Here is a 259,636-nt window from a genome sequence, read left to right as displayed (position 1 = left end):
ATTTTAAACAATTAACGCTACAAATTTTAATTTCGAATTTTAAACAAGCTTACTGCCCAGCAATTTCAGAAGTAAAGTTTTTCAATAGAAAGGAGGATGGGTCAATTATACATAGTGCTGCAGACATTTTGGACTAGTCATTGAGTTTTCACTTCTGTCGGTACTCCCGGAGTGCAACCCGTTGTTTTTTTTTTTCACTGAACAGAATGTCAATGTTAGGCGTAAAAAAAGTTTTTGTGGAAAATTACATTTTTGGTACAAGCTTTTATCTGACTGTACTTTTATTTCCACAGGCAACTAATACTCATCGCGACAATTTTAAAAACCCCTCAAACACAATTAGGTTTCGTTGTTTTATTACAGAGTTCCTACGGCCACCTCCTGTCTTCATCATCATAATCAGCTCGATGGTACCATAATATTTTGCATTGTCACCCGACTTACATATGTATGCAAACTTTCAGCATGGAAGTCGGGAAGTGTGTCAAATTTAACTTGCAAGATTTGACCCGTACAAACATATATAGTTACATAAATACATAGATACGTTGCAAGTTAATAAATAGTAGTTTATGCAACAGTGATATAATAAGGGTTCTTAAAATTCAAGGGTCGAAGTTACAAAACGAGACGTAGTCGAGTTTTGTAAAAAAAGACCCGAGAATTTTAAGAACCAATTATGAGCTGTTGCATACATTACTTTTTCTATGACAGCTGCAGCAGCAGTTATTATTTAAAAAAAAGAGTTATTATTAAAAAAAAAGAGTTATTATTTAAAAAAAATTGAGTTATTATTTAAAAAAAAAAAGAGTTATTATTGTAAATGAAAACATACCTCTTTCAATCAAGATGATCGGAACTTGTATCTTTAAAAAAAATAAAGCAGTTGTATTATACTCATAAGATGACTGCTAGCAGTCATCTTATGAGCCTATAGACAAATCATTCAAATGACATTGCTTTAGATATCACTGTCAGTCATTTAATTGACACATTTAAGTGCTGGAGTAGAAAAAAGCGTATAAAAAGCAAGTAAAAGGTTTTTTCTACTCCAGCACTTAAATGTGTCAATTAAATGACTGACAGTGATATCTAAAGCAATGTCATTTGAATGCTTTGTCTATAGGCTCATAAGATGACTGCTAGCAGTCATCTTATGAGTATAATACAACTGCTTTATTTTTTTTAAAGATACAAGTTCCGATCATCTTGATTGAAAGAGGTATGTTTTCATTTACAATAATAACTCTTTTTTTTTTTTAAATAATAACTCTTTTTTTTTTAATTAATAACTCAATTTTTTTTAAATAATAACTCTTTTTTTTAATAATAACTCTTTTTTTTTTTTTTTTTTTTTTTTTTTTTTTTTTTTTTTTTTTTTTTTTTTTTTTTTTTTTTTTGCTGCAGCTATCATAGAAAAAGTAATGTATGCAACAGCTCATAATTGGTTCTTAAAATTCTCGGGTCTTTTTTTACAAAACTCGACTACGTCTCGTTTTGTAACTTCGACCCTTGAATTTTAAGAACCCTTATTATATCACTGTTGCATAAACTACTATTATTATCAGTGTCATCGTATCATTGAAATTTCCCTATTGTTTGTTCAAAAATGCTGATACATAATATTGCTATAATTATGATAATTTGCCTTATCTTGAGATTATATTAGGTATATTGTATTGTGGTGGTATACAGCGCGTAATATTGATTAAACGGCAAATTTAAACTTACGTGGGTTTTAGTAATATGAAAGTAGTTTTGAATACATTTTTAATTTAGTCTTAATTTTGAGGGCGTAATTATTTTTTCGAGCGGTAATGTATACTATGTACGCATAGTCAACACTTTTGACAATTGCGTCAAACAGTCAGAGTCATATATTTGAACATAAACGCGATCTCGATATACAGGGTGCTTCTTGTAACAGGAGCAATAAATTAAACTAAAGGCTGTACTCCTCAAACTGACCAACATTTGTTCAGCAACATTTAAAAATTATGAATCCTTTAGACTTCCTCTTTTTCATACAAAATAAAAACAGCTCATCCTCGCTATGCAAGAATGTGGTGTCCGTGGCCCAGTGATCGAGTGGATTAGAAACTACTTAAGTAACTGTTGTAGGTAGTTCAATAACAAGTATATCTACCCGTTATTATTTTAATAAACCAGTTGTCATCTGAGCTCGGTGTTTGATTTACTACATGGTGGCAGCGGTGAAAAAATAAATAGGTTTTGTACAGTTATCGGTGGCTATTAGTGAAAATATTAAAAGTTATTGTGTTGGTGTTAAAGTGTGATTAAAATGGAACACGCGAGACCGCCTCCCGAGCTCAACACCGACGGGAGCCCCGTCAGCCGGGCTGACGCGTGGCAAAGTTGGAAGATACAATTCAATTTATTTCTTAAGGCATCCGGAGTGGTTAAAGAAGACGCTGCGACTCAGGCTAGTTTACTTATCAACTTAATTGGACCCGAGGGGTTCAATGCATATCAAACATTCGAGTTCGACAAAGAGACGGATCGCGACGATATAAAAATCCTTCAAACAAAGTTCGATGGATATTTTGGTCTGAAACCGAACATAACTTTAGCGAGATACAAGTTTTTTACTCGCAGCCAAGAAGATGGAGAAACTATAAGCCAATACGTAACCGCACTTAGGTTATTAACAAAAAACTGTGCATTTTCCTCATTAGAACAGGATTTGATTCGCGACCGTATCGTCTGCGGCATAAGGAGCACTATCGTGAGAGACCGGCTGCTTCGTACGGACGATTTGACACTCGATAAGGCGATAAAAATTTGCCAAGCGGATGAGGTGTCGAGTGACGGTTCCCGGAGTCTGGACGCGTTCAAAATAAGCGCGGGTCCCTCGCAAGTGGACGCCGTGCAGCTCCGTGGCGGCAGGGCCGGCCGCGGGGCCCGCGGCGGCGCCGGCGGGCGCTGGAGGCCGAGTCGCGGCGCCCGGGGCGCCCGGCCCGGGGGCGGCGGCGCGGCGTCGCCGGCCCACCAGCGCGCGCCGTGTCCGGGGTGCGGCCAGACCTGTGACCCCGGCAAATGTCCGGCTAATGGAGTGCAGTGTTTTATGTGTCAGGGCTATGGGCATTTTGCGCGAATGTGTGTGAGTAAATCGGTAAATAATAAAAAGGTGTACGACATTGCGGTTTGTGACGACGAATCGGGTGATGAGTGCGAGTCGTTTTTTGTACCGGTGATTGCTAATGTTTCGTCGGTGAGCTCGTCGGCGAAGGACTGGTATGAGACACTAAGAAGTGAGTATGGCGAGGAAAATTTTAAACTTGACAGTGGTGCCGATATAAATATGATATCTTATCAAAGATATTTGCGATTAGGCTGTGACTTAAAAAATATTGTATATGAGCCGAGCACGAGATTGTTTTCTTATTCCCGCGATGTTATTCCTATTAAAGGTGTTGCTATGATGGATTGGTATTATAAAAACCGAGTGTATAAATTAAAATTTGCAATAGCTGATGACGAGCATGCTGAAAGCGTACTGGGGCGTGACAGTTGTACCGAGCTAGGGTTAATTAGACGTATCCATTCTGTAGACGTATCTAAATACAGCAATTTATTTGAAGGGCTAGGATGTCTTCCAGGGCGATACCACATAGTGGTGGATGAGACTATTCAGCCGGTTATTAGTGCGACACGGAAAGTACCGATAGGTTTACATGATAAATTGCGGCAAGAGCTGGATAGAATGGTACAGTTAGGAGTTATACGTAAAGTGAGTCATCCCACGCGATGGGTAAATGCGTTAGTTATCGTGGCTAAGAAAAATGGGTCACTTCGTATCTGCCTTGATCCCCGCCCGCTCAACTGCGCCGTGCAACGTGCTCACTTCCAATTGCCGACTATTAACGAAATAGCTGCTAAACTTCACGGTGCCCGGTACTTTTCAGTTTTAGATGCCAGTTCGGGGTTTTGGGCTGTACAGTTGGATGAAGAGAGCGCGGACTTATGCACGTTTGGCACGCCATTTGGCAGATACCAGTACCTTCGTTTGCCATATGGAATAAATTGTGCTTCGGAAGTATTTCATGCTAAGATTAAACAGCTGTTAGAAAATTTAGATGGGGTTGACTCGTTTATTGACGATATTATTTGTTGGGGCCGCACGAAGGAAGAACATGACGAAAGGCTTAATAAATTATTAAAAAGAGCAACGGAAATAAATTTAAAATTTAATAAGGATAAGTGTAAGTTACGTGTAGAGGAAGTAACGTACTTAGGCCACGTATTCAATAAAAACGGTATGAGACCCGATCCCGAGAAGATTAGGGCCATAAAAGATATGCCTGCGCCTCAGGATAAAAAATCACTTGAACGATTTTTAGGAGCAATTAATTTTTTGTCTAAATTTATCCCCAATTATTCGGAACATACTTTTCCATTAACCAGATTGCTTAAAAAAGAATCCGTATGGTGTTGGGACTCCGTGCACGACGCGGCGTTTGTTAAATTAAAAGATTTAGTGTGTAATGCACCGGTGTTGACGCTGTTCGACGCGTCGCAGCCCGTGGTGGTGTCTGTAGACGCGAGCTCGGTGGCGCTGGGCGCCACGGTCCTCCAGGGCGGGCGGCCGGTCGAGTACGCGTCGCGCACGCTCACCGACACACAAAGGAGGTATGCGCAAATAGAAAAAGAGATGCTTGCTATTGTGTTCGCGTGTGAGAAGTACCATCAGTACATTTATGGTCAAAAGAATGTTGTTGTAGAAACTGACCATAAACCACTAGAAAGTATTTTTAAGAAAACATTAGACACTATCCCAGTACGCTTACAGCGAATGTTGTTACGTTTGCAGGGGTACGACTTAAAAGTTAGCTATAAACCTGGTAAATATATGTATATACCCGATACCTTATCGCGCGCGCCTCTTCCAGATTTATATGATGACTCAATAAGTAGATGTGTTGTCTACCAAGTGAATCAATTACTAGACAGCATACAGATGTCACAATCTAAACTTAAACTCATAAGGGATGAAACTGAAAAAGATGAGACTTTGTGTCAGTTAAAAGAGTATATAAATAAGGGTTGGCCACAGAACAAACGTGATGTTATTGAAAAATTAAAATGCTATTGGTCATATAAAGACGAGTTACAAATAATTACAGATATTATTTTTAAAAACAAGCTTGTTCTCATCCCTGCCGCGTTAAGAGAACAAATGCTAAAAATCATTCATGACGGTCATCAGGGCATTGACCGCTGCAAGAGCCGCGCGCGAGAGGTATTGTTCTGGCCGGGCATCACGCGCGACATTGAGTTGTATGTGCGGCGCTGTGAGGCCTGCCAGGAGTGTCAGAATGCTCCCGCTAGGGAACCTATGTTACCAGTACCTATTCCAGAATTGCCGTGGTGTAAAGTAGGAATGGATATATTTGAGTATAGAAAGCAATACTTTCTAATTATGGTTGATTATTTCTCGGGCTACATTGAGGTGGCTCAGTTGAAAAACATGACATCGTTATCTGTAATTGCTGTTATGAAAGAGAATTTTGCTAGATATGGGATACCGCAAACAATAATCACAGATAACGCTACTACATTTACAAGTCGTGATTTTAATCGTTTCAAAGGTCAATGGGGATTTGAGCACATAACATCTTCACCCCACTACGCTCAATCCAACGGGAAGAGCGAAAGAGCCGTTCAAAGTATAAAAAAGATTCTAACAAAATCAATAAATAGTGGTACAGATTTTTATCTAGATTTGTTAAGTTACAGAAACACGCCGCGTGGAAACATAGGTTCTCCCGCGCAATTGTTAATGGGTCGAAGGTTAAATTGCAGGCTGCCCGTTCATCATAGTTTGTTAGAACCGGTAAATATGAACCTGCGGTGTCATAAGGCACTAATTAAGCAACAAAATAAAACAAAAACAAACTATGACAAACGTTGTAGGCATCTTGCAAAATTGAATGTAGGCGATGACGTAATAATAATGGACCACACTAGTGTGACTAATAAAATGAGAGGGAAAATTGTAAAAACATGTAGTACTCCTCGGTCATACTTAATAAAAAATCGGAGAGGTATGGAATACCGTCGTAATCGCAGACATTTAATTAAGTGCGAGCCGGTTGGGCCACCGCCACCACCGACCACGCAGCCGCCGGGACAGGGTTCGAGTCCGCTCGATGTAAAGTGTGCACCTGCGGTCGAGCAGGCTCCGAACCCGTGTACCAGCGCTACTACCCAGGCTACTCAGCCAAACGAGCCTACACTGACTCGTAACAGAGCTCGTAAAATGGGTATTGATATCAATAGTTTGTTTTAGGTATACCAATTTACTTGTACTCATTTAAATAGCTTAAATAAGTATATAGTCATAGGTATTATCTACGCTTCTTTTATTTATTCTCTCTTCTCTTTTGTTTTTTTTTTTTTTTCTTTTCTCTTTTGAAACAGAGAGGAGAGGAATGAGTGTGTTGTTCTACTTAAGTTTAGTTATATATACATAAGTTTAGTTTGCATGCTTATTATTTTTAAGGGAAAGATGTTGTAGGTAGTTCAATAACAAGTATATCTACCCGTTATTATTTTAATAAACCAGTTGTCATCTGAGCTCGGTGTTTGATTTACTACAGTAACAGAACAATAACCACTTTTATCAATGGGCTGAGCGGCGAGGAGGCTAGCGTAGTATACGGGGTGCCAACCGGATCGGTGTTCGGGCCGTTAGGGTACATAATGCATGTAAACAGCATGATTAACGTCGTCCAGGCCTGCTCAACTTATATGTATGCCGATGATACATGTCTATTGTATGCTGATAGGGACATAAAAACTGTGGTTAAAAACATACAGACAGATTTTACAAGCATAATAAAATGGTCGCACGACAATGGTATAATCCTTAATATAGAAAAGACCAAATGTATGATAATTAAGTCGCCATACCTACAGGAACCATGTGAAAATGTTTGTATATTGGGGCATACATATGACTATCTACATAATAATAAAAACCAGGAAGACTGTAACTGTAGTAGTATACAAGTCGTAGATAGATATAAATATTTAGGCTTAACTATAGACACTACATTTAATTGGGGGATCCATATAGAAATAGTATGTAACAAGCTCCGCTCAATTTTGGCAAAATTAATTAGCTTAAAAAACATAGTAAGTAGAAAATTAATGCACATCTTGTATCACTCGCTAGCCGAGTCGGTAATTACTTATGGATTAATTGCATATGGACGTACGTTTAAGAGTTACGTTGATAAAATTTGTAATCTACAGATTAGAATAGTAAAAAGTATATTAGTAGATAAAAAAACTAAAAACAAATGCAATAATAATTACAAGCGATTGTATAAAATATTAAAAATCTTACCAGTGCATGAGAAGGTTAGTCATTTAATTTGTATGGATGATTACGGTCAAGTCAAATTCAAAACGCGTAGAATACCGTTACGTAATCTCAGAGCAAGCACGCAACAAACATACGTAGAACATAAAGCGAATAACTATTATGGCCAAAGAACGCGCAAACATATGATTCCTAAAATACTTAACCAATTAAGTCCAACAGTAGATAAGTGTAGCAGTAAGCAAATATTTAAGAAAAGGCTGCAAGCAAAACTTTTAGATTTGTATGATAATAGTAGTGAATAGTAATGGTATATTGTTTGTATGGCATAACCCTAGTTAAGTAATGTATTAGGTATAAGTATGTAAGTTAAGTGGGTAGAACACAAAAGGATAGAGAGCGCTTTATCCGCCAACAAACTGTCCTCAGTTTGGCGGAACATAAATATGTAAATACCCTGTAAGTCTTTTTTTGCGATAAATAATATATATATATATATATATATATATATATATATATATTGTCTTCAATGTACGCTAACATCAGTGTATTTGACGTTGCGTGTCACGCTTTAAACATAACAAAATTTGCAATACATTGCGTCTTAGAATAAACTTTAAATTGTAATAAAAATCAAAACATGAGTTATTTTCAAAAGTTGCTGAACAAATGTTTGAGGAGTACAGCCTACAGTTTAATTTATTGCTCTTGTTACAGGAAGCACCCTGTATTTTAATAAAACATAAAAAAGCTTGTTCATTTGAGGGGAGAGGGGATCATATATTATTAAATTCTCTTCTTGTATTGAAAATACTGTTGATATTCAGTGTATTTGAAGTAAATATTATTACAGTGTAAAGCAATACAGTCATAATGACACATAGAGCGTATAGTATAGTTTTATATAATCACAAATTCAAACGTTTTAGTGTTATTTTAGTCATCACTTGTCATCGCGTCACAATACTTAATACATTTATAAGGAACCACAAAAGTGGTGCATTTTTAATAAAATAAACAACGGATACGTGATCGTATCAAAAACACACGCTGTATATTGATCTGACACGTATTTGTAGATTATACTATAGATAGCAAAATACGATATATAAATGTCCGAAATTAGTTTATAAATATTAGATATCTGCAGCTTGTATAGTACACGATTGGATATTTTTAAGAAGAGTAATTAACTTAATGTATCAGGCATCATCATTATCATGGTCAACAAAGTAGCCTTAGTGACGGGATCAAATCAGGGCATTGGTTTCGCTATTGTCGAAGAATTACTGAAAAGAGGTGTCGAAACCGTCTATATTACAACAAGAAACGAGCAACGAGGGCGTGACGCCGTAGAAAAGTTAAAAGCAAAAGGTTTAAACCCTTATTTTCACCAATTAGACGTCACTGAATCAAAAAGTGTTAAAAAATGTGCGGATTACGTAAAACTTCAGCATGGAGGCTTGGATATACTTGTTAATAACGCTGCAATCACCGTAGAAAATTTCGAAGAGACATCTTACGAAGATGCAGTACGTGTCCTCAATACAAATTATTTCGGTATCCTGACGATTCAAGAGCATTTCTTTCCTATCCTAAAGCTGGATGCTAGGGTTGTAAACATCTCCAGCGACTGTGGACATATTTCTAATATCAGGAACCAAGATTGGATCGCCAGGCTGACCATTAAGGATGTAAAGAGAGCAGATGTTGATGAATTTGTTAGTTGGTTCTTAAACTCAGTCAAAACTAAGACCTTGAAGCCTGAGGACTTTTATCAAACTGAACTGCTTGCGTACAGGATTTCCAAGATAGCAGTAAGTGCGTTGACAGTTGCGCAACAGAATGAAATTGACAGAAACATTTCTGTAAACTCTATTCACCCTGGATTCGTTCAGACGTCCATGACTCGGGGATCTGGTATTTTCACATTAGAAGAATCTAGCAAAGCTCCAGCGTACTTGGCTTTGGACGTGGATCAGTCGGTGAAGGGACAGTATTTCTGGTTTGATAAAGAAATCAAAGATTGGCGCAACCCCGACCTACCTCTGCACTGTGATTACGAAATGTTGAAAAACTATTGGCAATAAATTCTCTGGTTTGCTTCGTGTTGAAGATTCTGGTATATTAAAGTATATTAAAGATTATTCTGAACCCTGTGGTCCAATTTGAGTATTTTTGAAGTGAAAACTTCTTTAGCGGCGCTGTGCACTTTTTGTGATGGGGAAAATTTTTTAAACTCGTAACAGGTGTCACGTGACCGTAAGACGTAAGACGGACAAGTGACCTGATCGAAAAACTGTTACTTCATTGAGTTTTTCTTTATTGATTTTAATGCCATCTAGTGAGTTTCCCTCTAACTGTTATTAATATAACTCGAGTACTAACAGTGATGTGCTTAGGGGTTTCAAGTAATGCGACGAAATAACGCTAGACGGCGTTAACCTCAATTATACATAGTGCTGCAGACATTCTGCAATAGTGATTGACTTTTCACTTCTGCCGGCACTCCCTGAGTGCAACCCGTTGTTTTAGGGTTCCGTACCCAAAGGGTAAAAACCGGACCCTATTACTAAGACTCCGCTGTCCGTCCGTCCGTCCGTCCGTCCGTCTGTCACCAGGCTGTATCTCACGAACCGTGATAGCTAGACAGTTGAAATTTTCACAGATGATGTATTTCTGTTGCCGCTATAACAACAAATACTAAAAACAGAATAAAATAAAGATTTAAGTGGGGCTCCCATACAACAAACGTGATTTTTGACCGAAGTTAAGCAACGTCGGGCGGGGTCAGTACTTGGATGGGTGACCGTTTTTTTGCTTGTTTTTTTCTTGTTTTGCTCTATTTTTTGTTGATGGTACGGAACCCTCCGTGCGCGAGTCCGACTTGCACTTGGCCGGTTTTTTTTTGTTAGAAAGGAGTTCAAACATCATCATCAAACATCAACATTTATTCAGCAAATAGGCCACAAGGGCACTTTTACACGTCAACATGGAATTTACATACAGCAAAAAAAAAAACACATCTACAATTATAAAATACAACTTTCTAAGCCGCAAATATAAAATCAAACTAAAGTATTACATAGAGATGTATAAAGTCTCTAAATGTCGAATTACAAAAAAAAAACGCTATAACAATAGTATTGAAAAAAAAGAACACAAAGATACAAAACTATAATCTAAAATTATTTAGAGATGTAAATGTCTCTAAGTGTCATCATAACTAAAAGATTACAAATATACAGTGTGTAAGTCCAATACGGGCAATAAATTAAACCAGATATAAGAATTTACCCGTCTAATCATTAATTAAGAAGTTTTTTAAAGTTACACTTAATATGACTCCGTAATGAATTTTTTTCACATGTACCAAGCAGCAATGTACTGCAAACATTAAGAAACAGAAGATGACATGACATTACGAGATACGAGCTTTTTATTGTAACTGCTAACAAACGTTGACAGTTACTTTAAAAAGCTCGTATCCCGTAACGTGTTGTGTATTACATTGCGGGCCGAATTATTTTGTATGGTTAAAATTTTCATTGCATTTCTAAGTAAAATGTATCTCAATATACTTTTTAGGTCCTATGCTAACCACCGTTTAAATATTCGCCCGTATTGGATTTACACACTGTATAGTAGTTAATCAAATTATCCTTAGAGATGTATAGGGTCTCCAAGAGTCAAAATCCTGTATACCTAATTACCTAATTAAAACATTCATTAAGTAAGAAAATGACAATAAAAATAAAATAGCATACGAGAACCTAATGATGTGTGTCTGTGTCCATGTAATTATCCTCAAGTTACCTCCAAGGTGGTCCCATATTCATTTGGTCATGGTCTGATGATGGGATGAGTGAGAAATTGAGGGAACTGCTTTGTTAACAAGCTTTTATTAGGTCGACCTGTATGTAACTATGTAATGGAATCTAAGGTAACTAATTTAACCATCTTCCAAGGATCGTAGCGTCATGAAAATTGGTAGCTGTATGTAGTTCTGATGACAATACAACTAGTGGCTCTGTGAGCTGTAGACCTCGCGAGCATAGCTTATTGGGGTGCACGATGACAGCGCCACACAGCGGTTTGATCAATCAACAATACAAAGATTTTAATTTATTAAAAAAAACCGGCCAAGTGCGAGTTGGACTCGCGCACGGAGGGTTCCGCACAATCAACAAAAAATAGAGCAAAACAAGCAAAAAAACGGTCACCCATCCAAGTACTGACCCCGCCCGACGTTGCTTAACTTCGGTCAAAAATCACGTTTGTTGTATGGGAGCCCCACTTAAATCTTTATTTTATTCTGTTTTTAGTATTTGTTGTTATAGCGGCAACAGAAATACATCATCTGTGAAAATTTCAACTGTAGACAGTTGAAATATCACGCTATCACGGTTCGTGAGATACAGCCTGGTGACAGACGGACGGACGGACGGACGGACGGACAGCGGAGTCTTAGTAATAGGGTCCCGTTTTTACCCTTTGGGTACGGAACCCTAAAAATACGAAGTTTAAGTGAAAAAAAAATACAAAAATTTATGTCTTACTGGGGATCGAACCCAGACTTTCTGTGTGCAAACAAAAAAAGCGATTCTTTACAAAATGCGCCATGATAGTTCTTAGCTATGCTGACGAAATTCGGCTACTCATTCTCGAGTACAAACTAAATATCTAAATACCGCCTAAACCAGCAATACAATTTTTCTGCATTTTTTGCCATTTACTATGTAAATATGTCTTTAAAAGAATAGTACATTATTGTCGAGGTTCGGAAGTAGCTACTTGCAGGCTGAGGATTCGTTTTAAACGGACGACCTTGGGAGTCCGTTTAATTGAATCCGAAGCCAGCAAGTAGCCTTCCAGGCGAGTCATATATAGTGCTTTTCTCAAAAATGGTGCAAGAAATAGAAATATTTTACAGAACTTACAGAAGCAACGTTCTAATTTTCCATTAATTTTCACAGAAAAAAATACAACCATTAAAAAAATTAGCTTGTCGCCTTTAAAAAAAAAAGAAGTGTATTTTTCTGCTGAAAATACGCCAACCTATTTGAGACACCTAAATAGTCGCGGTACCAACATTAAGCCTGTAACAGACTATCGCACCGCACCGCGACCTTGGAGCGTCGCACCCATAAGTGAGAGCGAGAAAGAGATATCTGTTTCTCGCTCTCACTTATGGGTGCGACGCTCCAAGGTCGCGGTGCGGTGCGATAGTCTGTTATAGGCTTTATAATAATAAGTGCTGATCATCTGTTTGGCTGTTTAAGGGACCTATGCCTTCATTTGATATGGCCATTTGAAGTTTTAAAAAGTTTGGAACTCGTTAAATAATGGAATTTGTATGCGACATTGCAGTCCCGAAATCGAGACTGCAATGTTTTTAACTTTTTAATTTTTTGAATGACCATAAACTACGCACTTCGCGACCTATTTTTTAACCGGCAACGTCGACTTTGCCGTCCATTTTTGAGAAAAATACTCTTATGATATCGATACGACTATTTGTTTAAGCGCGAGGTATCACAACTCCTCCATTTTAGAAAATTTCCAAAAACGGGATCGACAAAATAAAATTATTTACTTATAGAAACTGGTCACTAAATTTCACAAGAATCGGTTGAGAATTGTAACCTGTAGAGGAGAACATCCGGACATACAAAAGCAAAATGCCCGAGTCAAAACGTAGACCTTCGCTACGCTTCGATCAATAATATGGTACTGTCGAACTGATCTGATGATGGATACAGGAGGTGGCCATAGGAACTCTGTGATGAAACAACGCAACCTAATTGTGTTAGGGGTTTTTAGAATTGTCTTGATGAGTATTAGTTGTCTGTCGTAAGAAAAGTACAGTCAGCGATAAAAGCTTGTACCAAAAATGAAATTTTTGTCAAAAACTTATTATTAATTGCAATTGTATGGACAATTAAATAGTTTGGGTGTTTTAAGCAATTCAAGCATTTACTCTCGAAAACTTGACCTGATGATGTAGACCACAGATGATATATGTGGAATTTCCCTGACATACCTACTCATACGTGGTCGTAATTATTATGACTTAGATACATGTGTAGTGGAAATGACTAAAGAGACTGAGATCAATTGGTAACGAATTTACTTCAACAGGATATTGTATTTGATTATTAATGAATAAATTGAACCTTTATTCGCAATTGGGAAAAAATAGGATAATTAATTAATTACCTATACTTAAATATGATTTTATTTTTATTTTTATATAGCCTATATTGTGTCCCACTGCTGGGCAAAGGCCTCCCCTGTCTTTCGCCACTCGTCACGGCTTTGTGCATGCTCCCGCCAGTCGCCACAGAATGAGTCCAGGTCATTTCGCCATCTCATTTTTGGTCTGCCTCTGCCTCGGGTGATCTGTGGTGCCAATTCGGTCGCTATTTTGGCCCATCTGTCCGGGTGCATCCGACAGATGTGTCCCGCCCAATCCCACTTGAGCTTGGCGGCTTTCACACCCACATCTGCGATACCAGTTTTGGAGCGCAGCTCTGTGTTCCTTATCCGATCGATTCTACGGACTCCGAGTATACTGCGCTGCATTGCTCGCTGGCAAATCTTGAGTCGGGACTTTTGGGCTTCTGTTAATGACCAAGTTTGGGCGCCATAGGTTAGGATAGGCAGAATACACATGTCGACGAGTTTGCGTTTTAGTGCTAGTGGAAGGTTGCCCTTCATTAACGCTTTCATGGACCAGAAGCTCTTCCAGGCGTTTTCGATGCGTCGATCGATTTCCTTGGACTGCCTGTTATCGAAGGATGCTATCTGGCCCAGATAGATGTATTCGTCAACATATTGTATATCCTGCCCATCTACTTTGACCCCACGTTTCGTGCCATTGGTCATTAACTGGGTTTTCGTCCTGTTCATTTCAAGTCCGACTTCAAGACTTGCCGTGCTAAGGTCTTGTAGCATTTTCTGTATATGGGGTGCAGTGTGGGAGAATAACACAATGTCGTCGGCGAAACGTAGGTTTGTCAACCTTTTTTCACCGACGTTAATGCCCATTGTTTCCCTTTAAATATGATAAGTCGCTTTAATAAAGTCATTTAACATCCATTCCCTGAATAATCCTACTCACGCTTAAGGTGCAGGATATTATTTTTCGGCGAATTTAAATGAATTATAATATTGAAATGGAAAAAGTTTGAATACCTTTAGATCTGAGATTCGTTTGTGAGATAAATTTCGCTTTGTGCAGGACAATGAAATGGATAATTATCTTTGTCCATTTTAAAGATATGACGACTTTTTATTGAATAGTCGACTTTGAATAAGTAGGACCATCATAGGGAACAGGAGTTTTAATTGGATCTGGATGTGTTACAGATATGACCAATCAAATCCATAGCCATCCAGATCACATTACAATCAGAACACGCCTCCAGGTACCTACATTGTGGTGTTTAGCGATTTCGATCGAGGCAGCTTAGTTCTCAATTTGATCCAATTGTTCTTGTTTTTGAAATGTTCAATAATCAAATGAAAAGCAATGGAAACAGGTGACTTTGTCTGGAAATTGGAAATCCATTATAGTGATCAGTCTTCATCTCGGCTGTACTTTCTAATATTAAAGGGATCCCTAACATTCGTTAGGTCTGCATTTATTATTTTCTTTTTCTACTCCAGCACTTAAATGTGTCAATTAAATGACTGACAGTGATATCTAAAGCAATGTCATTTGAATGCTTTGTCTATAGGCTCATAAGATGACTGCTAGCAGTCATCTTATGAGTATAATACAACTGCTTTATTTTTTTTAAAGATACAAGTTCCGATCATCTTGATTGAAAGAGGTATGTTTTCATTTACAATAATAACTCTTTTTTTTTAAATAATAACTCAATTTTTTTTAAATAATAACTTTTTTTTTTATATTAACTTTTTTTTTTTTTTTTTTTGCTGCAGCTGTCATAGAAAAAGTAATGTATGCAACAGCTCATAATTGGTTCTTAAAATTCTCGGGTCTTTTTTTACAAAACTCGACTACGTCTCGTTTTGTAACTTCGACCCTTGAATTTTAAGAACCCTTATTATATCACTGTTGCATAAACTACTATTATGAGAATAAGCTAACACCTTGGGGGCACAAACCCAGCCAAGGTTAAAATGAAGATGTAAAAATAAATCAATTTTAACGTGTTTACGGTTGTGGTACAAATATTTACGTTACAGTCTTCTGATTCAGAACGTTTTAAATACGAGTACCAGAAGATAGCCAAACAAGAATGAGGTGCAGGAATTTACTTAATATTAACTTATATTATAATTATACTTATAATATTAACGAACATACTTATTTATTAATGAAATCATGGTCATTAATAGAGAAAAAGATTACTAAGTGGGTATTGGTATACTTCTTGTACCTAATATTGGTACTTTTCCCCCTATTACTGACTAAAATACTTAACATTACATTACATCTCAAAACTTTTTAGGGTTCCGTACCCAAAGGGTAAAAACGGGACCCTATTACTAAGACTCCGCTGTCCGTCCGTCCGTCCGTCTGTCACCAGGCTGTATCTCACGAACCGTGATAGCTAGACAGTTGAAATTTTCACAGATGATGTATTTCTGTTGCCGCTATAACAACAAATACTAAAAACAGAATAATATAAAGATTTAAGTGGGGCTGATTTTTGACCGAAGTTAAGCAACGTCGGGCGGGGTCAGTACTTGGATGGGTGACCGTTTTTTTGCTTGTTTTGGTCTATATTTTGTTGATGGTGCGGAACCCTCCGTGCGCGAGTCCGACTCGCACTTGGCCGGTTTTTCTGGTAGAAAAACTGCGTTGCAAGACTTGCATCTTTTTACATGTAATGTTTTTCTCTCTACGCTCGTGGTTCAATATTAGCATGAGGGGTTTGCCCCCTTTCAACAACTTCGCCCCCTTCTAAAACAAATAACTATTAATCGCATTTATAAACTGATTTCTTCAAGAGCCTAGTTTATGTTGTAGGCGATTAAGTCCCGTTTGAAACATATGTATACTGTAATGCGCTCTTTCGTAACCGATATGGACACCTCTTGCGCCATGGGAAGCAAACCTGCGCCATAATATTTAGATTAGCACCAGCACAAGCAAATATTAACTTATTGTGTGCCCGATGGATTTTCCACCCCTGTTCCCTGGATGATAATTAATTACACGTTTCCATTGAAGCTTTATATAACCTTGCAAGTTAATAATGCTTATCTTCTTACGTAAAATACGGCCCGACTGTTTCTGAAATCGTTGCGCTCAAAACGATATGTCCTTCGATCAATTTTCTAATTACAGGGCAATAATTGGGGCCCGGCGGCCACAAATTATAGGAAAAGAATCAATAACAAATACGGCCCGCGGTTATTTATGCGCAACGAATCATAATTATAGCTCTCACAAAACAGAAAAAACGGCGTAAACTGTTTACTCACCGTGTCGTGCTATAAGCGGCCTTATAGCATAAACAAGGGCTGAAAACAAAACAAACTTAAATATACTTTCGTTTGGAGCTGAATACACCGTCACTAAAGATCAAATTGCGCTGAACACGTTTTTGTACATGTTTCTTTTTATTTCTGGACATCAGCCGTTCCTTCTAATTCATTCCGTATCATCGGCTTTTAGTTTCATGTACCTAATCTTTATTTCCATCATTACGGTCACGATAAAATAAACACGTATAGTCGTATATATTAGTGTGAGTAATATCTTGATTCTGAGCATTAGGCTGATGGGGGTTGAATAGAGGATTTTAGGCTCATTTACACAACAAACGGATCATGCGTAGCCAATCAATCATGCGGCCGGCGAACCCGACGATATTCAATTGTTTTCAGGCACAATAACGTTTTCTTATGCCTAATAAACCCTACCTCAGTGTTTATACGTAACCTATAAGTACCTTTTGAAATCAAAAAACATTGTTTAAAATAACTAGTAGTTCGCCCCGAACTGAGAACTCGCGGTTCTCCAAAAATATCAATTGAATGCAGTCGTCAAAGAATCGAAAACCGCGTACGATTTATTGCAAGGTCAGTGGAGCCCTTAACTGATACTGTATCTGTGGTAAGCCGAAATATTTCCTGTCAAATGTCAAATACCTATATTATGTTTATTTTATTTTATTTTTATCTTGCTAATTATTTCGAAATGGTAAATTTAAAAACGATATTATGAAAGTGTAAGCCGATCACTTTCATTTGATACCAACCTCGACCATACTTTCTTGCAAATAAAATGACCAGAATAGCAAGACACCTCACAAACAGCTTTTTGGCCTTCTAAGCTCTTCTAGCTCAATAACCCCTTGATCGAGCCTGCTCATAATTTAATTACTAAAATATAATGCCCTCGACTACACGTTTAGCCAATTTTATTTAAATTAGAACAAATTTACTTAAGTTATTGTGTATCAAACTATCTTCTGACAGTTCAGCTTAAAAACATCGAAATGCCGGGACGTGCCGCTAGCCAGCCGCGTGTTCAAAGTTGAATGTAAGAACTTCGCTTCGCTTCGCTCGCTCGTTGGAATATCTGGGAGCTTTGCTCGGAAAACATATAAAAACTCAAAAACCGGCCAAGTGCGAGTCGGACTCACGCACGGAGCAGCCTGGTGACAGACGGACGGACGGACGGACGGACGGACAGACGGACAGACGGACGGACGGATGGACGGACGGACGGACGGACGGACAGCGGAGTCTTAGTAATAGGGTCCCGTTTTTACCCTTTGGGTACGGAAACCTAAAAACGGTCACCCATCCAAGTACTGACCCCGCCCGACGTTGCTTAACTTCGGTCAAAAATCACGTTTGTTGTATGGGAGCCCCACTTAAATCTTTATTTTATTCTGTTTTTTGACCGAAGCGTAGCGAAGGTCTACGTTTTGACTCGGGCATTTTGATTTTGTATGTCCGGATGTTCTCCTCTACAGGGCGCAATTCTCAACCGATTCTTGTGAAATTTTGTGACCAGATTCTATGAGTAAATAAATTTTTTTGTCGATCCCGTTTTTGGAAATTTTTAAAAATGGAGGAGTTGTGATACCTCGCGCTTAAACAAATAGTCGTATCGATATCATAAGAGTATTTTCTTTTTGAGACATATTCATCATATCATATCATTTTCATATTTGAATTCCTTCCGTCCCACCTAACTACCTGTCATTGCACGCGGATGGCGTCAAAAGGAAATGTAATGAAGGCACTTAGAGCCAGATACTCGGTTGTGTCTGCCACTATCAGCGCGACGGAAATCGTTTACCTACGATGTATTTTATTGTCTTTTTATGACATTATATGTATTTATTGTTCAATAATTGTATCATTGATCTTACTTTAAATATATGTAAGGTACATTTTACGAACCTGTTCGTAATATTTACTATTAAACCGTTTCGAAATGAATATTATAGTCGAGTTGGGAGCCCATACATTAAAAGTACCCAATTGCAGTTTGGTGTACGAAATCTTAATTCAAGAATTACAGTCGACGAGTGGAAAAAGTACATTGTGCAACGAGGGGGGTGGGTAAGTGAAATTTTGCAAACGATTTTAGATGCACGACAGCCGCAGGTTGTAGTGCGTTAATGACTCGAGTTTGCAATATTCTTACACCCCTCGTTGCACAATGTACATTTTTCAAGTTAAAACTTCTTTAGCGGCGCTGGACACTTTTTGAGGTGGGGAAAAAATTATAAACTCGAGACAGCGTAAGGCGATCACGCGACCGTAAGGGGCGTAAGGCGATCACGTGACCGTAAGTAACCGTCACGTGACCGTGATTTAAATCAATAAAGATAAACTCAATGTTATTTGACATTTATGTTGCGGACTCCTTTTCAAGACTCTTTACCTATGTTCAAATAATTTGACGTTATCATGGCAGTATGTAAATAAACATGTCAATGAAAAAGTGTGATCTTATTTGAGAATGAAATAATATATAATAAATAAATAGAATACCTCCGCTAAACGTATGTATCGTGTTACCGGGCGTCGGTAACATAGTGACGTGAGTTTTCACTTCTATCGGCACTCCCGGAATGCAACCGTTGTTGCTTGTTTTAATTTGTCACATTTACAACCTTGATGCAAGAAAGCTGATCTGAGTTTAATTTTGAATTTGCCGTTCACCGATCACAATGTTTTTCATCACACTTGCAAAGAAAAAACTAAATTTTAAGCGAAAATATTCTTAAATGTCAACATTTCAAGAATTCGTCCGATATATTGTCAGTCTTTGACAGGTTGGGCTTCATTTCGTTCGTTTCTTAAACCCACGCTCGTATTTTAATGCCTTTCATTATGTAATAAATTTTAAATTTATTGGAGACTTGCAAAAAAAAGATCAATATTCAGATTGTTGAAAGATAAATAATAAATAAATATTATGGGAAGATTGTCCCATACACAAATCGACCTTGCCCCACGGTAAGCTCAATAAGGCTTGTGGTGTGGGTAACTACGATATATATTATATTAAAAAATAGATAAATACGTATCCACATAAATACACAGAAAACATTCATAACTCAGGAACACACAAATAAAGCCACATGAACTAAAAGTTTCGACGACACATTGTTTAATAAAGCTATATTTAGATGACAAATCACATGACCGATTTTCATTATCCAGTGATTGGAGCGACTTTAAAACTTGTTTACGTTTACATCGGTTTACAATTTGGCAGTCACATAGCTATTATAATAAATGGCATTCATTACTCTAGGATTGTTATTTTAATACTATATTTATACTATTAACTCGTTTAAACTTTGTGAATGTTCCCAGATATTGTAAGTCACAAATTTTAGCGGCAGTTATAGCTTAAGCGTAGGCGATGACGTTCGATTGATTGGGAGGATTGCCTAGAGATTTAGAAACTTGTTAATTTAGTAAAATAGAGAATATCGCGTTTATAGTGCGCGGGAATAGGTGTTCACTAGGATAACGTAAAGTTACATTATTTATTAAATTGACCCTCAGTCTTTGGCATTAATTCGGTGCATTTAAATTATAGGATATCATGAGGTTGGTTTTAGCTCATCATTTACGTTTTTATATTTTGTTGTCGTGTTTGTATGTGGTCCAAAGTTACACCCTGTTGGGTCAATGCAATCCGACTTTAAGGTACGTAACTTTCTTTACTTTGATCTGGTTATTTGTGCCCATCAGTATTGAAAGGTTTCCTTCACTCAGCACACAGCAAGCTTCGTTGCCTAAACACGGTACTCGACTGAAAAGCTCTCCGTTATATCACGATTGTATAAAATACTTAGTCACATTTTCAACGTTGACGCAAGAAAGCTGATCTGAGTTTCTTTGAATTTTCCGTCGCAATCAATATTATGCTAACCCTGAATAAATCCTGACCATTAAATGTGGAGTGCCAACTATTATGGGCTAAAAGGTTCCCCGAGATAATTGAATCAAAACTTTCCCTTTTGTGAGGGCTTTTGGCAACAAACTTTAATGTCGCGTTTAATATGGTAAGGTGAGAGTTGTCCACGCTACCCTGTGTATTTTTGTGAGAAACAAGCCTGTCCATGTGCCCGGCAAAAATAGAGGAAAACATTTATGGAATAAATTCAGTCAGTAAATAAAACTATATTTTGGACGTTTAAACGGGTTTGTTAGGGTAACCGGATTTTTTTTAACATATCAGTCAAAAATATATCAGTCTCCGGCTAACCATTTATTATTTGTCAACCAGACATAAAACTACAACCATACTCAAAGTCCGTTATACAAACAACCTTCATTTGACTCGAGCATAACCCACCAAGTCTGCAACTTCTAAATAGTAAATACAGCAGAGGTTAATAAACAAATTTAATCTTGCTCATAGCGTTTTTTGACTCCGGTCAATAAAATTTACAGCGATCGTTAAGTCTGGAAAACGCCTTAAAAGGTTATTAACTTCGAATAAAAAGCGGGAAAATACATTCGACAAATCAACTTTATGGAGTAGGTAGCAGTGTGAAACGAAGTTAGAGTCTGTGCGGAAGGAGAAGAGTTGTGGAATGTATTGGGCGCCATACGTTCCACGACTCTTCTCTTTCCGTACAGAATCTAACAATGCTGGCATTCAAATTAAAGGGTTGTGAGTTGTGAGTCAATATAGAACTTGATCAGGCGAGGTGACACCTTAGTTTGAGGCTGACTTGGAGACCTTTAATTCGGTTTAAAGAAATTTCACTTCTAAGACAACTTACAGTATTTACAAGTTACGCAGTAAGCAAGCACTTATGACAGTGTTTAAAAAAAGCGGCCAAGTGCGAGTCGGACTCGCCCATGAAGGGTTCCGTATTTAGGCGATTTATGACGTATAAAAAAAAAACTACTTACTAGATCTCGTTCAAACCAATTTTCGGTGGAAGTTTACATGGTAATGTACATCATATATTTTTTTTAGTTTTATCATTCTCTTATTTTAGAAGTTACAGGGGGGGGACACACATTTTACCACTTTGGAAGTGTCTCTCGCGCAAACTATTCAGTTTAGAAATAAATGATATTAGAAACCTCAATATCATTTTTGAAGACCTATCCATAGATACCCCACACGTATGGGTTTGATGAAAAAAAAATTTTTGAGTTTCAGTTCGAAGTATGGGGAACCCCAAAAATTTATTGTTTTTTTTCTATTTTTGTGTGAAAATCTTAATGCGGTTCACAGAATACATCTACTTACCAAGTTTCAACAGTATAGTTCTTATAGTTTCGGAGAAAAGTGGCTGTGACATACGGACGGACAGACAGACGGACAGACGGACAGACGGACAGACAGACAGACAGACATGACGAATCTATAAGGGTTCCGTTTTTTGCCATTTGGCTACGGAACCCTAAAAATAAACAGTTGCATTTGGACTAAGAATAAGAATCGACCCTAATGGTCTTAACATAAGGTTTAGATTTAATTGGTTAGTAATAGGAACATGCGAGGGTATCTTTTTTGTTCGACTCATAACTGCCAGACTTGTTTACAGGGCCAGTTAAACGAGACATTTAAGCTGTAGTTAATTATCGGTTATCGAAATTACTATTTTATTTTGATTTTTATAATATTATTATTTTAAATATACTTAAGTTAATAAAACTATTTTATCCTATGTATTTATTTTTATCTTTTCTATTTTATTTTATTTATTATTATTATTTTATGAACATTCGTTTATTTTACACTTTTGATAAAACCAGTGTACCTCTGTGTATTAATTGGACTGAAGTAAGCATTTCAAGCCTTTTTAGGGTTCCGTAGCCAAATGGCAAAAAACGGAACCCTTATAGATTCGTCATGTCTGTCTGTCTGTCTGTCTGTCTGTCTGTCTGTCTGTCTGTCTGTCCGTCTGTCCGTCCGTATGTCACAGTCACTTTTCTCCGAAACTATAAGAACTATAGTGTTGAAACTTGGTAAGTAGATGTATTCTGTGAACCGCATTAATATTTTTACACAAAAATAGAAAAAAAAACAATAAATTTTTGGGGTTCCCCATACTTAGAACTGAAACTCAAAAATTTTTTTTTCATCAAACCCATACGTGTGGGGTATCTATGGATAGGGTCTTCAAAAATGATATTGAGGTTTCTAATATCATTTTTTTCTAAACTGAATAGTTTGCGCGAGAGACACTTCCAAAGTGGTAAAATGTGTGTCCCCCCCCCCCCTGTAACTTCTAAAATAACAGAATGATAAAACTAAAAAAAATATATGATGTACATTACCATGTAAACTTCCACCGAAAATTGGTTTGAACGAGATCTAGTAAGTAGTTTTTTTTTAATACGTCATAAATCGCCTAAATACGGAACCCTTAATGGGCGAGTCCGACTCGCACTTGGCCGCTTTTTTTTCACATACATAGTATTTTTAATTAAGTCTAACTATAAACGTCTTAATAATAACTTATACGAAACGCTATTATATTATCAGTTAGTGCAAAGCAATATACAAGTTCCTTTTGATCAATATTACCTATTTATTTCCCTGCAACCGTACCATTCACTGCTAAAGATAGCTCCGTACATTAGTTCTGTCAGCGTTCAATTATAGCGTAAATATCAAAAGAATTCATTTCCTTTTGGCCTATTTCTGGGAAAAAGAAATATTTTTCCATTTATTGCGCTCCATGTAAATTATTTTTTTCTTAATAATAGCAAGCGTATTTTGTGACCTAAATAACTTAGATTACCTATTTCAAATACAAATAAAAAGTCGCGCTCGGTTGAAATCGTTTGCTGAATAGCATCTAAGTCGCCTTGACTTAGTATGGGTCCTTCAACTACACTTGTAGACACTTTGGACCGCAACAAATAATGATCTAATATAATAAGTTTTTCTCAAACATGCAATGAAATGTCGTCGCTCCGGGCGTTATATCAGGCTTCGAAGTATCACGTTTAGGGCGGAGCAACTTCAGAGAACTGTAAAGGAATTTCATACGAAATTGAAGGCCTAGGCCGGGAAGTAATTTTTTTTTTAATTCTAATGTAAACATGGGGTCTGTGTCCATGAACAGACTAAACAGCCGAATTATATTTTTTTTTTTATATTTTTGGTGAATAAATGGTTATCGGACCAAAATATCCGTGTTAACGCCTGTTATACACGAACATACTGATATTAAGAATACGAATTTGTATGATTCCATGTGCTGATGAATAAATTTAAAATTTAGTCTATACGTAAGTCACCAGAGACCATAGACAATATTTAAAATCCTCTGCATTTATTTTATTTATAGAAATTGAGATTCTTATTATCAGATTGTGTATAATGGCCCTAATAAGGTCTATTCGAACACTACACACGCGAAATACGGACGACATCCGTAAAAAAAAAACAATTATGGCGGGATTGGAAGGAAAATTAAAAAACTTTTGTTGTGAAGTTGGATTTTTATTATAAAGATTATAAATTTGTTTTTTTGAGTGGTGTATTTTTTTATTTCATTGCATGTTTGAGAAAAGCACTATACATGCCTAGCCGTGAAAAGGTCTTGCCGGCTTCGTATCACTATCCGGCCCCCCTACGGTCGGCCGGCTATACCTACTCACCCGGCAAGCCCTTCTTTCCCGGCGTCTGCAGTAATGTACTATTTTGTCAAAAAAATCATTATTGATACAAGCTTTTCTCGCATATCAACAGGCAACTCATACTCATGGAGACCATTCTAACACATTGTATTGTTTTATCACAGTTGTTTGTTTGTTTTATTAGGGTTCCGTATCCAAATTGCTAAAAACGGAACCCTCATAGATTCGTCATGTCTGTCTGTCTGTCTGTCTGTCTGTTTGTCTGTCTGTCCGTATGTCACAGCCACTTTTCTCCGAAACTATAAGAACTATACTGTTGAAACTTGGTAAGTAGATGTATTCTGTGAACCGCATTAAGATTTTCATACAAAAATAGAAAAAAAAAATTTTTGGAGATTCCCCATACTTAGAACTGAAACTCAAAAATTTTTTTTCATCAAACCTATACATGTGGGGTATCTATGGATAGGTCTTCAAAAATGATATTGAGGTATCTAATATCATTTTTTTCTAAACTGAATAGTTTGCGCGAGAGACACTTCCAAAGTGATAGAATGTGTGTGTGTCCCCCCCCCTCTAACTTCTAAAATAAGAGAATGATAAAAATAAAAAAAATATATGATGTACATTACCATGTAAACTTCCACCGAAAATTAGTTTGAACGAGATCTAGTAAGTAGTTTTTTTTTATACGTCATAAATCGCCTAAATACGGAACCCTTCATGGGCGAGTCCGACTCGCACTTGGCCGCTCTTTTTAGGGTTCCGTAGCCAAATAGCAAAAAACGGAACCCTTATAGATTCGTCATGTCTGTCTGTCTGTCTGTCTGTCTGTCTGTCTGTCTGTCCGTCTGTCCGTCCGTATGTCACAGTCACTTTTCTCCGAAACTATAAGAACTATACTGTTGAAACTTGGTAAGTAGATGTATTCTGTGAACCGCATTAAGATTTTCACACAAAAATAGAAAAAAAACAATAAATTTTTGGGGTTCCCCATACTTAGAACTGAAACTCAAAAATTTTTTTTAAATCAAACCCATACGTGTGGGGTATCTATGGATAGGTCTTCAAAAATGATATTGAGGTTTCTAATATCATTTTTTTCTAAACTGAATAGTTTGCGCGAGAGACACTTCCAAAGTGGTAAAATGTGTGTGTCCCCCCCCCTGTAACTTCTAAAATAAGAGAATGATAAAACTAAAAAAAATATACGATCGTACATTACCATGTAAACTTCCACCGAAAATTGGTTTGAACGAGATCTAGTAAGTAGTTTTTTTTAATACGTCGTAAATCGCCTAAATACGGAACCCTTCATGGGCGAGTCCGACTCGCACTTGGCCGCTTTTTATTGTATTGTTTTATCACAGAGTTCCTATAGCCTCCTTTGTCCACCATCTATTATTTATTATTACAAAAAGTTAAATATCAGCCATAACAGTTATAAACTATAGCACTGTACAATTCAAAAGATAACAATAGTTATTTGTACAACAAGTGATCAAAGTTTGATATTTCTTCGAGTGCTTATTTTGAGTCCCGTGCAAGCGAAAGATTCTATAATCTAAATTAGAATCTTGAGCGTAGTAAGGGACTCAAAAGCGCACGAGATGTAAATAACTTGGATCTCGTGTAGTACACAATATTTTTTTACCTCAGCGCAGTGAGAACATACCTATTAGACAACTTGAAAAATATAATCCTTCTTCATCACTTAATACCTGCACTCATGTTTTCTTAAGATATATAAACAATTAAGTTTAATTACCGCAATGGCACACAAAAACAAAACGTAATAATAAATTCCATTAAAATAATATAGAAATAACAAACATTAACTGACACTTCAATCGACAACTTTTTTTGTAAAAAAAATCTTTGTAAGATACGGTCCGAATTGCGGATACGTACTATTTGTCAACTATGGTAGAAATTCTTAAAAGTAAAATAATTAATTTTGCGTGATGATCTGTGTATTTTTTGAGTTCGTTATTTTAATTATACAATAAAATACCTAAAATATAGTATTTTATCAGTTTTTATCAAATCTTAAACATTATTTTTATTTATTAATTATTAAGAATTCATACTCGTACCTACATGGTTTGGAACGATGCGGTCTGAAGTTTTTCGGGGGTCTATTATAAACCGTGAATATACTGTTGAATGTCGTTTAACTTTTTTTCGTCTGTTTCTTTTTGCTAACAGTGTGAAAGGGACAGAGAAAATAGAACCCAAGTATTTCGAACTTTTATTAGACCCCGCATGTTGAAATGACATTTGACTATAAAGGTCACTTGAATGTCATTTAGTCTCACTCAGTGAGCAAAATCGCATTTTGCTCACTGGTTTTAAGAATCAAAGTACCCTTGTTCGAGCTGCTGAGGTGAAAATAATATTCTACCTAGATGGTGGTGACGGTGGTGGTGGTGGAGGTGATCGATTCACCTCACCATCATCAGATCAGCTTGATGTGTATCAAGCTCAGTCAATAACGGGAAGTGGGTCTAATTTAACATGCAAGATTTGACCCGAATAACGAATAAATTTCTTGTCGGACTGTACTTAATGTGTACAGTGAATAATAATGCCTACCAAAATAAATATCCGAAGTAACGGCCGGGCCGTTTCGGCGTAAGGCGCCAGGTAAGTCTGAATCTGAAGTGTCCTCCGCTGAAGATCGGTCCTCCGTACCCACGAGCCTGAATCACTCTTCACTAAAGGGGCCCACTGATTACCAGTCCACCGGACGATATCGGCCTGTCAGTTGTTCGGAACTGTCAACTTTTTGTTCTAACTGACAGGCCGATATCGTCCGGCGGACTGGTAATCAGTGGCCCTTTATCGAGAGCTTGCTAACGATGGCTCTGCTATTAATTCATTTTCCTACTCCAGCACTCTTATTTGTACATTAAATGACTGCCAGTGAGACTGAAATCAACTTCGTAAGAAATGCGGCGTACAGGGCCCCGGCGCAGTGTTCTTAGGATCCTAACAGCAGTGTTCTTAGCAATATTCATACAATATTATGCAATTGTTTTTTCTTTAATTCTGATTTCTAGGCAAAGATCTACTAAACAATTATTTACTTTGATTTTATTTATAATTTCAGGTGTTTGCTATTGCGTGCAACAGGTACATAATAAGGGTACTTAAAATTCAAGGACCGAAGTTACAAAACGAAACCGAGTTGAGTTTTGTAAAGCCGGGCCCGGCAAAATACTATTAGCTGTAGCAACTTTCGAACACTTGATTCGCGATATTAAATACTGGGGTTAAACATTAAATATTCCGTTATTGGCTCGAACCCTTTTAGAACCCTTTCAATATTGGTTTCTTTGTGTAGGCAGGTGAAGCATGTTTGATGTAGTAAATGCATTCCTATCATATTTAATTGAATACATATCGATCAGTCCGGTGTTGTTGCATTACTTAAGTATCTTTTATGATATGCATTTAAGACCCTTATTTAGCGTACATTCTGAGTGAGGTATATCCATTTTAGGTACAGATATACGAGTATTTTACTTTGTAAGCTGTCCTCTCGAATCCCCATGGCTCCGACATTTTGAAAATTTTCCAATAACCGAATAGAAAAAATCTTAATATTTATCAAAACTGCCCACAACAAAAAATCACGAGCCAAGCTGAAACGGTGACGTGACGCTTCACGTTTGCGCGGTTAACGAGAAAATACATTATTTCCCATAGAAAATTACATCCAATTGAACATGTATTCACTAGACGATCATCAGGGCAAACTCAATAATAATTGTTATCACGATGTGGTAAAACGGATTAGATGAATCCGTTTCTATTAGGGTTCCGTAGCCAAATGGCAAAAAACGGAACCCTTATAGATTCGTCATGTCTGTCTGTCTGTCTGTCTGTCCGTCTGTCCGTGTATGTCACAGTCACTTTTCTCCGAAACTATAAGAACTATACTGTTGAAACTTGGTAAGTAGATGTATTCTGTGAACCGCATTAAGATTTTCATACAAAAATAGAAAAAAAAAACAATACATTTTTGGGGTTCCCTATACTTAGAACTGAAACTCAAAAATTTTTTTTTCATCAAACCTATATGTGTGGGGTATCTATGGATAGGTCTTCAAAAATGATATTGAGGTTTCGAATATCATTTTTTTCTAAACTGAATAGTTTGCGCGAGAGACACTTCCAAAGTGGTAAAATGTTTGTTACGTTAGGTAGTAACTTTATGTCTGAATTAGTTTTAGAGAGATGCAAATAAGTTTCGTTACTAATAATAGTTAAAGCGGACCCAGAATCTAAGAGGCCGTACATTTCAAGCTCAGGAGTAATAGTTACTTTAATGAATGGTCGAGGATCGACCGTGGGTTTTGAATTGAAAATTGTTGCAACCTTATAAGTGTTAAAGAAATGACGAATGGTCACGAGCCAATTTTTCCAATCTGAATTCTCGTGTCGTGGTGTGCAACAATTTTCATCTATCCGTTTTTTGGAACCGTTTCGACAGACGATTCGATGGCACTAGTTTCCTTCTTCTTTGAGGGATTGCACTGCGGGCAGTCAGGAAAACGGTAACCTTGAAGGCCACACTTAAAACAGATTATAGTACGCTCTGCTGTACATTCCCTCATTGAATGCGTATTTACACGGCAACGGTAGCAGTACTTGTTGTCTGTAACAGCTGAAACGTTAAGCGTTTTATTGAAGCTAGGTTTAGCGAATGCTTGTGAGTAGCTTGCAGTGGGCTGGGTCTGGTAGTTAGTAGGGCCGGCCCTTGGGCTACTCTTTGTAATGTCCTTCCTAGGCTGGTAGGAGTACTCCGGAGCTAGTGTAGTTGAAGTAACCGCAGGTGGTTCTTTAAAATTGTCTGACCGAGCTTTAATTTGTTCGTAGTTCCTACAAAGGGTGCGCAAGTCTGCAAGCGAGCTTAAGTTGGGACAAGTAGCAAGAACGCTCGAGTAACAAGGGCGTATGTTATGCAAAATAATCTCAAGGCGTTCTTTTTCACTGGGCATTGTGTCTAATCTACTAAACATGCCATGCATGATCGCTAGGTAAACAGTGATTGACTCCGTAGGACCCTGGCTACGATTACTAATTTCCCTACGCATGAGATAATCAAAATTGGCTGCATCGAAATCACTTTTTAGCATAATCAACAAGTCCTCCCAGGAATGAACAGAGTCCTTAACACTGCGATACCAGTGTAAGGCATCCCCGGTAAATATTTCTGTAGCCAATGAAAGCATCTTCTTATCATTAACATCTTTAGCAAGGCGGAACTCTTTAGCGCGTGCAATAAAAGCTCGAACACAAGACTTGCCGTCATATTTGAGTTTAGATATATCTGAGCTTAGACCGCGGTCACAAGTAACCTTAATATTATAATTATTTATACCGTCTGCATTTGAGGCTTCAGCGTCAGTGGGAAGTTCGTTGGAATCGTCAGTTAAGTTACCTTGGGCTGAAAAGCTAGGAGTAACTTGGGCTGTATTGCATTTGATAGAAGCAGGTTGAGTGACAACCTGAGGTAATAATGCCAAGATTTCCTGAAGGGACGAACATTGTTCGTTATAGAACTGCTGTGTCTCGTGTAGCAAGGCTGATTTTTCAGGTGCAGCTTCAAGTAGACTAATTCGATTAAGCCTGTGATAAATGTGGTTAAGGTAAGTTTGGGTACGTTCGAGTAAATTCTTTTGATGGGGGTCTTGTTTGAGACAAGCTACGTTAATTGCCGCTTTAGCTAAAGTGTGTTTTATACCGGCGATATCATCATCAAACTCATAACAAGAATCGAGAATATCCTCTGCTGGATACCTAATCGCAAGCTTAGATATTTGCTGCCTTAACTCCTCCACCTTATCCTTAGGCTCCTCTGCCCGTATTTTTACCTCGTAAATTAATTCTGACTTAGTCAACTGTAAGTACTTAATTGGGCGAAACATTCTGGTTTTTTTTTTTTACTATATAAGTGTAGGTAAGTATTGCAAAAATCAGATTTAGTATATAGTGAGCGTGATAAATACTAGGAAATGAGACTATGAAATTACAGCGATTGAATAATCCTTAACTAAAATAATGACACCTTATATAACTACGTATTTACTAATCTGCGACATGCACACACCAACACCAATAATGCTGATAAAAAGAAAACTTACCAACCCTCAGGTAGACCCAAAATCTAAAACAAAACAGTTGGGCGCCAAACTGTCACCTAAGAATATCACCTAACCGTATATTACCTGGGGAGATATTGTTGGGACGTAAATAATCAAGAATATTTAAATCTTAATAACAATTTATTTAATTTACCCTAATACTAATATACACTATCTCGTTTAAGTTTAAAGATAAGGTTAAATTTTCTAGAAGTAAGTTGTAGGTATTAAGTTTAGATTAAGTTTGAGTCTAGCAATTAAGTTTTTAGCTTAAAGTAGTAAAGTAAGAGTTATTTAATAAGTTAAGGCTAATAATTATACTAGAACAAGAGTGGGTTCGAAGCCTAGATTCTGGGTCTGTCTACTAGAGAGTTGGCCGGTCTTCTAGTACAATACCCCACGTCCCTCGGATGTGCGTAGCGTGGTGGAGTTTGACTTAAGGCCAAGAGACGAGGCGCAGCCAAGGTCAAGGTCGCCCAAGGTCGACACGGAGGTAGCTCACGACGGTAGCTGAGCCGTCGGAGGTAGCGCTTAAGGCTTCATCAAGCCCAAGGTCATGGTGGCAAAAATGCCAACCCCGTAGGGAGTTCCTGGAACGCGTCCAATAGTAAAATTAGGCCTGTGTTCAATATTCGCCCTGGACTGGTAACCATCACACGCTAGCACTAACAAGGGTGGGTATTTATTTACAATGAAGCAATCATTGAGTGTGATGGGCAGTCCAGGTACATGAGAAAGCGGTGCGGTGAAACGAGCATCAGATACTGGTACAACTATACCACAGTATGGCAAGACAAGGTACTAATATAATTAAAATAGCGGTTTGAAAATAAATTGCGCAAGCAAACCCGCAGATAACGCTAGTATTAGGTTGTAGCAATATCAGATACTCGTAACATTACAAGAGGAAATCGGTGCAGCACAGTAAAATAGTGATTATATTTATGGTTAAGCGAACCTTTCCTTATAAACAACGCCTAAATGTGTTGCGAATTAAGCAGATATCTTTTATGTTCTAATAACAAGCGCTGTAGCACATCTTAGGTATTATTTATAAGCAAAAGCAATACGCAATTAAATCGGGCAAAATCATCTTGCGAAGAAAAAGCGGAAAAGAAAGAAATAGAAATGTAAGGATAGAAGAAACAAACAGCCCTTTTATGCAGGAGAAAAGCTTATGGTCTAAAATTATGAAATTAGTATTATTTCTACAGCACTACTGATTCACATTAATCAATACAAATAATTCCCACTATTAAACATGAAGAAATTTAAATGAAATGTATGGATAGCCTCGAATATTAACACGTGTACAATCTAGACAAAGAAAGTCCAAAGGTTACAGCTAGCGGTATTTCTCGGTTGCTACGTTACATCAATTGGCTAAAACAACTTAGGCAGGTTAAAATGATTAATGCAACACTTACCCAATATGGGATTCACTGATTTTAAGGAATAATTTAATTTTTAATTAAATATAAAACACGTCCGCGCAGTAGCGATCGCTCCGCGGACAGGATTTAATATAAAGGGACGCAGCCTGTGCGTAGCAATGCTGGGAGCGGAATGCCGCGACCCGCGGCGCCCGCGAGCGCGGGGACTCCCGCGGTGCGCGACGGAAGGGCGAGGTGACCAGCGGCCGGGACCGGTCGGTCGTACGTATATATAAAATACCTATCACAGCGTAGGATATCTGTCTGTGCGTTGAAGAAAGAAATAGTTATTTTATTATTAAACGTATGAGAGTATAAGTCAAAATTAATAGTAGGTTACAAAATATAAGTATTTGTTTACTATAAATACAAATACTTTTATTATTCAATGAGCGTAAGTAGGTATAAAATAAAGGTATCCTAAGGCGGCAAATAACTTTGTGAGCGTTAACTATTTTACATTCACGTTATTCGTGACAGTGTCCCCCCCCCCCTGTAACTTCTAAAATAACAGAATGATAAAACTAAAAAAAATATATGATGTACATTACCGTGTAAACTTCCACCGAAAATTGGTTTGAACGAGATCTAGTAAGTAGTTTTTTTTTTAATACGTCATAAATCGCCTAAATACGGAACCCTTCATGGGCGAGTCCGACTCGCACTTGGCCGCTTTTTTGTACAAGTAGGCATTGATAGTATTAAATAATTGGAAGTAAATAATACATTTTATACATGGACCCATCAGTGGTTTTAATTAGGTAATTTCATGGTGTAACTTACCTTTAGCTTTTAATTCATCATGACATCTTTTGACGACTGGTCTGGCCTAGTGGGTAGTGACGTGGGTAGAATCATACCCAGATAAGTAATTAATGTAATAACATAAGTATAAAATAATAAATATTAGCTTTTAATCTTATGCCTTGAACATAAGTATCAAAATGCGTTTATTTTAAATTATGTACCTACACATGTGCCTGCACTGCACCTCCTAGTTATAGTTTAGTTTTAAGAAACATTTGCTGTGCCCTAACAGGGTTCATGTGTGAACTTACCCTGATGTAATATCTGTCCTGTACTCATACCACATGATTATTATGCAATAAATTATGAATTATGAATTATTATGAATTATGACCCTGCCTGTGAAGCCGCGGTCCTGGGTTCGAATCCCAGTAAGGGCATTCATTTGTGTGATGAGCGCAGATATTTGTTCCTGAGTCTTGGTTGTTTCTATGTATTTATGTATTTGTATATTATATATATCGTTGTCTGAGTACCCACAACACAAGCCTTCTTGAGCTTACTGTGGGACAGCCAATCTGTGTAAGAATGTCCTATAATATGTATGTATGTATTTATTTATTTACGACAATAGTACATTATTGTCGAGGTTCGGAAGTAGCTACTTGCTGGCTGAGGATTCGTTTTAAAGGGACGACCTTGGGAGTCCGTTTAATTGAATCCGAAGAATTAATTGAAGGAAAGCCGAGTCATACATAGTGCTTTTCTCAAAAACGGTGCAAGAAATAGAAATATTAGAAACAGAAGTAAACCATTAAAAAGATTTGCATTGCCACCTTTTTGTTTAATTTAAAAATAGTAGTGTATTTTTCTGCTGAAAATACGCCAACTTATTTGAGACACCTAAATAGTCGCGGTACCAACATTACAATAATAAGTAATCATCTGTTTGGCTGTTTCATGGACCTATGTCTTCACTTGATATGGCCATTTCAACTTTTAAAAACTCGATAAATAATGGAATTTGTAACCAATCCCGAAATCGAGACTGCAATGTTTTTAACTTTTTAATATTTTGACTGACCTTTAAACCACGCACTTCGCGTCCTAGCTTTTAACCGGCAACGTCGACTTTGCCATAAATTTTTGAGAAAATATATTTAAGAGGCTAATGTTTGTTTTAGGTAATTTTTTTCCAAGTCAGGTTTAGTTTTAGTACTTTTATTTTATAAGTAGCCATAATTTTCTTTGATTCCATCTTCATCGTTATTGCGACCTTTGATTTACCTGTCATCTTTTCAATAAAGAATATCCCATCAAAAACATTACAACGAAAAAGGTGCAAGTCTCGCAACGCTTCTACTACAAAAAAGTTTTGAGATGTAATGTTAAACCAAGTCGGTTTAATCAGTGCCAGGGGGTGTTAAAACCGTATCAATAAGATATCTTTAATTTGTAATACGTATAATGACTTGGCCATCGCACGGCTGCATAATGACATAAGGATCATCGTCACCTATTAAAAAGAATTCTAATTTAACATAACGCTAGCGCTAATTGAAGTTTGAGCATTACACATATATACGAGTACGGTACGAGTAAAGCATTATGTGCGATTGCCAAGTCATTATATGTATTACAAATTAAAGATATCTTATAGATACGGTTTTAACACCCCCTGGCACTGATTAAACCGACTTTGTTTCACATTACATCTCAAAACTTTTTTGTAGTAGAAGCGTTGCGAGACTTGCACCTTTTTACATGTAATGTTTTTGATGGGATCTCATCTCTTTTTGTAGGCAGTCCTTCTTTTCGTGTACCCATACCCATACTATGTATACACATATCATAACTAAACACATCTTCATTCATACTCACATCGTACATCGTAGTGTACCTTTACTTTACCTACTATTTGTAGGAACTGCAACAGTAACTTTGTAATAGCATATATTTATATGGGATTACAAACTTACTTACAGGATTACTTATGCAGTTCTTACATCTTTAAAACGTGACTGATATTGCAATATTTTTAGGTTTTCTGATAAGCTGAAAACTACTTATGTTTAAAATTTGACGCTTGTGGGTAACCTAGAAGTACCTTAGAATTATGATGATCGTGAGTGAGTGAATGAGTGTGTCAGTGTCGAAAATAAGGAACTTTGACGTACAATAATTCTTAAACTACAAGTTCAAATATAATGTTTTTGAGAATTTGTCTTAAGCATGTTAAGCCCTATATATAACTGAAAATCCAGGGTTCTAGCTTCAGCCAGCACAAAATTACAGGATGTCGAAAATGGCCTGAATCGCTTCGAGAAAAGGATGGTACGGCCGTGCCTCTTTGTTTTGCTCGACTTGGCGGGGGCACTGCCGTGCCCCCAGATTCAAACTTTAATTCACTCAGCTTCATACAGAAAGAGTCCCAACGTTACAAAAGGAATTGTCAGAGTTCCATTTACCTATTATGTACCTACCTAATTCTTTTCCAGGAATCTTTAAAAGCACTTCGCTTTTTCAAACTTTTCTTTCCTGCGTTAAAATGTTCCGAGAGTATAATTATTTATGCAGGAGGGAAAATGGTTTCCCTACAAATAATTTACAAATTGTTTCAATTGTGTATAAGCACTTACATTACAGATATTACGAGTAAAGACGTGAAAGCCAAAGCTCTTCTGATTGAATAGAATTTCAGCTCCAACAAATCCCGAGGAGTAACATTCAATTTGACGGAACCCAGTCCAAATTTGATTTTTACCTTTTGCATTAAGGTCCAGCCATACATGCCGACTTGTGCCAAAAATTGTAGATTATTACTATACTACAGGTATCATTTTCCTGATAGTTTTATATTTCGGCTACGTATATTTTTCCAAGGAAAAAAACGTTACTATAATAGGAAGAACCCCTAGAGAGTGATGTTTTTTAGGGTTCCGTAGCCAAATGGCAAAAAACGGAACCCTTATAGATTCGTCATGTCTGTCTGTCTGTCTGTCCGTTCGTATGTCACAGCCACTTTTCTCCGAAACTATAAGAACTATACTGTTGAAACTTGGTAAGTAGATGTATTCTGTGAACCGCATTAAGATTTTCACACAAAAATAGAAAAAAAAGAATAAATTTTGGGGGTTCCCCATACTTAGAAGTCTTAGAACTGAAACTCAAAAATTTTTTTTTCATAAACCACATCCGTGTGGGGTATCTATGAATAGGTCTTTAAAAATGATATTAAGGTTTCTAATATAATTTTTTTCTAAACTGAATAGTTTGCGCGAGAGACACTTCCAAAGTGGTAAAATGTGTGTCCTAAAATAAGAGAATGATAAAACTAAAAAAAATATATGATGTACATTACCATGCAAACTTCCACCGAAAATTGGTTTGAACGAGATCTAGTAAGTAGTTTTTTTTAATACGTCATAAATCGCCTAAATACGGAACCCTTTATGGGCGAGTCCGACTCGCACTTGGCCGTTTTTTTCGACTGCATCAGTCAAATAGCATTGCCCTAGTAGCAAACTGTATTGCAAACATGTGATTAGTATAGGTACCTTTTGAGTTTTAGGCCAGACGTAGAGCAGACCCAAGGATACCAAGTACTATCCCTAAGCCTACATATTATAGTTTTTGCAACAACTGAAGACGTGCAGACGAAAGAACTATTCTTATTAGCCGCATGGTCGTGTTAATAGGCATTTTTACTACGTTTATTTTTTCGATTGTTTCCATGAAAATGTTGGGAAATTGCCAACACATCCACAATTTTCTGGTGGTAATGGGCTGAGCTATATTTTTTAAGTGATTCAGATACGAATAAGAGGTATGCCATATTGTCTGCGTGGTCGAATATTAGGCGGATTTCCCCACGTTTTGTAAGTTATGTAGTTGGTATCTCAAAAAGATATGGCAAACTGCCAAAAAAACGTGGCGAATGTATACTATCAATTAAATTTAGACCCTAATAGCAGGAAATTAACAGCGTTTTCAACACATTCAGGGCAACAGGTCAACGCCATCGCAAAGGCAGCTCGTGCGCAATGCGATCGGGATGTTGGTTTGACGTAAATTAACGACTTTGTTTCTACAAATGCGAACTCTTCGCTCTCTTTAGTTATGTGTTGTTCTAATGTTTTAATTTCCGTATCATGTATATTCGTTAAAAGTTCCATGTAACTGTTAGGAGCTTTTAGCATATCGACCACTCGGGGTTGACAAGTCCAGTCGGTAGTGGCTGGTGATTGATTTACGGGAGATATTTTGTCAGTTTCATTCTTGTTATTTTTTTTACGCTGTGCCCTAGTTAATACTGCTACGATATTCTCGTGTATTCCTTTTAATTCATCGCTACTAATTTTTATACGAGATAATGCATCGGCTGCCACATTGTCTGCCCCTTTTACATATTCTACGTCAAAGTCGTATTCTTCTAGTAACAGCCTGAATTTCATTAAGCGACTAGTAGGATTAGCCATATTAAATAAATATACCAAAGGTTTATGATCTGTTTCAATTTTAAATCTTTTACCGTAGAGGTACGGTCTAAAATACTTCACTGACCAGACAATCGCCAAAAGTTCTTTGTCTATAGTTGGGTAATTAATTTCGGCTTTATTGAGGGTGCGACTGGCATATGCTACGGGTCTATTGTCACCGTTGTTCAATACAGCGCCTAAAGCATAACCACTCGCATCTGTTTTCAATATAAAAATGTTGTTTTCGTCAAAATTTGGGTACTGAAGAATGGGTGGAGTAACTAATAATTGTTTAATTTTGTTAAAGGCCGTATTACACTCATTCGTCCAATTAAAAAGTACATTTTTACGGCAAAGCATTGTTAATGGTAAAGTGATTTCTGCAAATGATGGGATAAACTTTCTATAATAATTTGCAAACGCAACAAATCTACGAACCTCGTCGGGATTTTCTGGAATAGTGTAGTTTTCTATTGCTTTCGTTTTTTCCGGGTCAGGTCTAATCCCGTCTGTTGACACTATGTGTCCTAAATATAATAATTCTTTCTTTAAAAAGTTGCATTTCACTGGGTTTAATTTAAGATTAACTTTTCGTAGCCGAGAGAATATATCTAGTAGGTTTTTATTGTGACTTTGTAAATTTCGGCCGAAACAAATTAAGTCATCTAAATATACTAGGCATTTTTCATGATTTAAACCTGCCATCGCTATTGTCATTGCCCTGGAAAAACAACTAGGGGATATCTTCAATCCTTGCGGTAATCTAGTTAGCTGAAAGTGCCCTGAATGTGTTGAAAACGCTGTTAATTTCCTGCTATTAGGGTCTAAATTTAATTGATAGTATCCTTGGCTAAGATCAAGATGTGTGAAATATATGGCTCCTGAAAGTGAGTCCAAAATATCCGTAATATTAGGTAGTGGGAATTTGTCATCTAAGATTCGGTCATTAAGTTTTCTGAAATCAATTACTAATCGCCATTTTTTTAAGTCAGAGCTTGACTTTTTGGGAACTAATAGAACAGGACTAGACCATTCGCTGTTTGATGGTTCGATAATGTTGTCTTCTAACATTTCTTCGACTTTTTTATCTATTTCGTCTCTATGAATTCGCGGCAAGCGGTACGGTTTAACATAAACAGGAACGCAGTCGGATTTTAATGTAATTTTGGGTTCATATATATTTGAAGTTGATAACTTATCACCAGGTAAATGGAATAAATCTGAATACTTGGCACAAATGTTTTGGATGGAATGCCTTTCCTCCTTATTTAAATGAGTCAAATTTAGTAATGAAAGTACTGTACGAACGCGTTCGCTATTTATTTATTTATTTATTTATTTATTTTAATCTTTATTGCACAATACATGAAGGTACAAATGGCGGACTTAATGCCTTAAGGCATTCTCTACCAGTCAACCAATGGGTCAAACCAGAAAGATTAAGTAGGTGCAGTGTCTTTTAGAATATATTAATTTGAAAACAGGACTATATCATTATGAATATAAACTATATTGATAAACTTACACATATACTTAATATAGAAATAAACCTACATATATACCATACATATATAAACACCTAGTGTGAATCATTAAGTTGACGAAGAGGAAAGTTTATCAAGGAAATACTTGCGCAGCATGCGCTTGAATGTGAATTTGGTCTGCGCTTGTCTGATAGGGAGTGGGAGAATGTTCCAAAGTCTGATAGCCTGAATAGTGAAAGAATTGGACATGAAACCCGTTCGATGCTGGGGGACAATGAGCGTAAGGCTACGGGAAGAGCGAAGATCTGTAATACCTGGACGTGGAGTGACAAATTTAAATTTCGACCGGAGATAATCTGGGGCGGACGGGTCAAACAAGATTGAGTAGAGAGTACACAGAGTACGAAGGGACCTACGTTCTCGTATAGGGAGCCAATTAAGTTTTCTACGGAAATAAGAGATATGGTCATACTTACGAAGTCCGAACACGAATCGAATGCAGCTGTTAAGTAGCCGGTCAAATTTATTTAAAGAATCTTGAGTGATATTAGTGTAACAAACATCAGCATAATCAAGGACAGGCAGAACAAGAGCTTGGACGAGGAGAGTTTTTGTGCTGACCGGGAGAAAATGTTTATGGGGATAGAGTGCTCTTAGCGTGTAATTACTCTACGACTTACGTCGGACACCTGAGGTTCCCATGTGACCCCACTGTCGATTGTTAGCCCCAGGTTCTTCACTTGCGATGAAAGCGGAATAACTTCTGTTTCAAAGAGAACCGGTGCCAATTCAGCAGTGTTTACCAAAGAGAGTAAGCGGGTGCTGCCAAGTAATATGGCCTGGCATTTGGCTGGGTTAACTGTGATCGCTATCAATGTTTTCGCATTTTTCAAAGTTGCAAATGTTATACTCATCCAAAGTAGCTATTTCGGGACTAAAACCACTTAATTTTACTGCGTCCTCCCGGGTGTTAAGTATTTGTATGGGAATTTTACCATTCGTGGGTCTACTAATGCTTCCCGCTATAAATACACCCTTGCATAATTCTTTTGAACCTATTATGCAATCATCGGTGAACTTTGTCGATATTAATAGTATTTTTTCGCAGCGTGGAGGTATAAGTAAAGTGTCGCTACCGTTATCGTCGTCGCTATCTGGTTTTCTTGAACAAATTGGTAATGTAAATATCATATTTAAGTTTGCCTTAAATAATGATAAAGTATCAAATTCATAATCTATATAACACGTATATTTTTTTAAGAAATCTCGACCAATTAATCCATGTGTCCAACATGGTAAATCTTTTATGACAGTAAACTTATGCATAAACTCCTCACCATCTATGAAAAAGCTAAGATAAACATATCCCTCGGTGTCGAGATGGCCTCCAAGTCCATTTACGCGAATGCTATTTTTGGTAATCGGAATGCCGAGTTCAATTATTGTGTCATAATTTACTGCGCATAGCGAACACCCCGTATCTAGAAGCCATGTATAAGTAATGCCATTAATTGGTAATTCTATGTAATCGCTACTATCACATGAAAATATGTTATTCACGAAAAAATTCTGAAGCATTTTCTTGCACGGAATTATTTGTAGTCTCGCCTAAAGTAGGCGGATTGTTGTCTTCGATATAATTCACGGCAGGCTGCCTATAATTACCGCGATAGATGCCACGCGAGTAGCGATTGCCTCGGTACACGTGTCCTCGATAGTGCGGACGCCCGCGGCTGCCCGTACTATTTGTCGCACTCAAATCATTTCGAGTTATGTGTGAGTAGGCGTGCCCAGGTTGACCCCTACTTATTTGATTGTGCCATGTGTTCCTGCCGCGGCTTGTAAATGGACGGGTGTAATACTCACCTGGTGGTCTTCCTCGGACTCCCAAAAAGATCTCCTCCTGTGGCTGCGCCCGTGAAGTTGACAACTCCTCGTCCTTGGCAGCTCTTATGGTGTCCTTTAGGGACGTGTATTCGCGAGCAGTTAATATGAGACTTAAATTACGTGATCTCAGGCCGTCAGTGAAGCATCTAATAGCTAATTTTTCATTAATTGGTTTCAAGACGCTGTAGGCATTGCTGTCGCCGTCGGCTTGCGATATTGTTAGATCTACAAATAATTTTTCTAATCTCTTACCATACTCATCTATAGTACTACTCCCCTGCCTTTCTTTTGTAAGTTGAGAGTGAAGCGCGGTTGGGGATTTCTTTGTCAATAGACGCACTTTTATGTCAGCTACGAGGTCCTTACATGAAATATAGGAAGACGATAAACGTAATTTTGCGCTTTCTGTAAGCCGAGTTTTTAAAATTAATTTAATTAAATGTGATTGACTGTCGGCGTCAATCATTTCACTGTATAATTCTATGGAATCAATTAACTTTCTAACGCTGTCCTCGTCGTCGGATATTTCAGGCAACAAAGACACCGCTGTTTTAAGGTTAAAATTCTCCATCGTGTTTTCGCTTTCAATACCCTGTTTCGTACGAAATTCTTCTATTTTATAATATAAGTTTTCTATTCTAATACATATTTCTTTAATGAGAATTATATCACTGCCCTTTATTAAATTTTTTGATATTTGTGTATCTACAGTCTCAGAACATGTAAGGTATGTTTTATACAACTCAGTAGCACTTGTTAAATATTTCTGTAATGTTTTAAATGTTCTTTTGTCCTTTGCTAACTTTGAAGTATTGTCCTTAATTTTTTTTAAACTGTCGTACACACTAGAAAGTTCATGTTCATCGACCATTATATAGCATTAGTTAATTATTTGTATTGAAAAAAAAATTTGTTTCACTAGTCCGATTAGATTTTTAATTGAGACACTAATATAAATTGATCACTCACTCACTGTTATGACACCATCACCTGCATAATCACTGCAGTCGGGGTGGGTGGGCGCGGCTGTCCTTAACCACCGTCGTCTGTTGATCGCTTGTCTCTCCTTAAAGACCGTCGGAACATGACATGGTGGTTCACTTCTCGCTGAATCATCTTCTTATGACATTTTCGGTAAATTTTGTAAATTCCGTATAGCATCACCACCAATGCAATTAACAATATGATGGCTAGTATAATGTTGCATGTAGTTTTTTTTTTAATTTTAGTTTATAATTTTTTGTTTACATTACATGTACTATACCTATATTTTAATAAATATTTTTGCAAGAAGGCTTTTTGCGCTTTAAAGAAAATTTTATTCTTGAACATACGCCGCCATACCTTTGGCCTATACTCATCTAGATGGCGACACCATTTTATATTTAACAATTTTTACTCATATCAGTGAAAGAACACGGGTCAAAATCATAATGGCGTTCTAAAAATAATAAAAAAAAATCATTTATCCATACATAAACTTTATTCTCACTGAGTGCATAAACAAAAATAGGTACATTTATTGAAATCTGACTGCTCCCCCCTGTAGTTCACGCCCTCTGTCAAAATCTCTGCAGACTTTTCTTGGTCTAACTCTATACTTTTCTATACAATTAGTATGGCGACGTGGATACTTAAGTTGGGGCACCGACCGTACACTGACATCGAAATGATATTTTTATCATGTTATTTAGTAGTCATCGTGCGTCTCGCTTGCACCAATACAAGTACGGACAAGGACGAGCGAAATGCACGATAACTGACATCAGTCAGATGTCTTTCTGATATCAGTGTACGTTTGAATTGGCCTGTTAGCCAAAAATTGTTTCGTATGTCCATCTGTTCTACTCTACAGGTCGCATTTCTAAACCAATTCCCGAATTTTGTAAACAGGTTCGATAGTTAAGTTTTTATTGTTAAATTAGCTTCTCTAAATTCTTCAAAACAACGGAGCCATACATTTAACAGTTTTAAGCTTTGCTCGCGAGGTCTACAGCTCACAGAGCCACTAGTTAATAATAGCGTACGAACAGTGGCGGATTTCCCATAAGGCACAGTAGGCTCGAGCCTAGGGCGGCGAGATATTAGGGGCGGCAAATTGTGACAAAAAATTCGCTGATTATAACAAGAAATAATTCAAAATTAGGCAACGAATTCTCAAAAAAGGTACCCATAGAGGGAAATGCTTGGAAGTCTTGGAACACAATTTTGAACTTCGTAACTTTGTTTGAACTAGTTAGGAGGTGAACATATCAAAAGTCCCCGGCCGTAGCCCTTGCTGAGCCGGGGAAAGAGGGGGGTTTGAAGGTCCCATTTTTCGGTTTTTCGCTTATATCTCGGAAACTATGCGTTCTAACGACAAACATGATCATTATACAAAATGAAACCTGATTTTTGCTACAAGTTTTACTCAGTCAAGCTTTTCGATATCTTGAGGGCCCTCTACACTTGTACGCGAATCGCGGCGCGAAGCCCCGAACGCGACTGTGGCGTCGATTTCGCAGTGGCTCTTGAAATATTGCATTAAATTTTCTTCAATAATATTGACGAGGAAAGGAACCCGAAAAATTTTAACAGTTTATTACTGATCATATTAAATGACTAAAATGTCCTTTCAACTTCTCTGGAATTCGCTGGAGGCCAAAATAAGGAAAAAAAATGTTATGTATATGAGCGTTTATAGGTGAATTTTGGCAAAAAAAAAAGATTTTCTTATGGTTCTTTTTAGATTTTTTGAATGTTTTTGTACATAAAAAGTAAGTGTTATTGGTAAAACTGTCACTTAAAATGAATAAGTATTTGCTTTTTTTCGTAAAACCTATTTTTTTTTTGCAAAGCGTTACTACTTTCTGACATTTATCAATAAGGATAATATGTAGACTACGTCGCATAGTGGCAACATCGCCACCGTAAAGGCATTTTAGATGTTTTGTTTTTAATTGGTAATAATTTTGAAACTAGGCGAGTTCCAGAAAAGTTTATAGGACATTTTAGTCTTTAAATTAAATATGATCAGCGGCGATATCATGGTCGCATTTTTATCACTTGTCATGTTATGCGTCACTTTCGCACTTACATACTTGTTAGAACGTGACAGGCATGATATCATAAAAAACCGACCATCTTAGCCCTACAGGAATACACTGTTAAAATCTTATAAGTTGTACGTAGTTGTACCGTAAATATTTACATATTATGTATTGAAGGAAATTTAATGCAAAATTACAGAGAGCGGATTTCTCAAAAACTAAACAAAATACCTATCGAAAAACTCGATTGGCTCGACTGTATAAAACTTGTAGCAAATTTAATTAGCTTTGATTTTGTATAATGAATTTGTCACAAGGACGCATAGTTACTGAGATATAATAAGCAAAAACCCGAAAAATGGGACCTTCAACCAAACCCTCCTACCTACCCCCGCTAAAGGGGACTTTTGATATGTTCACCTCCTAACGAGTCCAAATAGAGTTACTAAGTTAAAAATGTGTCCCAAGCATTTCCCTCTACACCTTTTCGTCGCCTGACCTAAATGTAGTCAATATGATGGGTGCTGATGCTGAGAAAGGGGCGGCTACAAGGCCTGGAGCCTATGGCGGCAAAGACTGCAAGTCCGCCACTGCGTACGAAATAAAAGAAGTTTACAAGCATTCAATTTGTTTTCGCTGTTAAAACAGCATTAAATACGTAGTCAAGTAGAAGATGTTTACATTAAACTCTTATAAATCTAAAAGTCGTAATCGCGAAACAACGTGGATTTATAATGAAGGCGGTTAAAAAAGCGGCCAAGTGCGAGTCGGACTCGCCCATGAAGGGTTCCGTATTTAAGCGATTTATGACGTATAAAAAAAAACTACTTACTAGATCTCGTTCAAACCAATTTTCGGTGGAAGTTTACATGGTAATGTACATCATATATTTTTTTTTTAGTTTTATCATTCTCTTATTTTAGAAGTTACAGGGGGGGGGGGGGGACACATTTTACCACTTTGGAAGTGTCTCTCGCGCAAACTATTCAGTTTAGAAAAAAATGATATTAGAAACCTCAATATCATTTTTGAAGACCTATCCATAGATACCCCACACGTATGGGTTTGATGAAAAAAAAATTTGAGTTTCAGTTCGAAGTATGGGGAACCCCAAAAATATATTGTTTTTTTTTCTATTTTTGTGTGAATATCTTAATGCGGTTCACAGAATAAATCTACTTACCAAGTTTCAACAGTATAGTTCTTATAGTTTCGGAGAAAAGTGGCTGTGACATACGGACGGACAGACAGACGGACAGACAGACAGACAGACATGACGAATCTATAAGGGTTCCGTTTTTCGCCATTTGGCTACGGAACCCTAAAAATAGTCTTTCCAAATGTTAGTCGAGTGAGTCATTTCTCTTTATTTCGCAAAGTAGTCAAGAACGAACGTTTTTCACAGAATATGGTTCTGTATTAAATAAATAAAATAAAGTAAAATGGTCCCAAATTAACATGCTTTAGGAATACGCCTTTCTCTGTGAGAGAAGCCAGAGGCCCTACCATGAAAAACAAAAATCGAAATTTGTTTACCCGCGTCTCTGATCACTCTCACATACTCGTATTTGAACAATAGAGAGGCATAAAGGAATTTCGATTTTCGTTTTTCGCGGTGCGGTATTTTCGCTTCTGGTATGTACGTACAAGGCCGTGTATAGCGATTAATAGACATTTAACACTTTAAGCTCTTGTCGCATTCTGTACAAAGATTAGTGATTTAGAGGGATCTAACGCGATATTATTGCATAAATTTTACTTTATCCGACGTTTCAGCTGGGTTGCACCAGCTGTGCCGATTGCGAATGACTGTATCCAAGCATATTATTGTTAACGGAGATTTGGGTAAACAACCCTTTGGAAACTACCCGACTTCACTAAATACCTACATATGCATAATTTAAATGTACCAGCGCTCGACTCTATCCCAATATTTATCACCTGCAATCTTAATTCCAAGCAATACAGGTGACACATAGACTGTCAACTATTAGAATTACATATGCTGATAAACCTAGGACAAGCCTTATAGGACTGACAATAAGATAATATTGATCGATATTAAACTTCCGTGAGACATATTTTAAAATGTTTTGACGACACTAAACAGTCTTCAGACACTCACCGCTCGCCGCGAGCACTCGAGCCTGAAGAAGGACCCCCGAAGGGCCCGAAACATGTATTAATAAAAATTCAAGTGAGTGAAACCGTTGTCGTCTAAACAGTTTAAGATAATATTATGTGTGTGAGATGAATAAGTCCTATTCACCGACCGTAACTGTATTATTTCGAGCGAACAGTGCCTTTTTCCGTGTCATTGGAAGCACGCATGGGCGGCACAGGCCGGGGTTCAAAGGAATGTATGGAATCTTAAATGAACTGAACTATTGAGTGAGAAAGTATAAAAAGCGGCCAAGTGCGAATCGGACTCGCCCATGAAGGGTTCCGTATTTAGGGGATTTATGACGTACTAGCTTTTGCCCGCAGCTTCGCACGCGCAGGAGAGTTTTTTTAATTTTGTTTTTTTTTATGAGTTTTGAAAAATCCTTTCTTAGTGGACCCCTAGACCTTATAAGGAATCTACTTGCCAAATTTGGACTTTCTAGTCCCAGCGGTTTGGGCTGTGCGTTGATTTAAGTCAGTCAGTCAGGTCTTTCACGTTTATATATATAGATTATAATAGTTTTATCATTCTCTTATTTTAGAAGTTACAGGGGAGGGACAGACATTTTACCACTTTGAAAGTGTCTCTCGCGCAAACTATTCAGTTAAAAAAAAAAATATTAGAAACCTCAATATCATTTTTGAAGACCTATCCATAGATACCCCACACGTATGGGTTTGATGAAAAAAAATTTTTTGAGTTTCAGTTCGAAGTATGGGGAACCCCAAAAAATTTTTGTTTTTTTTCTATTTTTGTGTGAAAATCTTAATGCGGTTCACAGAATACATCTACTTACCAAGTTTCAACAGTATAGTTCTTATAGTTTCGGAGAAAAGTGGCTGTGACATACGGACGGACAGACAGACGGACAGACAGACAGACATGACGAATCTATAAGGGTTCCGTTTTTTGCCATTTGGCTACGGAACCCTAAAAATGTATCGGGATGACAGATGCAACGAAAAGTCACGTGACTATTTCCATATATTATTTAAGTTTCGATTGGCGCTTTCTACCAACGATTGTCACCTGGGTTATCGAAAGTATTGCAGCCTTCTTAATCAGCAAGAACACAACACTACCGGATTTATTAAAGCAGTGGTTTTTTGTGAAGAAGACTGAATCCTAAAATCGAAGGAATGTGAGTGAAAATAAACATTGTTGCCTACTTGAACCATTTGCATGTAAAAAGTACCGTGATTTAGATCTGTGTGGCAGCCGTGATCTTAAAATAGCTCTAAAGTACAATACGATACGATACAAATATTCTTTATGGCTCACCAATATGAAAAAGAACATGACATACAAATTCAGCATAACTTAAACTATGGTAGACAACAGGCGATCATATCGACCACAAACAAAACAATCAATGATATTATTCAAGCAAATCTTGTCAGTAGCAATGTACTGCAAATTAAAGTAGGGTAACACCATGTAACACTCAAAGAGCAGAATTGCGCTAAGAAAAGCAGCAATGTACATCGAACCAAAACGTGTTTATGTTTCCGCCCTTCATACGTCAGTTCGAGTGCATTATCATAACCTCAAATTTTAGTAATGTTTACCGTCAACGAGCATGATTGTACATTGTAGGCACCTTAGCTTTGCTTGAGGTCATGCATAATCTTGGTATTTAATGGTGACAGCAGAAATTTCTCTTGAAATAGAAACGTGTCATTCACGATCCACATTCCACAGATAACACACAGATGACACGCGATTTTGGAATTATCCGAACACAGTGTTGCTAACCCGCGATTTTTCAAATTTGCCGCCTTTTACTACTGACAAGATTTGGTTGATCCAGTATAGGTTTTATTCGATCACAATAGATCAGCGATGGTCGCAGTGATACATAGGCTTTGGAGCCTTATATAGCCCCTAACAAGAAGATAGGTTTTATTCATGAATCTAGTATTTTAACTTGATGGGTGGGGGAAATGAGCGAACGGGATAGTCTTATGTATCTTTCAGTAGGAGTAACAGCGAAAGCACTATTACTGTTTGTCCTTGTCACAGTCTCACATTTTTTTTTATTCCCCACCATAAATTAGTATGGGTTATGGTGGGCAACAAATAAATTCGGCCAATCATAGTGTCTCATTGCCTATGTTTTGTCCCTCACGGAGGCACGCGTCAGAGATGGGCAAAATGTAATCGACTAACGATTAACGATTAAGACTAAAAGAATTAATTGCGACTGACGATTGAAAACGACGACTGATCAATCGTAGTTGTATAGAGTGCAACTAATTTAGTTGCAACTAAATTAGTTGCCGATTGATTACGGACAACTAATTTTTGTAATCGACTAATTAGTTAGACTATTTTTTCCGCGACTAATGTTAAAAGCAAATTAAATGGAAAACCTCGGTATGGCTATGTTGACAGCCAGCAGATTAGGACATCTTAACGCATGTATAAAAATGAAATAGCTCATGTGTTACGTGCGATATTTTGACCATTTTTATGGAGTGTAAAATTTCTCTTATCTAAGGGTAAATAATTTACTCAGTATCGTGTACAATAATGCACCAATCTACATTATTGTTTGCGACTTGTAAACATTGCAGTTTTTCGCTATTTATCGTTACCTGTATCCATAATATAACGATATATACTACACATATATCGTTATATTATTGCCCATAATATTACATTGTCATTAAAGCATTTCAAATTAAACGTGTATACATAATTTTAGCTCAATTGGTTGAAGGTATCTGCTTCGAAAAAAGCTGCAAGATTTTACCCAAACCAACACAGGCACAACATACGAGTACCTCCAATGTACATACATACCAACTTTTAGTTACATATTGCGAGTTAAATAAAAAATGCAAAAACCAGCGATGACATAGTTTTAATAGATTTAACCGTGAAATTTAGTCGATTGAAACTAAAACTAATTTAGTTGCCACGCGTACACCACTTCTATAAGATCCTATGGTTTTATTGACCGAAGCGTAGCGAAGGTCTACGTTTTGACTCGGGCATTTTGCTTTTGTATGTCCGGATGTTCTCTACAGGTCGCAATTCTTAACCGATTTTCGTGAAATTTTGTGACCGAATTCTATGACTAAATAAAATTCTTTTGTCGGTCCGGTTTTTCTAAATGTTTCAAAATGGCGGAGTCGTGATAGCTCCCGCCTAAACAAATAGTCGTATCGGTATCATAAGAGTTTTTTCTTTTTGAGATATGTTTATAGATTAAATGGCCAAAAATTCAGAAAATTTGTATCGCTGGTTTTGGCGGTATTTAGATATTCAGTTTTTATTAGGGTTCCGTAGCCAAATGGCAAAAAACGGAACCCTTATAGATTCGTCATGTCTGTCTGTCTGTCTGTCTGTCTGTCTGTCCGTCTGTCCGTGTATGTCACAGTCACTTTTCTCCGAAACTATAAGAACTATACTGTTGAAACTTGGTAAGTAGATGTATTCTGTGAACCGCATTAAGATTTTCACACAAAAATAGAAAAAAACCAATAAATTTTTGGGGTTCCCTATACTTAGAACTGAAACTCAAAATTTTTTTTTTCATCAAACCTATACGTGTGGGGTATCTATGGATAGGTCTTCAAAAATGATATTGAGGTTTCTAATATCATTTTTTTCTAAACTGAATAGTTTGCGCGAGAGACACTTCCAAAGTGGTAAAATATGTGTCCCCCCCCCCTGTAACTTCTAAAATAACAGAATGATAAAACTAAAAAAATATATGATGTACATTACCGTGTAAACTTCCACAGAAAATTGGTTTGAACGAGATCTAGTAAGTAGTTTTTTTTTAATACGTCATAAATCGCTTAAATACGGAACCCTTCATGGGCGAGTCCGACTCGCACTTGGCCGCTTTTTGAGAAAACGTAGCTAAATTTCGTCAGCTTTAGTAAGAACTACAATGGCGTGTTTTGCAAACGTTCGCTTTTTTTGTTTGCATCGGGAGGTCCCTGGTTCCATCCCCAGTAATTGTATACTGCTACATAACTTTTTGTATTTTTTTATACTTAAATTTCGTATAGGTAGTTGTTTTTTATTTTATTCTGAAAAAATGAAAAATTTCGTATTTTTTATTTATCAAGCGCGGGTTAAGCGTATTCGTTTAATTTTTGTTTGTAGCTTTATGTAGTTTTTAATTTTTTGTTTATATTACATGTACTATACCTATATTTTAATAAATATTTTTGCCATACATTTATTCAGTTTTAAGCTCTGCTCGCGAGGTCTACAGCTAACAGAGCCACTAGTTACTCAATGTTCTTTATCTGTTGACGACTGTTCCATTTAACATTTAAGTCACCATTGGCGTCTATTTCATATATCACAGAAATCGAAACTAACTGTAAGAAGGTTTGGCAATAAACATGCAGAAAAGAATTTGGGCACTTTGCAATTTTTGAAAATTCTCCATTGCATTTTTGAAGTGTAAACTTCTTTAGCGGCGCTGGGCACTTTTTGAGGTGGGGAAAAAATGATAAACTCGAGACAGCGTAAGGCGATCACGTGACCGTAAGGACCGTAAGGTTTAGATGGCCACTCATAATTTAGATTGCATTTAAATCAATAAAGAAAAACTCAATGTTATTTGACATTTATGTTGCGGACTCCTTTTCAAGACTCTTTGCCTATGTTCAAATAATTTGACGTTGTCATGGCAGTATGTAAATAAACATGTCAATGAAAAAGTGTCATCTTATTTGAGAATGATAATTATATATAATAAATAAATAGAATACCTCCGCTAAACGTATGTATCGTGTTACCGGGAGTCGGTAACATAGTGAGGTGAGTTTTCACTTCTATCGGCACTCCCGGAGTGCAACCGTTGTTGCTTGTTTTACAATCCTGTCTAATTGTTATTAAGGCGCCAAACATAAGTATGGTATGGTATTAAAGTTAACTTCAATTATGTATCTACATCTTTCAATTTTTACATAGAAAATTGAAAGGAGACGAATCATATCTCTCTGAAAAAATACATACTTAATGTAACTCTATTATTTACGTCGAAATCATATATATCTCTCTGCAGCTGACTACACTAGTTGTTATTTTGTAAAAAAAACGTTTGACGCCTGATTTGTGCCGCCCGGAATATAGAGACAAATCTTACTGGTTAACCCTTAAAACGTTTATGTCCCTTTTTTAGTACAGGTACTAAATGCGGCCCCAAGTTTAAACACTATATGCGGGCTAGAAAAGGAAGTACGTTGAAGAAAGTGCAAGAATTGTACTTTTTTTTCTAGCTTGTGGCAATATCAGGCAACATTCGGTTTATGCGCAAGCGGCAATTGAAATATGAAATTTGCTGAATTTGCGACGGAGTGTGTTCCTGACGTCATAGAATATAAAGTAACAAGCTAAAGTGCTTTCTTTGTGTTGATATTATTACTAGGTGAGTTAAACATTGTTATTACATATAAAGTTCATTATATCATAGATTAATTATAAGTCAAAAATTGTGAAATAAATCTTGTCCCATTTTTGTGACATTGTCGATAGTACTGGTAACCAAGTACCATGCATGCACGTCCTAAAAAACGGACCGTGCCGTCTTGTGCGCAGACACGATTGTGACAGAAAACGGACATTGCCATACATAAGTTATATACTTTTTTTCATTTATTGTCATTTTATAGGCTGGCGTTGCGTTGGGATTGTGTGATACATAAGTATATGGATACATTTTATTGTATTTTAGTTTCAGGTGGTTCCACCATCTGACTCAGAGGAGTGAGATAATAAAAAAACGACGATGACGAAATTTTACTACTAGAGACAACTTGTACGTAGCTTGCCCCAATCCGACTCTCTTTCAGCCAAGTCAATTTCTCCGGAGACGTCAGATATGATGGACAAATATAGATCGGTTCATTTACGAAGACGCGTAGGTACTATTATTCTTATTGCCATGCTATTAAAGTTGAGTGCACCACAACGTGAATCTGTACTTATAGATGGTTTTGAAGTCAAAGGTCCTTGTGTGAAAAACGTTGTTAATAATATAATGACTCGACCTGAACACGACCTGTCCCCTAGTACTCCATCTACAAAACTTAATTCCATGTCAGCAAACTCATAATTCGCTTCAGTATCCAAATTATTGGCACGTCTTGAAATGTGCTACGGTTAAAACCTATTTCAAGTCGACGAAGAAGATGTTACAATTCCTGAGGCCTGTAAAATGGAATCCCTTCAAAATTCAGGACAGTAAATGCCTAAATTTGAATCGAGTTATATGTGGGGAAGACGTAGTAAAGGATGGGAAGGAGAGGAAAGTATTTCTACTTGGGTACAGGAACATATTGTCAAGGACCGCCAACCAAAGTCTGCAGTCTGGGAGAATGACATGCATAAGCCTCTGATTCTTGCCAAGGAGGAGCGATATAATCCCAGAATGTTTCGAGATGCCATTGAGGCTGAAAAACATCTAAACTTTAACAGGAACGACAGCTTTTCTCTACCACCAGCTTAGGTTCCAGATAGTTCGTGTGATAAGGAAACAAGCAAGACATAGAACTGTGAGATCATAGTGTTAAATGGTGTGGTCATTTTAGTATAGCAATGTCACTTAAAATAATTGTAATGTGTAACTAGCTTTATGAGCCTGTTTTGCATGTATAAGTAGGCTTGAAATTTATAGTTTTGGTTTAATATTTCGGTATGTGGGTCATTCTATACATTAACACTGGAAGTAAATATAGTATTATTATGTTTCACATAAGTTTTTTCTATTTTATATTGTAATTAAACGATTTTCAAAACATTTACTAGTGTGTTATTTAAATAATTTACAATTTTCTTGCCCTATAATATTTTATTTATTTTAATTTTCTGAAACTGTATGACAGCGTTGTCCGTTTTTTAGGACAACCTTGGGAGCACTCAATCTATAAGGTTCATGGCAATGTCCGTTTTAACGGACGTCCTAAAAACCCTACTTTCAGAATTTTTTAATTTTTTTTCGTAAATTATAGTACTTTTTAACTCATTACTATCCCTAAAAACATTCCATGAGATAGGTGGATACATTATTTCATGTCTTGCCGTGTTAAGGGTTAAACGATACTTTGTAAATTTGTTAGATATTGTTGTTGTAATTACCTGAATAAATGAATAAAATATAAATAAACTCACAGTAAAAAAAAATCGAAAATAATATAACGATGAGGCATAGCTATAGTTGTTACTACGGCCTCAGGCAAATTGCCTACCATTCAGTTCTATCACTTAAAATTCAAAGTTCCTATTAGCACACTTAGATGTCTATACATGTCACTTGTAGATTCAATATTGAGTTATGCTCTTGACAGCTATGGGCTCACAACTAAGACCAATATCGATAAACTAGAGACTATGCAGATCAGATTTTTAAAATTACTTGTCAACCATAAAATTAAACTCAAATGTAAAGGTAACTACAGACTACTATTTAAAATTTGCAATATTTTACCAGTTAGTTTAAAACATAAATACTTACTCGCGATCAATAACCATAGCTACCAAGAGTCTAACTCAGCGGATTCCTTAACACCAGTTAATCATACATACATCACAAAGGCTGTGACTACAGGCAAACTATCCGTTCCTAGAATTAATAACTACTACGGGGATAGAACACTTAGAAAAAGAATTCCATACTTACTCAATAGTTTGCCTGAAGCTATAAGACGCGAAAACAAGAAGTCCAAATTTAAATCTATGTTAAAAAAACATTACCATGACACATTGTAGTAATTAATTTACCTACTTTAAGTTACATTAAGTTACATATTAACCAGAGACTGATGACCCCACAGTCAAACTCATTGTTGAGTTTTGCGGGGCTATGATTATAGTTAAGAATATCACTGTACTTTATTAATTAAATAAATAAATAATAAATTTGTACCCGAAACTGCGTCATATCCCATAAATCAAGTGTAATTGATTCCTCCGCCATAATCCTCCTAAATTTGCTGCCAGTATTTGTTTTCTCGTATTACCGACGCCCAATGGCCAGTAGATTGCTGTGCTAATCGACACTGTTGCTAATTACACGATATCTAACGTCAAACCAATATACTTAAGGCGAATTGAAGACAGACAACGGAAGTTAACCACGTGGGGTGTGGCCCGTTACTGTACGAAACGAATGTTACAAGGACAATCAGTCGACTAGAATAAGTCTATGTATATCTGTATATATTCTCCAAAAAAATATTTAAAACCACTTTAAAACCTACTTCGACTCAATGAAAGTGTAATTTAAGAGTCCCACGAATCCACCGCCAAAAAGGCATTCCCATATGATAGAAATTACGCTTTCATTTTAAAACGAGACGCTTAAATTACATGAACGCGTCTCCAAAAACCATTCTTTGATGACTTTCGGAAGCCTACATTCGCGGCTAGGTTCGCGTGGCTCTTAAGAGTACAATATGAAAAATTCGCAATTAGTGACTCTATTTGTTCTAACTCTTGATCGGTTTTCGTCCGTATGTATGTAAGTAGGCATGCACGTATGTATGTTTTGTATCCCAATCATTAGTTTCAGGGTCCGGGCAACATACCGGGTAATAGGTACCTAAAAGTTATTATGACCGCCAATTCTAGGGATACTCAGTAGGGAACAAAATTCGGCTACAGAGAGTTCAGGAACAATAGGCATGCTGCTTAATTACAGAGATTCTTTCCGGTTATTTGTATCAACCGCCTGTTGGTATTTGTGGTTGACAGGCCTACAAATTGGTAAATTCCTTGTGTTTAGTGATTTTTTGCGGAATTTTAATCGGACATGCCAAGGGGAATGGGGCTATGGGGAGAATGCTGCCGATTTGTGATGTTACACGGTACGAAAGGGACGGTAAGTATATGCATATGCTTGTGTTTGTTGGCCGAGATGGTTACGGTTTTCAGTAAAGTTATGTACTTAATGCGCTAGCGATGCTTTACATAGGTTTTATTTCACTAGATGGCGCTGTTTTTGTCTGGAATTTACTTCATTTGAGGGCGTAAAGTACATATTTAAATATAAACTTTTCGTTCCTGATAGGTAACAATCGCAACGCTATTCGCAGTATTTATGTCCGTCAGCGGGCTCTATCTAGAAAACCGTTATTATTCATCGAAATCGTTAGAGCCGTTTCCAAGATCCCCGAAATATATAAATGAATAAACAAATAAATATATATACAACAATTGCTTGTTTAAAGGTAGGTATAATATTACTGTAAGTTACAAAATAGTTTAACTTCATTTGTAAGTGACGCCCTAACGAATGTACCTACTTGTACTTAATTATCGATTTGTAAAAAGATGCCCGAATATTGAATGTGATTGAGGCACGATCCCAACCTATTTAACCGTGATGAGCTGTTAGGAACATTAATCCCGTTTTTCGGCGTCAGTTCACGTTCTATCCATTACTGACTTAACGGCCCTCTCAACAAAATTATATCGAATGACGGTAGCTGTACTTTTTACCCGTCAGCTCGCAGACTTGACAAATAACCTCATAAGATACTACGTTTATCATCGCAAAATATCCTATCAAGTCCATACATACGGAGGCCATTCTCGGCTTAAATGTTGAATCGGGGTTATAACATCTTTTCAATGGAATGCGGCTCCTAACCAAACCATAATAATACAATGGTTTATTTATTTAGGATTACGGATGGTTCATTAGCGTTGTTATTGAAATAGGGATCACTTTACGAGTAGGCAAACGATTCGAAATAGATTGTGAAAATTCCAAATTCTATATTAGTCCCGATTATTTATTGGCGTTCGAAAAGGTTGACAATTCGAGTCTGGCCGGAAGTGGTGATTTTTTCCATTATTTCCATTAATGTAAAAATGTAATTTGGACGATTCCGCTGGATAAAAACAAGCAACAACGGTTGCACTCCGGGAGTGCCGATAGAAGTGAAAACTCAACTCACTATGTTACCGACGCCCGGTAACACGATACATACGTTTAGCGGAGGTATTCTATTTATTTATTATACCTATATTATTATCATTCTCAAATAAGATCACACTCTTTCATTGACATGTTTATTTACATACTGCCATGACAACGTCAAATTATTTGAACATAGGTAAAGAGTTCTGAAAAGGAGTCCGCAACATAAATGTCAAATAACATTCAGTTTTTCTTTATTGATTTAAATGCCATTTAAATTATGAGTGGCCACCATACTGGGCTTACGGTCACGTGATCGCCTTACGCCCCTTACGGTCACGTGATCGCCTTACGCTGTCTCGAGTTTATCATTTTTTCCCCACCTCAAAAAGTGCCCAGCGCCGCTAAAAAAGTTTTCACTTCAAAAATAGTTTAAATCAAAATCGATCTAGGAACTGACTAAAAGAAAATAAGTAGGTACCTAAGCAAGTAAGATGATTTCAAAAATATTATTAGTCCCACTTGCACCATCCCACTAACCTGGGGTTAAGCGGTTAAACCGTTAACCCAGTGTCAAATTGTACTGGTAACCATGGTAATTCTAAGTTTAACTGGTTAACCCGGATTAGTGGAATGGTGCAAGTGGGCCTTATAGGTTTAACATGCACTCCTCCTCCTATAATAAATCAATAGATTTTAAGTCACTTTGTACCTAACACCAATGGATCATAAGTTATCTGAATAAAAAAAATTATATTATTATTATAAATAAAATATCTGGGCGACCGAAAAACATATAAAAACTCAAAAAAGCGCGTTTTCCCAGAGATAAGACCTAGCTAGATCGGTTTTTCGCCCCCGAACAGTTTCGACACCACGACGTAACGCACGAAATATTATGTATCTAATCTAATCTATCTATCTATCTAATCTAATACCTTTAAACGAGCAATTCTTGTTTATCTATATATATAAATGCAAGTGTCCTGACTGACTGACTGACTGACTGACTGACTGACTGACTGATTCATCAACGCAGAGCCGAAACTACGAAAGATAGAAAGTTGAAATTTGCACACTAGGTTGCATTTATAAAGTGTACAAGAGATAAGAAGCGATTTTGAAAAATTCAACCCCTAAGGGGGTTAAAAAGGGGATGAAAGGTTGTATGGGGTACAAGATTTATTTTAAGCTAGGAATATTAAACTTTGTAAAAATGTATTATATTAAAAAACAAGAAAACTAATTTCAGCGTTTGTGAAAATTCATCCCCCAAGGTGGTGAAAAAGGGGTTGAAAGTTTGTATGGAGATCAAATATTTTTGTGAGTGTGGGACTTGAAACTTTGTATATGGGGATATTATTATAAGACAAGAAAAGTAATTTCAGCGTTTTTGAAAATTCATCCCCTAACAGGGTTAAAAAGGGGTTGAAAGATTGAATCCATTACAAATGCTTTGAAACTTCTTAGAAAGGCATAATAGCCGATTACAAAATAAAGTAATTGCGACGTTTTTGGAAATTCAACCCCTAAGGGGGTTAAAAAGGGGATGAAAGTTCGTCTTGGGGTGCAAATTTCATTTTAAGCTAGGAACTTGAAACTTTGCAAATAGATATTAAATTTAAATACAAGAAAACTAATTTCAGCGTTTTTGAAAATTCATCCCCTAAGGTGGTGAAAAAAGGGTTGAAAGTTTGTATGGATATCAAACATTTTTTCGAGTGCGGGACTTGAATCTTTGTATTTGGGGATATTATTAAAAGACAGGAAAAGTAATTTCAGCGTTTTGTAAAATTCATCCCCTAACAGGGTTAAAAAGAGGTTGAAAGTTTGTATATGGTTCAAATTTTATTTTAAGCTATGTAATTGAAAGTTCGTAAAAAGATATAATATTAAAATACAAGAAAACTAATTTCTGCGTTTTTGAAAATTCATCCCGTAAGGTGGTAAAAAAGGGGTTGAAAGTTTGTATGGATATCTAACATTTTTTCGAACGCGGGACTTGAATCTTTGTATTTGGGGATATTATTAAAAGACAGGAAAAGTAATTTCAGCGTTTTGTAAAATTCATCCCCTAACAGGGTTAAAAAGGGGTTGAAAGTTTGAATCCATAACAAATGCTTTGAAACTTCTTAGAAAGGCATAATAGCCGATTACAAAATAAAGTAATTGCAACGTTTTTGGAAATTCAACCCCTAAGGGATTTAAAAAGGGGATGAAAGTTCGTCTTGGGGTGCAAATTTTATTTTAAGGTAGGAACTTGAAAATTTGCAAAAAGATATTAAATTTAAACACAAGAAAACTAATTTCAGCGTTTTTGAAAATTCATCCCCTAAGGTGACGAGAAAGGGGTTGAAAGTTTGTATGGATATCAAAAATTTTTTTTGAGCGCGGGACTTGAATCTTTGTATTTGGGGATATTATTAGAAGACAATACAAGTAATTTCAGCGTTTTGTAAAATTCATCCCCTAACAGGTTTAAAAAGGGGTTGAAATTTTGTACAGGGTACAAATTTAATTTTAAGCTAGGAACTTGAAACTTCATAAAAAGGTATTATTTTAAAACGGAAAAAAAAAAATTTCAGCGTTTTTGAAAATTTATATCTCAAGGTGGTGAAAAAGGGGTTGAAAGTTTGTATGGAGTTCAAACATTTTTGTGAGAACGGGCTTGAATCTTTGTACAGAGGCATATTATTAGAATACAAGAAAAGTAATTTCAGCGTTTTTTAAAATTCATCCCCTAAAATGGTTTAAAAGGGGTTGAAAGTTTATATTCAGTTCACAATATCAACATTAAATATATTATGTTATAGACGTAATGGCTTACTTTAGATATGTATGGTTAATAGTTACACTATTGTCTTAGGTTTACCTGTAAAGATAGTTGTAAGTATGGAAAAAAATATATATAGGGTTCAAATTTTATTTACTTCAAACTTCGTAACTAGGTAGTTAGGTAAATAGAGGACATGAAAATCTTCTAAGGGGTTTGAGAGGGATTATGTCGAGAACAATTTTATTCAGTTAGGGGCTAGAAACTTCGTAGGTTGTGAAAGACAAGTCTCATGCGTTGTATAATATTAATAATTAACAAATGATTAACCGTCCTACTGCAATATTTTGCTGCATAATGTTCTAAGCTAATGTAGAATATATAACCACCAATATACAAATCCACGCGTACGAAGTCGCGGGCAACAGCTAGTTTATTTATATGTATATTTATTTATATGTATATTTCGGGGATCTCGGAAACTGCTCTAACAATTTCGATGAAATTTGCTATATGGGAGTTTTCACGGGCGATAAATCGATCTAGCTAGGTTTTATCTCTGGGAAAACAAGCATTTTTGAGTGTTTATAAGTTTTCCGAGCAAAGCTCGGTCTCCCAGATATTAATGTTTAATGTACCTACATACATATACGTAAAACAGTAGCGACAAAATCATTAAGCCATAAGCCTTTAATCATCGTCTTCCTCGCGTTATCCCAACTTTTTGCCACGGCTCATAGGAGCCTGGGGTCCGCTTGGCAAAATTATATTTCGTACAAGTTCCGAAAATCTTATTTGTACGAGTCGGTGTTTGAACCCGCGACCTCCGGATTGAAAGTCGCACGCTCTTACCGCCAGGCCAGCAGCGCTTCTTACATTAAGTACATAAGCCTTTAATACTTTAATTAAGTTTACAAGCTTTCTGGTGCCGCTTTTGATATTTACTTTTTATATTAACCGGATAACCGCCCTTAAAATGGATGAAGCCCTTAACTCGTTGGCGTTTTCTTTTAATATCTCTTCTGAAGTTATATTAAGCTGATTAATTTTTGACACGATTTGGTATTTAATATTTCCTTAATTTTGAGGAAAACGCCTTATAATGCTATATAACTGTTTTGAATAGTGTGAACTTGTTACACTCATAGCATTCAGATTTTTTCGAAATATAATATTTTAAATAATATTTGTTAATCAATTCTCACTTACGTCAAATAACTAGACATACATAAATATTTAAGCACTTACCAATTTTCCAAACACAAACGCTATGCAATAATTATTAATATTCACAGTATTCTATCTAAAGTTTTTCCCGCCTCCTAGTATTCACAAAGGGCACAAGCTGCGCGCCCGCCCGACACCAAACAACTGCCCAACGAAACGACGAAACACACAGCATCGTCTACTGAACTAGTTAAACCGGTATATCTGGAGCTCTGAATACGCGTAGGTCATACGGATCTCCATGTCAGACTCTACTTGAACCTGTTCTCTGTAAGTAATTGTGAATGACAGTCTATAAACGACCTTTTAGGGGCATCAGTACGCTTGGGATAATTATAGTTTCAGTTCAATTTAGGGCGTCATCTCAGATTTTGTAACTGGGATAGACTACGATCGAAGACATTGATTGATTAAGTTCCGAACCTTCGAGTGAAAATGTAAGCAATACTTGTTCATTGCTTCCATAATTAGTAACAGGTTTGAACAACTAACCCGACTAAATAGGGATTTTTTTCGTAAAAAACTGTTCCTGTTTCAAAATCGGTAAAAATTAATGCACCTCGTATTTCGTAGCGCCGTGGTGTCAAAACTCCTAAGCCCGTTCTGATTAATGAGGTGTCAATCAATTCGTTTTAACGACGACGGTGATATGGGCTACATTTAAAAAAAAGCGGCCAAGTGCGAGTCGGACTCGCCCATGAAGGGTTCCGTATTTAGGCGATTTATGACGTATTAAAAAAAAACTACTTACTAGATCTCGTTCAAACCAATTTTCGGTGGAAGTTTACACGGTAATGTACATCATATATTTTTTTTAGTTTTATCATTCTGTTATTTTAGAAGTTACAGGGGGGGGGGGGGACACATTTTACCACTTTGGAAGTGTCTCTCGCGCAAACCATTCAGTTTAGAAAAAAATGATATTAGAAACCTCAATATCATTTTTGAAGACCTATCCATAGATACCCCACCCGTATAGGTTTGATGAAAAAAAAATTTTGAGTTTCAGTTCTAAGTATAGGGAACCCCAAAAATTTATTGTTTTTTTTTCTATTTTTGTGTGAAAATCTTAATACGGTTCACAGAATACATCTACTTACCAAGTTTCAACAGTATAGTTCTTATAGTTTCGGAGAAAAGTGACTGTGACATACACGGACAGACGGACAGACAGACAGACAGACATGACGAATCTATAAGGGTTCCGTTTTTTGCCATTTGGCTACGGAACCCTAAAAACCGGCCAAGTGCGAGTCGGACTCGCGCACTGAGGGTTCCGCACCATCAACAAAAAATAGAGCAAAAAAGTCGTGTTTGTTGTATGGGAGCCCCCCTTAAATATTTATTTTATTTTATTTTTAGTAGGTATCTTATACCTTTAAACGAGCAATTCTTGTATATTTATTTATATATATATATATATATTTCGGCGATCTCGGAAACGGTTCTAACGATTTTGATGAAATTTGTGTATATGGGGGTTTTCGGGGGCAAAAAATCGATCTAGCTAAGTCTTATCTTTGGGAAAACGCTCATTTTTGAGTTTTTATATGTTTACCGAGCAAAGCTCGGTCTCCCAGATATTTTGTTGTTATAGCGGCAACAGAGATACATCATTTGTGAAAATTTCAATTGTCTAGCTATCGCGGTTTTTGAGATACAGCCTGGTGACAGACGGACGGACAGACGGACGGACAGCGAAGTCTTAGTAATAGGGTCCCGTTTTTTACCCTTTGGGTACGGAACCCTAAAAAGAGCCCCCTCCTTTTAAAGTCTGGTGAAAAATGTTTTTTTTTAAAGAAACATCTGTAGCTGGATTTAAGTAATTTCATCACACCAGCTGGTAAAGGCACTCTTGATCGTTCAAAACCTGATGAGAAAGTTGCATTTTGTCCATATGTTCTAAAGTAATCTGATGCAAAATTTGAGTTGTTTCCTTTATGTTGGCTAGTAGAATTGACTTTTAAATGGTGATTTTGAATGTGTGTTTCATTTAGATTTGACTTGGTTTGGATTTTATATGATATTTTACAGTCAGGATTTTCCTCGTGTTGCTGTGGTGAATTTTTTTGTATTTTACTCGGTATAACAATATATCCTACAAAATTAACACAAAGCAACCCAGCAAGCCTAATTTGACCGTCTTATGTGAGTTATTGTATTACTTATGACTGTCATATAAAATGTTATGTTATCATCATGCTAACCTACCTAAATGTCCCAACACCCACATAATAACGTAATTTTGCTGTTAAAGAAGTAGTAAAAATAGCTCTTTTCAGACAAATACCTAGTAAAAGTACAAAGATACCTATTGTGCAAACCTAAGGCGCAGCCTACGCTATTGGACCAATTGTTTCACGTTGAATACAAAAATCATTTCAGATCTGTGCCTTCGAGCATTAATTTATTTTAGAAATTAATAAAACATGAATCGAACATGGCGCGGGTGGCATTCCTACTATATTGTAATTCCATGGAGGAAATACGATTTCCCGCAGTTCATGTTGTCAGCCGAAAATAAAATATGAATTCATCGCCGACAGGATGCACGCTATTATATAACTACAAAACATTTCTGTAAATTTTTTGACCAACGTCATTCAGCTGTGGCCTTTTACTGTGATGCGATATCGGCTACTATTTATTTGTTAGCACATCATGGATGTATGGATTTATACCGCCCGAAGTTTAGAAGCTTTTACATTGTCCGTAGTTTACGGGAGACTGAGGAAAAATTATATATACCTATACCGGTGTGGCCTGTAACACGAGCAAATAATTACAATACTGCAGGCAAACTTTTGTTTAACGACCTTTAAAAATTATGAATCTTTCAGACTTCCTATTTTTCCTATTATTAAAAAAAATCCAACTAAATATTTATTGTCTTCAATGTAGGTACGCTAACATCATTTTAATTGACGTTAAAATGATGATAATTGACGTTAGGTACTTGTCATGCGTCAAACATAACTGCAATACATTGTGTCTTAGAATAAACATTAGGTACTTACAGCGTAGGTACTAAAAATCAAAACACAAGTTATTTGTAAAAGTTGCTGAACAGATGTTGGTCAGTTTGAGGAGTACAGCCTACAGTTTAATGTATTGCTCTTGTTACAGGCCACACCCGATATATACACATATACAGGGTGCTTCCTGTAACAGAAGCAATAAATTAAACTAAAGGCTGTACTCCTCAAACTGACCAAAATTCGTTCAGCAACTTTTAAAAATCATGAATCTTTTAGACTTCCTCTTTTTCATACAAAATAAATATTGCCTTCGATGTACGCTGACATCAGTGTGTTTGACGTTGCTTGTCACGCTTTAAACGTAACAAAATTTGCAATACATTGCGTCTTAGAATAAACTTTAAAGTGTAATAAAAATCAAAACATGAGTTATTTTCAAAAGTTGCTGAACAAATGTTGGTCAGTTTGAGGAGTACAGCCTACAGTTTAATTTATTGCTCCTGTTACAGGAAGCACCCTGTATATTCACCTCTGTCAAATTGTCTGCATAAGTAATAGTAGTAGTACTTTTTACAAAGAAAGAAAACGTGAAAAAAAATCTGAAATTTCCGAGAATATTTCCAACTTTTCGAAAACGTTTCGCAACTTGCACATCTAGCCGGAGAGCTAGCTACGGCAATAGGTATGCAATTTATAGAGCAACGAAATCCCTCTAGTTAGTATGCCATACTATCATTATTAATTAATCCGGGCGCCTGGCAGCTGTTTAGCGGTGGGTGTGGGAGTGGATGGGCAACAAAGTGGTTGTAAAATCAATTGAAGGTGTGCAATTTATAGAGAACTGTGTTTGGTGTGATATAATAGCTAATTATGTATTTAATTCAAATATAACAATGCCAGGCGTTTCATTTGGGGGAAAAGTAGTGCCAGGTGATAAAAATCGATAAAACTATACAATTACTTGTGCGCCTGTAGGAAGATCACGAGCAAATTGCACCTGACTCACAATCTATGAGTAAAGCAATTGTGAGTACTTCCTGTAGGCGCACAAAGCGATTGTGTATTATCATCACCTGGCACTACTTTTCCCCCAAATAAAATGCCTGGCATTGTTATATTTGAATTAAATACATAATTAGCTATTATATCACACCAAACACAGAGCTCTATAAATTGCACACCTTCAATTGATTTTACAACCACTTTGTTGCCCATCCACTCCCACACCCACCGCTAGACAGCTGCCAGGCGCCCGGATTAATTAATAATGAATTAATGATAGTATGGCATACTAACTAGAGGGATTTCGTTGCTCTATAAATTGCATACCTATTTACGTGGCTAGCTCTTAGACCAATCTGTAGTCGCCAAGCTACGTCTGTCACATTGACGAATCGATTAAACCTAAGTTTCTGAAAGCGCTCGATTAATGCCTTGTATTTTGGAGCAAATTCTTAAGCTTAATGCGTTTACTAATCTAGAGTTAAGGTAACATTTCGATTACAGAAGTATTTAATGTTACTGCCTGATGCGGGAAACGGCCGATGGCACTAATAGATCTCTTTATATTAAGTGACGGATTATTTGGACGTCCTAACTGTCCTAAGCATTCGGAGACAACGGTAACACACTTGGTGTAGCCTGTAATACGAGCAAAAAATTCAACTGTAGGCTGTACTCCTCATATTGACCAACATTTGATCAGCGACTTTTAAAAACAACTTTGGTTTTGATTTTTAGTACAATTTTTAAGTTTATTCTAAGACGCAGTGTATAACGAATTTGGTAATGTTTAAGGCGTGACTAGCAACGTCAATCACATTGATAATGGCGTACATGAATCTATCTATCTATCTAGCAATTCTTGTTTATTTATATATATATATATTTCGGGGATCTCGGAAACGGCTCTAACGATTTCGATGAAATTTGCTATATGGGGGTTTTCGGGGGCGAAAAATCGATCAAGCTAGGTCTTATCCCTGGGAAAACGCGCATTTTCGAGTTTTTATATGTTTTCCGAGCTTTGCTCGGTCTCCCAGATATTTTTAATTGTTTGCTCTTGCTGTTGCAGGCCACAGCCGTTAGGTATAGATAGATAGATAAAGCGTTTATTTGATTGCTGCAAATACACACAAGGCATAGGTATATCAAAGACATGACAGTAAGATTTTCCGTTTCTTCTGCATCTTGCAATGCAACGCAGCAATGCTTTCTCCACCGAGATGGTAACCTTTAACCTAGTGTCCTAGAAGCCACAAGCGGGCAAAACTTGCAACTCTCGTGACAACACACGCGGCCCCGATCTAAACTTCGCTAAAGTAAGTAAAGTAACCCCTTATCGCCTAAACGTAGTTTAAAACTTTGGCATGGAGAGATTCCGTCGGGATTTTTTGTTCAAGTTGTATAGGGTGACTGATCTGACAAATCTGAAAAAAAAAAATAAGCCAATTGAAACTTTATTATTAAGAGTCGGTAATTACTATATGTATACTGGCCAATAACTATAGAAGTCACCCTACATCCCTTTTATTGATACGAAATCTACGTTAGGTACTTGTTTTATTACCAATATCTGGGAGACCGACCTTTGCACGGAATACATATAAAAACTCAAAAATTAGCATTTTCCCAGAGATAAGACCTAGCTAGATCGATTTTTCGCCCCCGAAAACCCCCATATACCAAATTTCATCTAAATCGTTTGTGCCGTTTTCGAGATCCCCAAAATATATATACATATAAGTAAATAAATAAATATACAAGAATTGCTCGTTTAAAGGTATAAGATTGATCGGACTTACAAGGTAGATAATTTTCAAAAGATACCTAACTATTGATAATAAAATGGTCAAAGTAACATTGTAATATATTATATTAAGAGGCTTATTTCGGTTATACCTCATAAGTCGTAAAACACAATATCCCAATCCGCTTTGCGACAGCGTGGAGATCCCGCCTAATCCCTCTCTTGAAGGAGAGGCGGCCTGTGCCCAGCAGTTGGTAAATGTTGTATCGGCTACGTATCCTTTATTCATTTTGAGTAGGTTAATGTTTTCCTTTCACTTTCTAGCATTAAACTCGGTGCATACTGGCATAGGTATTTCGATAGGTTTTTGATTAGTAACTTTACTTAAAAACTTAGCACTAGATGCACCTGAATTCACAACAAAGTATAGGCAGAGCAAGTTTAACTTGAAATGTGTAACATCTAACAATACAAACTCGCTGCTCCGATACCCGAAACTTTAACTGTCTAACTTAGCTGAAATTGTCTTAAACACGTTTACAAGTTTCCTTATTAACTGGAATACCTGCGGGTATTAAGCTGGGCAAATTAATATTATACTAAGACAGCCTAATACCAGGTGGAATTATAAGTAGGTCTCGCCTAGAACTTCATCTGACGCATCGCTCATTAGATCGTAAGTGTAATTGATTACATGAACACACACACAAATACCCGGGGTATGAAATGCGATTTGTTAGCTTAAGATGTTTTGGGCCAGCTTTGGAAACGTAAAACTATTTTTCTCCAACAATCGCACGTTTATATTTGAAAATGAAAGACATTTACAGCCCTGACTGCAGGCCGAGGTTTCAGCACGTGTTACTGTACACCAGTTAAGTAGCCTTACGTCAACGAGTGTCCCCTCGAAGCAAGAGAGCCCTACAGCTAACGAGATGTTAAAGTGTGTGTATAAGGTACCAAGGGATGAAAGGGACCCATTTACCCGAGGTAAACACTCTACTTCTCATTTCTAATACGAGGAAAGCAAACATGACTAAGTATAAACTTTTATAAGTAGGTATAGTATTTTTAGTGTACTTAACATTTTATGTAAAATTATCGTTATTTATGGAATCAGGAGTTAAATATCAGAATGGAAATTATACAAAAATCTATATGGAACCGAGTTTTAATTGCTTATCGTAAAAAAGCGACTAAGTGCGAGTCGGACTCGCCCATGAAGGGTTCCGTATTTAGGGGATTTATGACGTATTAAAAAAAAAAGCGGCCAAGTGCGAGTCGGACTCGCCCATGAAGGGTTCCGTATTTAGGCGATTTATGACGTATAAAAAAAAACTACTTACTAGATCTCGTTCAAACCAATTTTCGGTGGAAGTTTACATGGTAATGTACATCATATATTTTTTTTAGTTTTATCATTCTCTTATTTTAGAAGTTACAGGGGGGGGACACACATTTTACCACTTTGGAAGTGTCTCTCGCGCAAACTATTCAGTTTAGAAAAAAATGATATTAGAAACCTCAATATCATTTTTGAAGACCTATCCATAGATACCCCACACGTATGGGCTTGATGAAAAAAAAATTTTTGAGATTCAGTTCGAAGTATGGGGAACCCCAAAAATTTATTGTTCTTTTTTTCTATTTTTGTGTGAAAATCTTAATGCGGTTCACAGAATACATCTACTTACCAAGTTTCAACAGTATAGTTCTTATAGTTTCGGAGAAAAGTGGCTGTGACATACGGACGGACAGACAGACGGACAGACGGACAGACGGACAGACGGACAGACAGACAGACAGACATGACGAATCTATAAGGGTTCCGTTTTTTGCCATTTGGCTACGGAACCCTAAAAACTACTTACAAACACCTCGCCCGCTTAGCAACTATTGCTACTGACGGTATATTACATGCAAGACGTGTACAAATCGAACAGAATTCCAAATGACAAACCTAACTCAAGACGGAACGAATAATTGAATGAATGCGATTGGAATGGGATGCCGTTTGTACACGTGGATTCATTATTTACAAAGATTTATTTATACCAGCAGATAGGTAGGTGTAGGTACTCCGGCAGCGATGGTTCTTAATAGGTTTTAACCCTTAATTTGGCACAAAACGTGGAAGGTCATGAGTTGAAGCATCCTCGAAGATCAATATCCGTAATGATTCTGTTTCGGAAAAAAAGGTAAGTGAGTCTTTGAGCGGAATTGCCAATTTAAGCGGTAGAACGCCCCTAATGTAATCCTCTATCGCCTCCCCTAATATCGCTATAGGTACCTTGCCGGGGTTTAAAAAAAACAGGCAACAACGGTTGCACTCCGGTAGTGCCGATAGAAGTGAAAACTCACCTCACTATGTTACCGACGCCCGGTAACACGATACATACGTTTAGCGGAGGTATTCTATTTATTTATTATATATTATTATCATTCTCAAATAAGATCACACTTTTTCATTGACATGTTTATTTATATACTGCCATGACAACGTCAAATTATTTGAACATAGGTAAAGAGTCTTGAAAAGGAGTCCGCAACATAAATGTCAAATAACATTGAGTTTTTCTTTATTGATTTAAATGCCATTTAAATTATGAGTGGCCACCTTACGGGGCTTACGGTCATGTGATCACCTTACGCCCCTTACGGTCACGTGATCGCCTTACGCTGTCTCGAGTTTATCATTTTTTCCCCACCTCAAAAAGTGCCCAGCGCCGCTAAAGAAGTTTTCACTTCAAAAGTTTTAAAGAAAGATTTCGTCGATGAATTGTCGAATGTCCTCTTGACCAAAGATATATGTAACTCCGTACCTATATATACTGGATCAACCAAATCTTGTCAGTAGTAAAAGGCGGCAAATTTGAAAAATCGCGGGTTAGCAACACTGTGTTCGAATAATTCCAAAATCGCGTGTCATCTGTGTGTTATCTGTGGAATGTGGATCGTGAACGACAGCCATCATCTTATTGTTTACATTCTGAATCGTTTCTATTTCAAGAAAGAGATATTTCTGCTGTCACCATTAAATACCAAGATTATGCATGGCCTCAAGCAAAGCTAAGGTGCCTACAATGTACAATCATGCTCGTTGACGGTAAACATTACTAAAATTTGAGGTTATGATAATTCACTCGAATTGACGTATGAAGGGCGGAAAAATAAACACGTTTTGGTTCGATGTACATTGCTGCTTTTCTTAGCGCAATTCTGCTCTTTGAGTGTTACATGGTGTTACCCTACTTTAATTTGCAGTACATTGCTACGGACAAGATTTGCTTGACGCACTATATAAATAAAGTCTAACAAAAAAACGTGCCGAGTAAAAAATATCTCGAATAGATGGTGACATTTGATCTATAAATAAAAGCGGCCAAGTGCGAGTCGGACTCGCCCATGAAGGGTTCCGTATTTAGGCGATTTATGACGTATAAAAAAAAACTACTTACTAGATCTCGTTCAAACCAATTTTCGGTGGAAGTTTACATGGTAATGTACATCATATATTTTTTTTAGTTTTATCATTCTCTTATTTTAGAAGTTACAGGGGGGGGAGGACACACATTTTACCACTTTGGAAGTGTCTCTCGCGCAAACTATTCAATTTAGAAAAAAAAAATATTAGAAACCTCAATATCATTTTTGAAGACCTATCCATAGATACCCCACACGTATGGGATTGATGAAAAAAAAATTTTTGAGTTTCAGTTCGAAGTATGGGGAACCCCAAAAATTTATTGTTTTTTTTTCTATTTTTGTGTGAAAATCTTAATGCGGTTCACAGAATACATCTACTTACCAAGTTTCAACAGTATAGTTCTTATAGTTTCGGAGAAAAGTGGCTGTGACATACGGACGGACAGACAGACGGACAGACAGACAGACAGACGGACAGACAGACAGACAGACAGACAGACAGACAGACGTGACGAATCTATAAGGGTTCCGTTTTTGCCATTTGGCTACGGAACCCTAATAAACGAAAAAAATCGTTGAACAATATATACGAGTATATTAAATAATATTGATATGTATATTCAGTTTCATTTTAAATTTTAATCCTGTGTCGAAAGATGGCAGTACAATTACTGTGACTACAAAATTTTGTGTGACAATAACTCTCTATACACTCTATTATCTTTGACTTGACCAAATAAAACGCTCAAAACTAAGTGGGCGTTACGTCAGGCAACAAGATTAATGAATTTTAATCGCATGTGACGTCATAATATTTATATGCACAGACAAAAGTGGCGTAGCCACTTGGTATACACTTGAAAATTGTTAGTACCTACTCGCATAGCATTTTCTTGAGGCGTTAGACATTAAGTGTAATAACAATTATTTCATTATAATAATTATAAACTACTCTGTGAGCGGCAGACTTCGCAAACCTGCATGTTTCCGCCATACTGAAAAAATATGCTTACATGGTTTCACATTAGGTATCGGTAGAGAAATAGGACATATAGAGAAGAACAGCCGGGCATACAAAAGTATTTATGACCAAGCTGAAACTGAAACCTTCCCTTTTGCTCGATCGAAAACCTTTTATTTAATAATAAATATCGATATATATCTATATCTAATACCTTTAAACGAGCAATTCTTACATATTTATTTATTTATTTATATATATATATTTCGGGGATCTCGGAAACGGCTCTAACGATTTCGATGAAATTTGGTATATGGGGTTTTCGGGGGCGAAAAATCGATCTAACTAGGTCTTATCTCTGGGAAAACGCTAATTTTTGAGATTTTATATGTTTTCCCAGCAAAGCTCGGTCTCCCAGATGTTAATTAATACCTTTAAACGAGCAATTCTTGCATATTTATTTATTTATTTATCTATATGTATATATATTTCGGGGATCTCGGAAACGGCTCTAACGAATTCGATGAAATTTGCTATATGGGGGTTTTTGGGGTCAAAAAATCGATCTAGCTAGGTTTTATCTCTGGGAAAACACGCATTTACGAGTTTTTATATGTTTTCCGAACTTTGCTCGGTCTCCCAGATATTTAAGAATTATACTAGTAAAACTTACAATCACTGTGACGAAACAAGGTCCTTCAGCCAAATATTGTTGATACAAACGGAAGAGCAACAGAAGGTTGGATCAGAAATTCGTTTGCACCTGACTCGGAGAGTTTATTGGAGCTATAAAATGATGCCATTATTGCACTAGCTTCTTGTAATGAAAGCTATATTAACCTTGGTGATAATTGATTAGCTATTAACTCGTTTCGATAACTCGAGTTGGCACTTATTCGATAATTAGGTTATATTCGATCGAAGGGATATTTTTAATTTCCGTTTGATTTTAAGAGAAATATCTGGGAGACCAAGCTTTGCTCGGAAAACATAAAAACTCAAAAATGAGCGTTTTCCCAGAGATAAGACTAGCTAGCCCCCGAAATATAGCAAATTTCATCGAAATCGTTAGAACCGTTTCCAAGGTTTCCGAAATATATAAATAAATAAACAAGCATTGCTCGTTTAAAGGTATTTTTAAGAGAATTAAGGCTCATGTAGGCTGCTATATTTTGTTAACTAAAGTAATTATTTTCAGCTAAAAAAACACGCTTTTCTCTACTAAATTTTTAAATTGTCCATTTAGTAGCTATTGCTATATGTGACGTTATCTATGAAAAGGGACCTTGTATTTATATCGGAGCATCGTTAATAATGGCGTAAGCTCATCGACAATAGGATCCCTTTTCATAGATAATGCCCCATATAAGCTCCGCGGGAAGCTACCGCACGCTGCGTTTTATTATAAGCAACCCATAAACTGGCGTCGGCATAGTTATTATCGTAAAAGCTTCAAGTGTATGAGTAATTAATATGTTGTAGACAAACATACCTACACGTTGTGTTTTGATTAGTATAGGTAAGTTCTACGAAGAAATGGGGAAAGGGGTACGTACTAATCTACCATACCATCCCAAATTTTATAAAAATTATATTTTCAATACTAAGCTTTAAAAACGACTGTACATTTTTGAAGTGAAAACTTCTTTAGCGGCGCTGGGCACTTTTTGAGGTGGGGAAAAAATGATAAACTCGAGACAGCGTAAGGCGACATGACCGTAAGGTTTATATGGCCACTCATTTAGATGGCATTTAAATCAATAAAGAAAAACTCAATGACATAATTCAATCAAGCTACATCTTGATGAAATCGCTAATAAAAGTGAACTCTAGTACTGGCGAATAAAACTCAAAATATCATGACCAAATATATTTAGGGTCTGCAAGGTAACTTTACAATTTCTATTCGAATTTTAAACAATTAACGCTACAAATTTGAATTTAGAATTTTAAACAAGCTCACTGCACCACCAGCAATTTCGGAACTAAAGTTTTTCAATAGAAAGGAGGACGGGTCAATTATACATAGGTAGTGCTGCAGACATTTTGGACTAGTCATTGAGTTTTCACTTCTGTAGGCAGTCCCGGAGAACCCGTTGTTGTTTTAAGGTAATCTACATGTTCCTTACGAGTAACAAGACGAAATGGTTTAAGGGATAATTTGAAAACTAAGAGTTCATTCGCATTACACAAACACTCAAACAGCCTTTGACTCTACACGCGTAGTTACTAATATGTACCTACAGTTTCCTTTCCGACACGAGTTCACACAAGCATAATAATAATTATCAAATGAAATTTTCTTTTGACCACTTATTGCCTTTTTCAATAAGAGAACTTACGGCCCGATTCGGGAAATGATTTAGAGATTCACTAGATATGAAATAGTAAAGATATGTGACGTTCCACGGCAAAAGGTGCCATTGCCCCGGCTGAATATTGGAGCGGCGTTAATAATAGCGTAAGCGCCAGCCGCCATAAGGTACCTTTTTCCGTGGAACGTCACATATCTTTACTATTTCATATCTAGTGAATCTCTAATTCATTTCCCGAATCGCGCCGTTAGTCTTTGGTCTGATATTTTCGTTTACTCCTTCTTGTGTATTCAAAGAAACTTGAACTTGAACTTAGTTGTGTATCTACGCTATGAATACGTCGTGTAGCACCGCATAAGTATTGGAGCGTCGTTAATAAGCGCCTATAGGTAAGCGCCAACCGTCATACCTTAGCCCGTGAAATGTCATATATTTGATCATAAATTCCTTTACCTACCCCGAACATAATATTGTACTACTATGTTCGCATATATGTATTATATAATAATCGAAAGAAGTAATAACCTTTGTCATGCTTTTGGACCGCAGAGATATAGCGAATATTATGTAGTGAAAATATTAATACGTAAATATCACAAATAGTTAGTAGATCATGTAGTTATTTGGAGCAATAATATGAAGACTATGAAGAGGCAGTAGTTTCCTACCTATATCTAATTCATAAGTAACTCTTATTTTCAGTCTGGTCACGTAGCAACCCCTTCAGAGACACCATCATCATGTCTGGATCAAATAAGGGCCCTTAATGTAGGTTTAGAACCCGCGGAAGTATAAGGTGTCGAGCGTTGACAGGGTTTGGCCTGAATCGAGCAAAATTAGGACGAGATCATATTTTATACCGGATCATTGAGTCCTCATTACCACGTAATGTTGTCAGAAAACCTTTCAAATAAATTATATTTTGAGAGATAGATCCACTTCAATTTTAAATTATGATTTCGTATTTCAACATCTGTGATAAAATAACTCTTACTTCAGCTAATAGAAACCCAAGTGAACCTGGAATATTTAGAACAAAAATAATTTATTCTCGCAATCACTCTTTTAAATGCTCAGGCGCTCTTATTTTGATAGATTAGACTCTAATGATTAATTAAGCCAGGAGATAGGAGAGGAATCTTTGTCAATGTTGCTAAAGTTTAACTTTAGCAATATTTAACGAAACAGCAAAGTACCTAGGCCTAAAATGGTTTAACTAATTTATAGGAAAAATCTGTAAGGAGTGCTCTTTAGTGCCTATAATAAAATCAAAGCAAAAGGGTTTTTGAAATTGGAACTACGAGTATAAGTGACATAAGTATGTGGAGTTCTAATTTGAATGTAATAATATTTTGATTTCGGGTTTGACCTCCCAGCCCTCGATATAGTTATACACGACTGTAAAGTATGCGAACAGTTTAGTTGGTTATCCTCGTTTCAAATTGCAAAATTCCATTCAAATTAGTTTACTACAAAAACACAGAGCTTCAACTATGTTAATTAATAGAAACTGAGTAAACAAAAGTATGCTAATAACATATTCATGGCAACAGCATTCGGTTTTCGGTCGGATATTTCCTAATGTTCCGCTTACAAATCTTCTGTAAGCCTTTGTACTTTAGCCCATATTATTATTATTCATTTCTCATGTTCTGAAAGAGGGTCATTGTTGTTCTAAAAGGTGTGCAGAAAATGATACGTTTCTGCACTAGAGCATTTTACGTTCCAAGTACGACTATATGATTTTTTTAACGATAAGCAATAGAATAAGAATAAGAATAATTTATTTATAATAAAATAGGTAGGCAATCACAAAGGTGTCCGGTAAGCACCAAACTAGGCTGAGCCTGTATTAGATGGGGAAATCCGGCCAATAGAAATTTGGGTTTAAATGTATTTGTTATACAATTTCCATTCTGATATTTAACTGCCCATTCCATAAATAACCATACTTTTGCCTAAATTGTTCATTGAAAGTACCCTCAAGATTTACTATAAAAATTTCTACTTTCTCATGTTTAAAAAAAACACATGCATTTTACTTTCCTCGTATTAGAAATGAAAAGTAGAGTGTTTAACTCGTGTGAAAGGCATCATTTCATCCCTTAGTTAACAATCTACTATTTCACCACACCAGCTGGTAATAAAGGCTCTCTTGATTGTTTAAGTTTCTTCATTGTTCAAAGTTGTATTTTATTCACATGTGAGGCAAAGTACCTAATCAAATGCAAATATCTGGGAGATAGAGCTTTGCTCGGAAAACATATAAAAACTCAAAAATGCGCGTTTTCCCAGAGATAAGAGCTAGCTAGATCGATTTATCGCCCCCAAAAACCCCCATATGGTAAATTTCATCTAAAACGTTAGAGCCGTTTCCGAGGTACCCGAAATATATATATAAATAAATAAACAAGAATTGCTCGTTTAATAACTAGTTAAAAAATATCTGGGAAACCGAGCTTTGCTCGGAAAACATATAAAAACTCAAAAATGCGCGTTTTCCTAGAGATAAGACCTAGATCGATTTTTCGCCCCCGAAAACCCCCATATAGCAAATTTCATCGAAATCGTTAGAGACATTTCCGAGATCCCCGAAATATATATATATATAAATAAACATAAATAAATAAATAAGCAAGACTTGCTCATTTAAAGGTATTAGATAGATAAATAAATAAGCAAGAATTGCTCGTTTAAAGGTATTAGATTTGTACAACAAGAGATCAAAGTTTGATATTTCTTCGAGTGCTTATTTTAAGTCCCGTGCAAGCGAAAGATTCTATAATAGCTCACTGTTTTTAAGAAGCAAAGTAAGTACCCTTGTTCGAGCTGCTGAGGTGAAAAGGTATTAGATACATTAGAATTTTGAGTTACTTTCTTTTGTTTGCTGGTAGAATTGACTTTTAAATTTAAATATTGAATAACATTAAATTTGAATCGATTTGCTTTGATTTTGTTTGATATTTTTATTTGTGTTGGTGCGGTGAAATTTTTTTTCTACTCCAGCACTTAAATGTGTCAATTAAATGACTGACAGTGATATCTAAAGCAATGTCATTTGAATGATTTGTCTATAGGCTCATAAGATGACTGCCAGCAGTCATCTTATGAGTATAATACAACTGCTTTATTTTTTTTTAAGATACAAGTTCCGATCATCTTGATTGAAAGAGGTATGTTTTCATTTACAATAATAACTCTTTTTTTTTTTAAATAATAACTCAATTTTTTTTAAATAATAACTCTTTTTTTTTAATAATAACTCTTTTTAGGGTTCCGTAGCCAAATGGCAAAAAACGGAACCCTTATAGATTCGTCATGTCTGTCTGTCTGTCCGTCTGTCCGTCTGTCCGTCCGTATGTCACAGCCACTTTTCTCCGAAACTATAAGAACTATACTGTTGAAACTTGGTAAGTAGATGTATTCTGTGAACCGCATTAAGATTTTCACACAAAAATAGAAAAAAAACAATAAATTTTTGGGGTTCCCCATACTTCGAACTGAAACTAAAAAAAATTTTTTTCATCAAACCCATACGTGTGGGGTATCTATGGATAGGTCTTCAAAAATGATATTGAGGTTTCTAATATCATTTTTTTCTAAACTGAATAGTTTGCGCGAGAGACACTTCCAAAGTGATAAAATGTGTGTCCCCCCCCCTGTAACTTCTAAAATAAGAGAATGATAAAACTAAAAAAAATATATGATGTACACTACCATGTAAACTTCCACCGAAAATTGGTTTGAACGAGATCTAGTAAGTAGTTTTTTTTTTATACGTCATAAATCGCCTAAATACGGAACCCTTCATGGGCGAGTCCGACTCGCACTTGGCCGCTTTTTTTTGCTGCAGCTGTCATAGAAAAAGTAATGTATGCAACAGCTCATAATTGGTTCTTAAAATTCTCGGGTCTTTTTTTACAAAACTCGACTACGTCTCGTTTTGTAACTTCGACCCTTGAATTTTAAGAACCCTTATTATATCACTGTTGCATAAACTACTATTATGCAAATACTACAAATGTGTAAACCGGCGTTATTCATAAACGTCCGCTAAGTTAATCAGCTGATGATCATCGTTTGTCCCTATATGGCATAACGACAGATAGGAGCAGACGACGATCATCAACTGATTAAGTTAGCAGCCGTTTATGAATAACGCCATCTGACATTACATGCTATGCTAGCTGTGCCGCGTAACAAGATGTATGTTATGTTATATTACTTATATGTTAAGGCTTTACAAACAACTAGGTTCATGAAGTTTACTTCATCTACATAGTTTTATTATTTTCACCACACCAGCTCGGAAAGGCTTACTTTGCACTTCAAAAACTAAAAGCGAAGTTGCATTTTATTCACATGTAAATGATGACATGTGAATGAGGCAAAGTAATCAAATGCAAATTTTAAGTTGTTTTCTTATGTTTGCTGGTAGAATTTACTTTTAAATGATGATTATGGATGATAAATATTTAATAACATTCATTTGGATTTGATTTTGTTTGAGTTCAGATTTAATATTTGCTTCGGGTTGGTGTGGTAAAAATGTTTGTTTCACTCGGGGGCAAATTTTGTTTAACCCTCGAGCTTTGAAACCCTCGCAACGCTCAAGATTCCATTTTTCGATATTGATACCCGAGCAAGCGAAAGATTCAATTTTGGAATCTTTCGCTTGCTCGGGTATCAATATTAGCACGAGCGGTAAAACAAAAACTTTGCCCCATTGTAAACAAATAACTATTACCTTACTATTAGCCTAACTATTTGTGACGGACGGGTATCTAGAGAACCCGATACTGAGCGTGGCCCGACATGATCTGGGCAGATATTATTAATAAATCATTTGTTGTGAAGGACTCGCAATGACAATGACGTCAATGACTTTGCCGAAAATTGTGGACAAAAGCCGATCATCCGTAATTGGACTGATGCTCAGATAAGGCTATTGATTAGGCGTTCGTTTGCCGGCTCTTTACCCAACTGCTCTACGGAAGTGAGTCACCGAGTACCCTCTTAAATTCTTAATGTTATTATCAATTTTTTTCTGTTTACATCTGGGGGCACGGTAGTGCCCCCGCCAAGACGAGCAAAGCGAAGCGCAAGGGCACTACCTACCTTTTCTCGAAGCGCTTCGTCGTTTTTTTGAACCCTCATAACTTGGGTTTGGATTATATCAGATATACAAAACTCTCGGAATATGATGTCAATAGTAAACTTATTAAGCACTAGCTGTTGCCCGCGACTTCGTACGCGTGGATTTGTATATTGGTGGTTATATATTCTACATTAGCTTAGAACATTATGCAGCAAGAGATTGCGGTAGGACGGTTAATCATTTGTTCATTATTAATATTATACAACGCATGAGACTTTGTCTTTCACAACCTACGAAGTTTCAAGCCCCTAACTGAATAAAATTGTCCTCGATATAATCCCTCTAAACCCCCTTAGAAGATTTTCATGTCCTCTATTTAATAAAACCTACTACCTAACTACCTATTTACGAAGTTTGAAGTTTCTAGCTTTAAATAAAATTTGAACCCTATACAAACTTTCAACCCCTCTTTAACCATTTTAGGGGATGATTTTTTTAAAAGCTGAAATTATTTTTCTTGTATTTTAATAATATGCCTTTATACAACGATTCAAGTCCCGCACTCAAAAAAATGTTTGGCCTCCATACAAACTTTCAACCCCTTTTTCACCACCTCGGGGGATGAATTATCAAAATCTCTGACATTAGTTTTCTTCTCTTTTGATAAAATACATTTTTACGAAGTTTCAAGTTTGTAGCTTTAAATAAAATTTTAACCCTATACAAACTTTCAACCCCCTTTTTAACCCTGTTAGGGGATGAATTTTACAAAACGCTGTAATTATTTTTCCTGTATTTCAATAATGTCCCGAAATACAAAGATTCAAGTCCCGCGTTCGAAAAAATGTTTGATATGCATACAAACTTTCAACCCCTTTTTCACCACCTTAGGGGATAATTCAAAAACGCTGAAATTAGTTTTCTTGTATTTTAATAACATATATTTTTACGAAGTTTCAAGTTCCTAAGTTAAAATAAAATTTGAACTCCATACAAACTTTCAACCCCTTTTTAACCCTGTTAGGGGATGAATTCTACAAAACGCTGGAATAACTTTTCCTGTTTTCTAATAATATCCCCAAATACAAAGATTCAAGTCCCGCACTCTCAAAAATATTTGATCTCCGCACAAACTTTCAACCCCTTTTTTACCAACTCGGGGGATGAAGTTTTAAAAACGCTGAAATTAGTTTTCTTGTTTTTTAATTTAATACCTTTTTACAAAGTTTCAAGGTCCTAGCTTAAAATAAAATTTGCACCCCAGGACAAAGTTTCATCCCCTTTTTTACCCCCTTAGGGGTTGAATTACCTAAAACGTCGCAATTCCTGTTTTTTGTCATCGGCTATTATGTCTTTCTAAGAAGTTTCAAAGCATTTGTAATGGATCAAACTTTCAACCCCTTTTAACCCTGTTAGGGGATGAATTTTCAAAAACGCTGAAATTACTTTTCCCGTCTTATAATAATATCCCCATATACAAAGTTTCAAGTCCAACACTCACAAAAATATTTGATCTCCATACAAACTTTCAACCCCTTTTTCACCACCTTGGGGGATGAATTTTCGAAAACGCAGAAATTAGTTTTCTTGTTTTTTAATTTAATACCTTTTTACGAAGTTTCAAGGTCCTAGCTTAAAATAAAATTTACACCCCAGGACAAAGTTTCATCCCCTTTTTTACCCCCTTAGGGGTTGAATTACCTAAAACGTCGCATTTTTTTTGTCATCGGCTATTATGTCTTTCTAAGAAGTTTCAAAGCATTTGTAATGGATTCAAACTTTCAACCCCTTTTTAACCCTGTTAGGGGATGAATTTTCAAAAACGCTGAAATTACTTTTCCCGTCTTATAATAATATCCCCATATACAAAGTTTCAAGTCCAACACTCACAAAAATATTTGATCTCCATACAAACTTTCAACCCCTTTTTCACCACCTTGGGGGATGAATTTTCGAAAACGCAGAAATTAGTTTTCTTGTTTTTTAATATAGTACATTTTTACAAAGTTTCAAATTCCTAGCTTAAAATAAAACTTGCACCCCATACAACATTTCGACCCTTTTTAACCCCCTTAGGGGTTGAGTTTTTCAAAATCGCTTCTTATCTCTTGTACACTTTATAAATTCAACCTAGTGTGCAAATTTCAACTTTCTAGCTTTTGTAGTTTCGGCTCTGCGTTGATGAATCAGTCAGTCAGTCAGTCAGGACACTTGCATTAATATATATAGACTAGCTGTTGCCCGCGACTTCGTACGCGTGGATTTGTATATTGGTGAATAATATATATTCTACATTAGCTTAGAACATTATGCAGCAAAAGATAGCAATAGGGACTGTTCATATTATACACAACCTGGCTACGAAGTTTCAAGCCCCTAACCTAACTGAATAAAATTGTTCTCGATATAATCCCTCTCAACCCCCAGCATATTTTCAAGTCCACTATTTAGTAAAACCTACTACCTAATAAAATTTGAACTCTCTATCAACTTTTAACCCTTTTTAATAGGTTTAAGAAGTTAAACCTTTTAGGGGATGAATTTTTAAAAAAGCTGCAATTACTTTTCATGTATTCTAATAACATGTCTTTATACAACGATTCAAGTCCCGCACTGAAATAAATTTTGACCTCCATACAAATTTTCAACCCCTTTTTACCAACTTAAGGAATGAATTTTCAAAAATGCCCAAATTACTTTTCTTGTATTCTAATAATATGCCTTTATACAAAGATTCAAGTCCCGCACACAAAAAAATGTTTGATCCCCATACAAACTTTCAACCCCTATTTAACCCTTTTAAGGGATACATTTTGAAAAACGCTGAAATCACTTTTCTTGTATTCTTATAATATGCCCTTATACAAAGATTGAAGTCCCGCACTCAAAAAAATATTTGATGTGCATACAAACTTTCAACCTCTTTTTCACCGCCTTGGGGGATGAATTTTCAAAAACGCTGAAATTCTTTTTTTTGTATTCTAATAATATGCCTTTATGCAAAGATTCAAGTCCCGCACTCTAACAAATGTTTGATCGCCATACAAACTTTCAACACCTATTTCACCACCTTGGGGGATGAATTTTCAAAAACGCTGAAATTACTTTTCTTGTATTCTTATAATATGCCCTTATACAAAGATTCAAGTCCCGCACTCAAAAAAAATATTTGATGTGCATACTAACTTTCAACCCCTTTTTCACCACCTTGGGGGATGAGTTTTCAAAAACGCTGAAATTAATTTTCTTGTATTTTAATAATATGCCTTTATGCAAAGATTCAAGTCCCGCATTCAAAAAAATGTTTGATCTCCATACAAACTTTCAACCCCTATTTCACCATCTTGGGGGATGAATTTTCAAAAACGCTGAAATTACTTTTCTTATATTCTTATAATATGCCCTTATACAAAGATTTAAGTCCCGCACTCAAAATAATATTTGATGTGCATACAAACTTTCAACCCCCTTTTCACCACCTTGGGGGATAAATTTTCAAAAACACTGAAATTAGTTTTCTTCACTTTTATTATAATACCTTTTTACGAAGTTTAAAGTTCCTAGCTTACAATAAAATTTGAACCCTAAGACAAACTTTCATCCCCGTTTTAACCCCCTTAGGGGTTGAATTTTTAATAATGTTCAATTAATGTTATTTTTTTATTTTATGTTACGCGTTTATAAGAAGTTTCAAAGAATTTGTAATGGATTCCATCTTTCAACCCCTTTTTAACCCTATTAGGGGATGAATTTATAAAAACGCTGAAATTACTTTTCTTGTATTTTAATAATATGCCCATATACAAAGTTTCAAGTCCCGCACTCAAATTTTTTTTCGATCTCCATACAAACTTTCAACCCCTTTTTCACCACCTTACGGGATGAATTTTCAAAAACGCTGAAATTAGTTTTCTTGTATTTTAATAATATATCTTTTTACGAAGTTTCAAATTCCTAGCTTAAAATAAAACTTGTACTCCATACAACCTTTCATCCCTTTTTTAACCCCCTTAGGGGTTGAATTTTTTAAAATCGCTTCTTATCTCTTGTACACCTTATAAATGCAACCTAGTGTGCAAATTTCAACTTTCTATCTTTTGTAGTTTCGGCTCTGCGTTGATGAATCAGTCAGTCAGTCAGTCAGTCAGTCAGGACACTTGCATTTATATATATAGATAGATAAAAAATTTCAATTGCATAGCTCTTATACTTTAGATTTTATTCATGTCTAAAAAACCCCGATTTCGTCACTGACTCACTCACTCACTGTTGATCATCAAGACCTCTAGGGTACTTCCTGAAGTCCTAGGAAGCTGAAATTTGGTATGTAAGATAGTATTAGTCCACATTACTGCAGACGCCGGGAAAGAAAGGCTTGCCGGGTGAGTAGGTATAGCCGGTCGACCGTAGGGAGGCCGAATAGTGATACGAAGCCGGCAAGACCTTTTCACGGCTAGGCATGTATAGTGCTTTTCTCAAACATCAATGAAATAAAAAAATACACCACTCATAAAAACAAATTTATAATCTTTATAATAAAAATCCAACTTCACAACAAAAGTTTTTTAATTTTCCTTCCAATCCCGCCATAATTGTTTTTTTTTACGGAAGTCGTCCGTATTTCGCGTGTGTAGTGTTCGAATAGACCTTATTAGGGCCATTATACACAATCTGATTATAAGAATCTCAATTTCTATAAATAAAATAAATGCAGAGGATTTTAAATATTGTCTATGGTCTCTGGTGACTTACGTATAGACAAAATTTTAAATTTATTCATCAACACATTGAATCATAAAAGCGGTTTAGACTCTCGCGCGAGCCACGAGACGAGCCGCGAGCCGAGCCACGAGACGAGAGTGTAAGCGGTGGGCTCGCGGCTCGTCTCGTGGCTTGCAAGCTCGTCGAGCTAATATAATTTAAACACTAACGACACGGCATAAGGTTTATAACCGAATGACAAGCCGAACGCGAGTGTAAGCGGTGGACTTGCGTCTCGTGGCGCGGCTCGCGGTTCGTCTCGTGGCTCGCGCGAGAGTCTAAATCGACTAATACAGATTCGTATTCTTAATATCAGTACGTTCGTGTATAACACGGATTAGGCTATTTTTTTTTTTATGTACGTTCACCGATTACTCCGACATCCGTGGTCCGATTTGAGTAATTCTTTTTTTGTTTGAAAGGAGCTACCTCCAAGTTGGTCCCATATTAATTTGGTTCTGTTCTGATGGGATCCATGAGGAATTGAGGGAACTCCTCAATTTTTAAAGGCACATGCATGGTGATTTGGGTGTTTTCTTAAGAAACTCGAGCATTTTCTCCCGAAAACCACCAATTTGATGAAGTAGACCTGATGATAATGATTGTTTTGATGATAATGATGATGATTTTTTTAAATGTAGTATGTTCAGCGATTAATCCGGCACCTGTGATCCGATTTGAGTAATTCTTTTTTGTTTGGAAGAAGTTACCTCCAAGGTGTTTCCGTATAATCCGTATTATTTTTGGTTCTGGTCTGATGATGGAATCCATGAGGAATTGAGGGAACTCCTCAATTTTTAAAGGCACGTGTAAAGTGATTTCGGTGTTTCCTAAAGTAACTCGAGCATTTGCTTCGGAAAACCACCAATTTGATGTAGTGCGACTGTAGCCTTACCTTGAGTTCGACACTACCCCTGATCAGTAGCCATATCACAAGTTTGGCATTGACATATTCGCTATTAACGTCTTCGTAACTTACTTTTTATGCATCTCGCTCGCACTAATATGCCAGTACGAGCGAGATGCAAAGAAAGTAAGTTACACACACGCTAGCGAATATATTAATGTCAAACTCGTGGTAAGCTGGTAAGGCTACTGATCGGGGGTTAGGGATTAAGGGGTCGGGGACTGGCGGTTGAAGGGCTGTTGCTTCAGGGTTGAGGGGTTCCTGGATCAGGGGTTGATGCGCTGTGAGGTTGAGTGATCGGGGGGGTTGAGGGATTGGGTCAGTGGCGGGGCGGAGGATGAATTTAGTGTAGTGATAGTGACAGGAATTATAATTTCCCAGACGGACTCGAGAAAATTCCTGATTACATATTTATTAAAGTAATAGGCACACGAATTTAATGTTAAACGTGATCTCGTTTTTCATTCATGCGTAGCGCTCTTAACAATGCGTTAAAACTAAAAATTTAAAAATAAAAAAAAGAAAACCGACTTCAAAAAGGATGAAATAAAATATTATCCTTTTTGAAGTCTATGCGTTACCAACTGATATGTTTGAAGTCGGTGCCAAGCCAAGTAGTAACAATACCAGTCAAAAATAATCAGCTTTATGGCTATAAATCCCATTAGAACTGTACTAATAATAACTATTGTAAATGTGCAAGTAATTCTGTCTGCCTCTTTGTCGCCTTTTCATGGCTAAACAACTGAACTGCTTTAGGTGAAATTTGGCAAAAAGGTAAATTCCTTGAATTGTTTTATATTTTGAAATGTAGTCCTCTGGATAAGGGACGGGAAATAACTCAGTCCCAATCCCACACATTTGTAAGAAATGTTCTTTAAAAAATACGACGGCAAAAAAATGCATTGGATTTACACTATGTGCCGACAAACATGGTACGGACTGCGCCAAGAAGGTTTGATCGTGTGTTCTTAGGTACAGTCGACGTCAAAGATATGTTTACACTTTTGCACCTTACCTTACTCCTTTGTAATAAAAATAAATAAAATAATAAAATATCATTTATTTCAGGCTTTTCACCCATAAAACACAGAGACAAATCACACAATACATAACACAAGTACTTAAACGACACAATAACAAACTATATACAGGGTGCCCAGTAATTAGTGGATAACCTTCTAACCACCGACAGAGCACCTTAGGCTGGTCAGAAAATGCACTTATAGGTCTAGTAAAAGTTTCGTGGTTTTCGAGATAATCGAACTTTTCTGTCTTTTTTAATGGCTAGCTCCATACTTCACTTTAATCACAATCTAGGCCATATCTTTGTCTGTAAAGATGTAATTAGCGTGTGTGATACCATTTTAGAATCAGTATTAGATAAACTATTTTTAAGAAAGTTGGCCATTCTGTTCTCCATACATTTTTTTTTTCACCACAAACGATCAAACTTATTGAAATTTTTTAAGAAAAAATTGATTGGATTTTTTTGTGTGGCTACCATAAAGCGAGAACCATAGGTGGTAACGAAAGGTCCGATCGCTGTGTATCGCTCCAACCTATGGTTATCGCTGCCGCCGTCGCAAGTCGCTCAATGTCGTGACCAAGCTGGGGGCAAGAGACAGCGATCGGAGCTTTCGTTCCCACCTATGGTTGTCGCTTTATGGTAGCCACACAAAAAATTCCAATCAATTTTTTCTTAAAAAATTTCAATAAGTTTGATCGTTTGTGGTGAAAAAAAAATGTATGGAGAACAGAATGGCCAACTTCCTTAAAAATAGTTTATCTAATACTGATTCTAAAATGGTATCACACACGCTAATTACATCTTTACAGACAAAGATATGGCCTAGATTGTGATTAAAGTGAAGTATGGAGCTAGCCATTAAAAAAGATAGAAAAGTTCGATTATCTCGAAAACCACGAAACTTTTACTAGACCTATAAGTGCATTTTCTGGACCAGCCTAAGGTGCTCTGTCGGTGGTTAGAAGGTTATCCACTAACTAGTAGTTCGCCCCGAACTGAGAACTCGCGGGTAACCAAAAATTATATAGCGATTGACTTTGTTGCACCTACTTAGGTACTCGTATAGTGCGACATAAAATAATAGAAAATAAATGAGGGCGCCACTTTCTACGTAACTGTCACATTTTTGACGTAAAATGCTTACACATGGCAACAATTTAGTATGGACATTTTTGAGTTCCATTTTATTTAATTTCTACTATTTTATGTCGCTCAATAGGCGGCAATGGATCAAAGATCGCGTGGATTTATTGCAAGGTCTGTGGAGCCCTTAACTGATTGATTTAAGCAAAGAGTAGTATGTATAATATAGTTGGCCAAGCAGATCTTGTCAGTAGAAAAAATGTAGGCGCGAAGGGATATGGTCTCATAGAAAATTTGAGTTTCGCGCCTTTTTTCTACTGACAAGATTTGCTTTTTTACATCATTTTTGAAGCGACATTTACAAGTTTAGCGTTAAGCAATATAGATGGCGCTATTTTTTCGAATAAAGGGCTTCGTATACGGCTGTCCCTCCCCTGGATTTAAGTCACCACCATAGAGATTAAAATAAACTGTATCTGTGCTAAGCCGAAATATTTCCCGTCAAATGTCAAATACATATATTATGTTTATTCTATTTTATTTCTATCTTGCTAATTATTTCAAAATGGTACATTTAAAAACGATATTATAAAAGTGTAAGTCGAGCACTTTCATTTGATACTAAACTCGACCATGTTTCTTGCAAAAAAATGACCAGAATAGCAAGACCTTTTTTGCCTTCTAAGCTCTTCTAGCTCAATAACCTCTTGATCGGGCCTGCTCATAATGTAATGACTAAAATATAATGCCCTCGACTACACGTTTACCCAATTTCATTTAAATTAGAACAAATTTACTTAAGTTATTGAGTATCAAACTATCTTCTGACAGTTCAGCTTAAGAACATCGAAATGCCGAGACGTGCCGCTAGCCAGCCGCTTGTTCAAAGTCGAATGTAAGAACTTCGCTTCGCTTCGCTCGCTCGTTCGATTACTGAGCACCCTGTATATACTAACAGAACAATACAAAATAATGAAAATAAAAATGAAAATGAAAATAAAAATGTCAACAAATAAATTATATAATCTAACTTAACTAGTAGTTCGCCCCGAACTGAGAACTCGCGGGTCGCCAAAATATCAATTGAATGCAGTCGTCAAAGGATCGAAAACCGCGTACGATTTATTGCAAGGTTTGTGGAGCCCTTAACTGATACTGTATCTGTGGTAAGCCGAAATATTTCCTGTCAAATGTCAAATACCCATATTATGTTTATTTTATTTTATTTTTATCTTGCTAATTATTTCAAAATGGTAAATTTAAAAACGATATTATAAAAGTGTAAGCCGAGCACTTTCATTTGATACCAAACTCGACCATACTTTCTTGCAAATAAAATGACCAGAATAGCAAGACACCTCACAAACAGCTTTTTGGCCTTCTAAGCTCTTCTAGCTCAATAACCCCTTGATCGAGCCTGCTCATAATTTAATGACTAAAATATAATGCCCTCAACTACACGTTTACCCAATTTCATTTAAATTAGAACAAATTTACTTAAGTTATTGTGTATCAAACTATCTTCTGACAGTTCAGCTTAAAAACATCGAAATGCCGGGACGTGCCGCTAGCCAGCCGCGTGTTCAAAGTTGAATGTAAGAACTTCGCTTCGCTTCGCTCGCTCGTTCGACTAGGTAGGTACATCATTTGGTCCAGTTATGGGACACTGGTGCATGCAATGACAACCAGTGTCTCATAAATGGTCCGTCAAGCCTGTCGGCGACGACTGCCAGCAGGGCGTTGCCGCTGGCGCGCACACGCCGCGCCGCTGAGGTTGCTCTCTTACGCATGGTGGCGTAAAAGCAATCCACACGCGCCTCCGCGAACATTCCCGAGGCACTGCAAAACCTCGGTAAATGCAGCAGCGCCCTTAACGCGTTATTATATTGAACACGGAGAGCGTTGTATGCCTTCTGTGTGTATTTAACCCACAAGCTGCTCGTGTAAAAAGTGGTACAGTATGCACGAAACAGTGTAGTTTTGACGTTAAAAGAACAACGAGCAAACCTGCGGGCTATCATATTGGCTCGGACTGACAACGCTCTCCGCTCCCGTTCAATATCTTCGTCATCCTTAAGGTCGTCCGTTAACACATGGCCTAGATATTTGAACCGATGAACACGCTTCAAGGGGACCCCGCTGAGACGTACAGGAGGTACCTCGGACGGACATTTAGTCCCCGCTCTGAAAATCATTAGCTCGCTCTTCTTAGCGTTATATTTAAGGCCGTGACTACTGGCAAACTGCTCGCAGAGACTAATGAGTTCGCGGAGACCTCCAACAAATGCACTCAGCAACGCCATGTCGTCTGCGTAGCTAATATTGTTGAAGCATACCCCGTCAATGTGACAACCGACATGACGGCTGCTGAGCACCTCAATCAGATCGTTAACGTACAGGTTGAAGAGTGTGGGCGAGCTCAGCCCCCCTTGTCTCACGCCACACTCCAACCTGTACCCCTCCGAAATATTGTCCCCCCATCTGACATGATTGATCTGGTTCCCATACCAAAACTGAAATATCCGGATAAGCTCTGGAGGTAACTTAATCCTGTCGAGCTTTTCCCATAGCTTATGATAGGAAACCAGATCAAATGCCTTCGACAAGTCTAGAAAGCAGGCGTAAACGGGCGTATTCCTGTCGGTATAGTATTTGACGGCATGCTTCAAACATACAATGGCGCTTTCTGTTGAGAGTTTGGGTCTAAACCCGAACTGGTTGCCATAGCATGGTAGCGTAGCATGAATATCTAGGTGTTTATTAAGCATGCCGTCAAACACTTTGGCGATAACGGTAGCCAATGAGATAGGCCGGTAGTTGGATTTATCTCCAATATCACCCGTCTTGTCCTTAATAATCGGCACTACTACCGTTCTCATTAGCTCCGTTGGTAGGTATGAGTGTTTAATGCACAGATTAAACAGCATGGCCAAAAGTCTAGGCAGATGTGAGCCCGCATACTGCAAATGCTCAATACTGAGCCCGTCGTGACCTGGAGACTTACCTCTAGACATTGTCTTAATAGCTTTAGCAAGGTCTTCAGGAGTGAACTGTACTATCTGGTCTTCATCGACGATCTCAGCACTGGGCACCCGACTATCCCTAACAAGTCCCGTGAGGGGTGATTTCATGGCAAAGTTAGACTTAAACATGTTGGCTATAGACTTGTGATCACTTATACCGTCAATGCTCACAGGGAGGCCGGGTTTACCATTCAACCTGGCGGTATTCTTCCAGAAACCTCGAAAGTCACGTTTGGAGTGCAGTTCAGCAAGACGGTCCATTTTAATTTGGTCACTATGATTTTGACACCATTTTAATTTTGACTTGAATACGCGCCTTGAGCCGCACATCTCATCGTATATACGACCAGAAGTGGGCTTTCCATACCACAGCCAAATCTTGAACTTGTCCCGAGCCTCCCTATGTGCTAAGCCAACATGCTTGTTCCATCCCATCACGTGAACAGGTTTATTTACACGACCCTTTCGCCCACCCTCACGACCTGCCACTGCTGCCGCCCTCAAAGCCGATGCCACCTGCTCAAATAAATTATCAATTATATTCCTATGATATACATTATTACACAATTTATTATCACAGCATACATGCGGTATGTGAATGTGTTTTAACCTGTTTTCACACTCTACAGAATAACAATCTATTTCATAAGGATTACGCTCACCCCATATGTAATAAGGCGAAAAGTGTAAACATATTTTTAACTTCAACTGTACCTACAGAAAGTACGTTCATTGTCGTCGTGTAAGACAATCCAACGTACATCCTTATTGAATCGCACCAAAATCATGGTATGCAACAAAATTTGTCTTGGCGCCGACTTCAAACATATCAGTTGGTAACGCAGACTTCAAAAAGGATAATATTTTATTTCATCCTTTTTGAAGTCGGTTTTCTTTTTTTTTGTAAAAAGTTTTTATCTAGATATAACTGTTCCTAGTTACACACGCAATCAATAAACTAAACTACTTACCATGGAATGATCTTGTTGACTTGTCTCGTCTATTCCTGGATTCAAATTAGGAAACGGGTCTCCGGCAACCGGCACGTAGGGCGCTGCCTGGCGCCAATTACTGACCAGATTCAATAGTGGATTGTTTCCCGAGGGATCAATGGGATCCATTTCGGGTTTTGTCGCCTGAATAAAGTAAGAGTCAGAAAATAAAGTAAGTAATATATTGTATAACGATGAAAAATAGTACATTATTGTCGAGGTTCGGAAGTAGCTACTTGCTGGCTGAGGATTCGTTTTAAACGGACGACCTTGGGAGTCCGTTTAATTGAATCCGAAGCCAGCAAGTAGCCTTCCAGCCGAGTCATATATAGTGCTTTTCTCAAAAATGGTGCAAGAAATATAAATTATTTACCGGAGCAACGGTCTAATTATCACTGGAAAAAGTAAAACCATTAATAGTTAATATCTGGGTGACCGAGCTTCGCTCGGAAAACATATAATAACTCGGAAATGCGCGTTTTCCCAGAGATAAGACCTAGCTAGATCGATTTTTCGCCCCCGAAAACCCCTATATACCAAATTTCATCGAAATCGTTAGAGCCGTTTCCGAGATCCCCGAAATATATAAATAAATAAATAAACAAGAATTGCTCGTTTAAATGTATTAGATTTGTACAACAAGTGATCAAAGTTTGATATTTCTTCGAGTGCTTATTTTGAGTCCCGTGCAAGCGAAAGATTCTATAATAGATTCACGAGCGTAGCGAGTGAATCTAATTTAGAATCTTGAGCGTAGTAAGGGACTCAAAAGCGCACGAGATGTAAATAACTTTGATCTCGTGTAGTACACAACATTTTTCACCTCAGCGCAGTGAGGTTGAGACAACTTGAAAAATGTAATCCTTCTTCATCACTTAATACCTGCACTCATGTTTATAATAAAAACCGGCAACTCTCGGTTTAGGGTTCCGTAGTTTCCTGTTTTCATCACAATAGAGTGGCAGACATAAAAGAGAGATTTTTGTAGATAGATACCAAGGATGTAGATAATAAGCGAAAGGGAGTTTCTTCGTGGCAAATACGCCATTTTTAAGATGACTTTTTGTGACGGCTCAGCAGATCAGGTTTGAAATAGTTCTCACAGTAGTCAGCAGTTTTTCATGACTTATTTCATACTTTTTGAACCCATTGTTTTGTACTTTCTGAGGGATTATTTTCTGAAGTACTTACCTACCTTTTTATCAAAAGATAGTAGGTAGGTAGATAGTAGGTATTCAATAATCTCTAATCGTTTGGAAGTCCTATCCAACGACCCCCCCATTAGGCAAGGAGTAAAAATAAATGTTAATTTCACGTGTACGGGATGTACCTACTTACCTTACCTTAACGGTGTGATTGATTATCCCTGGCGGGGGCGAATATCTAATGCTAATTTCTATTTGTTCCCACCTAGTTTTTACCTATAGGTCGGGCTTTCACATAGTATGAGACATAAAGAAAATCTTTACAATAGTACACTAGTTTAACTTGACCTCTAGATAGTCGATGGTGTTTTTACAGCCTTTACCAATACCCAAACCGTTTTCGCGATCACCAATGAGCCATAACCTAATGTCATTTTTTTGACCTCAGTGGCTAGATTTAAATAGCGCAGATGTATTCTGGTGCGCTGAGGCAAGGACTTTTATTGGGGAAGTGGGCAGGCGTTTGAGAGAGAGAGTGGTCATGATCCTCGTTCCGGGTCGTTCCTCATGCAAAGGTTGTCCATCGCGGTTCAACGTGGCAACGCGGCGAGCGTGATGGGCTCCTTTGCGTCTGGAGGGGCGCGGGGCGAGTTTGGTGGATAGGTTTAGTACTTGTTAGTTGTTAGTTTAGATTAATATTTAGTAGTAGTGTTTAGTTTTAAGAGTAGGTACCTATAATTGATTTTAATGTATTTTTTTTATTTTGTTATGAAGTGTTATGGAATGTTGCTTTGTTTGTTATTAAATAAATTTCTGGTAAGTACTGCCTATATCCGTTAGAATTGCCTATAATCGGATGACACGTGTATCGGTCTGAGGAACCATCCAAGGTATGCGTAGCAATAAGTAGCTCTGTTCAACGCCCTCTCGCAGACAAAAATAAGCATGATGCCGAGAAAAGATTTTGATACAAGGATATGAGAGCCTAAATTACCAACGCTGACGCACCATTTTCTTGTTTTATTCATTAAAAGCTGGATTTATGACTCGAGAATGGGACAACAGTTGATCTGGCTACAATTTGACTACTATCCGGTGGCGAATGCACTAGTCCCAAAACGCACTATTAGTCAATACACTCTAATTTCGAAAGCCCCTCTTCTCATAAGAAACTAGGCCCAAAATACCATATTTCCAAAAAGGCTCATTCTCGATTTACACGAGAACCATTGAGAACTAGTCCCAAAATACACCTTTCCCAAAATACCCCAAATTGTGTTCACCTGTGCGTGGCGTAATACTTTATTCTCATAATGCGTAGGTCTCAAAACACTCTAGTTCCAAAATACCCTATTTTTTTGGAATGTCTCTTTGTGACTGCTTTCAGCCGTAATCATTACCCGTTTGATGCCTAAAATTTTTTTTTCAAAAATAGGATTTATTTAATTATTATTTTGAGCTATACAGGGTGTAATCGTTAAGTGTTGCTCGGCGATAGTTCCGTAAATATAGCAGATATCAGAAAATTTCAAATTGATATCGAAAGTGCATATAGTGAAAGTGAAGGGCAATATACACACGAGTGTTTTAATGCCTGTGTTGATAAAGCAGTGTATGGAACTATCATAATTAGGTGGGCGAGAAACTACCCTCATTTATGGCATTAAATAATTAAATAATGCCATAAATGAGGGTAGTTTCTCGCCCACCTAATTATGATAGTTCCATACACTGCTTTATCAACACAGGCATTAAAACACTCGTGTGTATATTGCCCTTCACTTTCACTATATGCACTTTCGATATCAATTTGAAATTTTCTGATATCTGCTATATTTACGGAACTATCGCCGAGCAACACTTAACGATTACACCCTGTATAGCTCAAAATAATAATTAAATACGTAAATCCTATTTTTGAAAAAAATATTTTAGGCATCAAACGGGTAATGATTACGGCTGAAAGCAGTCACAAAGAGACATTCCAAAAAAATAGGGTATTTTGGAACTAGAGTGTTTTGAGACCTACGCATTATGAGAATAAAGTATTACGCCACGCACAGGTGAACACAATTTGGGGTATTTTGGGAAAGGTGTATTTTGGGACTAGTTCTCAATGGTTCTCGTGTAAATCGAGAATGAGCCTTTTTGGAAATATGGTATTTTGGGCCTAGTTTCTTATGAGAAGAGGGGCTTTCGAAATTAGAGTGTATTGACTAATAGTGCGTTTTGGGACTAGTGCATTCGCCACCGGATAGTTTGACTATTGTAATTTTGGGACAGAAATCAAGGCCGAATCGTTAGAATTAAACACACACACACAAATCAATGTAAGACATGTCGAATTCAACATTTTTAGAGTGCGGCTGTGACACCGCTACATTGTTCTAGTTTTATAGGCAATAAAGCTAAACCGGTTTTAAAGTTTTACCTAAAGATTTTCAAAAACTATTCAAAATATTTCCTAACCGTCAGATAAACATGTTTTCCAACATAATTGTATAATAACTTCGTTATAACCGGTGATCCGGGTAACTTTGAAATATCGAGTGATATTTAACGACCCTTGAAATAACATCAAACGAACTTGGCGGAGAAGGCAAAGTAGAGGTAACTGTGAGACAAACGTTGTTGTGTTTAGCTAAAATATTTCGATACACGAATATCAAAGCTGGCTTTGATACAATAAAATATGCCTATATTTTATTCTGCTGTAACCTGCTTTGAGTATTTTACTCGTACTATTTACTTGGCCTGTGTAATGGAAAGAATAGTTTCCGTTTAAAATTATAGTTTATTTCACTCAAACTAGTTATATAATGTAAACATACGTAATGAAAAGCGTTCAGAAGTGCGTAATTACATATGTAAGTGCTAAGCTCCGGCTCATTAGGTAACTATTCGCTTAATGATGATTATGATTAATTATTAATCGACCAAGCAAAGTCAGGTCGACTATGGATGCATTTTTCATGTTTCACGATATCCTGAATAATCTTCAACCAATATTTATGAGGTACGGAGACCTCAACTGGGATGCCGAAGAGACGGAAAACCACGAGCCTGATGGTCGGAGGACATCAGAAAGACGGCTGAGACGGCCTGTACGGTTACCATCAGTTTGTCATTGACATAAACGCCGTCGAGAACGTAATTTACTTTCTATACATCCCGTTTGCACGAATATACGAGTGCGAGCGAAATGTATAGAAAGTAAATTACGTTATCGACGGCGTTTATGTCAGTGACAAACTGATGGTAACCGTACTGGCATAGAACCGCCGCATTCAGAACAACATGGAAATCCATGAAAGAGGCATATAAAATATGCTGTGAAGAAGAAGATGATGAATTTATTTAATGTAAATAAACATTATAATTTTGAACAAGAGAGGGATCTGCCTGGAGGTTAGATAGAGGGCTCAAAATGAGTGTAAGTATGTGTCGCGAGGCCTGTTTGGGGTGAACTACCTACTAGTAAATACTTTGTACGGGTCAGAAGATTATTGGGTCATTCCAGACATCTGGCCCCTATTTCACCACGGTGACAGGTGCGACAATTGTCGACATCACTGTTACTGACGTCACAGGCCTCCATAGACTACGGTAACCGCTTACTATCGGACGGGCGGTGTGCTTGTTTGCCACCAACATATTAATTAAAAAGAAAACTCCATTATATCGCCAATAAATAAGTACTTATTTTGCGAAGCTAATGACAATTGTCACAAGTAACACGACAATTGTCACGAAATTCCGACACAGAACTCATTTTCTGTCAAGAATTACCGAAAGTTCTATTAAATCGTGTGACAATTGTCATCATCATCATAAACTTCGAAAGAGAAATACCTGTTTTTTGCCGATATAATAGTTTTTTTTTAATAATACAATGATGGTGGCAAACAGGAATACGGCCCGCCCGATGGTAAGCGGTAACTGTAGCCCATGGATGCCTGTGACGTCAGCGACAGTGACATTTGTTGAATGAAAAATTCACACCTGTCGCCATGGTGAAATAGGGGCCTGGTCTCGATCGTGTCATCAAGAGATAATATAATGAAGCGCAATCACTACTAATGTCAATGTCACTATGAGTACTACACAAGGTCTGGGATCATCTTATCACTGACCCACTTTTCGCTAGTATAATCTATCTATCTTATACCTTGAAACGAGCAATTCTTGTTTATTTATTTATTTATTTATTTCGGGGATCTCGGAACCGGCTCTAACGATTTCGATGAAATTTGCTATACGGGGGTTTTCGGGGGCGAAAAATCGATCTAGCTAGGTCTTATCTCTGGGAAAACGCGCATTTTCGAGTTTTTATATGTTTTCCGAGCGAAGCTCGGTCGCCCAGATATTTTCTGTTTAACTGAGTCAAAAAATACTCGTGCCGTCTTTATTAACAATTTTCGGCTTCGCCTCAAATCACCTCACGCCACTCGCCTTTTTTGACCTCTCTTAAACAACGGTTGCATAAAATACTATATTTACAGACAAATATTAAAAAAAACCGGCCAAGTGCGAGTCGGACTCGCGCACGGAGGGTTCCGCACCATCAACAAAAAATAGAGCAAAACAAGCAAAAAAACGGTCACCCATCCAAGTACTGACCCCGCCCGACGTTGCTTAACTTCGGTCAAAAATCACGTTTGTTGTATGGGAGCCCCACTTAATTCTTTATTTTATTCTGTTTTTAGTATTTTTTGTTATAGCGGCAACAGAAATACATCATCTGTGTAAATTTCAACTGTCTAGGTTCGTGAGATACAGCCTGGTGACAGACGGACGGACGGACGGACGGACGGACGGACAGCGGAGTCTTAGTAATAGGGTCCCGTTTTTACCCTTTGGGTACGGAACCCTAAAAATATTACGATTTTTCAAAAAACTGATTTAGGTAACTATAAACCTTCTACTAATTCTTTAATCTTAACGCCTGACAAGTCAAATTCATTTGGAGGTTCGTCGTCTACTCCCTGATGAAGTTATTCGGCTCTGAATCTACGATATTAAACGCGTCTCACCGAATATAGGTATCTTAGTGTACATTTAAAGGAGGGTATACATCAAAGGCATTTTGCATTAATTACTCTAAAGGTGAATTAAGTTAACAAAGTAATTAGTAACCGCTATTACAATATGTGGCTGGAAATAATTGTGCCACGTTAATGATAATATCTGGGTGACCGAGCTTCGCTCGGAAAACATATAATAACTCGGAAATGCGCGTTTTCCCAGAGATAAGACCTAGCTAGATCGATTTTTTGCCCCCGAAAACCCCTATATACCAAATTTCATCGAAATCGTTAGAGCCGTTATATAATATATATATATATATATATAAATAAATAAATAAATAAACAAGAATTCCTCGTTTAAAGTTAATGATGATGATGATGATATATTATCAATATTTGGGAAATCGAGCTTTGCTCGGAAAACATAAAAACTCAAAAATGCGCGTTTTCCCAGGGATAACACCTAGCTAGATCGAGTTTTCGCCCCCGACAACCCCCATATAGTAAATTTCATCGAAATCGTTAGAGCCGTTTCCGAGAACCCCGAAATATATATATATATATACACCTACCTATATATAAAGTATTAGAAGAGTTTAAAGGTATGAGATACTTATCAAACATGATCAGTTAAAGCGTTTTTGGGTTATACGTACCTTTTGGTTGTTATTGTTATATAAGTACATACATGACATTTTACTAAATAGCCCCCCTTCAAGCAGCCTACTGTGACGGACGGGTAACTAACGAACCCTAAGTACCTACACTGAGCATGGCCCGATATGCTCTTGGCCAGTTTTTTTATTTCTTTCTTCAGCCTTTTCCTCGACAGCCGGAGGTAATGAGCCGGAGCCTTAGTAATAAGGTCCCATTTGTCACCCTCTACGCCCGGAACTATGTTCAATAATGTAGAAAAACGAACCAGTGTAGAAAAACGAAAGTAGGCACTTGTTCAATGTCGCCTGCCATTTCTTTAACAGTCACACATGTCTGAATCGTCTCCGCTAACGCGAATAAATGACACATTTCAAGCTTTCGTGCACACCTACTTCTCATGTACCTACCTACTACCTACTCTGTTTTTGTTACGTGAACGCGACGGAATTGGGCACATTTGCGAACTAGCAATGTAAGTACCTAATATTTTAACAAGCAGAAACGTTTGCGACCGATGCTATTAAGCTTAGCCGATGTTATTTAGCATAATAGGTGGAAAGCTTTTCTGGCTATGGACACAGAATAAATAATAGTACTAAGTACAGAAGACTCACTCTCTAACAAAACGCGTCTGTTACGATCAGCACAGATATGGCCGCTAGGTGGCGACATATTAATTTTTCCACTTTTAAATGTATTCTAAGCTTAGTAGTACAATGTAACTTCGACCCGTCTTGTTAATATGTTTAAGTTCTTATTCTATCAATGGTTGCTACTCCAGCCAGAGTCGTCATATACCGATCCTTTATAAACTGCACAGTCATTTGTGGTGCGAGACAGTTATTATTATCTGAAAAGGCTTGGTTTACCCAAGTGGTCGAACAGCCCAATCTTAAAATAGTACATTACTGCAGACGCCGGGAAAGAAGGGCTTGCCGGGTGAGTAGGTATAGACGGCCGACCGTAGGGAGGCCGGATAGTGATACGAAGTCGGCAAGACCTTTTCACGGCTAGGCATGTATAGTGCTTTTCTCAAACATGCAATGAAATGTCGTCGCTCCGGGCGTTATATCAGGCTTCGAAGTATCACGTTTAGGGCGGAGCAACTCCAGAGAACTGTAAAGGAATTTCATACGAAATTGAAGGCCTAGGCCGGGAAGTAATTTTTTTTTTAAATTCTAATGTAAACATGGGGTCTGTGTCCATGAACAGACTAAACAGCCGAATTATATTTTTTTTTTTATATTTTTGGTGAATGAATGATTATCGGACCAAAATATCCGTGTTAACGCCTGTTATACACCAACGTACTGATATTAAGAATACGAATCTGTATGATTCAATGTGTTGATGAATAAATTTAAAATTTTGTCTATACGTAAGTCACCAGAGACCATAGACAATATTTTAAATCCTCTGCATTTATTTTATTTATTGAAATTGAGATTCTTATTATCAGATTGTGTATAATGGCCCTAATAAGGTCTATTCGAACACTACACACGCGAAATACGGACGACTTCCGTAAAAAAAAACAATTATGGCGGGATTGGAAGAAAAATTAAAAAAACTTTTGTTGTGAAGTTGGATTTTTATTATAAAGATTATAAATTTGTTTTTTTGAGTGGTGTATTTTTTTATTTCATTGCATGTTTGAGAAAAGCACTATACATGCCTAGCCGTGAAAAGGTCTTGCCGGCTTCGTATCACTATCCGGCCTCCCTACGGTCGGCCGACTATACCTACTCACCCGGCAAGCCCTTCTTTCCCGGCGTCTGCAGTAATGTACTATTTCTCAAACATAATATGCAATGAAATAAAAAAAAATCACCACTCAAAAAAACAAATTATAAATATCAACCACAAATAGCTACACGACTAAAGTTTTTTAATTTTTCTTCCAATCCTGCCATAATTGTTTTTTTTTACGGAAGTCGTCCGTATTTCGCGTGTGTAGTGTTCGAATAGACCTTATTAGGGCCATTATACACAATCTGATAATAAGAATCTCAATTTCAATAAATAAAATAAATGCAGAGGATTTTAAATATTGTCTATGGTCTCTGGCGACTTACGTATAGACAAGATTTTAAATTTATTCATCAACACATTGAATCATACAGACTCGTATTCTTAATATCAGTACGTTCGTGTATAACAGGCGTTAACACGGATATTTTGGTCCGATAACCATTCATTCACTAAAATATAAAAAAAAAAATATAATTCGGCTGTTTAGCCTGTATGGACACAGACCCCATGTTTACATTAGAATTAAAAAAAAAAATTACTTCCCGGCCTAGGCCTTCAATTTCGTATGAAATTTCTTTACAGTTCTCTGGAGTTGCTCCGCCCTAAACGTGATACTTCGAAGCCTGATATAACGCCCGGAGCGACGACATTTCATTGCATGTTTGAGAAAAAAACCTTTATTTAATCATCCCGGCGGAAAACGAGGGGTACCTATTATTCATTTATCGTATGTCTGTTTGTCTGTCTGTGGCATAGTAGCTCCAGAACTGATAAACCGGTTGAAGTGCAAACGAAACACAAATATTTTCATAATATAATAGTACATTACTGCAGACGCCGGGAAAGAAGGGCTTACCGGGTGAGTAGGTATAGACGGCCGACCGTAGGGAGGCCGGATAGTGATACGAAGTCGGCAAGACCTTTTCACGGCTAGGCATGTATAGTGCTTTTCTCAAACATATGCAATGAAATAAAAAAAATCACCACTCAAAAAAACAAATTATAAATATCAGCCACATATAGCTACACGACAAAAGTTTTTAAATTTTCCTTCCAATCCTGCCATAATGACTTTTTTTTTACGGAAGTCGTCCGTATTTCGCGTGTGTAGTGTTCGAATAGACCCTATTAGGGCCATTATACACAACCTGATAACAAGAATCTCAATTTCAATAAAATAAAATAAATGCAGAGGATTTTAAATATTGTCTATGGTTTCTGGTGACTTATGTATAGACAAGATTTTAAATTTATTCATCAACACATTGAATCATACAGATTCGTATTCTTAATATCAGTACGTTCGTGTATAACAGGCGTTAACACGGATATTTTGGTCCGATAACCATTCATTCACTAAAAATATAAAAAAAAATATAATTCGGCTGTTTAGTCTGTTCATGGACACAGACCCCATGTTTACATTAGAATTAAAAAAAATTACTTCCCGGCCTAGGCCTTCAATTTCGTATGAAATTCCTTTACAGTTCTCTGGAGTTGCTCCGCCCTAAACGTGATACTTCGAAGCCTGATATAGCGCCCGGAGCGACGACATTTCATAGCATGTTTGAGAAAAGTAATTTAATTTGTTCTTAGACGATTTAAGTGGGTTATTAATCCTTTCCATTTATTGTCATCGTTGTTTACTTCTTATAAGTCAGGAGATACTTATCTACGTTTCAATTTACTAGATGAAGCTGTTATATTATCATGTTGTCGGAGACTTACTAAATTTTAATAGTTATTTGTACAACAAGAGATCAAAGTTTGATATTTCTTCGAGTGCTTATTTTGAGTCCCGTGCAAGCGAAAGATTCTATAGTAATTTAGAATCTTGAGCGTAGTAAGGGACTCAAAAGCGCACGAGATGTAAATAACTTTGATCTCGTGTAGTTCACAAAACTTTTCACCTCAGCAGTGAGAACATATTAGAGAACCCGAAAAATGTATTCCTTCTTCATCACTTACCTCTATTCACTCATGTTTTCTTAAGATATACCAACAATTAAATTTTCACCTCAGCATCTCGAACAAGGGTACTTTGCTACTTAAAAACAGTGAGCAAAATCTCATTTTGCTCACTGAGTGAGCAAAATCGCATTTTGCTCATTTTGTCTCACTCAGTGAGCAAAATAAGCAAAATCTCATTTTGCTCACTGAGTGAGCAAAATCGCATTTTACTCATTTTGTCTCACTCAGTGAGCAAAATGCGATTTTGCTCACTGTTTTTAAGTAGCAAAGTACCCTTGTTCGAGCTGCTGAGGTGAAAAAATTATTGTACCTATTATTTATCTAAGACTTCGTTCTACTATATTAAATTTCTAAATCGCAACATATATGGTAGGTCAGTCTTTGTGCTATCCCGTTTTCAGCGCACTGGCTTTATGAATACTGCTTACAAGTTGTACAATAGCTTCGAAAAATGTTTGTGAAAGCTACAGTCATTTGTCAAGTCAGCAACACGATCTATCACTTTAGAAAAGTTAATTATTTTACAGACTTTGAGACCCCTTTTACCCGATTTCGGCAAAGAAAAACGAAGAGTTATGATTTAAGCAGCCAAGTATTTTCATTTTTCGTATTCTTATTAAGTAGGTATGTTCTACCGCAGCGTCGAGACCATTAAACGAAATTGATGAATGGGGTATCAATTGGGTATCAATCGATTCGCCGACGGCGCAGGTGGAATACCTAAGTAGGTAGGTTACAATTTAACCAACGTAAAGCGAGGAGGCTATTCGTAAAACATACCTACGGGCTACAGTTTTTCTGTAGGTAGGTACGTATAATGTCATACTTACATTAATTCATATATTATGTATGAATAATTATAACTAGATTAAGATTACCTATGTCGTTCGCTTATCAAACTAACAAGCATTATTTGCGTATCACGTATTTGGAATTATAATTTCAAAAATTTACTATAGGTTCAGTCAAAGATTATAGTACGTATAGAGGTTCGGATCACAAAATATATAGGTAATACCTACTTACACAGAATTTTATTAGGTACCGTACCTTTTCACAGTGACAATCAATATGAAAATCGCTACGTACCTCATACTATTGTCACTGCACATATGTAATCTTATACCTTTAAACGAGCAATTCTTGTTTATTTATTTATTTATTTATATATATATTTCGGGGATGAAATTTGGTATATGGGAGTTTTCAGGGGGGGGTCTTAATCTCATTTTTGAGTTGTTATATGTTTTCCGAGCAAAGCTCGGTCTCACAGATATTAAGGTCAATATGAGTAAGTGTGGCATATTGGGGCTTGCTTACACATTGATTAGTGTTTATTGCGAGTCCATACATTTGCTACTTGCTTTTAGTGGCGTATGTATTAACTTACGTTTTATGTAGGTATTCATTATTTTTGATTTCTTGCAGTGAATACACGAAAATTCGCAATCATGGCACAATCGTTTCAATTCAGAGGTAGGGTAATTGTGTCTGTTTGCCGTCCAGTGCCTGTTTCCGTCCACTTGGCGGAGTTGCTACAAAGAATTGCGGAAAATTTGAATATAAACAAGCCTTCTCACACATGTTTGGATTTGTTGCAATCCATAATGTCTAAGCAATATTTTTACCAAAATAAAAGTGTTATTTGACAAATAGCGGCTTTAAAAAAAATTATGTAAGTGGCGGCATTGCATCCAGAGCTTGAAAACGTCATTTTGCAAGAAAAAAAAAGTGTTGGCGGCAAATGTTCACGGTAAGTTTATTAATTAATTTAACTAGTTTAAGTTACGTTATTGGCACATACTGCAACTTAAAAGTATAGTAAACGCAATTTTAAGTGTTTTTTATAGTTTTTTCATAATAATCTTTGATAAATTTAGTGGACGAGTACTGACATACTAATTTTGAAAAATATTTAGTTTCCGACCACACGGACGGTAACTGGAACAGCTAGGTGAGTATTTGTTATGATCGTTTTACTTCAAAAGACTTATAAACTACTATATATTTTCTCTTAAAATGATGTTTCTTGCTTATAAGATTATACATTTTAGTTTTCGTCCACGATTTTGTCAGTGTTGCTTGATTAAAATCATGTTTAAAATACGTGGTCGAAAACTAAAAATAGCTTTAAATATTGTTTCAGTTTCCGTCCATGTACTATGAGTGGTGTAGACGAGATTTATTATTACATGATTACTGAGGGCGAAAATAGCAATTCGTGGATGAGTTTCGATTTTGTTCGACGAAATGAAAGAATTGAACTGAGTCCGACAATGAGACGATTCCACGAATTGCTATTCCCACCGGAGCATAGTGGTTTGCCCCAAATATGCGAGGAAATAAGTTAAAATAGGCAATTAATTATTTAAGCATCAAGCATTACTCGAATCTTAATATAAAAAATGTCAAATCTTACGATTTTCCCTCCTTAATATCTCGCGCACGAGTGTGGAGCGGGCTTTAAAATAATTGAAATGTCTATGATTATTAAGCAGTATTTACACGATGTTACAAAATAGTCCTGCAAGAATGAGACATATAATTGTCTCCCTATCTCGCTCTATATCCTACAGCATGAACTGATAGCTGTACCAGGCCGTGTGGATGCTGGTTTAATAAGTATCTGTTTTTCGCTCTCACTTAAGCCCCGCATTCACACTCCTACCTTGTAGGCCGCCTCGTAGTCCGCCTCGTTGGGTAGGATTGTGTATGGGGGTTGTAGACTACGAGCCGTCCTACCGTTTAGCCGTTTGTAGGACGGCTCGTAGTCCACAACCCCCATACACAATCCTACCCAACGAGGCGGACTACGAGGCGGCCTACACGGTAGGAGTGTGAATGTGGGGCTTTATAAAACTGCGTCCTTAAAAGCCATCTCTTTCTCGCTCTCACTCATGGGTGCGGTTGTCTGTTACACGGCTTTAATGGACGTACATACGGCGGATCACCTTACACACGATCGAACGTGCGCCGGACCGCAAAGTCACGGTCCGGGCGTCTGTAAGGCCAAGCGCGCACCACGATTTTAATTTTTGCGAGACGATTTTAGAATCGCGCTGTAATTTATCGCAGAAAATTCACTGCGCGCACTGCGATGAAAAGTCGACGATTTGTTCATTCTCGACATGGATTTCGTACCAGTCGCCAGGCGTGAAACAATATGCAATCGCTGTATGACTGAGTATTTATACCACAAAGGTGATCTCCTTCTATTTCTATAATTAAACGGTCAACATCTAGCGTCTCATCTTGTGACTCCATTGGAGAAGCAGGTTCCGATATGTTGACTCTTGGAGAGCGAAATGCCGACTGAGGTCCGGGGTGCGATTTTATTATCGCAGTGCGCGCGGGGCCATACAACTCCGTATGCTGCAATTCACTTTGTGACAATGGCGTCGCGAGCAGTCGCGGAAAAATGTGACAAATCACAATTTTAAAATCGCTGCGATTTTTTTGTCGCATATGCGCGCACTGACATATAAACACATACGTTACATTTCTGCGACTAAATTATCGTGCGACAAAAAGTCGTGGTGCGCGCTTGGCCTTACTGTCGCATTTGTCAAAACCCATGTTGCTGCATGGATTTTTGACATTTGCAGCAATAATGCAGTCGGCAGTATTGTCACGCTGCAATAATGCTGGTGTAGTCAGAGGGGCTACCGCCAAAATCGAAATTCGCAAAATTGCGGGGCACTTTCTCTTTTACTCCAATGACGGCGTAATTAGAGTGACAGAGAAAAATGCCCGCAATTTGCGAACTTCGATTTTCGCGGTTGAAGCCCTGAATCCGAACTGTATTTTTAAAAGCCTGGCCGCAGACGTTCGGAATTTTCCGTAAGGAATGACATGTGTAAGCGAGACAGCGCTATGCATTTGTAGAGCGACGTCCCGTTCCCACATGTCATTCCATACGGAAATCGAATGAAAATTCCGATTGTCTGTGGCCAGGGTTAAGGAAGGCGTCCGACTGATAATTGCAGCTGCATTACTGTTGCTGTATCTGTCAATTTCCGTAATAAAATAAATGACGTTCACCGCCGTACTACTGCCGCGATTATTACGTTCATTCCGTCATTAATTTTATCAAGGAAATTGTCATCAGATACAGCGGCGGAAATAATGACGCCGCAACAGTCAGCTGCACCTTCACCTAGGCCGGGTACTGCACGCACGCGACCGGCGGCGGCGCGGCAAGCAGGGCGGCGGGCGACGACCGCCGTCGCCGCTGTCGTCCAAAACAGTAGCCGCACCATGAGTTAACGCCAACTTGACGTTTACGTTAGTGACTACGTAAACTCGATCGCAGTCCATCTCGCTCGCACTGATGTATTGTTACTATAGCAAAAAGAATTGATTGTAATAGAGAGGTAATGTATATGAAAAAACGTACCCCTTCGTATATTGATATTATATATTATAAATGCGAATGTAACACTGTTTGTCGGTCTGAGTCCTGAGGAAGGAAATATATATAAATATTTATCACGAAAATAACCATTCTACGCGGTCGAAGTCACGGGCAGAAGCTAGTAACTAACTAAGAATTATCTATATAACATAAAAACAAAAAATAAAGATAGGTATAATTGATTTTCAATGCAATAATGCACCCTACAGTACTTTTTCATACAGTGGACGAAAACTGACTCATACGTGGACGAAAAGTAGCTCACAGGCGGACGGAAACTGAAATAACCCTACTTTTTCATAATATATTTTTTATGAAATAAACCGTAAATATTATTTTTTCTACTCCAGCACTTAAATGTGTCAATTAAATGACTGACAGTGATATCTAAAGCAATGTCATTTGAATGATTTGTCTATAGGCTCATAAGATGACTGCTAGCAGTCATCTTATGAGTATAATACAACTGCTTTATTTTTTTTAAAGATACAAGTTCCGATCATCTTGATTGAAAGAGGTATGTTTTCATTTACAATAATAACTCTTTTTTTTTTTAAATAATAACTCTTTTTTTTTAATAATAACTCTTTTTTTTTGCTGCAGCTGTCATAGAAAAAGTAATGTATGCAACAGCTCATAATTGGTTCTTAAAATTCTCGGGTCTTTTTTTACAAAACTCGACTACGTCTCGTTTTGTAACTTCGACCCTTGAATTTTAAGAACCCTTATTATATCACTGTTGCATAAACTACTATAAGGTCACGTAATATTAACCTAAAATAGACAATATGAGCAATACAAACAAATATAGCACATTTAAGTAAGACTTCTTAAATATTTTTTTTTAGCATTTCAAAGTAGACATCTCCTATAATTGGACGGTATCTGACACAATTACCCTATACCTAAAGCATGACTGATTCATGTGTATCTTGTACTCGCGTAATAAATTTATGTTGGCATGCCCAAACGCTAGGCTTTGGATTTACATATTCCTTAAATATTTTGGCAACATGATTGAAATCCATTTCACACGGATTGTCGGGTGCACATAAGTCGTAGGCCTTTTGGTGTAGGTCCGGTGGTATAGAGCTTAAAAGCATTAGCGTGGTCTTGAATCTTCACAGATATATAGTTGCATGTATGTTTCCAACCTTCGTATGAAATTTGTGAAGTCTGCTCGATCATGGTACGGTGATCTTGGGTCGGTGTACAGGCACGGGTGTATTATCGCTCGTGCCTTCAAGACTCCGAACGTGCCGTTGGTTTTAGGGACACTCAGTGTAAAGTAAAGAAGGAATTGAATGAATCGACCGACAGTCCGACACCAACTAGTCAAATATAAAAATCTTTTTTTTAATAAGAAACATTTATTCTGATTCAAACCAAAAGTATAAAAAAATAATTGAATCACATAACTTTCAAGATAATTATAGCATAGACATTATATTCAGATTCGATTAATATATCGGCAGAAAATAATCAGTGAATGACAAAAAATCACAAATAAAATTGAGACTACCTAGTAACAGCCGTATTATTTTGACAAATTAATTATAATTTTGAATCGAAATATATGTTTATTGCATATATTATATTAATGCAATAAATTATGGTAATCAACTAATCAATAAATGTCACAGATGTGTCGAGTTTTAGTTCGCTTTTTTGATTTTCGTTAAATTTTGATACAATTTGGTGAACAGATTTTTCCTAATTCTGAACAATAAAAGCGCAATTTCTCCATATGTCCTATAAATCATCTTCTGAATTACGAAAACGTTCGGAATTCTCGAAATCAATGGAAAATTACGTAGATACATACATGAGCACAGTTAATTTTGGACCAGCTTGTGTTCAGGGGGAACCAATGTTAGTGCACCGATGATGCCAACCGGCGGTTGCCAGCTGCGCGGCCGCCAACTCCTTGCCGCAGTGGCTGCAGTTCCAGTTAGGCTCGTATTGATGCGCTTCCCTGAAAATGTATTTAATTTATCAATAAACTGAAATTGATGTCCAAGAAAAAAAGCCGGCCAAGTGCGAGTCGGACTCGCGCACGGAGGGTTCCGCACCATCAACAAAAAATAGAGCAAAACAAGCAAAAAAACGGTCACCCATCCAAGTACTGACCCCGCCCGACGTTGCTTAACTTCGGTCAAAAATCACGTTTGTGGTATGGGAGCCCCACTTAAATCTTTATTTTATTCTGTTTTTTTTTAGTATTTGTTGTTATAGCGGCAACAGAAACACATCATCTGTGAAAATTTCAACTGTCTAGCTATCACGGTTCGTGAGATACAGCCTGGTGACAGACGGACGGAACCCTAAAAAGTGACAAAGCCCTCTAGTGGTCTCTAGTGGCCGGATTCGAACCGGCTTCTTTAGCAATCCGGGCTAACGCCTTGAACCCCTTGGCCACCCCGCCACGGTGGAACCAGTCCCCATTTCTTGACTATATATAGTAGTGTGACTACTTAAAAAACACAAATCAAAATATTTAATAAAATAATTTGATTCGTTCCCAAAGTTGTGTAATTTATCAATCTTATTTCCCAGTGATCCAGTGCCATAGCGTTTTAACCTTTCGACCGCCAAAAACGGCAACTGACGCGCATATCGACAAGGTTAAATTCCCGATGACACGACGCATACGATAGGCGTGACGATTAAATTGTTAAGGCCAACAACGCGTTGCAGGTGTCTATAGGCTGCGATGTCCGCTTACCATCAAGCGAGCTGTGTGATCGTTTTCTAGCGATTTGGCATAAAAAAATCGAATCCTAACAGAATACGACGATAACGAATAAATGCTCTTACCGGGATTCGAACCCGGGACTTCCTGCTTCGTAGGCAGGGCCACTACCGACCGACTAAGCTAGGGTTTAACAATAAATGCAACTCTAATCCAATTCAAAATTATTTAATTTTAATTGCACTCGATTAGACGGCTACCAGTGCTACCACACTGGATGCACGTCGCTTCATAGCATTGTCTCACTCAAACATCGGAGCGACGTGCGAATCGCATCCAGTGTGATAAGTGACCCCACCTAAAATGTGCCTTCAATTCCTCAATTCCCTGGATGCCCTCGTATTTCGTCTGACAGGTGGAACACTGGAGCTGCAGCCAGTTGCTGTAAAAGTTCTTCGGCCTGGTCACCAGGCTAACCCTGCAGAAGGATATTTTGTCATATTCCTACGTTAAGGGTCACTACCATACCCCGGTTTGACGGGGGCAAAAATGCACCAGTGATAGTGATTCATTAAATATTGACACAAGTGTTATCAATATCGATAGCAAGCAATTTCCAAATCATAATAACATAAGTTTTTGGCAAATATTTCAACTGGGGTAATTTTGGTGCAAGCTTTTATCGCAGACTGTACTTTTCCTAACACAGCCGGACTAGCACATGATTAGTCCCTCTTTTATTAACATAGAAAAAGACGGGTAGTCTATCTCGCCGCGATATACTGTCGCGCCAATCATGTGCTAGGGGTGCTGGCAACTAATACCTGTCAAGACAATTCTAACAAACCCAAACACCGTTACGTTGCGTTGTTTTATCACAGAGTTTCTATGGCCACCTCCTGTCTCCATCAGATCAGCTCGATAGTACCATAATATTGCGTTATCACCGGACTTACATATCCAAATCTCCCTAGGGAGTTATAGCATTTCTTACAATCCATAACTCCCGCGGGAGCAATATAGGCCTTCGTCCTTTAGTCCTGTAGTATGAAATAAGATATTTTTCATGCAAGTGACGTTTAGGGTTCTAGCTAAATTGGACTATCCATAGCGTAAGTATGGAAAACTAATTCAGCTAGGACTCGAAATGGCGTAACAATCCCGTGTGGTGACTGTACCTACCTACCTGGATATATGGAAGCACAGCATCGGTGAAATCTTTTGTTCTAACTGCAGATCATACTTGTCCGATTCAGCATCAACTTCTTCATGTAAATGTCTCACATATGGATATTTGCTCATATGAAATCTAAATGCACATGGTATTTCCACTCTACCATTATTGTATGACGCTGGCAACACATTTAAATCTTTATTAATAGTTTTAAATAACATTTCAAAATCCTGTTGCTGCTCTGTACTGTATCTATTTGAATGCTGTATTTTCTCTATAAGTAATTTTAAGTCTTTCCTAGCTACGTCCCCTTCTGTTTTTGTATTTTTCAATGATTGTAAACGAGTGTTCAATTTCGGCTCCCGTTGAAACTGTCTTGGTTTCTTATTTACAAGTTTATGTTTGAAATGTGGTAGCATTTCTCTTCTATATTCAAAGCACGCCATATTTATAGTAAAATTAACGTAGCAGGAATTCAGCATTGATTGAAAAGTTTGTTGGTTAAGATATATTTTTGATGGTACATGAGAATTGATCGTGTTATTGTATTCTAGATGTGGATTTATAAAGAAAAGTTTATTTAATTGATTTCTTGTACAATTTATCTCTACAACAACGTTGCCGGGGACCGCTCGGCTGGGATGGGGTATTTCTTGGCTTCTTTTTAGTTTTTGGGCCACTTCTCTAGCGAAAGGTTCAGTCGCTTTCAAAACGGTGGCGAGGTATTCCTTTAGTGATTTGTATTCTATGTCCAGCCTTTTTTTTATCTCTTCATGGGCATCCATACAGCGGTTTTCATGCATGACCTAAAAGTAAAAATACATACAGCTATTTGTTTTTGAAAATCCAGTTTCGGCGCGGCCGCAAGGTTCGGCAGATTTTTGGCCGAAGCCGAACCTTCAGCAGACACGTGATTTTTACGCTACTTTAACAGCGTCCGCCATAAGACCTATCCACAACTGTCCTTGGCGCTGTGGGCAGAACTAGTAACGACGACTTTAGGTGTTCTTGGCGTTCATAGGGTTAAAGGAAAGCGATGTGAGGAAACAAGCAACAACGGTTGCACTCCGGGAGTGCCGATAGAAGTGAAAACTCACCTCACTATGTTACCGACGCCCGGTACATACGTTTAGCGGAGGTATTCTATTTATTTATTATATATTATTATCATTCTCAAATAAGATCACACTTTTTCATTGACATTGATACTGCCATGACAACGTCAAATTATTTGAACATAGGTAAAGAGTCTTGAAAAGGAGTTCGCAACATAAATGTCAAATAACATTGAGTTTTTCTTTATTGATTTAAATGCCATTTAAATTATGAGTGGCCACCTTACGGGGCTTACGGTTACGTGATCGCCTTACGCCCCTTACGGTCACGTGATCGCCTTACGCTGTCTCGAGTTTATCATTTTTTCCCCACCTCAAAAAGTGCCCAGCGCCGCTAAGGAAGTTTTCACTTCAAAAACCTACATCTGTAATAATTACGGGATCAACTTCATTCCACTGCGGCCAAGTGTTCAAGAACTTCTTCAACACGTTCATATATATATCCACACTAATAAAGGGCATGTTCGCGTGGTTAAGGTGGAACTCTTTCTTGAGGATGCCGACGAGCTGATCGTTGGTCACTCTGGTGTCCTGCTTGCCGTAGTTGCTTATTAGGTTCTTCATTAGTTCTAGGAGCGGTTTTTCTGGAAAATAACTTGTTAGTCTGTGCGGAAATAGAAGAGTCGTGGAATGTATGGGGCCGAGTACATTCCATATAACTAGGAGAGTTTCCAAAGTGATGTAAGGTATTTTTGGTATATATTATGGATTTTTCTGGCATAATGCGAAGGGGGTTTTTAGGGTTCCGTAGCCAAATGGCAAAAAACGGAACTCTTATAGATTCGTCATGTCTGTCTGTCTGTCCGTCTGTCCGTCTGTCCGTCTGTCCGTCTGTCCGTCTGTCTGTCCGTCCGTATGTCACAGCCACTTTTCTCCGAAACTATAAGAACTATACTGTTGAAACTTGGTAAGTAGATGTATTCTGTAAACCGCATTAAGATTTTCACACAAAAATAGAAAAAAAACAATAAATTTTTGGGGTTCCCCATACTTCGAGCTGAACATCAAAAATTTTTTTTTCATCAAACCCATACGTGTGGGGTATCTATGGATAGGTCTTCAAAAATGATATTGAGGTTTCTAATATCATTTTTTTCTAAACTGAATAGTTTGCGCGAGAGACACTTCCAAAGTGGTAAAATGTGTGTCCCCCCCCCCCCCCCTGTAACTTCTAAAATAAGAGAGTGATAAAACTAAAAAAAATATATGATGTACATTACCATGTAAACTTCCACCGAAAATTGGTTTGAACGAGATCTAGTAAGTAGTTTTTTTTTATACGTCATAAATCGCCTAAATACGGAACCCTTCATGGGCGAGTCCGACTCGCACTTGGCCGCTTTTTAATTTTTTTATTTAACAGTTATTTTATAAGGGCCAAAATAAATTATTCGTCGGTTTTTGAAATCAATCCAGGGGCATCATAGCAATTGTTAGTTAACATCTAATTTTAAAATACCTAGTTATTAGTTTTACAAATTCAAAATCATCATTTGAAAGTCAATTCTACCAGCACACATAAGAAAACAACTCAAAATGTGCATTTGATTACTTTGCCTCACATGTGAATAAAATGCAACTTTCTTATCAGTTTTTGAACAATCGCGAGAGAACCAGCTGGTGTGGTAAAAATAATAATATGATTGACTGGTAGAGAATGCTATTTGACATTAAGTCCGCCTTTTGTACATTGTTGGAGTTAATTTATTTTGTGCAATTAGATTAAAAAAAATAAATGTAATAAAATAATTTTATTTCGTATATAAATCCTTAGTTGTTAGTTACAATTACTTTTAACTTAGGTATACTCGTAAAATAGTGTTAGTGGATTACTAACTATTATAATTTTACCTACATATTTATTTTGCTAGTGTGGAGTTTTGTCCCATCCATCCATCATGAAGCGCACCACTTGCGCGTGTTAGCCGCAAAGCCGTCACCTCGCGCCTCCGCAAACATCCCGGAGACGTTACAGTGACGTGGCAGCCCCATCAGCATCCTGAACGCGTTGTAGTACTGCACTCGTAGGTCGTTGTACACCCGCTGTGTATAGCTACCCCACACGCAGCAAGTGTAGAAAAAGGCGGGAAATTCAAATTTTCTATGGGAAGTCAACTCGTCGCGCCTATACTTTTAAATTTGCCGCCTTTTTCTACTGACAAGTTTGCTGTGCCGGATTATACCTCACCCCTATCCTTGTCCTGTCCCTATCCCGTCCCGTCGTAAAGCAAATTTCTGTCAACAAATAATTAATACCTAATCATAAGAAAATTAATCACCATCCGGCTAATTACTCAGTTTTTTGACAACGAAGAATGCTGCACTTACTTGCATAAAAAAAACAACGGGTTGCACTCAGGGAGTGCCGGCAGAAGTGAAAACTCAATGACTAGTGCAAAATGCACTATGTATAATTGAGGTTAACGCCAATAACGCCATCTAGCTTTAGCATTAATTACTTGAAATCCATCATCACTCATCGAATTTAAACTGTTGTGAGACATACTAACATTGAATAACGCTGAACGCTGCTCGCACTGTTAGTGCTTGAGAAAGGAGACCTAGGCTCTCCGAAACATGTCGCGCGAGTGACTTAAAACAAGTGAGTCTAAATCGTAAAATTATTCCATCATCACTGTCAGTACTTGAGTTATATTAATACCAGTTAGAGCGAAACTCACTAGATGGCATTTAAATCAATAAAGAAAAACTCAATGACATTATGTACCTACATGTAACAGTTTTTCATGTAATGTCATTGCGTTTTTCTTTATTGATTTAAATGCCATCTAAATGAGTGGCCACCTAAATCTTACGGTCACGTGATCATCTTACGCTGTCTCGAGTTTAACATTTTTTCCCCACCTCAAAAAGTGCACAGCGCCGCTAAAGAAGTTTTCACTTCACACACAGAAGTTGTCAAAAAAGTGTGATCTTATTTGAGAATGATAATAATATATTAATAAATAAATAGAATACCTCAGCTACACGTATGTATCGTGTTACCGGGCGTCGGTAACATAGTGAGGTGAGTTTTCACTTCTATCGGCACTCTTGGAGTGCAACCGTTGTTGCTTGTTTTTGTTTCATACTTTTTAGTGACATGTAGGTAAGTAAGTACTTTATTTATTTTAGGTTTTGAGGCCATTTAGTTTTAGACTAGTACTAGTATTGGCGGCTTGGCGATGCCCAACATTGATGAACATTATATGAATATAGATATCTGGCCACATAGATTAAAATTAGTAAAGAAAAAGTTAATAGGTACTCAAAATATTAAAGAAGATATGAGTAAAAGCATATAAATAAGAGATAGTTGAAAACCTAGCTTACTTTCACTTTTCAATGCACTTCCACTTTCCCTCCCACTTCCACTCGCACTCACACCCGCACTTCTCTTCTCTTCTCTCCTCTAGTCTACTCCTCTCTTCTCCAATCCCCTTAGGGGATGATTTCTGGGATAAGACTGTTCCCCGGGATTCAAAATATCTCTAAACCAAAACCTTGATGTATGGTTAAGCATGTCTTGACATAAGGATTTAAGTATATTTAGGCTATAACAAATCTTCTCAGCAAATCTTGTCAAGCAAATCTTGTCAGTAGAAAAAGGCGCGAAATTCAAATTTTCTATGGGACGATATCCCTCTGCCACTACATTTTTCAAATTTGCCGCCTTTTTCTACTGACAAGATCTGGTTGACCAAGTAATTTACAAAGTGTACGGTCGGCGCCAAAGATAATAAATGTTTACATTTTTAGGGTTCCATAGCCAAATGGCAAAATACGGAACCCTTATAAATTCGTCATGTCTGTTTGTCTGTCTGTCTGTCCGTCCGTATGTCACAGCCACTTTTCTCCGAAACTATAAGAACTATACTGTTGAAACTTGGTAAGTAGATGTATTCTGTGAACCGCATTAAGATTTTCACACAAAAATAGAAAAAAACAATAAATTTTGAGGGATCCCCATACTTAGAACTGAAACTCAAAAATTTTTTTTTCTTCAAACCCATATGTGTGGGGTATCTATGGATAGGTCTTCAAAAATGATATTGAGGTTTCTAATATCATTTTTATCTAAACTGAACAGTTTGCGCGAGAAACACTTCCAAAGTGGTAAAATGTGTGTCCCCCCCCCCCCCTGTAACTTCTAAAATAAGAGAATGATAAAACTAAAAACAATATATGATGTACATTACCAAGTAAACTTCCACCGAAAATTGGTTTGAACGAGATCTAGTAAGTAGTTTTTTTTTAATACGTCATAAATCGCCTAAATACGGAACCCTTCATGGGCGAGTCCGACTCGCACTTGGCCGCTTTTTCGTCTTATTACAATGGAGTAAGGTGCAAAAGTGTACACATATCTTTGACGTCGACTGTACTAGTCTGTGTGGATTTTCTGACTGGCAGCCAACATTACAGAACTCTACGAAACTCTTAGTTACGTATGAAACATAAACTATAGGTCGATCAACTTAAGATCTTTGTGTAGTGCTAAGTAGAGCGTACAAGTGCGTATTTACAATTTGTAGTATGTATAACTAGAAGTCTGATAATTAAGATAACATTACCTTCACCATCATTATTATCAGCAGTGTCCACGGTCTTTGCATCGTCGTAAGACCTCTCATCCATGGTCAAATCTTGTGCGCTCGCTTTATTCATAATCCTGTTTTCGGGTACTTCTTTGGCTTGCTCGACTACAGACACTGCAGCGAGCTCGTCAGACGAGTCGTCCTCGACCACAATAAGTGACATTTTATGTTATTAAATATATATAAGCTGATTTAATCGATTTGAAATACTTTTTCTCAAACAAAATATAAACACGAAAACTGTAAACTGTCCAACTAAAGTTCAAAACTTTCGTAATGTCAACTATTTCTTTTTGGGTTAAATACGAAGTAATTGGCCAGCAGCCTATGCGAAATTTTAAGACCTGTCCAGACGAGAACAATTTTTCGCCAATCTGATTGAATTGTCCGATAAAATCATGACGTGCGGACTTGGTGCGGACGCAAACGCCAATTTGGCCACTTTCACTAATTTTAAATTTATGGTGATATTTAACCGCCCTAATTTAAAAAATCTCGTCCAAACCAATTTTCGGTGGAAATTTGCATGGTAATGTATAGTGCGTCAAGCTAATCTAGTCAGTACCAATGTACTGCAAATTAAAGTAGGGTAACACCATGTAACACTCAAAGAGCAGAATTGCGCTAAGAAAAGCAGCAATGTACATCGAACCAAAACGTGTTTATTTTTCCGCCCTTCATACGTCAGTTCGAGTGAATTATCATAACCTCAAATTTTAGTAATGTTTACCGTCAAAGAGCATGATTGTACATTGTAGGCACCTTAGCTTTGCTTGAGGTCATGTATAATCTTGGTATTTAATGGTGACAGCGGAAATTTCTCTTGAAATAGAAACGATTCAGAATGTAAACAATAAGATGATGGCTGTCATTCACGATCCACATTCCACAGATAACACACAGATGACACGCGATTTTGGTATTATTCGAATACAGTGTTGCTAACCCGCGATTTTTCAAATTTGCCGCCGTTTACTACTTACAAGATTTGGTTGATCCAGTATACATCATATATTTTTTTTAGTTTTATCATTCTCTTATTTTAGAAGTTCCGGGGGGGGGGGGGGGGGGGGCACACATTTTACCACTTTGGAAGTGTCTCTCGCGCAAACTATTCAGTTTAGAAAAAAATGATATTAGAAACCTCAATATCATTTTTGAAGACCTATCCATAGATACTACACGTATGGGTTTGATGAAAAAATTTTTTTTGAGTTTCAGTTCTAAGTATGGGGAACCCTCAAAGTGTATTATTTTTTTTCTACTTTTGTGTCAGAATCTTAATGTGGTTCACAGAATACATCTACTTATCAAGTTTCAACAGGATAGTTCTTATAGTTTCGGAAAAAGTGGCTGTGACATACGGACGGACAGACGGACAGACAGACAGACATGACGAATCCATAAGGGTTCCTTTTTTGCCATTTGGCTACGGAACCCTAAAAAGCCCCTCACCGTGAATACTAGCGTTACCTACAAATTGGTATTCTTGCGTCCGCGCTCCATTTTATCGGTAGTATCGGTCATAAATTGGCGATTGTGTCCGCACGTTCTGATTTGATCAGACAATTTAATGAGATTGGCGAAAAATTGTTCTCGTCTGGATAGGCCTTTATACTGAAACACACCCAACTTGTCAGGAGAGAAAGGCGCGATATTTAAATTTTCTATGGCATGACATCTCTTCGCGCCTACATTTTTTCAATTTGCCACCTTTTCCTACAGGCAAGGTCGCTGCGTCAGAGCGAGGCCAGAGCACGCCAGAGTATAATCGATTTTAGGGTGGTGTTCCACCTGTCCAATTTTTGATCAAATGTGCATTGCGTCTCATTCTGTCATTAAGCAAAATGTGAGACACAAATACAAATTTGATCAAAAATTGGACAGGTAGAATACTGCCCTTAATACAATACATAGAATGCTGCAAGTTATCAAGGCCGCTCCAGACTATGTGCGTGAATCGCGGGCGAAGCCTTGCTCTCGCTGTCTGCGAAAATCGACTCCACACTCGCGTTCGCGGCTTCGCGCCGCGATTCGCGCACGAGTGTCGAGGGGGCTTCAGAGCAAGATACAGTGCGACATCAAATAGTCGAAAATAAATGAGGGCGCCACTTCCTACAAGGCTGGCGTCCATTAAAGTCGAATCGCGTCGAATCGAGCCACGTTGAATCGAGTCGCATTTTTTCCGTGTGCGTTCATCACAGACGAATCGAAGCGAGTCGAAGTCACAGGAGCCTGTGCTGAGGTCGTGCTTGTACAGTTTGTCGATAATGGATAGTACGGACGAAGAAAGAGAGTGCGAGAGAACAAGAAAGCGACGAGTGCACAAACACTGGGTACACGATATAAGCAAGAAGCGGAATATCTTCGGCGAATTTCACCATTTATCTCTCTCTCAAAAACGACCCTGCTACATTTTTTCAATATTTTCGTATGCCTTCATGGACATACAGTTCACAGTATTTTTGGACAAAAGATATTAATTCATTTTGAACCTAGATCCGAAAGTACCTAAACTCAAAAACGAAACCACCCGTCATCACTCATCCGCTACCCCGCGTCCACTGAGGCGCGCCGAGTCGAGTCGAAAGTCGAAACGCGTAGCCGCAGAAATTCGCCTGACGAGCAATGCGCGCGGTAGATTCGAATCGGCGCGCCGCGGCGGCCGTCGGTCCGAAAGCTAATTAGTTGCTGAAAATATCGACAGAGGGCGTGAGTAGCTCGCTGTCTGATTTTTCTTCAATAAAAGGTTTACTTTTATTAATTTACAAATATTAAAACTCAATTAAATATTTTATAACTTTCTTCTTTCCTTTTTGGAAATTATTATTATCTTTTTTATTGAAACGAGTTTCGGTAGCTGTATCTGCGTCGTACGCGCAACGGAACGCAGCGGTGGGAGTATCTTTGGTTCTTTGGTTTGATCCGTCAGCTGTCATTTTATTTCGTATGAGATGGTGTAGAGAGACGTGATCCGTTTTCTTCAAAAGGCCAGTGTGCCACATTGTTTTTAAATCGCGGCTTAAACCGCTTAATCGTAAGTATTTTTCTTGATCTACGTATCAAATTGTTCGAGACGTGTTCAGTGCTTATTGTTTTATTACTTAATTTCAGGGAGAATATTATGTTCTACTTACCATAACCTCTGAAGGCCCCATGGATAGACATGAAGGCACGGATTTACAAAGCCGGCTTCTTTTCTGCATTGGGTAAGTTGCTCAACCGTTCTTGCGAATTTTAACCCTCGTCGAGGATCGGCAAAGCCTCATACTTATTAATAAATAAATAAATAAAATAAATCATTTATTTACCAATAAACTATGGTTTACATATTTACCAGGGGCCCCCGCACTAGGTGAGACCTGTATCGCGGGGAACCAGTTAGATTTGTACAGTATCTGGATTTAGTTACTTAATAGGTAGATATACTTAGCATGCAAGTTATAAAATTACTAAAAATTACACTTAAGTTTTTGCGTACATTATTATAAAATATTACTTAGTATAGCTTCTGTCTCCAAGTAGTTGAGTGATTGAAGAAGAGTGTAGGTAAGCTTTTTGGCCTCAATAACTGATTTGCCTTTGAGATGACAATGCTTTAGCATGGCATTGTAGGTTGAAACCTTAAGGTGGTCCCCAAATCGTTTACCGAAGGCGGAGAAGACTTTCGGAACAGGTAGGTTAAAGATTCGCTTTTTGAGAAGTGAGACGTAACAAGTCATGAGTGTAGACGATTTGTGTGTAAGCAAAAGGATTCTGTGCAAAAATAACTGCCGAACGGTCAGGACCTTAGCTTCGGCGTAGAGTTCAGAAGTTGGAAATCGAAAGGGTCTCTTCAACATAACTTTTAAAACAGAGCGTTGGGCCCTTTCCACTTCCAACATCGTGGTCTTATGTGCACTGCCCCACACGATAATACAATAACCAAACACTGACTGGCACAGCGCGATATAGACCATTTTGATAAGGGAGCTATCTGCAGAGTTGCGTAACTTTTTGAAAATTGGGATGGATTTCCTAACTCTCGCGGCAAGTTTATGAATGTGATGCTTGAAATCGAGCCTTTCATCCACGAGCAAACCCAAGTACTTTATAACATCCGCACGCTGGATATGGTTGCAAGTACAGCTGTTAGTAGTCGGATCATTGCAAAGGTGAATTTTTAAGATGGGATCAAAGGTAGGTTTAGATGCGGCGGTTTTGTGAAAGCAGAGAAAATTCGTTTTTTCACTATTTATAGTTAAGAGGTTTGCACGAAACCAGTCAACAGCAATTTTCAGGCCTTTTTCCGTAGCGGCGACAACATCTTCCCAACTCTTATCATTAAAAAGTATTACAGTGTCATCGGCGTAACATATTATTTCAGAGTTCGGAATTTGAAGTTTTAAAATGTCATTTATATATACTATAAAGAGAGTTGGACCCAGGATGCTGCCCTGCGGGATTGTTTGTGAATTATTTCCAGGGCTTTCAAGAGGAGGTTTTGTTTACCCCTTCAGTTCCCTAGTTAGTCAAGGGCGTCGGCATGAGCGAGGTTGTGCGCCAGGCCGCGCTGAGCTAGTGCTGCCCTTGACCACTTAACTGGCATGGACGTTCGGAGGCGGCTGCTGTGGCACCGGGGTGGTTGAGCTCACCACCACGCGGCTGCAGGGCCCAACTCTCGTGCCTTTTTTTTAACCCGAGGTCAGAGTGTTCCCTATTACATATTTTATTAAGGCGCCCAACATTTAATTACCTTTACCAAATAGTTTACCGAGGTCTTCCAGAATCTTGAAACACAGACTCACCCCTGTGCTCTAAATTAAATACATATATATAAGTTACGACTGAGCTAGCATAGCTAATATATAGCATTACCTACTTAAATTCCTAATCAAAATATTAAATGTACTTGTTATTACAGATGTCTTTATTTTGTTTTATACCACTATAGGGTTTCCTGTTGTACCCGTAACAATATAGCGGCCGTCTCCATACAAACACTACGACATCCATATTTAGCCGTATTATTTAGTATGGAGACGGCCGCTATATGACGGCACCGCTATCCTAGGAAATCGATCTCTGTCACATTTTTGACGTAAAATGCTTAAGGGCCTACTGCAGCCGCGTCTGGCGCTTCGTAAACCACGCCCGCTAGCTCTTCCCTCCCCGCTAACACGCACACATGGAAACGCTTCGCGCCGCACGTGAAGTTTGTGTGACCTTTTAGCACCATCTAACGTTACAGAAGTTAACTACCATTATACGTGGTCGCTGCGGTCGGCCAGAAACTTAAATTCGGAAAAAATTGAAACAGATGGCGTTGTTACTTGTTCATAATAGCAAACAATAAAATAATTAATTCATAAACCTGCATATTTATTGTTGTTTTGGAAGATGTTAATATCATAGAAGCAGCAGCGTATATAGCATATAAGTTAAGAGTATTGATAATAAGAAAATAGCACAAGAACAGAAAAGAGATTATTTTTGATAAAATATGATGAAAACAGATTTACTTGATTACGCTCACCTGACTTTGCGGTCACTAAATGCAAATTTCAACCTTATTGTTATGGGGTTACAATAACCCTGGGGTTGCAGGCGTCCATGGTCGTTATTATTATAAATGCTTTGGTTGAAATGCTTTTTATTAACCCTCGAATTTTTCATAGGTACAGTCACCTGCAATAATATGTTACTCTTCGACGGCCGCAAAAATATGTGACACGCTCTTATGGCTCTACAAATAAGATCTAACATGATCTACCGCAAAACGGCCTTCGGTGTGTAACAAATTATTGCAGCTGACTGTACTCGTATTCATTGTTGTATAGGTAGGTATTAATATCTTTTATCCGATCGATTTGCATTTATTTGAAATAAATCACAGTGTTTAGTAATTATATGTTTTATTGAATAAGAGATTATTTAGGTATGTAAGGAATACAGGGTGCCTTTTTGAAACACTCATTTTTAGGGTTCCGTAGCCAAATGGCAAAAAACGGAACCCTTATAGATTCGTCATGTCTGTCTGTCTGTCTGTCCGTCTGTCCGTCCGTATGTCACAGTCACTTTTTTCCGAAACTATAAGAACTATACTGTTGAAACTTGGTAAGTAGATGTATTCTGTGAACCGCATTATATTTTCACACAAAAATAGAAAAAAAAAAATTACACTTTTTATGCTGTTAATTTGACAAAATATCGTTAAGAAAATTTCGCTCGGAATATCATTATTCCTCTGAAATGAATATTTGCTAGGTTTATTTGGCCCCGTGACACTGAAATCCGGTACACTACAAGACACTATCTTCATTGTATTAGTTTATCAAATAGTTTTCTTCCGAATTTGTGTATATTTTTCAAATTGAAAATTACGGTGATACGCTCTTGGCCGTCCGCGGCCGTCGTCAAACTCAAAAATGGTCACGTTTTCTCATTTGTAGTCTGACTCTTTCGCACTCATGCGATGTTCATATACGTGATGGCTTCCCTTTCGCACACTTCAGCTGTCTGTCAAGCGCGAGCTCGACAATGACAGGTCTGTGGTTCAAAGAATTAATATCAAAACAGATGTCATAATTAGGATTGGCTATTTTAAGAAAGGGACAGAGAGATTTAATCCTCTCGCTCTGCACGTTTTTCTCATTCCTCCTTGTCAAGCCAAAATAAACTATAAAATGATAGTAACACAGTACATTGTAATATTCACTTTTTCCACGGTATCATGTCATTGTAAATTACTTATGTGAAATTGTAGTGGCGTGCGACTTTCAAACCGGAGGTCACGGGTTCGAACCCCGGCCCGTGCAAGAGAGTTTTTGTAAGTAGGGACCTTTTTTTTAGTGGTACTTAAATATAATAACTTTTCGTATTATTCAAATAAAATATTTTATTCAAACAAACTTAATAATATAATAATTAAAACGAATAATATCAATTAGTTTTTAATATTTATTCAATTATTTTAAATTATTTGAGCATGAAACATACTAGATTTATTTTTATCATTACAATAGAAAAAAAGCAAAAAATATATTCTTATAGATATTTTATTTTCAAACATAAATAAAGCAAAAAGTTACGGTTAGATTCTGATGGCTAAATACCAAACAGCTACCGATACATTTCAATATCTGTCGAAATTTCCTAACCCGTTGTAACTGACAAAGAGTATAGATTTCGACGTAGCATGACGTAGCCTAGCAAACACGCACACATGCGTAACGTATAGGCCTGTAAGAAGGCACCATCATAGGTTTACCTCCGATTCCGTTACTACTCAATGGAGTTACGACTCAACGTTTATTGGATATTAAAATTTTACGTAATTCGGAGCGCTGCGCGAAGTGACATAGGTCTTACCTCTTTGAGGCACGACGGCCATCTAACATTACTGGCATAAAGGATGCATTTATGACTTTGACGCATGACAGAAAGAGAAACGGAACTGCGTAAAATGGGCGTTTGCTGTTGAATTCATAAAATCAAAAATCGATAATAAATCCATCGGTAAAGGATAATAAGTTAATATTTAGTTCTTTGAAAGTTAAGACGAGATGAAAACCTTTGCTGTAAGGTGGGTTGTGCTGGATATGGATGTGTTTTCTAGTTGCACGAAGCTAAAACCGAAAAATGAACACGTAAGTTTGGATTTATTTTCTATCGAGAAAATTTTAAGCATTCGTGTTTCGACTACTACGAAATGTCTTATCATATAGTCAAGAAACATATATCCGAAAATCACTACTGTTTGTTTCCGGGGCTAGCCACTGCCACCTTTCTAAGATCCTGTTATTTTTCGATGCACGGCCTTAAACATGGCAACAATAAGTAGGTAAGTATGGACTTTTTTGGAACGAAGTTCCTTATCGGACGGTTGGCGGATCTTTCTCTTTTACTCCAATGAAGGCGTTTAGAATAACAGAGAAAATAAATAAATATTAGGGCCATCTTACATAGATCAACCTAGCCCCGAACTAAGCAAAGCTTGTACTGGGGGTGCTAGGTGACGATATACATACTTATATATATGTATAAAAATTCCCCATATTCCCCAAGCCGGCTGGTCCCCGTGGGGATAACGACCAAAACCCTCCAGTTTTTAAATAAAAAATGCATCAACAATAACAACAAGACAATGGAACTAAGAAACTGGAGGAGGCCTTCACCCAGAGAGGGATCCATACAAATAAACAAAACAACTAAGATAAACATAGATAAACTAAAAGAAGGAGTATGGAAGAAAAGGCTATAATATAATATATAATATATATATGTATAAATACACACTTATATACATAGAAAACATCCATGACTCGGGAACAAATATTTGTGTTCATCACACAAATAAATGCTCTTACCGTGATTCGAAACCCGGGACCATCGGCTTCACAGGTAGGGTCACTACACTACCCACTAGGCCAGACCGGTCGGTCGTCGAATATAATTTTGTATGTTTGTTACCTCAGAACTCCGTCATTTCTGAACCGATTTGGTTTTTTCTTTTGTTGTTTGACTAGTCCTTAGTTTTGGTGGTTGGTTGGTGGTGTGGTGGTCTTGGTTGGTTGGTTGGTCTTAGTTGGTTGGTTGGTGATTGGTGGTGGTTGGTTGGTTGGTTTTTATCAAAATCCAGTTTTGATTTGATGATGGGATCCAGGTCGCACCGATATATCTGATGGCGACTGTATCTCTTTACAGGTAAGTCCCGCTATCGCTATCGACAACACGACTTAATGTGGTATTTATTAATAAGTTTCCTCAAGTTGGGAACTGGGACTCCCCGCCTGCCGACAGCCCATGTATTTTTGACCTTAACGATAAATGTGAACTCTTCATACTCTTATCATAAAATCGAAGTATCTGGGGGCACGGCAGTGCCCCCGCCAAGTCGAGCAAAACAAAGAGGCACGGCCGTACCATCCTTTTCTGGAAGCGGTTCAGGCCATTTTAGACGTCCTGTAATTTTGTGCTGGCTAAAGCTAGAACCCTGAATTTCCAGTGACATATAGGGCTCAACATGTTTTAGATATATTCTCAAAAACATTAAATTTGAACTTGTAGTTTAAAAATTATTGTACGTCAAAGTTATTTATTTTCGACACTGACACATTCACTCACCTACGATCATCATAATTCTAAGGTACTTCTAGCATACCCACAAGCTTAAAATTTTAAACATAAGTAGTTTTCAGTTTGTCAAGCCATAGAAAACCTAAAAATATTGAAATATCAGTCACGTTTTAAAGATTAAGGAACTGCATAAGTAAGTTTGTAATCCCATATAAATATATGCTATTACAAAGTTACTGTTGCAGTTCCTACAAATAGTAGGTAAAGTCTGTGATGTACGATGTGAGTATGAATATGTGTATAGTATGAGTATGCTATGGCAATGAGTATGGTAAGAGTATGAATATGGCATAGGTATGAGTGCGGGTATGGTGTGGGAGTTGTGGGATGGGTACTTGGGTATGATGAGTATTGTATGAGTACAAGTATAGTTTGGTATGGCCATGAGTGTTGTATAGGTATGAGGTATGAGTACGAGTATAATGTGGGATGGGTATGAGTATGAGCTTTGAGAAAAGTGGTCGCTGACGTACAAGAAGTAGTACCCGAAAAAAAGGACTACCTACAAAAAGAGATGAGATCCCATCAAAAACATTGCATGTAAAAAGATGCAAGTCTCGCAACGCAATTATACAACTACAAAAAAGTTTTGAGATGTAATGTGAAACCAAGTCGGTTATTTTAGTCAGTGCCAGGGGGTGTTAAAACCGTATCAATAAGATATCTTTAATTTTTAATACATATAATGACTTGGCAATCGCACATAATGCTTTACTCGTACCGTAATCGTAAATATGTATACCTAATGCTCAAACTGCATGTGATTAGCGCTAGCGTTATGTTCAATTAGAATTATTTTTAAATAGTAGCCGTGCGATGGCCAAGTCATTATGTGTATTAAAAATTAAAGATATCTTATTGATACGGCTTTAACACCCCCTGGCACTGACTAAAATAACCGACTTGGTTTCACATTACATCTCAAAACTTTTTTGTAGTTGAATAATTGCGTTGCGAGACTTGCATCTTTTTACATGTAATGTTTTTGGAACCCTCCCGCACCAACAACAAAAAACAGAACAAAACAACAAAAAAAAACAAGCAAAAAAACGGTCACCCATCCAAGTACTGACCCCGCCCGACGTTGCTTAACTTTGGTCAAAAATCACGTTTGTTGTATGGGAGCCCCACTTAAATCTTTATTTTATTCTGTTTTTAGTATTTGTTGTTATAGCGGCAACAGAAATACATCACCTGTGAAAATTTCAATTGTCTAGCTATCACGGTTCGTGAGATACAACCTGGTGACAGACGGACGGACGGACAGCGGAGTCTTAGTAATAGGGTCCCGTTTTTACCCTTTGGGTACGGAACCCAAAAAAGCGAACGTTTGCAAAGTTGACGAAATTTAGCTACTCATTCTCAAGTAAAAACTAAATATCTAAATACCGCCAAAACCAGCGATACAAATTTTCTGAATTTTTGGCCATTTAATCTATAAACATATCTCAAAAAGAAAAAACTCTTATGATACCGATACGACTATTTGTTTAGGCGGGAGCTATCACGACTCCGCCATTTTGAAAAAATTCCAAAAACCGGATCGACAAAAAAAATTTATTTAGTCATAGAATTCGGTCACAAAATTTCACGAAAATCGGTTAAGAATTGCGACCTGTAGAGGAGAACATCCGGACCAGGGATGTTGCGAATATCCGCATCCGCATCCGCAACCGCGGAACTTCCGCATTATTTTCAACATCCGCATCTGCATCCGCATCCGCATAAAATCGATGCGGATTTAATGCGGATGCGGATGTGGAACAGGTTGGTACAGGAACGTCTTAGCATCGGCTTAACTAGCACTTAAGCCGATGCTAAGACATCGGCTTAAGTGCTAGACTGCTAGGTAATTTAGTCATTAGCCAAAAAAACCTATTAGAAATGAGCAGTCAAGCGTGAGTGGGACTTAATGTACGGAGCCCTTGGAACGCGAGCCCGACTCGCACTTGGCTGGTTTTTTGAAATAAAAATTACTAAAATGTAATATTTTACGTTTTTTATGTACCTATCTTGACATCCGCATCCGCATCCGCGGATGTGAGCTTTTAAAAATCCGCATCCGCGGATGTCAAAAAATCGGCATCCGCAACATCCCTGATCCGGACATACAAAAGCAAAATGCCCGAGTCAAAACGTAGACCTTCGCTACGCTTCGGTCAATTATCATTCTCAAATAAGATCACACTTTTTCATTGACATGTTTATTTACATACTGCCATGACAACGTCAAATTATGTATTTGAACATAGGTAAAGAGTCTTGAAAAGGAGTCCGCAACATAAATGTCAAATAACATTGAGTTTTTCTTTATTGATTTAAATGCCATCTAAATTATAAGTGGCCACCTCACGGGGCTTACGGTCACGTGATCGCCTTACGCTGTCTCGAGTTTATCATTTTTCCCCACCTCAAAAAGTGCCCAGCGCCGCTAAAGAAGTTTTCACTTCAAAAGTCTTCGTTAGTCGGGAGAAAACATATTTTTCACCTCAGCAGCTCGAACAAGGGTACTTTGATTCTTAAAAACAGTGAACAAAATGCGATTTTGCTCACTGAGTGAGACAAAATGACATTCAAGTGACCTTTATAGTCAAATGTCATTTCAACATGCGGGGTCTAATAAAAGTTCGAAATACTTGGGTTCTATTATCTCTGTCCCTTTCACACTGTTAGCAAAAAGAAACAGACAAAAAAAAAGTTAAAACGACATTCAACAGTATATTCACGGTTTATAATAGACCCCCGAAAAACTTCAGACCGCATCGTTCCAAACCACGTACGAGTATGAATTCTTAATAATTAATAAATAAAAATAAAGTTTAAGATTTAATAAAACTGATAAAATACTATATTTTAGGTATTTTATTGTACAATTAAAATATCGAACTCAAAAAATACACAGATCATCACGCAAAATTAATTATTTTACTTTTAAGAATTTCTACCATAGTTGACAAATAGTACGTATCCGCAATTCGGACCGTATCTTACAAAGATTTTTTTTTTTCAAAAAAAGTTGTCGTTTGAAGTGTCAGTTAATGTTTGTTATTTCTATATTATTTTAATGGAATTTATTATTACGTTTTGTTTTTGTGTTCCATTGCGGTAATTAAACTTAATTGTTTGTATATCTTAAGAAAACATGAGTGCAGGTATTAAGTGATGAACAAGGATTACATTTTTCAAGTTGTCTAATAGGTATGTTCTCACTGCGCTGAGGTGAAAAATGTTGTGTACTACACGAGATCAAAGTTATTTACATCTCGTGCGCTTTTGAGTCCCTTACTACGCACAAGATTCTAAATTAGATATTATATTATAGAATCTTTCGCTTGCACGGGACTCCAAATAAGCACTCGAAGAAATATCAAACTTTGATCACTTGTTGTACAAATAACTATACATGTAAACAAATCTTGTGGCTTCTTCGGTCACTTTCTCGACTCAAACAGGCTCCTAGAATTATGCAAATTAGGTTTTTAACTATGCAATTAGATATTTAATTTATTATGTTGACTGTATCAATCACCATCCTCCCAATAACTAATCATTGTTTATTTATCTGACCAAAGATATATCAATGAACCCCTCGCGCGGCGATCATAAATATTACGCATGCGCGAACTGGCAGTAGACTCAGTTCCATGCGCGCGCGGCCGGTATACACGCGATCTATTTTAATACATTAATTTTTCGCATATATTCTAAATTAGTAGATATTATTTTTAAATTTAATTTACAAAATTCTAGGACCTAGTTAAAATGGCCGCTTAATTTTATTTTTATAAGAGTTTAATATTAATTTATTGGATTTTAATTTTATCTTAATATTTTTGAATAATAACTCAAAATGGTGAACAAAGTGTACAAATTAGGGTCACAAGTGATCGAGAAGAATGGTAGCAAACACAATCAAGTTTTAATGTCCATAGTTGGTAAGTTTACAAAGTCGATAAAATCAAATAAGTACGGGTCGGTATTTGTCAAAAATTTAATGCATTATGTAAGCTTTCGTTGCCGTCTGTATTTTCTAGTCTAACCAAATAGTCTGTATTCTTATTAAAATTTACAACAGTTGTAACAAGCTCAAACCCAAAACCCAACTCAACGTGCAACGTACCATTATTTTACTGCAGAAGTGCAGAGTTCCTTTAGATTTAGTGTGATTCATCATTAGACTAGATTGATAATGTAACATTAATTCGTGACAAAAATTGTTAAGGCTAAAATTAAACTTAATTGGAAACCTGATAAAACTTAATTACAAATAGACACCAAAGCCGGTGAAAATAAACAAAGCTTTGAAATAAACAACGGTAGATAGGTACTTACCTACTTATCAGACGATTTATCATTGAGTTAAGCAATCTCTTCTACACAAACTGAAAATTGGATTGTCTTAAATTTCTTTGACGTAAGTATACAAATAATTCTAACAAATTAATATTCATACGATTCATTTATTGTAAGTATAAACTTATATACTCTTTATGCCCTTGATCTTCTTCTAAGCTACAGAAGTTTAAGCTTGAAGATGGTTGATTTAGATTTTACAATGTGATGCTATTTTTTATGGCGATGTCTGGATGGTTCCGAGTAAAAGTTGTTTGGTGATAAAAGAGTCAGAATTGTAATACGCCATCTACCTATATAATATTTAAGGAGGATTTTATACATTAAAGTCGATAGCTTTTTTGAAACGATGCTACACAGTTTACTCATCATTTATATGTTTGATAGTAATGACCACTATAGTGTGTCAAAGGTCTGTTTGATTTCAAACATAGACAGAGAGAATCATACTATCTTTGTCTTACACTAGTACTACTAGTACTAGCACCCAAAAGAAAAGGATGAGTATAGTTTTTTTTTTGTTCCTATTTACTGACAAGATTTGGTTGACCCAGTGTAATTATCAGCCATGTACACGAAAGTGTCATCTGTGGACGACAAGAATCGTCTGTGGAGACGAAATATGTACTTATTCTATCCAAATAAAGCTATTCTTCTATTATATTCTATACCGGCGTCTCTGGCGGCGGCGTGGATTTGGTCCATGTGTTATTTTACCCGTTTCATTTATTATGTTTATAAAGTAAAAGTTCCCTCTTTAAGAAGACCGCAAACAGTTAGGTATTTAAATATGTCTTTGCTTTCAATGCTTACCTACATAACTAATGTACCTATTCCTTCAAATAAAAACATAAGTATACGCCTATCTACCTATAGGTAAGCGACCTAAGTACCTATACATAATGCTCATAAAAAAGCAATAAAATTTGGTAGCTGCTTGCAAATATTTGCTGATAATTTCGTTTTCCAATGATTATTCGCTTATTATACAACTAGTGGCTCTGTGAGCTGTAGACCTCGCGAGCATAGGGACCGTGCACGATGACAGCGCCACACAGCGGTTTGATAAATCAACAATACAAAGATTTTAATTTATTAAAAAAAAATACGAAGTTTAAGTGAAAAAAAAATACAAAAAGTTATGTCTTACTGGGGATCGAACCCAGACTTTCTGTGTGCAAACAAAAAAAGCGATTGTTTACAAAATGCGCCATGATAGTTCTTAACTATGCCGACGAAATTCGGCTACTCATTCTCGAGTACTAACTAAATATCTAAATACCGCCTAAACCAGCAATACAATTTTTCTGCATTTTTTGCCATTTACTATGTAAATATGTCTCAAAAAGAAAATACTCTTATGATATCGATACGACTATTTGTTTAAGCGCGAGGTATCACAACTCCTCCATTTTTGAAAATTTCCAAAATCGATCGACGGGATCGACAATTTTTTTTTATTTACTCCTAAAATCTGGTCACAAAATTTCACAAGAATCGGTTGAGAATTGTGACCTGTAGAGGAGAATATCCGGACATACAAAAGCAAAATGCCCGAGTCAAAACGTAGACCTTCGCTACGCTTCGGTCAACTATTTTCGAACATAAAATCCTTTTTACCCAAAACGGTCAGATAATATAGCTGGTCAACCAAATGTTGTCAGTAAAAAAAGGCGCGAAATTCAAATTTTCTATGGGACGACATCCCTTCGCACCTACATTTTTCAAATTTGCCGCCTTTTTCTACTGTCAAGATCTGGTTGACCAAGTATACGGGCAATCGCAACTAAAATAATATATGGAAATAGTCACGTGACTTTTCGTAGCATCTGTCAGCCCGATATTAGGTATTACCTACATAGAATAGGTAGTATCCTATAGAAGTGGTCTACGCGTGCCTCCGTGAGGGACAAAACATATAAATTCGACCAATCATCCATACTAATTTATGGTGGGGAATATATAAAGAAAAATGTGAGACTGTGACAAGGACAAATAATAATAGCGCTTTCGCTGCTACTCCTACTGAAAGATACATAAGACTATCCCGTTCTGTCAGTTATCCCCACTACTCATGCCCAATACAGTTTAATACTAGATAGATTCATGAGGTATTATGTTTTCATTTTGTTTGGCGTTTGCCTATGTACGATCGTCATCTTCGCCCCCCGGGCGTTCAAAGTTTCATACTTACCTCTACATTTAATAATATTTTCACCTCAGCAGCTCGAACAAGGGTACTTTGCTACTTAAAAACAGTGAGCCAAATCGCATTTTGCTCACTGAGTGAGACAAAATGAGCAAAACGCGATTTTACGCGATTTTTAAGTAGCAAAGTACCCTTGTTCGAGCTTATTGAAAAAGGCCAGGGTGGACCGACACAGCTTCCGCGTGAGAGTCGATGTGCTGCACTTTTAGGCTGGACTGGAGGAATCTTCAAAATAAACTGCACTTTAGTTTCCACAAATAAGGAGCTTTTATTACAATAATAAACGCACCTTTCGCAGGTCAAGATGGCCTTAATTATAATTAATATAAAAATTGTATCGCGCACAACAGTATTCGGGATGGCGGACATTAGGGAAGAGAGAGATAGCAATCGAAAGAAGGATACGGATATAGTATCAAGTGACGTTAGCTGTCACTGTCATGCGTTTTGTTACATGCTTAGATTATATATTCAATACTTCCCCTTAAGCATATAACAACAAAATTATCCCTTAAGTATAGATATGTTAGGTACATAAAGACACTTAAAACTATACCTTATGGATACTTATTTCTGACGTGGAGTTCATGCATAAATTCGACATGCTTACATTTACTCAGTGGCTTGGTAAGGACATCTGCAAACATTTTTTCAGTATTTAAATATTTTATAACAATAAAATTTGTCTCTACCAGGTCTTTAATGAAATGATACCTAATATCTATGTGTTTAGTGCGCTTGTGACAATATTCTTTGCTTGCTAACAATTTATGCGCACTTTGGTTGTCATTATACACCAAAATAGAATGTAACTTTAACTCTGTAAAAATTTCTGACAGAAAGTTTCTTACAAAACATAGATCCTTCGTTACATCACATAGAGCTAGGTACTCACTTTCACAGCTCGATAGAGCAATACATTTCTGTTTTCTGGCCTCCCAGTGAACAATGTTTCCGCCAAGTTTGATAGCAAAACCTGTATATGACCTGCGGTCATTATGATCATTGGCAAAATCTGCATCGGCATATGCACTTAAATTCAATTGGCTACTTTTTACAAACAGTAAACTATAATCAATTGTACCTGCTAAATACCTTAAAATTCTTTTGGCAGCTAACCAATGAGTTAAGCCAAAACAGTTATTATATTGGCTCAACTGACTACACGCATAGGCTATGTCAGGTCTTGTGCAGACAGAAAGATACATTAAACATCCTAACAATTGTCTGTAATTGTAAGTTTCATCATTCAATGGTTTATCAGAATTACACAACTTTAAACCTGTCTGCATGGGAGTCGAAACGGGTTTGCATTCTGACATACCAAACCTTTGAAGTACCTTTTTAATATAAACAGACTGATCCAACTTAAGGATGCCTTTCTGTCTGTCTCGAGTTACTCTTATACCTAGATAATTCTGTATAGGACCTAAGTTTTTAATACTGAACTCACTTTCTAACAACTTTAATAAACTTTTAATTTGTGAGCTGTCTTTTCTATACAGAATATAAAAGTCATCTACATACAACGCAATGACTATGAACTCCTTGTCAGACTTAAAATAATAAACACATGGCTCGCATTTACTTTGCTTAAAATTGTTTTTAGTTAATAAATCGTGAACTTTACAATACCACATTCTACTGGCTTGTTTAAGGCCGTAGATGCTCCTTTGTAACAGGCACACTTTGTCTTTATTTTTATCATCATGGAAACCCTCTGGTTGTTCCATGTATATGGTTTCGTTAAGTTCACCATTTAAGAAAGCCGTGTTTACATCTATATGATCTATATTGAGATCATACTCGTTAGCTAGAGAAAACAAAAGACGCATTGTAGAGTGACGTACAACTGGGGAGAAAGTATCAGTGTAGTCGATACCATACTTCTGTGTAAACCCCCTCGCGACTAAACGAGCTTTATATTTTTGAAAATTGCCTGAAGAGTCACATTTGACTCGGTAAACCCACTTACATTTAATTACATTTCTATTCTTGGGCCTATCCACAAGCTTCCAGACATTATTATTTATTAAAGAGTCGTACTCACTTTTCATTGAGTTTAACCACTCGTCGTGATGACGGCTGGCCATTGCCTCATCATAAGACTGTGGTTCGTCTTCAAGTACAGTTTGAGCGAGCATAGATAAATCATAATCCTCATACCGTTTAGGAGGAACTGCCCTAGTACTACGTACGGGCCTGGACTCCGCAGCTAACCCTTCGCCTCTAGATGAAGCCGCGCGAGGTGACGTTACAGGCTCTTCACCCGCTGCACCCGCCGAGCAGTCATCGGAGGACTGCTCGGCGGTTCTCCATTCATCTGTAAAATCAGACCGATTACCCTCATCACTCAAAAACTGACTATTATTATTTTCGCTAACATTTTCATTACTTTTATTTAATTCATTATTTTCCATGACCTCATTTGAAATGTCATCATTAAAATTTGAATTATTTAATTCATTATTCTGTAATCCATGAATAAAATTATCATTATCAACATTCAAATTATTATTGGAATGTATATTCAATTCATTATTATGTAAATTAATCATACCATTAATATCATAGCTATTACTATCAGGTACATTGTTTGAATGTTGTGGAGTAAAAAACTTATCCTCCAAAAATTTCACATCACGAGATAAAATGACTTTCCTAGGATCTGAGGGATCTGCCAGCCTATAACCCTTTGTGGTCTCAGAATAACCCACAAAAATGTATTCTTTACTCCTAGCATCTAGCTTCTTGCGCTTGACACTTGGAATCAGAGCATAAGCCTTGCAACCAAAAACCCTGAGGTGACTAAGGTCCACCTTGGACCCGGTCCACACTTCCTCAGGTATACGGCCATTCAATGCAACAGTGGGAGATCTGTTTTTCACATAAGTCGCTACCATTAGCGCTTCTCCCCAAAAACATTGACCTAGGCCTGCCTCTTGCAACATACACCTTACTTTATTGAACAAAGTTAAATTTAATCTCTCCGCCACGGAGTTCTGTTCGGGGCAGTAAGGAACAGTTAGCTGGTGAGCAATCCCTTCTTTCTTTAAATAACTAGAAAGTCTACTATTTACATACTCCTTCCCATTGTCCGAACGTAAACAAAGAATAGATAAACCTGTCTGCTTTTCTACAAATTTTTTAAAGTGAATAAAATGGTCACATACCTCTGATTTATGTTTCATTAAATAACAGTAGGATTTCCTCGAGTAGTCATCTGTGAAGGTGACAGCAAAGTTGGCACCACCCAAGCTGCTCACTGGCATAGGACCAACCACATCGGAGTGTACTAGCTCCAAGGGTCTAGTTGCACGCGTTCCACCACCTTTGGGAAATGGAGTCTTGACCATCTTCCCCTTAAGGCATGGTACACACTGTTCAAGTGTTTCGCCATCCTGAAACATAACACTGCATGCAAGTCTATCCCTAAGGGCGTACATACCTCCAGAGCTGATATGACAAAGCCTAGAGTGCCATCGAGACATATCAGACCGCTGAGCAACAACTGTGGCACTCGGTGATTCCTGCCTATCCTGCAGGAACAAAGAGTGCTCCTGTTTGTGCATTTCTTTGCTAGACTCATTTAATTTATAGATACCATTTACCTCACTTGCAGAGCAAACTAAATTATCATTCTTGTCATATGCAAAACATCCTCCCGAGTTAAACATCACCCTATCACATCCCGATTTTAAGAGTTTACTGACTGATATTAAATTACATGACAGTTGGGGCACATATAAAGTATTATTTAAAGTAAGTACCTTATCGAATGTCCTTAGTTTTACATCGCCGGTGCCTTCACACAGCACTTTGCTATTATTAGCCACAGCCACTGAAGATTGTCCTTTCTTTATAGAATTAAAACAGTTTTTATCATTAAATAAATGGCAGCTCGATCCGGAATCTATGTAAACGTCTTGCTGGGAAACCAGGAACGCGGCTGGCATGGGATCCTCCTTCTGCTTCTTATCTCTTCTCAGTTTGAAGCACTTGGATTTGACGTGGCCCTCCTTATGACAGTAAGCACACGTAAACTTCTTCTTTGCTTTGAACTGTACTTTGGAAACAAAAGCAGTCTCAGATGAACATGTCGCTAGCTTCCTGGACTCTTCCTGCATCAGCCTGGCTCGTACAAACTCACTAGATATAGTCGACGTTAGGCAGGCTGTAGACATATTTGATACAAGGGAATCAAACTCTTGAGGTAACCCGCTTAAAAGCAGTTCTGCCACTTCACTATCTTCTATAGTTTTGCCGATATCAGCAAGTTGCTGTACTAATTTCATAGTATGGTCGATATACGCGTTCATACCGGCGTGATCGGCGTAGCTGGCCTTGTGTAGTTCACGTAGCAAAACAATTCGACGATAAAGCCCTCTGTCTTCGAATATATTTCTAAGATTTTCCCAAGCTTGCTTGGCACTGGTGCAACTGGTAATATACTGATATAGCGATGGGTGCAGACTAAGTGCAATGCGCGCCAGCGCACGTTGATCGCGCGCAGCGTCCGTCACGACTACACTGGTCACACAGTCCCATAAACCTTCCAAAATCAATGCCATTTTAATGGCGAACTTCCAAGAGCAGAAATTAACTTGGCCTTGTAGTTTTTCCATGTTTTGGTGCACAAAAGTTGCCGAACTTGTTGTGGAAACAGCCGAAGCAGCGGGCGGCGGCGCCATATTGGCCGCGCCGGGTCCGTTTTCTGCTGGCACATCATTGTCGCCTTCAGCCATTCTTTAAGGTAGATAGAGTAGTGGGCGCGATATTCTAGTCCTCCAATCGCCACCGGTTCTAATCTGGGCGCAGAACCTATTGAAAAAGGCCAGGGTGGACCGACACAGCTTCCGCGTGAGAGTCGATGTGCTGCACTTTTAGGCTGGACTGGAGGAATCTTCAAAATAAACTGCACTTTAGTTTCCACAAATAAGGAGCTTTTATTACAATAATAAACGCACCTTTCGCAGGTCAAGATGGCCTTAATTATAATTAATATAAAAATTGTATCGCGCACAACAGTATTCGGGATGGCGGACATTAGGGAAGAGAGAGATAGCAATCGAAAGAAGGATACGGATATAGTATCAAGTGACGTTAGCTGTCACTGTCATGCGTTTTGTTACATGCTTAGATTATATATTCAATAGAGCTGCTGAAGTGAAAACCTAATTGTTGGTATATCTTAAGAAAACATGAGTGAATAAGTAAGTGATGAAGAAGGAATACATTTTTCGGGTTCTCTAATATGTTCTCACTGCTGAGGTGAAAAGTTTTGTGAACTACACGAGATCAAAGTTATTTACATCTCGTGCGCTTTTGAGTCCCTTACTACGCTCAAGATTCTAAATTAGAATCTTCTAGTATAGAATCTTTCGCTTGCACGGGACTCAAAATAAGCACTCGAAGAAATATCAAACTTTAAACTCTTGTTAACTACAAATAACTATTTCATCACTACATAGTAGATATGAGCGCCGATAGGCATATAGCCGGCGGCGGCGCGCCGGTCAAAATTGGTCGGCGGCGGCGGCGAATCGGCGGCGTGGCCTTGAAACACCTTCGATTAATGAAAAAAGAATTCAAACCAAAATTTTACCGAAAAAACATGTATTTGCTGTAAGAAAGTTATGAAATAAATGCATTTTTTATTTTCAAGGATAATTTATTGAATAATGGTACGAAAAAAATTGATATCGTATAAACTGTGGATAAGCGGTATCGCGCGGCATCAGAGGCGGTCTTAATCTTGGCGAGGCTCTGGCCGGAAGATCTTAGCGAGGCCCTTATCTTTTGTGCTAAGTTAAAAATTGCAGATTGATTGTATCAGGGAAACGTCTTGTCGACAGTCCAAAGAAAATCGAGCTCCGTCATTAACCAATATCGATTCATCAAAACCAATTTATGTCAAAAAGTGAGGCCCAACGCCGAGCTCCATGTAACACCGAAGACTTGATTTCGACGCCTCCCAATGCGAGGCCAGAGGATGAGCTGCAGGTAAGCATACAGCTAAGAATCGAACGCCAAGTGTAAGCTTGGCTGACGGCCGAACGCCTAGAGCGCTGATTGCGGCGCGCTTCTGTGCGAGGCCGAGCTGCAAGAGAGCAGAGCGAGGGCGCAGGCCGATAAAGACTGAAGCCATAGTGTTAAAGATCTGGAGCTTTCCTGCGGGCGCATTCGTGCGACGCCAAAGGCCGAGCTACAATGGAGCTAAGATCGCATAAGGACCAATGCTCAAGCGTTTTAAAACAGGCCGAAAGTTGAGCTCCAAACAGGGCCAAAAACTTGCAGGTTCAGATAGTGGCTTAATTCCATGCGAACGATGCAAGGCCAAAGATTGAGCTGCGAGAGAGCAAAGCTTGAAATTTGAACAGTGGCCAAGTATATTTGAGACCCGATTCCGACGCCTTTCCGTGCGAAGCCAACGGCCGGACATTTGGACGTGGAAACGCTTAATATCTCAAAATTAACCCCATTTAATACCTTTTAAAGACGTTTAACCATGCTTGCAATGGTTAAATTCGCGGTAAATGACGGATGGTTAGCTGGCAAAATTAGTTATGCATTGGATCGGTAATCCAAAGATGTGGGTTCGAGTCTCACGTTAGCCAGAGTTGATCACAGTTATTTTTTTCATTGTGATTGACATATGTCTAGTGTACTCGTATATATACAATATAAATTGTAATGTGGAACGTTCCACAATAAAAATTGAAGGAAATCAGTATGTTTATTACAAGCATATTGATGTTAAAATTGATATTAAATAATTTCGTTTCCCCAAGACTACTAGCGCGGTTACTAGACATATAAGTTTGCATTTGCCTTCGATATTTTTTAATTATATGGGCCTATAATACCTTTTGAATGCCTATAAACTATTCGAAGTGGCGCCGTTAATGATCTAAACTCGATTAAAAATATATTATCTGATTCCGAAAGTAGTAGTAACTACCAAGGTCACGCCGATGCCACGCCGATAGCGCAGCGTCGGCGGCGGCGGCGCGAAAATTTTGTCGGCGGCGGCGGCGCGCCGGCGCGGCGCTCATATCTACTACATAGTATAAAACAAAGTCGCTTCCCGCTGTCTGTCTGTCCCTATGTATGCTTAGATCTTTAAAACTACGCAACGGATTTTGATGCTAATTTGAGATAGAGTGATTCAAGAGGAAGGTTTATGTGTAAATTTGTTAACCCGTGCGAAGTCGGGGCGGGTCGCTAGTATAATTATAAATCGCCTACTGTAGGCGGCGGCTTGTAGGCGGCCTACAAATCATAATCATTCTCGCTTTATTGTGATGATCGCAATTTTACTTTAACTTTTAATAAGGCCCTCTTGATACCTTTCATTAAACATTACCTAGGTACATCCTTTCGTTTCGTAAGTGCAATTATCATAATATTCGGTGCCAGAGGATCTTTCTTTCGTCTCTGAAAACCACAATATTCTGATTATTGACATATATCTCAGGACTGGCCTTACGGGCAATAAGAATGGGGCATGAATGGGGCCAGTACAACGGTGTGACACCGCTACAACGGGACTGGTTGATGAGTTCGCATCATCACGCGCGCGATTGGTCGCAACTAGTTGCGTTAGACTACACGATTGGCTCGAATTCGTGAGTGACACCGCTGAACTAGTACCATTTTTAGTTCCCGTAAGGCCCGTCCTGAGATATATGTCAATAATTCTGACACGATTGGGATGATTTTATCTTTAAATCTATACAACGTTTCATAATTCAATGTCATAATTGTTGAAACTGTACATCATAAGACAATGTCACAGCATACGGATATAAGTAAGACACGTGTGAATATTTTGGCACGGTGTGTTGCTCGCCCTAACGAACCGGTGAGCTACGAATCTAGTTTCAATAACAATGTATACCTAATATTATACCTACTGATATCAAAAATCTAATCTAGTTGCATTTTATAAACTGCTTGTAAGTTACAAGCATGTTACAAGTTGTAACATGCAATCGCTGTTTATCTCTCTTTCTAGGGTTCCGTACCTCAAAACGAAAATCGGAACTCTTTTAGGATCACTTTGTTTTCCGTTTGTCAGTCTATCCGTCAAGTCTGTCAAGACCCTTTATCTCGGAAACGCGTGGAGGTATGTAGGTAACCCATAGATTAACTACAAGCCTTTCATACAACGCAATCCAGACAGTTCTCAAGATCAAGGGTAACTTTAACGTTTCTATTACATCATTATTATCATATCAGTCGAAAAATATTTGCTGGGCAAAGAGCCTCGACTAAAGATATAATCAACGACACGTGGTCCATTACCTTCATCTGATCATATAATCGATTTCAGTATTTGTCGAAAATTCAGGCCAAGTTAAGTAAACCCACTCCATGTATTCCTAGTGTAACGATGCGCGTATTATTAGATGAAGTTCATGAATGTGACACATCTATCATCATTTCTAGAAGGTACGAATTTGAATATGTTTGTTTTCATTCCACGTCTAAAGTCTATTTTTTTATTCGGTAGACTAAAATGACATTTCATAGTATGAAATGACACATGATGTTCATACTATGAAATGTCATTTTAGTCTACGGAATAAAAAAATAGACTTTAGTTATTTTATGAATTGACAGTGTAGGTAAGTCTAATTTCAAAATTTGTAAGAGAACGTCCGATACAATTATGAGATCACTATCAATCAATCAATCAATCAAACAAACAAAAATCAAATTAATCAATTAAGAGTTTAAAACCAAGAACTAACTAACTAACTATATCGTATCTGGGTATACCAAAAATTCTTTACCGAAATCGGTTCATCCGTTTAAGAATTTCGATACCGTTTTGCGTTAAGTGTCATTTTGTTTGGCATTTTGAGTATCCAAGTCGTCCCGCTTGACGCGCTGTTCAAAATCCCATACAAAAACGATATAAGTAACGCAAACGCCGTTACCGTAAAACGTACATTACCGTAAACCGGGGTTACTTTGATTTTCGGGTCAACTTAGATAACAACTTCCAATCGTTACTAAAGTGCTTGTTTTAACGAGTTGGAAAACACCTTAGCAGTTATTTTTAGGGTTCCGTAGCCAAATGGCAAAAAACGGAACCCTTATAGATTCGTCATGTCTGTCTGTCTGTCTGTCTGTCTGTCTGTCTGTCTGTCTGTCCGTCTGTCCGTCTGTCCGTCTGTCTGTCCGTCCGTATGTCACAGCCACTTTTCTCCGAAACTATAAGAACTATACTATTGAAACTTGGTAAGTAGATGTATTCTGTGAACCGCATTAAGATGTTCACACAAAAATAGAAAAAAAACAATAAATTTTTGGGGTTCCCCATACTTCGAACGGAAACTCAAAAATTTTTTTTTCATCAAACCCATACGTGTGGGGTATCTATGGATAGGTCTTCAAAAATGATATTGAGGTTTCTAATATCATTTTTTTATAAACTGAATAGTTTGCGCGAGAGACACTTCCAAAGTGGTAAAATGTGTGTCCCCCCCCCCTGTAACTTCTAAAATAAGAGAATGATAAAACTAAAAAAAATATATGATGTACATTACCATGTAAACTTCCACCAAAAATTGGTTTGAACGAGATCTAGTAAGTAGTTTTTTTTTATACGTCATAAATCGCCTAAATACGGAACCCTTCATGAGCGAGTCCGACTCGCACTTGGCCGCTTTTTCTTTATTGGCAACACTGATAGTTGCTTCACCGCATGTTGACGGGATGTGCGTGTATAACTAACTATTATCTGACGACCGGTCTGGCCTAGTGGGTAGTGACCCTGCCTGTGAAGCCGCGGTCCTGGGTTCGAATCCCAGTAAGGGCATTTATTTGTGTGATGAGCACAGATATTTGTTCCTGAGTCATGGTTGTTTTCTATGTATTTAAGTATTTGTATATTATATCTATCGTTGCCTGAGTATCCACAACACAAGCCTTCTTGAGCTTACCGTGGGGCTTAGTCAATTTGTGTAAAAATGTCCATTAATATTTATTTATTTATTTATTATTTATTATTTATTTATATTGTTTAGAAAAAAAAATCATAAAAATGAGTACGAAGCTGAATAAGGAGGACAACAATAAACGTGAACATCTGTAACTGTTCTGTAACATCTGTTTCACGCAAATAATTTATGATTTACGTTTTTCTACCTGATTTTATTAGCTGAAAAACTTTGACTGTACTTGTGTCAATAATTATTACAGTCAATTTGTGTAAAAATGTCCATTAATATTTATTTATTTATTTATTATTTATTTATATTGTTTAGAAAAAAAAATCATAAAAATGAGTACGTTTTTCTACCTGATTTTATTAGCTGAAAAACTTTGACTGTACTTGTGTCAATAATTATTACAATGTTATTTTATGGTATCTTACGTTAATCAGTATTTATTCGTGAGTTTGAAAAAAAAATCCAAAATTCGACAATCTATACATGCGCACGTAGTCGAGGAATCCATGGCTCGGGGTGTCTTTGATCACCTATATATGGTGAAATTGATCAAAAAGAACTACTCAATGATACACTCGCAGATATAATGGTGAGCACTAAATCTATTCCTGCTGCATCGCAAGCATATAAGGTTCCTTATAGAACATTCTACAATAAGTATAAAGTAAAGGGCAACATAATATATCAAAAACCCGCGCACGGACCAAATTTACTGAAACTGAAAAGCTTGCAATTCGAAAATCTCTTACTAATTGCGATGATAAGTCATGTTCTTACGTAATAATAAGTATTTATCTAATAAAGGGCTTAAAATTATGAATTTGTAGCATTTGTATGTGATCAAAGTAGCCCCCACACCTTAAAAATCCATATAACTTAAAAAGTACTTATACGATTTTAATTTTTTACGGCCTTTTTAGCGGGTTTACTTTAGATTGTCAGTGAAAAAAGTAGTGGTTTCAAAGTAACCCCATTCTTAATATAACTTCGATCGCGTTGTTTTTATTTATTTTTGATGAAACTTTAAGTCCAAATTTTTTTTTTATTTGGCAGGCTGAGAGAAGAGAGAAAACCGATTATTATATATTTTTTTCATATTTTTAAGCATATTAGGATCGTTAAAAAATTATGCCAAACTCAAGAATTGATCAAAGTAACCCCGGTTTACGGTACACATAAAATCCTACTACAAGATTCAGACCGATTGTCTTTAACAGATTACTACAGGAAATAGCTACTCCTGGGTGATGTATTGTATGATTTGTATGCCGTACCTACCTACACTATCCACATCCACTCATCAAGCGATCTCTTACTTACTGGCCTATATGTGGTGTAGGTACGTTCAAGCGTCACATCACATCACCTGCCAACGTTAATCAGTAGGCCAGAGACACATGAATATGTGAATGAATGTATAATTGTGTATAGATTTTCCATTATCTCATGTTTCTCAGCGGCACCATTGTGTTGGATAATGAGGAGCAGCGGGTGTCGTGTGCTGAAGAAACAATTAGCAAGAGCCAGACGAAATTAGATCCTATTTCAATGTGACAAAGCCTAACATCTGTGAGGATATCTATAAGTAATTGTCAACAATCGATGGTGCTACTTGCGAGCTCCGACGATTTACTCGAGTAATTGATTCGTAATAAATGTAACGCTTTCCGAGTCCACTTAATTTAGATGAAATATTTTAGAATAAGCTGAAAACAGAACCTCGTCCTCATTTGCCGTCAGCTTTGCGCCGCCGTATGACAGAAAATAATGTTAACTTGTTCGATTCTAAATGTCGCATATCTATCTGGAGCACGGCTTCAACGTACACGATACCATAAAACTACTGACTAGCTATAAACACTAATAAACTATGTACATTGTCAACTTACACATATGTAACTAGGTATAAGCAAGTATAAGGTACAGTATTGACAGCAGGTAGGTACCTCACCAGACTGTACCAGTACCATTATTTCTGAACTGATGGACCCAGGACTAGGATCAAATCAGCGTCTTCTGCAATCGCAGCAGACGCCTTAAACACTACGAAGAACTAGGTAAATTACTACTAGGTACTTAGTTTAAAAGGTATACCTATAGTTAGTAGTGTTTCTACTTAGAATATTACAAGTCTAAATATTTTCATTTAATAATTTCATTTGTTTCCTTGAAAACCCACTGAAGTTTGCGTATCCTTTTTAGGGTTCTGTAGCCAAATGGCAAAAAACGGAACTCTTATAGATTCGTCATGTCTGTCTGTCTGTGTATGTCACAGTCACTTTTCTCCGAAACTATAAGAACTATACTGTTGAAACTTGGTAAGTAGATGTATTCTGTGAACCGCATTAAGATTTTCACACAAAAATAGAAAAAAAAACAATAAATTTTTGGGGTTCCCTATACTTAGAACTGAAACTCAATTTTTTTTTCATCAAACCTATACGTGTGGGGTATCTATGGATAGGTCTTCAAAAATGATATTGAGGTTTCTAATATCATTTTTTAGGGTTCCGTAGCCAAATGGCAAAAAACGGAACCCTTATAGATTCGTCATGTCTGTCTGTCTGTCCGTCTGTCCGTCTGTCCGTCTGTCCGTCTGTCTGTCCGTCCGTATGTCACAGCCACTTTTCTCCGAAACTATAAGAACTATACTGTTGAAACTTGGTAAGTAGATGTATTCTGTGAACCGCATTAAGATTTTCACACAAAAATAGAAAAAAAACAATAAATTTTTGGGGTTCCCCATACTTCGAACTGAAACTCAAAAATTTTTTTTTCATCAAACCCATACGTGTGGGGTATCTATGGATAGGTCTGCAAAAATGATATTGAGGTTTCTAATATCATTTTTTTCTAAACTGAATAGTTTGCGCGAGAGACACATCCAAAGTGGTAAAATGTGTGTCCCCCCCCTGTAACTTCTAAAATAAGAGAATGATAAAACTAAAAAAAATATATGATGTACATTACCATGTAAACTTCCACCGAAAATTGGTTTGAACGAGATCTAGTAAGTAGTTTTTTTTTATACGTCATAAATCGCCTAAATACGGAACCCTTCATGGGCGAGTCCGACTCGCACTTGGCCGCTTTTTTCTAAACTGAATAGTTTGCGCGAGAGACACTTCCAAATTGGTAAAATGTGTGTCCCCCCCCCCCCTGTAACTTCTAAAATAAGAGAATGATAAAACTAAAAAAAATATATAATGTACATGTTTAAAAAAAAGCGGCCAGGTGCGAGTCGGACTCGCCCATGAAGGGTTCCGTATTTAGGGGATTTATGACGTATTAAAAAAAAACTACTAACTAGATCTCGTTCAAACCAATTTTCGGTGGAAGTTTGCATGGTAATGTACATTATACATTTTTTTTTGTTTCATCATTCTCTTATTTTAGAAGTTACAGGGGGGGGACGGGACACATTTTACCACTTTGGAAGTGTCTCTCGCGCAAACTATTCAGTTTAGAAAAAAATGATATTAGAAACCTCAATATCATTTTTGAAGACCTATCCATAGATACCCCACACGTATGGGTTTGATGAAAAAACATTTTTTGAGTTTCAGTTCTAAGTATGGGGAACCCCCAAAATTTACTGTTTTTTTTTCTATTTTTGTGTGAAAATCTTAATCCGGTTCACAGAATACATCTACTTACCAAGTTTCAACAGTATAGTTCTTATAGTTTCGGAAAAAAGTGGCTGTGACATACGGACGGACAGACAGACAGACATGACGAATCCATAAGGGTTCCGTCTTTTGCCATTTGGCTACGGAACCCTAATATTTAATTTGCTTGGTAAATGATTTGAAAGTACGATCGTACATAAAAGTGATACATTTGGCCTGGTAACTTATTTGCGAAAACAGTAGAATACGGAACTATTCAAAAACAACTCGTAGTTTGCCTCGACTTCATCTCGGATTCTAGTACCTACTTACATACATAATGTTCGAATAAGCAAAACTAACTTGTGTTTTTACCGAATTTCTCAAAAATAGGGTAAACAACACTCAAGAAATCGTCTGATACACATTGGGATTATGCAAATATAAAAATTCCTATTTGATCCTAAGCTTCGCTTCGCTCAGTCAGCAAAATTTAGCACATTTTCTAAGATTTATATAACGTACTTATATGTAAACAATTTTTTTACGGTTCCGCCAATGGAATTATTTTTAGACTCTTTCGTGACTGAACTTTTTTTGGAGACATTCTTAAATACTACTGTTATATTTCCTTGTATATTCCGAAATTTATTTCCAGCAGCTATTCAGTGAACTAGAAAATCGAATTATGCGAAAAAATTACTACTGTATTTTTTGTTATTTTTGCCAAACTTAACTATGTAACAACGTTACTTGAAAGAAGAAAGTTCGAAAATTTAATTTAGGGTAAATTTTTGTTCCTTCAGTTCAATTGGAATAACTGATCCAAAATTATTATGATTATGACAAATGATGCCAACTTTTTAATTAAATAAGTTGAGACTGAAAGTATAAAGTGAATAATAAATTCAGATTTAGGGTTACATCAGTTGCGCACTTTAAAATTACAAATTTTAAAGAAATTGCAGGCTGATTTTTCCTTCGGCAATGTGAGACGCGTCGCCACTGGTGGATAGGAGCATTTAAAGATAAGTAGGTACGAAGTAAGTAGGTATATTGATTTCAAATCAAAGGTGGCTGTTGAAACTATCTGTAATAAAACAATGCAACCTCAGCTTATTCACAGTATCGTAGGAACAAGCCACTGCTTGCTGACATTTATCTAATGGGGTTCCGACTGAACCTCACTATGTTGCTATGTTCAGTCGGAACCCATTCGATAAATGTTGTCTTATAAATAACATCTCCTGTTTGGAAGTCGTTTAAAAATCAAATTCTAACAAATAAGTACTTGCCTTAAATGCTATCATGAAGTCCAAATTGATTATTAATTATTTACCGAAATTCAAATCACCACCGTCAGCGACTGTCTGCCAGTTTCTAGCCCTTAACTATTTATACCTATTCTCGTTTTTAGGGTTCCGTACCCAAAGGGTAAAAACGGGACCCTATTACTAAGACTCCGCTGTCCGTCCGTCCGTCCGTCCGTCCACCATGCTGTATCTCACGAACCGTGATAGCTAGACAGTTGAAATTTTTACATATGATGTATTTCTGTTGCCGCTATAACAACAAATACTAAAAAAGCGGCCAAGTGCGAGTCGGACTCGCCCATGAAGGGTTCCGTATTTAGGCGATTTATGACGTATAAAAAAAAACTACTTACTAGATCTCGTTCAAACCAATTTTCGGTGGAAGTTTACATGGTAATGTACATCATATATTTTTTTTAGTTTTATCATTCTCTTATTTTAGAAGTTACAGGGGGGGGGACACACATTTTACCACTTTGGAAGTGTCTCTCGCGCAAACTATTCAGTTTAGAAAAAAATGATATTAGAAACCTCAATATCATTTTTGAAGACCTATCCATAGATACCCCACACGTATGGGTTTGATGAAAAAAAAATTTTTGAGTTTCAGTTCGAAGTATGGGGAACCCCAAAAATTTATTGTTTTTTTTTCTATTTTTGTGTGAAAATCTTAATGCGGTTCACAGAATACATCTACTTACCAAGTTTCAACAGTATAGTTCTTATAGTTTCGGAGAAAAGTGGCTGTGACATACGGACGGACAGACGGACAGACGGACAGACAGACAGACATGACGAATCTATAAGGGTTCCGTTTTTTGCCATTTGGCTACGGAACCCTAATAAAAACAGAATAAAATAAAGATTTAAGTGGGGCTCCCATACAACAAACGTGATTTTTGACCGAAGTTAAGCAACGTCGGGCGGGGTCAGTACTTGGATGGGTGACCGTTTTTTTGCTTGTTTTGCTCTATTTTTTGTTGATGGTGCGGAACCCTCCGTGCACGAGTCCGACTCGCACTTAGCCGGTTTTTTTGCTTGTTTTGCTCTATTTTTAGGGTTCCGTAGCCAAATGGCAAAAAACGGAACCCTTATAGATTCGTCATGTCTGTCTGTCTGTCTGTCCGTCTGTCCGTCTGTCTGTCCGTCCGTATGTCACAGCCACTTTTCTCCGAAACGATAAGAACTATACTGTTGAAACTTGGTAAGTAGATGTATTCTGTGAACCGCATTAAGATTTTCACACAAAAATAGAAAAAAAACAATAAATTTTTGGGGTTCCCCATACTTCGAACTGAAACTCAAATTTTTTTTTTTCATCAAACCCATACGTGTGGGGTATCTATGGATAGGTCTTCAAAAATGATATTGAGGTTTCTAATATCATTTTTTTCTAAACTGAATAGTTTGCGCGAGAGACACTTCCAAAGTGGTAAAATGTGTGTCCCCCCCCCTGTAACTTCTAAAATAAGAGAATGATAAAACTAAAAAAAATACATGATGTACATTACCATGTAAACTTCCACCAAAAATTGGTTTGAACGAGATCTAGCAAGTAGTTTTTTTTTTAACACGTCATAAATCGCCTAAATACGGAACCCTTCATGGGCGAGTCCGACTCGCACTTGGCCGCTTTTTTGTTGATGGTGCGGAACCCTCCGTGCGCGAGTCCGACTCGCACTTGGCCGGTTTTATTTAAACCAGTATTATTGTAATTGAATTTAAACTGTAGTGACAACATAGCCGGAGAGCTAGCCACGTAAATAGGTATGCAATTTATAGAGCAACGAAATCCCTCTAGTTAGTGTGCCATACTATCATTATTAATTAATCCGGGCGCCTGGCAGTTGTTAAGCGGTGGGTGCGGGAGTGGATGGGCAACAAAGGGGTTGTAAAATCAATTGAAGGTGTGCAATTTATAGAGCTCTGAGTTTGATGTGGTATAATGGCTAATTATGTATTTAATTCGAATATAACACTGCCAGGCGTTTTAATTGGGGAAAAGTAGTGCCAGGTGACGTACAAGGTGCGGTAAAAAGTGCCAAAGTTGTCTTATTTATAGAGGTCTGGGCCTTTACTTTTTCATTAGAGTGGACCTTCAAAATCGTGTGTGCAAAAATACAGGCGCAAATATTCAATCGATCACCCCGCCAGGCGACGACAAAGAGCAACTCTCTAACTTGCGCCGCCCGGGCCGCCCGCGTCGACCGCGCTGCCGTGTCACGCCCAACTCCGCAACTTGAGTTAGATGTGTTACGGATAAATGACCCCAAATAAACGGCAGTGAAACGTCAATATTTTGACTAAAAAGGTACGTCCTGATAGACTGACCCCAAATAAGCATCCGTGAAACGTCAATTTCTTTACTATAAAGGTACGTCTTGATAGTGACTCCAAACAGACGTCAGTAATACGTCAGTTTTGTGACTAAAAAGCTACGTCCTGATACTTCCCCAAATAGACGTCAGTGAAACGTCAATTTTGTGACTTAAGGTGACGGTAGAGGTGGGTAAATTTTCAGATTCTGTCAATTTACCCCATTTCACACACAAGCGCACTTCACGCACACTACCTCACTTTACTGGGACAGGTCACTGACCCATCAAGTTTTTTTTTAAGATAGCGTTTTGAGTTTAGTGGCCTCCTTTTAGGAAAAGCGTTCCATTGAAAGAAGAAAGAGAAACAATACATTTAATCTTGCTTTCCTTGTCTGTTCATGTCACACGTGACGTATTTAAATTCTAATGATTCATTTGGTTGTTGACAATTTTCTACATTATGGCTTTGTCGAGATACGCGTTTTCTAAAGTTAAACCGAATAAAACCAGATGTCATTAAGTCAGATGTAAAATTTTATTTACTACTCTATACGACTTTTCATAAGGCTCAAAATCAATTAAATGAGAATTTAAATAAATAAAGTTCCGGCAGGGTGCAAAATTTAATTAAGGCGGACAAAATAAAATTTGAAAATATATGGAAACAGTGTTGGCTAATGTACCCCTAATATCTTTACCGATTTACTTTTATGTGGTATATTCGCCTTTTGTTTCACTATTAAATTAATACAATTAAAATAAAAAATATTATACCGGTATTCCACCGGTATTATTTCAGTGCTGAAGCGATTATCTTCGATCGTAGCCTTGATAATGTAGGTGTTGATAGTTACTTACGGCGGTAGGAGCGGCAATGAACCCCGTGCAGAGTAGAACGTGAGGTGCGTTGGGATAAGTGCATATATCTACTTATAATTCTTTGGCTGGTTGGTAACCCTTTATATTTTATTTTTTGTTTTAATGTTATTAGGTTAAGGGAGTTTTAGGGAGTGAAAAAAAAATGATTTTCGTTTTATGCGCTCGCGTGATTGCCGATGGATTATAATTAGACAAAAGAACTTGTTTTCCACGCATCGAATGTAGATCCCTATGACACTTCCTCCAAGTCTTCTCCAATAATGTTTATACCGTATTTTAATTACCTACCTTAAATGTTACATTTCTAAATATTTTTTTTGTGCTATACATACTTCAAAAAAATCGCTGGAGGCCTAGCGGTAAGAGCGTGCGAATTGCAATTCCGGCTCGTACCAATGAGTTTTTCGGAACTTATGTACGAAATATCATTTGATATTTACCAGTCGCTTTTCGGTGAAGGAAAACATCGTGAGAAAACCGGACTAATCCCAATAAGAGCCTAGTTTACCCCCTATGGGTTGGAAGGTCAGATGGCAGTCGCTTTCATAAAAATTAGTGCCCACGCCAATTTATGGGATTAATTGCCAAGCGGACCCCAGGCTCCCATGAGCCGTGTCAAAATGCCGGGACAACGCGAGGAAGATGATGATGATGTGACACATACTTCCAAAAAAATCTACAAATATTTTACGTGACAACTGCTTATAAGTAAATATTATGTAGGTACACTTATAAAGTATAAAGTAGAAAATATCTTATAGATACATAATATAAAAACCGATCATGTACGAGTAGGATTCACTATGGGTTCCACAGTTACACATTTTTATTGCATATTTTTTGTTTAAGACCAACTCACCTATTATAGGACATAGGTCTTCCATTAATCTTTTGGCGTTGAACTATTTTTTTTACATGTATTTATATAATACAATTCTGAGTTAGGTTATGGTACATTTTTGCTCACCTACTTATAATTATGTATTATATCTGATATGTCACATGATACCAAAAATCGCCGCAAAGTTAAAAGTTCATTTATTTACGTTACTCATTTTCGGATCACCGACTTACTACTTCCTTACTTGACATATGTGTACTAAATTTCAATTGAACTAGTCCAGTAGTTACGGTGAAAATTGGCTTTAACAAAATGGCAGACACACGAGTGATCTTATAAGGGAGATTATTTTCCTTGAGTGAATGGTATGCATTTACCCCAATGCACCTCACGTTCCACGCGGCGCGGCGTAATCTGGCCCCTATTTCACCCCGGTGACAGGTACGACAAAAACATCACTGTTATTGACGCCATAGGCATCCATGGACTACAGTTACCGCTAACACTGATTTAAACTTTCACGATTTTTACACATTATTAAATTGTACAACGGAACCGCAAAACGTTCAAGCGGATAAACAAGACCAAGTGCGGGTAGTTCGAAAAACTCGCGCGGTTAGAAGATGCTGATGTCAACTTAAGCCAGTCTTCTCCGAGACCACGGGGACAACGCCGTCCTCGAAACGTCGGAGGTAAATCTTAAAACTTAGATACGCGATTAAGTCCCGTTGTACAATTTAATAATACAGTTACCGCTTACCATCGGGCGGGCCGTATTCGTGTTTTCCACCGTCATTGTACCTATTATTAAAAAAAAACTTTATTATATCGGATAAAACAGACATTTCTCTCGCGAAAAAATCTTGTGACAATTGTCACAAGATTTTTCAAAGAATTTTCGGTAAGTCTTGACAGGAAATGAGTTCTGTGTCGCAATTTCGATACAGTTGCCGTGTTTCTTGTGAAAATTGTCATTAGCTTCGCAAAATAAGAATTTTTTAGTGGCAATATAATGGAGTTTATTTATTTATTAAAATGTTGGTGGCAAACAAGCACATCGCCCGTCCGATGGTAAGCGGTTACCGTAGCCTATGGAGGCCTGTGACGTCAGCAACAGTGATGTCGACAACTGTCGCACCTGTCACCGTGGTCGTGGTGAAATAGGGGCCAGTAAGTACCTAATAATCGCAGTGGTCTTAAGTGTCACAGACCCTACTGGCGCTTAAGTCCTTTATGACAATTTCTGCCTATTTTAAATTGTTCAAAAAAAAAAGAAACCGAATAATTATATCGGATTACCGAATTTTCACGAGAATCAGTTGAGAAATGTGATATGCAAAGGAGAAGAATTCGGACATACGAAAGCATTTTTGCCCAAGTTGAAACGGAGACCTTCGCCAACGCTCGGTCAATGATGGTTTAGGTACAGCTAGCTGCAGAGAAAAGGTACCACCCCTGCATACAATTATCTATCTGGTCGTACCTTTTCTCTGCAGCTGACTGTACACCTATAAAAATGGTTGTCCCTGCTGTAATTTTATACCGGTACCGTACTTTGTATTTCAACCGGTATAGTTTTACCTTCAAAACGAACCGGTATTGATAAATAATAACGGTACCATACCGCTTATACCGTAAAGAAAGCATGATGCAGTCTCTGCTTTGCACAATTATTGTGTGGACAACATTCTTATAATCACCGAAACATACATACCTACGCACATAATGTAATTGTAATAAAACATTGTTATTTTATAGTAAATTTATATAATACTCGATATATACACATAACAATAACCAGACCGCAGCGGTATTAGCCTGTAAGCTTCATCTCTTGTCTCCAAATCCGCAAAAACTAGTTAGTACTAAATGCTGGTCTTGCTGTTATTTTATTCTTGAAGATTATGGCTTGTTTCTTGATTATTGAGAACAGCACGTAATCGCACACATATAGACGGAACGAACGGCAACAAAGTAGGTGTAGACACTAAGACTTTCAGGTATTAAACGAATTACGATTCGTATTAATAGGTAAGTAATATTTAAATGAATATATAATATTCTCTAACGTAAATACAAGATTACAATTGACATCAAATGTCATTGACGTACAGAAGTCATATACTTTTTTTTAATGACGCAAAATTGATACCAGCATAATGAAAATCAATCCCAATCAGTAAAACGAGTCTTTAAACTTTTTTCATTTTAAGCGGGTTTTGAAGGAACAAGTTACTTAAATTCAATTGTAATCGTATTGTTTTAGGATAGTTTACTACTGTTTTCGATCGTTACGACCTGTAAATAACAACAAATCAAATTTTAAATAAATTTATTTACCCTATTTTTTGAAATACAATTTATCTACTGGTATACATTTTCGTATGCGTATATGATGAAATGTCTAAATAATGTCAAAAACGAGCTACAACGACGTACACGTCTGCTTCGATCCAAGGCCAGCGGCCATCTGACTCGAAGAAGAATTTTGAGTGATGTCGTCAATGTATGGAAATTGTACGAAAGTTTACATTTGGGATTGAATTTCTGTGTTGTATTTGTGAGTAAAAATATAAGTAGGTAATAATTTGCTAGTTTAGTTATCTAGCTTTCAAAATCACACAACAATTCAATTACTGTTAAAGGCAAAACTGTAATGCGTGTTGCTCAAACGGAACTCCATATTTTGATTTTTGGATACTTTTAGTGTCGATTTGTAGAGAATTAAAGCAAATAAAAAATATTATGCCGTGAAGAGCCGGTACACGGCTTCTTCGTGAACAAATTTACGTATAATTTAATGCAGTTATTAAACATTTCTTGAACAAATTGATTGCACAAAGTGAGCTCTAAATCGAAAACGTCATATACCGTCCCCTTAAACAGTACGTCCTCAAAGTAAGTTCAAATAGACGTCAGCAAAACGTCAATTTTGTGACTAAAAAGATACGTCATGGCTGACCCCAAAAAAAGTCAGTAAAACGTCAATTATGTGACTAAAAAGGTACATCCTGATGGTGACCCCAAAATGACGTCAGTTAAACGTCAAGTCTAGACGAATTAATAACCGACCCTAATATGACTTACTTATAAATGACGTCGCTTGTGCGTCGGTGACGTCAGTTTGCTACCTGGGAACCACTGTCACACCCACCGCTGAACAGCTGCCAGGCGCCCGGATTAATTAATAATGATAGTATGGCACACTAACTAGAAAGACATCGTTACTCTATAATTTGCAAACCTATTTTGGTACTTTTTCGCGAATCTTGTACGTCACCTGGCACTACTTTTCCCCCAATTAAAACGCATGGCATTATTATATTTAAATTAAATATATAATTAGCTATTATATCACACCAAACTCAGACCTCTATAAATTGCATACCTTCAATTGATTTTAGAGTCAGACCAAGAATAGTCTGCAGCGGATTTGATAGCCCACGCAGTGCGTTATTTTAAACGTCAAACTTCTATGAAATTATGACGTATAAATGACACTTGCACAGAGTGGGCTATAAAATACGCTGCAGACTTTTTTTGGTCCGACTCTACAACCCCTTTGTTGCCCATCCACTCTATACCCACCGCTAAACAGCTGCCAGGCGCCCGGATTAATTAATAATGCTACTATGGCACACTAACTAGAAAGATTTCGTTGCTCTATAAATTGCAAACCTATTTTGGTACCTTTTCGCGAATCTTGTACGTCACCTGGCACTACTTTTCCCCCAATTAAAACACCTGGTATTGTTATATTTGAATTAAATACATAATAAGCTATTATATCACACCAAAATCAGAGCTTTATAAATTGCACACCTTCAATTGATTTTACAACCCCTTTGTTGCCCATCCTCTCCCGCACCCACCGCTAAACAGCTGCCAGGCTCCCGGATTAATTAATAATGGTAGTACGGCATAATAACTAGAGGGATTTCGTTGCTCTATAAATTGCATACCTATTTACGTGGCTATTAGCTCGTAGGTACGTGACGCGCAGCCATCGTGAACGTTAGGGCTTAAAAATGGAGTGATCAGAAACACGTCAGTTAAACCGTAAAATCTTATAAACAGTAAGACATAACTTTTTGTATTTTTTTTTTCACTTAAAACTTCGTATTTTTTTTTAATAAATTAAAATCTTTGTATTGTTGATTGATCAAACCACTGTGTGGCGCTGTCATCGTGCACGGTTCCAATAAGCTATGCTCGCGAGGTCTACAGCTCACAGAGCCACTAGTTTAGCTTAATGTTAGCATTGTTGTTCCAGTGTGCATGCCGATCCTCGCGTACGGCACAGCCATGGGCTGGATCTCGCCGCACCGCGCGCTGCTGACCGGGCCCGACTCGCCCGCGGGCGAGCCGCTCACCGACGACCACGTGTCGTGGATGGCGAGCATCATGTTCATCTTCGCCCCAATAGCCGTGTTCGTGTTTGGAGTGGCAGTCGACAAGTTTGGACGGAAGAATGCGCTGTTGTGTTCTTCCGTGCCGATTGCTGTGAGTATCTGTGACGATCATTGTCGAAAAACGAGACGGATAGTCAAACTTAATCGTACCTATTCTCCAAATTTGTGTCTGCCAGATTAGTATTATTTAATAAATTCTGTCAATGTGATTTAGGGCTACTTGCGCGTTCCATTGTTAGCCAACTTACTCTGAGTTAACCGTTATACAGGGTTGAACTGTTGTATAAACGATTAACTTAAGTTAGTTAGTCAAATTAGGAAATAAAAACTGACGTTATTTAATAACATGTTACTTAAGTTAAATTAAGTTTAAAGTGTTTACAACTTTGTATAATATCATAATGTACCTACTATGACGTGTAAATAACTATTTACCAATAAATCATTATTCATTATTATTATTCAGTTGGCTAACCCTGGAACGCGGAAGTGGCCCTTATGAACTTCAGGCTGACGTCAAACATACAATTTGGGAAAGATCTAGTAGAATCTGCCTACGCTAAGTTTGTACCGACTTGCGAGAGACTTGTTGAGTATAAATACTTATTTACTAACATGCACCACTGTATATGTATTTACTGTGTTAATGTTGTACCTGCGAATATATTGTTAAAAGTACGTCGAATTTAGTTCTAAGACCAAATATTGTACGCCTTTGTAAGGCAGGATATGAAGAATATGAACAATTTGTACCACCTTTGTAAACCCATACATAACCATATTTTGCTTTTGATTTGATTTGATTTACATTTCTGTTTTTGTAACGCAGCTGGGCTGGGCCGTGAAGCTTGCGTGTGCGCAGCCGGGCGCGCTGGTGGCGGCGCGCGCGCTCATCGGCTTCGGCTCGGGCGGCGGATTCGTCGTGTGCCCGCTCTACGTCAAGGAGATCAGCGAGGACAGCATCCGCGGCATGACTGGCACCTTCGTTATATTCTCACAGGTCAGCTGGTGGTATCACTTAAGTCTTAAATATCTGGGTGACCGAGCTTCGCTCGGAAAACATATAAAAACTCGAAAATGCGCGTTTTCCCAGAGATAAGACCGAGCTAGATCGATTTTTCGCCCCCGAAAACCCCCGTATAGCAAATTTCATCGAAATCGTTAGAGCCGTTTCCGAGATCCCCGAAATATATATATATATATAAATAAATAAATAAATAAACAAGAATTGCTCGTTTAAAGGTATTAGATAGATTAGATTAGATATCAATATACATATAACTGTTGTACAAGTGTTCTTAATCTCAAGTGAAGTTTCTTAAATAAGCTGGGTGAGTGTTGTCTAGACTAGGAGTCAGGAGGTGAACGAATTTGCAAGATATAAGAGTCACTTTCTACCCCACCTAAAAAAACCCCTCCGCAATTATAGCACAAAATTCCTTACATCATTTTGGAAAAGAGCTGATGATACTCTTCAAACTTCTTGATCGATTTTTATCAATCATAGCTATTAAGAACCACCGCAAGGAAACTCACTTTCACGTATAAAAATCCGCATCAAAATCGGTCCATCCGTTTGAGAGCTCCTAAGCCAAAGAAAGGCACACAGACATTGGCGTCAAACATATTCCCCCTCTTTTTGCCTCGGGGGTTAAAAATATAACTAAAATGGTAATCGGTGAATAAACAGAATTAAAGAAGAACATCTAACTGCACTCAATAAGTAATCAAACTCGAATTAAAGACATATACCCTATTTAACAAACCTCCATCCTACATGATGTCAACTGAATGGAACTTGCTACAGAGAAGATAATTTAACTAACAAAGTGGCCACTAGTTGCATGCCCTACAATTATTCCTTTGAAAGCGGGCTATCTTTTGGTTAAGACTCCACTTCTGACCGTCCCGCATTTATATATATGGAAATTTTGTGTAACATTTAAGTACCCAAATGAGATGCGAGTAGGTACAAATTCCTAGTTTTTACACACTTTTATTTAGCTTTACTGCGTATATACCTACTTATATCTCTTTGTACCTATGGTGCTTCAAACAAACCAACTCCGGGTGTCTGATTGGGCTGAAATTTCGGTACTTCCATATGAAAATGCAATAATATTCTAACATGGAGCTGATCTGATGATGCAGTCAGAAGGTAGCCAAAGGAACTCTTCGATGGATAAACATAAACACATTGAGTTTAGGCTCATTTGAAAGGTCTAGAAAAGTACTTGATAGACATGCAAAGGCGAGAAAGTACAGTCAGCAATAAAAGTGTGTATCAAAAAATATTTTTGACCGTTACTTGTTAATTAAACCTAGGTACCACGGAACGTAGGTAACCTACTGTTTACCGAGCATATAGTGATGCACCCTACAATTTAGTAATTCTACAAAGTAATTTGCTGTGTTAGTTTAGTACCTTTTGGTTTTAATCTCTTATAGGTATACCTACTTATTTTCTGAGAAACTAGTGAAGTTAATGGCAGGCACTAGAACATTTGCATGGATGTTCGAAGTACGTAGTAGGTACCTATCTAATCTTTTATATCTTACTAGCGACCCGCCACGGTTTCGCACACCCTACACGTACACCTACCCTGCAGGACGGTATTTATTTAGTTCAAAATGATCCGTCCCTTCCCCGGGTCCTATTACTTTGGAGAAAGACCTATAATTACGCCGCACCGATTTTACCCTTAATTCGAAAACATTTAAAATACTAGACAACCTTTGACCCTATTTTCACAAGCTTTTATTTAACTTGTTAGTATGTAAGTTTGTTAGTTAGTTAGTGTGGGTCAAAACTTGGAAGCTAAATTTGACCCACTTCCCGATTTCCGATTGAGTTAAAATTTTGCATACATATGTAAATCGGATGACAATGCAATATTATGATGACATGGAGCTGATCTGATGATGGAGACAGAGGAAATATGAACTCTGTGATAAAACAAGCAACATCGGTTGCACTCCGGGAGTGCCGATAGAAGTGAAAACTCACCTCACTATGTTACCGACGCCCGGTAACACGATCCACGTTTAGCGGAGGTATTCTATTTATTTATTATATATTATTCTCAAATAAGATCACACTTTTTCATTGACATGTTATTTACATACTGCCAACGTCAACAACGTCAAATTATTTGAACATATAGGTAAAGAGTCTTGAAAAGGAGTCCGCAACATAAATGTCAAATAACATTAAGTTTTTCTTTATTGATTTAAATGCCATCTAAATGAGTGGCCACCTTACGGGGCTTACGGTCACGTGATCGCCTTAGGCCCTTTACGGTCACGTGATCGCCTTACGCTGTCTCGAGTTTATCATTTTTTCCCCACCTCAAAAAGTGCCCAGCGCCGCTAAAGAAGTTTTCACTTCAACAACGCAAACTATTTGTGCTTGGGGTTGTTAGAATTGTCTCGATGAGTATTAGTTGCCTGTGGGAAAAAAAGTACAGTCAGTGATAAAAGCTTGTAACAAAAATATGTAGTATTTTTGCCAAAAACTCAGTGCCTTTAGGCTCAGACTGGTTGTGTGCGTGAGACCCGCCCGCCTAACAGCTATAGGACACATTAATTATTCAACACATGTCGAAAATAATGAAAATCCTGGCCCACTAATGTTCATTATTTCTGTCACGTTACGCGCGATCTCCCCTTTTACTTCCTCCACCAAATATTTTACACATAGAGAATGTAAATAATTATGAATCAGATTTATCTTTTGCATATTGTTATCAGATATGTACCTATTTGTTGCATACTCGTCAAAGAAAAGAAGTGCCTTCTTGCATCATATAAATCTCCCTGACAGGGAAGACCCCGAGCTAATATAATTTGTGGAAAAGGTACCGTACACTGTGTTTATCTTCTTGGAAGTCAACAGACGTCTATCACGAGGCCGAAAGAACCGTTTCTTATTACATAATTAAACATACACGGTAATATTTTCCTTATTTCGTATTGAACACCTGATCATATAATGACCGTGAAAAATTCCCGATAATACTGAGGTAGTAAATTGATAGGTCATTGTTAATATAGTACCTAACTGTAAATAATAAAGGAAATAAGAATAAAATAAAATAAAATTTATAAAGACAGCGAAAGTTCGAAATTAAAAAAAGCGGCCAAGTGCGAGTCGGACTCGCCCATGAAGGGTTCCGTATTCAGGGGATTTATGACGTATTAAAAAAAAACTACTTACTAGATCTCGTTTAAACCAATTTTCGGTGGAAGTTTGCATGGTAATGTACATCATATATTTTTTTTAGTTTTATCATTCTCTTATTTTAGAAGTTACAGGGGGGGGGGGACACACATTTTACCACTTTGGAAGTGTCTCTCGCGCAAACTATTCAGTTTAGAAAAAAATGATATTAAAAACCTCAATATCATTTCTGAAGACCTATCCATAGATACCCCACACGTATGGGTTTGATGAAAAAAAAATTTTTACGTTTCAGTTCACAATATGGGGAACCCCCAAAATTTATTGTTTTTTTTTTTCTATTTTTGTATGAAAATCTTAATGCGGTTCACAGAATACATCTACTTACCAAGTTTCAGCAGTATAGTTCTTATAGTTTCGGAAAAAAGTGGCTGTGACATACGGACGGACAGACAGACGGACAGACGGACGGACAGACAGACAGACAGACATGACGAATCTATAAGGGTTCCGTTTTTTGCCATTTGGCTACGGAACCCTAACAAGGGATCCGTTATTGCAATTTTGGTTACGGATCCCTAAAAATTCTTAACGAATCAATGTCACATTCTCTGCAAACTTAGATACTATATGACTCAATTAGCAAAACATTATTTTGATCTACGAATTACTGCACTTGAGGAAAATGGTTAAAATGTAAGTAGAAGATCGCAGGGGAAGCCCGCAGTGGCCTAGTTTGGGATGTTTAGCCCAAATAAGCATCTACAGCCTCATTAGTATGCCGTTAGATTCGTGACTGATGTTATAAATTGCTTCCCAATCTCAGGCGAGTCGAACGTCACATATAATTAGTATAAACGAGCTAGGTTACGCAAAATTGTTATAGATTGAGGCAGGGATCGGATACCGGTATTTTTTGTATGGGAACTGAAACGGTATATTTCGTTTTTTGCTAATTACTTCATTTCTAATTGGGCAATCTAATAATACGAAGTCGTAACCTAAAAACACAACCGAGTCCTACATTTCGAGTATAAAATAATTCTAAAAATATGGTTATTTCTAAGTTTTTGCAAAAAACCGGTTCCGATCCCTGGATTGAGGGGCGAATCGTGATATCGATCTTAAAGGACAAAACTTTATTGACCGAGCGTTAGCGAAGGTCTCCGTTTCAGCTTGGGCAAATATGCCTTCGTATGTCCGGATGTTCTCCTCTACAGGCCGCAAATCTCAACCGATTGTCGTGAAATTTTGTAAGCAGGTTCGATGTATAATAAGTATAATTTTTAAAAATTGTGAAGCCATACATTTATTCAGCTTTAAGTTATGCTTGCGAGGTCTACAGCTAATAGAGCCACTATTTATGATAGCTTTTTACCTGAGAGTCTAAATAAATGTGTATACTGTGTCATACTGTATATACTCGTACCATGTCTTTTATGTCTTATTATTTTACCCCTTCCGTCTCACACCTCTTGACGGAATTTAACACAGGTATGTAGTTATAAATGAAGTGTCAACATTACTGGGTAGTTTTGGGGGCGTGATCCCGAATGTCAAAAATGTATTAAGTTGGTCAGTATAATTCACCTAACCTAAATCTAGGAGCGACGTAGAAACCGATTGTCGATTACATAGAGAAGCGATCAACGAAATTCTCTCTGTCTCTCTGTCGTACTTATATGGGAGACTGATTGTCATCTTAGCTAGGCCTCGCCGACCGCTTTGAAGTCGACAGCATCCATAGTGCATAGGCTTTTGTGTCCCCTTACACATTAGGTGACCCGTACGCATGCTTGCCACAGATATGGCTTAAAAATACAAATTCCATTCCTTTATCAACCTATTTTCAGATAACCGTGTGCCTTCAAATAAACGGTTACTTTTGGGTCAATCAACTATTTCTTGTTGTTATTAAATCCCATCAGCGAGTAGACAATAGTAGCATAACTAGTATAGATTGTTAGAAGAACTGCTGTACCATGTTCTACTAACATGCTCAGTAGATGTCCCATTATGAAAAGGTCTTATAACTACCATAAAATGCATGTTTGGTTCATTTAAATACGAAAAACCTAGAATTTTAGAGTGACTCAGGAGACCGTAACCATAGCAACGTGTGACAAGAAAAAGTTGATTAACCCTTTTTCAATTTGTCCAACAGACAATGGGCAACCTGCTGGTGTTCATCCTGGGCGACCTGCTGCCCTTCCAGACGGTGCTCTGGATCCTGCTGGCCATCCCGCTGCTGCACTTCTGCATCTGCCTGCGGCTGCCCGAGACGCCCCCCTACCTCATCAAGTGCGGGAGGAACGAGGTACGTTACTATTGCGAAAATACCAAGAGAAAGTGTATTTACTTACTAAAATATTATTTGCAAGAAGTTTATTCAAAAAGCGGCCAAGTGCGAGTCGGACTCGCCCATGAAGGGTTCCGTATTTAGGCGATTTATGACGTATTAAAAAAACTACTTACTAGATCTCGTTCAAACCAATTTTCGGTGGAAGTTTACACGGTAATGTACATCATATATTTTTTTTAGTTTTATCATTCTGTTATTTTAAAAGTTACAGGGGCCGGGACACACATTTTACCACTTTGGAAGGGTCTCTCGCGCAAACTATTCAGTTTAGAAAAAAATGATATTATGCCCTCAATATCATTTTTGAAGACCTATCCATAGATACCCCACACGTATGGGTTTGATGAAAAAATTTTTTTTGAGTTTCAGTTTTAAGTACGGGGAACCCCCAAAATTTATTGTTTTTTTTTTCTATATTTGTGTGAAAATCTTAATGCGGTTCACAGAATACATCTACTTACTAAGTTTCAACAGTATAGTTCTTATAGTTTCGGAAAAAAGTGGCTGTGACATACGGACGGACAGACAGACGGACAGACAGACAGACAGACAGACAGACATGACGAATCCATAAGGGTTCCGTTTTTTGCCATTTGGCTACGGAACCCTAAAAAATGCCCCGTGGCCACGTAGTCCGACTGCTTTGTCCTACTAGTCGGACGACGTGAATTTATTTTTCACCTCAGCAGCTCGAACAAGTGTACTTTGCTACTTAAAAACAGTGAGCAAAATCGCATTTTGCTCACTGACTGAGACCAAATGAGCAAAATACGATTTCGCTCACCCAGTGAGCAAAATGCGATTTTGCTCACTGTTTTTAAGTAGCAAAGTACCCTTGTTCGAGCAGCTGAGGTGAAAACTTAATTGTTGGTATATCTTAAGAAAACATGAGTGAATAGAGGTAAGTGATGAAGAAGGAATACATTTTTCGGGTTCTCTAATATGTTCTCACTGCTGAGGTGAAAAGTTTTGTGAACTACACGAGATCAAAGTTATTTACATCTCGTGCGCTTTTGAGTCCCTTACTACGCTCAAGATTCTAAATTAGATTCACTCGCTATGCTCGTGAATCTAGTATAGAATCTTTCGCTTGCACGGGACTCAAAATAAGCACTCGAAGAAATATCAAACTTTGATCTCTTGTTGTACAAATAACTATTTCCCGTTGGTTCGTCTATCGGACTGCATGGAATCGCAATTCCATGTCGCCCGAGTGATCGGTACCACCTGGCCTTTTTAATTCCTGTTAGATCGACTAATCGGCCTGCATGGCATCGCAATTCCGCTTAGTTCGAGTGATCAGTCTACCTGGCCTTTTTTTCCTGTAAGATCGATTAATCGGACTAGAAACTCTCACCATAAAGTCATTATAATAAAAACAATTAAGTTAAATTATTTTTTTAAAGAAACCGACATCTATATCAAAATCTGTAAGCATTGCATTTGTATCTAGAATAAAGTTGTCTCGTCGTAAAACTAACGTAAACAAACCGATGGTGCCGAACATCTTCTTCTTCAAGTATTTTATTTCAAAGTTTATTTAAAGTTTATCCTATGGTAACACAGTTTGTTTTTAACCGACTTCCAAATCTAAAAGGAGGAGGTTATCAATTCGGTTGTATGTTTTTTTTTATTTATTTATTTATTTTTTTTATGTTTGTTACTCCATATCTCCGTCATTACTTGACCGATTTTGAAAATTATTTTTTTGATTGTATGTATATGCATACAGATTGGTCCCGTTTTTGTCAAAACCCAGTTCTGATGATGGGATCCATGAAGAATCGAGGGAACTCCTCAAATCTTAAAGGCACACATATAGTGATTTTTGTATTTTTATCAACAAATCAAGCATATACATTCAAAAAAGTGACATTTGATGAAGTGGAACTGCTGATGATGATCAGAACGGAACTCTTCAACGATGCATAGCACACGTCTGACGATTTGTCCTCTTCGTTATGTTTGTTAAGCAAGTTAAGTTTTTAAGCTACATTTTTGTCAAGCTCGAGTGCTGATGATGGGATCCATGAGGAATCGAGGGAACTCCTCAAATCTTAAAGGCATGCGTATAGAGATTTTTGTATTTTCATCAACAAATCAAGCATATACATAAAAAAAGTGACATTTGATGAAGTGGAACTGCTGATGATGATCAGAACAGAACTCTTCAACGACGCATAGTTCACGTTTGGCGATTTGTCCTCTTCGTTATGTTTGTTAAGCAAGTTAAGTTTTTAAGCCACAATTTTGTCAAGCTCAAGTTCTGATGATGGGATCCACGAGGAATCGAGGGAACTCCTCCAATCTTAAAGGCATGCGTATAGAGATTTTTGTATTTTCATCAGAAAATCGAGCATTTTCATTAAAAACTGTCGCATTTGATGAAGTGGAACTGCTGATGATGATCATAACGGAACTCTTCAACGACGCATAGCTCGCATTTGGCGATTTGTCCTTTTCGTTATGTTTGTTAAGCAAGTTAGGTTTTTAGGCACATTTATGTCAATCTCAAGTCCTGAACATGGTATCCATGAGGAATCGAGGGAACTTCTCAAATCTTAAAGGCATCCGTATAGAATTTTATATATTTTCATCAGAAAATCAAGCATTTACATTAAAAACTGTGGCATTTGATGAAGTGGAACTGCTGATGATGATCAGAACAGAACTCCTCAACGACGCATAGTACACGTTTTGTGATTTTCAATTTCGATTTTGACTTGGATTGGGCCCCGGACTCCGGACTCGGACCCGTACTCGGACTCGGACCCAGACCCGGACCTTGACCCGGAAAACCACTATGATACCTAAACTAAATCAACCACTATGATTACCATAAAATGTATACATATTATCAAATAAAGTATAAGCACCGTTAAGTGGGTTAGGCTAGTAGTTAGAGAAGTCGGTTTTTTTCTATTAAAGATTATGTTATGTTAAATTATTCAGTTAGATATATATAACAATAAAAAAAATATGAACTTAATTGTTTTTATTATAACGACTTTATGGTGAGAGTTTCTAGTCCTAGTTTAGTAGTAGTAGAGTTTCTATAGTAATCGATCTAACAGGAAAAAAAGGCCAGGTAGACCGATTACTCGAACTAAGCGGAATTGCGAATTCATGCAGGCCGATTAGTCGATCTAACAGGAATTAAAAAGGCCAGGTAGACCGATCACTCGGGCGACATGGAATTGCGATTCCATGCAGTCCGATAGACGAACCAACGGAAAAAATAAATCCACGTCGTCCGACTAGTAGGACAAAGCAGTCGGACTACGTGGCCACAGGGAAAAAATGTGTCTTATCCGCCAGGCGAGCGCCACATGCACATGTAATTAAAATCATTATCAGATCTATTATCATTAAAAATTCATAAATATTTTATAATTTTCCAAACTAACAAAAATAAACAAGCCATTTGGCGATAAATATTTAATCCCATTAATGTTACATTTAAGTATCTATTAACACGCTTTTATATTAGGTCGACCTGTATGTAACTAACTTGTAATGGAATCTTGCAAGTTAAATTTGATCCACTTCCCGGTTTCCGATTGAGCTGAAATTTTTCATACACATGTAAGTCGGGCGACAATGCAATATTTTGGTACCATCGAGCTGATCTGATGATGGAGACAGGAGGTGGCCATTATTAGGTCGACCTGTATGTAACTAACTTGTAATGGAATCTTGCAAGTTAAATTTGATCCACTTCCCGGTTTCCGATTGAGCTGAAATTTTGCATTCACATGTAAGTCGGGTGACAATGCAATATTATGGTACCATCGAGCTGATCTGATGATGGAGACAGGAGGTGGCCATAGGAACTCTGTGATGAAACAACGCAACCTAATTGTGTTAGGGGTTTTTAGAATTGTCTCGATGAGTATTAGTTGTCTGTCGTAAGGAAAGTACAGTCAGCGTTAAAAGCGTGTACCAAAAATGAATTTTTTGCCAAAAACTTATTTTAACACGCTTTTATTAGATCGACCTGTATGTAAGATGTAACTATGTAATGGAATCTTGCAAGTTAAATTTGATCCACTTCCCGGTTTCCGATTGAGCTGAAATTTTGCATACACATGTAAGTCGGGTGACAATGCAATATTATGGTACCATCGAGCTGATCTGATGATGGAGACAGGAGGTGGCCATAGGAACTCTGTAATGAAACAACGCAACTTAATTGTGTTAGGGATTTTTAGAATTGTCTCGATGAGTACATATTAGTTGTCTGTCGTAAGAAAAGTACAGTCAGCGATAAAAGCGTGTACCAAAAATTAAATTTTTGCCAAAAACTTTTTATAACGCGTTCTTGCACGCTAACAAGTACCTAACCATGCATCACGTGAGCTAAGTAGGTAACTAATATTGTATCAGTAACAATGATCCCATCAAAACATTACATGTAAAAAGGTGCAAGTCTCGCAACGCTTTTACTACAAAAAAGTTTTGAGATGTAATGTGAAACCAAGTCGGTTATTTTAATCAGTGCCAGGGGGTGTTAAAACCGTATCAATAAGATATCTTTAATTTGTAATACGTATAATGACTTGGCCATCGCACGGCTGCATAATGACAAAAGGATCATCGTCACCTATTAAAAATAATTCTAATTGAATTGAGTTTGAGCATTACACATATTTACGAGTACGGTACGAGTAAAGCATTATTTGCGATTGCCAAGTCATTATATGTATTACAAATTAAAGATATCTTATTGATACGGTTTTAACACCCCCTGGCACTGATTAAAATAACCGACTTGGTTTCACATTACATCTCAAAACTTTTTTGTAGTAAAAGCGTTGCGAGACTTGCACCTTTTTACATGTAATGTTTTTGATGGGATCTCATCTCTTTTTGTAGGCAGTCTTTCTTTTCGAGTACTCATACCCATACTATGTATACACATATCATAACTAAACATATCTTCATTCATACTCACATCGTACATCGTAGTGTACCTTTACTTTACCTACTATTTGTAGGAACTGCAACAGTAACTTTGTAATATCATATATTTATATGGGATTACAAACTTACTTATGCAGTTCTTAGATCTTTAAAACGTGACTGATATTGCAATATTTTTAGGTTTACCCTTTATGTGGCCATTAAACCCTAACTCTGTACCAAATTTCAGCTCTCTGAGTTTATGGGAAGTACTAATTCTATTCTGATGATCATGAGTGAATGAATGAGTGTTATAAATGCGAAACTTTGCTTTCGCTTAACTTCGGAACTAAATGACCTACAGACTTGAAATTTTGGATTTTAAGTATGTGATTATAGCTTACTGGATGACGAAAATTTCTGCGTTCTGGTCTTATCCAGAGGTTCTCAAATAGGGGCCTGAAAATGCGGCGAAATGGTTCCAGTAAAGGATGGTACGGCAGTGTTTGCTTCGCGCTCGACTTACAGATTACCGGAAATATATTTATATTTAATTCGAGTGAAAGAGTAAAGCCAATTTAGAAGACAAAGACATGAAGGAAAACCTTTTATCAAAACGGATGTAGCTTAAGGGACCGGTTTTAAGGTTGTGTACTTTCGACAAGAATCCGCTTCCTATTTATTTCAGAAGGAAATACCTAAATCCTGGAATTATGATTGTTAGAAAATACGAAACGCTTCTAGAAAAGGTAGGAAATTTCATAATTGTAAAATAAATATGTTGGAACTTCAGCTACATTAAATAAATATAGGTATATATGGACATTCTTACACAAATTATCTAAGTCACACGGTAAGCTCTAGAAGGCTTGTGTTGTGCATGGGTACTCAGATAACGATATATAATATACAAATACTTAAATATATAGAAAACATCCATGACTCAGTAACAAATATCTGTGGTCATCACACAAATAAATGCCCTTACCGGAATTCGAACCCGGGTCCATCGGCGGCAGGGTCACTGCTCACTGGGCCACACCGGTCGTCAATCATGGTTTTATAGATATGTAAATGTATAAATCTACGTATGCTTGTATGTGCCTACCACCGTTGATAATACTACCTATTTCTAGTCCAGTCCGCATCAATAGTAGCGGATATAAACGATTGAACACTTTCCCATTTCTTTTACTCGTGCTTTTGATTCCCTTTCGAAAGCGCTGTGAAGGTATTGGCATGTACCTAAATAATAACACTATTAGTCACTTACCGTTCAAGGCAGCCTATTGTGACGGAGGGGTAACTAGGGAACCCTTTCACTGAGCATGGCCCGACATGCTCTTGGCCGATTTTTGTTAAGCTATTAGAGAATGGTAGATGGTAGATGCTCTTGACGCGTAGTCTGACCCGCTCCTTTTGATGCTGACTGTACCTATATGCGTAACATCGTTAGTACCTAATTTATGCTTAGACATGAGGATGAGATTATGATGAACTCACAGACGACCACAATTAAAAGGCCGGGTTCCTAATTGAATATCTCAAATTAAGTAATGGCCCCCTAGGAAATAAATAATTTGTATAGTGCTATATTTAGAACTGTTATTGATATTGCTATTAGTTTATAAATATCTGGGAGACCGAGCTTTGCTCGGAAAACATATAAAAACTCAAAAATGCGCGTTTTCCCGGAGATAAAACCTAGCTAGATCGATTTTTCGCCCCCGAATACCCTCATATAGCAAATTTCATCGAAATCGTTAGAGCCGTTTCCGAGATCCCCGAAATATACATATAAATATATAAACATATAAATAAATAAATAAATAAATACTAATGCAAGAATTGCTCGTTTAAAGGTACTAGTAGTTCGCCTCGAACTGATAACTCGCGGTTCGCCAAAAAGTTAGATCAATTGAATCTAGTCAGCAAAGGATCGAAAACCGCTTGCGATTTATTGCAACGTCTGTGGAGCCCTTAACTGATAGATTTAAGTGGATTTAAGTCACCATAGATTTTAATAAAATAGACAGTATCTGTGGTAGGTAAGCCGTAATCTTATATATATATATTTTTTTGTTTTTATAGATCTTGCCAATTATTTGAATATCGTAAATTAAAAAATCTATTTTAAATGTGTAAACTGAGCACTTTCATTTGATACCAGGCTCGACCATACTGTTTTGCAAATAAGATGACCAGAATAGCAAGACCCCCCCTCAAATAGCTTTTTGGCCTTCTAGGCCCTTCTAGCTCCATAACCCCTTGATCGAGCCTGCTCATAATTTAATGACTAAAATATAATGCCTTCATCTACTCGCTACGCTCGTGAATCTATTATAGAATCTTTCGCTTGCACGGGACTCAAAATAAGCACTCGAAGAAATATCAAACTTTGATCTCTTGTTGTACAAATAACTATTTTAAAACTTTCAAAAATGAAAAGATTCCAAATGTTCTTAGCCTAACCAACAAAGCATGCGACTTTTAGTGCTTTTAGGCCGCAGTTCGCGGCTTTTATTCTAACCACGACTCGTGGTAATGAACGTCATACTTTACGAGTAGGTACCTACCAGTACCTGAGGTAACTATATTTTAGAAATAACGAATCAGTTTATGACATCAGTCTGGTTACATTTCCTGTAATCCGAAGTAAGTACAATATACCAGGGATGTTGCGAATGTCCGCATCCGCAACCGCGGAACTTCCGCATTATTTTCAACATCCGCATCTGCATCCGCATCCGCATAAAATCGATGCGGATTTAATGCGGATGCGGATGTGGAACAGGTCGGTGCAGGAACGTCTTAGCATCGGCGTAAGTGCTAGACTGCTAGGTAATCGAACGAGCGAGCGAAGCGAAGTGAAGTTCTTACATTCAACTTGGAGCACACGGCTGGCTAGGGGCACGTCCCGGCATTTCGATGTTTTTAAGCTGAACTATCAGAGGATAGTTTGATACACAATAACTTAAGTAAATTTGTTCTAATTTAAATTAAATTGGGTAAACGTGTAGTTAAGGACATTATATTTTAGTCATTAAATTATGAGCAGGCTCGATCAAGGGGTTATTGAGCTAGAAGAGCTTAGAAGGCTAAAAAGCTATTTGTGAGGGGTCTTGCTATTCTGGTCATCTTTTTTGCAAGAAAGTATGGTCGAATTTGGTATCAAATGAAAGTGCTCGGCTTACAAATTTATAATAGGTACCTATAGTTTTTAAATTTACAATTTTAAAATAATGATCTAACATTTTATCGAACCGCGAGTTCTCAGTTCGGGGCGAACTACTAGTTAGCTTGGAACCTACTAATTTCTGTCAACTTTGAAGCAAACTATACAGGGTAATTTAACGTACCTATAGAAATGGAGGGACCGATTAATCGAACGAGCGAGCGAAGCGAATCGAAGTTCTTACATTCAACTTTGAACACGCGGCTGGCTAGCGGCACGTCCCGGCATTTCGATGTTTTTAAGCTGAACTATAGAGGATAGTTTGATACACAATAACTTAAGTAAATTTGTTCTAATTTAAATGAAATTGGGTAAACGTGTAGTCGAGGGTATTATATTTTAGTCATTAAATTATGAGCAGGCTCGATCAAGGGGTTATTGAGCTAGAAGAGCTTAGAAGGCCAAAAAGCTGTTTGTGAGGTGTCTTGCTATTTTGGTCATTTTATTTGCAAGAAAGTATGGTCGAGTTTGGTATCAAATGAAAGTGCTCGGCGTACACTTTCATAATATCGTTTACCATTTTGAAATAATTAGCAAGATAAAAATAAAATAAACATAATATAGTATTTGACATTTGACAGGAAATATTTCGGCTTACCACAGATACAGTATCAGTTAAGGGCTCCACAGACCTTGCAATGAATCGTACGCGATTTTCGTTCCTTTGACGACTGCATTGATATTTTTGGCGAACCGCGAGTTCTCAGTTCGGGGCGAACTACTAGTTTAGTCATTAGCCAAAAAAAGCTATCAGAAATTAGCAGTCAAGCGTGAGTGGGACTTAATGTACGGAACCCTTGGAACGCGAGTCCGACTCGCACTTGGCCGGATTTTTGAAATAAAAATTACTAAAATGTAATATATGACGTTTTTTATGTACCTATCTTGACATCCGCATCCGCAGATGTGAGCCTTTAAAAATCCGCATCCGCGATGTCAAAAAATCGGCATCTGCAACATCCCTGGTACATACTTACAAAGTAATCTCTCGTTTATCGGATTCAACCAACACCCAAACAATCCTACCTTTAAGAATGAAGCCCGACCCTTTTGTAGACAAAATAAACTGTTCACTGAATGCCCATCCGTTATCTGTGTAGGGTAGCACAATGAAAATACAGAAAAGAGACTCAAGGGAAGTCACGATTTCTATTGTTCTTGGTGGAAAATACTGCACAGTATTATGTGTAAGATAATGAAAGTACCTATAAGTACTGATACAAACATACATCGGCGCATTGAGTTCGTATTGAGAAGAGTCACGTGTATGTAATGTGCGTATTTTGGGTTAGGGAAGGCTAAATCGTTCCATACATCTAATATCTTTAAACGAGCAATTCTTGTATATTTTGTTATTTATATATATATTTCGGGGATCTCGGAAACGGCTCTAACAATTATTAACTCACATTTATAGACAATAACTCATGTTTTGATTTTTATTACACTTTAAAGTTTATTCTAAGACGCAATGTATTGAAAATTTTGTTATGTTTAAAGCGTGACTAACGCGAAATTTATTCAAACGATTCTCTAACGATTTCGATGAAAATTGCTATATGGGGGTTTTCGGGGGCGAAAAATCAATCTAGCTAGGTCTTATCTCAGGGAAAACGCGCATTTTTCAGTTTTTATATGTTTTCCGAGAAAATAAGCTCGGTCTCCCAGATATTGATTATTTATACGTGACAATATGCTGCAGGAAAAACCATCACTCTCGCTGAGCCGTAAACCTCGCACGGAACTCGCAAAAACCGAATGAACTGAAATATCACGAGATTGGCTGAGAAATGCGACAAGAGGACAAGATTGGGACAGACAGAGCTTGTGTGCTGCTGGATGCCCATCCTTTCACCAGAATCACTTCTCCCGTCTCCGTTCCTTCATGGCCAAAAAAATTAGACACCCAAACGAATGTGGTGTTTTGTTTGAGAATGCGTGTAGGTACTTATTTCAAAACGTCAATGTCTGGTGTTAAACAGGAAACAGCAAAGGTCCTGAGCTGGCTGCGGTCTCTGCCACAAGACGACAAACGTATCAGCGAGGAGGTGGACCGTCTCATCATTGAGCAGACTACCAGCGAACCGAAGTTCTCACCGAAGCTGTTGTGTAAGTAACTTTCAGAATACAGAACACAATCCGACATTAGCATTGAGATCGGTCTGACTGACCAAGTGGTGGTCAGCCAGTGAAGTACGAGGGCTGTTTGATAAGTACCCGTTTATGAAAAAAATAATCAGTTGTTTTTGTTTATATGCATTTATTTTTCTTCATAGTCTCCTTTTAACTCTATACACTTGTTCCACCTATATTCAAGCTTCAATAAACCATCCAAAAAGTATGATTTCGGAAAGTCATTAAAATAGGCCTCTGTGGCGGCAATGACTTCGTCATTTGATCCAAATCGCTTACCACCGAGCCATTTTTTCAGGTTGGGAAACAAAAATAAATCGCATGGGGTCAAATCTGGAGAATACGGGGGGTAAGGCAATAGGGCGTAGCGTAATTGTGTTAATTTAGCCATCACAACTCTAGACGAATGAGCTGGTGCGTTGTCGTGATGAGACAGTACTTTTTTATTTTTTAAATGGGGTCGTTTGTCCTTCAACCCAGCGTCAAATTCATCCAATAAATTGGCATAGTACTGCCCTGTTATCGTTTTCCCCTTTTCTAAGAACTCAATATGTATAATACCCTGCGAATCCCAAAAAACGGTCGCCATGACCTTTCCAGCCGATGGAACGATTTTTGCTATCTTTCGCGCAGGTTCACCCGGTAAAATCCACTGCTTCGACTGCCCTTTCATTTCCGGGGGGTAGTGGTGACCCACGTTTCGTCTACGGTCACGAAACGACGCAGAAACTCCTTCGGGTTACGTTTGAACACGGCCAAACACTGCTCCGTCGGTTCCGTTTTTGCTCCTCCGTGAGTAAACGCGGCACCCACCTCGCCGATACTGTCTTCATACCCAATTTTTCTTCTAATATGTTTTGTACCCGCTCGATTGGAACATTTACAGCATCAACGATTTCTCGAAGTTCAATTCGGCGGTCGGCTAAAACGATATTTTCAATTTTCTTAACCATATCGTCTGTAGTCACCTCAATTGGGCGGCCTGGGCGATCCTCATCAAAGACGGTTGTTCTCCCCGCTTAAACTCGTTAAACCAGTATCTGACGGTTGTCATAGAAGGAGCACATTCATGGTAAACCGCTTGCATTCTTACTTTTATTTCATCACATGTTTTTCCTTCCAAAAACAAGAATCTAATTACAGACCGATCCTGCTCTTTCTCTATTTTCACAATTTTAAGTTCACGCTTTCACTGAATCGCTGTCAAATGAGAAAAAAACAAAAGAATGCTGTTTTTTTTTTAAATTTTCCCACCTCTGAAAAATGGCTTAAAACGATTGTATACATATTTTCGGCCCGTGATATTAATACATTTTTCTACTCCAGCACTTAAATGTGTCAATTAAATGACTGACAGTGATATCTAAAGCAATGTCATTTGAATGCTTTGTCTATAGGCTCATAAGATGACTGCTAGCAGTCATCTTATGAGTATAATACAACTGCTTTATTTTTTTTAAAGATACAAGTTCCGATCATCTTGATTGAAAGAGGTATGTTTTCATTTACAATAATAACTCTTTTTTTTTTTTGAAATAATAACTCAATTTTTTTTAAATAATAACTCTTTTTTTTTAATAATAACTCTTTTTTTTAATAATAACTCTTTTTTTTTAATAATAACTCTTTTTTTAATAATAATTTTTTTTTTTGCTGCAGCTGTCATAGAAAAAGTAATGTATACAACAGCTCATAATTGGTTCTTAAAATTCTCGGGTCTTTTTTTACAAAACTCGACTTTTTTTTTTTTTTTTTTTGCTGCAGCTGTCATAGAAAAAGTAATGTATGCAACAGCTCATAATTGGTTCTTAAAATTCTCGGGTCTTTTTTTACAAAACTCGACTACGTCTCGTTTTGTAACTTCGACCCTTGAATTTTAAGAACCCTTATTATATCACTGTTGCATAAACTACTATTGGAAAACGGGTACTTATCAAACAGCCCTCGTAAGTATACGACATAGGTACCTAAGTAAGCATACTCTCCATTTGCAAAAGTTAGTGCTGTCTTCATGAGAAAACTACTGTAAAGCCTTAGAGTTAGTGGCGCCATGATGGCAGAATGGAGATGTCGGATGCTAACATAGGTAAATCATTGGTTCATGCAGATTCACGTAGGTAGCGGTGTGTAGGTTATTTCGTTGAGTAACACCTTTTCGCCTGGATGGACATCGATTCTTCATAAGTAATTCTCGCACATTCTATACATTAAAATTTGATAGAGCACCACCAATAAACCAATCAAGGTTAAAAAATAGGAAAACAAAACAACCAAGAGATCAGATCACAGGTCCATTGGCCAATTGATTGACATTTGACGCCATACAAATTCATACAAACGAATTAATGGGCCAAATTGGAAGTGATACTGTGCGATGCTGCAGCACGGTCTGTGATTGGTCGCGGTGGCCGGGGAGGTCTCGCCAATTGACATGATGAATCTGCCCGTATTGTTTTCCTTTCTGTTTAATGGGCGTTAAATGGGGTTATTGTCGCAAAAGTTGTTCCACTTAGGCCCACTTGCACCATTTCACTAACCCGGGGTTAAACGGTTAAACCTGCAGTTACCATGGTTACGAGTACAATTTGACACTTGGTTAACGGTATAATCGCTTAACCCTGGGTTTGTGGGATGGTGCAAGTGGGCCTTACAATTTAATATTGCAATTCTGACTTGATAAACACAAGTTAAAGCACACATACAATATATCGCACAATTGTGTTGATCCTAGTTCTTAGCTGCCTGTATTCCTTCATTAATGATAGTGACTTATGTACCTATTTATCCAGACTTGTTAAGTCATTTTTTCCTAAATATTGGAAAACCCAAAGAGTACCGACTTAAATGACAGTAGAAGTTAAAAGTCACTTAGCAACAACATACCTAGCTACGCTACGATCAGCTCAAGGTCACACACATCGCCTATAACTTAGACATTGCAATGACTTGGTTTACCTACTAATGAGTTGACTGATTATATAAGTTTCTTCATTAGAACTTCATAAACATATAAGTATACGTGACGTTCAAGTTTTGACCGCATTTCAACTACCTATAGGGAAACTAGTTTAATACTTTTCATGTCTCATGCTCTGAAAGAGGGTCATTGTTGTTCTAAAAGGTGTGCAGAAAATGATACGTTCCTGCACTAGAGCATTTTACGTTCCAAGTAGGATTTTATTTGTTGTTCCATAAAACGTGACGCTAATGGCGTCAGCAGGAAAACAAGACCTTACTGAGTGTCTGAAAAACAGTCTCGTCGGTTATAAAACCCGTACCATAGAGAAAAAAATACATAGAGTGCTCACTCCATACATCAGTTCAGACTATTAATTTCAGTGTCTACATCTAGCATCGAGTAGCGGAACTATCAGTACTGCTACTTGACAATAGATGTAGCACCGACCGGAAAGTCTTATCTCAACAGCATAAGACTTTCCGGTCGGTGGCGACATCTATTGTCAAGTAGCAGTACTGATAGTTCCGCTACTCGATGCTAGATGCTAATAGTCTTTTTGGTACTAAAACTGATGTATGGAGTGAGCACTCTATGTATTTTTTTCTCTATGCCCGTACCTAGAATGACAACTTCTGCCATTGTTTGTTTGCAGTCACCGACAAGACCGCCGTGAAAGCGTTCTGGGTGGCGCTGATCGTGAACCTGACGCGCGAGTTCTGCGGCTGCATCGCCGTGCTGGTGTACGCCAGCCACATCTTCGAGGAGGCCCGCAGGGACGAGAGCACCAGCATCGCGCTGTCGCCCAACAAGCAGTCCATCCTGCTGGCGCTCGTGCAGATCCTCGGCTCGTTCCTGGCGTGCCAGCTGGTCGATCGAGCCGGGAGAAAGGTAAGAACGGTTTAACCCCTCGTTTCCCAGGACCTCTCAAATCCATACAATTCCGACTCATATTGGAGCCACTGGGAACTGAGAGGTTAAGAAAGACTTCTCTCATCTTAGCATGTATCCCGATTGCATCCTCGCTGCTTCGGAGAGTAGGCTCCGCTTTCCGACTTTTCTTATCCACTTGGGTTGAGAGACTATTAGCCCACAAAGCTAAATAAGGGCAGCTAAGGGTAGGCAATGCTAGCGTTTGCTCCGCTTCCTTTTTGCAGGTTGAATCGGAAGGGCTTCATTGGCCATCATAAGCATAGGTAAATTTGTAGAAAATTAATGAAGTTTATTTTAACCCTAGGAGAGTACTTGGTAAATTGAGAACTGAACTATATCTTCGGTTTTTTTTTGCCATTTTATGTGCAAGTCAAATTACTGTGCCTACATAAATTGATTAAAAGGTTAGATAGGTAGGTACATGTAAAATACATCAAATTATCATAAAATTATTTATGTAGACGCAGGTACCTACTCCGTGCAAGCGTCCTTAACGTTACTCCTTTAATCATGCACAATTACAGACCCATTCATTAACTGCTAAACGTGAATGAACGGAAAATCTTCCACGCGTAATATCCAACAATTAAGTAAAATGGCACTGGTCCGACACGACATCGCACCGTGACAATGAGTAGTGCGTAACTATACGCTGTTTATTAAGTTACAAACAAAAGCAAAATACCGGTGGTTTTTAGGCTAGGTTTACTCGAAGCGGAAGTTCTATCTAAGTCGCAATTATTCTACCAGGGACATAAGACCGCTGCCGAGCTGTACCTTTTACAAGAACGTTAACCTACGTATATTATTTTACTAAGGGCCACTTAGACCATCCAGGCTTAGCCACTAACTTGGAGTTAAAACCGTTAACCCAGGGTTAAACCCGAGTTAGTGGCTAACCCTGGATGGCGCAAGTAGCCCTAACGACAGTGTAAGCACAGAAAATTGACGCAAATGCTGTTTAGTATAATGACTAGCAACCAGCCAGACATGCTGACGCACATAGCCCTATCAGTTGACCCGCGCACCACGTGCAAGAATCAATCGAAGACTCGTGCCAACAAAGGTCAATATACAGCACATGCTTACATAACGTAACGTGACTTATATGCGACTGATTTATTCTTGCGGAATCTAGTAACTTCCTATATACGTATATGTATTAGTAGCCAGGCACACGTCTTATATTATTTAGAAAGAAACCCCCACTCAGCATAATGCCGCGGCAATCCGTGGCGCTGGTTTGCAGTGGGGTTTCAGTAATTATTTATCACATGATAATTATCATATTAGGCAAAAACACCATGAACTCCACAATAATATTTTTTCACCTCAGCAGCTCGAACAAGGGTACTTTGCTACTTAAAAACAGTGAGCAAAATCGCATTTTGCTCACTGAGTGAGACAAAATGACATTCAAGTGACCTTAATATTCAAATGTCATTTCAACATGCGGGGTCTAATACAAGTTCGAAATACTTGGATTTTATTATCTGTGTCCCTTTCACGTCGTTAGCAAAAAGAAAGAGACAAAAAATTTTCAAACGACATTCAACGGTATATTGACGGTTTATAATAGACCCCCGAAAAACGTCAGAACGCATCGTTCCAAAACACATTCAAGTATGAATTCTTAATATGTAATTAATGAAAATAAAGTTTCAGATTTGATGAAAACACTATATTTTACGTAATTTATTGTACGATTAAAATAATGAACTCAAAAAATACACAGTATATCACGTAAAATAAATAATTATACTTTTAAGAATCTCTACAATAGTTTACAAATAGTAAGTATCCGTAATTCGGACCGTATCTTACAATGTTTTTTTTTTACAAAAAAAAAGTTGCCGATTCAAATGTCAATCAATTGATGGTCGTTGTTTTCATATATTACCTATTTTACTGCAATTTACTACGTTTGTTTGTTTGTTTTTGTGTTTGATTGTGATAATTATACTTAATTGTAAGTATATCTTAAGAAACATGACTAAATAGGTAAGTGATGAAGAAGGATTACATGTTTTCGGGTTGTCAATAGTTATTTGTACAACAAGAGATCAAAGTTTGATATTTCTTCGAGTGCTTATTTTGAGTCCCGTGCAAGCGAAAGATTCTATAATAGATTCACGAGCGTAGCGAGTGAATCTAATTTAGAATCTTGAGCGTAGTAAGGGACTCAAAAGCGCACGAGATGTAAATAACTTTGATCTCGTGTAGTACACAACATTTTTCACCTCAGCAGTGAGAACATATTAGAGAACCCGAAAAATGTATTCCTTCTTCATCACTTACCTCTATTCACTCATGTTTTCTTAAGATATACCAACAATTAAATTTTCACCTCAGCAGCTCGAACAAGGGTACTTTGCTACTTAAAAACAGTGAGCAAAATCGCATTTTGCTCACTGAGTGAGCAAAATCGCATTTTGCTCATTTTGTCTCACTCAGTGAGCAAAATGCGATTTTTCTCACTGTTTTTAAGTAGCAAAGTACCCTTGTTCGAGCTGCTGAGGTGAAAATAATTATTGTCATCATCCAGTATACAGTAGCAACCGTTAGCAGAAAGTAATGTCAAGAGAGTTCCTTGAACGTCGAAGACAGCAGGCCGGGGTCAAAATCTGCGCACTATTGGACTGCCCAGTTTACTTTGAACACCTCGCTCCACAGACAATCCAACCTCTAGACATAGCATAGTCGCGCTACCCCCTCTGCCACACATATTACGGTAGCGTTACTCCATCTTCGAGTCAATCCCGTGCCGTGATTGGTCCGTGTCTTTGAACGGGCCAATCACGGCACGGGATTCGCTCACCTCGTCCCCCCGCACCCCCGTATTTTTGGCAGCATCGGTTTCATGAAAGAATTGGCCTAAGCTCAGTCTAGAGGTTGGATTGTCAGTGCCTCGCTCATACCCAATTGTCAACAGTACAAATCGCTAAGCGGGCGAGGCTTAACGATCTCTGTTGCTGTCAATTGGCTATGAGCAAAGTGCCAGATGTGGAGGAAACTTAAAAGTGTACGAGTAGACATGTTGGGAAATAGCCAACACCAACACTGCTTCAGACCTCACTATCTACCAGGGATGTAACGGATGTGGTTTTATCGGAACCGAAAGCGGAACCAGATGTTTTAAATTTAGTTTATCGGAACCAGAAACGGAATCGGAACCGAAAACGGAACCGGAACCAGAACCGGAGCCTGACTAGCGTGAGACAGTACCTACTGTCAGTAGGTACACATTATACAACACAACATACGAATAGGTACTTTAAATTCAACAACACGAATAAATCAAAACATCTAATTACTGCAGCACGTGGCAAACGGGGCTATGAGTGAATGACTGGTATAAACCTGTTTGTTTTTGATGTACGCCGCTCATGTCCCGCTGCCGCGCCAAGCATTGACATCCGAAACATCCGTTTCAAAAGTAACGGGACCGGAACAGAAACGGATGTGTAATACCAAACGGAAGTTCCGACTTAACCAGGGGCGTATTTACCCTAGGGCCAAGGGGGCCATGGCCCGGGGCGGCAGGCCGCAGGGGGGCGGCGAAGCCGCCCCCTCGCGGCTCGGCTTTTTCTGGGCGCCTTTTATAATCAAACTTAGCTATATTTTTTATTATATTTTAATTGACATTTAAATTAATAAACAAACGAATGCTTCAAACCCCACCAATTGCTTAAAATATCTACCAACAAGTACCTAAATTAAGCAACGTTTTCGTTCAAGAAGTATTAGTACGGCGTGATCAGTTGTTAGCCGAGTTGAGGAAGCGCAAAACGTCATTCGGCATAGTGACGACCAATTTTGTCTTCTTAGGTAAGTAAATTAGACACAATGTCTGAGGCAGAAGTTAGAAGGAATGCTGTAAACCTTCAAACAGTATACCCGTTAAATCTCGCGGTAGACCTACAAGACGAATGTGTTTTATTAAAACATTTTTTGACCGCTTACGAAAATAAAATGAGCTTAAGGCAACTATAAGCTTACTCATAAAAAATAAGGGCGTTAAAGAAGCATTCCCATATGTAGAAATTGCGTTGCGCATTTTTCTTTGCACCGCAGTGACTAATTGCAGTGCAGAACGATCATTTTTTGCACTCAAAAGAATAAAAAAATATCTACGTTCCACTATCAGCGAAGAGCGCCTGAATAGCTTAGCTCTTCTTAAAATAGAAGCTGAGCTGACAAACGTTTTAAATTACGACAGCGTCATTGATGATTTTGTCAACCAATTTGTACATTTTGTACATAGTAAAACAATGTACATACCTAGTAACGGCACCAGTCATGGGACATTTAACCTTTTCGACGCCGCGTCAAACACAAAAGCTGTCTCTCAGACGCCACGTCACCGAAGTGTCAAAACTGAAATTGAACTTTACGCATATGTACTTAGGTCTATGTTGCTCTGTGGTATATGACCGATAATACGTCTTTGGCGTAGGACCTGCGGTGCGTATATATCGGTCATTGGCGTCCAAAAGGTTAAGAGGAAATTTGGAGTAGGTATTTGTGATATTTCCCTGATACATGTAAAAATTCTACCGCTTAGCGTGTTAAAAGATGAATGTCCTATCCTTCTTTCACGTTTCAGGTGTACCTATTGTATCAAAGATACTGCAATTAGTTTCCACATAATTAACAAATTAAAAAAACTATGTTTTATTTCTCCAGTGATGGACACCAAAGCTCCAGTAATGGAACCCCGGTAATGGACGTGGATCCAGTAATGGGCCCCCTATAATGGACATACCATACTTATCAGTATAAGATATTGGAATAGGGAATAAGTTTTTGGCAAAAAACTAGTTATTCGTAATTTTTAGTATAAGCTTTTATGTAAGAATGTATTTTTCCTTCCACAGCCAACTAATACTCATCGAGACAATTCTAACAAACCCAAACACAATTAGGTTGCGTTTATCACAGATTTCCCATGGCCACCTCCTGTCTCCATCATGAGATCAGGTTCATGTTATCATACTCGTATTGCGTTGTCATCCGATTTGCATACGTATCCAAAATTTCAACTCAATCGGAAATCAGAAAGTGGCACTAATTCAACTTTCAAGATTTGAACCACACTAACTAACATACAAACTATAACATATATGGCCAGTCAAATAAAATTTTGTAAAAACGATATTAATTTATCCGAAGTCCGAGGAGACCTCCTGACATAGTTCGTAAGTAACTACATTACACTTCTGTACTGTTTAAACATGAAATTACGCCATGGCAAGCATTATTATGTAAATTGTCCCATCATAGGAGGTATGCAGTTTTACAGCTCCTATAATGGGATTGGGCAAAATACCACTATTTTTTATACATCTCTAGAGTCACAACATAGTGTGTTGTATACCTTATGTCATGGTATATCTAATTAACAAAACACATTCTAGTTTACACCAAGTAATAATTAATTACAATTGAATATATGAACTCAACTTTCTTAGCGAAGTTGTTAAGAATTCTTACTGGTTATTTTTTTCAGTGACACGACAACTTTTGGGTTGACGCCAATTTCTTAAAAAGTAACCGAAATTAATAAAAAGTCAAACTTAAACTCTATAACTCTTATTTATGGTAAAATATTGCCAGTGTTTATAAACTACTTTTAGATACTTATTTTAGAGGATTTGTGGTTTTATGTCCCACGTTACGTTCCACGTCCATTATAGGGGTGTCTATATATGTGAGTAAAGGTAAATGTTTAGTTTTTTTTTATTTCACACCCCAAAGGTACTTTTTGCAGGTTTTTTTTTTCTTAAATAAAATACTTTATCGTCACTGATTAAGGGGGGGCGGCAAATCAAAATGGCCCGGGGCGCCAAATTTGTAAATACGCCTCTGGACTTAACGGAAACGGAGCTCCGTAACATCCCTGCTATCTACCCTATTTCTATACACACAAGTATTATTCCCCTCACTGCAGCCGCTCCTCGCCGTAACGAGCCTGGTCGCCGGCTTCAGCATGTGTGTGCTCGGCGTGTGGTTCTACCTGCAGAGCATCGGCGTGTACATGGCGGGCTGGGTGCCCATCGTGGCGCTCTGTGTATGCATCTTCGCCGACGCGTCGGGCCTACAGCCGCTGCCCTTCGTCATTATGACAGAAATGTTCAACTTTCAGGTGAGCTTTTAATCTCCCATAATTTGAAGAAGTTATGTCATACGATTGCCAAATAATATCGCAAATAACTCCCGAAAAATTTATTGGTTTTTTGCTCTTCTCCTGTCAGGTAGTACTGACGCCTGATGCAAAAGGCAGGCAAAAAATATCTGATAAGAAAATATTGCTATTAAAATATTTCAGGCGTAAATCAGCACCACACTAAACTATGTCGAAATTTTTTAAAATAGACGGAAATAGGCGACAGCCCACCAAGATGCAGCACTAAGGGACCATGGACAAAAAGCATGGCCACTTTATAAATGAATTTCATTCATATAGCCTGTATATGGAGACCCCGTGTTAACACTGCATGAAGTGATTTTTCTAACGGAAGCCACTCGCCCGTGAATAAAATCATCTGATAACATACAGTTTTACACTTTATAAAACGTTCGTCAGTACACTTAAGCTTTGGATTCCTCCAAAAACGGTGCCGTCATATTACGGCCGCTATATAGCGTTGACTGACGTCACTAGAACGTTGTCTATGTAAACAAGATGGCGCGGTTTCCTAGACGGTAAGATGACGGCCGTCATGACCTTGTCGATAGTTTCGTGAACGTTTTATTAGATAGCGGTGACGCCATTTTGAATAAATGACACGAGATTTGAATAAATTATTCCGTACTACGATTATTTTCCTCTTCTGATGATATTTCATCCTCCAAGTAAATTATAGATGATCAAGCAAATCTTGTCAGTAGGAAAAGGCGCGAAATTCAAATTTTCTATGGGACGTTATCCCATCGCGCCTACATTTTTCAAATTTGCCGCTTTGACCTTGGTGGATGACGGTGTGTTATGACGCCGTGGTACTTTCCACATGTCGCCACCGTAAAGACGGCCGTCTTTTGCTGCCGCTATATGACGGCACCGTTTTCGGAGGAATCCAAAGCTTTACCTAAACCCCTTGTTTCGCAGCTCCGCGGCACAGTGGCGACGCTCATCACGGCCATATCCCTCGGCACAGACTTCGCGCTGCTCAAACTGTTCGCGCCGCTCATCGCGCGGATCGGCTACCACTCCATCTTCTGGGTATTCAGCTTCATCTGCCTCGCCAACGTGTTCTACCTCATCTGGTGCGTGCCCGAGACCAAGATGAGGAGTCTAGAGGACATATACGCCGACTTAGAGGGGAAAAAGAGGACCAAAGGCGAGAAAGTCGTGGAAACTAATCATGTGTGAATGCGAACTTGTAGTCACTTTGGATATGATCTGACGTTGATAAAAACTAGTAAATAAGGCAGCTCATAACAATTAGACATCAGTGGCAGTCAAAGCTGTAACGTCAAGTATATAGAAGGCTAAGGCTGCGTTTCCACCAGAGATGTGCGTGGATGCGTACCGACTGTACCGAGCGAGGGATGTGTTTGTTAAGAACCAATAGAATCACTTATTACATTTGTTTTCGCTCAGCAGGAGTGACTATTGGTTGGTTCTTAACAAACACATCCCTCGCTCGGTACGCATCCACGCACATCTGTGGTGGAAACGAAGTGCAAGTATATTATTATTAATTTTGTTTGTGGAGTCTTGTAAGAATTGTTATTATCATAAATAACATCTTTGTGATATTTAAAAAGTAAGTCTTTAAAACCGTGAGTGTTATAAATTGTATATTATAGTGTTAAAGAGCTGTATGTATTATAGTACCTAGTATGTACACTAATTATCATAATATTGTACATAACCTAAATATTTTAAAAGATCTCAGTTATGTTTATCTGAGAACAATTGTGATAAATATATTCTAATATAAGTACCGAATTAATTTGTGTTTATGTTCTTTTCCCTGTATTCCACAATATTTCATCTGAAATTATCACGAGTGTTATGTTACATACAGAGCGTAGCGAGAGACTAAGTACCTGAAGCAATTTCTCAATCTTGTTTAAATAAATAAAAGAGTTTCGAGTTTTAGAAGATTTATTATAATAAATAACCAGCTTAGTTTACAAAAGCTTTTTTTTATTTTTTTATTTTATTTTATTGAAAATATCATTTTGAAACGAACCCAAGGACAATATAACTAATTATTGCCAGTCGCTAAAATAACTGCCTTATTAAAATATGTTCCCTTGGGGCCGTTTCTATTAAAAAAAGACTAGTCATAAACAACATCGGTTATACTTTTCTGTACACTTACTTAATGCGTGGAAGTTTATAGACGAACAAACACAACACTTCCACGATCGTATAACAATCTATTCGACTGACGTATTTTTTACTTACATTTCGTAAAGCTTATATCTATGTCAATAGCAATGTAATCCGGTTTTTTGTGAAAATCTGCTTAAAAGTTTCAACTTTGTCGGTAATACACAAGAAATAAGCTTACAAACGCACACAGTGTTGAAATCATAACCCTTCCTTTGGATTGACCGTATTTACATAAAAACCGAATTGCATGTCTACTAGAATTCTGCGAGTTAAGTATAAATCGCATGTTTAAAGTCAAAAATGTCTGATCATCGTCATAGACTAATAACACTAGACCGCCAATCCTCTTGACCATCGCGTAACCGAACCGCTGCTTACTTTCGTAACCGACATCTAGCGGCAAGTAGCGGTACTGATAAATCCACTGCTTGACGTACGCGCTGGGCAAGGGGATTGGCGGTCTAGTGTTATTAGTCCATGCCATCGTCGTCAAGCGATCTGTTAAACATTCTAAATCAACCGATCTATGATCGATTATCGTTACTATATGGATTGATCGACGCAGCGATGGAGCGACATTTCATTCGGATATGTACATTTGCTTTAGGACTAAATTACTATTACTCACTGGCGTTATTTGTGGACGAAGTTAGCTTTGTTCTTCGAATGTCTTTTTATAATTTCGAGTAAAAAAATGCGTTTGCTTAGCGTGTGCCGGACCTAGTACCATAGCACAGAATAAATAATAGTACTAAGTACAGAAGACTCACTCTCTAAAAAAACGCGTCTGTTACGATCAGGACAGATATGGCCGCTAGGTGGCGACAGCGCCACGCGCAGCTTATGGCTAGCCACCAAAATTGGTGTGGAACGGATGTACTTTTAGCTACCTGTAGCAAAGCGACGAAATCACGGAGTGAGACACGCCTGACCTTAGACAAATGAAATCTATATATATAAATGCAAGTGTCCTGACTGACTGACTGACTGACTGACTGACTGACTGACTGATTCATCAACGCAGAGCCGAAACTACAAAAGCTAGAAAGTTAAAATTTGCACACTAGGTTGCATTTATAAAGTGTACAAGAGATAAGAAGCGATTTTGAAAAATTCAACCCCTAAGGGGGTTAAAAAGGGGATGAAATGTAGTATGGGGTTCAAGTTTTATTTTAAGCTAGGAATTTGAAACTTTGTAAAAATGTATTATATTAAAAAACAAGAAAACTAATTTCAGCGTTTTCGAAAACTCATCCCCCAAGGTGGTGAAAAGGGGGTTGAAAGTTTGTATGGAGATCAAATATTTTTGTGAGTGTGGGACTTGAAACTATGTATGTGGGTATATTATTATAAGACAGGAAAAGTAATTTCAGCGTTTCTGAAAATTCATCCCCCGAGGTGGTGAAAAAGGGGTTGAAAGTTTGAATCCATTCAAATGCTTTGAAACTTCTTAGAAAGGCATAATAGCCGATTACAAAAAAAAGTAATTGTGACGTTTTAGGAAATTCAACCCCTAAGGGGGTTAAAAAGGGGATGAAACTTTGCCTTGGGGTGCAAATTTTATTTTAAGCTAGGACCTTGAAACTTCGCAAAAAGGTATTAAATTAAAAAACAACAAAACTGATTTCAAGGTTTTTAAAAAGTCATCCCCCGAGGTGGTGAAAAAGGGGTTGTAAGTTTGTACGGAGATCAAATATTTTTGAGAGTACGGGACTTGAATATTTGTATAAAGCCATATTATTAGAAATCAAGGAAAGTAATTTTAGCGTTTTTAAAAATTCATCCCTTAAAAGGGTTAAAAAGGGGATGAAAGGTTGTATGGGGTTCAAGTTTTATTTTAAGCTAGGAATTTGAAACTTTGTATAAATGTATTATATAAAAAAATAAGAAAACTAATTTCAGCGTTTTCGAAAATTTATCCCCCAAGGTGGTGAAAAAGGGGTTGAAAGATTGTATGGAGATCAAATATTTTTGTGATTGTGTGACTTTAAACTTTGTATATGGGTATATTATTATAAGACAGGAAAAGTAATTTCAGCGTTTTTGAAAATTCATCCCCTAACAGGGTTAAAAAGGGGTTGAAAGTTTGAATCCATTACAATGCTTTGAAACTTTTTAGAAAGGCATAATAGCCGATTACAAAAAAAGTAATTGCGACGTTTTAGGAAATTCAACCCCTAAAGGGGAAAAAACGGGGATGAAACTTTATCCTGGGGTGCAAATTTTATTTTAAGCTAGGACCTTGATACTTCGTAAAAAGGTATTAAATTAAAAAACAAGAAAACTAATTTCAGCGTTTTTAAAAATTCATCCCCCAAGGTGGTAAAAAAGGGGTTGAAAATTTGTACGGAGATCAAATATTTTTGAGAGTGCGGGACTTGAATCTTTGTATTTGGGGATATTATTAGAAGACAGGAAAAGTTATTTCAGCGTTTTGTAAAATTCATCCCCTAACAGGGTTAAAAAGGGGTAGAAAGTTTGTATGGAGTTCAAATTTTATTTTAAGCTAGGAACTTGAAACTTCGTAAAAATATATGTTATTAAAATACAAGAAAACTAATTTCAGCGTTTTTGAATATTCATCCCCTAAGGTGGTGAAAAATGGCTTGAAAATTTGTATGGATATCAAACATTTTTTCGAACGCGGGACTTGATTCTTTGTATTTCGGGATATTATTAAAATACAGGAAAAGTAATTTCTGCGTTTTGTAAAATTCATCCCCTAACAGGGTTAAAAGGGGTTGAAAGTTTGAATCCATTACAAATGCTTTGAAACTTCTTAGAAACGCATAATAGCCGATTACAAAAAAAAAAAAATTGCAACGTTTTTGGAAATTCAACCCCTGAGGGGGTTAAAAAGGGGATGAAAGTTCGTCTTAGGGTGCAAATATTATTTTAAGCTAGGATTTTGATACTTCGTAAAAAGGAATTAAATTAAAAAACAAGAAAACTAATTTCAGCGTTTTTAAAATTCCCCCAAGGTGGTAAAAAAGGGGTTGAAAATTTGATGAAACTTTGCCTTGGGGTGCAAATTTTATTTTAATCTAGGACCTTGAAACTTCGCTAAATGGTATTAAATTAAAAAACAACAAAACTAATTTCAGCGTTTTTAAAAATTCATCCCCCGAGGTGGTGAAAAAGGGGTTGAAAGTTTGTACGGAGATCAAATATTTTTGAGAGTGCGGGACTTGAATCTTTGTATAAAGCCATATTATTAGAACCCAAGAAAAGTAATTTCAGCGTTTTTAAAAATTCATCCCTTAAAAGGGTTAAAAAGGGGTTGAAAGATTGTGTAGGGTTTAAATTTTATAAAATAAAATTTGTAACCTAGCTACGAATTTGTAACTTTGTAAAAAGTTACTTCATTAAAAGAGAAGAAAACTAATGTCAGCGTTTTGTCAAAATTCAACATTTAAGGTGGTGAAAAAGGGGTTGAAAATTTGTATGGAGGTCAACATTTTTTTTAATGCGGGACTTGAATCTTTGTATAATGACATAATTATTATTAGAATACGAGAAAAGTGATTTCATCGTTTTTAAAAATTCATCCCCTATAAGGGTCCAAAAGGGGTTGAAAGTTTGTATAGGGTTCAAATTTTATTTAAAGCTAGGAACTTGAAACTTCGTAAAAAGGTATTTTATTAAAAAAACAAGAAAACCTATTCAGCGTTTTTAAAAATTCATCCCCCGAGGAGGTTAAAATGGGGTTCATCCTGGTAGAATGTTCGCGATCCCAGGACGCCTCCCCAAACGGCATATTGTGGGAAACGCCGGTGTGGGTTTAGTGGGTAGGCTCCTTCCCTTTTTTCATAACTGAAAAGAGCTGGGAGGCGAGTCCCATATACCCCCCATTATGGGCCCACGTCGGGGCCAGGGGGACGATGCGTAACAGCATTCTCACATTGACAAAAAAAAAGGTTAAAATGGGGTTGAAAGTTTGTATGGAGATCAATTATTTTTGAGAGTGCGGGACTTAAATCTTTGTATAAAGCCATATTATTAGAACACAAGAAAACTAATTTCAGCGTTTTTTAAAATTCATCCCATAACAGGGTTAAAAAGGGGTTGAAAGTTTGTATAGGTTATAATTTTGTTTAAAGCTAGGAACTTGAAGCTTCATAAAAGGTAACAGAAAAGAAAACTAATTTCAGAGTCTTTGATAATTCATCCCCCAAGGTGGTGAAAAGGGGGTTGAAAATTTGTATGGAACCCAAATATTTATTTGAGTGCGGGACTTGAATCGTTGTATAAATGCATATTATGTATTAGAATACAAGAAAAGTAATTTCAGCGTTTTTAAAAATTCATCCCCTAAAGGTTAAGAGTTGGACTTAAACAGGGGTTGAGAGTTGGTAGAGGGTTCAAATTTTATTTAAAGCTAGGAACTTCAAACTTCGTAAATAGGTAGTTAGGTAGTAGGTTTTATTGAATAGTGGACTTGAAAATCTTTTAGGGGTTGAGTGAGATTATATCGAGAACAATTTTATTTAGTTAGGGGCTTGAAACTTCGTAGCCAGGTTGTGAAAGACAAATCTCATGCGTTGTATAATAATTAACAAATGATTAACTGTCCCTACTGCTATCTTTTGCTGCATAATGTTCTAAGCTAATGTAGAATTTATAACCACCAATATACAAATCCACGCGTACGAAGTCGCGGGCAACAGCTAGTATAATATACGTACGTGGGTATGAGATAGATGGCGCTGCACAACCATTGGGTTCAGCCCCAGCGCTAGAAGGTTTCTTATGGTACATGTCCATATGGAATAATGGTTAACATACATAATTACGTGACAACAATGAGGTATAATCGACTAATCGATAGATTCTAACGAGTACATCGCAATCAAAGTTATGAACACAATCTCAAAATAAAATAAACAAACCAAATTGCTTGTTTTGTGAAAAATAAGTCTGGGAAGTACTGGATGTGAATTTAAGATAATATACGCAATTTATATCGCTTATTTATAAAACGGTATACCGGGTGTGGCAATATAACAGGAGCGATCAATCAAGCCTGTGTATGGTAAGAATCCCGACAAGTCAACTTTTTTGCGTTTTTCTCGAGAAATATTTGTTTGCTATCGGCACGACCCAGGTTTGAGCCCGCGATATACCACCGCACACACACGAAAGGTTAAACAAAGTTGTTGAGGAAATATTGTATCATTTGAGGAGTACAATCTATGTTTTAATTATTTGCTCGTGTTACACCCGGTATAAAACAACATTATATTACAATTTGAGCCTTACGCTGCCGCACCGGGCACATATGACCGATTTTAGTATGCAAATTACGAGCGCCACGTACAATGTTATGAAATAATTGTTCTTATATAGGAAATGATTATTGGTTACAAAAATATATACAGGGTGCTTCCTGTAACAGGAGCAATAAATTAAACTAAAGGCTGTACTCCTCAAACTGACCAACATTTGTTCAGCTACTTTTTCATACAAAATAAATATTGCCTTCAATGTACACTGATATCAGTGTGTTTGACGTTGCTTGTCACGCTTTAAACATAACAAATTTGCAATACATTGCATCTTAGAATAAACTTTAAAGTGTAATAAAAATCAAAACATGAGTCATTTTCAAAAGTTGCTGAACAAATGTTGGTCAGTTTGAGGAGTACAGCCTACAGTTTAATTATTGCTCCAGTTACAGGAAGCCCCTGTATATGCAAAAGTACTATAGACTGTTTCACTTTATTCCTAAAATCGTCATTAGACTTTCTCACGTAAGAATAATATAATAGTGCTAACAGAAAAAACGCGCTCTAATAATAGCATTTCCACTAGTGTGTTCCATAATGCCAACTCCAAATGTATTCAAGTCAATAGGCGAAAAGCTGAATGGGAACTAAATGTATGTAGTGCTATTAAAATAAGCAAGATTTTTAAGTTTAACATTATTACAACTTGTGCTCTATTCTCTAAAAAGTACTTGATTTCAATTAAACTTCAGTCTTTTCTAAAATTTCGAAATTCAACACAATTAAATCAAAATCTATTTCTAGCCGTTCCTATCGTGGGCCTAAGGAGGATGTGTTCGATGATATTTGTGTAAAAAATATTACAAAAACGACATATGAACTGATTTTCTTATACATAAAGGAAAAATTGATGACTATATATTTATTAACCAGTTTCATAATATGGTTTTTGTGAAATAATATTTTTTAAATTGCCTTTTAAATCGTATTCCACTATTACAATAAAAAAGATCTATATTACATCTAGATTTACGTTTCATACATTTGGACATAGTTTTTAGGAAATTCTGTCTGCATGGGACCGTTTGATAAGAGCGATTTCATTATAGCGCCTTCTATATTAGCAAAGTTTGGTTTGAGCGTGACACTTTGCATTACAGCGCCAAAAAAGTATTTACAATCATTGACATTTAGAAACAAAGTAGGTAATAAAAATAACCAAAGGTTAAAAAATACAATTAAAAAGAAAATTAAAAATAAATACGTCATCCCATTTAGACGAGAACACAGCCAAATAGTAATTTGAAAATTCTAGACCTAACAACTACCTAATACTAGACGGTCATACTAAGCTAATTTTCTGAGTCAACTAAAAGCTATAGTTTCCCATTGACAAAACAAATTCAGAAAATCGAAAGCGCATTTAAACATTCTTTGTCATTCCTATTTCGTTAACTAATTTGATATTTATGTCACAAAACTCATAAACCAAGGATACATTTGGTGAACATAGCGCAATTACATGGACTTAAGTAATACACATTTTCGGGTGATCATGTGCACATCTACAGATGTGCAAGTTGCGGAAAGTTTCCATAAAATTCTATAAATTCTCGGAAATTTCATGAAACTTTCACTAGGAAATATGGGAAATTTAAATTTAAAATTGGAAAGTTTCAATTCTCATACAAAAATGTAAGAAATATTCCGAATTTTTCCTACGCTAAATTTCCGAAACATTTCGCAATTCTGGAAAGTTTCCTTAGGCACATCAGTATGCACATCTATACAAGTCTGATTCTTGTATCCTTTAATAAAAACGTCAAATCAATACAGGTTAAATATACCTAGAGAAAAATTAAAGCTCCAAAAACTAGTTCGTTGAAGCCTCTGTTAAAAGGTGAAACCAAGAGACAACCATCTCCATTACTGTAATGTGTAATTTAGTAAAAGAGCGGTCATCACAATATGGCTAACCCCTCGTATGCTTAGGCACGGTGCGTATTGTATTCAAAATCTTAGCAAATTTTTACCACAGGCAAGCCATACCACGCAACCCATAAGAAGGTTAAGTTCTGGTTTCCTCATTGTCTATGACGGCACCGCTTTCTGAGGAAACCAAAGCTTTACACCACAAAGTTTACCCTTTATTATGGTTGCCTGAATTCACCTTGTACAGTCGCCACCAGATATATCGGAGCGGCCAAGGTGTTCACAAATATCTGAACCAGGGATGTTGCGAATATCCGCATCCGCATCCGCAACCGCGGAACTTCCGCATTATTTTCAACATCCGCATCCGCATCCGTATAAAATCGATGCGGATTTAATGCGGATGCGGATGTGGAACAGGTCGGTACAGGAACGTCTTAGCATCGGCGTAAGTGCTAGACTGCTAGGTAATTTAGTCGTTAACCAAAAAAACCTATTAGAAATGAGCAGTCAAGCGTGAGTGGGACTTAATGTACGGAACCCTTGGAACGCGAGTCCGACTCGCACTTGGCCGGTTTTTTGAAATAAAAATTACTAAAATGTAATAACTGACGTTTTTTTATGGTACTATCTTGACATCCGCATCCGCGGATGTGAGCCTTTAAAAATCCGCATCCGCATCCGCTTCCGCGGATGTCAAAAAATCGGCATCCGCAACATCCCTGATCTGAACAGTGCCACTATTCTATTATCACGTTCAGATATTTTTGAGTGCCATGTCCGCTCCGATATATCCGACGGCGAGTGTAGGCCCCGTTATCCGTCAGATAGAGTACCTAGATATGCCGAGTATGACCGTAGGCGGGCGCTTCACCTCCCGTCGTAATATTTCGTTTGGTAGCACTCGCAGAGCGTCACCCGCACCAGTCAGGCGTCTATACTCTCCGATGTATCTTTCACCTACAAAAGTCAACACATCAGTATTAAAATTTGTGTGTAAGGGCATTTATTTGTGTGATGAACATGGTGGTTTCTATATATAAGGATGTATTTATCTATATAAGTAAGTATATCGTCGCCTAGCACCCAGTTTAGCACTTAGTTTGGTGCTAGGTTGATCTGTATAAGATGTCCCTTGATATTTATTTGTTGAAGTGAAAACTTCTTTAGCGGCGCTGGGCACTTTTTGAGGTGGGGAAAAAATTATAAACTCGGGACAGCGTAAGGCGACCACGTGACCGTAAGGGGCGTAAGGCGATCACGTGACCGTAAGCCCCGTAAGGTGGCCACTCATAATTTAAATGGCATTTAACTCAATAAAGAAAAACTCAATGTCATTTGACATTTATGTTGCGAACTCCTTTTCAAGACTCTTTACCTATGTTCAAATAATTTGACGTTGTCATGGCAGTATGTAAATAAACATGTCAATGAAAAAGTGTGATCTTATTTGAGAATGATAATAATATATCATAAAAAATAAATAGAATACCTCCGCTAAACGTATGTATCGTGTTACCGGCCGTCGGTAACATAGTGAGGTGAGTTTTCACTTCTGTCGGCACTCCCGGAGTGCAACCCGTTGTTTTTTTAGGGTTCCGTACCCAAAGGGTAAAAACGGGACCCTATTACTAAGACTCCGCTGTCCGTCCGTCCGTCCGTCCGTCCGTCCGTCCGTCTATCACCAGGCTGTATCTCACGAACCGTGATAGCTAGACAGTTGAAATTTTCACAGATGATGTATTTCTGTTGCCGCTATAACAACAAATACTAAAAACAGAATAAAATAAAGATTTAAGTGGAGCTCCCATACAACAAACGTGATTTTTGACCGAAGTTAAGCAACGTCGGGCGGGGTCAGTACTTGGATGGGTGACCGTTTTTTTTCCTGTTTTTTTGCTTGTTTTGCTCTATTTTTTGTTGATGATGCGGAACCCTCCGTGCGCGAGTTCGACTCGCACTTGGCCGGTTTTTTTAACCCCCCACGCCAAAAGAGGGGTGTTATGTTATATGTTTGACGTCAATATCTGTCTGTCTGTAGCATCGTAGTTGACATACGGATTTATCGATTACGATGCGGTTATTTTACGTGATAGCGAGTTTCCTTGCGGTGGTTCTTAGCTATAATAAAAATCAAATATCAAAAAATTGATAAATATCGATCCAGCAGTTTCAAGACTATATCTGGGGGCACGGCAGTGCCCCCGCCAAGTCGAGCAAAACAAAGAGGCACGGCCGTACCATCCTTTTCTCGAAGCGATATGTATTTTCCAAAATGGTGTATTTTTGTCATACAATGGTTTTGTTTTTGCATTATGCATACTGCATAGGGGTTTTTTAAATTTCATGACCCAAAGGAAAGGTTAAGCCGGGCTGTGGTGCGGTGTGGTGTGTGGTGTGGTGTGTTGTGGTGTGGTGTGGTGTGTGGTGTGGTGTGGTGTGGTGTGGTGTGGTGTGCGGTGTGGTGTGGTGTGGTGTGGTGTGGTGTGGTGTGGTGTGTGGTGTGGTGTGTGGTGTGGTGTGTGGTGTGGTGCGGTGTGGTGTGGTGTGGTGCGTACCTCTGACATGTTGTCTGCGGCGTGCTCCTCGGGCTTGCCGGAGTCGGTGGAGAGGCAGCTGGAGGTGAGGCTGCCGGGCTGTGGTGTGGTGTGGTGTGGTGCGGTGTGGTGTGGTGTGGTGCGTACCTCTGACATGTTGTCTGCGGCGTGCTCCTCGGGCTTGCCGGAGTCGGTGGAGAGGCAGCTGGAGGTGAGGCTGCCGGGCTGTGGTGCGGTGTGGTGTGGTGTGGTGCGTACCTCTGACATGTTGTCTGCGGCGTGCTCCTCGGGCTTGCCGGAGTCGGTGGAGAGGCAGCTGGAGGTGAGGCTGCCGGGCTGTGGTGCGGTGTGGTGTGGTGTGGTGCGTACCTCTGACATGTTGTCTGCGGCGTGCTCCTCGGGCTTGCCGGAGTCGGTGGAGAGGCAGCTGGAGGTGAGGCTGCCGGGCTGCGAGGACTCCTTGCGGCTCTCGCCCGCCTTCACACTACGGCTGTCGGGGTCTTCGGTGCCATCTGCAACCATATGTAACCATCACTTTAGCTAACAACAAATAATCTCAACATATATGTGGAAATGGGAGCCAATTTTAATATCACTACATAGAATAAAACAAAGTCGCTTCCCGCTGTCTGTCTGTCCCTATGTATGCTTCGATCTTTAAAACTACGCAACGGATTTTGATGCGTTTTTTTTAATAAACTACTATAATTTGTTAACCCGTACGAAGCCGGGGCGGGTTGCTAGTTAAAAATATACAATTAAAGAATTGGACTTGTATACCACTTCGTACCTTGTTTTGTGGTCATTGTGACAAGATATGAAGAACACAAATCTAATTCCTTAGCCTTGCTACCTCCGTGTTCACTGATAAACATACTTGTCATCTAATTTTGCGGCTACAGTATGTTGCAATACTTTCCGCGTCTCAGTACAGTCTTAGGTGTATACTACCCACTACCTACATAGTTACATTACTACATAATATCCTTCACCGACTGTATACTCTACAAATATTTTTGTAAAAGTACATAAATGTGACGTCCCACGGGTAAAGGTCAAATGGCCGTTGGCGCTTACGCTATTATTAACGCCGCTCCGCCGCCGCGCGCTATTATTATCTCGGCGCTATGCGACGTAAGCGCCAAGTGCCATAAGGTACCTTTTGCCGTGGAACGTCACAAATATGTTCCCTAAAGTAATCTACAGAATCCCTTATATTGTAATTTTTATCTAATGATTGGATCCGTTTACAAACTAAAATACTTATATGTATACATAAACATCATTATCAGGGGTCGGACAAAAAGTGCGGATGACGTAAAAATGACGTAATCTTGCACACAGGATGATGTTTGAGTTTGTATTTAAACTTCCGTGTGACATGTAGTAACAAAGTAGTATTAATGAAGTAACAAAATAATCGTAAATAAATCCATGGAATTAATAATACAGGTGGTAGGGTGATGTAGTGAATAAAATAAATTTCACGAAACTTGCCACAATATTCGAGTAAAGATGACATTTTAGAGCGTTTTCTTATACATTAGTAAATATACATTTTAGCTAAATATAATCGTGAAGATACAATAGCTAAACAATAACGAAGTCAATTTATTGTTCATCTGATTGACAATGTGTCAGTCAAAAACGTACTTACTCATTTCAAGTGGCGATATCGTTTAATAAAGAGGTTGATAAATGATAAGTGATAATTGTTTATGAAAATCAAAAATACTATTTGAAATCACCTATAAGTGGTTTGACGTCATCTGCACTTTTTGTCCGACCCCTGAGCATTATAAACAACATAAAACCCGAACTAGTATAAATAAGGGTAAGTGGGGCACCCTCGGCCAGTGGTCGCGAGTGTCGGCTCGCGCGGGTCCGCCGCCGCCACGCCGGGCTCGGCGCGCAACACCGACAGTATCTGCCCGTATCTCCTCAGTTCTTTAGCAAATGAACCTGAACGTAAGTAACAACTAGGTCTAGTGATCATTTTTCATTTCATTTCATTTCATTTATTCCTTTATAAAACATAGTTTTACACGTCAGTTAGGTACATTTCATATTTACAACTATTTATATCTAAATGAAGGCGGTTAGTTACATAACAACACAACAGTCTACAGGTAGGTATATAATATTAAATTGGTTAAGAAGTCAGGTGGTTATAATTTATTATATAATTTGGGTATTTATGACGTGTTAAATTCATATTTTAATAGTATGGGATTGTGAATTGTGAACCAGAAGAGTGCACGCCGTTGAAAAATTCGTCAACAGAGTAGTACGCTTCAGACATAAGTTTAGCCTTAAATCAAATTGCATCCTTGAAGTGAAAACTTCTTTAGCGGCGCTGTGCACTTTTTGAGGTGGGGAAAAAATGTTAAACTCGAGACAGCGTAAGACGATCACGTGACCGTAAGACGGACACGTGACCTGATCGAAAAACTGTTACATGTAATGTCATTGAGCTTTTCTTTATTGATTTAAATGCCATCTAGTGAGTTTCGCTCTAACTGGTATTAATATAACTAGAGTACTAACAGTGGTGTGCTTAGGGGTTTCGAGTAATTAACGCTAACGCTAGATGGCGTTAACCTCAATTATACATAGTGCATTTTGGACTAGTCATTGAGTTTTCACTTCTGCCGGCACTCCCTGAGTGCAACCCGTTGTTTTTTTCTTCCTCTAAACCTTTTTAGATGTTTGGGTTTCAATTAAGAGCCAAGTAAAACCGGCTAGTTGGGATTTCCACAGTTGCCATCCGTCAATTTATGGACTTAAGAGCATACTATGGACAAAACAAGCAAAAGAGACTTTAAATCTTTGCGGTTTATGTTCTTTTGTTTACTTTATCGATAAACGGCTTTTAAAGACCTCTATTCTTTTTAATGCCCTGACCACCGTGCACCGATACCCCATTTTTTACAGGGTAAAAGTGAAAATAAAATCATTCCCACTACGTGTACAGGAAAAAAATACGGTTTGTTTTCCTACTTTGTTGGTAGTGTGTTAAGAGCCAACAGGAGCTGAGATTTAAATATTTTAGGTAAATATACCCGTCTCGCTAACGGAAGCGGCTCCTAAAACTAGTGCGATAAGGACAAGGCGAAAAATCCTGCGTAAAAATCTCAAAAATCGAGGTTTCGTACTCGACTGTTTCCTCCTCCAAAACTTAACCAATCGTAACTAAATTTGGAAATCTAAATGATTATGACATTATCTGTGTCGGACCGTTTTGCTTTTTTCGCTAATTGATATCAGTTTTGAATAGCGCGCCTCTCATTGCGGCATAGTCAATTAGGTCATTTTGGCCATTTATGAAGGGCTCTAGCGCCTTAAAAAACAAAAATATCAAAAAAAGCAAAACGGTCCGACACAGATATTGACAATATTAATCTGTGTTGAAAAAATCATTGCTCTAGCTTCAAAACCCACGGAGGAAACAGTCGAGTACGTTTGTATGGAGAAATGACCACTCCTGTTGGCTCTTAAGAGGATAGGGGACTAAAGCAGTAACTTTATTCGCGGAGTGTAGGCACTGACCTAAGCCGGGCTGCGCGCCGGGCCAGGGCTTCCGCACGAACATGTTCTCGACGATCCTGTCTATGTTGTCCTTCTCAGACGGATTCGCGGGCCTGTAACATAGCAAAACAAATCAATTAATTGCATTCGGTCGGCAATCGCAAGAAAACTTTATGTATATATAATCATTAATCACGTCAGCGTCCGAGGGCCTACGGCAAACACCGAGGTTCGCAAGATGCGGGCACGATTCTCTTTTACTCTAATTAAGGAGTAATATGAGCGACAGAGAAATATGCCCGCAATTAGCAAACTTCGGTGTTCGCGGTAGGCCCTCCGGATGGTCGCGGTTGAGAATAGGGATGATGACACATGTTGAATTTTGTAACAAAATCTAGTAAAATAGATAGCAAACGAGCAATTTATCACAATAATGTGGATATTAAAATAAAATATTGAAAAATTACAAAATTACAGGACCTGAAAGTTTCAAAATTTAAGTTTTTTTTTGACTTTCAAAAACGATAGAAGTAATGGTACCATTTTTCGATCAACACGGAAGGGATGCGGCATTCGCACTATTTCCCCTCTGCCTAGGTACAAGATCAACTGATCTAGCGCGAGTAATAAAACTAGTTGCGCTCGGATTTTTAACTAGACCGAGTCCAGACGCGCGAGTGAACACGGCAGCAGAAAAATGCCTAATTGCTTGGTTTTTTGTTGTAAAAAGAGGTCGGAGACATCAAATTTACAAAAAGAAGGTGTTACATTTCACATGTAATATTTTTTTTACATGTCATACGTTTAATTACATTTAAACACAATTATTATATTTTTTCACCTCAGCAGCTCGAACAAGGGTACTTTGATTCTTAAAAACAGTGAGCAAAATGCGATTTTGCTCACTGAGTGAGACAAAATGACATTCAACTGACCTTTATAGTCAAATGTCATTTCAACATGCGGGGTCTAATAAAAGTTCGAAATACTTGGGTTCTATTATCTCTGTCCCTTTCACACTGTCACAAAAAGAAACAGACAAAAAAAGTTAAAACGACATTCAACAGTATATTCACGGTTTATAATAGACCCCCGAAAAACTTCAGACCGCATCGTTCCAAACCACGTACGAGTATGAATTCTTAATAATTAATAAATAAAAATAAAGTTTAAGATTTCATAAAAACTGATAAAATACTATATTTTAGGTATTTTATTGTACAATTAAAATAACGAACTCAAAAAATACACAGATCATCACGCAAAATTAATTATTTTACTTTTAAGAATTTCTACCATAGTTGACAAATAGTACGTATCCGCAATTCGGACCGTATCTTACAAAGATTTTTTTTGTTGTCAAAGTTGGCGATTGAAGTGTCAGTTAATGTTTGTTATTTCTATATTATTTTACTGGAATTTATTATTACGTTTTGTTTTTGTGTTCCATTGCGGTAATTAAACTTAATTGTTTGTATATCTTAAGAAAACATGAGTGCAGGTATTAAGTGATGAAGAAGGATTACATTTTTCAAGTTGTCTAATAGGTATGTTCTCACTGCGCTGAGGTGAAAAATGTTGTGTACTACACGAGATCAAAGTTATTTACATCTCGTGCGCTTTTGAGTCCCTTACTACGCTCAAGATTCTAAATTAGATTCACTCGCTACGCTCGTGAATCTATTATAGATTCTTTCGCTTGCACGGGACTCAAAATAAGCACTCGAAGAAATATCAAACTTTGATCACTTGTTGTACAAATAACTATAGTCTCATGTAATTGCTGGATTTATCGATTTTGCTCGCCCAGTACAAATTGCGGATCGGTCGAGCGACAAATCCGACTTCTCATCTCTCAGAAAACAATAAAATTCTTTGACGAAAATGTGTTTGTATGCGTGTTGTGACACTTGTGATTCATCCGTACACAAAAATAGATCGAGGTGTGCAAGATTTCTCTGTGTAGGGTGTCATTTTCTATGTATTTGTGTCGTCATTACAGATTGGATTTTGTATGTAAGTGTGTGAGAAGTGCGACTGTGTGCACGTTCTCCCCCGCGAAAAATGGCAGACTGATTTGAATGTCAAGATATCGCTTGGGCCTATCCCTTCCGACGTGTCGGAAGCCCGTGTCGATCGAAGGTACCATTCGATTCCTTACATTTCATCCAAAAAAATATTGTACAGCAACTATATACATAAACGCAATATTTCACCGACAAAAACGCAATTTTCTCGTTTCGTCCATACTACAAGATGGGCGATGACGTCACGGCCTCCGGTCGTTTCGTATAGGGCGTTTCGCGAGTGAAGTGCGACTGTCGGACTTCGACTACAATTTCTGACTCTCGTGTTACTTTAACGCAACGGGTCCCATATAGACATTTGATCCTAAAAACGATCCCGATCGATTGATACCATAAATAGTTATTTGTACAACAAGAGATCAAAGTTTGATATTTCTTTGAGTGCTTATTTACTACGCTCAAGATTCTAAATTAGATTCACTCGCTACGTTCGTGATTCTAAATTAAATTCACTCGCTACGCTCGTGAATCTAGTATAGAATCTTTCGCTTGCACGGGACTCAAAAGCGCACGAGATGTAAATAACTTTGATCTCGTGTAGTTCACAAAACTTTTCACCTCAGCAGTGAGAACATATTAGAGAACCCGAAAAATGTATTCCTTCTTCATCACATACCTCTATTCACTCATGTTTTCTTAAGATATACCAACAATTAAGTTTTCACCTCAGCAGCTCGAACAAGGGTACTTTGCTACTTAGAAACAGTGAGCAAAATCGCATTTTGTTCATTTTGTCTCACTCAGTGAGCAAAATGCGATTTTGCTCACTGTTTTTAAGTAGCAAAGTACCCTTGTTCGAGCTACTGAGGTGAAAAAAAAATAGTCATGTAGCCTATCGCGACCCGTAGATGAGAACAACGAAACGGCGACGTTCGCTGACGCTCGGTCCATTAACATAGTGTACCTGTCGGGCCTGCCGGCGTGTGTGTGCGTGTGTGTGCGTGTGTGGGGGCGTGTGTGGGGCGTCGGCGACGTTCGCTGACGCTCGGTCCATTAACATAGTGTACCTGTCGGGCCTGCCGGCGTGCGTGTGGGTGTGGGGCGGCACGATGGGGATGGCGGCGGTGGGGCGGCGCGGGCGCGGCGCGGCGGCGGGCGGCTCCTGCTCCACCGCGCTGTAGTACGTCACGCCGCCCGCCGACGTCGCCTGCGGGCGGACAAGAGCGAATACGTCACTTAAGCTTTGGATTCCTCCGAAAACGGTGCCGTCATATTACGGCCGCTATATAGCGTTGACTGACGTCACTAGAACGTTGTCTATGTAAACAAGATGGCGCGGTTTCCTAGACGGCGTTACGTTACGTTGGTTGTCAACGTAACGTAAGATGACGGCCGTCATGACCTTGTCGATAGTTTCGTGAACGTTTTATTAGATAGCGGTGACGCCATTTTGAATAAATGACACGAGATTTGAATAAATGATTCCGTACTACGATTATTTTCCTCTTCTGATGATATTTCATCCTCCAAGTAAATTATAGATGATCGAGCAAATCTTGTCAGTAGGAAAAGGCGCGAAATTCAAATTTTCTATGGGACGTTATCCCATCGCGCCTACATTTTTCAAATTTGCCGCTTTGACCTTGGTGGATGACGGTGTGTTATGACGCCGTGGTACTTTCCACATGTCGCCACCGTAAAGACGGCCGTCTTTTGCTGCCGCTATATGACGGCCGTCATATGACGGCACCGTTTTCGGAGGAATCCAAAGCTTTACGGGCTCCGAGCGAATCTAGCGACTCGACAGACGGTTCACATTCAATTATTATTTTAAAAATATAAAAAACAAATCGACTTATTAAAATTGTATAATAAAGTGGATGAAATAGGCGCCCGCTTCTGTAGATTAAGAGCCAACAGGAGTGGTCATTTCTCCATACAAACGTACTCGACTGTTGCCTCCGTGGGTTTTGAAGCTAGAGCAATGATTTTTTTAACACAGATTAATATTGTCAATATCTGTGTCGGACCGTTTTGATTTTTTTGATATTTTTGTTTTTTAAGGCGCTAGAGCCCTTCAAAAATTGCCAAAATGGCCTAATTGACTATGCCGCAATGAGAAGCGTGGTATTCAAAACTGATATCAATTAGCCAAAAAAGCAAAACGGTCCGACACAGAGAATTTCATAATCATTTAGATTTCCAAATTTGGTTACGATTGGTTAAGTTTTGGAAGAGAAAACAGTCGAGTACGAAACCTCGATATTTGAGATTTTTACGAAGGATTTTTCGCCTTGTCCTTATCGCACTAATTTTAGGAGCCGCTTCCGTTAAGCTTTGGATTCCTCCGAAAACGGTGCCGTCATATGACGGCCGTCATATAGCGGCCGCAAAAGACGGCCGTCTTTACGGTGGCGACATGTGGAAAGTACCACGGCGTCATAACACACCGTCATCCACCAAGGTCAAAGCGGCAAATTTGAAAAATGTAGGCGCGATGGGATAACGTCCCATAGAAAATTTGAATTTCGCGCCTTTTCCTACTGACAAGATTTGCTCGATCATCTATAATTTACTTGGAGGATGAAATATCATCAGAAGAGGAAAATAATCGTAGTACGGAATCATTTATTCAAATCTCGTGTCATTTATTCAAAATGGCGTCACCGCTATCTAATAAAACGTTCACGAAACTATCGACACCGTCATGACGGCCGTCATCTTACGTTACGTTGACAATCAACGTAACGTAACGCCGTCTAGGAAACCGCGCCATCTTGTTTACATAGACAACGTTCTAGTGACGTCAGTCAACGCTATACAGCGGCCGTAATATGACGGCACCGTTTTCGGAGGAATCCAAAGCTTTAGCGAGACGGGTATATTTACCTAAAATATTTAAATCTCAGCTCCTGTTGGCTCTTAAGTCGGTCGGCACCTTCCTACCGTAGTCCCGGCTTTTTGCCTGGCATCCCGCGCGCCGGGGCACCCGATGCCCGATTGGCGTAGACGCTAGCTTTGCAAAAGCGACTGCCGTCCGACCTTCCGACCCAGAAAAACTAGGCCTCGTTAGGATTAGTCCGGTTTCCTCACGGTGTTTTTTTTTTTTCACCGAAAAGCGACTGACAAATATGAAATTATATTTCGTACCTACATAACTTCCTAAAATTCTCAAAAGCTTGTAACTTGTAATACAAACGGATGTCACTTTTTGACAGCTTTTGTTAGAAAGGGACTTCCACTTGTATTACAAGTTACAAGCGTTTGAGAAACGGACCCCAGCGCTTCACCTGTGAACATAGACTAGGAATCCTCTAGACTGAGTTTAGAGCGATTATTTCATGAAACCGATGCTGCCAAAAATACGGGGGTGCGGGGGGACGAGTTGAGCGAATCCCGTGCCGTGATTGGTCCGTTCAAAGACACGGACCAATCACGGCACGGGATTGACTCGAAGATGGAGTAAATCTACCGTATGACTGGCAGAGGGGGTAGCGTTACTATGCTCAGTCTAGAGGATGTCTTGTCTGTGCCTGTGAATTATATTGGTATCATATACTATCAGCAACCTCACAACAAATTCGGGAACCGTACTTACATAGTTGTGATGCTGGTAGAGCTGGTGCGGGTAGGGCTGCGGCGGCGGCGCCGCGTACAGCGCCGCGCCGCCGAACACCGCGCCGTTGCCGCCTTGCTGCGACGGAATATACACATTATTACAATGACAACTATTATTAGCATACCTCGCAACCGAGCTAGCAAATCTGTAGCAGTTGTACGTCAAGGTTATCACAACTACGCATAAACTAAAGTACAAAAAATATTTTTTCTTTGTTTTCAAACACACCAATATTTTCAAGCAATGAAAATTCCATTTTAATATTTGAAATATATGCGAAAAAAAACCTGATTTTATAAACAAAATAACAGATACATTGAAACGCATCTAATATTGACATTGACCTGTTAATTTATATTATTTGACAGTAAATTAAACCGGGTTATATCGGAAGAGGATCAACAAGGTTCTCGATCAATTTTATTAATCTTACATACAATAAAGTTAAAGCAAAATGGTTCATCATAATCGCCAACCCTGACACAAAACTGTCATATGCTATGGTTTTGCTAGCTCCGTTGCGGGGTATGATTATTAGTAACAGCGGATATTTCCACCATTATACCATAGAGAAAAAATACATAGAGCAACTCCATACATCAGTTTTAGTACCAAAAAGACTATTAGCATCTAGCATCGAGTAGCGGAACTATCAGTACTGCTACTTGACAATAGATGTAGCATCGACCGGAAAGTCTTATGCCGTTGAGATAAGACTTTCCGGTCGATGCTACATCTATTGTCAAGTAGCAGTACTGATAGTTCCGCTACTCGATGCTAGATGTAGACACTGAAATTAATAGTCTAACTGATGTATGGAGTGAGCACCCTTGTCTTATTATATTTCTCTATGATTATACTTATAAGGTATGGTGGAAATATTCGCGGTTATGGAGCAAGTCTCAGTAGCTCAGTTGGTAGAGCGATGGGCTGGTATCCCAGAGTCGCGAGTTCGAGTCTCACCCGAGACAGTGAATTTCCACTTTTCATTTGAGCAGTATGATATCGTTTGCAGACGCTTCTGCTTAACACATTCACTGTCAGCGAGCCACTGGGCGAGTTCTTTGTACAGTCGCCACCAGATATATCGGAGCAGCCAAGGCGCTCACAAATATCTGAACACGCCTCTATTGTCAAGGCGTTAGAGTGCGTGTTCTGATATTTTTGAGCACCTCAGCCGCTCTGATATATCTGACTAACTGTACGTAGGCGTATCGGCTACGCTCTGAGCGCGTAGCTCGCGCTGGCACTAGATGTGTTAATACCAAATTAAATCAGGCATCTGGGTCCTGCAGCTTTTTAAACCCTCGTGTAGTCATAATGTACCATAGACTAGGAATCCTCTAGACGGAGTTTAAAGCAATTATTTCATGAAACCGATGCTGCCAAAAATACGGGGGTGCGGGGGACGAAGTGAGCGAATCCCGTGCCGTGATTGGTCCGTTCAAAGACACGGACGTCACACGAAGACACTGACTCGAAAATGGAGTAAAACTACCGTATATTTGTGGCAGAGGGGGTAGCGCTACTATGCTCAGTCTGGAGGATGTCTTGTCTGTGTAATGTACGGTGAGCAGACACTTCATATTTAACACTAAATATTTTGCATGCCTACTATTAGTATAAGGTATTGACATTATCTGGACATAATACAATTTACCAACTTATCTGTACATAACTTGGAGGATATAATCAAACGGAGACGCCATGTCTGTAATTTTCTGTACAAAACAGTCTGCCGATTTTTGCTGGGGAGGGGAACGTCAAATGTATGCGTAACGTAAAAATAGCCATGTCAGATAAACGTCAGTCCATACATTGTGTATGACCGTTGGCCGCCTATTTTCGACAGAGGGCCTGTTAATGGCTACTCCGTTTAGTTGTATCCTCCAAGGTACATAATGTTAAGCAAAATAAACGCATTTCATTTCATTTCATTTCAGACAAGTGACAAACCTGCATGTACTGCGCGGGCATCATGGCGGGCGGCGCGTAGCCTTGCGCCTGCGGTATGGGCGCCGCAGCTGAAACAACAACACAAATGCTAACACGCCACTCGTACAAACACCAACATTCCTAACTGTCCATCGGTAGACCTTATGCCATTTGTAATAAGGCTTACGAACTGTCAGTTAACAGTGTGGGCGATGGTACTTAAACAATATGATTAAACAAATTATTAGGATTAGTCCGGTTTCCTCACAGTTTTTTTTTTCATCGAAAAGCGACTGGCAAATATGAAATTATATTTCGTACCTACATAACTTCATAAAAACTCTTTGGTACAGACTACCTATCAGTTAACAGTGTGGGCGATGGTACTTAAACAAATTATTAAGAATGAAGTGATTGAGAATTTTCTGTGTTTAATGTTATCCTATAAAGCAGAGAGTACTTTAATTTTTCGAGAGCTTATGGATTTTACTTTTTTGCAGGCCGTGCTGACTAGAGCATTCTTTTGAGACCGCTGCTATAAAGTGTTTCCTCCTGCTTAATCCTCCCTATTTAGGGCAATTTCTGACCAGTTGGGACACGGCTAGGGTTGCCAGATGGTCGGGATTTGGCGTGATTCTCCCGATTTTTAGCATGTGTCCCCGGTTCCCGACCAAGTGAAAATTGTCCCGAAAAACAGCTTCACGTTATAAACCAATAATTTCAAGTTCCGAACTGTCGTCATCGTCGTCAAGCGAGCAAGCGACCCGCTTCGAGTCGTAACGGGCAGAGCAGCAACGGTAGTGCCGATAATGTAAAATATCTTTGTTTTTAATACAATTATTTTAATTTGAATGTTATTTTTTTCCCGACTTCTTCCGACGACTTTCCCGAAAGTTGCAAAATCCCGAAAAACTGATGTTTCTTCCCGATAATAGCGCTTTTCGATCTGGCAGCCCTAGGTACGGCCATAGAGAAAAAAATACATAGATTGCTCACTCCATACATCAGTTTTAGTACCAAAAAGACTATTAGCATCTAGCATCGAGTAGCGGAACTATCAGTACTGCTACTTGACAATAGATGTAGCACCGACCGGAAAGTCTTATGCTGTTGAGATAAGACTTTCCGGTCGGTGCTACATCTATTGTCAAGTAGCAGTACTGATAGTTCCGCTACTCCATGCTAGATGTAGACACTGAAATTAATAGTCTAGCTGATGTATGGAGTGAGCACTCTTGTCTTACTATATTTCTCTATGGTACGGCATAATAAGTATAGAGCACTTGTACCCATAGAGTGCGGCTGCGGCGGCAGGCTGTGCATGTTGTGGTGCGCGTGCGACATGAGCTGCGGCTCTACCATGCCCACGTGACGGACCTGCACACATACAACATTACATAATAGGGCATCAATCTATAGTTCGTTTTTTTTAGCATTAGAAAGAACTTGAAAGAAGGTAAGCGATTTTGACATGTCTTTTAATTGAAAAACACTTTTTAAAAATCAATAACTATTACTTATGAAAGCAGAAGACTATAAAGATCGTATTAGATTCATAATTGTTACATATTTACCGTAACTTATTTTTAAAATGAGTTTTTCAATTAAAAGACACATCAAGATTGTTTACCTTATTTAATTCTAAAAACCGGCCAAGTGCGAGTCAGACTCGCGCACGGAGGGTTCCGCACCATCAACAAAAAATAGAGCAAAACAAGCAAAAAAACGGTCACCCATCCAAGTACTGACCCCGCCCGACGTTGCTTAACTTCGGTCAAAAATCACGTTTGTTGTATGGGAGCCCCACTTAAATCTTTATTTTATTCTGTTTTTAGTATTTGTTGTTATAGCGGCAACAGAAATACATCATCTGTGAAAATTTCAACTGTCTAGCTATCACGGTTCGTGAGATACAGCCTGGTGACAGACGGACGGACGGACGGACGGACGGACAGCGGAGTCTTAGTAATAGGGTCCCGTTTTTACCCTTTTGGTACGGAACTCTAAAAAACGAAGTATAGTATTAAACTGGATTGGGCACGAGTGGTGGGGATAACTGACAGAACGGGATAGGGATACGTATCTTTCAGTAGGAGTAGCAGCGAAAGCGCTATTATTGTTTGTCCTTGTCGCAGTCTCACTTTTTTTTTAATTCCCCACCGTAAATTAGTATGGATGATTGGTCGAATTTATTTGTTGCCATAACAAATAAATTCGACCGATCATAGCGTCGCATTGCGTATGTTTTGTCCCTCACGGAGGCACGCGTAGACCACTTCTGTAGGATGCTACCTTCTATGTAATAGGGAGTATTACTCAAATGTTTTGCCGCCAGAGTGCAGCACTAGCGCCTTTCGTAAACCATAGTCACTTATACATACTGTGCCTTAAACTGATTTTTGACAAGTTTACACAGACAATAAAATATGACATTGAGACATGAAGGCGGTTTGTTCACAAAGGGCCTACCCGGGGCACGCGAAATAGAAACTCAGCTATCTGCCTCTTTATCGCCCGAATATGTGAGTGACAGGTTAGATAACAAAATTTCGACTCTCGTTTGCGGTAGACCCTTAGATAGTGACTTATTGTGGGAGTGGCGCCCCCTCGCGTAATATTCCCTGTTGAAAGACGTCGTATAGTAACCTGTTGTGAGTGTTGCTGCGGGTGCTGCTGCGGCGCCGGCCCGTGCTGCGCCTGCCCCGTGTTCCGATGCACCTGTACATATATACAGGATGGCCCATTTAGATCGGTCAGTATGGGAAAATCTGAAACTATAAGACATACCACGATCTCTTCTTAGGAACCATGTCATCCATTTTAGTAACAAGAAAAACTGCATTCATACATTTAATTTTTTTTTTTATGTAAAATGTATTGAAAAAAATGGTGGCCACAGTGAACGCATATAAACCATGGAAGTATTCTGTCCGCTCAATTATGACCCAACGTAAAGTATTCGATTGTAGGCGGTGCTTACAGAGTGTTCGATTGGCAACTTCAGTGCGGCCGAGATGACAGTCAGTGAGGGATGGCTAAATTGGTTTATAAAAACTACGTTTTTTAGGGTTCCGTAGCCAAATGGCAAAAAACGGAACCCTTATAGATTCGTCATGTCTGTCTGTCTGTCTGTCCGTCTGTCCGTCTGTCCGTCTGTCTGTCCGTCCGTATGTCACAGCCACTTTTCTCCGAAACTATAAGAACTATACTGTTGAAACTTGGTAAGTAGATGTATTCTGTGAACCGCATTAAGATTTTCACACAAAAATAGAAAAAAAACAATAAATTTTTGGGGTTCCCCATACTTCGAACTGAAACTCAAAATTTTTTTTTTCATCAAACCCATACGTGTGGGGTATCTATGGATAGGTCTTCAAAAATGATATTGAGGTTTCTAATATCATTTTTTTCTAAACTGAATAGTTTGCGCGAGAAACACTTCCAAAGTGGTAAAATGTGTGTCCCCCCCCCTGTAACTTCTAAAATAAGAGAATGATAAAACTAAAAAAAATATATGATGTACATTACCATGTAAACTTCCACCGAAAATTGGTTTGAACGAGATCTAGTAAGTAGTTTTTTTTTATACGTCATAAATCGCCTAAATACGGAACCCTTCATGGGCGAGTCCGACTCGCACTTGGCCGCTTTTTGTAATTAAAAATGTCTTCATGTGTCGTGAAGTGGTGCAGAAGTTGTTTTAGTTCATATCAAGGACAGTGGAATCACTTTTCACTTGTAGTAAACAGATAACTTCAGTAAAATTTGGAATAAACATGACGACATTTTTTCAATACTACCGTGCTAAGCTAAAACGTAACAACTGCATACGACTTTCATAACAACATACGACTTTTTAAATTGCGAGGATAATAGGGATGGTTTTATGCCAAATGAAGTAGACTATTTTATTAACTTATGATTGGTTTAGGTATTTTCTATATACAGTAGAATCCGCTTATAATGACATTGAAGGGAAGTAACAAACATGTCATACTAAGCGGATGTCATATAAAGCATAGTTGATAAACTTTTTATTTTATTTTTTCCAAATTAATCTCAAACAATTTTGTGAGAGATGAGTTTTATTATTATACCAATTATCAACTTTCACCGAGAGTAAAAACTAAAACAATTTAAACGCCACAGACGTCCTCGCAGGGAAAGATGTGGGGCCGGCCACGAAAACCAGCGAATTTGTCAGTATAACCGGACATAATTCCATAAAAATAGTATTTATAGGTCGAAGTTATCTTATCCGACTTTGTCACAAAGAATTTCATATGAAAACCAAACTTCGCACAGTAATTGCGTCATAGTAAGCGGTTGGTCAGTATAAGCGGAGTCATAATAAACGGATTCCACTGTAATTATAAATGTAGTAATAAATTCCTTCTTACAGATTTGTATTTTCCTTTTTTATTTCATGAGATGGAGCTATAAAAAAACTACCTAGTTATTTCAAATTAATAATCAAATTTGGTATTGTCATTTTACATTACTTTCCATTCAAATTCCCACAATATGATATTCGCAGAGAACTATGGAAAAAAAGCGGCCAAGTGCGAGTCGGACTCGCCCATGAAGGGTTCCGTATTTAGGCGATTTATGACGTATTAAAAAAAACTACTTACTAGATCTCGTTCAAACCAATTTTCGGTGGAAGTTTACATGGTAATAGATATGAGCGCCGATAGGCATATAGCCGGCGGCGGCGCGCCGGTCAAAATTGGTCGGCGGCGGCGGCGAATCGGCGGCGTGGCCTTGAAATACCTTCGATTAATGAAAAAAGAATTCAAACCATAATTTTACCGAAAAAACATGTTTTTGCTGTAAGAAAGTTATGAAATAAATGCATTTTTTATTTTCAAGGATAATTTATTGAATAATGGTACGAAAACAATTGATATCGTATAAACTGTCGATAAGCGGTATCGCGCGGCATCAGAGGCGGTCTTAAAGAAAATGGAGCTCCGTCATTAACCAATATCGACCCAACAAAACCGATTTATGTCAAAAAGTGAGGCCCAACGCCGAGCTCCATGTAACACCGAAGACTTGATTTTGACGCCTCCCAATGCGAGGCCAGAGGATGATCTGCAGGTAAGCATACAGTTAAGAATCGAAAGCCAAGCTTGGCTGACGGCTGAACGCCTGGAGCGCCGATTGCGGCGCGCTTCTGTGGGAGGCCGAGCTGCAAGAGAGCAGAGCGAGGGTGCAGGCCGATAAAGACTGAAGCCATAGTGTTAAAGATCTGGAGCTTTCCTGCGGGCGCATTCGTGCGACGTCAAAGGCCGAGCTGAAATGGATCTATAATTGGATAAGGACCAATGCTCAAGCGTTTTAAAACAGGTCGAAAGTTGAGCACTAAACAGGGCCAAAAACTTGCAGGTTCAGATAGCGGCTTAATTCCATGCGAGCGATGCAAGGCCAAAGATTGAGCTGCGAGAGAGCAAAGCTTGAAATTTCAACAGTGGCCAAGTTTAATTGAGACCCGATTCCGACGCCCTTCCTATACAATCTATAAATTGTAATGTGGAACGTTCCACAATAAAAATGGAAGGAAATCAGTATGTTTATTACAAGCATATTGATGTTAAAATTGATATTAAATAATTACGTTTCCCCAAGACTAGTAGTGCGGTTACTAGACAGATAAGCAGACATAGGTAGGAATCCGTGGGGCAAATTTTCTTGACAGGTAAGGACTTCCTATATCGATAAACTCAATTATCGATGCTCGTTCTATATACTAACTAGTGATCACACAAAGGTTTGCTTGTAAAAATATGTTTTTATTGAAAGTGTAAAAATCAAATAAAATAATAATTAACTCGATTCGCTTTGATTTATAATCAATCAATAAAGAGGTTGAGATAATATTGACTATTTCATAGTGCAATAAGTATTACGCCCTACCTTTATATAACCTAGCGATTATTTAAAATATGCTGTGTGAATTTCATAGTTGTAAAACAATACTTACAAAAACACACAATGTTGGGGGCGATCACTAGTATATAGAACGAGCATCGATAATTGAGTTTATCGATATAGGAAGTCCCTACCTGTCAAGAAAATTTGCCCCACGGATTCCTATGTCTGCAGATAAGTTTGCATTTGCCTTCGATATTTTTGAATTATATGGGCCTAAAATACCTTTTGAATGCCTATAAACTATTCGAAGTGGCGCCGTTAATGATCTAAACTCGATTAAAAATATATTATCTGATTCTGAAAGTAGTAGTAACTACCAAGGTCACGCCGATGCCACGCCGATAGCGCAGCGTCGGCGGCGGCGGCGCGAAAATTTTGTCGGCGGCGGCGGCGCGCCGGCGCGGCGCTCATATCTACATGGTAATGTACATCATATATTTTTTTTAGTTTTATCATTCTCTTATTTTAGAAGTTACAGGGGGGGGGACACACATTTTACCACTTTGGAAGTGTCTCTCGCGCAAACTATTCAGTTTAGAAAAAAATGATATCAGAAACCTCAATATCATTTTTGAAGACCTATCCATAGATACCCCACACGTATGGGTTTGATGAAAAAAAAATTTTTGAGTTTCAGTTCGAAGTATGGGGAACCCCAAAAATTTATTGTTTTTTTTCTATTTTTGTCTGAAAATCTTAATGCGGTTCACAGAATACATCTACTTACCAAGTTTCAATAGTATAGTTCTTATAGTTTCGGAGAAAAGTGGCTGTGACATACGGACGGACAGACAGACGGACAGACAGACAGACAGACATGACGAATCTATAAGGGTTCCGTTTTTTGCCATTTGGCTACGGAACCCTAAAAAGCTGTCCAATTAGAGAGACATGAAATTGAGTGGATGTCTGGCAAGATATATAATGTTCTATTCATGAGATAATCCGTGAGATAATCATATCCGGTCTCCTATATGTAGATACATTTTTTTCTATCACGCTTTCACTGAATTAATTTAACAAATACACACATTATCTCAAAATGTTGATCATTTTAATCCACCCTCTACTGTCACATATATGTAGGTTCTCTCTCAAGCCATTTCCGTCAGTAGAAAAGAGCGGCGAATTTAGAAAATGTAAGCGCGCGAACGGTTATGGTCCCATACAAAATTGTAATTATGCGCCTTTTTCTACTGACAAACTTGCTTGACCGGCTATATACATATAAAATATTTCCATTGGAACTGAAAGTGGGGATTTATTGTGACTCCGCCTGTTCAAATATTTTTGACCCGATTCGTGTACCTACCCATGTAAATTTTGCAGGCTGTATAGCCTGTCCGATTTCTAAGATCAAGTTCGCCATACATTTACTATGGCGTACTTGATCTTAGAAAAACGGACAGACTATACCAGTACGGCTACCATCAGTTTGGCACTGACAAACGCCGTCGAGAACGTAATTTACTTTCTATACATCTCGCTCGTACTCGCATATTAGTGCAAACGAGATGTATAGAAAGTAAATTACGTTCTCGATAGCGTAAATGTCAGTTTTGACACTGTCAGTGACTCATGGTACGGGCTCTGAACGTGACTTCGCACTGCCATACAGATTGATAATAAAATATACAAAATACTTATTATAGCGGAATACATTTATACAACAATGAATATTTAATTATGTTGAGTTAGTCTGTCATTTAATTTCATATCAACATTTTAACTAAGTAGTTATCTTTTAATCTGCATTAAATTATTATACGTGAATTATGTGACTGGTTCTTCAATGTATGGCATAAACCTATCCCTGTCCAAGTCATATTCTAATCAAATATGAACCGCGAACTCTCAGCGGCCAGTACGTACAGCAAGAAGGTTATTAGCGGATTAATGTCGCTGATTGGTAGTTATTGACATTATATGCATTTCATCTACACTTAGCTGTGTACGTTAGTGTAATAGAGACAGGCTCTGTAAACGTATCGTCTTATTTAAATGTAGGCGTAATTGTGTATGTGTGCTAATTTGGCCCGAGAATTTGAACGGTAATGTTCCCAAAGGCGGTTTCCAGTTATATGCTTTCACTGGGTGGCCATTTCGAAAACATACTAAAATAAATTAAAGGATATGAAAACAATGCATTTTATTCATTTCAGACATCATGTTTCATAGTAACATTTACTGCTTAAGACCTACACAATCGATATCTAAATAGAAATAATTTTAGATTTTTTTTTTCAAAACGTCCGGGTTCGATTCCCGAGCTAAGTACACATTTTTTTTAAATGAATGTATGCAGTTTTTCTTGTTACTAAAATCGATGACATGGTTCCTAAGAAGAGATCGTCGTATGTCTTATAAAAGATAAAAAAGATAAGATAAAAATATATTTTATTGCACGGAAAGGATACAACAGTGGTTACAACACGAGTTACTGGTAAGAGTTGTGCATAACTAAATTGACATGCCGAGATTCCAGGAGTCCCCGCACTAGGCTAGGCCTGTATCGCGGGAGACCAGATGTACATTGTATGTCATGCAAGTTAACTTAAGAGGAGAAAGATACCTAATTCTAATTCTTATAGTTTCAGATTTTCCCATACTGACCGATCTAAATAGGCCACTCTGTATAGCCGTCATAATACATACATGTGTTACTAATAACTTCACGCGTTTCAGTTTTTTTGTCTATGGCAGTAAATCTTATTCGTAAAGAACAAGCTTTTAACTATATTGATCATAGGTGTTTACTTTAAAAACAAAATAATTTCCCGTCTACAATAACATAAACGGAGTCAACCATTATCTATAAGAGCAATTCGTTTATGTGATACACACTTTTATTGCTGACTCTACTTGTAATTCACATGTCTTCCGACCAGTGATCGGAATAGGCAGAGTATATTTACCTAAACTTGGTAGAACAAAGTCATGAAGTGGAGACTTCCTTGCGCTATTATTTTTTTCCGGGACTTCCCGGATTTTAAATTCGGTAAAATAAATAAAATCTCATAATTTATCCCCAATGTACGTAAAATTAAATAGTAACCACAACACTACAAGTTTGTACTTACTAGTTTACGAGTGATAATATAACATTATTGTATTTATATTATTTCAAACTTGTCCGTCTCTTTTACGCCAATACCAGCTGTGTTTAAGTGAAAGAGATAGAAATAACAGTATTACTATCTACTATGTTAATTGTACTTTCCATTGTTATCGTCTAAAAGACAAAGCAGATGTCGTTATCACTTATCGCTGTTACCTGCAACCCTTTTTATGCATTAAATAGAAAGTTGACATCAGTTTCTTACTATCCCTTGTCGAGTACGTACGGAAGTGTAGATACTGTGTTTTTTGGATATTTGACATTTACTTGTTTACTGGAATTTCTCCTGCTATACTTGATTACACACGACCTGAACTCGGACACCGATTTTGCTTTGATTGGATTTGGCGATTACTGGATACTGAAAACACCATGGATACTGCAAAACTACCAAGTTTCAAGGTAAGATAATGTATTTATTATTTAACATTTTTATCCTTTTCATTGTGTGTATAATCGAAAGTAAGAAAATAAAGGCTGAAATATAATTATGGTCACGAACTATGACTATTGATTTGAGTCACTTGCCTATGTTCATAATTTGGCCGTGTAATGTATTAAACCTACATACATACATTATTACAAGTGCGGGTAGTTTCAAAAACTCGTATAGCTAGAAAATGTTGACACAACTCCCTACCCGTATGCCTCTGACCACGGACGTAATGTGACATCCGAAACCTTGGGCCAAATATTAAATATAAGTGTTACGCGATTAAGTCCCGTTTTCATTTAATAATAGGTATGTGTGAAAATGGTGTTAGTTTAAATCAATATAATAATTTTGTATTTGTAGATTGAGTTGCAATGTTATTTATATTTAGACTTAATAAAATAATAATAACTTTGTAAATAAAGAGAGTTTATTAAAAATAAATATAGAAGAATCCGTTTCATTTTATGCCTATTTATTGTATTGAAGCAGTTTGCATTGTTTTTTGTACTATTCAGAACAATATTAATTATTCGGTAAGTTCCCGGGACTTTAGTCCCGCAAAAAAAATTTGTCGTAAGGAAGTCTCCACTTTTTATCTATGTTCTACCAAGTGTAGGTAAATATACTCTGCCTATTCCGATCACTGCTTCCGACTGATCAGGGGCCTATTTCTCAAATGGTATTAGTCTGATATTATTAGTGTGTTGCCATACGATTTGACAGTTCGTGGACTATAGTTATTTGTACAACAAGAGATCAAAGTTTGGTATTTCTTCGAGTGCTTATTTTGAGTCCCGTGCAAGCGAAAGATTCTATACCAGATTCACGAGCGTAGCGAGTGAATCTAATTTAGAATCTTGAGCGTAGTAAGGGACTCAAAAGCGCACGAGATGTAAATAACTTTGATCTCGTGTAGTTCACAAAACTTTTCACCTCAGCAGTGAGAACATATTAGAGAACCCGAAAAATGTATTCCTTCTTCATCACTTACCTCTATTCACTCATGGTTTCTTAAGATATACCAACAATTAAGTTTTCACCTCAGCAGCTCGAACAAGGGTACTTTGCTTAGCAAAATGCGATTTTGCTCACTGTTTTTAAGTAGCAAAGTACCCTTGTTCGAGCTGCTGAGGTGAAAATAATATTAGTCTAATACCGTTCGAGAAATAGGCCCCAGATCGGCTTCATGTTAGCATATATTATGACTGTCACCAGAATTAGGAAGTAATCCAAATTTGAATCTGGCTTCCGGGACTACCAGGAAGTGGTTTGAAGATTTGAGGCAAATATACGATTTAAGAATGAGAGTACATATGTATATGTATATACACCGTGTTTTTATTGAATTCCGTTAACTTCGGGGTATGGTTAAGTACGTTTAAGAGAACTAAATGGCATAATTAATTTTGAAAAAATTGTTTTTTTTTATGCTTTTTAAAAAAAAAAATTTTGAAAAGTAATTAAATGTAGCATATAGCGTTGTTGTAACACGGGCATTACATTTAACTCAACCGAACAATTGAAATCTGCGACATATCAATGTCATTTCGAACATCGATTGACCGAGATTGTACTTAAGTTTAGTAGCAAATGTATGAACTCATTCTAAACACTAATCAATATGTAAACCGGCCCTAAGGCAAGTGTACACGCTTGTAGAGGCCTTATAGGAAAAAAATAAATTATTGATTATCTCCGAAATGGAGTTAATTAGAATATCAGTCTCTTTGAGAAAGTTACTTAATTTAAGCTCAGGAATGCACCCTTGAAATTAACGGAAATAAAAAAAAAAGCGGCCAAGTGCGAGTCGGACTCGCCCATGAAGGGTTTCGTATTTAGGCGATTTATGACGTATTAAAAAGAAACTTAATTGATTTTTTTCTATTTTTGTGTGAAAATCTTAATGCGGTTCACAGAATACATCTACTTACCAAGTTTCAACAGTATAGTTCTTATAGTTTCGGAGAAAAGTGGCTGTGACATACGGACGGACAGACAGACGGACAGACAGACATGACGAATCTATAAGGGTTCCGTTTTTTGCCATTTGGCTACGGAACCCTAAAAAGCAGCCAAGTGCGAGTCGGACTCGCCCATGAAGGGTTCCGTATTTAGGCGATTTATGACGTATTAAAAAAAAACTACTTAATAGATCTCGTTCAAACCAATTTTCGGTGGATGTTTACATGGTAATGTACATCATAATTTTTTTTTTGTTTTATCATTCTCTTATTTTAGAAGTTACAGGGGGGGGGACACACATTTTACCACTTTGGAAGTGTCTCTCGCGCAAACTATTCAGTTTAGAAAAAAATTATATTAGAAACCTCAATATCATTTTTGAAGACCTATCCATAGATACCCCACACGTATGGGTTTGATGAAAAAAAAAAATTTTGAGTTTCAGTTCTAAGTATGGGGAACCCCAAAATTTATTGTTTTTTTTCTATTTTTGTGTGAAAATCTTAATGCGGTTCACAGAATACATCTACTTACCAAGTTTCAACAGTATAGTTCTTATAGTTTCGGAGAAAAGTGGCTGTGACATACGGACGGACAGACAGACGGACAGACAGACAGACAGACAGACAGACATGACGAATCTATAAGGGTTCCGTTTTTTGCCATTTGGCTACGGAACCCTAAAACACGGTGTATAATGTGTGGTATGTACCGGGTGTATGAGCTGCTGCTGCTGCGCGTGCAGCGGCGGCGCGGCGGCGGGCTGGTGCGCGCCGCCCGCGTACTCCGGGTGGTAGCGCATCTGCGGCTGTTGTTGTTGTTGTTGTTGTTGTTGTTGTCCCGGCGACTGTTGCGGCGAGTAGGGCTCTGCGAGCGGCCGCTGCCGTAGGCTGCTGTACCGCTTACTGCCGCGGGGCTCCGCGCCTGGAACGTTACACTTTCATTCATTTCCTATAACAGGAGAACTCGGATAACTTGTACTTTACCAAAACACCCGTGAATTCTTCACATTTGTGTGCATTAATTTCCAATTATTACCTCGGCCTTAAGCCAGCCACACACACTAGGTTATAACCGATGGTTATGCCTGCACAGTTCATTTGTGCAGGCATAACTGAACGTGTGTATGACACGACTCCTTGCTTGCGCAAGCAAAATTGAAAATATGAAAATTTATATTTTTTGCCGCTCGGTTGTGCTTGCGCACTTCGCTTGCGCAGGCATAACTGAACGTGTGTGGCTGGCAGCCTTCAGGCTTCAGTCATCCAGTGATTGCGGAGGGATAGGTCGCACGTCACTGCGCAACAATGGCGTCTCGCAAACAAAATGAGAGGAATTTTTAGGGTTCCGTAGCCAAATGGCAAAAAACGGAACCCTTATAGATTCGTCATGTCTGTCTGTCTGTCCGTCTGTCTGTCCGTCTGTCTGTCCGTCTGTCTGTCCGTCCGTATGTCACAGCCACTTTTCTCCGAAACTATAAGAACTATACTGTTGAAACTTGGTAAGTAGATGTATTCTGTGAACCGCATTAAGATTTTCACACAAAAATAGAAAAAAAACAATAAATTTTTGGGGTTCCCCATACTTCGAACTGAAACTCAAAAATTTTTTTTTCATCAAACCCATATGTGTGGGGTATCTATGGATAGGTCTTCAAAAATGATATTGAGGTTTCTAATATCATTTTTTTCTAAATTGAATAGTTTGCGCGAGAGAGACTTCCAAAGTGGTAAAATGTGTGCCCCCCCCCCCCCCCCCCCCTAACTTCTAAAATAAGAGAATGATAAAACTAAAAAAAATATATGATGTACATTACCATGTAAACTTCCACCGAAAATTGGTTTGAACGAGATCTAGCAAGTAGTTTTTTTTTTATACGTCATAAATCGCCTAAATACGGAACCCTTCATGGGCGAGTCCGACTCGCACTTGGCCGCTTTTTTATTAGATATTTTGGTTCTGTACCCAAAGGGTAAAACGGGTCCCTATTAGTAAGACTCCAATCCGTCCGTCCGTTTGTCACTAGGCTGTATCTCACGAACCATGCTAGTTAGACAGTTGAAATGTTCACAGATGATGTTATTTCTGTTGCCGCTAGTACAACAAATATTTACTAAAAAACCGGCCATGTGCGAATCGGAGTGGCTCCTATACAACACATGATTTAGGTTCAATTAGAATTAGTTAATGTATGTTTGATCCTTTACGGATACATGAGTCAGAATGACGTACCTGCGGACGGTTGCGCGGGCTGCGCGGGAGCGGAGGCCTTCTGCTGCTGCGCCGGCGCCGCCGGCTGACGACATAACTTGTTGTAAAGCTTTGGATTCCTCCGAAAACGGTGCCGTCATATGACGGCCGTCATATAGCGGCCGCAAAAGACGGCCGTCTTTACGGTGGCGACATGTGGAAAGTACCACGGCGTCATAACACACCGTCATCCACCAAGGTCAAAGCGGCAAATTTGAAAAATGTAGGCGCGATGGGATAACGTCCCATAGAAAATTTGAATTTCGCGCCTTTTCCTACTGACAAGATTTGCTTGATCATCTATAATTTACTTGGAGGATGAAATATCATCAGAAGAGGGAAATAATCGTAGTACGGAATCATTTATTCAAATCTCGTGTCATTTATTCAAAATGGCGTCACCGCTATCTAATAAAACGTTCACGAAACTATCGACAAGGTCATGACGGCCGTCATCTTACGTTACGTTGACAATCAACGTAACATAACGCCGTCTAGGAAACCGCGCCATCTTGTTTACATAGACAACGTTCTAGTGACGTCAGTCAACGCTATATAGCGGCCGTAATATGACGGCACCGTTTTCGGAGGAATCCAAAGCTTTAGTGGTTATCATTATGACTAGGGATGTACCGACTAGTCGGGAAAGGCGACTATCCGGCCGCACTGGTAGTCGGCGATTAGTTGGCAAAAATGGCCGATTAGTCGGCACTTTATAAGTGACAGACAATCAGGGCAAAAAGAAATAAACAGCAAATATTTACCATAAATTATTCACCTATTTTACCCAAATTCCTATTTAGGTTGCTTCCGAAAACTTTTGTTCGAATTATTGACCGTGTGGTCGCTTTCTTATGTCCGATTGTCCGTTTCTCGTATGAATCCTATGAGATCTAGTATGAGGCCTCAGGATTAATTTATTTATTTTCTTTTATTTTTTAGCGTTAGCGAAGGGGGAAAAACGACTGTTTTTAAAGTGATCTGAACCGAACTAATGATCTGGCCGACTAGCCGACTAATCGGCCATCCGACCGCCGATTAGTCGGCCAAATCAATAGTCGGTACATCACTAATTATGACCAAAATACAAACGGTCGCAGTCGCACGAGATCTAGGTGTGCAAGATTTGTCTTTGGCGTGTGTATTTGTGAAAAAAATTGCAGAATGATTTGTACGTCAAGATGGTTCCGACGTGTCGGAGCCGGTTAAAATAGTTACTCGAAGGTTAAAATACTTGGGGTGTCCAACCCCGTCAGACAGTTAGGCCCACTTGTACCATTTCACTAACCCGGGGTCAACCGGTTAAACCTGGAGTTACCATGGTTACCAGTGCAATTTGACACTTGGTTAACGATTTAACCGCTTAACCCCGGGTTTGTGGGATGGTGCAAGTGGGCCTTAGTGTGTTACCTGTGCTGGCGGTTTCTTCTTGCCCTGGTCTGTGGGCACGGGCCGCTGCTGCGCCACGGCGTTCACCTTCCGCGTCGGCTGGTTGCTGCGAACAAGCAACATTTGTACCATACACACCACAGACAATCCAACCTCTAGACATAGCATACTCGCGCTACCCCCTCTGCCACACATCTCTTCTTCCTCGCGTTGTCCCGGCATTTTGCCACGGCTCATGGGAGCCTGGGGTCCGCTTGGCAACTAATCCCAGTAATTGGCGTGGGCACTAGTTTTACGAAAGCGACTGCCATCTGACCTTCCAACCCAGAGGGTAAACTAGGCCCGTATCGGGATTAGTCCGGTTTCCTCACAATGTTTTCCTTCACCGAAAAGCAACTGGTAAATATCAAATGATATTTCGTACATAAGTTCCGAAAAACTCATTGGTACGAGCCGGGGTTCGAACCCGCGACCTCCGGATTGCAAGTCGCACGCTCTTACCACTAGGCCACCAGCGCTTCTTTGCCACACATACGGTAGCGTTACTCCATCTTCGAGTCGATCCCATGCCGTGATTAGTCCGTGTCTTTGAACGGACCAATCACGGCACGGGATTCGCTCACCTCGTCCCCCCGCACCCCCGCATTTTCGGCAGCATCGGTTTCATGAAAGAATTGGCCTAAGCTCAGTCTAGAGGTTGGATAGTCAGTGATACACACTAGCTTTTATAATAGACTGTAAAATCTTTATCCGTTTCAGAACTACTAAAACGTCCCGTTCAACACTTATTTGGAGTTTCCAATTTGTTATTCTTATAGGAGCTCTTTATTTATTCAATTTAGTCGGTACCGGGAGCGGGCAACTTCGTAAACAGACCAGAGCGACTCGATATAAATGTGATCGCGGCGTGAAGCCGGGAGCATCACCTTGCGCTGTAAATCTCCAGGAAACAGGAGGACAAACAAATAGTTAACGATATTAACTGGTCTACCGCAATTAAATTTCAATATTTAACTTGTAACCCGACGTTTCAGCTAGGCCGGGGCGACGGAAGACTGCGGGTTATTCCCACTAGTTACCACCAAGTTGTTACCAGTGGTAACTACTGGGATTTTTTTTCCCACCTTTTACCACTGGTAACTACTGGGAAACATTATTCCCAGTAGTTACCACCAGGGATGTTGCGAACATCCGCATCCGCAACCGCGGAACTTCCGCATTATTTTCAACATCCGCATCTGCATCCGCATCCGCATAAAATCGATGCGGAGCTTATGCGGATGCGGATGTCAAACAAATCGGTACAGGAACGTCTTAGCGGCGGCGTAAGTGCTAGGTAATTTCGTCATTACCTATAACGAAATCGTCTAGATCCAGAAAAGTCGGCCAAGTTACCGTTTATTAAAATATAACGCACCTATATTCTTGCTCAATAAATACTAAACGTTTCGGTTTTTTTTTTAAATGATACTAAAAATGTAATATTTCACATTTCTAAGTACTTAATCTTGACATCCGCATCCGCATCTGCGGATGTGAGCCTTTAAATATCCGCATCCGCATCCGCGGATGTCAAAAAATCTGCATCCGCAACATCCCTGGTTACCACCAACTCGGTTTAGTGGTAACTACTGGGAATTTTTATTCCCAGTAGTTACCACCAAAATTTTGTTAGAGTTAAATACTAATAAAAACAGTATAAATAGTAAGAGTATAAATACAGAGTGATTTTGAATTACCTAATAAAATCACTTAAAAAATAATCTAAATGGATTATTAAATTTATTCTTACATATATTATAGTTTTTGTACTAGTTCCGGTTAAACTGTTTAACTATATTTTTGGTCACTTTTAAGGCAGTTTACTAAAACACTAATCGACTAACAATTATTTATTAAATCACTCGATATTTATACTTTACTATTTATACTGTTTTTATTAGTATTTAACTTTAACAAAGTTTTGGTGGTAACTACTGGGAATAAAAATTCCCAGTAGTTACCACTAAACCGAGTTGGTGGTAACTACTGGGAATAATTTTTCCCAGTAGTTACCAGTGGTAAAAGGTGGGAAAAAAAATTCCCAGTAGTTACCACTGGTAACAACTTGGTGGTAACTAGTGGGAATAACCCAAGACTGCGCGTTTGACACTCACTTGTTGTTGAGTACAGTGCTGGTGATGGTGAGGTTCTCCAGCTTGGGCAGCGTGGGCTTGGCGTCGGCGTGGGGCCGGGGCTCGGGCTTGGGCTTGGTGGCGGCGTGGCGGCGCGGCGCGGCGGCGGTGCCGTTGGACAGCGACTCGTTGGACGCGGGCTGCGACTTGGAGCGCGGCCGCGGCCCGCGGAGCCGCCGGCTGCTGGAAACATCACTTGTAGCATACACAAATATAATAAGACAAGAGTGCTCACTCCATACATCAGTTCAGACTATTCATTTCAGTGTATACATCTAGCATCGAGTAGCGGAACTATCAGTAATGCTACTTGACAATAGATGTAGCACCGACCGGAAAGTCTTATCTCAACAGCATAAGACTTTCCTGTCGGTACTACATCTATTGTCAAGTAGCAGTACTGATAGTTCCGCTACTCGATGCTAGATGCTAATAGTCTTTTTGGTACTAAAACTGATGTATAGAGTGAGCACTCTATGTATTTTTTTCTGTATGCTTGTAGTCAGCTCTCCTGAGTACAACGGGGTGATTCTAATTAGTGATGACTCGAATATTCGGTAATTATTCCGTATTCGGCATATGTCCGAGCCTCACCAATAATGTAGCATTATTGTTTGTCTTGTTGCAAAACTTTAAATATAAGCTCCTCCAGATTTTTCAAGTACTCTCTTCGATCAATTTACTCTTTCCAGTTGTCATTAAACCGCGCCGGTACATGTACACACGTGTACTACAGTATACCTGTGCTTGTGCGCGGTGTCGAGGTCGGGGAAGTCGTCCGGGTTGGGCGGCTTGCGCGGCGGCGCGGCCTGCGCGCGCCGGTACATGTACACACGTGTACTACAGTATACCTGTGCTTGTGCGCGGTGTCGAGGTCGGGGAAGTCGTCCGGGTTGGGCGGCTTGCGCGGCGGCGCGGCCTGCGCGCGCCGGTACATGTACACACGTGTACTACAGTATACCTGTGCTTGTGCGCGGTGTCGAGGTCGGGGAAGTCGTCCGGGTTGGGCGGCTTGCGCGGCGGCGCGGCCTGCGCGCGCCGGTACATGTACACACGTGTACTACAGTATACCTGTGCTTGTGCGCGGTGTCGAGGTCGGGGAAGTCGTCCGGGTTGGGCGGCTTGCGCGGCGGCGCGGCCTGCGCGCGCCGGTACATGTACACACGTGTACTACAGTATACCTGTGCTTGTGCGCGGTGTCGAGGTCGGGGAAGTCGTCCGGGTTGGGCGGCTTGCGCGGCGGCGCGGCCTGCGCGCGCCGGTACATGTACACACGTGTACTACAGTATACCTGTGCTTGTGCGCGGTGTCGAGGTCGGGGAAGTCGTCCGGGTTGGGCGGCTTGCGCGGCGGCGCGGCCTGCGCGCGCCGGTACATGTACACACGTGTACTACAGTATACCTGTGCTTGTGCGCGGTGTCGAGGTCGGGGAAGTCGTCCGGGTTGGGCGGCTTGCGCGGCGGCGCGGCCTGCGCGCGCCGGTACATGTACACACGTGTACTACAGTATACCTGTGCTTGTGCGCGGTGTCGAGGTCGGGGAAGTCGTCCGGGTTGGGCGGCTTGCGCGGCGGCGCGGCCTGCGCGCGCCGGTACATGTACACACGTGTACTACAGTATACCTGTGCTTGTGCGCGGTGTCGAGGTCGGGGAAGTCGTCCGGGTTGGGCGGCTTGCGCGGCGGCGCGGCCTGCGCGCGCCGGTACATGTACACACGTGTACTACAGTATACCTGTGCTTGTGCGCGGTGTCGAGGTCGGGGAAGTCGTCCGGGTTGGGCGGCTTGCGCGGCGGCGCGGCCTGCGCGCGCCGGTACATGTACACACGTGTACTACAGTATACCTGTGCTTGTGCGCGGTGTCGAGGTCGGGGAAGTCGTCCGGGTTGGGCGGCTTGCGCGGCGGCGCGGCCTGCGCGCGCCGGTACATGTACACACGTGTACTACAGTATACCTGTGCTTGTGCGCGGTGTCGAGGTCGGGGAAGTCGTCCGGGTTGGGCGGCTTGCGCGGCGGCGCGGCCTGCGCGCGCCGGTACATGTACACACGTGTACTACAGTATACCTGTGCTTGTGCGCGGTGTCGAGGTCGGGGAAGTCGTCCGGGTTGGGCGGCTTGCGCGGCGGCGCGGCCTGCGCGCGCCGGTACATGTACACACGTGTACTACAGTATACCTGTGCTTGTGCGCGGTGTCGAGGTCGGGGAAGTCGTCCGGGTTGGGCGGCTTGCGCGGCGGCGCGGCCTGCGCGCGCCGGTACATGTACACACGTGTACTACAGTATACCTGTGCTTGTGCGCGGTGTCGAGGTCGGGGAAGTCGTCCGGGTTGGGCGGCTTGCGCGGCGGCGCGGCCTGCGCGCGCCGGTACATGTACACACGTGTACTACAGTATACCTGTGCTTGTGCGCGGTGTCGAGGTCGGGGAAGTCGTCCGGGTTGGGCGGCTTGCGCGGCGGCGCGGCCTGCGCGCGCCGGTACATGTACACACGTGTACTACAGTATACCTGTGCTTGTGCGCGGTGTCGAGGTCGGGGAAGTCGTCCGGGTTGGGCGGCTTGCGCGGCGGCGCGGCCTGCGCGCGCCGGTACATGTACACACGTGTACTACAGTATACCTGTGCTTGTGCGCGGTGTCGAGGTCGGGGAAGTCGTCCGGGTTGGGCGGCTTGCGCGGCGGCGCGGCCTGCGCGCGCCGGTACATGTACACACGTGTACTACAGTATACCTGTGCTTGTGCGCGGTGTCGAGGTCGGGGAAGTCGTCCGGGTTGGGCGGCTTGCGCGGCGGCGCGGCCTGCGCGCGCCGGTACATGTACACACGTGTACTACAGTATACCTGTGCTTGTGCGCGGTGTCGAGGTCGGGGAAGTCGTCCGGGTTGGGCGGCTTGCGCGGCGGCGCGGCCTGCGCGCGCCGGTACATGTACACACGTGTACTACAGTATACCTGTGCTTGTGCGCGGTGTCGAGGTCGGGGAAGTCGTCCGGGTTGGGCGGCTTGCGCGGCGGCGCGGCCTGCGCGCGCCGGTACATGTACACACGTGTACTACAGTATACCTGTGCTTGTGCGCGGTGTCGAGGTCGGGGAAGTCGTCCGGGTTGGGCGGCTTGCGCGGCGGCGCGGCCTGCGCGCGCCGGTACATGTACACACGTGTACTACAGTATACCTGTGCTTGTGCGCGGTGTCGAGGTCGGGGAAGTCGTCCGGGTTGGGCGGCTTGCGCGGCGGCGCGGCCTGCGCGCGCCGGTACATGTACACACGTGTACTACAGTATACCTGTGCTTGTGCGCGGTGTCGAGGTCGGGGAAGTCGTCCGGGTTGGGCGGCTTGCGCGGCGGCGCGGCCTGCGCGCGCCGGTACATGTACACACGTGTACTACAGTATACCTGTGCTTGTGCGCGGTGTCGAGGTCGGGGAAGTCGTCCGGGTTGGGCGGCTTGCGCGGCGGCGCGGCCTGCGCGCGCCGGTACATGTACACACGTGTACTACAGTATACCTGTGCTTGTGCGCGGTGTCGAGGTCGGGGAAGTCGTCCGGGTTGGGCGGCTTGCGCGGCGGCGCGGCCTGCGCGCGCCGGTACATGTACACACGTGTACTACAGTATACCTGTGCTTGTGCGCGGTGTCGAGGTCGGGGAAGTCGTCCGGGTTGGGCGGCTTGCGCGGCGGCGCGGCCTGCGCGCGCCGGTACATGTACACACGTGTACTACAGTATACCTGTGCTTGTGCGCGGTGTCGAGGTCGGGGAAGTCGTCCGGGTTGGGCGGCTTGCGCGGCGGCGCGGCCTGCGCGCGCCGGTACATGTACACACGTGTACTACAGTATACCTGTGCTTGTGCGCGGTGTCGAGGTCGGGGAAGTCGTCCGGGTTGGGCGGCTTGCGCGGCGGCGCGGCCTGCGCGCGCCGGTACATGTACACACGTGTACTACAGTATACCTGTGCTTGTGCGCGGTGTCGAGGTCGGGGAAGTCGTCCGGGTTGGGCGGCTTGCGCGGCGGCGCGGCCTGCGCGCGCCGGTACATGTACACACGTGTACTACAGTATACCTGTGCTTGTGCGCGGTGTCGAGGTCGGGGAAGTCGTCCGGGTTGGGCGGCTTGCGCGGCGGCGCGGCCTGCGCGCGCCGGTACATGTACACACGTGTACTACAGTATACCTGTGCTTGTGCGCGGTGTCGAGGTCGGGGAAGTCGTCCGGGTTGGGCGGCTTGCGCGGCGGCGCGGCCTGCGCGCGCCGGTACATGTACACACGTGTACTACAGTATACCTGTGCTTGTGCGCGGTGTCGAGGTCGGGGAAGTCGTCCGGGTTGGGCGGCTTGCGCGGCGGCGCGGCCTGCGCGCGCCGGTACATGTACACACGTGTACTACAGTATACCTGTGCTTGTGCGCGGTGTCGAGGTCGGGGAAGTCGTCCGGGTTGGGCGGCTTGCGCGGCGGCGCGGCCTGCGCGCGCCGGTACATGTACACACGTGTACTACAGTATACCTGTGCTTGTGCGCGGTGTCGAGGTCGGGGAAGTCGTCCGGGTTGGGCGGCTTGCGCGGCGGCGCGGCCTGCGCGCGCCGGTACATGTACACACGTGTACTACAGTATACCTGTGCTTGTGCGCGGTGTCGAGGTCGGGGAAGTCGTCCGGGTTGGGCGGCTTGCGCGGCGGCGCGGCCTGCGCGCGCCGGTACATGTACACACGTGTACTACAGTATACCTGTGCTTGTGCGCGGTGTCGAGGTCGGGGAAGTCGTCCGGGTTGGGCGGCTTGCGCGGCGGCGCGGCCTGCGCGCGCCGGTACATGTACACACGTGTACTACAGTATACCTGTGCTTGTGCGCGGTGTCGAGGTCGGGGAAGTCGTCCGGGTTGGGCGGCTTGCGCGGCGGCGCGGCCTGCGCGCGCCGGTACATGTACACACGTGTACTACAGTATACCTGTGCTTGTGCGCGGTGTCGAGGTCGGGGAAGTCGTCCGGGTTGGGCGGCTTGCGCGGCGGCGCGGCCTGCGCGCGCCGGTACATGTACACACGTGTACTACAGTATACCTGTGCTTGTGCGCGGTGTCGAGGTCGGGGAAGTCGTCCGGGTTGGGCGGCTTGCGCGGCGGCGCGGCCTGCGCGCGCCGGTACATGTACACACGTGTACTACAGTATACCTGTGCTTGTGCGCGGTGTCGAGGTCGGGGAAGTCGTCCGGGTTGGGCGGCTTGCGCGGCGGCGCGGCCTGCGCGCGCCGGTACATGTACACACGTGTACTACAGTATACCTGTGCTTGTGCGCGGTGTCGAGGTCGGGGAAGTCGTCCGGGTTGGGCGGCTTGCGCGGCGGCGCGGCCTGCGCGCGCCGGTACATGTACACACGTGTACTACAGTATACCTGTGCTTGTGCGCGGTGTCGAGGTCGGGGAAGTCGTCCGGGTTGGGCGGCTTGCGCGGCGGCGCGGCCTGCGCGCGCCGGTACATGTACACACGTGTACTACAGTATACCTGTGCTTGTGCGCGGTGTCGAGGTCGGGGAAGTCGTCCGGGTTGGGCGGCTTGCGCGGCGGCGCGGCCTGCGCGCGCCGGTACATGTACACACGTGTACTACAGTATACCTGTGCTTGTGCGCGGTGTCGAGGTCGGGGAAGTCGTCCGGGTTGGGCGGCTTGCGCGGCGGCGCGGCCTGCGCGCGCCGGTACATGTACACACGTGTACTACAGTATACCTGTGCTTGTGCGCGGTGTCGAGGTCGGGGAAGTCGTCCGGGTTGGGCGGCTTGCGCGGCGGCGCGGCCTGCGCGCGCCGGTACATGTACACACGTGTACTACAGTATACCTGTGCTTGTGCGCGGTGTCGAGGTCGGGGAAGTCGTCCGGGTTGGGCGGCTTGCGCGGCGGCGCGGCCTGCGCGCGCCGGTACATGTACACACGTGTACTACAGTATACCTGTGCTTGTGCGCGGTGTCGAGGTCGGGGAAGTCGTCCGGGTTGGGCGGCTTGCGCGGCGGCGCGGCCTGCGCGCGCCGGTACATGTACACACGTGTACTACAGTATACCTGTGCTTGTGCGCGGTGTCGAGGTCGGGGAAGTCGTCCGGGTTGGGCGGCTTGCGCGGCGGCGCGGCCTGCGCGCGCCGGTACATGTACACACGTGTACTACAGTATACCTGTGCTTGTGCGCGGTGTCGAGGTCGGGGAAGTCGTCCGGGTTGGGCGGCTTGCGCGGCGGCGCGGCCTGCGCGCGCCGGTACATGTACACACGTGTACTACAGTATACCTGTGCTTGTGCGCGGTGTCGAGGTCGGGGAAGTCGTCCGGGTTGGGCGGCTTGCGCGGCGGCGCGGCCTGCGCGCGCCGGTACATGTACACACGTGTACTACAGTATACCTGTGCTTGTGCGCGGTGTCGAGGTCGGGGAAGTCGTCCGGGTTGGGCGGCTTGCGCGGCGGCGCGGCCTGCGCGCGCCGGTACATGTACACACGTGTACTACAGTATACCTGTGCTTGTGCGCGGTGTCGAGGTCGGGGAAGTCGTCCGGGTTGGGCGGCTTGCGCGGCGGCGCGGCCTGCGCGCGCCGGTACATGTACACACGTGTACTACAGTATACCTGTGCTTGTGCGCGGTGTCGAGGTCGGGGAAGTCGTCCGGGTTGGGCGGCTTGCGCGGCGGCGCGGCCTGCGCGCGCCGGTACGCCTCCTCGTCCTCCCAGGTGCGCGTGTACTTGTTGGGCCCGCGTCTACATACAACACGACACGATGATATACGACACTATTTTATGTTAGGCCTCTCCTAACTCGGCGGTAAAGTCGGCGCGAGACGGTGGTGTCAATAGACCGACTAGGTCTATGGCGAATTCATTAAATAGGGGCGATAGTGACCCGTCTTTTCGGCCTCTCGAGGCCCGCACAGCAGTACAACAATATGATTTCCGCAAATACGGGGATGCGCCTCACTCCCGCGCATCCATGCCGACCAGAAATAAATCACATAGGTACCTAATAGGTATTTGTGCATATTACTGCCTGAGAGAGTCGGTGTTGATTCAGCTCAGAACTAACGAGTCAGGGTGACCCTTACGACTGCGAAGCGGTCAAGATGCAGAATTGTATTTAGTGCGAGTTCATAACACACATTTGCTACTTGCATTTAATAGTGAATGTAACTCGCACTAAACACCTACCAATGTGTATTCTAAGCTCTTAGATTTTTAAATTTCGCGTCATGTAATATAATAATTATAAAATATGGTAAAAAGCATATATGCCATGCACTGATCGAATGTAATTAATAAGCCAATAATCATGCAGAAATAATTTAGTTCACTGACCGGAAATGTCGATACCTCCATTTTGGAACGCGTAAGAAGAGATTAGTTTTTTGTATTAATTAACAGTTCATCATCAAATAAGACAGTATGTAAACATCAGTGTACGGTCAGCAATATAAATAGCTAACTGAAGTCAATAGTTATTTGTACAACAAGAGATCAAAGTTTGATATTTCTTCGAGTGCGTATTTTGAGTCCCGTGCAAGCGAAAGATTCTATACTAGAAGATTCTAATTTAGAATCTTGAGCGTAGTAAGGGACTCAAAAGCGCACGAGATGTAAATAACTTTGATCTCGTGTAGTTCACAAAACTTTTCACCTCAGCAGTGAGAACATATTAGAGAACCCGAAAAATGTATTCCTTCTTCATCACTTACCTCTATTCACTCATGTTTTCTTAAGATATACCAACAATTAAGTTTTCACCTCAGCAGCTCGAACAAGGGTACTTTGCTACTAAAAAACAGTGAGCAAAATCGCATTTTGCTCACTGAGTGAGACAAAATGAGCAAAATGCGATTTTGCTCACTGTTTTTTAGTAGCAAAGTACTCTTGTTCGAGCTGCTGAGGTGAAAAATATATTCCTGCTTCTAGCTCCAATATCCTTTTAATAATAAAATTGTGTTCAAATCATTATGATCGTCTGGTCCGCTAAGCAACTTTTGTCGTAGACTTTAAAAGTCGAATTAAGTCAAAGCCGGCGGAAGATCAGAATGTCCTCTAATATGAATAAAGATCGGTTATGTTGGTTGTAATGTGGAGTGTATTAGGTAGTTACCCGTATCTGCGGTTGCGGCGCGCGTGCGGCGGCGCGTCCTCGTTGCGGATGTCGTAGCCGTAGATCGCCACCAGCTCGTCGCGCGACTTCGGCGCCTACACACACACACACACACATGACTATAGTACAACACGGGGCCACAGTACAAGAACAGTAGTGAATCTTCATAGAAATGTGCCGCTGCTGGCTTGAATGTGTGCGTGCGCGCCGGGTGCCGTGTACGCACGCGCCGCCACGCACACATTCGCATAATATACGGGGGAATACGGTGGCGGCAGTGTGGGCCGTACCGCGACTGTGATCGCGCGCATTCGAGTACGCTCGCATTTGCCTGCTCTTACCGGCCTAATTTATACCTCATTTATGAATTGAGAGAACATTTAATTATATTTTATAAATAGAAACCTAGTGCTACTCATAATACGCAAATAATATTTAACTAAAAATAAAAGTGACAACCCTAAGCGCCAACGCAAGAGTAGGTAAATAACTTGCCAAGCGGCCTCAGATTCACTACTGTTCTTAGTGTACTGTGACGGGGCAGCTCGTGGCGAGCTGCTGAGTAGCGAACCCACACACCCGTGTCACAGTACACTAAGAATAGTAGTGAATCTAAGGCCGCTCGGCAAGTTATTTACCTACTCTTGCGTTGGCGCTTAGGGTTGTCACTTTTATTTTTAGTTAAATATTATTTGCGTATTATGAGTAGCACTAGGTTTCTATTTATATAATATAATGAAATGTTATATCAATTCATAAATGAGGTTAAATTAAGGCCGGTAAGAGAAGGCAAATGCGAGCGTACTCGAATGCGCGCGATCACAGTCGCGGTACGGCCCACACTGCTGCCACCGTATTCCCCCGTATATTATGCGAATGTGTGCGTGGCGGCGCGTGCGTACACGGCGCCCGGCGCGCACGCACACATTCAAGCCTGCAGCGGCACATTTCTATGAAGATTCACTACTGTTCTTGTACTGTGCCCGTGTGTTGAAACGTAGGGTGGGACGGGCGGCCCAGCCGAGGTTACAATCGCTTGCGCTTCGCCATCTAATCGCTTTGTGTCTCACTATCACTCTTCCTTATAAGTGTGACAGTGACAGCTGCGTTTCGTTCGCTGCGGAGCGTTAGCGGTTGGCACGTCGTCCACGGGGCAGGTCTCTCCGCCTCCGGCGCGCCTCAGGCGGCCACCCAGAGTGGCGGGAGTCGCGAGAGCTGGGTTCTTCAAAATGACAATCGTCAACAAAAAACGAAACGCTATCACCACAAAATAGATACAGTACAGAAGTCAATCACATGTATGTACTTCACTTTTCAACCTACGCGCGGCGGTCGCTCTAGGGTTGTCAACTATGATTTATGCACAAAAAACTATCGTGGTAGTGGCACTCGTATCTAGTAGTGGCCGGGCGGGGTGCTTACCTACCTACCTAACTGTTCTGTTTAACGTTAAAACGAACCATCGAAATATAAGCAGATACCTACTTACCTCTCTGAAACCACTGGTAGCTTAAAAAGCGGCCAAGTGCGAGTCGGACTCGCTCATGAAGGGTTCCGTATTTAGGCGATTTATGACGTATAAAAAAAAAACTACTAACTAGATCTCGTTCAAACCAATTTTCGGTGGAAGTTTACATGGTAATGTACATCATATATTTTTTTTAGTTTTATCATTCTCTTATTTTAGAAGTTACAGGGGGGGGGACACACATTTTACCACTTTGGAAGTGTCTCTCGCGCAAACTATTCAGTTTAGAAAAAAATGATATTAGAAACCTCAATATCATTTTTGAAGACCTATCCATAGATACCCCACACGTATGGGTTTGATGAAAAAAAAAAATGTTGAGTTTCAGTTCGAACTATGGGGAACCCCAAAAATTTATTGTATTTTTTCTATTTTTGTGTGAAAATCTTAATGCGGTTCACAGAATACATCTACTTACCAAGTTCCAACAGTATAGTACTTATAGTTTCGGAGAAAAGTGGCTGTGACATACGGACGGACAGACAGACGGACAGACGGACAGACAGACAGACAGACATGACGAATCTATAAGGGTTCCGTTTTTTGCCATTTGGCTACGGAACCCTAAAAACGACAATTCACCGTTTAATGTTGAATTTAAACAACCATCCACTGAACAGTTATAATAACTTTTTTTTGTTTCTCCATAATTGCACAAACAAGTTCACAGACGCGTGTCTCAAGCGGTTGACACTCGCGCTCGCACTGGTCCCAACCGGTCCGAGATATCGTGTCTGTGAGCAGTGTCTATGTGTGCGTTGCTCGAGCGCACTTTGTATGTAGATTGATTCCTGTACTGTATCTGTTTTGTGGTATCACAGCGTTTAGTTCGGCCAGGGCCCCCGGTTGCTATCCCACTGGGTTGAGGCGGACGTAGTCACCCACTGACAATCCAACCTCTAGACTGAGCTTAGGCCAATTCTTTCATGAAACTGATGCTGCCAAAAATACGGGGGTGCGGGGGGATGAGGTGAGCGAATCCCGTGCCGTGATTAGTCCGTTCAAAGACACGGACCAATCCCTAATCACGGCACGGGATTGACTCGAAGATGGAGTAACGCTACTATATGTGTGGCAGAGGGGGTAGCGCGAGTATGCTATGTCTAGAGGTTGGATTGTCTGTGTAGTCACCTGTTCGTTCTCGTTGAACTTGTCGTGCGCCCAGCGGTCGATGACCTCGGACTTGCGCGGCGCGCGGCGGCGCTCGGCGGGCGGGGAGCCCTCCTTCTTCTCGGAGGAGGGCTCCGACGCCGAGTTCGCCGGCTCCTCGCCGCTACAATACCATAGAGAAAATAAAAAAAGCGGCCAAGTGCGAGTCGGACTCGCCCATGAAGGGTTCCGTATTTAGGCGATTTATGACGTATAAAAAAAAACTACTTACTAGATCTCGTTCAAACCAATTTTCGGTGGAAGTTTACATGGTAATGTACATCATATATTTTTTTTAGTTTTATCATTCTCTTATTTTAGAAGTTACAGGGGGGGGGACACACATTTTACCACTTTGGAAGTGTCTCTCGCGCAAACTATTCAGTTTAGAAAAAAATGATATTAGAAATCTAAATATCATTTTTGAAGACCTATCCATAGATACCCCACACGTATGGGTTTGATGAAAAAAAAAATTTTGAGTTTCAGTTCGAAGTATGGGGAACCCCAAAAATTTATTATTTTTTTTCTATTTTTGTGTCAAAATCTTAATGCGGTTAACAGAATACATCTACTTACCAAGTTTCAACAGTATAGTTCTTATAGTTTCGGAGAAAAGTGGCTGTGACATACGGACGGACAGACAGACGGACAGACGGACAGACGGACAGACAGACAGACATGACGAATCTATAAGGGTTCCGTTTTTTGCCATTTGGCTACGGAACCCTAAAAAGCGGCCAAGTGCGAGTCGGACTCGCCCATGAAGGGTTCCGTATTTAGGCGATTTATGACGTATTAAAAAAAAACTACTTGCTAGATCTCGTTCAAACCAATTTTCGGTGGAAGTTTACATGGTAATGTACATCATATATTTTTTTTAGTTTTATCATTCTCTTATTTTAGAAGTTAGGGGGGGGGGGGGGGGGGGACACACACATTTTACCACTTTGGAAGTGTCTCTCGCGCAAACTATTCAGTTTAGAAAAAAATGATATTAGAAACCTCAATATCATTTTTGAAGACCTATCCATAGATACCCCACACGTATGGGTTTGATGAAAAAAAAATTTTTGAGTTTCAGTTCGAAGTATGGGGAACCCCAAAAATTTATTGTTTTTTTTTCTATTTTTGTGTGAAAATCTTAATGCGGTTCACAGAATACATCTACTTACCAAGTTTCAACAGTATAGTTCTTATAGTTTAGGAGAAAAGTGGCTGTGACATACGGCCGGACAGACAGACGGACAGACAGACAGACATGACGAATCTATAAGGGTTCCGTTTTTTGCCATTTGGCTACGGAACCCTAAAAATACATAGAGTGCTCACTCCATACATCCGTTTTAGTACCAAAAAGACTATTAGCATCTAGCATCGAGTAGCGGAACTATCAGTACTGCTACTTGACAATAGATGTAGCACCGGCCGGAAAGTCTTATGCTGTTGAGATAAGACTTTCCGTTCGGTGCTACATCTATTGTCAAGTAGCAGTACTGATAGTTCCGCTACTCGATGCTAGATGTATACACTGAAATTAATAGTCTGAACTGATGTATAGCGTGAGCACTCTTGTTTTATTATATTTCTCTATGACAATACAAAGGTAATGCTTCAGAAATTGTTATTCGACTAATATTTTTCACAAAGCTGCTGCGAAGTCTAAAGGGCCATGATTGATGCAGTAGCGTTGGAGTAGATATTCATGTAGATTTATATTTATACTGCACCAATGACGTAGGAGGAAACGGGGTCATTCGAAGCATGATTTTTGGATGATTTTAGGGGGGGGGGGGGGGGGGGTCATAAATCGCCAAAAATAAATGACGTAATTTATAGACAGAACCCTTCGAGAATGACTTGCTGATCAAATTCTGTTCTAATGTGGAATGTACCTACCTCTAGACACTGGGTTAAGGTAGTGACATTCCACAAAAGATTCTAGTTTGCTCTTGTTTTTTTAGGGTTCCGTACCCAAAGGGTAAAAACGGGACCCTATTACTAAGACTCCGCTGTCCGTCCGTCCGTCTGTCACCAGGCTGTATCTCACGAACCGTGATAGCTAGACAGTTGAAATTTTCACAGATAATGTATCTCTGTTGCCGCTATAACAACAAATACTAAAAACAGAATAAAATAAAGATTTAAGTGGGGCTCCTATACAACAAACGTGATTTTTGACCGAAGTTAAGCAACGTCGGGCGGGGTCAGTACTTGGATGGGTGACCGTTTTTTTGCTTGTTTTGCTCTATTTTTTGTTGATGGTGCGGAACCTTCCGTGCGCGAGTCCGACTCGCACTTGGCCGGTTTTTAGGGTTCCGTAGCCAAATGGCAAAAAACGGAACCCTTATAGATTCGTCATGTCTGTCTGTCCGTCTGTCTGTCCGTCTGTCTGTCCGTCCGTATGTCACAGCCACTTTTCTCCGAAACTATAAGAACTATACTGTTGAAACTTGGTAAGTAGATGTATTCTGTGAACCGCATTAAGATTTTCACACAAAAATAGAAAAAAAAACAATTAATTTTTGGGGTTCCCCATACTTCGAACTGAAACTCAAAATTTTTTTTTTCATCGAACCCATACGTGTGGGGTATCTATGGATAGGTCTTCAAAAATGATATTGAGGTTCCTAATATCATTTTTTTCTAAACTGAATAGTTTGCGCGAGAGACACTTCCAAAGTGGTAAAATGTGTGTCCCCCCCCCCCCTAACTTCTAAAATAAGAGAATGATAAAACTAAAAAAAATATATGATGTACATTACCATGTAAACTTCCACCGAAAATTGGTTTGAACGAGATCTAGCAAGTAGTTTTTTTTTAATACGTCATAAATCGCCTAAATACGGAACCCTTCATGGGCGAGTCCGACTCGCACTTGGCCGCTTTTTTGTTTAAGAGCTCTTTCTCTTGCACTGATTCACTATTCATTCTTAAACGTAACGTAAAATGTCATGCCCTCATTACCAATGCCAGGAACTGTAAGACGGCGATTCGGTTGATGTATCGTATGTTATTGGTTGTCGATCTTACTCTAAAACTAAGCAAGGAGCCAAGGACATACAAATCAAAACTATTTTTATTATTATGCTCTTAAATACGTCACAGTGAAAAACGTATTAAATTGTAAAATTTATTAGGCCAAGCCTAACAAAGTCGGCCGTGTCCTGTCTTTATAACAGACCTAATTGCAAATACATAAAGTCTGCCGATCAGTTAGTTACATTGCCATTTACATAGTAATGTATCATTGTTTTCACAGGTAATTGATCATCCTTGAATCTTATTAGCAAATAGATAAGGCGCACTAAGACCAATGGTCAGCCCAGTGCTGGCAACACACACGGCCCGCAGTGCACGCGACGGACGCCCTGGCCAGCGGAGCGCGAACATTAGAAAGCTGCACCCAATTATATTTGTTTAGCACATGTTCTTTAGTAATTGGGGGTTCTGTCGGCTATTTGGTATAGGTGGGACGTAGTTGCGTAGTTGATTTTTACACAGTGAAGAGATTACAATACAACATGTCAAGCTTGATAAGAATGAGTAGTTTTATAATATAACTCCCATGCCAAAATAAATACCATATATATGTTTTTATAATTGTCAGCCAGATTTAATTATTATCTGCCTCATTATTTTTTTAAATCAAGTATTTTATTAATTTTTTTTTTAATTTAAATAAGCGCATTCATCAAGTCTGCAAGTGGGTCAAATTTAACTTGCAAGATTTTAACCATACAGACATAGTTACATAGATACATTGCAAGCTAATAAAAAGCTTGTAAAATAAATCTCACCTGGCTGCAGTTCGGTCGTCATGTTCGTAGAATGTGCCCCGCTTCGGAATGTACTGAGGGTTACTCCTGTCTTCATCATCATCTACTCGCCTCTCTGTCTCCTGGAAACATGTATAATACAAGTTCATTGTCAAGATTGGTTGTTGCTCTTTGAAATTAACTTATTTAACCCTTAATTCGAGACCACTCAAAATATTGGCATAACTTTTGGCCTTTTTAGGGTTCCGTAGCCAAATGGCAAAAAACGGAACCCTTATAGATTCGTCATGTCTGTCTGTCTGTCTGTCCGTCTGTCCGTCTGTCTGTCCGTCCGTATGTCACAGCCACTTTTCTCCGAAACTATAAGAACTATACTGTTGAAACTTGGTAAGTAGATGTATTCTGTGAACCGCATTAAGATTTTCACACAAAAATAGAAAACAAACAATACATTTTTGGGGTTCCCCATACTTCGAACTGAAACTCAAAAATTTTTTTTTCATCAAACCCATACGTGTGGGGTATCTATGGAAAGGTCTTCAAAAATGATATTGAGGTTTCTAATATCATTTTTTTCTAAACTGGATAGTTTGCGCGAGAGACACTTCCAAAGTGGTAAAATGTGTGTCCCCCCCCCCTGTAACTTCTAAAATAAGAGAATGATAAAACTAAAAAAAATATATGATGTACATTACCATGTAAACTTCCACCGAAAATTGGTTTGAACGAGATCTAGTAAGTAGTTTTTTTTTATACGTCATAAATCGCCTAAATACGGAACCCTTCATGGGCGAGTCCGACTCGCACTTGGCCGCTTTTTTGTACTTTTTCCTAACCAGAATCATTAGTTCTTTCTAATGTCAAGGATGTTTGAACTTACAACCTTCTATTGTATATTGCTAGTGTTAACAGCTTCATTTTAAAGATAAAGAATACAAAAACCACCCCTACCTGTACCTATATACCTTCAAATAATAAACTAAACACATAAATACTAATAAACACATGGTGTGGTACTAACAATTGCATTTGAGTATAATAATGATTGTTATATCAAACGATATTATTTTAACACAATTTCCAATAAGCATGCCATTAGAATTGGTGATCGTAGTAGAAATGTGACAATTGGAATGGATTAGAAATTGCATAAATTACCTGACTCTCAGGGTCCTGGTCCGAGTGCTCGGAGTCGCTGGCCGCTGAGTCGTAGTCGGACTCCGGCCCATCCTGCAAACCAGCCACCTTTAGCAGTTGCATGACAACAAACAAATCTGACTTTTGACTTTGCTCTCAAAACAAACTAGTCTCAAATTCTACGTGGCGTCACCCGCGGCTAAAATTAAAGTCTAAACACATCAACGGCGCCGCGGAGAGTGGTCCCAATCGTGACCTCATTTGCGAAAAGAAATGGTCACACCGTCACGCGAATGCGCCGGTGAAAGTGCCCGCGTAATACTTATAATGGCCAAACGAAAGTTGATTTTTGCCATTGTCGCTGGCGGTCAGTGTTTCTAACTCACGTTTGTCGAGTTTCGCTCGATGTCCTGGGAATCTGAATAGTCTCCGGAATCCCGTCGCGCTACGACCGACATGTCGCCGCCCTCCGGTTTTTGCAAGACCTCCAGTTTTGTAGATATCAATTTCTCCACGAAATTTAAACGATTACACTTCTACTGTCCGTGTAATCCCCTCTCAAACAAAATGCTTACACCAAAGAGTATAACCACTAATAAACAAGTGAAGATAGTGAAATTGTTTTTTTTTTATCAAAGTTTCTAGCGGCCATCAAGGTTCACGTTTCATACAACGCAGATATTTCGTAGAGGGAAATATGTATTTGGGTCTTTCCGCGTAACTCGGACATGACAACGAAAAAATAAACTATTGAATTTAGAATGTGTTTGAATGTAGAATAATCAAATGAGGGTAGCAGAACAAATTTTATAACCTTAAGTCAATAATAAGTCAACGGTTGTCATAATTTCCGACATTGTAAGTGCTGCTTGCGGAATCAACTACGAACGTAAAATAAGTGATTATAAATATTACGACTTTAATTGATTTTTACGCAAAGAAGAGGTAAGTAACCTTTATTTATCTGTTGTCTATTAAATTATTCACGCGTTACTTTGATTACAATTATCATAAGTTGAAAGAAAAATATGTAAGAGGTGAATGAAAATTGCATGTCGTTGAGTAACGTGAGTAACGTAAAAAACAATATTTTTCATTTACTGTACTGAAGTTTTGGACAAACGAACTTATATTGAACTATGTGTATGATTGGGCTTAGATGGTGTCATTCTCGCGGTTTATTTCTCCGCATAAGTGTTATTTTATAGAAATACATGACTTGAGATACTTGTAACGTGAGTCACAGTGAATCGCGTTGTTGCAACTGTAAAGCGAGTAACTAAATATTTGAATGTATTTTGTAGCTACAATGCCTCTATCAGCGGCAGAAAGGGCAAAAAGAAGAAGACAGAAGCTGAAAGACGACGGAAAGTACGAAGAGTATAAGAAAAAACATAGGCTTGCCGCCAAAAAATCAGGCAAAAGAAGAAGTTGCTAGATAACATGACTCAAAAAAAGAAAAACCAATTTATAAAGGATGAAAGAGAAAAAACCAGAAAAAGAGTTGAAAAACATATAGATCAAAGAAAAAAGCTGAATAAGCAAGAGCCTTAGATAGTTCAATTGCATCCTCATCTTCGATGTTAATTAATCGCCAAGCTTTGGGTAGAGCTAAATAACGTATCAGAAAAGTTCTAATTCTAATAATAATAAGTAATAAATATGCTATTTGTTTGCTAGAAATGATAAAAAATATCAAAATATTCTAGGTAGTCGCAAGTAACGTGATTCACGAAATCGCTGTAACGTGAGTTCGTAAGGTTTTATATTTTATTTAAATAAGGGTGTATCTTTGATTTTATTTGGTTAACTATTAAAGAAGCTTGCATATTTATGTCATTGTTTTGTTATTTTGTTAAAACTAATTCATTCAATAATCAAAGGGAAATCAATAAACACAAAAGGCGTAAAACTCCGTGTCCATTTCTTGTAACGTGAGTCATGGAGTTATTTTCCACTTTTCTCCAATTTTTATAATTTGATGGAGAAAAAGTACTTCGATAAATGATTCGCAGTAATGTACTCTGTGATATTATTATCAAGTTTTCGACGTAGAAAGCTCTTGATCTCAAATATACGACAAGATTGTTAGGAATAGTGACTACAAAGTAACGTGAGTCACCGTGGATTTACCCATTTGGCGATTTGCCGTTTACTTGAGTCTTGAGATGACTGATGGCTTTAAACGCAAAAACAATTAATAAAATTATTCATTAAATTCAAGCATGACGGTTCATCGCCGTAATTTATTTTCCTTTTTTTCCCTGTACAATTTAATTTATTTTATCTTTTATTGAAACAACGTACGTAAAATGGAAATAAAGTTTCCAACCGGCAACTCCGCAAATAAAAAAGTGTGTTCCTTTTACACATACAGTAAAAGAACATAAAATAAAAAGGACAGTAAATCACTTTGGAAATTTTTCTAACTACATGTTTGAATTTTCAAACTACATGAAAACTACAAAACATATAAAGAAATTCGGGATTTTTTTTTACCAATGAAATAAAAGTAAAAGCAGACACACTATTGATAAGTGGAACGTAACTATCGGGCAATGTTGCCATGTTCAAATGCAATTGTATGTCATCATATCTTGACAGGACTTGTTCGAAGCAATCCAAGAAAATAATTCTGTTTGGTCGGATCTTTGGGTTTCTAATAACAAATTACAATTCTTTCAAATTCAAAAAAATATTTATCGTAAACCTTGGTTTTATAAACATAGGTTCAAAAAAAAAGTAACAAGTGTTCTGATTCGCCTTAGAATGGGTCATGTGTGCTCTCCGGAGTTTCTATTTAGAATTAATGTAAAAGGTAGCCCGGAATGCCAATGTGGGTATGGTGTAGGTACAATTGAACATATATTTTTCGAATGTCCGTTGAACCGTCTTTCTTTATACGATCTCTTGATAAAATTCAAAGTCTGCCTCCCCTGCACGGCTAGCACATGATGGGCGCGACAGTCGACAGGCGAGAAAATGCCGCGACATAGAGCTCTCTCGCGAATCGGTAGCATAAGAGCCGCGCGACAACCCGCTGTCTCGCGGACAAATGTCAAAGCGACATAATTTTGTCGTTTGACAGTTCCACGCGGGATACTCTCGAAAATCGTAGCACGAGTGTACTATGGGAGACAAAATGTCCCGCGTTTGAACGTCAAAATGAGAGAAATTGTCTTCGAGGCTAGAGGGTCGCGACAAGCGCATTTGGTCGAAGTTTTGTTGACTTTGTTGACTAAAAGAAAGATAATTTTCCATATTTTATATTTATTTCATACTACAACACTTTTTTGTTTAAGTATAATTTGAATCTTGAGTTTCATGATCATGCCATTAATATCAAAATGATTATATTTTTTCACAATAACTTGTTTGTTCTCTTAAGTTAAACGAAAATCCGATAGAAAAAAATCTAAGCCTAAGATTGTACGATCACGACCTCATTAACAAAGCAAACCGTTGGTGGCGAATTGACTGGGGGATAATTAATAGAAACATAAATAATTGATACAAAAATATTACATTGCTAATCCGCGAAACAATTACGTGCTATCAATCAGTGCTAACTCGTTATATTTACTTACACGCGTATTTTTACATGCAATTATTGTTGACAACCTATATTATGTCGCTCCTTAGGTGTTTCCATTCATTGTGGGATATAAACAACACAATCCCGTCCTGAATATTGCATCAACCTTACTTATAATAAGTAATTGAAAAAGTGAATCTGTACCTAAGTACAGTCAGCAGCAATAGTTGCTAAGCGGGCGAGGTGTTCAAAATGATCTTGACGCGACTTTATTGTTAAGAGAATAAGAGCGCGTCAAGGTAATTTTGAACACCTCGCCCGCTTAGCAACTATTGCTGCTGACTATATGTTACCTCTTGACGCTTAATCCGCCGAACCGATTTAGACGAAATTTTGTGAAACATCATTCCACAAAAAATGCAAATAATGAATCTGGCAGCTCAACTCAACCTCCACCTCACAGAAGACCACAGCCGTAATACTTACTTTGAAGTGTACAAGTTGGTACTAGCCTAATCCTTAAGTTACGATTCCCACCGACCGGCTGGAGTTGGGCCGCGCCGGAGTGCTTTTTCAGTGTACCTATTTACATAATGTGTGGCAGAAGCGATAGAATCCGTCCGGAGCCATCCGATCCGCAAGCAGCCGACCGGCTTTGGGCATACAAATGTGAAATGCGCTCCGACTCCGACGAATCGTACTTAAATCTAAGTACCTATCTCAAAAAGGTCAAAGTAAATAAAATCATTTAAAGTTTTTGGTAGTATTTATTTAAAAGTCACATTATTTGAGAAGTGTTCTCAACACTCGACTGTCCTTGCACGGAGTAGGTTCCCAACTTGAGCCCTTATGTCCTCCGTGATGGCAGGAGGGCTGCGGTTAGCAGCAGCATGCTTAGGTGTAGAGAATACCTCCGTGTTTGATGACAGGCTTGTGCATGATTGTCATTCAATCTATCTTCGAAGCCAGCAATGCAGTGGCTAGCCAGCCATAACGGAGATATGTCGGGGATTAGCATAAGATATTTAGTCTGTAAATAAGATTTAAAAGGAATGTAATTTTTTTGCAAAAGACAACGGAAAAGAGCTTTATGAAGATTGAATTGTGTACTACTTACAACTTGACTTCTTCGTAAAGATGGTATTTTGTTAGCCAAAACTTTTAACAAAACGCCAATTATTCGTAAGGAGTTGTATTTTAATAAATAGGTAGGTAATCTTTAGATAATTATAATAATATATTCCAACTTGTAACGACAAAGCGAATCAAATTTTGATTGACATTATTGACACTGACATTTTCGACTTAAAAATAATATTTGCTATTTCTTACTCTTCATACTGCGAGAAAGAGACAAAGTTATCGTGACTAGGGACGCTCCGTTTCTAAGGCTGACTATTCATTATTTATCCGATTATTATTTTACCGATTCAGTGTTGCCACGAATGAAAAGTTTGTTCCATGTATAAATGGCCACATTGGCTAAGTCGCGCGCGGGATGGCTCTCTCTCGTGGAACTCTTTTCTCGATGTGCGAACTCATGCTGCCAAAATCGAGGAATTGACAGATAGAGATAGAAATTTGTGACGGGCGACTGCCGTCTCTCGCGGCGCGAGCTATCCCGCGGATAATCATGTGCTAGCCGTGCTGTAATGTCAAATCTCTTCTGGCTAGTTCTGAACCCAATGTATTAAAACTGTTGGCATATTTTATTGATAAAAATAATATAAGTCTATAAATATTTCTTATGTATGTTCAGCTATATATGTGTTTATTGCTAATGTTATATTATTAAAACTATTTTTATAAGTGTATAATTCTCTAAATTCAAAATTCTGGGCTAAATCATATTAGGTGCACTCCTCAGTTTGTCCTTATATTATAACTAAACTTGACATTGGCAAAGTGCCCTGGCAGCAAAAGCCATTCTAACAAAAAAAAAAAAAAAAAAAAAAAAAATAATTCTAACTTTTTAATTCTAACCGACATATTTTTGTTTGTTAAATCGTTTTCTTAATCTGATATAATATTAATATAAAATTAACACAAACAACGACCGTTCAGATTTCTCGCCAAATAATGGAAAAGTACGTATACACACTATACACAGCTATGCAAAGGATTATGACGAAATACTTTTCCATTACTAAATTTTCTTTTTCTAGCGCAAATCAAACTGATGATGCGAAGACCATTCAGTTATTAAGTAAAGGTATAATGGAGCTGTATGAACCGCCGTTAGCCACCATAAACACCCATTTAAAGGAACTAACGTAAGTCTAACCTAAATGTGTTTTCAATTAACAAGTAGATCATCCCATACATCATTTATTTGCCTAGCCTCGCCTGAATAATGACCGCAGTACACCGGCATAGGCTCAACGAGTCTAACTGTAAATAGTAATCATTATTTTAGTACCAGAAAACAATTCACTTATTTATTTACAAACAAGATATATACAGTGTATTCACTTATTAGATAGGCATTTTCAATATTGTTAAAACAAGTATATTTGTACCTAAGTAAAACTAAACTAAGACTTATAAACAGACTCGAGATAAATTAAGACCTTTTTGAAAAAAATGACTTCACAAAATATATTTGTCTTACTCTGGCCATGCCAAATTTAACATAAGTTGTAAAACTACGTGAGATTTATATTACATGCTTTCCTGTGAATAAATTATATTTCAATTGACCACAACATATAGCACTACTTGTTATATAGTTGCCAGCATTAAAAATATAAATGTAGGAAAACACAATGGGGGTAGTGTTAAGAATTAAAAATTCAGGTAGATGTGAAAATGTAGTCCGCTATTCTATTTCTCGCCAAGTTCCCTCGCCAGATGATGACCAGCACATTCTCTTGGACCACAATGGTGAGTACAACATCTTAGAGATAGGGAATATTAGGATTATGTTATGCATTTAATTGTAAAAATGATTGATTGATTAAAATACTAAAGCATATTTGTTAAAATCTAATTAATTTGAGAAGTTTGATATGCCACATCATTGGTACAGCCATGTGACTTATAAAGTATGGTTCCCTATCTGGTCTAGGCAAGTGAATTCAATAGGATAGCTTCGGGATTAAACATAAATTAGCTTTTATTCACTCATCTCTAATTGTATGACTTGGTAATGTCATAAATAACACTGACGGTTATACACATATTCTTAATATTTTTGTCATTTCAACCCAGACAAACTTGTCTTATATGTTTGGGTTTTATTGTTAGAAAGAAAAATATTGTTTTACACATTTCAAGAAAATTACATTGTACATTTTCTTTCACACAACTATGGGTAGGATTATGACTAGCAATCTTTGTAGGTACATTATGGCTGTGTGTTCAACCACAGTGCCAAAACTACTTAGGTAACCAATTTTATTACAAGCTTATTATTTGCTTTTTTAGGGTTCCACACCCAAAGGGTAAAAACGGGACCCTATTACTAAGGCTCCTCTGTCTGTCTGTCATCAGGTTGTATCTCATGAACTGTGATAGACAGTTGAAATTTTCACACAAGATGTATTTCTCTTGCCGCTATAACAACAAATGCTAATAAGTTTTTGGCAAAAATTTCATTTTTAGGGTTCCGTACCTCAAAAAGAAAAAACAGAACCCTAATAGTATCACTTGTGCGTCTGTCTGTCCGTCCGTCTGTCACAGCCTATTTTCTCTGAAACTACTGGACCAATTAAGTTGAAATTTGGCACACATATGTAAGTTTGTGACCCAAAGATGGACGTGTAACGTAAATAAATGAATTTTAAATATGGAGGCCATTTTTGGGGGGTAAATGAGAAAATTTAAAAATAAAGTTTTTCAAACTATATTGTGTTACATATAAAATGAAAGAGCTCATTGTAAGGATTTAAAATAATTTTTTTTTTAATAATTTTAGGATTAATAGTTTAGCAGTTATTCAAGAAAATAGGCATAAAATGACCCCCTTGTCTTCGAAACAACTGGGTCTAAAATTTTGAAAAAAATACACAAAATAGTTCTTTACATAGGTAAAGAACTATTTTGTGTATTTTTTTCAAAATTTAATAGGTTTTCCTGTCATCTATAGAGATGACAGGAAAACCTATTAGAAATGTGCAGTAAAGCGTGAGTTGGACTTGCAAGATTTGACCCGTACAAACATAGTTAACTACATACATACTTACATAGGTACATTGCAAGTTAAATAAAAGCTTGTAAAAAGCACGGAACCCTCGATGGGCAAGTCCGACTCGCACTTGTCCGGTTTTTGTATTTTGATATTTCTGATAACAACGGTACATAAGACGGGTTAATGACAATAAAAACAATATATACTTACAGTGGCGTAGCTAGAGGATATGGCGCCCGGGGCAGGCACCAAATTTGCGCCCCCCCCCCCCCCCCAAACGAAATGAACTAACGAAAGGGTTACTTTTTACTTATTAAAGTTTACTTTTGATTTAGACAAATAAGTGTTTTTTTAGTCCATCGGTGGCTAACAAGCTTACGACTCACCTGATGGTAAGCGGTCACCACATCCTATGGACGTCTACACTCCAGGGGCGGGTAATGCACGTTGCCGACCATTTTAAAACTTATACACTTCTTTTTGGAGATCTCCTTAGACTTGAAGATTCAATATCGCTTGTAAGTTTGGGATCGTAGACTATTCATATCGCGCCTTTGGACTGATTTGAAGGGACCAAGGTGCATCTAGGTGCTCCTGCCCAAAGGTGACAGCAGTACTCTTTATATGGGATCTGTCCATGGTCGTACGCAGCATTTTTTAAGGGGTGGGGCAGAAGTAGGGGAGGCTGGGGTCTTAGCTTATGGTCAGAGACCAGGGTGGGACAACTGCCCCACCTTGCCCCACCGTGGGTACGCCTATGGATCTGTCTGCCCCAGAGTAAAGTATCGCCTCCCTTTATTGAGCACACCGAGTTTTTTGGATACGAGCGCAGCCTACCCAGCAAGGTGGTTACGAAATTATTGGATGTCACTGATGGAGATGTCAACACCGAGGCTCCCAATACTCCCTGACATGGGATGGGTTGTGCCTTGAAAAATGAGGTTTTCTTAGCGGTAAACGCGCTAAATTGAGCCTTGGTGGGATTGAATTGGACTAAATTCTCCCGATCCCACACCGAAACTCTGGATACCTCAATACCTGACACAGGTTTTTCAGGGCATTCTAGTATCACAGAACGAGATGTTGGCACGGCATGTGTTATACAGGTTGGTCCAAACCTTGGCGTCCAAAATTTTTTTTTAGATTCCTCATGCTGTGGGCTATCAGAATATGTATGTTAGCCGACTTTTCGTAGTTTTCGAATTATGATTTTTATTGTTATTACTTTTAACTTTTGTTGAGAAATTCCGGGGTGAAGCAATTATTTATTAAAAAAAACTATTGAACTTTTTTGAATATTTCTTTTTGTAACATAATCCTTCACAAACGGCGCAGTTGCTAAAAAAAATCAGCATCCTCACTTGGCTGAGTTGAAAAAAAGACAAACTTTTACGTTCAAGCATGTCAAGCTTAGAGGTTGCCCTTACCTAAATAAATAAAAAGCGGCCAAGTGCGAGTCGGACTCGCCCATGAAGGGTTCCGTATTTAGGCGATTTATGACGTATAAAAATAAACTACTTACTAGATCTCGTTCAAACCAATTTTCGGTGGAAGTTTACATGGTAATGTACATCATATATTTTTTTTAGTTTTATCATTCTCTTATTTTAGAAGTTACAGGGGGGGGGACACACATTTTACCACTTTGGAAGTGTCTCTCGGGCAAACTATTCAGTTTAGAAAAAAATGATATTAGAAACCTCAATATCATTTTTGAAGCCCTATCCATAGATACTCCACACGTATGGGTTTGATGAAAAAAAAATTTTTGAGTTTCAGTTCGAAGTATGGGGAACCCCAAAAATTTATTGTTTTTTTTCTATTTTTGTGTGAAAATCTTAATGCGGTTCACAGAATACATCTACTTACCAAGTTTCAACAGTATAGTTCTTATAGTTTCGGAGAAAAGTGGCTGTGACATACGGACGGACAGACAGACGGACAGACGGACAGACGGACAGACAGACAGACATGACGAATCTATAAGGGTTCCGTTTTTTGCCATTTGGCTACGGAACCCTAAAAATACAAGCGATTTCAAAGACTTTTGGTTATTTTAGAAACTGCTAGACCCTACATTTATTTAAAAGGTCAAAAAACTGATACTTAATTGTCATAATTTGTCAGAGTCGCCGGCCAAAGGAACTGAGGTGGAAAACTTCCAAATTAGTAATTCATTACAAAAATCCTCTTTTGTTATTTCTACTATTATTTTATGGGGTCACTTCCCCATCGCTATTTCATGTTATCAGTGCAAATACCACGAACAGTCATTAGAAGGCATAAAAGCAACGCAAAGCTTCACCCCGGAATTTCTTAACAAAAGTTAAAAGTTAAACTCGAAAACTACTAAAAATCGGCTAACATACATGGGGTATATTCTGATAACCAACGACGAGCTAGGATTCTAAAAAAATTTTTTTCACGTCAAGGTTTGGACCACCCTGTATACAGGGTGGCTAAAAATAACTGCATTTCCGTTGCCAGGGAGGTTTTGGGATTATACTGACCAATTTTTACTTTGAGACCAACCCCTAAGTCGCGAAAAAAAAATATGACTGTTTCCTACATTTTGGCTGGTCCATTTTCTATGGGAGGTATTTGGCCCATTTTGGCGCCCCCCCTTGGACGGCGCCCGGGGCACGTGCCCCCCCCAGCACCCCCCTAGTTACGCCACTGTATACTTATTATGCAATTTACAAACGAATAGTTGTCCCTAAATGAATGTAGAGTCTGTGCGGAAAAGAGTCGTGAAATGTATTAGGCCCCATGCATTCCACGACTCTTCTCTTTCCGCACAGACTCTAATGTATTGTTATGTTTCAGGGAAAGACAAGAAGCAGTTCACAGCATGCTGGCGTCAGAGCGGAGGCGGCTCGAAGACTTGCAGAACGATGCCATGGTTGACGCACTTGTGAGTACATACTACTTAATATAATTATGATTTGCACTATTCTTTCACACTTGCTAATTTTATTTTTATTTTATTTTCGAAGTGAAAACTTCTTTAGCGGCGCTGGGCACTTTTTGAGGTGGGGAAAAAAAGGTTTAGATGGCCACTCATAATTTAGATGGCATTTAAATCAATAAAGAAAAACTCAATGTTATTTGACATTTATGTTGCGGACTCCTTTTCAAAACCTATACTTACCTTTTTACACACTCTTTACCTATGTTCAAATAATATGACGTTGTCATGGCAGTATGTAAATAAACATGTCAATGAAAAAGTGTGATCTTATTTGAGAATGATAATAATATATAATAAATAAATAGAGTACCTCCGCTAAACGTATGTACATATCGTGTTACCGGGCGTCGGTAACATAGTGAGGTGAGTTTTCACTTCTATTGGCACTCCCGGAGTGCAACCCGTTGTTTTTATTTTATTTTATAGAATGTGTGGTATAAGAATATGTGGTACGATACCCATTGTTTCATTATTTTCCATTGCTAATTCTGTGTGCCCTTTGGCAAAAGCCTCCCCCAACACTTTCCAATCTTCTCTCTTCTGTGCCAATCTATTCCAGGTTTTGCCGGCTGTCTTTACCAGATCATTCTCCCATCTTCTGAAAGGTTTTCCTCTCTTTCTCTCACACTTGCTAATAACACGTCAATATTAACCTGTAGTTATTAAACAGCCGGGGAGCTAACTACCACAGTATTCACCTACCACAACATAATCCACAATATCCATAATATATGGAAGTATGAATAAGTATGAATGAATGTTTTCTTTAAAATTTGTATATCATTTATTGGCTACTGGTTGGTAAGAAGTAAAATTTGGCATCTTATATGTACTTATCTTATATGTACCTATAGTTTCCAAAATTGTGAAACTTCCACATTGAAAAGTTCGGAAACCTTTCATATTCCACACCAACTGGTAAAGGCTCTCTTGATTGTTCAAAAACTGATAGCAAAGTGGCATTTTATTCACATGTGAGGCAAAGTAAACAAATGCAATCTTCGAGTTGTTTTCTTATGTTTGCTCATGAATCTAGTATTTTAACTGGATAGGGCACGAGTGGTGGGGATAACTGACAGAACGGGATAGTCTTATGTATCTTTCACTAGGAGGAGCAGAGAAAGCGCTATTATTGTTTGTCCTTGTCACAGTGTCACATTTTTTTTTATTCCCCACCGTAAATTTAGTATGGAATATGGTAAGCAACAAATAAATTCGACCAATCATAGCGTCGCATTGCATATGTTTTGTCCCTCACACGTAGACCACTTCTATAGGATGCTACCTTCTATGTGTTTGCTGGTATAATTGACTTTTAACCTTTTCCACGCCGTGTCAAACACAACAGCTGTCACTCAGACGCCACATCATTGAAGTGTCAAAACTGAAGTTGAACTTTATGTATATGCACGTAGGTCGATGTTGCTCTGTGGTCTGTGACCGATTAATCGGTCTTTGGCGTTGAACCTACGGTGCGGATATATCGGTCATTGACGTCCAAAAGGTTAAATGATGATTTAGAATGATAAATATTTTTTCTACTCCCGTACCTTTATTTGTCATTTAAAAGATCGTACACACACCTTTAAACCCCTATGTTATAGTTGTCAAGACAAGTCTTTAGTCTATTCCCCAAAAAAGCATTTGTGCATACACGCAGTATCTTTTTGGTACTTTTACGATACTTCGTGTAATCACCACTTAAAAAATATTGTATGAAATACATTGTTGCCAACCTAATTAACCGACTTCCAAATCTAAAAGGAGGAGGTTATCAATTCGGTTGTATGTTTTTTTTTTTTTTTTTTTTTATTTTTTTTTATGTTTGTTACTCCATATCTCCGTCATTGCTGGACCGATTTTGAAATATTTTTTTTTGATTGTAAGTATATGCATACAGATTGGTCCCGTTTTTGTCAAAACCCAGTTCTGATGATGGGATCCATGAGGAATCGAGGGAACTCCTCAAATCTTAAAGGCATACATATAGTGATTTTTGTGTTTTTATCAACAAATCAAGCATATACATTCAGAAACGTGACATTTGATGAAGTGGAACTGCTGATGATGATCAGAACAGAACTCTTCAACGACGCATAGTTCATGTTTGGCGATTTGTCCTCTTCGTTATGTTTGTTAAGCAAGTTAAGTTTTTAAGCCACATTTTTGTCAAGCTCGAGTTCTGATGATGGGATCCATGAGGAATCGAGGGAACTCCTCAAATCTTAAAGGTGTGCGTATAGAGATTTTTGTATTTTCATCAGAAAATCAAGCATTTTTATTAAAAACTGTCGCATTTGATGAAGTGGAACTGCTGATGATGATCAGAACAGAACTCTTCAACGACCCATAGTTCACGTTTGGCGATTTGTCCTCTTCGTTATGTTTGTTAAGCAAGTTTAGTTTTTAAGCCACATTTCTGTCAAGCTCGAGTTCTGATGATGAGATCCATAAGGAATCGAGGGAACTCCTCAAATCTTAAAGGCATACATATAGTGATTGTTGTGTTTTAATCAACAAATCAAGCATATACATTTAAAAAGTAACATTTGAGGAAGTGTACTGCTGATGATGACCAGAACGAAACTCTTTAACGACGCATAGCTCGCGTTTGGCGATTTTTTCTTTTCGTTATGTTTGTTAAGCAAGTTAGGTTTTTAAGCCATATTTATGTCAAGCTCAAGTTCTGAACATGGGATCCATGAGAAATCGAGGGAACTCCTCAAATCTTAAAGGCACACGTATAGAATTTTCTGTATTTTCATCATAAAATAAAGCATTAACATTAAAAACTATCGCATTTGATGAACTGGAACTGCTGATGATGATCAGAACAGAACTCTTCAACGACGCATAGTACATGTTTGGTGATTTCGAATTTCGACTTTGACTTGGACTGGGACCCGGACTCAGATCCAGATCCGGACTCGTACCCAGATCCGGTTCGGACCCGGACCCGGACCTGGACTCGGATTCGGACTCGGACCTGGACTAGACCCGGACTCGGACCCGGACTCGGACACAGACCCGGACCTTGACCAGGAAAACCACTATGATACCTAAACTAAATAAACCACTATGATTACCTACCATAAAATGTAGGTATAAAGTATGATGAGGCCAAACCCCTCCCGCTCAAATCCCCGTACACCGCACCGCATGCGCCGTTAAGTGGGTTAGGTTAGGTTTGAACTGCTATCCTCACAGAACCGAACAAAAGTGGGTTAGGTTAGAACTGCGAGCCTTACAGACACGAAATGCTTCCTTTTCTACATAGCGCACCATCTACAATAATCTTTCACCGGGCCGCATAGAAGTCGGTTTTTTTTTCTTAAAAATTATTTTAATTGTCATCTCTGACAGATGAGTACTGAGTGCATTGCTGCCAATTTACAAAATATTCATTAGGTTCTATAGTAGAAATAATAAAATTGCTTCAGAAGTCAGAAATGCGCATGTGACACCCGTAATATAGCAAGATCCATAGACTACGAACACCGCTTAGCGTTGCTTGTTAGTCTCCATAGGCTACTGTGGCCAAAATCGAGAAAAAAAACTATCCAAAATTGTAATTTAACTAAGAGCAAGTACCAGGGCCTCATGAGTTACAAGAAGGTGTCGCTGACCAACCGGCCGTGGGGCGCGGGGCGCGGTGGCCGGGTTTGGTTTGTTTACCTACATATATGTCCTATATGATTCCACTTGTTTAAAGTATTATTTTTGTTGAATGAAAAATATTTGTTAAATTTTCAATTTTTTTTTTCAAAGTAAGTGCTTGGTCATAGAAAATAGTACATTTCGATGCTAGTGCGGAAGGTATGTCATTACTTCACGAGTACCGAGATATCTTGCCACGAGCCGCAGGCGAGTGGCAAGACTCGGGACGAGTGAAGAATGACATTTCCGCACCTGTATCGAACGACGTTTTTTAATACAGTTGCGAAAAAATAAGAAAAACATTGTTAATCGTACACTAAACAAAAGTGGTAACAGTGACAGCTCGGTTAGACGTCGTCTTTAAGTATATTATATCTATGGGCGTTTGGCAGCTATTCCGTTCCATTCAGTCAACTTATTAAGAACGGAATTTTCAATAGTGAATATTAAAAAATAAACGTGTTATATTGATGAAGAGGTAAGTAATTAAATATGAAATATGTAATATTTTTCGTATTCTTACATTAACGGTAGGTTTTTATGCTGATTACGACGTTTAAAGGAAACTAATATTAACACTCATCAATAAGTAGTCGTGAATTGGAACAAGTATAAATTTAAAAAAATTGGAAAAGTAAAAAGCACTAGTTCGAGATAACCAACTTTCCGCACGCTAAACAGCTACGTAAAGTAGCACTTTTTGAGCAACTGTATTAAAAAGTATTGTATGCAACGTTGTTTAACTGAGTCAAAAAATACTCGTGGCGTCTTTATTAACAATTTTCGGCTTCGCCTCAAATTGTTACCCACGCCATTCGCCTTTTTTGACCCCTCTTAAACAACGGTTGCATAAAATACTATAATAACATTCGTTTGGATTTGAATTGTTTTGATTTTGTTTGATATCTTACAGTTTACAGTGAATATTTTCTTTGGGTGGTAAAAAAATGTCACCACACCAGTGGTGTAAGTGGGAAAATTTTGTTTAACCCTCATGCTTTGAAACCCTCGCAACGCTCAAGATTCAATTTTTCACACCACTCGCTACCCTTGTTTCAATTTTGGAATCTTTGCCTTGCTCGGGTACCAATATTAGCACGGGCGGTTAAACAACAATTTTGCCCCCTTGTAAACAAATACCTAACTATTGTATGGATTTCGACATTTTCCGTTTCCAAAATGAAAGTTTCCTTAATTTTATACGTAATTTTTCTGAAAAATGAAAAATATTTTTTTGATAGTGAAAGCTTTGCATATTAATCCGAGGCTCTATGCCAAATTTCAGTTTTCCCTAGTACAGTCAGCAGTAGAAGTTGCTAAACGGGCAAGGTGTTCAAAATTACCTTGACACGCTCGTATTCTCTTAACAACAAAGTCGCGTCAAGATCATTTTGAACACCTGGCCCGCTTAGCAACTTCTGCTGCTGACTGTACCCTAGCTTTTGTGTCGGTGAGTGAGTGGCCAAGTCATCATATTTTTGGATATTCATGAAATATAAAGTATTACTTGTGCGCCGCGCCCTTGGTCGAGCGGGTGCGCCAGCCCCAACACAGTCCTAGCGATGATCGCGGACTGCCTGGACTGTTCTTACATCATGCACTGTTGTGACAAGCATAAATATTGATTGTACAGTCAGCAGCAGAAGTTGCTAAGCGGGCGAGATGTTCAAAATTATCTTGGCATGCTCTTATTCTCTTAACAATAAAATCGCGTCAAGATGATTTTGAACACCTGATCTGCTTAGCAACTTCTGCTGCTGACTGTACCCTTAAATGAGCAATTCTTGTATATACAACGTGTTACATTAGCCACTGAAAGTGGGGTGGGTACTCGTTGTATAGGTCATAGGGCCATACTGAGCAACTTTTACTATGGGACCAACCCCGAAATTGCGATAAGAAAATTGACACTCCCATACAAGTTATCAAGTTATTATCAACATCAGCCAGCCAAAATGTATGGGAGAGTAAATTTTTTTTCGTGTTTACGGGGTATGGTCCGATAGTAAAAGTTGCTCAGTAATCAGTATGACCTATACAACGTGTACCATCCTATATACTTTCAGCGCCACTTACAAGGTAATACACCAGCCACCAAGGTTTTAATATATGGGCGACCGAGCTTTGCTCGGAAAACATATATGTAATTAAAACTCGAAAACGCGCGTTTCCGCACCAGATTCTATGATTAAATAGATTTTTATTTCTCATGCTCTGAAAGTGGGTCATTGTTGTTCTAAAAGGTGTGCAGAAAATGATACGTTTCTGCACTAGAGCATTTTACGTTCCAAGTAAGACTACATTTATTTTCTACGATAAGCTATTGAAATTTGGGTTTAAATGGATTTGTTAAAAAAATCCATTCTGATATTTAACTCCCCATTCCATAAATATTGAAACTTTTGCCTAGATTGTTAATTGAATGTAGCATCAAGATTTTATTTTTTAAGATAAAAAACAACGGGTTGCACTCAGGGAGTGCCGGCAGAAGTGAAAACTCAATGAATAATACATAGTGCAAAATGCACTATGTATAATTGAGGTTAACGCCATCTAGCGTTAATTACTTGAAATCCCTAAGCACATCACTGTTAGTACTCGAGTTATATTAATACCAGTTAGAGCTAAACTCACTAGATGGCATTTAAATCAATAAAGAAGAACTCAATTACATTACATTTAAAAGACTTAAGCGCCATTGCGCCTATGGCACTTAAAACCATTGTGAGTTCAGAGAGAGAAAATACGGCATCCAATCCCTGGATATGGTTACATGGTCTTTAGTCTGATCGAACTTTGGATTCATGAAGACGCGTGCTTTGATTCGTATTGTCAAAGGTTAGATTTGTCAAATCTGCGCGTCAACGTGAATGACAATATCTATATATTTAGCGATTACAGTGTTGTTTGAAAGTTGTTGGCAACATGTTTCAGCTGGCCGACATAGCGACGAACAGGGAGCGGCTGGTGACCATCTCCAACTCCATGATGGGACTGCACAAGAGAGTCCACTCGCTACAGGTATTTTTACAAGTTTTTATTTAACTTGCAATGTAATGTATGTATGTACGGGCCAAGTCTTGCAAGCTAAATTAGACCCACATACACAAATGACACACACACACACATTCGATTGGTGTGAAACTTGACATACGTAATGTAAGTTGGGTGACTATGCAATATTATGGTACCATCGAGCTGATCTGATGCTGAACAGGTGGCCATACCATGGGAATTGTATGATAAAATTGTAACGTCAAGTTCTATAATTTGATAGGCATGCAAATGGGAAGAAGTCTGCAATAAAGGTGTGTCCCACAATGTTTTGTTTATAGGCACAGTCATAGCAATTAGTAACATTATCTGTCTGTCCTAATCGTTGGTTTACCTGTTTCCAGGCGCGGGCGGCTGCCGTGGAGAAAGTAGCTAAAAGCCGAGCCGCGAGCCAAAACAAACCGGCCGGCAGCTAGTAGCAGGTACATACCCGATGTAATACTTGTGACACACGCGGACCACAGGAACATTCCTATACATTTAGAGGCTAGAAGGGATGAAAAAACCTAGAATAGGTGCAGGCTTTTATTTTTCAGAAGCAATCTTGGGCAAAATGTGATCAAAGAATTAATAAGTGATCTCAACGCCATCTATTGACGATTTGCAGAACAATGCCATCTTTTGATATTTATGAGTACTAGCTTGATCAGACGCTCAGATGGTAAAGCAGAAAGTTACTTCTAGAAGAACTGATGCGAGTGTTGTCAAAATTGAGAAGAGACGCCGGATATGGCGGACGCTGAACCCTAAAGTTAAGAAGAAAACTGTTAGAGAAGCCGATGAAGCACAGAAAGCTATTGTCGTCATCCTGCAAGCACTACATGCCACCAATCACAACAAGGAAGCCATGAATAAATGAAATGATTCCGAGACTACACGGCTGATCATCATCGAGCGAACGAGCAAGAATGGTAATCAACATGCCAAGCAAAGCCGTGTCTCGCTGCCATCGATGTGAAAATGTCAGCATAGAGCAAGATATAGTTTATAAGGTATGTCTAGTATAGATTAGAATTTTTAACATTGTGGTTGGGAATCATTTGGTCCCTTATATGTACCTATGGGATTTTGTTTGATGAGTTAAGCAAATTGCCGTGGCAAACGTGTCAAAGTAATGGTTGAGAAATTAGTATGGACTGTCTATATGTTATACCATAGATTAATGACTTTCTTGTGTAGTTTATATCGACTCTTAACTATGGACGTCTAAGGTTGGTATTCTATTCCACCTGTCCAATATCTTGGTGCAATGTGCATTGCGTCTCACTCTCTCACTAAGCAAAATTTGAGATACACATTGAACAAAGAAATTGAACAGGTGGAATACCACCCTAAATTATGTTTAAGCTGAGAGAAAACGGCTGTGTCGCTAGCGGCTTGAGGACAACTCTTCCGATTCAATGAAAACACCGTGTTTAAGTAATCTCGCGTTTATATTTCTAATGAAATACATAGGTAGTATTTTATATAGACCACATAGATGCTATATTATGCTTCCAAATGATGTACAGGTCTCAGGATCAACATATCTAGTCCAAGTCAAAGTAAAATATGCCAAAGCCTATTTTCATGGAGCGGTCAAAATTCATTCCCAATCCCTAATCATCTGGTTCTGTTATTTGCGGGTCATCGACGGCAATTCGAGCTTATTAAAAATGAGAAAATTAAATTTTTACCTACATATATACATTAATAAAAAAAAGCAACAACGGTTGCACTCCGGGAGTGCCGATAGAGGTGAAAACTCACCTCACTATGTTACCGACGCCCTTACCGCCCTTACCCTTACGATACATACATTTAGCGGAGGTATTCTATTTATTTATTATATATTATTATCATTCTCAAATAAGATCACACTTCTTCATTGACATGTTTATTTACATACTGCCATGACAACGTCAAATTATTTGAACATAGGTAAAGAGTGAACGCAGGCATGCCAAGCAAAAGTGCAGCAAACCGTGCCAAACCTCCCATTTAACCTCCACCGCTCTTCACCCCTGCTCCTACCCGCTTTCACGGATAGCGCAAGGGGAACCTCGGCACCCCACATGGTCCACTACTGTGACTCAGTGACACCAGCGGCCACCTCGTCACAGAACCCCGCGTTCGGGCACATCCCAGTCGCCTTTAGGATGCTGTACTGCAGCCCGCTGTTCCGTAACTCCACGGCTTCGTTCCAAATGCAGTACTTACGCGCCCTCGCATGCTACCCGGATGGTTATGTGGGACTCCTCGTCATGGGCTCATGAGACCCCGAGTCTACCCACTAAAACAACCCCTCCGTCTGCCGCCGTTGTGCTGTAGCGGTGGGCTGCAGGAACGCTCGCGCTTGACTTCCACAGCACCACCAGCACCAGTCCGCTACGCAGACACCGCCTTTGGAGGCCCCTGTTGGCCTTGTGCTCTCTGGGCCGAATCGGGTGCGGCCACCGACTCAGGGACGACGGGAGAGTCGGATGACAGGCGTCCCCAGCCTATGTGGCAGGCATGGGCCTGTCATCCTAAGGTCCCCTATGGAGGCAGACGGCGGTCTTGTGCGACCCGTCTGCGTCGAGCACGCTTGCGGCGCCGTTGGTCGGCCATGGGGTCGACCTCTCTGGCCCGTTCCGCTGTTTCCTTCTGTGCCATAGTGAGCTCACAGAAGTTTGCCACCGCCTGCCAGGATCGGTCGCTATCGACCATGGACTTGACCACAGCCGGCAGCGACAGGTCCGGCCCCACTATGGCTATCAGTTCTTCGCGCTCCGACCCCTACGCAGGGCACACCTCCAGAGTGTGTTCGGCCGTGTCCACATCTGCGCCGCACTCGTGGCACTCCTCGGTAGGCTCTCTTCCGGCGATTTTGTGCAGATACCTCCCGAAGCAGCCATGCCCCGAGAGAATCTGCACGAGCCGGAAAGTGAGTGCACCGTGCGGGCGCTCCAGCCACTCGGACATCACTGGCCGAATCGCTGTTATAGTCCGCACGCCCGCGCTTGGTGTCTCTAGAGCTTCTTCGCAGGCGTTTTTGCGGTCTTCTTCGCTGTTGGTTGTGGAGCTGGAGCAGGCTGTGGCTTTTTCGTGGCATCTATGACTTTTTTGCCACTGGAGCTGGCAGTCGCCGTTACCGGTGTCTTCTTCGTCCTTTTCCCCTTAGGCTCTTTCGTCTCGGGAGCAGTCTCCGGCTCCCGGGCAAGGGGAGGGTCCCGCTCAGAGCCGCTTCCCAAGTCGGCAGCAGGTGGGGGCCGCATCGGCCGTGCTGGCAGCAGCCTGCCCTCCAACTCCAAAGCTCTCAGCCGCTCGTCTAGCACCAGCCCCACTTGCGTCGTTATAGCGCGCATCACGTCCTCCATGTCGGAGGACGCTGCCGCGCCTTTGCGGGAGCTGGTGGTTGGCTGCGACTTCTCTGTTCGTTGAGACGGACCTGGGGACACTCTCCTGAATTGCTCCCGGAAGTCCGCCCTCAGTTGTGCCACCTCAGCCTTAACCTCCGTCAACTGGGTGCGGAGGCTGTTGTTTTGCGCCTGCAGTCGCCTCGTCTCTTCCAAGGCAGTGCGCTCGACGAGGCACTCAAACGCTTCCTTAATCACGACGGCAGCGTCATTTAGAGCTCTCACCCAAGTGCCCTTCAGGTTGCCGGACCTTTTGGCAACCATGGCTATAGTCTCGAGGCTCTTCTGGACTCGCTGAGAGAGCTCGGCCGCAGAAAGGTTCTCCGGTGCATCGGGCAAGACGGAGCCAGAAGTTGTCCTGCCTCTCTGGCTGTGGGTTGTGGGTGACCGCCGTAAGCCAGCCGCCTCGGTGTCCGACCCCTGACCGCTGGGGTCACGACTCCTCCAGAGTCGTCCTTGCTCACTGTCGCTCGATGAGCAGCAGTCCGCTTCGGCCCGTCTATCGTCATGCTCGTTGCTCATCAACGTCGTGCTCGCCGCCTCCTGCTCCTCTGCATTAGGGGCCGCCGCCACTTCCGACCTCATGCCGTGCTCGCTCTTGCGAGCGAGTGCCCGTGCCACCGGCTCGCTGTCGCAGCGGGACAAAACCACCCTCAAGTCTGGGAGAGATCCTCTGCGCGGGGGGACCGACATCGTCGAGAGCCCCGCCTTGACCTCCGCGGGCCGCGGGGCGATCTCGGGTGGTTGCTCCGCCCTCGGGCATTTGGCCTTGGCCCGGGACGCATCCACGCGAGTTCCCCGCCCTCTCTTGTTTGGCCCGGAGCCGGGCCTCGATCCGGAGGCGGGAGCGGAAGCATCACCACTTGATGCCCCCGACCCGTCCTCCTCGCTCAGCAGCCGCTTCCTCACTTCCCCGGGTCGGCCGGAGGTTATAAAAGGAACATGCAGCGAGCCGTCGTCGGAGTCAGCCGTCTCGCTATCGGCGTCTGTTTGAAGCGGCGACCAGTAGACGTCCTCGCCAGGCAGGTCGCGCATGCCTATCTTCCCAGGGGAGAAGAATTCCTCGCTTCCTGACGAGAGTATTTCGCGAGCCCCTCTCCCACGGAACACCCTTGTGGGGATTGGCGTGGGTGCACATATTCCGCCGGTACCACGGGCGCCTCCTCCTCTCCGTCCTCCCCATCAGGGGCAGCGTGACGGATCAATCGCCCGCCCCTGTCCCGAACTGGGCGAAACTCCATCCTCGGGGATTTCGGAGACGGTGTCGCGCCAGACGCATCTGCACCGTCCTTGTCCCCTCCTCCTCGTACCCTTAAAATCGTCTCACAAGCATCATTTTCCATTAAACGTTTGCCATGGTCGTGTTTAATATCCATCCGAGAGTGGTTCGCCCCCCCAGAATACGGTGGGCAGCATGTCACCACAGCGCGGGCACTTGCCCGTTCTGTGGTGACACGGAGGATTGGAACCTCCTGGGGTAGTTTCTTCCATTTCTGGCCACTCATTGTGTTTGCTATTTTTAAAGAGGTGTGCCCCTCTCCTGACGTTCGGGACTGGGCTCCCCCCAGCCATGCATTCCATCGGCACGCCAGCAACACCTTGGAATTGGGGATTTTTTATAGTGGTTAACTCCACGTGACCTTCCGCTCAGTGAGGAAGGTCCTCGGTCCGCTCAGTGCGGGTTACGAGTTGCCCGACGGTGGCCGTAGCCACAATATCGCGCGGCGGCTCTTGTATGGAGCGCCAACTCCGTCCCAGTGGGACCTGGCGTCTCGCACTGTGCCCTCTGCTGGTTTCAGAGGACACACGCGGAGCCGCCCCCCGTGACAGCAATTCGAAGGGGGCCGTATCCACACCTACCTAATTGCTCCCGAGGACGTCTCCCTTTCCTTGTGGATTTGTTGGAGCACCCTCCCCCCTCATTGGTTTCTGCAGCGGAGCCTCTAGCAGGCTGAGGGTAGGAATTGATGAATCGGGGCCCTCTCTTCTCGCCGAAGCAATGCTCACCAACCAAAACGGCGGCAGTATTTCTAGGGGACCCAGTACTACACCTTTTTTTTTTTTTTTTTTTTTTTAATAGGGGAAAATGCGTTACGCATTACCGTTATGTGGGACTCCCTGACCATGGTTTACCCACTAAAAACCCCTCTGTTTGCTGCCTCCACACTATAGGGCGAGGTCCCAGGGACGCTATAGGCACGCTTCCGCAACCTCGCCAGCGGCCGTCCGGACTCCGGACCCGACTCGAGAGAGTTGTGTATACCTCTCTGTCCTCCTCAGTGGATGCGTCCTATGCACCCATCCGCTCAGGGACCATTGTGTAGGCGACAGGCGTCCCCGTGCCTGCCGCCCACAGGTACCCCTATGGGGGTAGCCGACGGTCGTAAGCCAACCGCCGCCGCCCCACGCGTTTGCGGCGCATTGGCTGGGAGGCCGGATCCTCCTCCCTACCGCGCTCGGCCGCCTCCTTCTGCGTCACCACAACCTCGCAGAAGGAGGCTACCGCCTTCCACGATCTCTCCCCGCCCACCATGGCTTCCACTACCGATGGCAGGGAGAGGTCATTTCCGACTACGGCCACGAGTGCGGCCCTTTGCTCAGCCCACGCGGGACACACCGCCAGCGTGTGTAGCGCTGTATCCTCGGCGTCGCCACACTCGTGGCATTCTGCCGTCAGTTCCCGTCCTGCCACCCTAGACAGGTACCTCCCGAAGCAGCCATGCCCCGAGAGGATCTGTGTGAGGTGGAAGGAGAGGAACCCCTTCTTTCGTCCGACCCACCTCTCCAAGACGGGCCGGATGGCTCCGATGGTCCAGTGGCCCGCGCTCGGCGCCTCCAGACTCTCCTTCCACTTCTGAAGGAGCAGTAGGCAGGAGTCAAGCCTCCACTGTCTTACCTCCTCCAGAAGTGGTTGAGTTCCCCTGGCCCGCGCCTCGGCGACACGCCAGAACCAGAACCTCAGCGTCTAGGTGCCGGGGTGGAGTCCCCGCCATGTCAAGTAAACATTTGCCATGGTCGTTGGTTTCCGTCCTAGAGTGGTGTGCCCCCCCAGAATACGGTGGGCGGCATGTCACCACAGCACGGGCACTTGCCCGTTCTGTGGTGACACGGAGGATTGGTACCTCCTGGGGTAGTTTCTTCCATTTCTGGCCACTCATTGTGTTTGCTATTTTTAAAGAGGTGTGCCCCTCTCCTGACGTTCGGGACTGGGCTCCCTCCAGCCATGCATTCCATCGGCACGCCAGCCACACCTTGGAATTGGGGATTTTTTATAGTGGTTAACTCCACGTGACCTTCCGCTCAGTGAGGAAGGTCCTCGGTCCGCTCAGTGCGGGTTACGAGTTGCCCGACGGTGGCCGTAGCCACAATATCGCGCGGCGGCTCTTGTATGGAGCGCCAACTCCGTCCCAGTGGGACCTTGCATCTCGCACTGTGCCCTCTGCTGGTTTCAGAGGGACACGCGGAGCCGCCCCCCGTGTGCTGTTCTTAGTCTGGCCCCTCTCCTCAGGCCTGTCCGGCTTGGGAGGCCCTATCCGGCATAGCCCTGAGGGTCACTGGAGCACGCAA

The 259,636-nt window shown here is 39.1% G+C and overlaps 5 protein-coding genes, 2 long non-coding RNA genes and 1 other non-coding gene across 8 annotated transcripts; 5 read left to right on the top strand and 3 right to left on the bottom strand.

Moving 5' to 3' along the window:
- The first annotated feature begins 8,568 nt into the window (after positions 1 to 8,568).
- On the top strand, positions 8,569 to 9,438 carry LOC134658146 (carbonyl reductase [NADPH] 3-like). The gene has a single exon (XM_063513755.1). The coding sequence runs from the start codon at positions 8,569 to 8,571 to the stop codon at positions 9,436 to 9,438; it is 870 nt and encodes a 289-aa protein (XP_063369825.1).
- Positions 9,439 to 24,700: 15,262 nt separating this feature from the next.
- LOC134658042 (uncharacterized) lies at positions 24,701 to 32,628 on the top strand. The gene is made up of 2 exons (XR_010097671.1): positions 24,701 to 24,977; positions 32,487 to 32,628. It is a non-coding gene; the product is annotated as an uncharacterized LOC134658042 (long non-coding RNA).
- Positions 32,629 to 49,459: 16,831 nt separating this feature from the next.
- Positions 49,460 to 141,764, bottom strand: LOC134658045 (uncharacterized). Its single transcript, XR_010097674.1, has 2 exons — positions 141,607 to 141,764; positions 49,460 to 49,603 (listed from the first exon to the last, which is right to left on the bottom strand). It is a non-coding gene; the product is annotated as an uncharacterized LOC134658045 (long non-coding RNA).
- Positions 105,834 to 113,718, bottom strand: LOC134658123 (uncharacterized). The gene is made up of 5 exons (XM_063513729.1): positions 113,532 to 113,718; positions 109,336 to 109,541; positions 107,855 to 108,648; positions 107,027 to 107,146; positions 105,834 to 105,951 (listed from the first exon to the last, which is right to left on the bottom strand). Exons 1-5 carry the CDS (start codon positions 113,716 to 113,718, stop codon positions 105,834 to 105,836), a joined length of 1,425 nt encoding a protein of 474 aa, XP_063369799.1.
- LOC134658027 (facilitated trehalose transporter Tret1-like) lies at positions 126,423 to 180,775 on the top strand. The gene is made up of 8 exons (XM_063513631.1): positions 126,423 to 126,607; positions 152,429 to 152,658; positions 153,397 to 153,567; positions 158,912 to 159,064; positions 169,229 to 169,355; positions 172,991 to 173,226; positions 179,219 to 179,413; positions 180,377 to 180,775. Exons 1-8 carry the CDS (start codon positions 126,523 to 126,525, stop codon positions 180,638 to 180,640), a joined length of 1,461 nt encoding a protein of 486 aa, XP_063369701.1. The 5' UTR covers positions 126,423 to 126,522; the 3' UTR covers positions 180,641 to 180,775.
- A 10,858-nt stretch (positions 180,776 to 191,633) lies between these two features.
- Positions 191,634 to 236,018, bottom strand: LOC134658145 (protein CASC3-like; the record flags this gene model as incomplete). Its single annotated transcript, XM_063513754.1, has 17 exons — positions 235,733 to 236,018; positions 235,368 to 235,439; positions 234,231 to 234,331; positions 230,413 to 230,554; positions 227,754 to 227,848; positions 226,256 to 226,384; positions 219,667 to 219,864; positions 217,532 to 217,616; positions 216,104 to 216,167; positions 214,584 to 214,795; positions 205,065 to 205,136; positions 203,708 to 203,795; positions 202,440 to 202,507; positions 200,463 to 200,558; positions 197,932 to 198,071; positions 194,859 to 194,950; positions 191,634 to 191,821 (listed from the first exon to the last, which is right to left on the bottom strand). Coding segments are annotated over exons 1-17 (1,914 nt in total), but the record flags the coding sequence as incomplete, so codon positions are not given.
- Trnat-ggu (transfer RNA threonine (anticodon GGU)) lies at positions 201,383 to 201,454 on the top strand. The gene has a single exon. It is a non-coding gene; the product is annotated as a tRNA-Thr (tRNA).
- A 4,872-nt stretch (positions 236,019 to 240,890) lies between the features above and the next one.
- On the top strand, positions 240,891 to 253,125 carry LOC134658038 (uncharacterized). Its single transcript, XM_063513644.1, has 5 exons — positions 240,891 to 240,968; positions 241,047 to 241,154; positions 245,837 to 245,924; positions 252,573 to 252,659; positions 253,037 to 253,125. The coding sequence occupies exons 1-5, from the start codon at positions 240,961 to 240,963 to the stop codon at positions 253,106 to 253,108; spliced, it is 363 nt and encodes a 120-aa protein (XP_063369714.1). The 5' UTR covers positions 240,891 to 240,960; the 3' UTR covers positions 253,109 to 253,125.
- The last annotated feature ends 6,511 nt before the right edge of the window (positions 253,126 to 259,636 follow it).

The sequence above is a fragment of the Cydia amplana genome, chromosome 21 (genome assembly GCF_948474715.1).
Source record: "Cydia amplana chromosome 21, ilCydAmpl1.1, whole genome shotgun sequence".
NCBI lineage: Eukaryota > Metazoa > Arthropoda > Insecta > Lepidoptera > Tortricidae > Cydia > Cydia amplana.
Note: the sequence above shows the minus strand (reverse complement) of the source record. Positions and strands in the feature narration are given on the sequence as shown.

Excerpts from the sequence above, each read along its gene's own strand:
- LOC134658123 (XM_063513729.1), bottom strand. The coding sequence starts at position 113,718 with ATGTCACTTATTGTGGTCGAGGACGACTCGTCTGACGAGCTCGCTGCA. Across the intron at positions 108,649-109,335 it reads AGTGGAATGAAGTTGATCCC|GTCATGCATGAAAACCGCTG; the intron begins GTAATTATTACA and ends TTTTACTTTTAG. Across the intron at positions 105,952-107,026 it reads GAATTGAAGGCACATTTTAG|GGAAGCGCATCAATACGAGC; the intron begins GTGGGGTCACTT and ends ATACATTTTCAG.
- LOC134658038 (XM_063513644.1), top strand. Across the intron at positions 241,155-245,836 it reads ACCCATTTAAAGGAACTAAC|GGAAAGACAAGAAGCAGTTC; the intron begins GTAAGTCTAACC and ends GTTATGTTTCAG. Across the intron at positions 252,660-253,036 it reads AGAGAGTCCACTCGCTACAG|GCGCGGGCGGCTGCCGTGGA; the intron begins GTATTTTTACAA and ends ACCTGTTTCCAG.
- LOC134658146 (XM_063513755.1), top strand. The coding sequence starts at position 8,569 with ATGGTCAACAAAGTAGCCTTAGTGACGGGATCAAATCAGGGCATTGGT.
- LOC134658027 (XM_063513631.1), top strand. The coding sequence starts at position 126,523 with ATGGTGAACAAAGTGTACAAATTAGGGTCACAAGTGATCGAGAAGAAT. Across the intron at positions 126,608-152,428 it reads AGTTTTAATGTCCATAGTTG|TGTGCATGCCGATCCTCGCG; the intron begins GTAAGTTTACAA and ends TTGTTGTTCCAG. Across the intron at positions 152,659-153,396 it reads GTTCTTCCGTGCCGATTGCT|CTGGGCTGGGCCGTGAAGCT; the intron begins GTGAGTATCTGT and ends TTTGTAACGCAG.